This window comes from Cydia strobilella, chromosome Z (assembly GCF_947568885.1).
Source record: "Cydia strobilella chromosome Z, ilCydStro3.1, whole genome shotgun sequence".
Lineage (NCBI taxonomy): Eukaryota > Metazoa > Arthropoda > Insecta > Lepidoptera > Tortricidae > Cydia > Cydia strobilella.
In genome coordinates, this window is record NC_086068.1 from 13,225,534 (window position 1) to 13,513,891 (window position 288,358).

General features: G+C 37.2%; 13 protein-coding genes and 1 long non-coding RNA gene across 14 annotated transcripts; 6 read left to right on the forward strand and 8 right to left on the reverse strand.

The window, feature by feature from the left end:
* The first annotated feature begins 8,511 nt into the window (after positions 1 to 8,511).
* Positions 8,512 to 17,324, forward strand: LOC134754008 (uncharacterized). The gene is made up of 5 exons (XM_063690065.1): positions 8,512 to 8,592; positions 13,864 to 13,949; positions 15,096 to 15,170; positions 16,048 to 16,256; positions 16,983 to 17,324. Exons 1-5 carry the CDS (start codon positions 8,548 to 8,550, stop codon positions 17,282 to 17,284), a joined length of 717 nt encoding a protein of 238 aa, XP_063546135.1. The 5' UTR covers positions 8,512 to 8,547; the 3' UTR covers positions 17,285 to 17,324.
* A 17,256-nt stretch (positions 17,325 to 34,580) lies between these two features.
* On the forward strand, positions 34,581 to 37,857 carry LOC134753903 (uncharacterized). The gene is made up of 3 exons (XM_063689866.1): positions 34,581 to 34,805; positions 35,594 to 35,755; positions 36,079 to 37,857. The coding sequence occupies exons 1-3, from the start codon at positions 34,707 to 34,709 to the stop codon at positions 37,720 to 37,722; spliced, it is 1,905 nt and encodes a 634-aa protein (XP_063545936.1). The 5' UTR covers positions 34,581 to 34,706; the 3' UTR covers positions 37,723 to 37,857.
* A 4,282-nt stretch (positions 37,858 to 42,139) lies between these two features.
* Positions 42,140 to 53,421, forward strand: LOC134755096 (uncharacterized). The gene is made up of 4 exons (XM_063691573.1): positions 42,140 to 42,295; positions 52,368 to 52,611; positions 53,176 to 53,304; positions 53,360 to 53,421. Exons 1-4 carry the CDS (start codon positions 42,158 to 42,160, stop codon positions 53,419 to 53,421), a joined length of 573 nt encoding a protein of 190 aa, XP_063547643.1. The 5' UTR covers positions 42,140 to 42,157.
* A 58-nt stretch (positions 53,422 to 53,479) lies between these two features.
* Positions 53,480 to 54,652, reverse strand: LOC134755097 (histidine-rich glycoprotein-like). Its single transcript, XM_063691575.1, has 3 exons — positions 54,623 to 54,652; positions 53,547 to 54,477; positions 53,480 to 53,487 (listed from the first exon to the last, which is right to left on the reverse strand). The coding sequence occupies exons 1-3, from the start codon at positions 54,650 to 54,652 to the stop codon at positions 53,480 to 53,482; spliced, it is 969 nt and encodes a 322-aa protein (XP_063547645.1).
* A 1,707-nt stretch (positions 54,653 to 56,359) lies between these two features.
* On the forward strand, positions 56,360 to 59,035 carry LOC134755098 (uncharacterized). The gene is made up of 3 exons (XM_063691576.1): positions 56,360 to 56,374; positions 56,655 to 56,679; positions 57,241 to 59,035. The coding sequence occupies exons 1-3, from the start codon at positions 56,360 to 56,362 to the stop codon at positions 58,995 to 58,997; spliced, it is 1,797 nt and encodes a 598-aa protein (XP_063547646.1). The 3' UTR covers positions 58,998 to 59,035.
* A 14,996-nt stretch (positions 59,036 to 74,031) lies between these two features.
* Positions 74,032 to 85,292, reverse strand: LOC134755261 (ras-GEF domain-containing family member 1B-like). The gene is made up of 12 exons (XM_063691776.1): positions 85,121 to 85,292; positions 84,413 to 84,665; positions 84,194 to 84,310; positions 83,857 to 84,099; positions 83,523 to 83,668; positions 82,899 to 83,043; positions 82,536 to 82,796; positions 82,305 to 82,448; positions 79,092 to 79,171; positions 78,628 to 78,729; positions 77,327 to 77,499; positions 74,032 to 74,303 (listed from the first exon to the last, which is right to left on the reverse strand). The coding sequence occupies exons 2-12, from the start codon at positions 84,584 to 84,586 to the stop codon at positions 74,221 to 74,223; spliced, it is 1,668 nt and encodes a 555-aa protein (XP_063547846.1). The 5' UTR covers positions 84,587 to 84,665; positions 85,121 to 85,292; the 3' UTR covers positions 74,032 to 74,220.
* Positions 85,293 to 87,154: 1,862 nt separating this feature from the next.
* On the forward strand, positions 87,155 to 210,680 carry LOC134754460 (dynein axonemal heavy chain 6). Its single transcript, XM_063690794.1, has 67 exons — positions 87,155 to 87,261; positions 91,654 to 91,738; positions 91,832 to 91,925; positions 92,191 to 92,401; positions 93,765 to 93,906; positions 94,227 to 94,466; positions 95,815 to 96,032; positions 98,386 to 98,569; positions 103,894 to 104,465; positions 104,566 to 104,798; positions 104,896 to 105,044; positions 105,548 to 105,676; positions 108,634 to 108,740; positions 109,354 to 109,504; positions 109,849 to 110,058; positions 110,912 to 111,124; positions 111,679 to 111,825; positions 112,167 to 112,343; positions 113,074 to 113,328; positions 113,555 to 113,701; positions 115,678 to 115,931; positions 116,202 to 116,320; positions 118,995 to 119,168; positions 119,721 to 119,880; positions 120,169 to 120,314; positions 120,559 to 120,710; positions 120,847 to 121,039; positions 121,791 to 121,930; positions 122,084 to 122,269; positions 122,578 to 122,733; positions 122,813 to 123,040; positions 123,145 to 123,365; positions 126,148 to 126,359; positions 126,844 to 126,956; positions 128,150 to 128,292; positions 128,409 to 128,601; positions 131,198 to 131,421; positions 132,857 to 133,112; positions 135,817 to 136,007; positions 136,435 to 136,607; positions 136,700 to 136,883; positions 137,405 to 137,570; positions 138,056 to 138,217; positions 138,607 to 138,783; positions 139,211 to 139,407; positions 145,309 to 145,471; positions 146,479 to 146,561; positions 146,676 to 146,787; positions 148,259 to 148,384; positions 151,358 to 151,518; positions 157,922 to 158,063; positions 161,157 to 161,342; positions 162,644 to 162,816; positions 163,533 to 163,713; positions 163,944 to 164,123; positions 164,348 to 164,581; positions 165,050 to 165,196; positions 172,381 to 172,571; positions 187,560 to 187,761; positions 188,795 to 189,035; positions 189,548 to 189,748; positions 198,903 to 199,144; positions 202,762 to 203,052; positions 204,913 to 205,065; positions 206,550 to 206,747; positions 210,068 to 210,191; positions 210,444 to 210,680. Exons 1-67 carry the CDS (start codon positions 87,155 to 87,157, stop codon positions 210,671 to 210,673), a joined length of 12,252 nt encoding a protein of 4,083 aa, XP_063546864.1. The 3' UTR covers positions 210,674 to 210,680.
* On the reverse strand, positions 175,038 to 184,747 carry LOC134754398 (uncharacterized oxidoreductase YtbE-like). Its single transcript, XM_063690703.1, has 6 exons — positions 184,591 to 184,747; positions 184,362 to 184,472; positions 181,254 to 181,334; positions 178,478 to 178,585; positions 178,101 to 178,387; positions 175,038 to 177,954 (listed from the first exon to the last, which is right to left on the reverse strand). The coding sequence occupies exons 2-6, from the start codon at positions 184,423 to 184,425 to the stop codon at positions 177,601 to 177,603; spliced, it is 894 nt and encodes a 297-aa protein (XP_063546773.1). The 5' UTR covers positions 184,426 to 184,472; positions 184,591 to 184,747; the 3' UTR covers positions 175,038 to 177,600.
* A 6,467-nt stretch (positions 210,681 to 217,147) lies between the features above and the next one.
* Positions 217,148 to 219,156, reverse strand: LOC134753934 (uncharacterized). The gene has a single exon (XM_063689913.1). The coding sequence runs from the start codon at positions 219,110 to 219,112 to the stop codon at positions 218,222 to 218,224; it is 891 nt and encodes a 296-aa protein (XP_063545983.1). The 5' UTR covers positions 219,113 to 219,156; the 3' UTR covers positions 217,148 to 218,221.
* A 5,925-nt stretch (positions 219,157 to 225,081) lies between these two features.
* LOC134755101 (uncharacterized protein K02A2.6-like) lies at positions 225,082 to 226,947 on the reverse strand. Its single transcript, XM_063691579.1, has one exon. It carries the CDS (start codon positions 226,945 to 226,947, stop codon positions 225,082 to 225,084), a length of 1,866 nt encoding a protein of 621 aa, XP_063547649.1.
* A 5,783-nt stretch (positions 226,948 to 232,730) lies between these two features.
* Positions 232,731 to 235,415, reverse strand: LOC134753860 (cyclin-dependent kinases regulatory subunit-like). The gene is made up of 3 exons (XM_063689805.1): positions 235,176 to 235,415; positions 234,783 to 234,910; positions 232,731 to 232,885 (listed from the first exon to the last, which is right to left on the reverse strand). The coding sequence occupies exons 1-3, from the start codon at positions 235,244 to 235,246 to the stop codon at positions 232,803 to 232,805; spliced, it is 282 nt and encodes a 93-aa protein (XP_063545875.1). The 5' UTR covers positions 235,247 to 235,415; the 3' UTR covers positions 232,731 to 232,802.
* A 1,267-nt stretch (positions 235,416 to 236,682) lies between these two features.
* On the reverse strand, positions 236,683 to 240,139 carry LOC134753812 (uncharacterized). Its single transcript, XR_010128840.1, has 2 exons — positions 239,974 to 240,139; positions 236,683 to 237,411 (listed from the first exon to the last, which is right to left on the reverse strand). It is a non-coding gene; the product is annotated as an uncharacterized LOC134753812 (long non-coding RNA).
* Positions 240,140 to 257,811: 17,672 nt separating this feature from the next.
* On the reverse strand, positions 257,812 to 284,598 carry LOC134754297 (WW domain-containing adapter protein with coiled-coil homolog). The gene is made up of 10 exons (XM_063690527.1): positions 284,410 to 284,598; positions 284,259 to 284,292; positions 283,495 to 283,759; positions 281,445 to 281,765; positions 277,537 to 277,701; positions 277,039 to 277,196; positions 269,869 to 270,109; positions 269,561 to 269,709; positions 260,362 to 260,489; positions 257,812 to 259,856 (listed from the first exon to the last, which is right to left on the reverse strand). Exons 1-10 carry the CDS (start codon positions 284,448 to 284,450, stop codon positions 259,775 to 259,777), a joined length of 1,584 nt encoding a protein of 527 aa, XP_063546597.1. The 5' UTR covers positions 284,451 to 284,598; the 3' UTR covers positions 257,812 to 259,774.
* A 2,756-nt stretch (positions 284,599 to 287,354) lies between these two features.
* Positions 287,355 to 288,043, forward strand: LOC134755026 (prefoldin subunit 1). Its single transcript, XM_063691505.1, has one exon. The coding sequence runs from the start codon at positions 287,446 to 287,448 to the stop codon at positions 287,827 to 287,829; it is 384 nt and encodes a 127-aa protein (XP_063547575.1). The 5' UTR covers positions 287,355 to 287,445; the 3' UTR covers positions 287,830 to 288,043.
* The last annotated feature ends 315 nt before the right edge of the window (positions 288,044 to 288,358 follow it).

A 288,358-nucleotide genomic window follows, 5' to 3' on the forward strand; every position in this document is an offset into this window, starting at 1 on the left:
TGAGTTTCTCACCGTCGTCTTTCTCAGACTCCTGAGACCGTGCCCCTTGTAGCCTCAATGCGTTGCGAGACTTTCGCGAAAGATTCGATTTTTTTCGGGAAGGCCTAGTAACGCGTATAAGTCCCAAATCGTTTGACAATTACTCCGCAAACGACATAGAAAAATGTTTTTTTTTTAAAGTACCCACCTACGTGGCCATTATTAAGAGGAAAGGGCACGGCCGCTTCTCCATACAAACGCAGTCTCCATTTTCCTCTATCATTATGAAAATATTTTTTGGTACATAATTTGATGTACATTTACCATAGCTAAACGCTACGTTTGACTTTTTTAGATTTTTTGATTATTGTAAAAATTAGGAGCGAAAAACAGATTTCATGCAATTTGTTTAATGCTTCTAACTTTTATAATAAGTAATTAAAAATTCCAAAAACACAAACGTACACGGGACATAGCTGTGGTTGATACACAACTAATTGTGTCAAAATATTCTGAATAATGTTAATATGAAGAGAGGAAAATGAGGACTAACAGTTGTACGAAAAGGTGATTTCGCGCGGGTCCTTCACTTTCGTTTTTAGTGCTTAAAGGATGCGATAGGTATGAATATGGATACGATATAATTACGATAGAGAAAATTGATAATTTTAAATAATTACCTTTGCAATTAAACGCGTGTTGATATGCGTGTTGATTTTACTACTATGTAACTATGCATACTTGATTACTTAATGTTTACTCTGTTCCCCAAAAGATGGCACTGTGCAATGTGTGGCAATTCATTTATTGTTCAATTAAAAAATTTAATTTGTTGATATCCGTACCCCCTCTTCTAAGGGCCTGTTTGACAATGTCCAAGTAAAGTATTGGATAGCTAATTAACAAATAAATTAACTGCCAGATAAAATTTCCTACAAAAAAAGCACTTTATCCAGCAGATAAAGCTTATTTGGAGATTGTGAAACGCCAACGATGACTTTATTCGTCAGATAAGTGGCAAGTAGCTTATTCAGGACTTTACTTGGACATTGTGAAACAGGCCCTTAACTTAGTTAATTTGGCAAAATTCTTCCTCGGTAGCTTATTCATGTCACAACGTATTAATTTCAGCGCCATCTGTTAGTTTGGCACTCGGGTACTCGATAGTCGTAGCACATTTTTGAAGAAAAAGTTTGCACCTCCTTCCTAAGTAGCGCTATAAGATGAAAATGTCAAATACGGCGTTCTCTGAATAAAAGATCTTGGTGTTCCTAAGATGTATTTAAGAAGTGGAGCTACCCAGATTTTTGATGTCGGGGGGTGGGGATGTTTAAAATTAGGTTCTAAGTCGTTGTATCATTTTCAACTAAATCAAAAGACGTATACGTAGATTTCATGTTAATCAGTTCAGGCGGTTATTGATTCCCCCTACAATATTACACCTTCCTTTTCAGTTTTAAGGTATTTTTTTGGATAAAAACTACCCTATGTTCTTCTACGGGACTCAAACTATCTCTATACCAAATTTTATCTAAATCGGTTCAGCGGTTATTGAATCCCATACAAATTTCCACCTCCCTTTTCATACCCTTAATTCCTTAAGGGATGATGTTTGAGATTAAAACTATCCTATGCTCTTTACTGGGACTCAAACTATCTCTATACCAAATTTTAACTAAATTGGTTCAGCGGTTTAAGCGTGAAGAGGAATTTAAAAAAGTATTTTTTTTTTCATATTTTTTGTGTTTTCACTCCGGAATGGTGTCATTTTGATATCATAAATGAATTCGGCATACCCGATTTATACAAAAACGATACCTAACTTGGCCTAGCTTGAATGATAAAGTTATCAAGATAAAGTTTTTAACCCCTTTTTCTCCATGGGGGATGAATTTTTAAAAACGCTGAAAGTAATTTTCTTGCTTTTTAATATAATACCTTTTTGCAAAGTTTCAAGTTCCTAGCTTAAAATAAAATTTCATCCCAAGACAAACTTTCATCCCCTTTTCAACCCCCTGAGGGGTTAAGTTTCCAAAAACGTCGATATTACTTTTTTGTAATCGTCTATTATACCTTTCTAAGAAGTTTCAAAGCATTTGTAATGGATTTAAACTTTCAACCCCCTTTTAACCCCGTTAGGGGACGATTCTTGAAAACGCTGAAATCACTTTTCCGGTATTATAATAATATGCCCATATACAAAGTTTTAAGTAACGCACTCGAAAGAAAATTGATCTCCATATAAACTTTTAACCTCTTTTTCACCTCCTTCGGGGATGAATTTTCAAAAACGCTGAAATTAGTTTTCTTGTATTCCAATAATATATCTTTTTACGAAGTTTCAAATTGCTAGCTTAAAATAAATCTTGAACCCCATACAAACTTTCATCCCCTTTTTAACCCCCTTAGGGTTGAACTTTCTAAAAATTTTATAACCTATAGCCTGGCCGTGGATTTTTTGGACAGATTAGTTAAGTTTGCATCAAAATCCGTTCAGCCGTTTTCATTTGATGCGCGGTCAAATAAACAGACAAACAAATAAACAGACATACAGACAAAAATTCTAAAAACTGTTGGAACGTGTTCTGTTATCGATTCTAAGTATCCCCAGCCAATTTTTTTTCGAATATCTTCCATGTACAGACTTTCGACCCTCTTCCGCTTTATTATATGTATAGATAGATAATAATTCTAACAGGACATTTGTTTGCATAAATAATTAGTAGTTGAGGATTCAATTACAATAATTACATACGGCGGGGCCAAATATCAACTAAAATTATAAAATGTTTTTTTGTTTTATTACCTTGGTGGGTATAGGCAAAGATAGATATAACTCCGTAATAGATGGATACAGTCTAAGGAAAAAACGTGCCTCGAAAATCACGAAAATTTGACTCTCGATCAGATGGCGCCACTAGTTTTGGCCTACACTCGTATAGAGGGCGTTGACTGTTTCGTTTGTTATTTATAATTTTAACGCATACCAGTGAAAGAACATGGGTCAAAATCATATAAAAATAATTAATGCAAATAAAAAAATAATTTATCCATATTTAAATACATTTTAACGTATTTTTTAAATCTTCAATTTTAGTTTTAAAGTATGTCGATAGATGGCAGTGAATTTACAGTGGTTACAAAATTTACTATGACAGTACCGCTCTATCTTATTATATACTCATTGGTATAGGTGAACGAATTGAGTGGGTCAATTACGAACGTTCGGCATTGTCCCATATAGAACAAAAATCGGCTCTTTAACTTGTTAATTAAAATTAATTCTCTATTTGACTTTAACTCCATTTTAAAAAGTAATTTTTCAATTTACGTTTGTTTAAAATGCACCCATAAAAATTATAAAAGACGGGCAATCGTCTTCACTTGACTAACGTTGTGATTTTTGCCGAACAGTATGTACGTTTTCAAAATTTTAATTTAATCCTGACTATCTGTCGTACATGATCTAATTTTTAGGCTAGTCTGGGTCAATTGTGAACAGGGATCGTTACCGGTATAACTTAAAATTAAAATATCACGTAGCATTCGAAATATTTCTTTGATATTGTAGAATGGTATTTAGGTAAGGACAATGAGTTATCAGATCACCTAAATGAAATGGAAAAATATACATAAACAACCAAGATACCGAAATTGAATACCGGTTAATTTGTATGAAAAATATACCGGTATTCGATCCCTGATTGTGAATGAATGTTAACTGTCCTATAAGGTGTTCGTGGTTGCCCGACCTCGGGTAAACACGAACACTAAGAGGATTTGTTTTTGTTATAAACGTTGATTAAATAAAGAGAAATTAATACTCTTGATTGTAGTAAAGCCTAGTTCATATAGAATTGGCACATAATTAGTTGGATTTATTTAATTTTTTTCCTTCAAAGTATAGGTATTCATGGTGAAAATATTATTTTGCTGGCTTTATGCATTTTAAAGTTTTCGACCATGGAAATTGAGAAAAAGAGATTGATCGTGCACAAATACCTCACAAATTCTTATCGGTCCGGAACGAAGACAGCAAAGTCGCTTAAGATGCTTAAAACTAGTGTTTGTAGGGTCATAAAACGTTGCAATGAGACTCTATCCGCCAACAGGAAGATACAAACTAGTCGGAGGTCTGGTACAAGTAATAAGATTTTGAAAAAAAAGTCCTAAGGTCAGTCAAATAAAATCCAGGACTATTACGATTTATCACGAAAATTAAATGTAAAATAGAATGTCGTAGTACTGTAAAGATGATTCGCCTCAGAGGTGGTTATTAAGAGCTATCGAGCAAATAAACATTCAAATTGGACCGTTAAGTAGAACCAACAAGCTAAAACAAGAGCTCGATTATTGTGCGACCGAGTTTTGACAAAATTCGAAGGTTGCTTGTTGTTGGATGACGAGACGTATGTAAAACTAGATTTTAATCAACTACTCGGTTCGAAGTTTTATATGGCCGATAGTAGAGGAAATGTACCCGAAAAATATAAGTTAGTGAAACTTGACAAGTTCGCAAAAAAAAATTGATAATTATGGCAAGGAATTTGAAGTTGCGGCCTTAAGACGAAAAGTTTGATTACATCGTCAACAATGAAGGAGGACTTTTATATTAAAGAGTGCTTAAAGAAATGAGTTTTGCCATTTATTAGTAACCGATAACAGTCCCGTGAAATTTTGGCCTGCAGCGAAGTGAAGCATGGTATTCAAAACTGACATCAATTAGCCTAAAAAGCAAAAGTGATCGACTAGCTTCCTGACATCGAATTTTAAAACTCAGACTTTACGACATACTTTAAAAACCCCAAATTCAGTGTTTTCGTAAACATTTTTAATCTTTGACTTTGGCCATAGTTCCATTTGTATGAAAATCGTCACCGCCACGCGCTATAAATTATTTTTTTCCTACAATAAAATGTATGGATGCCTTCTTAGAAATAATGTTTCCAAAATGAAGAATAAATGGGCTACATTGTCCAATTTTTTATTTAGTGCAAGTCGCCACACTGTGATTGTAATAGCCAAAATTGTCACAATTTTTTTCATTATTTGTACAAAAATCACTTTTTTTTTGTACGGAAAGATATAATTATTATTTCATACATGCATTCCTCGTCCCTAAATTATACGAAAATGATATATATATACAACTTGCCCTAGTTGCTAAGAGCAGGAAGAAATATAGCATATAGATTGGACCTGGGGACCCGACCCTTTCACCCCCTTCCCCCTTTTTGGGGGGTATACACGGTACGATATCGTGGCTACCGGGTCAAATCAGTTTTGTTTGACCTAAGGAACAATCGTGCCAAGCGGCATCTCCTGAGACTAAAGTGCATACTCAAGGCGCTTACTTACCCTACTACAGTATACGTTTTTGTAACTTAGAGAAATATTTAGGATATTGGGTGAAATTTATATAAGAAAATAATCATAAATATTTATATAAGAAACCTGACAGAAATGAATAGACAACCAGATCAAAGTAAAAATGCATTTCTTTTTTTTTCAATTTATAACCCGTTTTTTTTCGTTTTGTAAATGTCATTCGAGACATTTGACTTGTCAGCAAAAGGTAAAATACATCCAGCATCATGTTAATTGCATCTTTAACCATAATATCAAGCAGGAAGGTCCATATTTGTATGCTCGCTGAGTTAAAAAGTGCATTAGAAGCGTAACCTAGACGTGTGCGCCGATTTAAAAATCGGCGGCGGCGGCGTATTTTCGGCGTGACCTTGACTTTCAGGTTTCTTACAATACTATAGACATGTTTTACATGTTAGCAACAGCTTGTTTGCAAGTTAAGTAGGTATTCGATAACACGTCCATGTGCAGATTAATTAAGTAAGTTAATTCGTGTCTTAATTGAACTGGAACTGACGTAATAACATTACGACAGTGTGTATACAGCATATTGATATAATAAAGCTGTGTCTCGATACTCTCGATGTATTCTCGAGCTATCTAATACTTGAATGCACTCAATATGATTTTCTGTCCACACTAACCCTGATCTAATACTTGAATGAAATTTAATTTTGTGAAAGTTCATATAGCTATTCTGATAAAAGAACACGCACTAAAACACCGAAATACTTTACAATAGTTTATTTATTTTTGAGTTTTCTATAATTAAAACAATACAAATCTTTTATTCACCCGCTTGAGTATATTTCTTCGAGTCGTGATCTAATGTCAATGTCATTATTGTTCAAAACCGCGGCAAAACTATTTGTCACTTGTCAAACATTTAAAAAATAAAACTAAAGGATCGTTCTAGATCCTTAACATATAATATTCGGCCAACCTGACAATCTAGAAGTTTGTCCTCAAACTCAATCTAGCAGGTACTTAACTTTCACAACCTTATTTTCCAATGAACCACACGAGCCATATTATATGTATTACATTATGTGGCATTTCGACAATTTCAACCTTCACTACACTAGTCTCTAATGCGGCAAATATTCACCTAATGTGACATTTCACTCCGTACCACATTAGTCACCAGTGCAGCCGTATAACATGAATATGGTCCATCATATCAAATAAATGAACATAAACTTTTTTATAAACTGTAATAGATGTTTATAAAAAAGTTTTTAACTTTTATTTTCCAATATTAAATGAAATGTATTATCAACAGTTTGTTTAAAAGTTATGCGTAAGGATTCCAATTCCACCAGTGCGCGGCACAAGCATTTTTTGTACTAAATATGCTTGTGCCGCACACTGGTGGCATCCCGCATCCCGCCTTTAAGATACCTAACAAACTTTATGAGCTGAATTATCGAATAATTTAGTTCACTAGTATCTTAATCGTAATAGGCCATAACTGGCGTAATAGCATAACATGTGTACTATTTGTATGTGTAGTAGTACTGATGTAGATACAGCGGGCAGGGTGCCGTCGCAGTGTCTACTTGAATGCAATTTAATCTGTGATTAATCATAACATTGCAATCGAATCTTCCCCTGTATTGCTTTACTGTAATATACGTACAAAACTAAACATCCTTCTACGTTTCTCTATTCAAATAGAGTGCACCGATACACAATTAGTGATATGGTATGAGTATAGTATATATAGGCTATGCCTCTCTATAGGGTACTTGACTGTATTTAAAATAAATTATTTTACACCATGCATGAAATAAAGCAGAAACGTAGACAGCAGTTATTTTTAGACACAATTTCAATTTTAAGACCCGTATAAAACTATAAAGAGGAGGTTATTTGATCGTGACGTCACATGCTAGTGTTTCATATAAATTCCAAAGTAGCAAAATCGTTTTGTTTTGACAGTTCGAAAAAAGAAACTGATTTAGTAGTAGTAGTAGTAGTAAATCACTTTATTGTACAAAACAAAAATTGTTAACATGAAATTCATATAAATTTAGGTACAATAGTACATTATTGTCGAGGTTCGGAAGTAGCTACTTGCTGGCTGAGGATTCGTTTTAAACGGACGACCTTGGGAGTCCGTTTAATTGAATCCGAAGCCAGCAAGTAGCCTTCCAGCCGAGTCATATATAGTGCTTTTCTCAAAAATGGCGCAATGAATGCAAATATAATAGAAATATTTTACAGAAGCAACATTCTTATGTATATATTTTCACAGAAAAAAGTAAAAAGATTTGCTTTGCCGCCGTTTTATTTTTTTAATTAAAAATGGAAGTGTATTTTTCTGCTGAAAATACGCCAACCTATTTGAGACACCTAAATAGTAGCGGTACCAACATTATAATAATAAGTACTGATCATTTGTTTGGCTGTTTAATGGACCTATGCTTTCATTTGATATGGTCACTTCAACTTTTAAAAAGTTTGGAACTCGACAAATAATGGAATTTGTATGCAACATTGCAGTCCCGAAATCGAGACTGCAATGTTTTTAACTTTTTAATTTTTTGACTGACCATAAACTACGCACTTCCTTACTACCTACCGACCTACTTTTTAACCGGCAACGTCGACTTTGTCGTCCATTTTTGAGAAAAGGTATTTAACTAGTACCTATTATCCTCTAATGAAATATTTCGTTAAATAAAGTTGCTGAGTCAGAACAACGTTTTCAGTAGGCGGGTTTTCAGATATGAACTTGAATTAATTAACGAAAATAAACGAGGGGGCATGGTTCTGATACAAATAATATGTACCTATGGTAAATAGTAAACTGACAGGAAACGGGGCATTTGTATGGAAAAAATTCTTTCGCGGATTAATGCCTACTGCACAGAATACCTAAACATATAAGTATGCCACAGCCTTCTCTCGAAACCGATTTATCAGGGAACCTGTCTTTCCCTTACTACCTAAGTTTTCCAACATCACCATTAGTACGTAATGTAAGGGTGTTACGGTGCCGAAGATAAGTGCATATTATGAGTTGATCGCACATGTAACGTGTAACACGAATAAACAAGTAGGTAAATACTTAAATAGGTATCTACAGAACAAGGGGCAGGTGATAATTATGATTTACGCTTTGTACTAACGCAAATATACTAATGACAATAGTGACACTGAATCGCGCACATATATATAAAACGATACGCGCATTTCATGTCAATGTTAATTAAGTACACCAGCGACATGGACGTCTTCCTGGTAAGTATATTGTATTGTTATACAGGGTGAAATTGTTATCTCTGACCAAAATCTGAGGTGTGAATATGTAGGTCATACTTAACAACTTTTAATATGGGGCCAACCCGTGTGTAGTATCGATTATCGACACAATATGCAATATACACACGAAACATACATACATATGAGCTATCCACAGAAAACCGCCTATAGAAGCCTAATATTGACCATTTTGTTCGCGACGGAAATCACCAAAATGTGAGGTGCGGGGCGGGTGCGGGTGCTCACGGCGTTGCGATTAGTCGTTCCTAACGACACGTGTAAGCGTAGGGATGGGACATGTTCATTACAGGCAGTAGCACTGGTAAAAGTTGTACCGTAATTTATTGTGATAAAATTTTATTGTTATCAATAAAGTACAGAAAAAAATACTTAATAATATTAAAACAATCTATATATATAAAATTGAAAAACCAAAACGGGATAAAAAACGAGGGAAGAAGCGAGATGGCGCCTTACAAATTTCTAAAAAAGTGTTTGACACCTTTCTCGAATACGACGCACGTATGACAAGAAAATACTGTTCAAATCTATTATCTAAATATGAGAATAGAACTAGAGCATAAAAACTATCGCTTTCGCTGCGTATTTAATTAACAATAAGCGAAATAAATTTTCATAACAATCTTCATTCAACATTCAACGATCGGCCATTTTCGGCAACTCTCGGCTGCTTTCGTTTCGGGTGCTGCAGATTTAGCGCTTATACCCTTTCAGGGGATATTCTCTTAATATGAAACTTGTAGGAATATGAATTCCACTTTTATCTATACATTTGTACACGTTATACCCCAATATCAACATTTTACTTGACTGCGACTTACAGAAAGTACTTAGGGTTATGGGTTTAAATTATGGCCGATTAGTCGGCCTATTATTGCTTACAGAAAACCATACCAGACATGAACCAAATAAACAGCAAATATTTATCAAATGGTGACACCCATTTTACTCAAATTAATAAAATTATACTTTATATACCTATTAAGGGTGCATACGAATATTTTTGTTCATATTATTATATTCAACTTATGTGTAGGGAGTAGATAAAATGATAGATTCATTAATTGTCTTAAAGAAAAATACATAGTTCTCTACACAAAAGGATACCAGAAACAAAATGTTTTCACTAAAAGATAGGTAGTTAACTTCAAAGTGAAACAGCAAAAACAACAATTTATGAAGTACAATAATACAAGAAAAATATATAATAAATAAATAAATGAACAATGTCACACACAAAAAAAGAGATGTCAAGCTTGGGCAAACTTAGGACAGGTATTGTCGAAATATTTTAGTAATTTTCAATAATTTTAAACATGTTAGCATTTAGTATTACATTAACTATTTCTTTAAGTACTAGGTGACATATATAAGTGTAACATAAATTTAAATACTTACGAACTCTCTGTGGTTCCCAAGATACAGGCTCGGCCTAGTTTGGGGACCACTGTCAAGTTTTCTGTGATGTAATGTTTTTTGCCTAATTAAACCTTTTTTATTTTCATTTTTTCATTTTCATATCAAAAAAGTATGTATGTCGTCGCATTCAGTACAATAACTATTATGTAGTTGTACAATATTAATAGTATTACTGTAGGTAGGTAATTTTCATTTGACGCGTCTTCAATTAAATTCCTAGAAGCCACTAAGATATCAACCTCACAAAACGCGGGTCTCTTAAGGAAAATATATTTTGCTCAAAATGCTTAAATGGCAATTAGCTTTTGGACGGTTTTTTTTAATTCGGAAATTTGTTGCCGTAATATGTATCATGTTACATATGCATATCCTTTATTAAATTGTAATTAAATTGCTTAAAATATTAAATAAAATATACGAAAATTGCGCACGGAAAGCTAAAGCGACGCAAGGAGCAAACAATTATTTTTCAAATGCATCCGAACTTAGACAAAGCTACTTCCACCCTGACCACCCGAATGTAAACTGTAAAGAGAAATAATGATGTATCGATTTGGCCGACTAGCCGACTAGTCGGCCGACTAATCGGCCATCCGTGCGCCGACTAGTCGGCTAGTCGGCTAAATCAATAGTCGGTACATCACTAGTTTAAATACTGATAATCAGTACAGCCTGTAGCTCAGGATACCTCTGGTGTTGCAGGCGTTCATAGGCTACGGTAACTGCTTACCATCAGGCGGGCCGTATGCTTGATTGCCACCGACGTGGTATAAAAAAAAAAAAATACTGGACGGATTTTTTTAAATGACGTATCGGTGGATTCCTCTTGCCCTTCACAATCTGCTTACACTTGTTTTATTAAAGAAAAATCAATACAGCCGCCTTGAGAGGACGCCGAATATTAAATCATATTTTTACTTCTAGCGCCTAAACTATTGAGTGGATTTCAATAAAATAGACATCACTGAGATCTATAATTGGTACACGAGTGCTATGCAATACAAATTTACTAAAATAAATGGAGGAAAAATGTTTAGGACTTAAAAATGTGACTGCAAAAACAGATTTTAGGTCTTAAATGGGGTTTAAACAATAGTGACAGTAATGAAATTTGACAACTACAATTTCAGGGATCCCTGTTTACGTGTCAGAAAATTGGAGCTTCGGGGACCACGGGGATCAAACGCCATATTGAAAAGTATGTCTTTTTGGTTTTTCTGTTTTTCTCGGAATATCTGGGTTTAATGTGAATACTGTGTATGGCGAAACGAAAGCTATTAAATTCCACAGTAAAAAGGTATACGACACCATGTCCCAAAAACGAAGCCTTTTTATAGAAATAGGGCTCAGAAGCTTACAAGTTTCCAGACAATTATTTTTTCGTGGTTGGGTAGATAGTTTTTGTGTTCCAAAAATTGGCAAAAAAATTATACAATAACTTTTTTCTGACTCGTCTTAAAATAAAATGTTAGTAGATGATAAAGTATAACCTTTTGACTTCTGAGCCATATTTCTAGAAGAAAGCTCCGTTTTAGGGACATGGTGTTTTATACCTTTTTTGTGTAGAACTTAATAAGCTTTTGTTACGCCATACATAGTATTCACATTAAACCCAGATATTCCGAGAAAAACAGAAAAACCAAAAAAGACATACTTTTTAAGATAGCGTTTGATCCCTGTGGTCCCCGAAGCTCCAATTTCATGACACGCAAACAGGGATCCCTGAAATTGTAGGTGTCAAATGTCATTACTGTCACTATTGTTTAAACCCCATTAGACCTAAAATCTGTTTTTGCAGTTACATTTGCCTCCACCCGTTGACCACGAAGGCTGTAAAGGGTTCGAAACGTCGGGATGTATTATAAATTCAATATACGCGATATAATCCGTTTTCATAGTTTTATTTCATGAGTAACTATCGCGGTAACCGAAGACAATATTATTTTGCCTCCATTTATTTTAGTAAATTTGTATTGCATAGCACTCGTGTACCAATTATGGATCTACTGATGTCTATTTCATTGAAATCCACTGAATAGTTTAGGCGATAGGAGTAAAAATATGATTTAATATTCGGCGTCCTCTCAAGGCGGCTGTATTTATTTTTCTTTAATAAAACAAGTGTGAAGGGCAAGAGGAATCTACCGATATGTCATTTTAAAAAATCCGTCCAGTATCCTGAGCTACAGGATGTACTGATTTTCAGTATTTAAACCCATAACCCTACTTTCTGTTTAAGTCGCAGTCGAGTAAAATGTTGATATTGGGGTAGAACGTGTATAAATTTTTAGACAAAAGTGGAATTCATATTCCTCCAAGTTTCATATTAAGAGAATATCCCTTGAAAGGGTACAAGCGCTAAATCTGGATTCAGCTATTATTTTCTATAACAAGATGTATTTTTTCCGCGAAGATATCTAGGACTGCTTTGTGTAGAATTTAATAAGCTTTAATGTTGCCTTACACCATATTTTCATAGAGAACGTATATTTAGAGTAAAACACAAATTTCTCCAGGATGGTACACATTTTCCAAGATGGCTGCGATTCCTCGAGGTCCCCAAATGTCAAATAGTGTGGACATGAAAAAGAGACCTTTAATTAACATACATACCAAATTTCATATCTTTGGAAGGATTTCGAGGTTAGACTTATTACGATTGTGCTATACAGGGTGTACTGATTATCAGTATTTAAACCCATAAATAACCCTACTTTCTGTTTAAGTCGCAGTCGAGTAAAATGTTGATATTGGGGTATAGCGTGTACAAATGTATAGACAAAAGTGGAATTCATATTCCTTCAAGTTTCCTATTAAGAGAATATCCCCTGAAAGTGTATAAGCGCTAAATCTAGATTCAGCAATTATTTTCTATAACAAGATTTATTTTTTCCGCAAAGATATTTAGGACTTTTTTGTGTAGAATTTAATAAGCTTTAATGTTGCCTTACACCATATTTTCACAGAGAATGTAGATTTAAAGTAAAACGCAAATTTCTCCAGGACGGTACACATCTTCCAAGATGGCTGCGATTCCGCGAGGTCCCCAAATGTCAAATAGTGTGGACATGAAAAATAGACCTTAATTAACATACATACCAAATTTCATAACTTTGGAAGAGATTTCGAGGTTAGACCTAATCCGATTGTGCTAGTGTGGCCATGATTATTTCCTCTATTACTTTAGTTAAGTTAAATTTGCCTTGTGTTTTCGGTTTCCTTGTATTCAATATGAAAAGTATATTGTTTAACTCGGGTGAAAGACACCAAGCATCATTTCATCCCTTTGTTAACAATCTTCTATACTAATAGCTCCAGTTTAGTTTATTGTGACATTTGTGACGGAAGGGTAACTACGGAAGCCTACACTGAGCATGGCCCGACGTGCTCTTGGCCGGTTTTTCATAAATAAAATGTATCCTAGTTAAAAATAAACTTTTGCCCTATCCAAACTTGTACAAAAATTTCCAATGAAAAAAATATAACTTTTATACACTTTCACTTAGGTTCACTCCGTCTAACTTGTATAGACAATTGAGTTGAAATTTGGCGTACTTTTTGGCGTGTTATTTCATTGATATGTACTAAGTATGCTAACAACGAAGTTGATCTGATGATGCAGTCGGAAGGCAGTCAAAGGAACTAACTACTCGATCGACAAACCCAGACATGTAGACTTTAGGCTCATTAGAAATGTCTCAACATGTACTTGATAGACATACAAAGGAGAGGAAGTACAGTCAGCTATAAAAGTGAGCATCAAAAAATATTTGATGACTCGGTCTCAGTCTCAATCTGTTTCTTTCTAAGGTACTACTTAGCGTCTTCTGTTTTCCTGAGATTCTGGGTTTAGCGGTAAACCCATTGTCAAATCTGACTAATTCGACTAATGATATGTAAGTGTTTTATCATTCCTATTAGAGTGAAAACCTATTGCAACGAAGAACTTTGGAATTAAATCAAATTATTTTTAGCAAATATGTTGATTTGTGCTTTTAAGTAGTTCACACTAACTACTATACATATATAAATCCGTAAGGGATTCGTATTGGAGGTGCAAGCACGTACTGCTTGCCCTTTGAGTTGGTCAAATACTCCTAGTCTTACTAAGATGGCATACTTAGTCGAGAAATTGGGACCGGTTCCGCCGTGACGAGGTGGCCTAGGGGTTCATGGCGTTAGCCCGGATAGCTAAAGACGCCGGTTCGAATCCGGCCTTCCCCACTGGCTGGGCTTCGTCACTTTTTCTTTAATATATGACATCTATGTATTTCAGTTTCTAATGTACCTAATGAACTTAAAGTTAAAGTTGAAGACCGGTCTGGCCTAGTGGGTAGTGACCCTGCATGTGAAGTCGATGGTCCTAGGTTCGAATCCCGGTAAGGCCATTTATTTGTGTGATGAGCACAGATATTTGCTCCTGAGTCATAGGTGTTTTCTATGTATTTAAGTATTTATATATTATATATATCGTCGTCTGAGTACCCATAACACAAGCCTCCTTGGGCTTACCGTGGGACTTAGTCAATCTGTGTAAGAATGTCCTATAATATATTTATTTATTTAAAGTAAATGTTTTGAAAATGTTTAAATAACAAGAAATTATTAGCTATAAGTATATTTTTATGAAAAAAAGCATTAGGTAAACTCTGTTTTTTTTTTCATATTAACACTATAACTGCCCCTCGCTTTCACTAGTGACATGGATCGATACGTCCGTGCATTAATTACAATACAGGTAATGCACAAATGTATAGATAGAGCCATCCATTTTTGACGTCACGATGTAGACGTGACAGAGTAGTTCGACGGTGCATGTTATGTAATGCACGGACCACGCACGGACAGTAAAAGTGTTAATTACCTACAGATAGTATGAACACTTTCAGTGCCAAGCAAAATGAACACACCTAGCGTGATCTTGGCAGTGAATGTGTTAAAAGAAGTTACTTACCCATATATATAAATTTTACAGCAATATTTATCGGAGTATTTGAGCACAAAATTGATATCCAATATCACAGCTTTCTGGTATTTTTCAGGTATGTAATTCATGCTACGGTATACCAAGTTGGAATCATTACAAATAAATCGGATGACGAAATTGCTAATATGACGTAAGCCTATGAGATACTAATATTTAGCATAAAAGGGCCCATTGATTACCAGTCCGCCTGCAGTCTCTGTCTCTGGCCTGTCAGTTGTTCGGAACTGTCAACTTTTCGTTCTGAGAGGCTGATATCGTCCGGCGGACTGGTAATCAGTGGGCCCCTTTAAACTACATGTACAATATGTACATAGGATGTTTTTTTTTCGATTTAACATATGTTCAGTCTCTTGAAGTTAATGCGTGAAATGCGCCAAAATCATAATATTCTTTTTTTGGTTTTCATGTCCGAATAGGTATCGTTAGGTAATATAGGAGTGTAAGAAAAATTATTTAGATTTTGGCACATTTTTTATATAATTGTTCAGGTGGGAATGGGACCACCTGGGCAAGTCTCCCTGACTCCCCCTTCATTATTTATATTATTTGGGGACAGACGAAAGACAAAAAATAACTTTTGCACCTCACTCGCTCGGAAACCTCATTTTATAGCGCGAAATCTGCGTGCAAAAGTCTATTTTATCCGCTAGCGTGCAAAAGTCATTTGAATTTCGAACACGATGAATATGTGTGCTTTTCTCTTGTTTATTTTGTTTGGATTTGAGTGTGTTATGTCTTAAATTTGATATGTTAAATAGAGGGCAAAATTAAATATGATTATTTTTATATTTTTAGTTTTTTTTTGGTTTTTTTTTCTTGCATCGCATTTTCCTCGCTGTAGTGAGGTGAAAAGTTGTGTGTTCCACACGGTTGCAAAATTATTTGGCGTCTCGTATCTTGAAAGCCTCGCTACGCTCAGCTTTCAATTTCAACACTCACGCCAAATAACCACTTTGCAGCCTTGCATAACAAATAACTATTACTTAGCTACTGCATGCTTGTTTCAGAGGCAATCAAGAAGCTTTGTCATTTTACCATAGCAACGGCACTGCTGTGGACTTGAGCGGCATTCCAACTCCTCTGTTGACAAATGTGACAGCTCAGAGCGCCGTGGCCGTGGCGCCCGTCCAACCTATTGCATCCTCAGACACTACACCTCCCTTCACTGTTCTTGATCAGATCACAAAGGAGAAAAGCCCGCTAGTTAAAAGATCAGGTAATTTATAAGATCAGGACCATTCATAGAAGCTGACATGAATTTACGCATTCAAGAGTGAATCCTACGTTTGCAATATGATTGAGATTATGACAGGAAACAATGCTGGATGCAATTTGAGTCAGCTTCTGTGAACTTACCGTAGCGTACCGGAGCGTGCATAAACTGTAGGGGGCAGCACAGGAGCTCCCTGTTTATTGGCGCGAAGTGTAAATGTCAAGTTTATGCTTCCAATGTAGCCCAGAATCTACAATGCACAAGAAAACGTACGTGAACTGTAGAGGGCAACACGTGCTTTTGCTTTGGCCTGAAGTGTCAATGTGTAGTTTATGTTTCCGATTCAGGCCACAAGATGGCAGACCTTCCATACCGCACGGTCCCTATACATGCATCAAATTGGTAGGTATCTACCTATTGAATATAGACGTACTTCTTCGAACACAAAATAAATTCGTTCGCAGATTCAACTGAATTGATTTCTCAACAGCAAACTTAAAGGATTTTTCAATCAAAATTGAAGTTGCAGACCTTACGCGTAGTAAGAGAGAGTGAAAATCGTCCACTGTGAGGGAAAACGTAAAACAGTAATCCTTTTAAACCACGCAACGGTATTATAGCTTAAAACAGTTTATATAAAGTTTTAAAGTTTGCGGTCATTCTGCAGTTTGGCCTTTGGCCTCGGTTGTAGGTGATATTAAAACAAAATAATATGCTTCATGATTTCAGAATACTATTTCCAACCCCCTGATCAGGAGATAATCGAGGCTGACGAACACGGAGATAAGAAACGTAGTATTTACTTAAACCTCTTCAGAAGATCGGTGGATAACTCCAGCATCAGAGGCCCGGCTATTAAAGTCGTGAAAGAGACATCCCTGATCCAGCCGGAAGTCGGCTTGAAGTCATTAGGGCTGCCGGACTTAGTTGGACTCAACACCAGCATAGCATCCGTCCCTCTTCCGATACCTAACACTTATGTTGTGCGTTACGCCAACATTAGCATTAGCACCCGTGTGAAAGCACCTTAAATATTTCGCTATTTTAAACCATTTTATCAATAATATGAAAACAGATACAATAGAAAGGAAGGATTAAATACGTAATAGGTTAGCATTACAATTTATAAACAGTGCTTTGAAATTGATTGTAGACATCCCGGCACGGACATTTTGTAGTTCCGTCCTATTTCTTTGATTACTTTTGAATTTACTTAATAACTTTAAAAACAACTGCTAATTAGTTAGGTATGGGCATGATTATATGATATGTGAAATTAAGGCCTGAATTTTTAAATTCGAAACAATAATGGGAAACAAAGTTTTTTTTTTCAATAAAGCAATTACCTATAATTTCAATGTAGGTTTATTTTTAGATTTCATTATGTACTTTTATTTCTAGATTTAAGTTGTATTATTTTCCGTTACCCGTTCCGATTTAAGTTGTATTAGTGAATCGTATACAGTGTAGCAACTATATTGTCAACAAATTTTAATTTTTGTTTTATCAAGACACCTAACTATGTAGGTATATTTATATGTTGTTGAAAATACCCCACCATACCGTAAGAAGCCTTTAATATCCACGTGCTTAGAACATTTTTTACCTTACAGTCTTATACTCCTATTTCCTAAGTATCATTATGCCTTCATCTCTGTTGAACCGATCCGCATTTGGTCTAAAACTGTTTGGGCTATATCGCTTTAGGTCTCAAACGCATTTGGACTACGATAATAATCTCAATGATTACATAGATGCGGCGACGAGCGAAGAGAGGAGGAGTGTGTTAGGTAAACTGCGTCCAAAACAGTGCGACAGAACCGACATATAGCACAATCGGATTAAGTCTAACCTCGAAATCCTTCCAAAGATATGAAATTTGGTATGTATGTTAAAGGTCTCTTTTTCATGTCCACACTATTTGACAGTTGGGGACCTCGAGGAATCGCAGCCATCTTGGAAAATGTGTACTATCCTGGAGAAATTTGCGTTTTACTCTAAATATACGTTCTCTATGAAAATATGGTCCAAGGCAACATTAAAGCTTATTAAATTCTACACAAAAAAGTCCTAGATATCCTTGCGGAAAAAATACATCTTATTATAGAAAATAATAGCTGAATCCAGATTTAGCGCTTATTTTCAGGGGATATTCTCCTAATAGGAAACTTGTAGGAATATGAATTCCACTTTTGTCTATACATTTGTTATTATACACGTTATACCCCAATATCAACATTTTACTCGACTGCGACTTAAACAGAAAGTAGGGTTATGGGTTTAAATACTGATAATCAGTACACCCTGTAGCTCAGGATACTTGACGGATTTTTTAAAATGACGTATCAGTAGATTCCTCTTGCCTTTCACAACCTGTTTACACTTGTTTTATTAAATAAAAATCAGTACAGCCGCCTTGAGAGGATGCCGAATATTAAATCATATTTTTACTTCTAGCGCCTAAACTATTGAGTGGATTTCAATGAAATATACATCAGTAGATCCATAATTGGTACACGAGTGCTATGCAATACAAACTTACTAAAATAAATCGAGGAAAAATATTTAGGACTTACAAATGTAACTGCAAAAACAGATTTTAGGCCTTAAATGGGGTTTAAACAATAGTGACAGTAACGAAATTTGACAACTACAATTTCAGGGATCCATGGGAATTGGATTTTGCTGGCACGGGAATTGGTTTTCTAAGAATGACTCCTATTTAAACTATGTTTAATTATTAATCAAACTTAAAATAATAAAGTTATAGCATTATTAAGGACCTATTTCACATTTAAGATCTATTTGCATGTTTTTAAAGCATCATACAAATAAAATTGATGATTCAAAAACTTAACTAATGAAGTTAAGGATCTTTCTGAATTAAATAAGAATAAATATTATTTTTTTAATTTGATTATTATTAATGATTAATAGCCATCATCTGACTTTAAGAAACATCGTCGTAGTTGATCTTAATTTTGTATAATAGAATATCGTATGAACAGTTGGACAGCCTTTATGTAGGTTGGTTTAAAAGTGCTGTATTACTAATATTTATGAATAACATATATTGTTTTAGTTTTTTAATGAGTCTGAGTATTAGAATTATAAGCTTTAACGATAGTATTTGTTAGCATTCGTGGATTCGCAGCGGACTAATTAAAAAGTTATATTTATATAGTATGTAATCATTAAAATTCGTATCCCCAGTTGTAATTGTTCCACGATATATGACCTAAACAACGTTGAAAGACATTTAACCATAGTAATAGTGTTTAATTAATATAATATAATTTTTAAGAAAAAAAAACCGACTTCAATGGGGGATGCCGCTGAAAGTGCACTTATTGTTGATGGTGCACTCTTAGATTTCAGACAATGAAATGAAAAAGACAGCATCTTTTGCCTAATTATGTAGAAAAGGAGGTAAAACCACCCACTTTTCTAGTAGCATTTCGTTTTTGTAAGGGTCGCAGTTCTAACCTGACCTAACCTACTTTTCTGATAGCATTTCGTTTCTGTAAGGGTCACAGCTCTAACCTAACCTAACCTACTTTTCTGATAGCAGTTCTGTTCTGTGAGAATCGCAGTTCAAAACCCACCCACCCACCTAACTCACTTTACTAGTAGCATTTCCGGGTCCGGGTCTGGGTCCGGATCCAAGTCCGGATCCGTGTCCGGCTGTCTGGGTCCAAGTTTGGGTCAGAGTTCGGTCCGGGTCCGGGTCCGAGTTGGGGTCCATGTCCAGACCCGGGTCCGCGTCCGAGTCCGGGTCCAAGTTTGGGTGTGGGTCCATAAGGAAGAGAACAAATCGCCAAACGTGAACTATGTGTCATTGAGAGGTTCCATTCTGATCATCATCAGCAGTTCCACTTCATCAAATGTCACTTTTTTAAATGTAAATGCTGGATTTGTTGATGATAATACAAAAATCACTATATGTATGCCTTTCACATTTGAGGAGTTCCCTCGGTTCCTCGTGGGTCTCATCATCAGAACTCGAGCTTGACAAAAATATGACTTAAAAACTTAAGTTGCTTAACAAACATAGAGAAGAGGACAAATCGCCAAACGTATACTATGCGTCATTAAAGAGTTCCATTCTGATCATCATCAGCAGTTCCACTTCATCAAATGTCACTTTATAGAATGGAAATGCTGGATTTGTTGATAAAAATACAAAAATCACCATATGTATGTCTTTCACATTTGAGGAGTTCCCTTGATTCCTCATGGATCCCATCATCAGAACTCGAGCTTGACAAAAATGTTTCTTGAAAACCTAACTTGCTTAACAAACATAACGAAGAGGACAAATCGCCAAACGTGAACTATGCGTCATTGAAGAGTTCCGTTCTGATCATCATCAGCAGTTCCACTTCATCAAATGTCACTTTTTTAAATGTAAGTGCTTGATTTGTTGATGAAAATACTAAAATCACTATATGTATGCCTTCAACATTTGAGGAGTTTTCTCGATTCCTCATGGATCCCATCATCAGAACTGCTTTTTGACAATAACGGGACCAATCTGTATGTATATACTTACAATCAAAAGAAGAATTTTCAAAATCGATCCAGAAATGACGGAGTTATGAAGTAACAAACATAAAAAAAAACATACAACCGAATTGAGAACCTCCTTCCTTTGAAATCTTGAAGTCGGTTAAAAAGATCTATATATATAAACGTAAAAGTCCTGACTGACTGACTCACTTAAATCAACGCCCAGCCCAAACCGTTGGACCTAGAGAGCTGAATTTTTCAGAATGGGTAGTTTTTATAACGTTAGTATCCACTAAGAAGGAGTTTTTCAAAATTTACCCCTCAAGAGGGTGAAATGGGGGTACAAAGTTTGTATGGGGAAGATTAGTTAGACTATTTTATTCGAAACTTCACAGAAGTATTCCTGACGATAAATGAATAAACACGTGTTTCAGGTTTTTTTGAAAATTCAACCCTAAACGGGGGAAATATGGTGACAAAGTCTAAAAATCAACATGGGTATTGTTTCTATGGTTTATCGGGCCGCTGATTACGGAAATAACAACGATTTTAAAATTATGTGGTTATGTAAATCTAAATATATATAAGAAGAAACTGACTGACTGACTGACTGACATATCAACACACAGCCAAAACCGCTGGTTCTATAGAGATTCCAAAATTGGCACGTAGGTTTCTTATAAGGTCTAGGGGTGCACTAAGAAAGGAATTTTAAAAATTCATCCCCCAAGGGGGTGAAATGGGGGTCCAAGATTTGTACGGGGAAACAAGATTAGTTAGACTATTTTATTCGAAACTTCACAGGAGTATTCCTAACGATAAATGAATAAACACGTGTTTCAGGTTTTTTGAGAATTCAACCCCTAAAAGGGGGAAATGTGGTGACCTGCAGACAAAGTCTGAAAATCAACATGGGTATTGTTTCTATGGTTTATCGGGTCGCTGATTACGAAAACAACAGCGAATTTAAAGTCCAACGTGGCGGACGTGAAAAACCATCTCCCCTGTTTGGGTGCATTGGGGTTGAAATGTCTAAATGTCAATATGGGTGTCGTTTTTATGGTTTTTTGGGACCATAATTACGAAAATGGTATCGTTTTTGAAATTTAATAATGTGGTCATGAAAATTCTTGAAAGTACTCGTATTTGTGCCAAATTGCAATTCAAACGGTCCAGTAGTTTCGGAGCAAATTGGTTGTAACTGACAGACTGACAGACAGCTACACGTGATCCTACAAGGGTTCTATTTTTGCTTTTGAGGTATGGAACGAGACCCACGTTATCCTAATAGATTTTTAAATTTGTATTTGGTGCCATCTCGATCGTCGTCAATCGGTACCTAGGCGAATGCGGGCGGCGCGGCGGTAGCGGGACGGACGGGGCGGGAGGAGTAAGTCATCGGGAAACTTCCTGCATCCGTAATGAGTAAAGTTAACGCTATCTCTACTGAGCTCGTTCACTTACGTACTAACAATGGCATTCTGTTAAACAAAAGCCATTATTTCTTTTGTGCCTGAGCGCGTGGCCTTTGTGCCTGAGGTTCACACACAATAGCCCCGCGATCAGGCACAAAGGCCACGCGCTCAGGCACAAAAGAAATACTGGCTTTTGTTAAACAGAATGCCATTGTCAGTACAGGTAAGTGAACGAGCTCAGTAGATAGACCGCATACTATACATTCAAGGTGCTGCAAGAAGGTGGTTGTCTGTTAGCTTTTTATAAGTTTAGGTTTCCATTCTAAGTAAAATGCAAAAAATCGTAAGTACCTACATATATATACACGTTGGCTAAAAAATAAGTGCATTCCCGTTGCCATATTCTACCTACGAACCATAAACCATAAAAAATAGTAGATTGTTAACCAAGGGATGAAAGGCACTCATTCCTGCCGAGGTATTTTGGCGCTCGAACGCAGTGAGAGCGCCAATAGTCCGAGGCTGAAATGATGCGTTTCACCCGAGTTAAACACTCTACTTTTCATTTCGAATACGAGAAAAGTAAAATGCATTTTTTTTTTAAACATGACCAAGTATAAACTTTCATAGTACTTTTTAAGTGTATTTTCAGTTAACAATTTAGCCTAAAGTGTCGTAATTTATGTAATAGAGAGTCAAATATCAAAATGGAAATTGTACAACAAATCCATTTGAACTCAAATTTCAATTGCTTATCGTAAAAAAAAATTAAAAATCGTACTTCGAACGTAAAATGCTCTAGTGCAGACACGTATCATTTTCTGCGCACCTTTTAGAACAACTATGATCCTTTTTCAGAGCATGAGAAATGAAAACCATATTTTGTAAGTCATTTTAAAACCATATTTTCATAGATCTCCTTTCCCTGCCTCCCCCGCACCCTATACATTAGACAAAACGACACAGATTCTTAAATCACGCGGGCGAAGCCGCGGGCAAAAGCTAGTTATTTTATATTCCCGTGCCCAGAAAACGAGGCACGGGAATTGGGTTTCGCAATAAAAAAATCGTCTAAACTCTAATTCTCATATTACAGAAATTCTATTTTATCCTCAATATTAAGATAGAAACGTGCTATGGCAAACTACTGTTCGTTAACGAAAAGACGTTTAAAATATATACATTATTGTGGCCATCGAAATTAGAAAAAAATTGTCGCCCTACCCGTTTTTATACTTCTGTCGTAAATTTCTAGAAACTTCAGTGACTTGTCAAAATCTTACCTACTTATATTATCTGTTAGAAGAACAAGAAAAGGGAAGCCTTCAGGCTTCCGTGTTGCTCGAGTCAAGTTTCCGGACGCTGAACGTGCAACTAGGACCGCCGGAGGTGTCCCTGCATGGCAAGCGCGGATCGAGCGACGTATCAGCTCGTTTAGACCTCTCATTGCAAAGCTGATCTGCTTTAGGGGGGGCAATAATCGCCCCCGAGTAATGCGCTTTGTGAACCAGGCGTTCGCGGGGACGGATATCAGGCCCCGCGACTACATGGCCAATGTTACAGAGCGCGTCGACTTTCTAAAGCAGAAAGTCTATGCATGGGCAAACCGTATTCGCCGCTACAGAGAGCGTGTGGATCGATTCCAGCAGAATCGTCTTTTCCAGAGTGACCAAAGGAAGGTGTACCGAAGGTGGGAGGAAACCAACCTTCGCGCGTCCGACACGCAGCCGCCGGATGCTACTGTCATGACTGACTTCTGGCGTAGCATCTGGTCGGTGCTTGTCGGACACACCGAGGGGAGTTGGATGAATGTTGTTGAGCATGAGTGCGAGTCTATCGAACCTATGGGGGCAGTCACCATCAGCCCCGATGACATAAGTTGTGCCATCCGCACGGCCCAGAACTGGAAAAGTCCTGGGCCGGATGGATTGCACAACTTCTGGCTAAAATGGTTCCGATGCTCGCACTCCTGCTTGGCAGCACAATTTCAACAAGCCCTCGAGCTTGGTTCTCTCCCACCTTCCTTAACAACTGGTGTCACCTTCCTGCTCTACAAGTCCGGTAGTACCACGGAAGCGAAGAACTACAGACCCATCACGTGCTTGCCTACACTCTACAAGCTCCTTACATCCATTTTGAGAGCAAAAATCAACGCGCATATTGTCGCAAACAATATTTTGGCCTCCGCTCAAAATGGATGTAGGGTTGGGTCCCGTGGTACTAAAGAGCTCCTCCTCATAGACATGACCATATGTCAACAAGTTCGGCGGAACAGGGGGGCCCTCTCGGCTGCCTGGATTGACTATAAGAAGGCCTATGATTCGGTGCCTCACTCATGGCTGAGAAGGGTATTGGAGCTGTATAAACTTGATGCAGCTTTAATATCTTTCCTAAGCGCATGTATGAGGCAGTGGATCACAGTTCTTCGTCAACCAGGTGGTGGGGATGACCGCCATGGCCCGCAGGACTTTATAAGGATCGAGCGAGGAATATTTCAGGGTGACAGTCTGAGTCCCCTGTGGTTCTGCCTAGCTCTGAATCCCCTCAGCACCCTGCTGAAGGATTCAGGGTTAGGTTGCCGGCTTCGGAGAGAGGGTGAAGTCAGTTCTCACCTTCTGTACATGGATGACCTCAAACTATTTGCGCCAAATAACCAAGACTTGATGGTGCTACTGAAAACCACAGAAGTTTTCAGTACCGCCATTAGAATGGAGTTTGGTGTCGATAAGTGTGCGGTTATGCATGTACAGCGGGGGAAGGTTGTACATTCAACAAATTTACAACTTTCTGAGACTATGTCTTTCAGATCTATCTCTGAATCAGAAACCTATAAATACCTTGGTATGTCACAGTCGTTGGGTATTGAGGATGAGGGTATTAGACGGACGGTGAAGGAGCGCTTTTTCAGTCGGCTCACAAAAGTCCTTAACAGTCTTTTGTCAGGAGGCAACAAAGTGCGCGCCTTCAACGCCTGGGTAATGCCCCTACTCATATACTCCTTTGGCATACTAAGGTGGACTCAGACCGAGCTGGATGCCCTGGATCGGAGGGTCCGGCTACTGCTCACCACACACCGTATGTTACACCCACGCTCGTCAGTTATGAGATTGGACATCCCACGGAAGTGTGGAGGCCGAGGCTTCCTAAACGCCAAAGATCTCCACAACCGCGAGGTGTGCAATCTCAGGAATTATTTCCTTAACAACGAGTGTGGGATACATTGTGACGTGGTGGCAGTAGACAGGAAACTCACGCCGCTCTCCTTGGCAAACGAGAACTGGCACAAACCTGTGGTACAAAGTACTGCGGACCGCAGGGCGGTATGGAAGGATAAGCAGCTACACGGGCGGTTCTACAAGGCCCTCACGGGACCCGATGTAGACCTGCTCGCGTTGGTGAACTGGTTACGATTCGGGGACCTCTTCGGAGAAACCGAGGGTTTTGCCTGTGCAATTGCGGACGAAGTTATGATGACGAACAACTATCGGAAATATATCCTGAAGGACGGTACGGTCGACATTTGTCGGGCATGCCGCCGTCCCGGAGAGTCACTCAGGCATATCATTTCCGGTTGTTCTCATCTTGCTAACGGCGAGTACTTGCACAGACATAATCTCGTAGCCAGGATTATTCACCAGCAGCTTGCTCTTCTATATGGCCTTGTGGACCGCGAAGTACCGTACTACAAGTATTTACCTGTGCCAGTTCTCGAGAATGGTCGTGCCACGCTCTATTGGGATCGATCTATCATCACTGACAGGACTATTGTAGCCAATAAGCCTGACATCGTGTTGATAGATCGAGCGCAGCGCCGGGCTGTGCTTGTCGACGTCACCATCCCCCATGATGAGAATCTCGTGAAGGCCGAGAAGGACAAGTCCAGCAAGTACCTAGACTTGGCTCACGAGATAACCGCTATGTGGAATGTTGACTCGACGATCATTGTTCCTATAGTCGTGTCAGCGAACGGTCTCATTGCGAAGAGTCTCGACCAACACCTAGAGAGACTCTCGCTGGGTGGTTGGATCAAGGGTCAGATGCAGAAGGCGGTGATCTTGGACACGGCGCGGATAGTCCGCCGGTTCCTCTCTCTGCGGCCCTGACCACCGGCAGCTTGGACCCTGCCCCGCTGCCGGCGGCACCCTAGGTTAGGTTTTTTATAATGTGTTTATATATTTTTTTGTAATGTTTTGTAAGTGTTTTTATATTTTACTTTTATACTCATATTGTAAAAAACCTAACTTAAGAAGAAAGATAAATAAAGAGATAATAATAATAATAATAAAATACATGTTACAAACAAAGACAGGACATAAGTGAGTAGATAACAACAGGCGGACTTATCGCTAAAAAGCGATCTCTTCCAGACAACCTTCAGATAGCGATTCAGTGGCTAGAAATAAGTTAATGGGCAGTGCAAAATAACAAAGGTGTAAAGTTTACAAATCAAATACCTAAGTATAAATAACAAACAATGAAAAATAAACTACATAAACTACATATATTATTTAAGCAACACACTACATAAACCTACAAAAAATACATAATGAGAATTCAAGCAAGAGAAGAATAACGACCAGGTAGCGTGAACAAAAAGAAAAATATATATGTGTAAGTGAAAGGACCAAGACTAAGAAAGAGATTTTAAATAGTGTTCTTTTAGAAGTTTTCAAACAATCTCAATCTCAATCAAAGTGAACAGAACCATTCGGCGATTGAGAAAGAGGCTTACGCAATCGTTTAATCTTTAAAGAAATGGCGGCATTTTCTCATCGGGAAGCTGTTTCTGCTCATCACTGATCAGCGTTCTGTTTCTTTTATGTTCGACAAGAAACATACAAGTTAAAATCAAAAATTAGAAAATTCAGCGCTGGCGCCTGGAGCTGTCTCCATACAAATATGACATATTGTACAGACCCGGCACGCAGAACCATGTAGCGGATGCCCTCTCCCGTGTCTGCGCCATCGTCGATACACCTGCGAAGCTGCAATCTCTCCATGAAGCTCTCTGTCACCCCGGAGTGACAAGAATGGCACATTGGGTTCGTTCCAAAAACTTGGCATATTCCATTGAAGAAATAAGGAACATGACGAACCAATGTCGCATCTGCTCAGAAGTTAAGCCTAGATTCGCTAAAGCAGATCCACAAAATAGACTCATAAAAGCTGTAGCGCCACTTGAAAGACTGAGCATGGATTTTTAAAGGGCCCGTACCACCCACATCAAGTAACAAATACATTTTAACAGTGATCGATGAGTATTCCCGATTTCCGTTTGCATTTCCATGCTCCGACATAAGCGCCAAAACTGTTATCAAACATTTAGACAGCATTTTTAGTATGTTTGGCATGCCGGCCTACGTACACTCCGATCGAGGGACATCTTTCCTGTCGGCTGAAGTGAAGGACTATTTCAATTCCAGAGGAGTATCAACAAGTCGTACGACCCCATACAATCCTCGAGGGAATGGCCAAGTCGAAAAACTGAATGGAACTCTGTGGAAATCTATTAAGCTAGCGCTGAAGTCTAGAAACCTACCAATAGAATGTTGGGAGGATGTCCTTCCACAAGCCTTGCACACGATACGTTCCCTGCTATGTACAACTACGAACTGCACGCTACATGAGAGGATGTTCCGCCATCCGCGAAAATCACCAAATGGGGAGTCAATTCCGACATGGCTAACTAGCTCGAACAAGGTTCTTATGCGACGATTTAATCGAACATCGAAGTACCAACCGTTAGTCGAAGAAGTGGAGGTAATAGAAACCAATCCCACTTATTCATACGTACGGACTGAGGATGGACGAGAGACGACTGTGTCAAATCGTCATCTAGCTCCTCTCGGGTGCTATGAACGGAATATCCCGGGGGATAACGAGCATGTAGATGACGACCCCGAAAGAGCACAGTCACCGCCACCTTCATGTTCGCCACCGAGTACGCCGAATTCATCACCGACACACTCGCACCAAGATTCGCCGTTCGCCACTCCGTCGTCGCAGTCGCCATCCGAAACTCTGCAAGAAGTGCCAGAGCCACCGAGCCCATGGCAATGAACCCACTGGTGCGGAGCAACCTCGGAGGCTGACAGAATCCGGAATTCGCCGAAGTATTTATCCGATTATATCTGGCCCGGGTGAATGTGGTGAACCTCTTTACAGCATTTATTATTTTTCTATCCTACATGCCTAATTCATATTGTCATTCGCACGTCATTTTTTGCTAATTAGAACATACAGATAAGGTTTTATCTATTATTTCAGTTTTATATGCCCAGTGATTGTAAATATCATAAATATCATCTAGTTTAAGTATTTAACATTCAATAAGTGATACTAATGTACAGTTTTTAGTATGAATTTTCATTATATTCAAAAACAGATTCCGGACAGGGCACGGGAGTAGTAATTTGAGGCATTAAATATTTTTAAGAGTACCCTAAAAAGAAATTAATCAGTGAATTCATGTTGACCCCAGTGTGAAAGTGTGATTTCTTTATGAAAAAAAAAATGATACGTATTATTTGAAGATAAAAGCTAACCTGCGATTTTCATTTCGGACAGAAAAAAATCGTGTTCAGAAATTGACCCTTAAATAATAATTAGATTAGTGTAGGTACTAGAAATTCTGTAGTAGGTATGTAGGTATATGAATGCCTTAGTAATCCGTATTCAATTAGTTTAGCAACGTCCAAATAGTCACTAGGCTTCTACGAAGTACCTAATCGATATAATCCATGAAGCCTAGATATAGGTAAGTATAGTTTGTCAAAGGACTGTTTCATTTCAAACATAGACAGAGAGAACCATACTTTCTTTATCTTACACTAGTACTAGCACCCAAAAGAAAAGGATGCGTATAATTTTTTTTGCTCTTATTTACTGACAATTTGGTTTAACCAACTCTATTAAAATTTTCTGGTGGTTTATTTTACTTATAGGTAAAATGGAGGAGAGACCGAGGCTAGAATTAAAAGGGGTAAGTAATATATTATATCAATAGCTATAGGTAAATGCTACACTCAATAGGTACAATTTTGCGAGTTTTTGAGTTTTAATAAATAGGGAATATTACGCGAATCTCTGCGCAGGGGGCGCCAGGGCGCCACTACCACAATCTGAGGGTCTATCGTGAATCGTGAAACAAGAAAATTTCTTTTTCTAAGTAACATATCTGTAACTCTTGCATATTCGAGCGATAAAGAGGCAGATAGCGAATTTTCGGATTCGCGTTTCCCGGTAGATCCTCTGTAAGCAAACCGCCTTGACCTTGATGCATCAATGTCATATTTTATTATCTCTGAAAACTTGTCAAAAACCTGTTAAAGGGACAGTATGTATAAGTTACTCTATGGTTTACTAAAAAGGCTAGTCCTGCAATCTGGTGGCAGAACATTGCAGTAATATCCCTTATTGTATGGAGATGACAGCTGTCACCGTACCCGAGTTATGTGAAAAATATTATAACTACGAGTTGGGACTTGGGACCAGAAAGTCCCGTTCAAAAGCTGTAGGAAAGCCTTGAGATATGGTTATTTTTGCTAGGAAACGAACTTTCTCACGCAAGGTGCCATTACCATTAGGTACCGGTACCATTGTTTTCATTATGTTAACGTAAACTATTTTGTAATAAAGCCTTTATATTTTAATAGTTTACATGATGTTTACATGAGACTAAAATTAACGAAATAAACGACGTAAGTATTACCAGATATTGAATTATTTAAATCTATAAAAATGTTTATTCTAGCCGAAGTCTCTTCTACTACCTAGCCCGAAACTGTCATGGTCCATGGAGGCCAATTCGAACGTACATTTGATATCAAAATGTGTCGTTAAGTTATTATTCGCGCGTGCTATGCACTTGTACTTGTCCGCTACACTTACATGTATCTACCTATTGGCGCGAGCGAGACGCACGGGCGAATGATAACAAAAAGACATAATTTAGGTGATTATCATTTTCTTTGAAGTCGATAATTTTGTGATGAATGTGTCCGTAAAAACTAGGGTTTGCTCCCGGGAATTCGCGGTATGTTCAGGACCGATATTTCCCAGGAGCAAACCCTAGTTTTTTACTGATTTTAAAATAGAGCCAAGCAAAGAACCGGGATTTAAAAATTAAAATCCCTGTACTTTCGGGATATTCGAGACTTACATTTGCGGTACAATATTTTACTGTTTTCTGCTATTTAGCATGAAATATTATTATATTTAAAGAAATATATTTTATGAATTTTATCAATCGAAGGATAATACTTTTACAGCTGACCACAATGACCACATATTAAAATCAAAACAAGAATAGTCTATGGGTTTGACAATGCCGACAATATAAAATTGAGTAATTTGAAACTTTCATGGCATAAGTGTTTTTACGATAAATAATTTTATGCAAATAATTACAGAAACACAGAAAAATAGAAACACATTGGTAATTAATAAAATACTCCTTTTAATTCGAACACTGTATAAGAAACTCATATGGTAAAACCATTTCTAGAATGAATTAATATATTACAGTGACATATGCATTTGTACATTCTTAATAGGGTATTTGACAACATTAAAAATATATAACGAATTGCTGTCATCCTGAAAGATAATAAACTAATAAAGTATATTTCACTATATTTGAATGTAAATTATGTTTAGTTTTTGGAAAATAAACGAAAGAAAATTTAATATTTTTTGAAATTTCATCAGGGACGTGAACGCTCTGTGATTGGTCAACGCTCGGATGACGTCACACGCGCGTAAACATTCTTGATTGCCTTGAGTGTTTTAACTGTTTTATTTGTATTTAGTTAATTTTAGTTATTGTTCCACAGTTTTCTGATATATTCCGATTTATCCGTATATCTAGTAGCAAAATATTCATAAGAATCTCAAAATGGAGCCGAAATATGTGAAAGCTGATAGCGCAACCTACCAGACAGACGCATTAATGGTTGCACTTTTCTTTAAAGATAATCCGGATTACTGTGCTGCGGAACTTAGAAATGTAAAAACAGCTGTGTGAGTATGCGTAGAAATTGTTTATTTTAAGAACATTTCGATTTCGATGATACGAATACGACGACGATATATATATATATATATATATATATATATATATATATATATATAGAATACGATGACGAGAATAATATCTCCATACTGCACTTTAGTTTGAAAGAAAAAGTATGCTACTAACTACCTACTAATGCTGAAAGAGCTATGTTATGAGGTTATGTAGTAATACATTAAATACCTAGATCTTGTTTCGTTAAATAACAAAATCCGCTGCTTTAATTACCATATTTGTTTACAGTTAAATATTACTTACATCGAAGTGGTCTTCACACATAAAAACATTTATATGCGCTAAAATGCTCTTTGGGTCTCTTCGCGCTAGTTTTAAACACATTTTTTTCTTTTTTTGGGATTCGTTGAAATGAAAACAAACGATTTGTCTGGATTTTTTATAGGCGTACTTAAACATTGCGGCACTATACACCATTTATATACCATTTTACAGTGAAATAATAAATTCAATGCACATAAACCATAAGATTAACTAAGGTCATTGACTGAGTTTACTTGCGCGTGACGTCACACGTGTCACGTGATTAGCCCCTTTGCAAAAACAGCGTTTAAGGCGCGTTCAAAATAAATAAACTTTAACATTGTTTTTTATATTTAATACAGGAAATTTCACGGAAATATCAATGTAGTGTAATTATTAAGTCATAAACAATAAATTAAAACCATTTTCAAAAATTAGTCAAATAGCCTATTCTGGCTGAATAATGTCTTGATAGTTAATAGACTGTTATTATATGTACGTAAGATATCCACAGCCCATTTTGAACGCATTCGAAAATGATTATTAAATTATTTATCCTTTTTCACGAAACGGCTTACACATTTAAAATAAATGATGATATATTATTACTGAGCCACAATTCAGTTTTTGCCGATGTTTTTCAACAAAGATAGTAAAAATATCACATGTAGCTTAGGATTAAACCAAATTACATATATTATTTACTAGTATAGTACGCAGAGGAAGTCCATATCACAGTTAATGTAGCCAATGGTTGTGTGGCTTAAAGACTCATATTACCTATGGTAAAAGAGAAGTGTTTGTACCTTCGTTATGGTACTTTTTATATTGTACCAGTGTTTAGAGAAAGATTCGTGGTAGTATTACGCTTTTTTATACTAAAAATTTAGATAAAAACTGATTTTTGGCAAAGGCAAACCCGAAAGTACCGAAAATACCGGGAAATCCCGGTTCCATTTTTGCCTGATACCGAAAATCTCGGTTCTTTGAAACAGTACCGGATCTGCAATCCCTAATTCTGCAATCGTTTGCTGTACAGATCTCCTATTTTGAAATATGAAATTATTCATATGTATGGGTTGAAACCTTATTTAATGCTGAATTACTTACACTTTAACTTAATTTGCTGTCTCAGTTTTGCATAATTCTATGTAATATTCGGAAAAAAGTTATAAAAAACAGGCCAAGTGCGAGTCGGACTCGCGTTCCAAGGGTTCCGTTCATTGCACAATTTTTAACAATGTATTATGTTATGTAAAATGTGAGTGTTTGAAATATCTTTAAGAAACCCGTAGGGGTCGGATCAATAACTAAATAATTAAATCCGACTCACGCTTGACTGCACATTTCTAATAGATTTTCCTGTCATCTATAAGTAACGTACTACTTTATGTATTTTTTTCAAAATTTTAGACCCAGTAGTTTCGGAGATAAAGGAGGGGGGTGGTCATTTTTTGCCTATTTTCTTGAATAACTTCTAAAATGTTTATCCCAAAATTATAAAAATAGTTATTTGTTATACAAGGGTGCAAAGTTGTATTTACTCGCGAGTATGGAATTGAAACACGAGCAAGCGAAAGGATTCTATAGTTGAAGTATTAGTTCTAAAATAGAATCCTAAGCGTAGCGAGTGGTTTCAACACACGAGAAGTAAAATACATTTGCACCCGTGAGTAACACAAAACTTTTCCCTCACTATAGCGAGGAAAGTGCAACATCCACAGGCGTTAGATCATCTTCATCACTGGAATCACTAATTTTTTTTACGGCAATACGATGTTATAACAGAAAACTCTGGAAGTTGTGTATTTTTACGTATTTATTTTTCTTTGTTATACCTATGGTTAAATCTTATACCTATGAAAAGTACCCCAAGTTTGAAGGGTATTAGCTGAAGTACAGACTTGTCGAAGAACTAAATGCTGGTGATAAAATAACGTTCTAATTAAGTAGGTTTATACAAATAGACAAATGTACCTATTTTATAAATGTGACATAGATTTTTACTCCCTTTTGTAAAGTATAAGTTTTCACGTATTCGCGGCTAACGACAATCCCAAAGTAAACAAGTACCTCGTAAGTAAAGTCGCGATCTAAACTTTAAACTACATACATAACATAAATATATGTATTACGTTTTGACAGGCGTGTGTCACTACGCGTCCCGCGGCCCTCACCAGATCTGGTGTCGCATAATAAGATGTCTAAAGCAAGTAAACACTGCATCGCAGCTGGTTGCAGGAACAATGACAAAAATGCTGACTACACATAAGTATATATATAGGTAATATGTCCAATCGGCAACGTTTAAGCCCGTTTGCTATAGCTATACCTAAACAGGGGTTTTGTTATACAGTGAGCCTTTTGTATACGTACAAAACCACAGAATAAATAATAGTACCGTAGTAGGTAGGTAGTATAAAACAAGCTTTCAAATCTTGGCTCTTTTTTTAAGCTTTGTATTACATTTTATTAGCCAAAACCGCGTTCGCCGGCAAGCACGCTTTGCTCGCTCGATTTCACGCGCTGTTTGGTTAGAGTTAACCTTACACGCGTTTTACCTAACTGAAATTAATATTGAATAATTAAGTAGTGAAAACTAGATTTCTCCAAGGTTCTTTGCGAAAGCCAGTTTTGACTAAAAATCCCAGTTAACTAAAACTAGTTTTCACCAAGGCGTTTCGGAAAACTAGTTTTAACTAGGGAAAACGCGTTTACATTGAAAACGGGTTTTTACGCTAGCACATACAAAAAATATTTTTAAAAGCACACACGAAACGAGTCGTCCTAGAGCGCATGTGCAAAGCAGCGGACATCAGATTGAAGTAACTAAGGTCCTTTAAAATATAGTTCTGTAGTCGATACGCATCCTCTAAAGTTTTATAATAAGTAAATGTTACCGTGTATTAACTAACCCAACATGTGACAGGGTAAAGTAAAAGAAGATGTAAAGGGTAAAGAGCGACTTGCAGCGCATGCGCGCTCTTTAATGATTTGTCTCGTCTCACCCCAGCGAAATAGTTTCGTGCCTCGCCGCTCGCCGACACGTGCGAGGTAACTAACTCATATGCAGTGCTCACTACATAGGAAGTATGAGTTAATTTAGACTAGATTTATGCCCAGTTATGGGACGTGTATATGTACTGTTTAGGATCAAACAGACTTAAATGAAGGAGAGTCCGTTTTTCTGAATTAATCATGAGCTCACCGAAACTCAGTGAAAGATGTCCGAGCAGTATGAGCAATGGCAAGAAACTCTTAAGCAACGACTCAAAGGAGGATTCCTTAGATAATTCAGTAAGTATTTAAATTATTTATTCTTATTTATTTCATTAATTAGTATCAGTTACCGAGTATTTCAGAGCTACTACTCTTATTGAACTAATTGATTTATAATCTCGAAAAATTCTGAAGAATGACAGCGGGGAAAACGCAATAGAAAGGAAACTGAAACACGTTGACCGAATAGTTGGTTCCTTATATTTGACGGAAAACACGATTTAGTCGAATGCTATTTTTCAATCTAATTTACCTATGATCAAGACTAAAATTGCAATTGATTCATTGATATTTGTCAGTTGAGACTCTTCGAAAAAATATTAGAGCGGCTTTTAATTAGATATATAAAAAGAGGTATAACTAATAATTTTTGGGTAAAAATTTCATTTTTGGTACAAGCTTTTATTGCTGACTGTACTTTTCTTTCCACAGGCAAATAATACTCATCTAGACAATTCCATAAACCACAAACACAATTAGGTTATGTTGTTTTACCACAGAGTTCCTATGGCTACCTCCTGTCTCCAGCATCAGATCAGCTCCATGCCATCATAATATTGCATTGTCATCCGATTTACATACGTGTGTAAAATTTCAGCTTCATCGAAATACGGGAAGGGGGTCAAATTTAATTTGCATGATTTGATCCATACAAACAATAGTTACATACATACATAGGAAGTACATTGCAAGTTAAATAAAAGCTTGTAATAATAGTGAACGGGTTTCTAAGCGCAATAAACGCGTAAAGGATCCGTAATGAATTAGCTCGTCTTTTTCCTTATAAACCTGTTTGTTTATTTCAGATTAGAGATTCAATAAAGTCAGAGAGACCGTCGGGCGGAGGCGGCGGGAGCGGAGGTGCAGCCAAGAGCGAGGAAGACTGGCGGCGCAGGACCATCATCGTCGAGAAAAAGAACGGCAGCTACGGGTTCACCCTCCAGAGCTACGGCATTCACTACAAAAAGGTAAATAACATTTGCACTTGATTTAACCATAGGTAGGTAGGTAGGTAGGTATATTTCATAGCGAATGCATGCGTAGCTATTGCGAATGTATGCGTAGGCAGACTTTAGACATCTCGAAATTTTAAACTCGCGGCTGGCTGGGCGCACTGTGCAAAATTTCAAATTGAATATACAAAAAATGTAATACGATAAATTAAATTAAAAGTTTTAAAAAACTCCCACGCTATATGCCAAAAAAATACATTTTTATATTTAATACTTCTTTAAAAACATCTTGCATTGAAAACAAAGCCCATAAGATGTGTTTCTTGATATGATTACAGGAACAAGAAATAGAAGTAATAACTTATGTAGATCACGTGGAGGCGGATGGGCCGGCGGCGGCATCAGGTATGCGCGAGGGCGACGTCATCCTGTCCATCAACGGCAGCGACGTGGAGCGCGCTGACCACGTTGCCATCGTCGATGCTATTAACGACTGCGACTCGCGCATGCGCATGGTCGTTATATTCGAGGACTGCGTCCGCAAGGTCGAGCTCCATCTCAAGTACATTAACATACAACGAGCCATACAATCTAAATTGCGAGAACTCGAGCAATTAACCGTTCGTGAGCGCCAGCTGTTCGACACTAATTGGAAGACACACAGTTTACCTTCGCAAAAGAAAAAGTCTTCCCCGACCGACGTATCTTCCGATAACGAAGAGAACAATCCGACGGACAACATCAATGGCACTTACTGCCGGCCGACGCTTTCCAGCGAAAACGTCACTGCCGCTAAGCCTCCGCAGCACAGTGTGTTTATGTACCAGTACTTGGATACCCGCTATGGAGCCTGCATCATACAACCTAATATAAGGAGTGGTAGCTTCGTTATTACGGTCGGCTCCCCTAGAAACAGAAGGGAGTGCCATCATTATGTTGTTAAACCTCCGAACGAATGCCATAGAGCGTCCGAGAATCACAATAATGAATATAAATCAGCAGGTGGGAAACATTCAAAATCACATAGAAACAGTCACAGTCACAGTTGTACCCCATGCATGCCTGCTTACAACAATCAAGACGCGAATAGCCTCGAAGCTTATGATTTAGCAAGTCCATGTTGTGATCCGCATTGTGTGCCAAATTCAAGAAAGAAAATAAGGAGGAAGAAAGAATGCTCCAAGGAACACAAACGTAAAGAAAAATACCAGCAAATAGATAAATCAACACAAAAGCCGGACGGTTTTTCCAACTCGCGTACAAAAAAAGTGTGTTCATCCGGACAGTGTTCGAGTCGTTATCGTTACTTGACAACGGAATCCACACAGACTAGTCAATGTAGCCTGCAGTCATACGCCACAAGCAACGCGACTGCACCATGTGATAATTCAGTCTCCAGTTACAGTACTTCCTTAAGTAGTGACACACTTTTTTGGGATAATGATCGGTCTGAAGCAAAATTATCACCAAAGATACAATATCAAAGTTCTCACCAACAAGTCAAGCCGAAATCGTGGGACAACCTGACTACGAAAGCTTTTGGCGGCTATGGTTTTGGATACGGTTATTTAGATACAACTGCAAAACATGCCAATCGATCCAAGAGCCACGGGCGCAGTCACAGCGGGCGTAGCACACAAAGCCATCACGAGTACCAACATCAATCACAAGAAAAACACACTCACCGGCAGTGTTCTACGTCTCATCACTACCAATCGTATGGTAGGAATCATAATCACTGTGCGCCCACTAAATCTACTGAGAGTCTTATCGTGGTGCCGAAATATCAACTTGAACACAGCGGGTCGGAGAGTCGCTTGGCCTGTGACTGCGGGGAGTCCGTAGAATACTACCGGAAGATCAGTACTACGAAGAATTCTGGCGACAGTAACACTGGATATTATTCCCATCATTTTATATACCCAACCCATTCTTACAAAAAAAAGGACTCCAATGTTAGCTCTGAAATTACCAGGCTTTAAATGTAGCTTTAGCGAGATTTTAGCAAAATTGATGTACTTCTAGTAATTGATAAAATTAAGTAACTAGATATTAGGAATAGATGTTTTGTACTTTGTTAAATACTTACAAGATAAGGATCGAAGATTTAGAATCTTTGGCGAGAAATTCATGTACCTACTTTGGACTACTCAAACTCATGCAACTGGTTAATAACTAGTAAATTTAAACTGCTTTTAACTTGTTTACTGTTTGAATATTACTTTAAATCAAATCGTTGTTTTATTTTGATATTCCACAGTTTAGGCAGGGCGGACACGCCATAGACAATCTACCGCCGCGGGGTGAGGTAATGGGGTGGGGGTAGGTACATGCGTGAATGTTTCGGAAGATGTCAATTGATTATATTTCCCGTGAAATACAAATGTCTATAATAAAGTTACTAACTAATCTAACTATTGAATCCCAGAAAATTTCAAAATACGAATAGACCTGCCGGGCTAGCACCACGGATTTAGATTTTAATAAACCGGATGGAGTACACGGGCCAAAAAGTGTGTCCACATGAGAAGTCAAAGTGGGCGGTTGCATCTCTTTCTAATTAGGGTGACCATAAGTCATATGTATGTGGGATATTAGGATAAGTTGGAATGTATAGTTTGGCCAAGATCTTTTTTCATTCATGCATAGGAAGTCAGAGAGAATGGATATAGTTTTTTTCTCCTCTGTAAAACGCTTCTCAAAACCTTACTTAATTTAGTCGTTATAAAAGCTGTTACTGATGACAGACAGACTGACAGACGGACAGCAGAGTCTTAGTGATAGGGTCCCGTTTTTACCCTTTGGGTACGGAACCCTAAAAATGGTCACTTTTTTTCATTTGTAGTCTGCCTCTTTCGCACTCATGGTATGTTCATATACGTAATGGCTTCTCTTTTGCACACTTCAGCTATTCTTTAAGCGTCATCGTAGTTAATTGCACCATTTTTTTTTTAATTTGCCGCCTTCGTGTACTGACGGAAATGTGTGCTCAACTTATATAGAATATTATGTATAAATGTGTCTGTAATATTTAAGGATTTTGGATTTAAATTTTGGCAATTATATACCTCTCATTACGTGCACAAATAAATCATTTATCTATCTATCTATCTATCAACCAAATAATTAAACATGCCGAAATAAAGATATACTTATTTAGGTAAACTTATTTTTACATTAAGTAAGTACGTAGGTAATAAGAACTCTGTAAGGCCGATTCACATCGTGCCGACATCATAGTCACCCTAATGAGTTTGACAATGTTTTCTTGTATTTTTATCGAAAACTTTAATAGTTGAGGCTTACCTGTGAAAAGATATACCACAATCAACAAAACTTTCACTTCTGCAACCTTTCACACAATATCTTTTACCCATTTTATACTTTATTTCGCAAATAAATCTTGAGCGCCGCCATTCATGTATTTTGAAAATTTCTTTATCAAGTTGGGGATACCAATTAATATTCAAAGTTACTACAATGTCTACCATATTAAAATTAATGTATTTTTTGTTGTGCACATGCTTGGTTAAATCAGTTAATAATATTGACATTATAACTATTTACAAATTACGTAAAAGATATCAGAACCGCACTCTGAATATAGCACTTAAATAATATAAGAAGGTATTTAATTTTAGTAGTTATTGATATAAATACTACCAAAATGGTATTTTTTAACATTGGCAACATGTGCGAGTGGGACACCGAGACCCACTTTTGCTATCTCATGTGGACCGTTTTCTCTAGTCTGGTACGAACACCTTTCTGGCTCGGTGATAAGGTTCAATTTAGTATGGCAAAAAAAGTGACAGCTCGCTCCTGTTTAGGGTATAACTTCATGGCTAGCACATGATTGGCGCGAGAGTATCTCGCCGCGACATAGCCTACCCGTCCTCCTTTAATTCATTCATACAGTTAGTAAAAGACGGGGTAGTCTATCTCGCGGCGAGATACTATCGCGTCAATCATGTGCTCGGCCTACAGCTACTTATTTTTGAATTAAAGTGTAGTCCCAAATTGGTCCCATTTTTGTCAAAACTTGTTATGATGATGCGATCTATGAGGAGTCGACATACCTACATATAACGAATTTTAGGGTTCCGTACCCAAAGGGTAAAAACGGGACCCTATTACTTAAGACTCTGCTGTCTGTCTGTCCGTCTGTCAACAGGCTGTATCTCATGAACCGTGATAGCTAGACAGTTGAAATTTTCACAGATGATGTATTTCTGTTGCCGCTATAACAACAAATACTAAAAACAAAATAAAATAAATATTTAAGTGGAGCTCCCATACAACAAACGTGATTTTTTACCGTTTTTTGCGTAATGGTACGGAACCCTTCGCGCGAGTCCGACTCTCGGACCGGTTTTTGTATTTTCATCAACAAATCAGTTTTTCTTTTTTTTTAAGTTAATTTTTATCTAATTTTAATTGAAATACCTAAGCCAGTTCAGTTATAAGTTTTTAAGTTTTTGGGAGTTATTTTTATCATTATCAATAATTAAAAACTTGCCTATAAATAGTAATTAATCATAAGTTGGCTAATTTCTCATGCGCTTAATATTATCTAAAACTATTCGCTATCGCCGAAATTGGGTGGGTGAACTTATATCTATAGTGGGTTCATCTTGGGTTGCGGGTCGCGAGTATGGGTCAAACGGCGGACAGTGCGCTGGCGCGCGCGTTTTGGCAGAGCGTCGTCGCGCCCCAGCACGTCGGCATGCGTCCTGCGCGCGCACCCTACCCGCCGCCGCCGCAGCCCACGCCCGCGCGGCCCGGCTGCGCCGCCCGCACCGCTCTACTGATCTTCGCCATCATCGGCACTTTGAGAGCCGCTCGAATACCACCCGACACCGACACCCAGCAAGTATGAATATTTATTTTCATCTCTCCTGTTAGGAAAGTTCACCTTTCATAGACTAAAAGCCGGGTGGGAAATTGCATTTCCCCCATAGACATAGTATATACAAGTAGTTATAGACGCGCCACCGAGCGACCGGGGGTAAGAGAAAGAATATTCATATAAAATTTGGGCAGCATAGGATTTTTTTCTCTTTCACTCTTATAAATTTCGGTATTTCGCCATCGCCTCCTACCTATTATCTATATTAAGACTGTCTGCCTAAAAAAACCTCAACTTTACCACGTGTATGTAAATTGTAGGTTTAATATGTATAACACATAAACAGACCTGTAACGATTGTTATTAATAAACTTTCATTTTCATTTTTCATTTTTCCTATGATGCCACCCGGTCGGTGATAAGGACAAAGCATGGCACTATTTTCTCTTTCCTCTTATAGGAATCGCAATATGACTATCTTTCTCTATCAAAGAGTGTCAGGCCCTTGATTTCCCCTAACCTAGGGTGGAAAGTTTTTTTTAATTTGTACTTCGAGCAACGGCTAACAGCCATATAAGTATGTTTTATTATTCATAGTTAAAAGCTGTCATATTAGCTTCCGCATTTTCAGACGAAGTATTATCGAAATTAAATGTCAATTGCATTGCATTATTAAAACAAATTATACTACTTGTATTTTAATATTTAAATGTATGAAATAAACATAAATATTTGTTAATAAATCAATATAAATGACGATCAATGTATAAAATATTATCATTACATTACATTACATTCATTTATTCACTTTTTTAAGGCGCACATTAAGGCCGTTTCAGACACATCCCAATTTAAGATCAGATTGTCTATGGTTTTAGAATTTTTTTCCGGTCAAAATGTATATGGCGCCAATTCCAGTCCCCAATTCTCTTGTGATCTTGTGATTGACTTTCCTCATAGGTGAAACGAAAAGTGGAGTGTTTAACTCGGGTAAAAGTAACCATCTCACCCTCGAACTACTCGAACAACACAAAACATATCGGGTGATATGGTTCACTTTCCACCCTTGATTTACAATCTACTGTTATCTTCTGTGATTTTAATTTAGGTTTGCTGAAATGTCGTTTAGTTTGTTATTTTATAATGGTATGTACAAAGTATGTATCAAAGTCCACCTGTTGAAGTTACTGGCGATTCTGCAATAAAAATTAGGATGTAGCAGGTATTGAAAGTAGGATGACATACATAATGACATATAACTTTGGTCACTTTTTCTTTAGTGTATGATATCTATTTCAGTTTATAAAAACTTACCTATTTTATATTACATACAATTTAATGTGACGCCAACTGTTATTCTACAAGAATAAGCTGAGCATATGATTCTCATAAACTGAAATCTATGTCATATATGAAAAAAAGGGTTACCAAGGCTCCCAGTGCCCAGGGCTGGGATATAATCAGCGTTTTCTGCATTCTCGGTGGACGCCATAAACACTAAGCCACGGCGGTACCTAATTGATCCCTTGATTTTCATGTTTTAGTTAAAAATCGTGTGTCAAGAGCGTATGAGCCAGCGGTGCTGGGTTTGGCAGCTTGCAGTTGGAGACGTTCACCTGGCGGAGAAGAAATTGCACCGGGTCACACCGCAGTACGCATGCGGAATAAGCAACTCTAAAACATCTCTTGACCATAAACAAATATTAGTAAGTAACTTATAATATTTATAACTACTTAATTCACAAAAGAGCAAATACTGCCATGCGAATAATGATTTACTTACATACCTATGGTGCTTAATAATGTATTTGGCCGGTGTTGGGCAAATTATGTCATAGTAAATATTACCTACATACATAGGGTAGACGCCCATAACCCGATAGTACTGATAGAATTACGTATAAAAAATATCAACATAATTTCCATTTTGGCTTTAGAATTTATATTATGGTACAATTCAACTTTTTTTAATAAGTAGGTTTTTTTACAACGCCCTTATCTTAGTAGGGTGGCCGAACAGGCTTTAGGTTACTTTTCGCTCATGTCGTCGCGGACATCATGGGTATATTTGGTATCAGTAAGTACATTCAGTATGATTCTAGACAAAAAACCGACCCTCTATCTCGCGAAACTGACAACTAACACAGCGAGCAAATTTTGTCGTTCGATCACGTTCGATTGATTATTACTTACTACCTAAAAGTTTGCCAAAAGGCGTTTCTACCTCGTTATTTCGAAAAATAAGGACCGATATCTCATTTTCCGCCTATTCTTCTTCCTCGCGTTGTACGCCACTTTGCCACGGCTCATGGGAGCCGTGGGTCCTTACGAAAGCGACTGCCATCTAACCTTCCAACCCAGAGGGAAAACTAGGCCTTATTGGGATTAGTCCGGTTTCCTCACGATGTTTTCCTTCACCGAAAAGCGACTAGTAAATATCAAATGATATTTCGTACATAAATAAGTTCCGAAAAACTCATACGAGCGGTACGAGCCGGGATTTGAACCCGCCACCTCCAGATTGCAAGTCGCACGCTCTTACGGCTAGGCCACCAGCGCTTCTACACGTTGTATAACTTTTTACTTGCTTTTACGATCATTCGGCTCCTTCCTGTCATTTGAATTAATGCTAGTTATAAGTTCGGTTAGAAAAATGAGAAACTTAATAAATAATGTTCTTCCGAGTTCACATTCATAAGTTAAAATAAATTCATACAATACAATTCCGTCGCGGATATAACAAAATGCTGAACGATAAAGTAAGTAACTTGGAAGTGGCTATCTTAGCCGGTGACCTGAATTTAGAGATGGACGTAGTTACCTACATAGAGGGGCGTTATCAAGAACTACAACCAGATATTTGTGGCAGTTATATTATAGTGCCTTGGCCTTTTCTCGAAAAATAGGTAGTCTAGAAATCGATTTTTGCTCGTCTCGGATAAGGGTACCTATATTTGGTATCAGTGCATTTCGTATGATGTCCTGAAAACAAATATATGAGATAACAACCGCGAAAAAAGTCGGCAGGACAAAAATTTTTTTCTTTCTTTTACAAGCCTCCTTGGGCTTACCGTGGGACTTAGTCAATCTGTGTAAGAATGCCCTATACCTAATATTTATTTATTTATTTATTACGGAGTTATATCTATCTTTGGTTATATATAATTATTAGCATACCCCGGGGTTTTGGACGCGGGAATATTTTACACAAGCCAAAAAAATATGTAAAAAACTGTAAAAACAATTTAACATTTCTAAGCACAGTTGGAGTTTACTACCTATTTTTAATTCATAGTTTGATAATTTTTTTACCATAAACAGATGTGACGTTTTCAACCAAAAGGTACCACATTGTCGCTTGTTGATAAAGTTGATTTCTAATTGAAGCTATATGGAAATAGCGCCTTACTGACTAGCGACAATAAGTACCCTTTTGGTTGAAAATGGCACAAATCATTCCCGCTCCAAAACCCCGGGGTATGATCATTAAGGAATACTGAACAGTGCGATTAATGACATGTAATTAAATGTATGTCCGCGCTCTTGTTCGTTTGTAATTTATTTTGTGCAATAAAGATTAAATAAAATATTATAAAATGAACAGTAAATTAATAATCTGATTATTATTTTTATTTCTTGAACAAAAATTGATTTTTTTTCTCTGGCCGTCGCGACACGATAAATAAGAACATAATATTCGACATTGCATGAAAGTGCTTTCAAGTTACCGCACTCATTGTTACACGAATAATATGTATTTCTGCGAGAAAGGAACTTCATTGATTTGTCACAGTGACAATATCAAATTTCCAGCGGCCGCGGCTTTCATGCTAATTCTCACTGTGATAAAGTAGGAAATGATACACAGTACAGAATTCAAACTTTTTGACTGTTGGTGCGTCTTTATCTTATTACGATTTTGTCGTCATGTAATCGGCGGCAATTAAAATAGTTTCGTTTGAATATATTTGAAAGATAAAGTTCTCTTTGCCAAGGTTGGCCTTGACCTTTTTTGTCGACCTACTAAACGTTATCGTAAATAGGCCAAACGACAATTGGCATGATGACAGCAACAAAGAATCATGGAAATAATGGTTTCAAAGAAACATATATGTTATTCTGATTCAAAAAAATGGGCCAATTTCAGTATAAACATTAGGATTATTAATAGTAGGGTTAGTAAGCGCATTGACTATGCACTTTTGTCTCAGGCGAAGCCGCTTGGCACGATTTTTTTTAATGTCAAACAAAGCTGATTTGGCCCGGTAGCCACGAGATCGTACCTTGCATACCCCCAAAAGGGGGAGGAGGGGTTAAAGGGTCGGGTCGCCTCCCAATCTATGCTATATTTCTTCCTGTTCTTAGCAACTAGCAACTATATTTTTTTCGTATAATTAAGGGACGAGGAATTCATTTTTGAAATAATTATTAGATCTTTCCATACAAAAATAAAATGTTTTGTACAAAAAATGACTTTCTTATGTAATTTTTTGTGACAATTTACTGTTACAATCACGTAGCTGACGTAGCGTCTTACGTAGCGACTTAGCGCGACGCGACTAAATCAATCCTTTGATACCCATATGTGTCCTACGTAAGCAATAAAAACAAATTTATAACAAAAAAGGGCAAAAACGCATTTATATTTTTAAAATGCCAAATTCGGTGTTTTTGTAAACATTTTTAAACTGACTTGGGGCATAGTTCCATTTGTATGGAAATCGTCACCGCCACGCGCTAATTTTTTTTGTATGTATAGTGCATACTGGTCCATACAATTCTGCTCATTACTAACCCTACTATTTTTTTTATACCACGTCGGTGGCAATCCAGCATACGGCCCGCCTGATGGTAAGCAGTTATCGTAGCCTATGGACGCCTGCAACACCGGAGATATTACACGCGCGTTGCCGACCCTTTAAAAACCTGTACACTCCTTTTTTGAAGAACCCCATACTGTAGCCCCTCGGGAAAACCTCGGCAGGGAGCTCATTCCACAGCCGAAGCGTACGCGGGAGGAAATTCCTCTTAAACCGCACAGTACGCGACCATTTAGGTGCTAGGGCTTACCGTTATAATGAAATATACTATTATAATGAAACGAGCCAAACCATCATCACTCCATGACAAGGGCCTGACACTCTTTGATAGAGAAAGATAGTCTTATTGCGATTCCTATAAGAGGAAAGAGAAAATAGTGCTATGCTTTGTCCTTATCACCGACCGGGTGGCATCATAGGTAGGAGGCGATGGCGAAATACCGAAATTTATAAGAGTGAAAGAGAAAAAAATCCTATGCTGCCCAAATTTTATATGAATATTCTTTCTCTTACCCCCGGTCGCTCGGTGACGCGTCTATAACTACTTGTATATACTACCTATATGTCTATGCTACATGACAACTTCATTGACCGTAATCCATACGTCCGCACCAGTTTGGAGGTTGAAAAAATTATTATTTCGCTATTAAACATTTATTACGTACAAAAAATATTATTACACGATATAAAGTAAATATTTATTTGTTATTATATAAATAAAATGTTACATATAGTTGGTCAAACCAAATTGTCAGTAACTTAAGAAAAAAAAAACAAAGTATGATTGAATCATACTATCTTTGTCTTACACTAGTACTAGCACCCAAAAGAAAAGGATGAGTATAGTTTTTTTGTTTTTTTTTCTGACAAGATTTGTTTGACCAACAATAATACGATATTTCACTAAAAAACTTTTTTAATTATTTGGCCGAATGGAACTATCATTGCCATGTAGGCTGTCGTCAACAGAAAAAAATAAAAATTAAAAAGTAATACCGGTGCCCGGTATTTTCACTCAAAATTTATATATAGTTGGTCAAACCAAATTGTTAGTAAATAAGAACAAAAAAATATATACTCATCCTTTTCTTTCGGATGCTAGTACTAGTGTAAAACAAGATAGTATGATTCTGTCTATGTTTGAAATGAGACAATCCTTTGACAAACTATATCTAAATAATTCATTTTAAATTGCAACCGTGTGAAAGTTTTTGTATAAAATGAGTTATCGTGATAAATTTTTGTAATGCATTTATTAGCGAAAACATGATTAGCGAAATCGCAATATACATATAGTGCTGAATTAAAAATGTCATTCAGGTTCAAGGAAAACTTCGTACTGTAAGTATGTAAAGTAATATATTCGTATGTAAAGTACTCGTGTAAACAATATCTACCACCCCACCAGCAACTAAACCGTGACGTCACAAACGTCGCGAGACGTTTTCGCGCGAGGTTTAAGTAGCCTTTAACAAATGCAATTATTTATGTTAAAACTTATGAGTAGGTGTAGCTGAAATATTGTGTTTTTAGGGTTCCGTACCTCAAAAGGAAAAAACGGAACCCTTATAGGATCACTCGTGCGTCTGTCTGTCTGTCTGTCCGTCTGTCACAGCCTATTTTCTCCGAAACTACTAGACCAATTAAGTTAAAATTTGGTACACATATGTAAGTTTGTGACCCAAAGATGGACATGTAACGTAAACATATTAATTTTAAACTCGGGGGCCACTTTTGGGGGGTAAATGAGAAAATTAAAAAATAAAGTTTGTCAAACTATATCGTGTTACATATCAAATGAAAGAGCTCTTTGTGAGAATCTCAAATATTTTTTTTTATAATTTTAAAGTAAATAGTTTAGAAGTTATTCAAGAAAATAGGCAAAAAATGACCATTCCCCCCGTTTTATCTCCGAATCTACTGGGTCAAAAATTTTGAATAAAATACACTAAATATATCTTTACCTATAGATCACCGGAAAACCTATTAGAAATGTGCAGTCAAGCGTGAGTCTGACTTAATTACTTAGGTTTTGATCCGACCCCTACATGTTTTTTAAAGACATTTTACATAAAAGATACATTGTTTAAATTGTGTAATGTACGGAACCCTTGGAACGCGAGTCCGACTCGCACTTGGTCGATTTATTCATAACCAAATCAATATAGGCCAAGCAATAAGAAGGTATAGAGGGATATGCTAGGAACACAATTTTTGGGTCACTATCAAATTTTCCTTATCGCTAAAGGACAATATAGCTGAAATGTCTGGATTGTGTTATGTCTTTGTAACTACATAGACATGAATGCTAAATGCCTCTTTGGCAAAACGTCTGGATCTTAGAACGTAACAATTTAAAATGATCTAGCAGCAAAACATCTTTATCTTCGAATGTCTTTATTTCTTAATAGACATAAATCCTAAATGGTCCATTTGTATCTTAGAACGTCTTAATTACTAAACAGACATGAACGCTAAACAGTCAAGAAGCAAAAAGTCTGGATTGTGTAATGTTTTTATTGCTAATATTCCTTACAATCTTTCCGTATTTTTACACTGTCTAAACCTTCTGTGGTCAAACATTTCAATGCCCAAATTAGCGAAATTGGTCCAGCGGTTCTCGAGTTTATGCGCGACTAACAAACGCATTTATTTATGTTTTTATTTCATTACGTTTTGCTATTAACTCGTTCTGTGTTTAATCATATGGACTATTTATATTTTCAGACGCTTGGCTACTAATTCATTCTAATTCTTAGCCATCCAGCTAAACTGTCTTTTTGCTGACTGAGTATTCTACTTTCATGTCGTCGCAGCTGAATTGACTATATGCTGACTGTGTATTTAAATTTTATGTCATCTAGCTGAAATGGTCGTTTAACGATAAGGTCAATTTGATAGTGACCCAAATTTTTGACTACGTAACTTTGTTTGGACTAGTTAGAAGATGAACATATCAAAAGTCCCCGGCCGTTACCCTGGTTCCGGGAAGGAGAAGGGAGTTTGAAGGTTATTTTTTTCGGTTTTATACATATACATATCTTAGAAATTTTGCGTCTTAGCGATATGACTACTTAAACGAAACGAAAGCTGATTAAATATGCGACAAGTTTAATTCAGTAAAATTTTTCGATATATTGAATAGTTTTCGAGATAAAATTGAAAGTTTATTGGGCTCTAAATTTTATCTTGATATCTACATCAATGAAGCTACTAGGCCATGTTTGGTATCGTTTTCGTATAAATCGGGAGTGCCATATTCATTTATGGTATCACAATGACACCATCTCAAAAATCATACTTTGAAGGTGTGAAATTTGGTGTGAGGGGAATTCAGCTTCTTCGCCGAATTTGAATTATTGAAGTTAATACTGTTTAAGTTTAGGTTTGAAGTCATGTTTGGTATCATTTTCAACTAAATTAAACACGTAGACCATCCCAAATATTATTTAAATCGGTTCAGCCGTTATTGATTCCCCATACAAACTTCCGCTCCACTTTTCACACCCTGAAAAGTTAATTTTGGTTATAAAAACTACCCTATGTACTGTCCCGGGACTCAACTTCTTAAACAAATATAATTAACCTTAGTTCAATCAATAATTAGTTACTGCATACCGGTCTGGGGAGGTGCTACTAAAACCAAATTTTTAGAGCTCGAGAGAGCCCAGAGATCGTTATTAAAAGTTATGCATTTTAAACCATTTAGATTTCCAACCGTAGACCTATATAAGCTTTCTGATGTACTAACTGTAAGAAAACTGTACATATTATTTGCAACCCTAAAAATACACAAATCTAAACTATATACACCTACCACACGAAATCCAAGGAGAAACGTTAACATAATTCCAACCACTTCAATAAATACCACATACGCTAGTAGACAATTTGTCTATAAATCCGGCAAATTATACAATGTCATACATAAGCACTTAAATATATATCACTTACCATTTGATGAATGTAAAAAAAATAGAACAGACTGGCTTAAATGTAAGTTATTATGATACAGAAAACTTAATTCAAAATGTTTAAGGAACCTAACACACACACACACACACACACACACACACACACACACACACACACACACACACACACACACACACACACACACACACACACACACACACACACACACACACACACACATTACACACACAAAAACACACACGCACACTCATATGGACTTGCAAGTCGGCTTTGAGTTTAACAAAAGTAATTAATTTTTCCCCTCACTAGCTCGGAAAGACGTCTATTATCCTTTAAAACAAGCGGGGAAAAACGTATTTTATCCACTAGTGGGGAAAGTAATTTGACCTTGGATGGAGCGTGTTTAAGTAGCTTGACAGATAACAAAACGTAAAACGCTCATGATAATGGTTCGTTCGATATTAATTATCATTAAATAAATGGTTTGAGAATCTAATAAAAAATACCAATTTTAGCTTTATTTAATAATTTTAAGTCATAAACCTTAAAATTCCATAAGAAACGTTAGATTTTTTGTAATGATGTTAAATATAATTCTGAACGCACAAGTTGAGTCGATGCAATTTCAAAACAGAAATGTCAACAAAATTTTTACTGTTCTTCTCACCGACTCACGTAAAAATCAGAATTTCTAGTGTTTTCTGTTATAATATCGTAAAAAAATTAGTGATTCCAGTGATGAAGATGATCTAACGCCTGTGGATGTTGCACTTTCCTCGCTATAGTGAGGGGAAAAGTTTTGTGTTACACACGGGTGCAAATGTATTTTACTTCTCGTGTGTTGAAACACTCGCTACGCTCAGGATTCTATTTTAGAACCACTCGCTTCGCTCGTGGTTCAACTATAGAATCCTTTCGCTTGCTCATGTTTCAATTCCACACTCGCGGGTAAAATACAACTTTGCACCCTTGTATAACAAATAACTATTGTTATACTCAAAGCTGATATGTTCATTTTTTAACATAGGTATTTTCTTACTTAAAAAGAGGCACCAATACTTACCTGTATAAGTAATTCTTAAACTAAATAAAATAAAAATTCATTTTCAAAAAAAAACTACCAAATTTCAACAAAATCCGTTCAGCGGTTGCGTGAAGAGGAGTTAAAAAAAGCATTTTTTTTTAATTTTGCAGTATAATCGAAAAACCGGAAAATGGAACCTTCAAACCCCCCCCCCCGGCACCATTACGGCGGGTTACGGGCGGGGACTAGATATGTTCACCTCCCAACTAGTCCAAACAAAGCTACGAAGTCAAAAATTGTGTTCCAAGCATTTCCCTCTATAACTTTTTTTGAGCATTCATTTCCTGGCGGCCTAATACAAGTGTACCGACAACATTAAAAGGGATTTCAGAATTTGTCATCAGGCCAATTGATTGAGGCAGCACGTTCCTCATTGAGAAGGCGTATGTTATTTACAAGGTTTCAATAGAAATCATAATTATAAATTAGGCATTATTTGAACATAATAAAAAACGCATAAATATTTCTTCCAACTTTTCAGGATTGCACGCTAACTAATTGAAATAAACTGGGAAATAGGTTGAAAATTTTTGGAGTTTACTCCTTGCGAATTGATTTTCATATCTATAGGTAATACGAGTAAGCCCGGGGTATGAAAATTTATGGGGAGTAAAATCAAACGTTACGTTATGTTTCGTGCGCATCCCCTAGCAACGGGTGCATGGAATAGTAGATTGTTATAGCCAAGGGTTGAAAGGCACCCATTTCTGTCGAGGTAGTTTGGCGCTCGAACGCAATGAGATTTGATCTTAAATTTTATAATTTACTAACCAGTACACTGTACTCATGTAATCGTTCGTGTGGAGTAAACTTCAGTCGTGCGCACGTCGTGCGTCAGAGCTGACACACACACACACACACACACACTTTTCTCATTAATCCATCAGAATTGTTGTACTTAGGTAATAGTATTTTATACAATCGTGATATAATAGAGAGCTTTTCAGTCGAGTACCGTGTTTAGGCACCGAGTGAATAGGCTGAATAATTATTAGGAATTGGTACTACAAAAACACTCAGCGTCAAATACTTTGTAGTAACCAAAGTAGTCAAATAGTTCGGTACACCATATATTTGGTATGATGTACCGAATTATTCAGCCACTTTGACTGCTACAGAGTATTTGACGCCAAGTGTACAAAAGACATCAACGCGCGACAGTTCTATGGGAGCGCGGCGACACGCGATTGGTCAAATTTTTTTTATAGTTGATTACAGCGTATCGAAATGAATATTATAGTTGAGTTGGGAGCCCATACATGAAAAGTATGCAGTTATAGTTTGGTATGTACGACATCTTAATTCAACCATTACAGTCGACGAGTAGAAAAAAACTACTAATAGGGGCTTTAGAGCCAGACCAAGACAAGTCTGCAACGATTTTGATAGCACACGCAGTGCAAGTGTTATTTTATACGTCAAACTTCTATGAAATTATGACGTATAAATAACGCACTGCGTATGCTATCAAAATTGTTGAAGACTTTTCTTGGTCTGACTCTAGTAGGTAGGTATTTAATGGTACATTGTGGATACAAGTATGCTACGTTGGTCATTACACACAAGGCGATATTGTGCGCGCGAGCTGTAAGCGAGCGTGCAATAGGAAAGCCGATGTGTGTAATGACCAATGCACACTAGTTTGATACGACTTTTTCAACACACTTGCGAGGAAAAAAAAAAATTAATAATAAATAAATCTTTATTGATCAAAACATACATGGTACATATGCAGTTGGAGCCCTGGAGACTGCGTTAGTTTACACTGTGTTGCAGCCCCAGTGTTTCCCCGTATTATATAATCAGTTAGAAAATATTAATCAAATTTTAATTGTTAAATTAGTAAGTAATAGTCTAAAATCTGTAATACTACTCATATTGCCTGCCGCCCCTCGACCGCCGCTGTATACATTTTTGATTTCCATGTGCTTTTGACAGGTCTATTCACCGGGTAACGATGTTACGGTGACAACATGTAAACAGACCATACATCTACCAATGGATTCTTTGAGCGACTGGAGCTTAGAATACCATATAGAATCAAGGCAACGCAGACAGGCTTCGTACAGGGGACGGTTCAGAGGACAGACGCAATCTCAATACTTAGCAATCGATCAAGGGTCAAAGGATGAAGGCAAAGCTGAAGCAATTTCTGCAGCAGATACGTCTAAAGCTGTTGTCAGTGAGTATCTCAATATAAAATGTTCTCGCAAGTTTTAGGACAATTATGTTTATTTCGTATTCCACAGGGAAGCGTGTATAAAGTGGAGTTCAATAAGAATTGCAAATAATGTATTTTAAACAAATGGCCGACTTTATTACAGTACTTAACATTTTTAAGGTTTTTTTTTCACTAAAATATTAATATGTAGGTAATTAATAATTAACATATATAAACGAGCAATTCTTGTAATATATATTTATTTATATATTTCGGGGATGTCGGAAACGGCTCTAATGATTTTCGGGGGCGAAAAATCGATCTAGATTAATCTATTATTGAGTTTTTATATGTTTTCCGATCAAAGCTCGGTCTCCCAGATATTTAACATATACTTTAGTAATAAAAATAAATAAAAATAAAATATTAGAGTAAGTACAAACACACTGTTGATATTGTGGTTGTTCTTAAAATTTGCGGTGCAATTCGTTAGCAGAATGAGAGCTGTATGTAAAATAAGAGTAAGAAAAATAACACATATTTCACTCCAACGGGGATTCTTTAAAAATGTTATTCATTTTCCAGGTGGCAGAAGCGGTATGGGACAAGCTCAGAGCCAGTCAATGTATGATCCTAGTTGCGATGAATGTATTAACGGTTACGTACCTGGCGCAGAAAGTTTACGACGTACAGGGGGAAACGAAACAACCGGTGGTGGGAACTGGGATCAAGGAGGTGGACCGGGTAGTTATGGGGGTGGTCCGGGTAGTTATGGAGGTGGGCCAGGTAGCCGAACAGGACCGGGAAGTTATGGAGGACCAGGTAGTTTAGGAGGCGGCCCAGGTAGTTACGGAGGGGGGCCGGGTAACCAAGGAGGGGGACCGGGCACTTATGCTGCTGGTCCCAGTAGCCATGGAGGGGGACCAGGAAGTTATGGAGGGGGGCCGGGTAGTTACGGAGGTGGGCCGGGTGTAGGAGGTGGCCCGGGTAGTATAGGAGGTGGACCGGGTATCCAAGGAGGTGGGCCGGGTAGTGTAGGTGGTGGTCCGGGTATTTATGGAGATGGTTCGGGTAGTGCAGCAGGTAGACCGGGTATCCAAGGAGGGGGACCGGGTAGTTATGGAGGGGGACCAGGTAGTTATGGAGGTGGGCCAGGTAGTGTAGGAAGTGGTCCGGGTAGTTATGGAGGTGGTCAGGGTAGTGTAGGCGGTGGTCCGGGTAGTGTAAGAGGTGGACCGGGTATCCAAGGAGGACCTGGTAGTTATGGTGGCGGGCCGGGTAGTGTAGGTGGTGGTCCAGGTAGTTATGGAGCGGGTCCGGGTAGTGTAGGCGGTGGGCCGGGTAGTGTAGGTGGTGGTCTGGGTAGTTATGGAGGCGGTCCGGGTAATGTAGCAGATAGATCGGGTATCCAAAGCCCTCCTTGGATACCAGATCTACCTCCTCCGGGACCGGGTAGTTATGAAGGTGGGCCAGGTAGTGAACGGGGTGGGCCAAGTAGTGTAGGAGGTGGTCCGGATAGTGTAGGAGGTGGACCGAGTATCCAAGGAGGGGGACCGGGTAGTTATGGAGCTGGTCCGGGTATTCTAGGCGGTGGGCCAGGTAGTGTAGGAGGTGGTCCGGGTAGTGTAGGAGGTGGACCGGGTAACCAAGGAGGACCGGGTAGTGTAGGAGGTGGCCCGGGAAGTTATGGAGGTGGACCTGGTATCCAAGGAGGGATGCCTGGTAGTTATGAAGGTGGACCAAGTAGTGTAGGGGGTGGTCTGAGTAGTGTAGGTGGTAGACCGGGTATCCAAGGAGGTGGATTGGGTGGTTATGGAGGTAGGCCAGGTAGTGTAGGAGGTGGTCCGGGTAGTGTAGTAGGTGGACCAGGCAGTTATGGAGGTGGGCCTGGTAGTGTAGGGGGTGGTCCGGAAAGTTATGGAGGTGGACCGAGTATCCAAGGAGGGAGACCAGGTAGTTATGGAGGTGGCCCGGGTATCACAGGAGGGGGACCAGGTAGTTATGGGAGTGGACTAGGTACACCCTATTTTACACCGTTCTTTGGTAAAGATTTGTCCCTCATGACAGGAATTGCACCGGGCGTTCGACAAGGGTCGACAATTTTTTGCTGTGTCGTTGGTCCGAATCCTCCCCAATACATAGGGACAGGTGGAGATGGATCCGGCATCAACAGCAACGCAAGCCCGACTATATTTAACATGGGAGGCAACAACCAACCAGGCGCACCCAGTAGTCCAGAATGGAACAATCAGCCTAGCGGACAGGGTAGTAATCAACCGGGGGGACAGGGTAGTAATCAACCTGGTGGACAGGGCACTTATCAACCTGCGGGTCAGGGTAGTTATCAACCTGGCGGACAGAATAGTAATCAATTTGGGGGACAAGGTATTAATCAACCTGCGATACAGGGTACTTATCAACCTGGGATACAGGGTACTTATCCACCTGGGGGACAGGGTACTTATCCACCTGGGGGACAGGGTACTTATCCACCGGGGGTACAAGGTACTTATCAACATGGGGGACAGGGTACTTATCAACATGGGGAACGAGGTAGCAATCAACCTGGGGGACAGGGTACTTATCAACCTGGGGGTCAGGGTAGTAATCAACCTGGGGGACAGGGTGTTTATCAACCTGGGGGACAGGGTAGTAATCAACCTGTGGGACAGGGTACTTATAAACCTGGGGGTCAGGGTAGTAATAGATCTGGGGGACAGGGTGTTTATCAACCTGGGGGACAGGGTACTTATCAACCTGGAGAACAGGGAACTTATCAACCTGGGGGACAGGGTACTTATCAACCTGGGGGGCAGGGTACTTATCAACCTGGGGGACAGGGTAGTAATCAACTTGGTGGACTTGGTAGTAATCAACCTGGGGGACAGGGTACTTATCTACCTGGGGGACAGGGTACATATCAACCTGGGGGACAGGGTACATATCAACCTGGGGGACTGGGTAGTAATCAACCTGGGGGACAAGGTGCTTATCAACCTGGGGGACAGGGTACTTATCAACCTGAAGTACACGGTGCTTATCAACCTGGGGGACAGGGTAGTTATCAACCAAGCGAACCGGGTACTCCAGGATGGAAAAATCAACCTGGCGGACAGGGCAGTAATCAATCAGGCGGACAAGGTAGTTATCAACCAAGTGGACCGGGTACTCCAGGCTGGAACAATCAACCAGGCGGACAGGGTAGTTATCAACCGAGTGGACCGGGTACTTCAGGATGGAACAATCAACCTGGTGCACCGACTAGTCCTGGATGGAACAATCAACCTGTTGGACAGGACAGTAATCATCTCGGGGGACAGGGCAGTTATCAACCAAGCGGACCGGGTACTCCAGGGTGGAACAATCAACCAGGCGGACAGGGTAGTTATCAACCGACCGGAAAGGGAACTTCAGGGTGGAACAATCAACCTGGCGGACAGGGCAGTAATCAACCCGGGGGACAAGGTAGTTATCAACCAAGCGGACCGGGTACTCCATGGTGGAATATTCAACCAGGCAGAGAGGGTAGTTATCAACCGAGTGGACCGGGTACTTCAGGATGGAACAATCAACCTGGCGGACAAGGAAATGAACTGACAGTGAGTGAGCATTTTTTCATTGCCTATAATTTTGTAGCAGATCCGAATATTGTTAATTAAAGCAATTTTCTTACATCTTTTAAAGTTAGTAACTTTAACGTTTATAGGTTGTGACAACTCAACAGTTCCTACACAAGTGATGTAGAATGTTAGCAAGGGCTGGTAACACCATGAGAACCAGCATGGTATTGTATTGTGTACTGAATTCAATAAGAAGAATAAATAAGTACCTAGTTGTATTAAAACACTATTTTATAGCTACAAGTCAATATGATCTATCTCGCCCTAGTAGCCTAGTCCTTTTAGCAACTCTAGAACCTACCACAGCACGACTATAACCCCCTTTTTAACCGACTTCAAAAAAAGGAGAAGGTTATCTCAATCGTATTTTTTGTTCCTACTTGTATTGCTCTCCTGTAACAGTTACATACAGCATTGTACAATAATGTTGTTTCTTTTTTTCAGGTTCCTGATACTAGTGGAAACCAAAGTAAGACCATTACACCCTATTTTCCGATACCTTACCTAACACATGCATAGGTACTTCATCAGAAAGGGTTGATGCTCTGAACACCATGTTTTGATCTCAGCTTTAAGCGGTTGGCACCTCAGGCTGATCTACAAAGATTAATTTGCGCAAAAATAGCTATAAACCTGAAATAGATATCATACACTAAAGAAAAAGTGACAAGTCCACCGGTGGCCGAGGCGGGAATCGAACCCGCGTCTTCAGGCTTACGCGGTTAACGTCCTGACCACTAGACCAACCGGCCACGGCAGTACCCGGCCCAAATTCTCTGATGTATTTTGCTATCTTTATGAAAAGGCTAATTTTAAAATAATTTGATTTGTTCCCTAGTTCAAAAATAGCTAGTTAATTGATTGGCTAGTTTTGTTTTCCGCGGTAGGTTTTTTGATTGAACGAAAATGCTACGTTTATAAATATCATAAAAAAATCTAACTTTCTAGATACGGAATATAGTGTCTGGCAAATTATTTCCTCAGCATTACATAACATAATATTTATTTCAGGTTAGACCCAAATAACGAGCATTTCAATACTTGACCACTTATTACTTTGTTTCAGGTCCACCACAAAACGTGATTGATCCAAATTCTATAGCAGCTGACGGAGACGATTCTCAAGCAGAATCGAGTATTACACAAAACGCAAACGGAACCATGGCTATAGCTTCTTCCAACGGAGGAAATAATAAAGGTCGGGCCAAAACACAAGTCAGCGGGACATACGCAGGAAGTGGCACATTTCAAGCTCAAGCTGAAATAAGTGACGAAAGTAAAGGAGCACAAAGTGAAGTATCAGGAGGAAAACACGGCGCAATCAGTATTGCTCAAGGACATAGCAGGAATAGCAAATCACAAGCAAATGTTAATCTTGGTTCTGAAACTGGCTCTTTAACCTCGGGTGCTCAAAGCGATGGAGTAATGCATTCATCAAATACCCAGGTCCAAGGTGGAGTTAAAGGAGGATCATCGGAGGCCCAAGCTCGTGGTCCAGGAAGTACTTCTTCCCAGGCTCAGATCGGTTTTACCCCATTTAAAGATAGCGATAAAGCAAACCATGACCTATTTAAAACCCCATTTGTAGGAGCTGGTAAAGCATCTTCTCATTCTAACGGGCGTATAGGAGAGTCACAGTCACAGCTCGAAGGCACATTTAAATATGGAATCAAATATACTGGAGCAGCTCAATCTGGAGCTAGCTTGGATAAAGATGCAGTATTCGCCAGTCGACTACCTTTCAACAAAATCGACGTTTTTGATAAAAGTGATGTAAATATAAACGTTGATGACACAGAGAGACCACCAGATGTAACACCTTTGCCTTTACCTGACATAAATGACGTACAAAACAATGTTCTCAATATAACCGAGAAACCACAGGACCAGTCTATAAGCAGAATGGCCAGTCATAGCCACATGGATCACCATACACCTGGCAATGAGAATAAAGCAGCTCCCACAAGCACACCTCCAGCAGGAAACACACGATCGTTCCAACCGCCATATGCAAATAATAACGATTTCGATTATACGAGTGATAAAGAAGATAATCCTACAGAAGACTACGATGCAGACGGAGGGTTTGGCCCTGAAGGTAGTGACCCCGTGGATGGAGAGTACAACTATGATGACTTTGGAAAAGACACCGAGACACATCAATCTCTGCATAGTCCGAGCAGAAAAAGTTTTGAAATCAAACAAAGTACCGGCGGAAGTACACAACACATTGTATTGGGGTCCTTGCTTGGTCAAGACGCTGTAATAACACAAAGAAATACTGATCCAAGACCAGACGAAAGCAGAATCTATCAGCCCGGCGAGAGTGTACCCGGAACCGGAGGTTATACCATACCCGTCGGATTTACAGGGAGCGTCAAATCAGTGGCTTCCAAGCAAAACACTTACGCCATTGGTTCGAGACGTTCTCCATCGCAAGCTCAAACAGTGTCAATAACTCCTGGAAGTGGTAAAGTGAAATACGTGTATCCTAACCCTAACGTGCCGCCTCACGGGAAATATGTAGCGCCAAAGGACTTGAGATCTTACTCTAATAACAATAAAGACGACAACAACAGATATGTGTCAGTATCAAAGACAATAACAGGAGATTTAGACGGCGAAAATAATATTAGAAAACAATACTCACACACATATTACACGAAATCATCATCTTGCGGATATTTTACTTTTACTTGCACAATGGTCAGTGGACCCAGTGGTAGAAAAAAAGTATGCAAACCAAAAATACCTACAAACCCCGATGGGACACCAATGAGATGTTGAAAATTTCAGAAATAAATCTAGCTGAATTACTGTTTAAGTTTTAATTCCGTTTAAATTTTAATGTAGAACATTTTAACAAAATATTCGATCTAGACATTTGTTATTAAATGCATGCCACAATATGGAAACATTCTATATGCAATGCAATTACAACAGGAATGTTTCAACAATTCAACATTAGTTACATGAAGACAATAAGTCATTATTAGGTAGTTGTTTTAATTGCTGATGCTGTGGAGAATAGGCACGTAAATAGATATTTTAGAAAAAAAATTGTTGAAAATTTTAAGTATTTAACTCAGCTTTTTATTTAGTTAATATTGCAACATTCGTAACAATATTCTTCTCCGTAAGTTTTATTTAATTATTTAAGGATATGTAGTATATTCTAGTATAGTAAGACCTTGTAAATTAAGTTGTATTTGGCTCACGGCCCAATTCGAACAGTGCTTATAAAATGTTACAGCAATACGATACCGATCGGTCAGTGTCAAAAGTGACATTTCTTCAACCGAAAACGTCACTTTTGACACTGACAGATCAGTATCGTATCGTTGTTACATCTTATAAGCAGTGTTTAAATTGGGCCGTCTGAGCCGTTCGCCGTTACTAAAAATTGTCCAATTCTAAAGCAATGCTAACTTTCCCGACAATAAGGCAAACCGTCTATTATCTTAACAAAGACAATAATGCGATGTCCTAAAAGAACAATAATACAACGCGAATGTCATTGCAGAAGTGGTTAAATGCTGGATCAAATTTCAGTAGAGTTAGACCAAGATAAGTCTGCAACAATTTTGATAGCACACGCAGTCCAAGTTAATGTCAAACTTCTATAAAATTATGACGTATAAATAACACGTGCACTGCGTATGCTATTAAAATCGTTGTAGACTTCGTGGTTTAACTCTAGCCGATTAGTTAATTAATTTGTAATAATTTAAGATATCGTTATTTTCGCTTATGCAAATGTGTTTAGGTACCTACTTTTTAAACTAAGTATTAAAATATATTTTTAATATATGTCTTCAATTCAATTTTGTCTTAAAATAATATTAAGTAAGTACTTACTTTTTTTATATTAGAACGTAAAATCCTGTACCTATCATCATCGCTCGTCTCATTTGTTTTTCGTTCATTTTTTATTTTGTATCATATGAAATGCGTCACTCGTTCTTTATTCGTCTTGTTCATTTTTGTCATTATCTTATTTGTTCAAAGCCTGTAACTTGTCTCTGTCCTAACATGCAAACCTGTAATAACTCGGGACACATTCTAGGGATTTGATATAGATAAGACAGATGTCGATATATATATATATATATTTGCATCCGTCAGCCGCCATTAGTCATTATATTGTCAATTGTCAAAATAGTTTTGATAAAGAACTATTTCAGACATATTTTACAAAATAAATTAGGATTGTCTCGAAATGTACCTAATGGTATTTTTATGGCTTAAGGTAAATTTCACTTTTTATGTACTTTTAGCAATAAATTAAGATGGAGTAATATTCAAGCCGAGATTATTCCTTTTACTGAATACCAATACAATAACACTGCAAATTTCACATTGTAAACTTACCTACATGATGTACATCACTACTATCACTAGAAAGTAACAAGTATTTATTTAATAAGTAATAAATAAAGATAATATAATTAGAATTAAACATTTAGTGCCAATGTGGAAATAGTAAAACCCTTTTCAGAATTTAAGAACAATATGCAAAGCGATTTTGTATAAATATATTTTCCTCTCACTAGCTCGGTAAGTTGTCTTTTATCCTTCAAAGCAAGTGGGGAAAAACGCGTTTTATCCACTAGTGGGGAAAGTAATTTGATCTTGGATGGAGCGTGTTTAAGTAGCTTGACAGATAAAAAAACGTAAAACGCTCATGGTAATGGTTCGTTCGATATTAATTATCATTAAGTAAATGACTTTTATTGACCGGGATATAGACCGTGATTACCTTTTGTATCGGGAGTTCACAAATAATACAAAAGGTAATCACGGTCTATATCCCGGTCAATATAAGTCTAGTGAAACTAACCGTGAATCATTAAAAACTTGAGAGTCTAATAAAAAATACCAAATTTAGCTTTATTTAATGATTTTAAGTCATAAACCTTAAAATTCCATAAGAAACGTTTGTTTTTTATAATGATGTTAAATATTATTCTGAACGCACAAGTTGAGTCGTTGCAATTTCAAAACGCATCGTTGACATTTCATACGTCAGAAATGTCAACATTGTCAACATTTTTTTTACTTAAAAACTTCTCGCGTAAAAATACACAACTTCCAGAGTTTTCTGTTATAATTTCGTAAAAAAATTAGTAATTCCAGTGATGAAGATGATCTAACGCCTGTGGATGTTGCACTTTCCTCGCTATAGTGAGGTGAAAAGTTTCGTGTTACACACGGGTGCAAATGTATTTTACTTCTCGTGTGTTGAAACACTCGCGGGTAAAATACAACTTTGCACCCTTGTATAACAAATAACTATTTTAATACAGTTGCTCAAAAAGTGCTACTTTTCGTGGCTGTTTAGCGTGCGGAAAGTTGGTTTTCGCGAACTAGTGCTTTTTACTATTCCAATTTTTTTAAATTTTTACTTGTTCCAATTCATGACCACTTATTGATGAGTGTTAATATTAGTTTCTTTTAAACGTCGTAATTAACATAAAAACCTACTGTTAATGAAAGAATACAAAAAAATATGCATATTTCATATTTTATTACTTACCTCTTCATTATAAGTATATAACACGTTTATTTTTAATGTTGAAAAACCGTTCTTAATAAGTTGTCTGAATGGAACGGAACGCCTGTCAAAGAAGAGGCGTATTTTCTTACTGCAAGAATGTTTTAAGTTTCCAAAGGCAACATTCGATATTGTTTTTATAAATATACGATACACAAATAATCGTAAATAACGATATTTTGGTAATAATAGTACAATGTTTTAATATTTACAATTGTTTGTCTTATAGAACATGCATTGAAAAAAAAACTTTCATTGAAGTGGGTTCAATAATAATAACAAAATCTATTCTAGTCGAATAAAAGCTAGAAAAACACCTCTTCATAATGTCAATGTCAATGATGTCACAGAATGAATGATATAAAAGTTTCGAATTCCATTTCTTGCTTGCTTTTGTTGCTTTTCTTATTTTTTCGCAACTGTATTAAAAAACGTCGTTCGATACACGTGCGGAAATGTCATTCTTCACTCGTCCCGATATCTCGGTACTCGTCAAGTAATGACATACTTTCCGCGCTAGCATCGAAATGTTCTATTATTTCGTAGAATATTTAGATGTTGACAGTAACATCATATATTTAATTGTCGATAAAATATTTTGCTACGTGACTTTAGTATAAGTGCTCCGAGTTATCCCAGGTTTGCTAATATGTCTTATTCGTTGTTCGTCACGGTATTACTTGGTTGTCGTTTGTCTCTTTCGTTTTTCATCTCATACCTACTCATTAATTGACTCTCCTATAGGAAATTTCAACATCAGACCAGCAAAATATTTGAAACGGCCAACTTTCGTTGGCGAAAAAAAACTAGCTCATCGTTGATCTTCGCCGGTTGCACAGCTGCTCAAATGTGAGTAGTATAACGAGTGAAGGTTAGCTTAGGAATATTAAAAAAAAACACCGGCAAGTGCGAGTCGGTCTCGCCCACCGAGGGTTCCGTACTTTTTACACGACTGCCCAAAAAAAGGAGTGTATTGTTAGTATTTGTTATTATAGCGGCAACAGAAAAATACATCACCTGTGAAAATTTCAACTGTCTAGCTATCACGGTTCATGAGATACGGCCTGGTGACAGACAGAAAGACGGACAGCGGAGTCTTAGTAATTAGGGTCCCGTTTTTACCCTTTGGGTACAGAACCCTAAAAACTGTCGGTATGAGCAACTGTTGTGTTTTGTCCTTATAACACCCGACCCCGACGCAACAAAGATAAATGTTTGACGCCAATGTCTGTCTGTGGCATCGTAGCTCTCCAACGGATGGACCGATTTCGATGCGGTTTTTTTATGTGAAAGCGAGTTTCCTTGCAGTGGTTCTTAGCTATGTTTAATAAAAATCGATCCACCAGTTACAAGAGTACCTATCAGCTCTTTTCTAAAAAAAATTGAGGCATTTTTAGCACAAAATAGATTTTTTGGCAATATACGTAGGGGGTTTAATTTAATACCTAAATAATTTTTAAGAAAAAAAAACCGACTTCAATGGGGGATGCCGCTGAAAGTTTACTTATTGTTGATGGTGCACTCTTAGATTCCAGACAATGAAATGAAATAGACAGCATATTTTGCGTAATTATCCTAATCCATCTTTTGACTAATTGCCTAATTATTATAATATTGCCTATTTGGAAATGAGGTAAAACCACCCACTTTTCTAGTAGCATTTTGTTTATGTAAGGGTCGCAGTTCTAACCTAACCTAACCTACTTTTCTGATAGCATTTCGTTTCTGTAAGGGTCACAGTTCTAACCTAACCTAACCCACTTTTCTAGTAGCATTTCCGGGTCCGGGTCTGGGTCCGGATCCGAGTCCGGGTCCGTGTCCGGCGGTCCGGGTCCAAGTTTGGGTCAGAGTTCGGTCCAGGTCCGGATCCGAGTTGGGGTCCATGTCCAGACCCGGGTCCGGCCCCGAGTCCGGGTCCAAGTTTGGGTCTGGGTCCATAAGGAAGAGTTCATCAGTTCATCATCAGCAGTTCCACTTCATCAAATGTCACTTTTTAAAATGGAAATGCTGGATTTGTTGATAAAAATACAAAAATCACTATATGTATGCCTTTCACATTTGAGGAGTTCCCTCGATTCCTCATGGATCCCATCATCAGAACTCGAGCTTGACAAAAATGTTTCTTGAAAACCTAACTTGCTTAACAAACATAACGTAGAGGACAAATCGCCAAACGTGAACTATGCGTCATTGAAGAGTTCCGTTCTGATCATCATCAGCAGTTCCACTTCATCAAATGTCACTTTTTTAAATGTAAGTGCTTGATTTGTTGATGAAAATACTAAAATCACTATATGTAACATTTGAGTAGTTCCCTCGATTCCTCATGGATCCCATCATCAGAACTGCGTTTTGACAAAAACGGGACCAATCTGTATGTATATACTTACAATCAAAAAAAGAATTTTCAAAATCGGTCCAGAAATGACGGAGTTATGGAGTAACAAACATTTAATAAATAAAAAAACACAACCCTCCTCCTTTTGAAATCTTGAAGTCGGTTAAAAACCGGCCGAGTGCGAGTCGGACGCCACCGAGGGTCCCGTACTTTTTAGTATTTGTTGTTATAGCGGCAACAGAAATACATCATATTCTGTGAAAATTTCAACTGTCTAGCTATCACGGTTCATGAGATACAGCCTCGTGACAGACAGACGGACAGCGGAGTTTGGGTACGGAACCCTAAAAAATTGTGTAAAGGACTGCTAGTATGATTGTATAGTTAGGAGAGTATTCTGTGGGATTGCTTTATTCTAACAAAAAAAAAGCGATTTATTTGATACAATTTATTGACATGAATTAAGTACATTCATATAATGACCAAGATACATTTTTAAAATCACATTGACGTGTAAAATCGATTACACCCAAATACCTAATAGTATTTTTTATTCAAGAAAGGTGAGTAGATTATGCAAAATATTAGTGTGCGACCCACCACAGATGACTGCGGTAGTGGGGTGGTGCGTATCCATTGGTGCGTTAAATTTTGTATTGGCTTTCTAATTGGTGGGTTTTTTCCTCGCACACCGTTCCACTAACTCGCTCAGTGTTTGTGGTGGATACTCACCCTTATCGTAGGGAGCGACTCATCAGATTTAATATTGCAGCTTGTAAAGTGTATCTATAGTGAACACAACGAGACGTGACTAGTTATACAACAAAATATATATGCGCTCTGCCTGATAAAGCCGTATTTATATGTAGATACCTATCTATGAAAAATTTATTTAGTTGTTTCATTAATGTGTACCTACAGGGCGTACCCGGTCAAATTGTTCAGTTTATATTTTGCAGGGCATTAAGTGCGCCAAGGTACAAGCTTAGAAGTACTTTTACAGTTCTGACTATGAACGAAAAGTAAAATAATGAAAATTAACGAAAATGGTCTAATAAACAGTTAACAAGACTACCTATACATACCTCAGACTATTATGGTATTTTATGTAACCGTTGTATAAGAAGGGTGAAAAAAGGCGAGTGGCGTGCGTTACAATACAATGTGAGCCGGAGCCGCAGGTGTAGGCGAACATTGTAAAGGAATACGCCACGCCAACGTTGCATACAATACTTTTCCTACGAGTTAACAATAGTAGCTTGTTAACCAAGGGATGAAAGGCACCCATTCATTGTTTGCCAATAGTCCGAGGCTGAAATGATGCCTTTCACCCGAGTTAAACACTCTACTTTTCATTTCGAATACGAGAAAAGTAAAAAGCGTGTTTTACATGACTAAGTATAAATTTTTAAGTATTTCTTGAGGGTACTTTCAATTAACAATTTAGGCAAAAGTATTGTTATTTATGGAATGAGGAGTTAAATATCAGAATGGAAATTTTATAACAAATTCATTTAAATCCAAATTTCAAATGCTTACTGTAAAAAAAAAACTTACTTAGGACGTAAAATGCTCTAGTGCAGACACGTATCATTTTCTGCACACCTTTTAGAACAACAATGACCCTCTTTCAGAGCATGAGAAATGAAAAAAATAATACTTTAAACTAGTAGAAGGAGGTATAACTTCAAGGTAGAATCATATACTCGTAGGTAAACAAACCACAAGTATACAGCTAAGATACGCGAGCATACCTTCTTACGCGCCCGACCCGGCTGGTCAGCGACACCTCGTAACTTAGCACAATCGGATTAGGACCAACACCGAAATCTCTTCCAAAGTTATGAAATTTGGTATGTATGTTAATTAGAGGTCTCTTTTTCATGTCCACACTATTTGACTTTTGGGTACCTCGAGGAATAGCAGCCATCTTGGAAAATGTGTACCATCCTGGAGAAATTTGCGTTTTACTCTAAATCTACGTTCTCTGTGAAATATGGTGTAAGGCAACATTAAAGCTTATTAAATTCTACACAAAAAAGTATTAAATATCTTTACGGAAAAAATACATTGCCATAATTGTTCGTGCATTAATGTCACAGCTAACTGTTAAGTATCAAGGACGAGTATAAGGTCAAGTTCACATTTCAAAACATTACGAGTATGGAATGGTTATATAAATATCAACATAGAAATTGGAATGCAAGAAGATACAGTACACAGTAGGTACTGTATTACAAAGGTAAATGCACATAACGATATCTATCACATTTAAGTATGGAGTTTTGGATCAAAAAAGAAGACCCTTATTATATATTGTAATAAAGTAATACACGTTTCATAATTTCAGGATTCAACAATTATAAAAACACCGATCATTCGTAGTGAGGCAATAGTGGGATAACTGTAGGTACTTAGGTAGGTAATCTGATAAATGAGTAAATTTTTTGAAAGTGCAGTTATTTGTCCAACGTTGAAACAATCGTACACAATGAAACTTTGCGATTTCTCGGAAACTAGCTTAAGCTAGTGCCGTCTGTCAAGCAAAGGCAGGCTCAGGGACCCCCAGCACCTCCCCAATACGCGAGCGCGCCTCGGAGAAGGAGCACGTTGCTACGAGCATTATTGTGAATTCGTGCGGCAAAAGTAATTTTTTTCATGTATGTTTCGCAATTTTTAAAGATATCGAGTTTGGCGTTATTTAATTTTTTGTTGTGTTCTATGTGTATTAAAGTTTATTTGGAGCTAAAGATTTTTAAATTTCGTTCACTCTTTGGTGCAGTTTTTTTAATTGTTTAAAAAAACACCCCCTAGTCTCACAATGAAACATATGTATGTAGTATACAATGAAACAGGTCTCATGTTTAATGAAACATGATGTTCACTGAACACCATTTACCAGTACACAATGAAACAAACTCATTATTTTTTTAAATAATTAAAGCATATGGGAGAAATTTGTGAAAGTAAAATACCATTAAAATTGATAATAATTTGTCTATCATATGGCAAAATATAAGATACTTAACTTTAGAAACGGCTGAGATATGATGGTTTATATGTTGAATGTTTCATTGATGGCAAGGTATTGGTCACATGCCTAACATTGAAACAGTCGTACACAATAAAACATCACGATATTTATAAAACACTATGTTGCTAGAAAGTGTATGATATCAAGCATGGAGGTGCTCAAAACCCTCCGGCGTCCACCTAGCTGGCAATCATGCCCCGTGGACATAGAAGGCGTACCTTTGTCGCAGCATGCCGTACGTGCCGACCAGATTTTCGATTCACAATAAAACTTCGGTGTGTGTACAATGAAACAACTCTTTCGCTTTATATATTTCAGCAATATTATAATCATTCCATAAGTCGGAAACCTTTTAAATAACCAATTTCAGCCTACCACTATTTTCTTAGTTCCTTTCTCATTAAGTGATTGAAAGCATATTTGTATTAATGTTACTTATTTTTACACCGTTTCAATGTTTATTGACCATGTTTCATGGTAGACTATAATTATTACATTTGTTTCACTGTAAAAATTAGTGTTTCATTGAAAACATGCATAAATAAATACACAATGAAACAAAACTCATTTTTAGAAAAAGTATTATAATACAGAAACTGTTAAAGATAGGTAAAAACCAAGGATGCCATACGATAGCCAACTAAATTGTTTATCTTCAAACGAAATATCACAATCATAACTTTAAAAACACCAGAGATAGGAAGGTTTGAACTTTTGGTGTTTCAATGTTCCACAACTTACCCTACGTTAAATATAGCTATAATCTATATTTGCCAAAACAAAAACAGTTGTAGTTGTAACCAATAACCAGCAATTCCAGCATGTTGCTTTGGGAAGAACTTAAAGTGAATGCGTACTAATACTACCTACCTACATCTTATCCCACTCTTGCAGCAGCTTATCCTTTCATACATAGGCATATATAATCTGTGACATTAGGTATATTAAAAGTGATGTCAATTAAAAAGAAAACACAAGTATTTCCATTTTTAACTACAAATACAGTTCTGATTAAAACAGTAAATTAAGTAATTTCACTGATACTCTATTGTTCTCTAAAAAAAGGTTCAAATATCAAAGTTAGGATTAAAACTGCTTATTACTTCGTTATATAATATATATACTTATTACCCAAGCTAACATACCAGTATTTATCGCTTTTTGATTTAATAATGATCGCTATATAGAAATTATTTTTTCCCCTCACTAGCTCGGAAAGCCGTCTTTTATCCTTTAAAACAAGCGGGGAAAAATGCATTTTATCCACTAGTGGGGAAAGTAATTTGACCTTGAATGGAGCTTGTTTAAGTAGCTTGACAGATAACAAAACGTAAAACGCTCATAATAATGGTTCGTTCGATATTAATTATCATTAAATAAATGGTTTGAGAATCTAATAAAAAATACCAAATTTAGCTTTATTTAATAATTTTAAGTCATAAACCTTAAAATTCCATAAGAAACGTTAGATTTTTTATAATGATGTTAATATAATTCTGAACGCACAAGTTGAGTCGATGCAATTTCAAAACGCATCGTTGACATTTCATACGTCAGAACAGAAATGTCAACTTTGTCAACGAAAATTTTACTTCAGAATTATTTTTAACATCATTATAAAAAATCTAACGTTTCTTATGGAATTTTAAGGTTTATGACTTAAAATTATTAAATAAAGCTAAATTTGGTATTTTTTATTAGACTTTCAAACCATTTATTTAATGATAATTAATATCGAACGAACCATTATTATGAGCGTTTTACGTTTTGTTATCCGTCAAGCTACTTAAACATGCTCCATTCAAGGTCAAATTACTTTCCCACTAGTGGATAAAATGCGTTTTTCCCCGCTTGTTTTAAAGGATAAAAGACGGCTTTCCGAGCTAGTGAGGGGAAAATACATTATTATCATTGGATGAGTAATCGTAAGAAAAAGTATATTGATTTATTCGATTTGAAGTATCTGAATTTTCTTTATATATTTACTTAAAACTGACGTGAAAGTTTTTCTTTCTGATGAGTGCTTGATAAATAGTTCCTGGGCAACTAATATTTTCACTCAGATAAGTACCTACATTAAGTAAGATCTCATAAGTCCACAAAATATGGGTTTATTTTTTAGAGTTCGCATCAACAGAACTTATCCATAGTAATCAAACAATTATTTAATAAGATAAAATAATACTTCTCATAACATAAAATAATAATTTCGAAATAAAAACCGCGGACGTATGTTTTTTCACCTTATGGCGGCTGGCGCTTACGTCGCATAGCACCGCAATAGTATTGGAGCGGCGTTAATAATAGCGTAAGCGCCAACCGCCATAAGGTGCCTTTACTCGTGGGACGCCACAATGGGGTTGGCAACTGTCAAAGGTTTGCAGAGATGGCGCCGTCATAGCTTGCCCCTTTTTCTATGAGACTTAGCTTTAAGGGTTCGCTGCGATGCGAGCCTCGCATCTAGGGCATAAAAACAAACAAAAATTTGACACAATTCTAGGGATTGACAGGGCAAGCTATGCTGGCGCCATCTGCTAATTATTTCGACCGGCCAACCCCATTGTTCTTTTATTATCGAATAAATATTTTCAAACACCGAGAACTTATTAAACACGTTTACTAACGCTACACTTGACACCTTTTGAAATAAGTAGGTATTGAACATGTCCGACCGGCGGCGAAAGTGACTAGCGATCGACTATTTACTACGCGCAAGAAATGGAAGTGTAGGTTTAGATCTCATGTGAATAAAACAGATAGATGTATTACTTTAGATCAAATACAACACTCGCTCACAAAGAAACACATTGATAATGGCTACTCGCATTAGTCGGATGCGGATGTGGGACAACTGCAAGATAAGGAAGGTAACGGGCAACATTGCTGGCTCTTTGATGGCACGTGGCGTGAGCCCTGAATGTGAATACCAACCCTTTATGAAGACCCAGGAATGTTTAATGTTTATAAAATATAAATTATATTACTTGTATTGAATAAAAAATATCAGTAATACATTAGAATAATTATTACAATGTAAATATCATTTTTATCATAGAATAACTTTAAATCTACAATATATGTAATATTCATAATTAAGTACGTAGGATCGACTATTTACATGATAAATTAACAGTTTAAAATTTATTTTCTAGCAGTTCATATCATTAATACGCCTAAAAAACTAAGCTATTTACGAAATTATACGCACGTAATTAACATGATTTCAACACATTTATATAAAAACTGCGTTTCTTTTAGTAGTATGTAAACACTAAAATGGCAAAGTATGTATTAAGTATTAGGCAATTTTAGCTGAATTAGGCTATGAGATGAGAGAACGCAGAATCTGGTACATTGTTAGCTACGCACCGTAACCCATCCCTGGTGGGAAAGCAGCCGTTCCTGTTCGTGTTTATATAGTGTATGTAGTGAATCACTCCTTATAGATAACTGATTGAAGGATAATATTAATTTAATTCATCACCTACATTTGAGCATACTACATTAAACAATGATTACAGATTTTTTTCAGTCAGATAGCCTAACCTAACTAACGTAGGCATTGGGCCTTAGGAGGATACTGGAACTAGAAAATAGTTACCTAAGTACGCATAAATCAATAATGTACGGAATACAAGCTTATTCGGTGGATGAACAGGTACTTTTAGTCAAAATTACTATGAATCTAGATGACATACCGACATTTAACAACCACAAAAATATAATTAAATATAATACATTTATTGTGTATTTTATTCAGCATCGAATGGCAATTTTAATTATCGCATTATAGAATCTGCAGAACATGTTTCACACACACACTAAAAATACTTACATAGATCACACGAGACGTGTTATGTATAAACACACAAGAGTAAATCATAATATATTTCAACCTTTAATGAGATCATTTCAAATTATTTAAATAAAAACAAACAATTAAATATACTTATGGAGAGATTCATCAAAATGGCGAGAATTTGTTATTAAATACTGTATAAGGAACTTTTATGTAGACAATAGGTCTTCGTAAACACCCTCTGAATTCAAACCGTAAGCACATCACACGGTTGGGTTGACCTAAGCCGAAACATTACAAGTAGGTACATGTTGATAATAAGTATAATAGCTACACATCGGCGGCTCGTGGCATTTAGCACGTAGCACTAGCACTAGTGATGACACCGATGAGACATCTCACATATTACCTTAACTGACATATTTCAACTTTTGAAAATTACATAATTGGCAAGAAACGTTTCTGACAGTAATGTTACCGAATAAATTACACTTAAATTTCATGTAACATCTCCGCTACTTTTGACGTCAAGTGGATTTTCACAGATAGAAGACATAGAATAACTTGTAATAATTTAGAACAAATATTAATTGTATATCACGAATGTCATATATTAAACTAGCGACCCGCCCCGGCTTCGCACGGGTTACACAAAACTTTTACAAATTATACACCTCAAGAATTACTCTATTGATAGGTGAAAACCGCATTAAAATGCGTGGCGTAGTTTTAAAGACAGACAGCGGAAAGCGACTTTGTTTTATACTATGTAGTGATGATTGCAAATATTTTTTCTAATTGGTTTCCTTTGTTCGACTTGTAACTTACTCGAACTTACTTGTAAAAACACGGTTACATCACTCGTCTGTCAGAAACGTCAAATGCTACCTAAATGCCACGAGCCGCCGGTCTAATAATAACCATTAAAAGCAAATGTTATTTAAAGGAGTAAACTTAAAAAAGGCATACATATACTTTTTGGATTGATGTCAACAAAATAATCTCATTTTAGTGATACTTATCAAATATACACACAAAGATATACATATTTTTACATCAATACTCTAATTATGTCATTAAAATTATTACGCTGCCTTCAAAATACTTTTGTACATAATCAGGTAAATTAAATTTGAAACACCAATTCCGTTAGTACTAGAAAAGAGGTTGACAATAGTAAGTCTTTAATAGTGTAAATCTGAACATATATCTATCAAAACTATCCTATGTCCTTTAAAATCACTAATGTGTATCTCCCGTTTATTTTTCATTGAACATAGTAGACAAAACATGAACTTAATTTTTTGAATACCTTTATACCCAGGTAGCATTCATACGTCATTATGACGTCAGCGACGTCATAAAGATGTCATAATAACGTCATCATTATGTCATTATGACGTGGCTGACGTCACTTTGCTACCTGGGTACATATTGTAATTAAAATAACTGCAGCATTTACCTACTATCAGGACTCGTATCATTCAGAGTCTATTGCCAAGTACAAGCTAATAATATGAGCATTTTTGGTTTTAGCTTGTATTTTTTTGTTCCATGATAAAGTAAAAGTTACAAATATACGTAATATTTATAATTTGATTAAATGTCAACAATATCAACAACTGAATGCAGTTTAAAATGTTTGTACAGTTTAAAATAATGTAAGTTTTTTCTCAACATTGAATGATTTAATTGTTGGTGAATAATATAACCCAATGCTAAAATGTGTCATAAACAAGAGCTCAGAAAAGGTCTGCTGTTTTGAAAGTTTGCAAACATGGACATACCCTGTAATTTCACTTCACTAAATGCAGAAATAGCTATTTATTGAACAAGTGCGGAAAGTGTATGATTTCCGACGAGTGTATAAAGGAATACGAGCCGGAAATCATCTTTACACACGTGTATAATACAATGTTTTACTATGCATTGTGCGAGTAAATAAAAAAACATATCATTGCAAATAAGTTTAATTATTAAAAGGAGTGTTTAAATTCGACACGAGTTGCAAATTACCTATTCGCACGTGTATCGTACAAAGTTTTACAGTACATATGGCCCTTTAAACTTTCGACATATGCACGAAATGTGCTAATTTACGCACAAGTGCGGAAATGTAATAGTACATTATGATACAAGTGTGCTAAGTTGGTTATTACACACGAGGCGATATTGTGCGCGCAATAAGAAAGCCGATGTGTGTAATGACCAATGCACGCGCGTTTCATACGACGTTTTTCAACACACTTGCGAGAAAAAAAACAAACTCATATTAATCAAATTTTAATAGTTAAAATAGTTAGTATTGTGTGTTTCATCTGTCATACTCGTACTGCCGGCCGGCCCTCGCTCGCCCCGACCGCGGGCGGCGCGGCGGGCGGGCCGGCCGGGCCGCGCACTGCGCAGGCGGTCGGGCGCGCCCGTGCCCGCCAGTCCGACCAATTAAAGAAGGCTCCCTTTCCATGCATATTATTAGCAATCAGTTAGCTTCTTAACTCAGTCGGATAATATAATGAAAATGCACGAGTGGAATAATACACTGAAAGAGCACGCGTGTTTTATATCTAGGATTATGAGCCAAAAATCGGTGGAATAAAAACGTCGTTTTGAGCAAGTGTGTTGAAAATAATATTATAAGTATTCATAATCAAAAACAAGCCTCCCAGTCTCAGCCCAAAAAGTTGTGAGATCTGATGTACCTACAGTTATGACCAAGTGCATAATGTAGGTAGACTGACTTAGTAAAAAATAATAGTTTCCTTGAGCCCGGTATTCATACTAATCTATTTTCAGGGTCATCCACATGTATACAGATGACATTATTAACATAATAATAGCTCACCCTTTCTGAGCTCTGATTTTAAAGGAAATTACACGTTTGTACAGTCAGCATCAAATAGATAGTGACAACCAAAGTGGCCAAATATACCTATATAGTACACACCTTTGTTACTCTAGAAACAAAGATGTGTTCCGACATATTTCGCCACGTTGGGCGTCACTATTTGATGCTGACTGTACAGTAATCATCACAACAGATCAAAATATTAGTCAAAAATAAATGAACGTAACTTCATACAAGTGTATATTAGTCAAAGGTATAACCTTTTTTGCTGCGATCACGACTGTACCAACGTGGTCGAGAATCGTTATAATTGTAAAGAAGACTATAGCCTAAAATAAATTATAATACCGCTAGTTTCAGGTGCTGGAAAAGTTCACTAGTAATAAAGTTTTGATAAGTAGCAATAATATCAGGTGGATTAGAATCACAGGATTGTCAGGTTAAGCTGCCTTCAGACGTTTTAATCGTTCTTTTTCCATGTGGTCGACAGGCGGCTCGCGCTCGAATGACACCAGTTCCAGTGCTAAAAAAGGATAACCAAATTAATGTGTGTAATTAATGTGTAAATATAATAGTTATTCATATATATAATAAATATATATGAACAGTCATAAACTACATTTCTAAATGACTTCCTAAAAGGAGGAAATTATTGTTTTTTGAAATGAAATGAAAAATGCTTTATTGCCACAAAAAAGTAGGTACAGAATATAAACTGGAAGGATTGGGCATTGACGTCGGTAATAAACGGCTAACTAACCTGCGTTTTGCCGACGACATCGTCCTTTTCTCCCACACGGCATCTCAACTACAACACATGCTACAAGATCTCAGCACAGCGAGCCTTGAGGTTGGACTCACAATGAACAGAGCGAAAACTCAGTTGATGACCAATGGAGCAAAACACAGGGTCACGGTAGATGGGCAGGATATACAGTATGTTGATGAGTACATTTACTTGGGCCAGATAGCCTCCTTCGAAAACAGGCAAACCATAGAGGTCAATAGACGTATTGACAACGCCTGGAAGAGCTTCTGGTCCATGAAGGCGCTATTGAAGGGCGACCTTCCCCTGTGTCTCAAGCGCAAACTCATCGACATGTGTATCCTGCCTATCCTAACCTACGGTCTACGGTGCTCAAACATGGTCATTAACTGAGGCGTTAAAGTCCAAACTCAAGGTTTGCCAGCGAGCGATGGAGCGCAGTTTACTAGGTGTTCGCAGAACTGATAGAATCAGAAACACGGAACTGCGCTCCAGAACTCGAGTTGTAGATGTAGGTGTCCAGACCGCTAAGCTTAAGTGGGACTGGGCTGGGCATGTCTGCCGCATGCACCCTGAAAGGTGGGCCAAAATGGTTACCGAGTGGGACCCACGGAACACCATAGATGGTGCTGGCCGGGGTGCAGGCAGGCCGAAAAGGAGATGGCGGGACGACTTGGACGTTTTTTATCCGGATTGGCGGGACACTAAAAACGACAGGGTCGAGTGGAGGAAACGAGGGGAGGCCTTTGCCCAGCAGTGGGACACTAAATTAGGCTATTAAAAAAAAAAAAAAAGTATAATAAAAAACCTTTTCGTCACACTTGCTCAGTAAGCGAGCTATTTCACGCATGTGCAGCGAGAGGTAAAGTCCATTTTACTCCCCCGGAGTTACAGCTTTTTTTAAATTATGTCACTAACTCATACGAACCAAGTAAAGGTTCTTAGACTCCCCCGGAGTTACAGCTTTTTTAAAATTATGTCACTAACTCATACAAACCAAGTACAGGTTCTTACTCCCCCGGAGTTACAGCTTTTTTTTTAAATTATGTCACTAACTCATACGAACCAAGTATAGGTTCTGAGTAAAATACTTTTTAAAAGTCAAGGAATAAAATGAGTTTTACTTTCTAAATGCTAATGAATGCAAAAAAAAACTTGTAATCAAAGTATGAAGTGGCAGTTCATGGCCTTCACTAAATTAAAAAGCTACATTGTTTCACTCCCTGGCGTGAGGAAAGTCGCACTTTCCTCACTCCAGGGAGTGACGAAAGTAGGCTTGTTCGAGCTGCTGAGGTGAAAAAAGTATTTTTAAGTAATTTACAGCGCCGTATGTCAAATAGTTCTTGAGATATGAAGCTTTAAAAAAAGGTTATTTTTTACTTTTTAACGAAATCTTTCGTTTTCCCTATATTTTTAGGGTTCTGTACCCAAAGGGTAAAAACGGGACCCTATTACTAAGACTCCGCTGTCCGTCTGTCTGTCTGTCACCAGGCTGTATCTCATGAACCCTGATAGCTAGACAGTTGAAATTTTCACAGATGATGTATTTCTGTTGCCGCTATAACAACAAATGCTAAAAACAGTAATATAAATATTTAAATGGCTCCCATACAACAAACGTGATTTTTTTGCTGTTTTTTTCCGTAATGGCACGAAACCCTTCGTGCGCGAGTCCGACTCGCACTTGTTTAAGACAAATATCGGCTCAACCGCTCATGCCATGAGATACATTGCAATAAATAAAGTTGTAGCAAATTTAATTACCTTTCATTTAAGTGCAAGAAAGGATAAGTAAGTCCTACGGTTCTCTTGTTATCATTTAAAAAAAAAGAAATTGCTATAATGGGGAAGGCAACTAATGTATTGTTTAAAGCATTGTCAAAATCCCTACAAAAGCAGCACCATCGTCGAGAGCGCAATCTACGATTAGCTTTTCCGGCCTTCCCCAGATAGCAGCAGAGCGTTGTTAGAGATCAACCATTTTTAAAATGCACTCCACTCTTAAGCACTTCATTCATTCACCTTTTAGTCGTAGCCATTGATTCCGATTCTGATTTAAGAATTTATTATGGTTTTGATATTGTTTTGATACGTCCTTGACGATAGTTCACGCCGATTGGCGCGGTGCTGGCGAACCGCACTGGAATTACTAGAAGTCGTGTCATTATATATCTCGCTCGCGCTCGTGGTCGGTCGTATCAATACAAGATCAAAAGTCAAAACTATGACAAATTGATAATTCAGAATCAGCCTTCATTGCCCACTTTAGGCATACGTTGTGCTATAGGCATGTATGTGACTCAGTCTTAAAGTTGGCCAAATTGGCAGTAAATAAGAACAAAAAAACTATACCTACTCATCCTTTTCATTTGGGTGCTAGTACTAGTGTAAGGCAAAGATAGTATGATTCTCTCTGTCGTTGTTTGAAATGAGACAGTCCTTTGACAAAGTATATATCAAATATCGTTTTTTTATAGGCGTATTATTTGCAGAATGGCATTCCGAACCAAAAAGCAATAGTTTTTTTTAAATAGCTGAATGCCATGATGCTGTGTCACAAATATATGTGAAATGGAAATTAAAGAGCCACTTCTCGGCCTAGGCCTGCAACTTTGTATGAAATTTCATTACAGACCTCTCGTCTAGCCGCGCCTGAGACGTGATACTTCCCATCCAATATGAAGTACATAACATCAATATTTCATTGCATATTTGAGAAAAAGAAGTTTACGCAATGACCCCCTCGAATCCGAATGTAACGATCAATGAACGTGACTTACCGGTCTCGGTGAGTGTGGGAGTATCGTTGAAGAAGCGCCACGCGGGCGCGTGCGGCGGCGGCGGAGCGGGCGCCGGCGGCTCGTCGCCGCACAGCCGCCGCGCCGCCAGCTGCCGGCTCACGTGCCGCGCCAGCAGCGAACACTTCTCGAAGTTCACGCGGTTACCGCCCAATCTGAATGTAATTCAATCATTCCTCCTTACATTCAAGTTGCCACCGTTTTTAGGGTTCCGTACCCAAAAGGTAAAAACGGGACCCTGTTACTAAGACTCCGCTGTCTGTCTGTCCGTCTGTCACCAGGCTGTATCTCATGAACCGTGATAGCTAGACAGCTGAAATTTACACAGATGATGTATTTCTGTTGCCGCTATAACAACAAATACTAAAATAGAATGAAATAAATATTTAAGTGGGGCTCCCATACAACAAACGTGATTTTTTTGCCGTGTTTGAGCGTAATGGTACGGAACCCTTCGCGGGCGAGTCCGACTCGCACTTCGCCGGTTTTTAATTAATTACATAGTACTATGTGCGAGGAAGATGGATAACGGGAATTTAAGAACATATATATATATATGCTCTATATTAGTTTGAATTAGAGATGGGCCGAATATTCGGTAATTGTTTGGTATTCGGCAAGTTTTCCAATGTTCGTATTCGGCCGAATTATTCGATTAAGTGCCGAATATTCAGCAAATATTTTTTATTATGTTTGTCTTCAGTCAGTCAGTATTGCAATTGTAAAATGTAAGTTCCTCCAGAACTTTTCAAGTACTCATCTATCAGGTTGCGTTTTCCCGTTGTCATTAAAACACATTATGAGACATATTGAATTTAATCCATAGGACGTTTGAATTATTTGGAGTGGTAAACATTTGTTTGACCTGTTTTTTCTAGGGAATTACCTAGGAAACGATTCATCTTTAAGAATAAATCCGACGAATTTTCGGTTCCGTAAGATCTGAACCCAATATTCGTATTCGGCAAACTTCATATTCGAACCATCTCTAGTTTGAAAGTTTAAACCTAAAACTGATAGTCCAAGAGGAATCAACAAGTTTTTCAGTAGACCCGTATTAGCCTATACTTTTTTTGTAAAGGTACCTAAAAAGTATTTTCTGTCAGTGACCATCATGCGCAGGAGAAGAAAGTCATCGAACAACAAAAAACTACGAAAAATAAAGTTCTCGTTAATAAGTATGTGAGCCACTGTTCCCGCCTTGACCCTAACTAGGCATTCTATTCATGCAAAATCCATTCGGCAACCTTTTCCCATAGCAAGCAAATGTACAGTTGACTTACTTTGATGACGAGCCTTGATTAGCAAAATGCAGGTCCCTGCAAGTGACGGACAGCAACGGTACGGCAGTCTCAGTAGGTGCGGCCGCTAGCGCTGCTCGGTATCTACCGTTCAAACAATCAACTGTGTATTTTATATTACACCAATGTCTTGTCAAAAAAATATACATTCTCGAGACAAAACTAGAACTAGCAGAAAATAATGGAATAAGAAATGTAAACAAACGGCTGAGATGGGCGGGTCACTTTGAAAAAGTGCTTGATATGAGAGCTGCAAATATTGTGACTAGAGCCAAAGAAAATATGGGTAGATTGTGTCGAGGAAGATTTTAGCAAGGTAAGAAAGATCACCAACTCGAGAAAGCCTTCCAAGGATCGTGACAACAAGATAGTGGTAGGCCAAGATCCCCAATGGGCTATAGCTGCAGCGCCATTGGAAGATAATAAATATAATGTATAATAATTACCTTGCGTGGTTTCCACTAGGTTCAACACATAACTCCAACTGACGCAGTTGCTGGCCGCAAACTCCAGACGTGCGGCTCCACTGTAAACATTTAGTTACAATTTAATGGCGTTATTCTTAAACGTTTGTCGAAACTAACAAACTGTTGATAATCGTTTGACCATCAATCATTTCATCATTAGTGTTTGTACGAGATAAAATGTTATATGGGGTAAGCGTGCACAACAAGGCTTAGATAAAGGTTTCTCCAGCACGAAGCGTAATGGACGGTGATAAAATAAATGAAGTCTACACCTTCAGAATCAGAGCACTATATATACAATCCATATACTTTACTTCGACCCCTTTCTCCTTGCCTTTCCAAATTTTTCTATGCGTTGCCTTTAGATAATAACCACGTCGCACTAATGCTTTAAGACGAAAGTGGAGGACCCGCGCGAAATCGCCTTTTCATACAAACGTACTCCTCAAAATATTTTGGCACAATTTGTTGTATATCAACCACAGCTATGCCACCACGTTTGTTTTTTTCGAAATTTTAATTATTATAAAAATTTGTATGAAATCGGTTTTTCGCTCCTAATTTTACAATATACAAAAAATCTAAAAAAGTCAAATGTAGGGGGTAGGGGCATATAGTCTAACCCGTTCGTATAAAAATACCGCAAATCGATGTACAGGTTAGCCGTTTGGCACACACATACTAGAGATCAATACAAAATTTTTGACCAGCAGTTCCTGAAAAAATTTCGCTGCGGGGGGTGGTAAAACATTTTTTTTTTGTATGGAAAAAATTTTTTTTTTCCAAAACCTATCGTGTGTGGTATCATACGAAAAGGCTTTTTCATCAACATTTCGGGCATTTTTTTTTTAAATAAAACAAAAAGAATTTTCGAAACATACCAAGTTTGGGCTCTTCCAGACACGATATGGCTGATTTTTTTTTTGTACAATTTACCACAAATGATACGTGATGTCCTCATGTCTAACTCCAAGAAAGCTATTTTGGAAATAATATCATTAACATTTTTTTTTTTTTCAATTTTACAAAGTGACACAGTTCTACTTCAATACCTATTTCACGAGACTTATGGAACTATACTGCAGAAACAATACATACGGTACATTTTAATCATAAAATGATACGTAATATCCATATATCGAACGGGAAATACCTCTTTAACCCTTTAACTGTGCCTTTCATCAGTTGGTATGGTTTGTTTAGTTTTTGACACAAAATATCAAGATTGTATCCTTCAGATACGATATACCCTATCGATTTTTCTTTGTACAATATAAAGAAATTATTTTCAAAATTGCTGTCTTGGGGTTAGATATCAAGATATTACGTATTATTTATGGTATATTGTACAAAAAAAAATCAGTAAGGTACATGTCGTATCTGAAGGATACAATCTTGGCATTTTGTGTCAAAAACAAAACAAACTATACCAACCGATGAAAAGGCGCAGTTAAAGGGTTAAAGAGGTATTTCCCGTTCGATATATGGATATTACGTATCATTTTATGATTAATATGTACCGTATCTGCAGTATAATTCCATAAGTCTCGTGAAATAGGTATTGAAGTAGAACTGTGTCACTTTGTAAAATTGAAAAATTAAAAAAAAAATGTTAATGACAATATTTTCGAAATTGCTTTCTTGGGGTTAGACATGAGGATATCACGTATCATTTGTGGTATATTGTACAAAAAAAATCAGCCATATCGTGTCTGGAGGAGCCCAAACTTGGTATGTTTCGAAAATTCTTTTTGTTTTAATTTAAAAAAAAAATGCCCGAAATGTAATGATGTGATATATTTTTAGAATCGCCTCAAAAAACCCTTTCGTATGATATCACACTCGATAGGTTTTGGAAAAAAAAATTTTTTTTTGCCATACAAAAAAAGAAATGTTTTACCACTCCCCCCCGCAGCGAAATTGTGTTAGGAACTGCGGGTCAAAAATTTTGTTTCGACCTCTAGTATGCGTGTGCCAAACGGCTAACCTGTACATCGATTTGCGTTATTCCTTTGAAATTGGGGTCGAGCGGTTTCCGCTAATAGCTATGGTTAATATACATCAAGTTTGCAAAAATAATTAGCGTTAATTCAATATCCAGAGAGGAAAATGGGGACTACATTTGTATGGAGAAGCGGCCATCGCCTTTTCTCTTAAGAGAGAGGTTACACCGTCCGCGTAAAACGAATGTAGGTACTGCAGCTCAGACATTTTTTTAATTTTAATTTCTTATGGCGTTATTCATAACGCGCTACAAGACTCAATTAGCTATTAATCGTTTGTCTTAATCTATCATTTTGACTTATGTATTTGCAAGAAATGGATTAAAAATTTCTTTTTTTCTGGTTTGAACTGCCATCAGTCGGTAACGACAATAATCAGATAAAACATAAATTAACTCATTGAGGCTTGCAAAATTTTATGAATAAGGGGGCAACTATTATTCTTTTTCAAATGCAATAGGGATGTTGACATGAATCGCGAATATGTAAAATGTTATGTTTTTACCATAGCAGGGAATATTAGAATGTATGCATGCATGACAGCTTGGGGCGTTTTTGCGCGAAATTTAAACACTAAACTAATTAAAGTCGATTTTTTATAAAAAAATAATGAATAAAAAAAAAATTATGCAATAATTACGCGTCTATCTATAAAGTGAAAACAGTTCTAAAAAATTGTCAACATCCCTATTAATGAGATACGCATAGTCTGGCAAACAAGTTTCGTCAAGGACCGAACAATTAAAGAAATCTCATTCCCCTGTTGGGTTTACAATACTAGAATAAGATAGGCAGTATGATCCTCTCCTCTCTTCCTATGTTCCACTGACAAACGACTCTTGCCAAACTATAAGTACTACTTAATGGTTGTTGCAGTCAGCATCAAATAGGCGGCTTTGGCTGTCATTATCTAATGGATGGTGATTGTGCAACCACCTCAAAAGCGGTTAGTTGTTGCCATATCCGAAAGCTGAGCTGAGTGAGCTACGAGCGGTCGGGTTGAGCTGGAGCGAGGCCAGAAGGGTCGCTGAAGATAGGAAAGCGTGGCGCGAGCTTGTGAAGGCCCTTTGCAACTCTGGGGTGCCATAGGACAACAACAACAACAACATATCCGAAAGCCGCATCAGTGTGACAAACGCCTAACCCTAATTAATAATGTTGTACAACTTGTAAAGTAGTATAATATTACCGTCTTCTTAAGACGCGTTACAGGAGACATATTCAGAGCACTAATGATGGCCATGAGGGAGTTGAAATTTCCAAGGTTAAAACATTCTCTAGCCGTCATAACCCACTGTTCTATTACACGAGCTCTGTATTTGCTTTTCACGGCCTGCAAACAAATTAAATAATGAATAACATAATAAACATTTAGATAATTCATTAATTATTTCATTAATACCTATATATAATATCATACCTTTAGAACATCTGTTGCGCATAAGTAGCTGAGTCTATTAAACCAGTCAGCATAAGCTTCCAGATTTCTTGTACTCTTCAGGTCAATGTGGTGAAGATTGATGGGTGTCTTCCCGCAAGAAGAAGTTGGTTGTTGTGGCTGTGTTGGAGCAAAAGTTTGCACAAATTCCTCTGGTCCAACAAATGACAGTCGATGTAACTCAACTATAGTCAATTGGTTTGCCAGCTCGGCTGGTGTTAAACCAAGTGTAAGAATATCTCCCTGTTAACAAAAAATATTATTTACAAATGAATAAACACTCATTTTAAAGAATTTGTTTAGTAGTAATATGCCAATAAGCGTAAATTTAAGTTTATTTTTTACCTGAGCTAACTGTTCCACAGATGTCACTTGAGGTATATCAACCAATGTTTCTTCGTACTGCTCAAGTGCTGTTAATTTATCCAGAAGTTTTTCCAGCATTGTTGATACTTCCACCCTTACTGAAGACATGTGCTCTGCTGCACATCTATACAAATAAAAAAAATACAACTAAATTAAACATTACCAAAGTTTGTGGTCTATATTATCTTCTTTTACCTAGCATTTGTCCTGGCTTATTGCCACGACTCATGAGCCTGGGGTCAGCCTGGCACTAGATTTTACGAAAGTGAGTGCCATTTGACCTTCCAACCTAGAGGGGAAACTAAGACTTATTGGACTAGGCCGGTTTCCTCACGATTTTTTCCTTCACCGAAAAGTGACTAGTAAACGTCAAATGATGTATCATACATAAGTACCAAAAAACTTATCAGTGCCAGCCAGGGTTCGAACCTGCAATCTCTGGATTTAAAGTCACACCTAATCACTATTGCATTGTGGTCTGTAAAATATCATAAAGTTAATTTTACACAAATTACAGTAAGGCACAGCTTTAGTTATTGAGAACCCTTAAGTTATGGGTTAATTTCTTAAGTTAGGAAACAATATACCGAGATTATATCTTACCTTTGTGTAATATTCCGAACAAGTGTCATTACTCTATCGTCACGGAAGTCATAGGGGAACATACTAGTCCACTGTGTCAACACTCTCACTAGTGCTCTCATGTCTGTTAACTCTTTTTCTACTAAATCTTTCACTTCCGCCCTTCCCTGTGCACATTAAAATTATTACAATACTTACATCATAAAGTAATTAATAAGCATTATGTTACACCTAGGAATTTAAATAACAGTGACATCTTATTTAGTTACATTATTATCAATTACATAAAGATTTCTTAATAGAAAATTTTATCAATAACAGCTTAAAATTATAAAAAATATATAATGATACTTACAATCTTGTCATATGTTTTAAAGTAGCGTTTACATAGCTTTCCAAGTAATTCATGAGGCTTAATAAAAAGTCGGGAACACAACAGGAATGTGAATGTATAGGATTTGTTTGTACCAGGCCTCAGCATGTCTACCAGTGAATCCAGGGGAGCACTAACAAGCTGCCCATCTTTATACTCAAGCTCTGTCTTTTCCACCGGGCAATTCACAAATGTTGTTAAAGTCTTTACACCCACAGCTGCCAACTAGGTATAAGGCAAAAGAAGATGAGAGTATTGCACATATTAAGTAGGTATGTGACAAATATATATGTACAAATTAATAGATATCGATAATTACCTGTGTAGCATCTCCTTTTTGAGTAACAAAATTTAAACCACCATTCATAACAAGATGTTTACAAGAGTTTTCTGTCATAAACTTATTGCCTCTCACCATGGAATAATAATCATCATTCTGTAACAAATTAGTAAAAAATAGTTTTAAATTTTAAACAATGCTATGTTTATAAGATTATAATAAATAAATGCAATTGCTTAAAACAAAATGTTAACTTACATCATAGTAAGAGAGTCCAGTGCCATGCAATAGAGCTGGGTCGGGTGGAAGAGGAGCATGGTCGGTGGGTGGTGGAGGGACAGGGGCCGGCTCGCTGGGTGGTGGTGGCACCTTAATGTTACACCCGCTACATGATGCTTCATTCAGCTTACTTGCGTAGTAATACATCGCCATTCAATTCCTCAAAAGCAGGCCAATACTAAGCTTCAGTAGCTTACTGGCACACTTTTAGTTAACAAACCCATTAGACTACCTAAAAGCATAATGCAACAATTACCTCGGCGCAGCACCAATTAGTTACATAAAAACAATTATAATTATGCTACCATAATAGCACTTATATAATGATTTCTATGCAAATGCGAAATTATAAAATACTACGCATTTTATCGTTTTCTTTTTCATTACATACTAAACCTTATATTACTTAATAAATATTTACATGTATTAATAAATATTTGTACCTACTCCATCTGGTAAAAGATTGATTATACAGATACATATCGTTATAATTAAGCAGTGCGAACATTTTCTCTAGTAGGTCCTTCAATGAAAATTAAATAAGGTGTACAACTAAATGAGCTAGAAACATAATTGAAAAAAAAATGATGTTGTTTAAGGATATAAGGAATTACATTGATATTGATAATACAATACAGAAGGTGAAAGTCGTCACCAACTACCGCGACCACAATCTACTGAATCTACCTTTAAAATCACGCCTCAGTATGTTTCTTCTTCAAATTCCTCGAAGCACAGATCTATTTTAAATAAATCAAAGAATAATAATTCACAAACAAATTTGTCCACTTTATTTAGATTTCTCTAAATTTAATATTTTTTTACACAAAATAGCGCCAACCAAGAGTACTCTTGTTTTTTTTTTGTATTGTTTGTTTTCAATGTTGCCATAAGCAAAAAAGCTTAACCATAGATAAAGTAAGTAACACGAACATGACATTTTGAAAATAAAGAGTAAGGCCTCATCTCACGAGCACTTTTCAACGCGCGTTAAAAAAGCGTTTGAATGACACAAATGGAAACATGTGTATTTATTCACACGATGGCGGTAGCGCTTTTTATCAAGCGTTGTTGGATTTTCAAGTTTAGGCCTTGGTCTTTAAATCGAATTTAGCGTGCGGGCAGATTGAAGCGCTTTTTTAACGCGCGTTGAAAAAACGCTCGTGAATATGAGGCCTAAAGCGGCTAACACATTACCGCACCGCACCAAGGTCATTGTGCGACGGTGTGTTACGCTTTAAGAACAGCATTAAGGCCTGTCCAGACGAGGACAATTTTTCGCCAATCTGTTTTAAATTATCCTATCAAATCAGGCCGTGCGGAGTCAAACGCAAGACAAACGCCAATTTGGCCACTTTCACTAATTTTAAATTTATTGTGATATTTGAGCGCACTAAATTAAAAAAAATGCCTCAAACGCGAATACTATCGTCACAAATTGGTTTTATCGGCAATATCGGTCATAATCGGCGGTCGAATTCGGCGAACCAAATTGGCGGTTGAGTCCGCACGACCTGATTTGATCGGACAATTTAATCAGTGAAAAGTTGTCCTCGTCTGGACAGGCCTTTATTCGAGTTGCATCTCTTTTCTTTATATGAAAAACGAATTTATGCAACCAGATCACTCAGTTTACATCGAAATGAATAGAATAGCACCCAAAAGAAAGGGATGAGTAGAGTTAAACCAAGAAAAGTCTGCAACTATTTTGATAGCATACGCAGTGCAAGTGTTATTTATACGTCATTATTTCATATAAGATTGACGTTTAAAATAACACTTGCAGTGCGTGTGCTATCAAAATCGTTGCAGATTTGTCTTGGTCTGACTCTAGTACTACTCTTTGCTACTGACTGACAAGTTATGTTTGCCAGACTATATATATATATATATATATATTTGCGCAGGATATTTGTATAAAGTATCTGGCCTTCATCTTTCTGACCTCCTCCTCTCACATCCCTCTGAAGCATATTATAAATATAATACTCACTAATATCGATTCCCTCTGAAGAATATGGGCCGTGTGTGGCCGTGTGCGTTGGAGGGTCTGCCATCTTGTGACCTGGATCGGAAACATAAACTGTACATTGACACTTCACGACATAGCAAGTGCTGCCCTCTACAAGCTCTATTTGCATTGTGGGCTATTGGCTACAGGACTACATTGTAAGCCACACACAACACACATTGTGACATTTACACTTTGCGCAAATAAACAGGGGACTCCTGTGCTGCCCCTTATCCCTGATAGTCAGCTCATAGTTCATCTACGTTCCCCTAAAGGACTCTCCACACTCATGCGCGAATTACGGCGCGAAGCCGCGGACGCGAGTGTGGAGTCTAGTTCGCTATTCAGCGAAATCGACTCCACACTCGCGTTCGCGGCTTCGAGCCGCGTAGCAGCAGAGAAGAACCGGAAGATGAACCATACCATAAACAATATTGGACACAAATCGCAAAATTCAAACATTGTTTTGAAGTTTCACTCCTCGTACCACCTCGTACATCGATTTTATGACAAGTACGCGGTTGCTATTTGCAACTCGTAAACAACTGAAATATTATATTTTGTTAGTTATTGATCTCGTCTAAAGAAAACGAGTTTTAGAAATAATGCGCTGAAAGGCTTTTTTTTGTACACGCATTATTTCGATTAAACACGTATTTAGTTGTTAGTTTTAATAGCTAGGACGCTGCCGTTTATGTTATAAATAAAATATGTTGGACGGAGATGGAAAACGTTCAATACATACAAATGTAACAACTTTACCCGCTATTGAAACTATACAAAGGAATGTTCGCCGAGCTCCCACAATGTATACAAGGTATATTTTGTCAACGTAACTGTTACTCACTGTTACTTATTTTGTCAGCGTAATTTATTTATTAGACTAAATAGACTTACTTATGGTAAGTGCTATAAAATAATGTATTTTTCTACTCGTCAACTGTAATGATTGAATTAAGATTTCGTTTACCAAACCGTAATTATTACGTACTTTTCATGTATGGGCTCCCAACTGAACTATAATATTCATTTCGAAACGGTTTAGTCAATAATGAAATTGACCAATTACAGCACAGCTCGCCGCGGTCATGAGGGCGAAACAAAACGATAGCTCAAATGAATTATTTATTTTAGGTTTTATAGCTATAGTAGAAACAATTGTTTCATAAGTCAGAAACGCTCATGTGACACCCTTACCTATATCATTCTACTAGTTTAAAGTATTATTTTTATGGACTCGTAGAAAAAGTATTGTATACCTACATAGGTAATCAAGCTTTTCAATCTCGTACCCAACAAGGCCACTCAGCAAGCTTCGTGGCCTTAACACGGTACAGTTGCCGTCAGATAATCGCAGCGGCCAAGGTGCTTACAAATATCTGAGCACGCACTCTAACGCCTTGACAATAGAGGCGTGTTCAGATATTTGTGAGCACCTTACACCTTGGCCGCTCAGATATATCTGATGGCGACTGTTCTCGACTGAAAAGCTCATCATTATATCAAGATTGTATAAGTAAGTACCTACCTACTTAAATACGTGGTCTTGCGGTAGTTTAAGGGCCCCAAGGGCCTATTGCGAAAATCAAGGTTTCTTTATCTGCCTCACTATCTCTCGAATGTTTGCACAGATAAAGACACTTCGATGTTCGTTCTTCTCAGACCTTCGTCAGAGTGGCTTTAGGTATATTTAGATAATTATGGTCAAGGTTGTTATGGCCCAGTAGGTTCGTGTTCTTCTCTCACTCTCACTGAGCGTACCTAAGCGTGAGCGAGATGGATGTGGGTGCTCGGGACCGCAGATATCATGTTTTTGAATTTTATAATTTTTTGTGTTTCACTACACCATAAAACAAAGTCCCCCGCCGCGTCTGTCTATTTGTATGTATGTTTGCGATAAACTCAAAAACTATTGACAGGATTTTCATGCAGTTTTCACCTTGTGTTTCTTGAAGAGCTTATTAGATTATCCTAATTTAGTGACTAACAAGAGGGACGCCGCTATACGTGAGAAACGATAAGATGTATCTATTATCGCGTCTCACGTATAGCAGCGTCCCTCTTGTTAGTCACTAAATTGAGCAAAGTGTAATAAGCCCTTGAGGAAGGTTTAGGTGTATAATTTGTTAAGGTTTGTGGGTCGTTAGACTCGTAAAGTTAGTTAAAAAAATCGTTAAGTGAATTGTGGAATTGGTTGTTTTGGTCCAGGTTAATGCTATAATTTTTCTATAACTGATTATGACATTTATTTGTATGCATTTCGTTAATCTGACGACCACAAGTTCGACGCCCGGTTTTCACATTGTAACCGTCAGATTAAGGAACTGCGTACAAATAATCGTCAGATGTAGTAATAGCAAAATTAAAGCATTAATTTGGACTAAAATGACCAAATCCACAATCTGCTTAATTATTTGTTGAACCCCCCGCCAACCCCCCACCAACCAACTGCTCAACATAGACGGCTAAAAGTGGTAAGGGTAGACTCCACGGGGTAGCAATATTATCACTCATATCTTAATCTGGCGCGCTCGAGTAACTACAAAAATCCCCTCTTGGGCTCCCCGACCATAATGTGTACAAATGGTAACCCTTCAGATGGCATTTGCAGTTTTAGAATTGTTTAGTTGGAATTTAATTTTTTTGTCAGTGAATTATATTTCAAATAGATAATACTTAATTACAAAATACAGTAAATACAGTACAAAGCGGCCCCCTTTTTTAAATATCTATCGTTAAATCGGTTCATAAGGCTAGTTATACACTATAATTATTTTCAAGTAAAGATGTATATTATATACGCGATAAAAAAAAAAAAGTTTTTTTTTTTTTTTTTTTTATCGCGTATATAATATATATCTTTATCTATCGTTAAATTGAAATAATCACAATTATTTACCAGTGGCGCTAGTGAGCACGTTGATGGGCTCCGCTAACTTTTCCTCTTAAGGGACGGTGGAAATGGAAACGGTAGGTATATATTTTTTTTTACTGTCCGTTAAGTGTTCGCACTGTTCGCAGCCTAGGTGTAAGGCGTGCGACTTTCAAACCGGAGATATCATGGGTTCGAACCTCGGTTCGTACGAGTATCTCGGATATATATGTACGAAATACCATTTGATAATTTACAAGTCGCTTTAAGATGAAGACAAACATCGCAGGGTTCATAGGCAAGGTCACTACCCACTAGGCCAGACAGGTCGTCAATAGTAGATTGTGTCACAAGGGAGCAAAATGACATGTTTACGGCGAGGGCGTACAATTGAATCCTAAACGAAGCGAAGGATTCTATAATAGAATCCTGAGCATAGCGAGGGATTCTAACATAGAATCCTGAGCGTAGTGTGGGATTCAAGTGTTAACGCCCAAGGTGAAAATAATTTTGCTACCATGTGACACATACTGCTTTTCACATCACCTATAAGGAAATTACATACATATATTAGGTTTCAAAACATTGTTATTTTAAGCAAAGATCGATACGGACAAAGTGCCGAAAATATGTATACACGACCTTAGTATAGGAACATACTTCTGGCACTTTGTCCGTAATGATATTTTCAGACGTGACTGTACTGACAAATTGAAAGTACCTTCAACTCATAATTATGTACCTAATATCTTCTCAAAGACAGCAGCAAACACCTAAATTGATACAATGAAAATCAAGTACATTAGTGATATCACTCCTCATATAGGTACTTACCCTCTGACCTTAGACAAAGGAAATACTTCTCAATTAGCCTCATGCATGAAGTTTATATTTGAACGAAATATGTTTTATTCGAATGTTTGTTACCGTTATATCATGTTACAAATGCATTTCCGTTTTAAAATTACCATTTAATTACTTAAAATTATAAATAAAAAGTACAAAAATTTGCCCGCGAAAAGCTAGTGAGCGAAACGCTCGAAACGCCACGTGACGTCACGCGTTCGACAGATTAGTGTCATTAGTAGCAAACGTCAGTTGGGCCGCCTAACGTGTGACGTCATCACGCTCTGTCGAATTCGCGCCAAAAATTATGAGCGTTTCAACCGCTCAAAAATTTTCAACATTTTAAATGTTTTTTAATAAAATAATGTTAAGGTTTACAAAAGTATTTTTATCATTTCCGGTGTTCCAACGATATAAATTATGAATCCAAAAATAAAAATAAATTCATGCATGGAGCTAATTATCATTGCGGCTGGCAGCGCGGTACTGTTCAGTCCAATACAACAACGCGTTCCGGGCAGTGACGATGGGGCTGCCTGGCTACTGCAGCGCCTCGGGAATGTTCGCGGCAGCGCACACGGCGTGTTTTCATTTCATACCACTAAGCGACTGCGCGCCGCGTCCTTGGTCCAGCGGGTGCGAGCCAGCCCCAATACAGTCCTAGCGATGATCGCGTACAGACTGGACTGTCCTTACATCATGCACTGCTGTGACAGGCATGTAATTAAGACTGGGATAGGATAGGGACTTAGTTTATGCAGTGTATTTCTATTGTTTTAATTTTCAATTTTAATATCAATTTTTATTTTTATTTTTTGTGAATAATGATAAGATTAATTAAGATATTAATTTTAAGTGATAATTGTATATATTTGTTGTATAGGTAATATTTTATGACATTTGTAAAAACTGGTTTGCCTTGCAGCTTGAAATAAATGTTTTTTTTTTACACGATGGCCCAATCGCTGAGCCAGCGAGATGGCCATGCGATAGTTGAGAGCACGCATTATGGAATGGGCCACGTGTACCTATAGATGCGTACGCACCATCGTTGGCCCACTACCTTTAATGTGCGGACGAAAAACTGACACTGTGGCCATCCCATCGCCATCCCGCCGCGCCATCCGACATCACTACCATCTACACGCTGGCCCATCTTAAGGTGGGTTCCCACGGCCCGTTGTTTCACAGATCTGACCGCGCCTCAGATCGTGGGAACGGGCGCATCCATTGAGCCATCCTGTGGTCGCCTGTCGTCACCCACTCCCGACGGATAGCCGCACAGGCATCCACAGGCGTGCCTGACCTGTAATAACACGGGCCGTGGGAACCTTTAGTGGGCCAGTATGATGGCTCATCGTGTAGAGGAGCCATAAACTGCAAAGCGCCCAACATAGCTTGGACGAAGGACCGTCTGCTGCGACCAAACAAAATGAGAGGTGTATTTTCTGCACTGAGTGAAACCTGTAAATATGCATTTATATTTTTCAGAAAACCTCGTGATATACCATTTCATCTGCCACATAGAAAGTTATTGGATAAAATAGAATATGTAAAGAAAGAACCACAACCCTTGGTAATTCTTGGCGAATTGGCGCTTCATTGAATTTATACACTTCATGATATAATTGGATACTAATTACCTAATTGTTTATGGTATTGATTTCAGACTGGTTTTGCTGAAGCCCAAGAAGAAAGATTTAAGAGGGAAAGGAAACAAACCACTTTACAATTGGAACCTATCAACTTGGATGACGCTATCAGTAAGTTTAATACCTATACCTACCTAACAAAAAGTGTAACGGGCTTATTTGAAATCAGATGATATTAAGCCGTTTTACGTGCATCTTGATGCTGCAAGATACGTTTCAAGCTGACGCTCAAATTCGTTTGAAAGAAAACCATTAGGAACTTGATCGGTAATATTTTTAAAACTTCTGTCGTTGTTTGTGTGGTTTGTGTATAGGTACGACAAAAATTTCTATCAACACAAAACAATAAATACGCACCCTTTTGTTGGTTTGTTAGGTAAAAGAAAGAAATCGCTTAAAATAAAGGAAGCAGACGTTCAGGTAGATCAGGAGACAGGCAAGACCAAAGACCCTCTAAAGGTAAAACCTGTAGTCAGGTCCCAAAAGGAAGTAATCGACTATGTAAGAAGTAACCCGGAATGTGGGTTCCTATACATGATATACGCAGTTCACCCTGAAAATGTGTATTTTACACCCTACTACCTAAAGTAAGTGTATTTAATTTTGTAATAACACCATTATTGCTTTAAAATAACTTTAGCATTGTGAAAGAGTTCTGTAAGTATATCTGTATTTTACCCTGTACCCTGTTTTATACAATTAATATCACGGGTAACTCTTCCACCAAAAGTGCCCCTCTCGCTCGTGAGTGTAAATAACCTAATTTTGTTATAGTACATTTTTAGGGTTCCGCAGTCAACATGGAACCCTTATAGTTTCGCCATGTCCGTTTGTCTGTCCGACCTTGACTTGACCACTGACCGCTCGCTAGTGGAAAGCTGAGATTTAGTTTGTCTAGCTACAACCGGTACCGTACCGTCCCTACACGTATATATTTTCTTTCGATTTAACCCTATGGTGTGGGGTATCGTTGGATCGAATAGGAATGTTTTTGGAAATAATAGTGTAATAAATATTGGATATATAGAATCATGAAAACAAAAGCTTTGAAACAGACTTTCAAGAAACACTGTAGCGAACATGGTCGGATAAGCCGTTTTTAAGTTTTCGATAAAAGTCAATTCTTCATAGTAAATGGACGTAAAGTGCTGCGAAGGTTCTCCCTTTTGCTTGTTATGTACATGCCATAGCACCACTAATAGCCCCCGTTCAAGGACCTATTGTGACGGACGGGTAACTACGGTACGGAACCCTACACTGAGCATGGCCTCACATGCTTATGGCCGGTTTAAATTGACCGAGCGTTAGCAAAGGTCTCCGTTTCAGCGTGGGTAAAAATGCTGTCGTAATGTCCGGATGTTCTCCTCTACAGATCATATTTCGCATTTTTGGTAATAAAGGTTTATTTTATTTTATTATTATTTCTTAACCAGCAGGTTCGGTAGTTGTAGATGTAGATGTAGTGTAGGGACGCGGACGCCCGGCCGGAAGCAGACGAGCTGTCGGTCGCATGTCGCGGTCGCGTTCATTCAGCCCAGGCCGCGTAGCCAACATGCAAATCGCTTACGCTTCGTAGCGATCGAAACGCAACTATCACTGTCGCACTAATATGGAAGAGTGATAGAGAGACACAAAGCGTTTCGTTGTCGTAGCGATAGCGATTGTCACCTTGGCTAGGCCGGCAGTTCCCTGAAGTTGGTCGTTGGAGCTGCAAGTTACTGTCCCGGCGGCATTCCCACACTATTCTCCTTAAATCTTCTTGTTTTTCGGTTCGGTAGTTAGATAGAAAGTTTTTTTTTACATTTTTCAAGCTTACCGCTAGCGCGAGGTCTAGTTACAGCTCACAGAGCCACGAGTTTATTATTGTAATTTAAAACATATATTTTTGTTTAGTTAGAAGCTAAAAGTTTTCCCAGCGTGATCAATATTAATGGTTTAGATTTGTTTCAGCGTCGTCCCTTATGAAGAGATTGACAAAAAGAACTATCTGACGATCAGTCCTTGCGGAGTAACGCATTTCACCAACGAATTGCAGTTCACAGCTCTTCCTGCGTGGGAACAGGAGTACACTATATTCGTTCAACTTACAGACGTAAGAAAATCTGATCATATTTGACACGCAACCTTAACGTATAGTGTTTAATCATAACAGCTATCATAAGTATCATAACATATAATATAACGTAACGTGAGTATCATAATATATAACGTAATCTTTTGTTACTGGATAAATATATATATATATATTTTTTAATAATGTTTGTTTGTGGATTTTTAATAACTAATGGCGATACCGTTTGTCTAACTACTATTTTTTTTTTTTTCTGTCCGTCCTGCTCCAGCCCCTAGCTACATTTATGAAGAAGCGCCATTCCGTAATTTTTCGTGTTACTTTCAATTGTTATTTCACAGATAAAGTTTTTTCGTGTTTACCGGTATTGGAAAGCCTTTTATGTCTGGAGGAAATCGATATTGTTCAGAAAATATAATAAGACACGAAACCAACTGGCCAAGGAATTATTTACTTTAACACCGGTGCTCGGTAAAGCTCTTCTCAACATTCAGGCCATGTGCTGTGATATGTACATGAAAAGTTTCGCAGATATATCTCGCGACATGGACACTGCTTTTTTCTACTTCATGGAAGTGGAGGTAAGTACAATAAAATGTATGTAGTTATCATACGTATTGGATGTAAGTGCTCAAGGGTAACCTCGCGCCCAAATTTGGTTCCCAAGATACAGGCTCGGCCTAGTTTGGGGACCACTGTCAAGTTTTCTCTGATGTAATGTTTTTTGCCTAATTAAACCTTTTTCATTTTTAATTTTTTTTAAATGGTTTATGCACAATTTGGCCACTAGAGGGCCTCGCAAAATATGCTTTGCACACATTAAATTTTGGTCTTGCGTTGCGCTGCCACTGTACAAAGAACCCTTTAAAAGTACCTATACCGCTAACAACATTTATACCTAATTATGTGTTATGCCTATGCCACTGTTAACGAAACTAACTCGCGTAACGTTGCTAGAATATACCTTGATGTAGATGTACCCTATATAGTGTGCGCATCTACGTGACATTTTTGGATATACCCAAATAATACAGGGTGTAATTTTTTAGATGATAATATATATAATATATGTACGCGATTGTACTTATTGCTATGATCACCTTGATTGTACTCATTGCTATGATCACCTTTGACTTAGCAGTAACTTCGAAAATCCCAATAAAAATTGGTCTCCATACAATTATCGAATTTAACTTTAGGGTGGATCACCTCACCTGATCTTTTTTATGCGATTTCAAGGTTGCTTTCATAACAACACTTGCTCACAGTAATAAGTACAGTCGCGTATGTGTATATCTTGTATCACCTAAAACATTTCACTCCGTATAATCATAGAATAACTTATACTAGAGCGGTACTGTCATAGTAAATTTTGTAACCCCACTAAATTCACTGCCATCTGTCGACACACTTTAAAACTAAAAATGAAGATTTATAAAAATACGATAGAATGTATTTAAATATAGATAAATGATTTTTTTTATTTGCATTAATTATTTTTATGATTTTGACCCATGTTCTTTCACTGATATGCGTTAAAATTGTTAAATAACAAACGAAACCGTCAACGCCATCTATACGACTGTAGGCCAAAACTAGTAGCGCCCTCTGAACGAGAATCAAATTTTCTTGATTTTCGAGGCACGTTTTTTCCTTAGACTGTATCCATCTATTACGGAGTTATATTTATCTTTGGTATAATAAAATGTTCAATACTTAACCAAATAGTATTTATGGAAATCGGGAACAAAATAAATACTGAACAATAGCGGAATTTAAATTACGTATTCCTTATTAAAGTTATTAATTATAAAACCCAAGGCTACACGGTAAAAGCTACGCTGATGTAAACCTGGTAAAAGTGATCGATATAATGAAGATAAAGCTCATTTATACAATTCTTACTAATCAATCGTTACCGTTTGACAGATGCAAAGACTCGAGTATATAAGAGGGAAGCTAATAGAATTCAGAACAGTTGTATTGGACGTTTTAACCCAGGCATGTCATGCTGCTCTCTACTTGCAAGGCTTCGTATATGACGATAGGAATATACCTCCGTTCCAAATTATCAGAGGCAAACCCACAGGCGGCATGTCGTACACGGAAAAAGCGAACAAAAGGAAATATTGTGAACGACTCGCTTGGTAATAAACAGTTTTTATTTTCAGTTGGGACAAGTTTCCCTTAGGTACAGGATGAGTGCCTTTACACTATTATAAATGTCGATAGTATGAGTAGTTGCGCTTAATTTATCAAGTATGAGGGTACACCATTTCGTTTTAATTTTTCTTCTTCTTCTTCTTTGCCATGTCCCGTTATTTGGGGCCGGGCCTCCTCATTTGAAGGCGCCAGGTTTTTCTGTCCTGGGTTGCCGATATGTTAGTCTGCGCCCGCTCCATGTCTTTGGTAACGGTTGTCCACCACATGGTAAGCGGCCTCCCTTTGCCGTTCGCTTTCTCTGGGATGGCCAAGGCTTTTTTGACCGCATACCCTTCGTTACGTCTCATCACATGGCTTTCAGCCATCTTTTCTGCAATGGGAGCGACCTTGAAAGAGCCTCGTACATATGCATTTCGGACTGTGTCCAGTCTCGTCACTCCCGCTGCCCACCTAAGCATTTTCATCTCATTATTGGTGTGCATCTTCTGTTCATGTTTCTTCTTGGTCGCCTAGCACTCGGAGCCATACATTAATAAAAATATATATATAAATTAAAATAAAATTTATATTGATTAATGCCGGTCGTACTTCGGTTTTGTAGACGCGCACTTCTAGCCGTATTGGCATGCGGCTGTCACAGAGTACCCCGGTTCTTCATCTCAGCCATCCTGCATTTACTCTGTGGGTGACGACTGCGTCTATGTTGGCATCTGTCGTCAGCAATGGATCCAAGGTACTTAAAATGATCAACCTTAGGCACTGGCTGTCCTTCAATGACGATGTCTAAGCCTAAGCTTGGAATTGGCTTGTCACTGAAGCTGCATTTTAGGTATTCGGTCTGGGATCGACTGATGCGCAGACCATCGTCCTCAAGCGCTTGTCTCAATTGCTGGAGGGTGACATTTAGTTTGTTCGCGCATTTGTCGATGAGCACAATGTCGTCTGCGTAGAGCATTGTCCACGGGAGAGAAGACTGAATGTCTTTAGTGAGATAATCCATAGACAGGTTAAACAGGAATGGGATAAGTGCCGATCCCTGATGCACTCCTACCGTTACTTCAAACGGTGCGCTAAGTCCGGCTAAGCTTTTAACTTGCGTGCTGATGCGATCATACATGTCCTGTTCGGGTATTAGCTGTGACCTCATAGCCTGCCACACTAATTTGCGTGGTACCCTGTCAAAGGCTTTTTTGAGGTCTATGAACACAAGGTGTAAGTCTTCCCTATTACGCCGGTGTTTTTGCATGAGGACTCTTATGGTCTGGATCGCATCAGAAGATCATAGTTTGCATAGCATGGGCAGTTTTGAGATCGTATTTTCATAGATTTTTTTGTGCGGTGAGCTGAAAGATGTCCATATGTTTAGATTTTTCAATCGAAGAGCTGTGGCAGCCGCTTCTTTCTGTATGTATATGTGTAGTGGCAGGAGTCCTAGCATTATTTCTAGAGCCGCAGTCGGAGTAGTTCTCATACAACCCGTTGCAGCCACACATGCTAGTCTTTGTGTTTCATTTAGTTTGTCTATTACCGTGGTTAGCTGGGTGCGGGGCCACCATACAACCGTGCCGTAGTTGATCATTGACATTATTACCATTTTGTACAGCCACAATATAATGTGAGGGGCAAGTCCCCATCTCTTGCTCACCATCCTCCGGCATTGCCAAAAAGCTACTGTTGCTTTGTTCAGTTTATTGTCCAGGTGTTTGTTCCAGTTCAGTTTATCGTCCAGGATTATGCTTAGGTATTTTACATCCTTTGAAAGTGTTAGTCTTGTGCCAAAAAGTACCCAGTTTTCGTTTCTTTGTGAAGAGAATTGTGTCAGTCTTTTTTGGGTTTACCGATATGTCATTCTCCTTGCACTATTTCTCTACTATTTTCAGTGCTGTCTGTGTGAGATCGTGCAGTGTGCTTATTACTAGGCCGCTGATTAGTATTACTAAGTCATCTGCGTACCCTATAGTCATAAAGTGTTTGTTGTTTAGTTTTGTTATCAAATCGTTTACAACCAGGTTCCAGAGCAATGGTGAGAGTACACCTCCCTGGGGGCATCCTCTCATGACTAATGCCTTGAGATGTGATTTTCTGTCTTAAGGGGCCCACTGACTATCAGTCCGCCGGACGATATCGGCCTGTCAATTAGAACAAAAATTTGACAGTTCCGAACAACTGACAGGCCGATATCGTCCGGTGGACTGATAGTCAGTGAGCCCCTTAGCCTTAGCATATTCATTATCCATTAGATTATGAGCAAATTGGTTCCATGTCTATGTAATGCTTGCTGAATGCTGCTGAAATTGGTATGTTTTAAGTATAACCGACCTTGTAAAAATGTTGCAGTTTTATAATGTTAGCTGACTATATGACTAACTACATGCTGTATCGTCTAACTAAGAGATCTAATCACATGATGGCAAGTATGCTGCGAATCCATGTTGAGTTTACTCCCAGTGAAGACCGGTTAATGGGTGGCGAGGTGGATGAAGTCCTCGAAGTTATACCAAGAGTAACCAATACATGTAAGGTGTGTATACAGTGGTTGGAGAGCCGGCAGTAAAGTTTCGAACCAACGTGATACCGCGATGAGATGCACAATGGTTTCCCATAAAAGTGATGCTAAGTCCGAATTTGATATTCTGTCACGGCGGAACTTGCCGAAAGTACAAAGATAGCCACTTCCGGTGCGAAAAAGGGGGGGTCATTTAACCCATCTGATACTGCAATAATAGCTATGGCATCAGTTAGAAATTTACTGGTAGATACAGAAAAGCGAAATCTGCCAGTATGATTCCTGCCGGAAGTGCTTGGCATACGCTCTCAAAGGTGACCATCGGGACCCCTAAATTAACCCATCTGATACCAGCATGAAACCAATTCCAGTCGGTAGATATGAACCTTCTCTTCAGGAATATATAAGTCTGCCAGGGCGTTTTCTGCCGAAACACCTTGACATACGAGATTATGTAAGCAACATCCGTGGAACCCGTATTATGGAATTGTACAGATTACAGACATTTTAATTATTGCAGGCTTATGATTTATTACCTAATGCTTATATTGTATATTTTTATGTCATTAATAACATATATTTCAAATTTATTAATATACACAATATAATTTTGCATTAATTTAATACCTGCTTACGGCTTTGTAGTACAAAGTTGTACTTCTTTGTTTGCCTTATAAAGGTGCTAACAAATTAGCTACCGATATCTTTACAGTTGATAGTACTCGGCTCCTGAAGTATAGGTTTTATGATGTTATTTTGAAAAAAATGGAAAACAAATTTGCTTTGTAAAAAAACTCTGTTAAGGAGATAATTAAATGAGACCTCATTGAACAGATTCTAAAACCTCTTTTAAATATAAAACTTAATTGGCCACTTCACGTTGAGAAATCAAATGACACGTTGACAATGACATTTAAGACAAACAAGCAGTTAAATACATGATGATTATTTTTTAGATAGAATTATAGTTTACTAGCTTTTGCCCGCGACTTCGTCTGCGTGGAATTAGTAATTTGGGTACCTTAATTCTTAAACAAATCTGCTTTTTAATCTATCCTTTTTCACCCACAAAATTGGTTCACAATATACATTTCCACCCCATTTTTACACCCTTAAGGGATGATTTCGGGGATAAAAGTTATTCTATATCATTTCCCACGGCTCAAATAGTCATACTTGTTATGGCCATTTTTTGCCCGGATGCTGCACTTCATGATAAAAGCAAGCCGCTTTGCACAGTGATAGAAGGGACCAAACTGAGTGATTTGACCCGCAGCAGCGCAAGTTTCACCCCTTAGGAACAGAGATGGAGCCACTTATTTAAAAAATATTTCAAAAAATTCTACAAGCTAAATCAATGAACCGATTTAAATGTTTAATATCTCAATTGAAAGCTTATTATATACGTTACTTTTAAAAAAATACTCAAAAAATATATACTGAATACTTTTGACAAAAAACGGCATCTTAAGTTTTTTTTTTACTCGATTAATAGTTTTTACTTGATTTCTTAAAAAAAATGTATGGAACATGAATAGTTTAATACATGTGCATATTACTGAATAAACAACAAGTATTATACAAAAAACTCGACACCGATACCTCTCATACTTAAAACTATCCCCATACCAAGTTTCATCTAAATCGGTTTAGCGGTTATTGATTCCCCATACAAATTTCCACGCCCCTTTTCACCCCCTTGAGGGGTGAGTTCTGGGATAAAAAGTATCCTATGTCCCTCCCCGGGACTCAAACTATCTGTATACCAAATATCAACTAAATCGGTTCAGCGGTTTAAGCGTGAAGAGGTAACACACAGACAGTGTATGGATATGGATTTATTTTGTTCGGTAAATAAAATAAAATTATGAGAAATTTTCTTAATTTCTATTAAAAGTTAATTGTTCTAGTGTAAAGTACCATCTCGTAAAATTTCTGTAGCTAATTTGTTAGCACCTTATATAAAAATAATAAAATAATTTCAAATTACAATATCCTTTATTTACCAAAATGAACAAAATTATTATTATTACATACTTATTGTAAACGGGTGTGAAAAGACAGGATTTTCAACGTCAAGGACGATTTTTACCAATAATCCAAATATGAACATTTTACATCATTTTTTGAGTCCCTTGTTAGTTTTTCAATTGTGATGACTCAGGAATAAATATATGTTTTCATCACACAAATATATGCCCTTATCAGATTTCGAACCCAAGAGCATCGGCTTTGCAGGCAGTAAGTAGGCCAGACTGGTCGTCAATAGATTAGTTATCTCAATTTGTAGTGTTATAAAACATCAGCCTGAATGTTAAACTACGTAATTTTTGCGTCAACGTCAAGAAATGTAGGGGAGAGGTGAGCATGACGGGATACTTAATGTTTCAAGCCCAATAAAACTGAAAATGCTATTCTTTTTAAGTTTTTGCTATTTTTATTTTTATATTTGGTAATCAGCCATAAATTAAATTAAAAATAAATTAAAATGGCCAAGTCTCTCCATCTTGCCCCCTAGGTATGATACGATGGGGAACCCCTACGAAACAAGATAAGAATGATTCATAGAAATATTATATTTAGGGCCTAAACAAAACTTAAATTTTTAGCTATTGGAACCATCGTCTGATAACTTCTCACGAACTGTTTTACTTTTATTTCTTAAGTCGTCTGAGGGACATATAATGTGTTTACAGCTAACATGTATCCCATCTTCCCTTTATAACAGCATCCACCGCTTTTTTATTGGCCTCTAACCACTCTCCTCTATTTGACTTTCTTTTATACTTTTTCACCGTTCTACAAGAGAAAAATAAATAAATTCAAATCCGCAATTCTTCATCAGTTTATCACTTTAAAACTACGGCCGTCAAGATGTACCCCATCTTGCCCCATGTGCCTAATGAAATTCGAAAGTTTTTTGTAAAAAAAAAACCGTACTTGAAACCAAACAAGTCCTTAGCTGTTGGCGTGATTGCTGGGCCATAGGAATAAATTAACAGTATATATGTGCTGGTGATAATAAGGAAACAAACGCAAACCAAATAAAACACAAAAACCGGCCAAGTGCGAGTCGGACTCGCGCACGTAAGGTTCCGTACCATAATACCACTACGCAAAAAACGGCAAAAAAGTCACGTTTGTGGTATGGGCACCCCACTTAAATATTTATTTTATTATGTTTTTAGAATCATTTATTCATCAATTGTGCATTACAGGTAATGAATACAGGTGTTATAAACAATTAGTTATAGTTTGTTGTTATAGAGGCAACAGAAATAATACATCATCTGTGAAAATTTCATCTGTCTAGCTATCACGGTTGATGAGATACAGCCTGGTGACAGACAGACAGACAGACAGCGGAGTCTTAGTTATAAGGTCCCGTTTTTACCCTTCGGGTACGGAACCCTAAAAATAACAAAGAATATGGCAAAACAGTTTTTTGCAAATAAATAATTAACGACACCATTTGTCTAGCCGGTCACTGTGCGAACTGATTGCCATGATGGCGACGCATCTTCATATGCACTAACGGGATTCTGATGATTGGTCAGTCGTGTGGCCATATAAAGCCGCTACCCCGTCTTACTCGTCTTGCCCCTCTCTCCCCTACATAAGATAGTGATTAGATACACCAAATAGGTGAAAAAACGCCTCAAGCGTAAAAGAAACCACCAAAAATCATTTTATGTCGCATTACAAGCCTGATTTAGCTATGAATACTAATACCCCCTTATTCGTAAAACTTTACGAGCCTGAATTAGTTAAATTATGTTTTATCCTTTTCTTACAAATACATAAGTCAAAATGACAGACAAAGACAAACGATTCATATAGCTAATTCAATGACTATCAATCATATTAATCACCATATTTAATTTATTTTAACTTAATTTATTGTAAATATATTTTGTTAATAACGTAATAATATACAAATATACTCGATAGCGTTACATTGCCGGTCTGCTCCGACTTCAAGTACCTCGGTTCGCTCGTACAGTGCGATGGCGATATTGACCGTGACGTGAAAAACCGGATTAGCACAGGATGGATGAAATGGCGACAGGTTACGGGAACCATTTGTGACGCCCGTATGCCCCTTCGGTTGAAGGGTAAAATTTATAAAACGATCATAAGACCTGTCGTCATGTATGGATCAGACTGTTGGGCCCTATAGGTGACGGATGAAAAGAGATTGCATGTAGCGGAGATGAGAATGTTAAGGTGGATGTATGGCGTGACGAGAATGGATAGGATAAGGAATGAGTATATAAGAGGAAGCCTGAAAGTTGCACCCATAACAGAAAAAGTAAGGGCAAATCGCCTAGCATGGTACGGGCATGTGATGCGGAGGGAAAGTCATGTGACGAGAAAGGTATTAAGAATGAATGTGGAGGGAAGTACGAGGAGAGGAAAACCGAGGAAAAGGTGGATGGACTGTGTGAAAGATGATATGAAACTAACGCAAGTAAATGATGAGATGACGGGTGACAGAGATGTATGGAAGAAAAAGACATGCTGCGCCGACCCCAAGTGAATGGGACAAGGGCAAGCGAATGATGATGATACAAATATAAGCATAGAGTAATAAATTAATAAGCCTGCAGTATTTGAAATGTCCGTAATATGTACAATTCCAAAATACGGGTACCACGGATGTTGCGCCACAAAATCTCGTATGTCAAGGTGTTTCGGCAGAAAACGCCCTGGCAGACTTATATATTCCTGAAGAGAAGGTTCATATCTACCGACTGGAATTGGTTTCATGCTGGTATCAGATGGGTTAATTTAGGGGTCCCGATGGTCACCTTTGAGAGCGTATGCCAAGCACTTCCGGCAGGAATCATACTGGCAGATTTCGCTTTTCTGTATCTACCAGTAAATTTCTAACTGATGCCATAGCTATTATTGCAGTATCAGATGGGTTAAATGACCCCCCCTTTTTCGCACCGGAAGTGGCTATCTTTTTTGTACTTTCGGCAAGTTCCGCCGTGGCATACTATCAAATTCGGACTTAGCATCACTTTAATGGGAAACCATTGTGCATCTCATCGCGGTATCACGTTGGTTCGAAACTTTACTGCCGGCTTTTCTACCATAGGTAAAATACATAATCTCAATTGCCCACAAATCCAGCTAAGATAATTTTCCATCAAACGGTAATAATCATTGCATGAAAACAAGGCGGTTAAGTGCTAAAGAATGTCTTAACTCTTAATAAAAGGGACCTCATTTGCCGTTATTTTTAATTGTAAAGCAGAATTATCTATGTGAATCTATTGAGGCATGTATTATTCATTTTTTTATATACCTACTTCAATTTAACTATGTTTTAGTGGGCGTTGTTTCAAGCGGACGCTTATATTTTGCCAAACGGAGAGTTTGAGCTCAATCCAAGTGAGGAAATTGTATTCAAGCATCTTGAGAAAATCACTAACTGGTGGGATGAATGTGTTCGAACTTTTCACAATTATTTGAATGAGGAAACCTTGCAAATATTTGTCCAGCCCACAATAATGGGCAAGCAAGTAGAATGGTCAGCAGGAGTTGCGCCAAATTTGTATTTCTTAATGAACCAAGACAAGGAGATGTTGGCTGATATTGCTTTTATCCCGAATTCCATTCGATCTGCTTACGCCAAAGTTGGAAAATTCCTTCAACGAATGCTACCTTTTATGAACAACTTCAAGGAGGCAATTGAAATGGATACAGATATAATAAGGAATGAACGAGATCTCGAAGCATTTAGAAAACTTGCCGACAGGCTTAATAAACAGATGGAGCTCATAGAAGATGTCGTCAGTTACCAACCCCTGGGGTTGATATTCTTATGCTTGTCTCCATTCCAAGAGCAATTTAGGCCTCAACCACGAAGACTTTTCGATGTGATCAGTGTTACAACTCCAGAGTAAGTTTATGATTAATAACAACTAAGTAGGTACTTATACAAATTTCAGCGTACACTTGTACAGGTAGGATCTGTAGTGAAATAATTGTCTTTGTTACAGCATTGGTCGTGCGGCTATTGACGAAATATTAGCTGGAACCGACAGTATTAATGATGACATCTCGAAAGAGCCCGAGACTGCAGCTGAGCTGGTTGAATTCAACTTCATGCTTGACACCTTGGAAGGCAGGTTGGCGTATCTAGAAGAGCGCCTGGAGTACCTCCGTGAGTTGTACGACCTCATGGGAGAGTTCAACATCCCGATCCCAGCTGACGATATGACTGAATATCTAGGTAAGTAGTTCACTATTATTCAAAGTGTGTATAACGTAGACAGTGTATACCTATGTATATCTGAAAGCGCAACTATTGAAAACCTTATCATTTTAAGGGTTAAGTGCGACGCTCGTAACATTGCGACAAAACGTGGACCTCAAAGTAGAAGCCCGAAGCAAATTAGCGGGCATGTTCGCCAGCCAGATCGGGAAGGATATAATGGAACTCATGCTGGATGTGAACAAACTTAGAGATGAAGTCGCGGTAAAAACGTTTTACAGTACTTATGGCCCTTTAAACTTTCGACATATGCACAAAAAGTGCACTTTACGCACTAGTGCGAGAAAGTAGCACCATATGTATCTAATGTAATAGTTATTTACCATACAAGTGCGGAAAAGAGGAAATTCGAAACGAGTGGCGATAAATTAAAACACGACCGCAGGGAGTGTTTTAAATCGACACGAGTTACGAATTACCTATTCGCACGTGTATCGTACAACGTTTTACATTACATATGGCCCTTTAAACTTTCGACATATGCACGAAAAGTGCTATTTGACGCACTAGTGCGAGAAAGTAGCACCACATGTACTGTAAAGCAAATAATAACCCACGAAGTGAATTAAGTAAGAACAGGGGTGCCAAGTTCCGTTAAACGACATTTACGCAGACAAAGTTGCAAACAGGGGTTATTCTACCATGATTATCGGATTACATACCTACCTATAAAGACAGATAAAAATAATTTAAATATTTATTTATAGCAACCGTGGTTATATGACATAAATTCTGACATGGAAAAAGTAATAGAAGTACTCGATGACCTCACCGAAAAACTAGCTGCCTGCACTGCAAGAGACAAACAAATACGAGAATGGCAGAAAATTTTCAAGGTAAGGTTTTTAACAAGAACGCTAGAGATAGTCCATTTTAGATTCTACCAAAGAGTTATTGATTATAATAGAGAAGCATCTAAGAAAAAAAGTGACCCCTACTTTGACAGCCGAAACAGATGATTCTGTACTGGGCCACATGTTTTGTGGCCACTAAATTGTCAAACGTCAACTTATGACAATATATAGGTAGCTATCAAATTCGGAGACAAAAAAACCGGCCAAGTGCGAGTCGGACTCGCGTTCCAAGGGTTCCGTGCATTACGTAATTTTTCACAATGTATTTTTTATGTAACGTAAGTAAGTAAGTAAGTAAGCAATCATTTATTGTCAGATTGTGCATGTCAGTATACAGATGTTACAATAGTATCTTATAATAGTAAGTGTCACAATCAACCGGTTTAGGGTATACAATAGACTTATTCCTAAAATACAATAGTAATATATATATATATATAATAGCCAGATAAATTACATTCCAAAGACAGAGTCAATTCAATATTAGTATAGTTTACATTACAATTCAAGTCCAATATAGGTACATTATAATTTACATGTCAAGCGATCGATTTTGTTCTGTTCTGAGAAAAAAATCATCGAGATTGTAAAAACATTCAGTTAATAGAAAGGTTTTTAACTTAGAGAAAAATTTGTTGCTAGGTAACCTCTGTCCATGACATAGGAAGTGCATTGTAAATGCGGACAGCCATGTGGTAACAATTTTTCTTATTCACTTCTAATCTACTTTTTGGGACAATCAAAGCTTTATGTGTGACTGTGCGCTTTCCAATGTTACATTTCTGATCAAATAATTCCAAATTGCATTTAACGAATTTACACATACACATACAGATGTATAAGCTCGGAACTGTCAAGATTCCATACTTTTTAAACAACGGCCTGCATGACTCTGATCACCTGACTCCCGCTATAGCCCTCACGCATTTTTTTTGTGCTATGAAAGCTTGTTTTACATTTGTGCCATTTCCCCATAATACTATTCCATAGCGCAGTGCAGAAGCAACATAGCTATGATAAACAAGTAGCGCGGCGTTGTCAGAAGTGATACGCTTCAGTTTTTTTATGGCATAAATAAATTTATTGATTTTAGTGGAAACTACGTCTATTTGTTGTTTCCAATTTAAATATTCTTCTATATCAATGCCTAGGAACTTTGTATGTGATACTTCTTCAATCTGCTCATTATCAATTTTTATAGTTAATGGTATTATTTTACTATTCCTTGTAGCAAATCCAACTAATTTAGTTTTTGAAGCATTCATGCAGAGACCATTCCGATGCAGCCAATGCCCTACATCAGTCAAAGTAGCATTTATGCTTTCTTTTAGCTCTTTGTCGTTTTTACCTCTAATAATTATCGTTGTATCATCTGCAAACAAAAGGCAGCGATGTTTAATACAAGTAGGAAGATCATTTATATAGAGCAAGAATAGGAGTGGCCCTAATATGCTGCCCTGCGGTACTCCACTGTGATTTATACGTGAAACAGAGTCGACATTTAGCTTAGAATTATCGGTCAAAGATGTATATTGAATCCTAGTTATTTGGTGACGATCTGATAAATAGCTATGCAGCCATTTGAATGCGGGCCCCCTTACGCCATATTTTTCAAATTTTTTAAGTAGAATTGAATGATCTACGAAATCGAAAGCTTTACTTAAATCTAGGAATAAGCCTATAACTATGTCGTTTGCATCTAGTGCATCCAGTACAGTGCAAACTAAATTAAATGCAGCATGTATAGTTGATTTCCCTTTACGGAATCCACTTTGTTCTGAGCAGAGGATGCGATTTTTATTTAAGAATTTAAAAATCCTCGCGTACATGACCTTCTCAAAGACTTTCGATATAACTGGCAAAAGCGCCACAGGCCTATAGTTGCTTTTATCTGTCATGATCCCTTTCTTGAATAAAGGCTTTATAATTGCAAACTTGAGCTTGTTGGGAAAATGCCCTTGTTCCAATGGCAGATTTACAACATGAGCTAACGGCACCGCTATGTCGTAGGTTAAATGTCTTTAAAAAATCCGTACCTAGGGGTCGGATCAAAAACTAAGTAATTAAGTCCGACTCAAGCTTGACTGCACATTTCTAATAGGTTTTCCTGTAAACTATAGGTAAAGAACTATTTTGTGTATTTTTTTTAAATTTTGACACAGTATTTTCGGAGATAAGGGGGGGGGGGGGGAGGGATGGTCATATTTTAGCTAATATATAAACTTCTAAACTATTTATTTTAAAATTACAGCAAATATATATTTGAGATTCTCATAATAAGCTCTTTCATTTGATATGTAACATGATATAGTTTAAAAAACTTTATTGTTAAATTTTCCGACTTAGCCCCCAAAAGTGGGCCCCCATGTTTAAAATTAATTTGTTTATGTTACATGTCCGTCTTTGGGTCACAAACTTACATATGTGTACCAAATTTCAACTTCATTGGTCCAGTAGTTTCGGAGAAAATAGACTGTGACAGACGGACAGACAGACAGACAGACGCACGAGTGATCCTATAAGGGTTCCGTTTTTTTCCTTTTGAGGTACGGAGTCTAAAAATCGTCTTAAGTACTATTCCCACCGAATGGGCGGAGTCGGAGCGCATTTCACATTTGTACGGCTCAAACCGGTCGGCTCCGGAAACTTTAAGCTGATGGAAAAATATGTACGTGTTCATGATGATTGGTGAATAATTTAAAAATAGATACCTGTATTAAAGAATAAACATTATATTTTTTGAGTATCTAAATTCTTTTGGCATGACCCTCGTACATAATGTATAGATAGGCACGTTGAAAATGCGTTCCAGCGCGGCCCGACTCCAGCCGATCGGTGGGTATCGTACATTATTACTATTATTAGACTAATACTTTTGATGCTATTCAACTACCTACCTAACTAAACAGCAATACAGAGCCGAACCTTATATTTTTTAGATTCCGCCAGCAAGAATGGAGCAACTCGATGAGGCTATAAACGATGTCAAGCTCAGACAGTTATTATGGAAAGCCTCTAAGGAATGGAACGAATGTTTCACACAATTGTGCGTTATTTTTACCATATTTTTTTACCAACAGCATAGAGTAACTTATACTAGAGCGGTACTGTCATAGTAAATTTTGTAACCCCAGTAAATTCACTGCCATCTGTCGACACACTTTAAAACTAAAAATAAATATTATTAAAAATACGATAAAATGTATTCAGATATGGATAAATGATTTTTTTTATTTGCATTAATTATTTTTATGATTTTGACCCATGTTCTTTCACTGATATGCGTTAAAATTGTTCAATAACAAACGAAACCCTCAACGCCATCTATACGACAGTTGGCCAAAGCTAGTAGCGCCCTCTGAACGAGAATCAAATTTTCTTGATTTTCGAGGCACGTTTTTTCCTTAGACTGTATCCATCTATTACGGAGTTATATCTATCTTTGCCAACAGTCTCACATTAATAGGCACCTAGGGCAGATGCCCCGGGTTTGGCCACCTTAGCACCCGTTTTGGCTAGTTGAAATTTTAATAAATAGATATAGTAAACTATAATAATCGTTATTTTTACTTTTTAAAGCGTTTTATGGTAACGAATTGAGTTTGTAATGATATATAAATGTATATTATAGGTAATGCGTATTACTCGTTTGATTATAGGTATGAACAGCCGTTTAACACGATCAACATCGACGATGTGCAAAATACAACAATCAACTATGGAAAAATTTTCAATCAGCTGGATAAAGGCTTACCTCCTAATAAAATTCTGCCGACTTGTAAAGCAAGAATAGATATAGTAAAAGAAAAGGTTAACTTGCAAAACATAATTTATTGAAAAGATAGTGTAAAGCCCGCTCCAGACTACGCGGTGCGAAGCCGCGAACGAGAGTGTGGAGTCTATTTCGCTGATTAGCGACTAGACGCTAGCTATTCACGCGCGAATGTGGAGGGGGCTTTAGGTTTTAATTTAGCCTTTGTTGCGCTTAATACACGGGATACATTTGTATACTTCCACTTCCGACTTCCGAAAAAGAGGGAGGGTAGACGACAAATGCCCTAGATGATTAAAGTTATGAAAAAAAAACTGAATATTCATTCTGTACATAACCTCAGATGCATTTGAATACTGAAACCAATTTTAACATGTTTTAGCTGCCAGTGATGACTTACCTCCGCAACCCTGCGCTTAAACCACGCCATTGGGTTAAAATTGAAGATATATTAAAAATTCGCATCACTCCAGATATTGTCATTACGTTAAGTAAACTAGAAGAATGGAAAGCATTTCAGTACCCCGATGAACTGATGGAGGTGGCTGGCCAGGCTAGCTCGGAGGCCGGGCTCGAAGCTTTACTTAAGAAGGTACTTATATATATATACATATACTCTGTTAGATAATGCTTATGCTTTTTTTATATTGAAATGTAATGCATCTAAAATGTTTCGATGCTATTGGTAATATATATGACATTGATAAATAATAAGTACTAGATCATACCTACTACTTTTGTTGTGGAAACGACATTACTTCTGAATACATATTATTGGAAATTATGATATTCATATTCATATTCCTTTATTCATAAAATTACAAATTTTACATGTCAAATTCTACTTTTCATTAAAATAATAATCATCAATAAAGTAAAATAAAATAAATCAATATAAAAATAATTAACACAATTTCAAATATCAAAAAAAAAATATATATAATAAAATTAAGATTAAATCATTATTATTATATTCTGACATGTCATAAAAGGCATTTGTAGTCAGCCATTTTTTTTATTGAGCATTTTAGCAAGAAGTCATTTTCAATATTTTTAATGTTGTCGGGTAGTGTATTATATTATAGGTAGATAGCTGGCCCCGAATAGATACCGTTTTGTTGGATTTCGCAAGTCGACAACGTGTCGAGTCCAACATATTTTCATGTTTTTGTGTAAAACGTGAACTTTTATTTTTTTTGAAAAAAGGTGTACGTTACTTGTGATATATTTAATTATGTAAAATAGGCATTATGATGTGAGTGTCATGCATGGTACTAAAGGGAGTTTCATTACTCATATTTAGGATTGAAGTGCTGGCGTAATAAGAAACATGTACCTATTAATCTATCTATGTATATCTATTAAACTATCAGTGATGGTTCATTGGTGCTACTGATGTAGCTAATTTCAAATGTGTTTTATCTTATTATGTGATTTAATTTTAGGTGGAGGACATATGGCAATGCCTGGAACTGCCTGTGCTGCTCCACAAGGATGCACGCGACGTATTCGTCCTCGGTGGCTTAGAGGAAATACAAGCTGCTGTGGACGAGAGTAACATCCACATCAGTACTATCCTGAGTTCAAGGAATTGTGGTCCTATAAAAAGTAGAGTCGAAGAATGGGCCAAGAATTTGGAATTATTCGCGAGAACATTGGTAAGTCCCGACGTATGTTTTATTCTTAAGAATGTAAAACATCAAAGAATGTAAATCAAGGAGAACAAACAGAAGAAAGCCGGATATTTTGGGAGTTGATTCGTAATCGGTTTCGAGGTAACATATAAGCTGTAAGGTCGACCACGCGCCGCTGCTAAAAAGACGTTGACGCACTTTTTACGCCGCAAAATTAATGACGTAAACGCAGCGTATGGACTGCGTCAAGTTTAGTGTGGCCACTCCTTAACTGTGAAAATAAAGACAGGTAGGTATTTTACCTTTTATATTTTTTCCTAACTAGAATTAATATTACAGCTATTGAGGGCCTAAGTTTGACGTTAAAACCTTCCGTGTTTGGTGTCGAAATTAAAACCAGTAGGTAATACCAGTATTGTATGTGTTGCATTGAATAATATTATATTATTCGCGAAAGAGGTATGTCAGGATCGTAGCAAGTGCAAATCCGTGGTATCAGCCTACCCCTCCGGGAAGTAGGCGTGATTATATGTAGGTATGTATTCACACCAACTTTTAATTGGAATTTATGTTAATAGGAAGAATGGTTTGCATGCCAGCAAACATGGATTTATTTGGAGGTTATCTTCTCCGCCCCCGATATCCAAAGACAACTGCCCAATGAAACTAGACTGTTCACTATTGTCGACAAATCCTGGAAAGATATTATGCGTAAAACTGCTAAGGTAAGCTAAATCTTTAATAGGTACCTAGGTAATCTAGAAGCGAACAACTGCAACTATAATAAGCAATAAACAACAACACAATATAGTGCTGTACAGTTAGTAACAGAAGTAAAAATTCGATAGGGATGTTCAAAATTATCTGCCTCATTATTATTGTTAACAGGATAAGAACATGTGCTTTTCAACATTTCGCTTGCTCTAACTGCTTTTACTGCGATGAAACTCTTAGATTTTCTTTTCGATATTTTTGACAATACATTAGTTAAAATTAAAAACATTTTAGACATACATTTTTATTAATATATAGTGATTCGCAATAACAATCTGTAATGTATATTTAGGTCCCATTGGCTATGCCAGCTGCCACCCAACCAAAACTCTGCGAAGAGTTTGTGCGAAACAATGAAATGCTTGACCAGATCATGAAGTGCCTGGAGGCGTATTTGGAAACCAAACGTGTTGCGTTCCCAAGATTTTTCTTCTTGTCCAACGATGAGTTGTTGGAAATTTTGGCACAGGTAGAGAACTACAACAATTTTTTTTCACAAGGAGGATTAGATATTATGATATTTATGATTGAAGGTTCCAATAATTTATACTCTCCTATTATTAATCCAATAATTGGCATAAGATCTTATGTGCCGGCAAGATCATCCGACAATGCCAAGATGTCACTCACTCAATGATAGTTGTAATACCTCGTAACTCGAGTACCTTGATAGGTTTGGTAAATTAAATCTATCGGTAGATGACGAATTTGCCTCATGCATGAAGTTTAAATTTGAACGAAATATTTTTTATTCGGATGTTTGTTACCGTTATATCATGTTACAAATGCATTTCCATTATTAAGTTATCATTTAATTGGTTAAAAAAATATATAAAAAAAATTGCTTGCGAAAAGCTAGCTAGCTAGAAACGTCACGTGACGTGACGCGTTCGACAGATTAAGTAGTTCACATAAGTGTCATTGGTAGCAAACGTCAGTTGGACCGTCCAAAGTGTGACGTCATCACGCTCTGTCACATTCGCGCCAAAAATTATGAGCGTTTCAACGGCTCAAAAATGTTCAACATTTTAAATATTTTTTAATAACATAATGTGAAGGTTTACAAAAGTATTTTTATTTTTTCAGGTGTTTAAACGATATAAATTATGATAACAAAAATTGTAAAAATAATATGTATTGTACTTAATCAGAAAACCTTCTATATAAAACCTAATATACATTACTCATACATGTTTCAGACACGTAATCCACACGCAGTGCAGCCACACTTGCGCAAATGCTTTGACGCGATGGCTAAGCTCGAGTTCCTAGTGAAACTCCCAGAGAGCGAGATGGAAATAACAGAAGACGGTACTCTTGTGGAGAGGGAGATGTCTTTCCAAACTCGAGACATGTTGCAAGCGAAACTCGCAAAGACAGCCAAACCAGAAGACCTCACCACGGACATCATTGCGATGCTGTCACCAGAAGGAGAGAGGGTTAACTTGGGCAAGGTAATCAGCATACCCCGGGGTTTGGGGTGCGAGAATTTACACTAGCCAAAATATAATTTAAAAAAATCATCGTCAATTGGACGTAATTTAGGGTAAAGAGTCCTACTCACAAAAATCTTTTGAATGAAAAAAAGTTGAGGATGGATCCTTTTCGCTAAATTATGTTTAATTTACCTAATAACTCTTAGAATCATAGAGACTCAAAACTCAAGACTTGTAAATACAGGGCCTAAAGGCGCGAGGAAACGTCGAAGACTGGCTGGGTAAAGTCGAGGAAGCCATGTTCGCCTCCGTGAAACGAGCAATGAAGTTCGCCCTGAAAGATTTCCAGTTGCGCCCTCGCACTGAGTGGGTGGAGTTACATCCCAATCAAGTAAGTAATGATCATACGTGTATTCACTAGGGGCAACGTTCTAGGGATTTGATATCGGTTAAATAAGACGTCGATATACGAGTATATAGCTACATATTTACCTACGCATGTGCTTATTGAAAATCCTCTATTACTACAGAGAGTTTCGATATTAATTTATGTTTGAGTTATTTAAACAAATACCGCGTTTAACGAAGTTTGAATTTAAACTAGGCGTGCACTTTAATTTCTTAGGATGAATAATAATATTAGTCGTTTAAGTTACTGCTACATAATGAAAGGCATTAAAATCCGAGTGTAAGGTTTATAAAACGATTGAAGTGTGTTTCATAATAAGATCACACATATTATAAACTGTCTATGATCTGTTCAAGAATGTTGTACGTCATTGCGACATTGATCACACCACACTGTTTACAATCTCCACTTCCCGGTATCTGATTCAGTTGAAATTGGAGTACTAACGTAATTCCGGTGACAATGCAATAATATGCTAACATGGAGGTGATCTGATGATGCAGCCGGTAGGTAGCCAAAGGAACCCCTCGATAAAAAAACACAACCACATCAAGCTTTGGCTCATCAGAAAGGTCTTAAGACGTACTCGATAGACATGCAAATGAGAAGAAGTAAGTACAGTCAACAATAAAAGCGTGTCACAAAAAAAATTGACGCTTACTTGTTTATCTGGTAGGGTTTCATGCAGCCGGCCACCGGACTATGTGTCATGCATTTTTTTAGTTAGTGTTGGGCTTTGTGGATGTTGATTTTATTTTCAGAAATTTTTCGGTGTACTTTAAGCACACTTTAAGTCAACTTACCTACATTTAATTTAAAGTGATACAATAATTACTGGTTATAAATTTAATTATTCGTCTTTGATCGAAAATGTAGAATTTAACACAATCATAAATACATGTCTGCAATATTGCTTTACATCTCATATTCACTGATCGGAATAGGCGGAGTATAAATACCTAAACTTGGAAGAACAGTCATAAAGTGGAGACTGCCTTGCGATAACATTTTTTATGACGATAACGTCCATAACGTACTAAATAAATATTATTGTTATAAATACGGTAAAAAACAATGCATTCTTCATTTTTATCCAATACAATCAATAGGCGTAAAATAAATTAAAAACGTATTTTTTTGTGAATATAATCTAAATGCACATAATCTAGTTACTCAATGTGAATACAAAATTATTTAAATTATGTGCGAGATTATGTGAATTTATGTGTATTTCCATTTAAGAAATATACATACACAGAATGTTACAAAAAAAAAAGTTTTTTTTATTTATTTATTTTACGCCTATTGATTGTATTGGACAAAAACAAGGAATGTATTGTTTTTTTATCGTATTTATAACAATATGATTTACTTAGTACGTTTTCGGAACTTTAGTCCCGGTACAAAATGTTATCGCAAGGCAGTCTCCACTTTATGACTTTGTTCTACCAAGTTTACGTATTTATACTCTGTCCATTCCGGTCACAGCTCATATTTCACGAACTGTTTAGGATCTAATCCTATACCTCGTTTTTTTAGAATTAGAAACAGGGTAAACAATCTTCACGTGTCTTTTTTTTTAATACAAAACATATAGAGTGTAAGCTTAGCTTAAGTATTTTTTTTATATAGCAACATTTTTGCAGTTGCTTTTTAATTTGTATGTGGCAACTCGCTCTCTTCTGCTCCCGATCCGAACTCAACGACACGTACCGCGATCACTGTAATTTATTTAAATGGAATAAAGTTCGTTTATACTTAAAAAAGCGCTTTTGTATTCTCCACTTTTTATTAAAAAACATTTTTGAAAAAAGATATATTCTTTTGTTTCAAAAGTACTTTTTTTAAAGCGTTTTTCAATAAAAATACATGTCAAGAATATTTTTTGTCGTTTTTTCTAATGCTAAAAAAACGAGGTATAAAGTTAGACTGTAAGTATTACGTATTGTATTGTACAGGTGGTACTAACAGTATCTCAGATAATGTGGGCCCAAGGTGTCCACGCCCTATTCGATCTGGATATCCCGCTGCGCATAGACACCGCGCTACTCGCATACGAGAAGAAATGCATAGCGGACTTAAACGATTTGGCGGCTATCACTCGCAAAGATATCTCATCGTTGTTTAGAAAAGTACTCTGTGCACTCATCACTGTTGATGTCCACGCTAGGGACACAATATCGCATATGGTGGAAAAACATGTACAGAAAGCGTTAGTATTATAAATTATGACAAATTGTATTTAAGTATACTTACAAATATGTACATGGAAATATTTAATTAATCTTAGTGATAACTGGAAGTACGTATCGAAACTTATGAAATCTAACAAGAATATTTTTTACACCTCGTTTCCTTCAATTTTAATCTTATATGTTAAGGCTACAAACAGGATTTTAGTATTTTCTAAGACGTATACACGTTTTATATAATCAACCATGTACTTTGTATTATTTACTTAACCAACGTAACAATATTTCAGGACCGACTTCGAATGGCTTAAAATGATTCGTTACTATTGGGAAGAGGATATAGACAACTGTGTGGCTCGCATGTCGAGCGCTATGTATATCTACGGGCACGAATATTTGGGCGCTGGGGGTAAGTAGTATTATCTATATATAAAAGTCCTGACTGACTGACTCACTTAAATCAACGCCCAGCCCAAACCGTTGGACCTAGAGAGCTAAATTTTTCACAATAGGTAGCTTTTATGACGTTAGTATCCACTAAGAAGGGGTTTTTCAAAATTCATCCCCTAAGGTGGTGAAAAAGGGGTTGAAGTTTGCATGGAGATCATATTTTTTTTGAGTGCAGGACTTGAAACTTCGTATAAAGGCATATTATTAAAATACAAGAAAAGTGAATTCAGCGTTTTTAAAAATTCATCCCCTAAATGGGTTAAAAACGGGTTGAAAGTTTGACTCAATTACAAATACTTCGAAACTTCCTAGAAAGGCATAATAGCCGATTACAAAAAAAGTAATATTAATGTTTTTGGAAATTCAACCCCTAAGGGGTTTAAAAAGGCGATGAAAGTTTGTCTTGGGGTTCAAATTTTATAATATAAATGTTTATTAATTATAATAATAATTTTTAAGAAAAAAAAACCGACTTCAATGGGGGATGCCGCTGAAAGTTCACTTATTGTTGATGGTGCACTCTTAGATTCCAGACAATGAAATGAAAAAGACAGCATCTTTTGCCTAATAATGTAGCAAAGGAGGTAAAACCACCCACTTTTCTAGTAGCATTTCGTTTCTGTAAGGGACGCAGTTCTAACCTAACCTAACCTACTTTTCTGATAGCATTTCGTTTCTGTAAGGGTCACAGCTCTAACCTAACCTACTTTTCTGATAGCAGTTCTGTTCTGTGAGAATCGCAGTTCAAAACCCAACCACCCACCTAACCCACTTTTCTAGTAGCATTTTCGGGTCCGGGTCTGGGTCCGGATCAGAGTCCGGGTCCGTGTCCGGCTGTCCGGGTCCAAGTTTGGGTCAGAATTCGGTCTGGGTCCGGGTCCGAGTTGGGGTCCATGTTCAGACACGGGTCCGGGTCCGAGTCCGGGTCCAAGTTTAGGTCTGGGTCCATAAGGAAGATAACAAATCGCTAAACGTGAACGTCGTGAACTATGTGTCATTGAAGAGTTCCGTTCTGATCATCATCAGCAGTTCCACTTCATCAAATGTCACTTTTTAAAATGGAAGTCCTGGATTTGTTTATAAAAATACAAAAATCACTATATGTATGCCTTTCACATTTGAGGAGTTCCCTCGATTCCTCATGGATCCCATCATCAGAACTTGAGCTTGACAAAAATGTTTCTTGAAAACCTAACTTGCTTAACAAACATAACGAAGAGGACAAATCGCCAAACGTGAACTATGCGTCATTGAAGAGTTCTGTTCTGATCATCATCAGCAGTTCCACTTCATCAAATGTCACTTTTTTAAATGTAAGCGCTTGATTTGTTGATGAAAATACTAAAATCACTATATGTATGCCTTTAACATTTGAGGAGTTCCCTCGATTCCTCATGGATCCCATCGTCAGAACTGCTTTTTGACAAAAACGGGACCAATCTGTATGTATATACTTACAATCAAAAAAAGAATTTTCAAAATCGGTCCAGAAATGACGGAGTTATGGAGTAACAAACATAAAAAAAATAAAAAAAAATAAAAAACATACAACCGAATTGAGAACCTCCTCCTTTGAAATCTTGAAGTCGGTTAAAAAAACAAGAAAACTCATTTCAGCGTTGTAAAAAATTCATCCCCCAAGGTGGTGAAAAAGAGGTTGAAAGTTTGTATAAAGATCAAAAATTTTTGTGAGTGTGGGACTTGAATCTTTGTATAAAGGCATATTATTAGAATACAAGAAAAGTTATTTCAGCGTTTTTTAAAATTTATTCCTTAAAAGGGTTAAAAAGAGGTTGAAAGTTTAATTGTATAGCGTCTAAAAAATATTTTAAGCTAAGAGTTTGAAACTTCGTAAAAAGGTATTTCATTAAAAGAGAAAAAAACTTATTTCAGCATTATTGAAAATTCATCCCCCAAGGTAGTAAAAATGGGGTTGAAAGTTTGTATGGAGATCAAATATTTTTTTGAGTGCGGGACTTGAATCTTTGTACAAAGGCATATTATTAGAATACAAGAAAAGTAATTTAAGCCAATAGTCATGCATGAAGCTTTTTTTCAGGAGTCCGTGCTTCCACTATGGGTTCACAATTTTAAATTTGAAGCACACTTGGACGTGTGACTTTGTCATATCATTTTGTATGGGGGCAGTGAACGTGTTAAGTAAATGGTCAATATAGGTTATTATTATATATTATATTATAGGTTAACACGAAAACAAATATATACCCCGATGACATTTTTTGATTGTAGAAAATACCTTATGCAGTGGCTAAAAAATCTAAACTATGATGAAACAGAGGCTTTACTACAAGGTCACGCTATATGTTTTTCAAAATAAACAATTATCCAACAATCTCTATCACACACACACAACACACACACACACACACACTAACATACGCGCGCTCTGAGTTATTGAATTTACGCATGTAATGTGAAATTGTAATTATATACTATGCAATAAAATTTGCAAATATGTGGTTTATTTCGGAAACAGCTATTGTAAACATCAAACGGAAGAGCGGGGTTTCCTGACACAGATGTATACATTCATCTACTAGGAAATTCCAGCCATTATATTGTAATTGTAATTTCATTTGTTACCCAAACAAACATATTTTTTTTCATTATAGGTGTATTGGTGATAACGCCTCTGACAGACCGCTGTTACTTGTGCCTCATGGGTGCTCTGCAGTTGGACTTGGGCGGCGCCCCCGCCGGCCCGGCCGGTACCGGAAAGACGGAGACCACGAAGGATTTAGCCAAGGCTCTCGCTATTCAGTGTGTCGTGTTCAATTGTTCTGAAGGCAAGTGAACAGAGTAAAGATGCTTACCTAGCTCCTGTATCCTACCACTAACGGGTTTTTTTTGACACAATAAAGGTTCAACTCATAAAAAAGCAATCTGAGGCAATAATTTTACCATGCCTAAATGAAAGGTTCTATATGAACTATAAACCTGTATTATGCGGGTGTTAAATTGTTTAAAAAGTCATCTCTTTTTAGTAACTGTTATAATGTGATTTATTGCTTTTGTTCCTACGAATATTGAATTTGTTCTTCGCGACCACGACCTGTAACCTGTGTCGAAACGTCGGTAAATAAAGGTAACAAAATAAATTCGCGATAGACCCGACTGTAAATGTGATTTAATATGTGAATGGTACACGGAAAGAACATGTCTAGTTGTTTTAAATGTTATATTGTTCTTTATAATTTCCGTTGACTATACCGAAATATTTATAGTTAAATTGTCTAACTCACTGGTATCTCCTTGTAGAACTTATAAATATTTGATATCCGTAATACGATGTCTGTCTCTCTACCTACAGATTGATAAATATGTTAATTTGATCACAGGACTTGATTACAAAATGATGGGCCGTTTCTTCTCCGGGTTAGCAACATCGGGCGCGTGGTGTTGCTTCGACGAGTTTAATCGAATTGATATCGAGGTGCTCTCAGTTATTGCTCAACAACTCATCACTATCAGGAATGCGAAGGTGGCAAAGCAAAGCCGGTAGGTCTAAAAACTTCTCGGAGTAAAACTAAAACATCTACCATCCCCAAATATAAAGCTTTACGTTCGCGGAACCCCTGCGCAAAATTGGTCCAGTAGTTTCTTTAGTGCTTGCTTCAAAGTGTGCTGAGTGAAATTACAGTGGATCGTATGCGCCATGAAGCATGAAACAATGTCGGTTACGTAGCGTATATTAAATAACCACTTTAATTTCACAGTAAACCTGAACCAAAAAGATTTGACATAGTTGCGTCCTTTATCATTAATTAAGTAATTTTATTTTTACAGGTTTATGTTCGAAGGACGGGAAATCAAACTGGTCCGGACCTGCGCGGCTTTCATCACCATGAACCCGGGCTACGCGGGCAGGACTGAGCTGCCTGACAACCTGAAGGCTCTCTTCCGGCCCATATCGATGATGGTGCCCGATTACGGTAATGTTTCTTGTTCCAGACTCACATTTGCTACGAGATGCTACGTCGTAGCCCGTAGCAAATGAATTATTTTATTTTTTATTTTTTTGCCGTAGAGGCATATTGCATGCATCAAGTGATCAGTGTTTTATATTGAGATGAGAATTTCCTAGCCCGTAATCTTTATAACACATTTTTAACATCCCTATAAAATGTAGGTACATAAAATCTGACGTATAAAGATATGTTTAATGTGTGTTCACAGCCCTTATAGCAGAGGTGATCTTGTATTCTGAGGGTTTTGAATCATCGAAAAGTTTATCGAAAAAAATGGTACAAATGTACAAGCTGTCCAGTGAACAGCTTTCTAAGCAAGACCACTATGATTTCGGGATGCGGGCAGTCAAGAGTGTCTTGGTAAACTTTAAAATATATTGATAGCTAAATGATAATTTACGCTTGAGTAGAATGGGTATACGACGAGACTTCTGGACAAAGACTGAAACTCATCTAAGGTTCCTTCGCAGAAGTATTTCATGAGTTTTTTCTGTAGGTGATGGCCGGTGCTCTGAAGCGAGCCAGCCCCGACCAGCCCGAGGAAATGACCTTACTATGTGCTCTGAACGACAGCAATCTGCCAAAGTTTCTAGCAGCCGACGCTATTTTATTTGCTGGCATTTTGTCGGATCTGTTCCCTGGAGTCGATTTGCCAATTCGAGATTACGGAGTTATGCAGGAGTGTATCAGTAAGTATTCTAAAGTTTGCAGATAGGATTGCAGAGAGGTCGAACGTAAGTCGAACTGTTGTAAGTTGTGAAAATTGAATGTTGAGATTATGGTAATATTTGAATTACTTCCTCACTAAGTCACTATAGCAGCACATTTTGCAGACAACTAAGTATCCCTCATAGTAAGTAGCCTTTTCTTCAGCTTGGCTTTTACCACGCTTTGTGATACTAAATGATTTTTAAGGTATTCCAACCATTATGGTTGGGAACGAAAGACTGGTGGTGGTCGAGCAATACGTGTATCTTGGACATGTTCTATCATTTGACAAAACACATCCAGCTGGGATGGGCGGCATTCAATAAACTAGCGGACATCCTCAAACCCGTTAACATTCCACAATGCCTGAAAACTCGCATCTTTAACCAATGTGTCCTGCCCACCATGACCTACGGTGCCGAGACATGGACGCTCACTAAGGAGGCTGTGCATAAAATCCGAGTGGCACAGAGAGCCATGGAGCGCGCCATGCTCGGCATCAAACTTCAAGACCGAGTGAGGAATGTCGAGATCCGACGCCGCACCAAGGTGCAATACCTCGGATACGTCATTAACAAACTTAAATGGAGCTTCTGGATGAGATTGGCTCAGGACCGAGACAAGTGGCGTACTCGAAGAGAGGCCTATGCTCAGCAGTGGGCGATAAAAGGCTGATATGATGATGATGATGAATTAGGTACTCTGTTTAATTCTTGCCTTTCGTGTTAACAGTAAAATGCCTACTGGCGAAGAAGTTACAAGTAGAAGCGTGTCAGATTCGAAAAGTAATCCAGTTGCACGAGACGATGATTGTAAGATGGGGTGTTATGTTAGTCGGTCCGACGGGCGGAGGAAAGACCGTGGTTTTACACGTGAGTACAGTTTTAACCACATCTCTTGAAATTCTAAAAGTAACAAATAGAAAATCTGTTGATTTTGAGACATGGACCTCCAGACATCCTCCAGATACATTTAGGTTATTATTAAAAAACTTGAAACTGAAATAAGGTGTCAATGCGTTTTAGATACTGGCCGATACATACGAAGGTTTGCATGAAGCGGGTGTGAAAGGCCCACAAAACCAGCTTGTGCACAAATACATTATGAACCCTAAGAGCTTGACTATCGGCGAGTTGTACGGTGAAGTTAATCTACAAACCCTCGAGTGGCACGATGGGATACTGCCGCTTAGCTTGAGAACTGCCGTGCAAGTATGACATCTGCTTACGTATTTTATGTTTTTAATACTAATATTTTATTTTTAAAGTAAGTATATTGTAAATTGCAGTAAGATTTGTTAGAGACAGGCTATTTTTTTTTCTTAATTATTTACGAGCGTCAGCATTACATTATAAAGTCGGACCACGCTAAGTTTTATGCCAAGTAATACCTACGCCAAGTATGGAGTTTAATATATGCGTTTTTACTGCCAAGTTTATGCAAAGTTAGTTTGGTCAGAGTTTAGTTTGTATGTTTTTACATTTGTAAGCGCTTCACTCATATACCTATACTTACTTAGTGCGTGGAAATGGATCATCAATGGTTGATCTGCGACGGGCCAGTCGACGCCGTCTGGATTGAAAATATGAACACCGTACTAGACGATAACAAAATGCTGTGCTTGTCCAACTCCGAAAGAATCAAACTAACTCCATACGTACATATGGTATTCGAGGTATGATTTTCTAAAGATTTAGTATAATTTCGGTACAAAAAAATCGGAAATAACCAAATTATTTTGCATGGCTTTCAAGGTGGCGGATCTGGCTCAAGCTTCGCCAGCCACTGTCTCGCGCTGTGGCATGGTTTACATAGACCCACACGAGATGGGATACCTGCCATACGTGCGCTCGTGGCTTGAAGAAGGCGTAGAAAATAATCTCTTTAACCAAGAGAACTCCGACTTTCTATACGAACTGTTCAAAATGCTAGATGTAGGAGTTCTCCACGTGAACACTAAATGCTCTGTTGGAATAAAACAGGTGTGACAAGGAATTATTGCTAATCATGATTTGAGTAACGTGGAATTATATTTTAATTTTAAAAATTATTGATTGAAATAAAAAGTAAACTATTTTTACGTCAGGTTGATATAAGCAAGGTGTCTGCACTTTGCTACCTCATGGGAGCTTTACTGAGTGAGCCCGGAGAGCGATTTGCAGACAAGGCGGCTATCAAAACCTACATAGCCTATTGTTTCATTTTCTGCTACATTTGGTGCATTGGAGGGAATATCTTGGAAGGAAATCGCAAAGGATTTGAAGAGGTGGTCAAACGACAGTTCGAAGAGTTCGCGGAGGCCGAATAGTACGTGTCCAAGTAACGTCCAGGGGACGACCTATTAGTGTGATTATGATTAGTGATAACGATTAACACAATCAATTCACTGTCAGGAACCGCCTAACTAGTGGGCACTCGTAACTTTTGCTTAAATGCCAGACAACCCACTAGGCGGGTTATTGCTGAAGGTAGCTATAGACACAAAATAAATAAATAGATAGCAACAGACTACGCCAAAGAGCAGGCAACGCAGTGGCGTCGCAAGCAAAGCAAAAATATAAAATAAAAAAAGTTTAAATTATTGTATTTTTTTAGGTATGCATATTTAATATGTCGTAAAGTACAAAATTCATTCGGGATTGTGAATTTGTGATTTTTAAGCATTATTTCAAAAACCAATTGGAGCCGCTTCCAATAGTTACGTTATTTATGCTTAGATTAAAATTGCTTTGATTTACAAAGCACGTAGTACACGTAAAGATCTCACCTTACTTATAAACCGAATAAAAGTAACAGAATGTTTGATTATGGAACTTGGCACAGCCCGTGAGCTGGTGACCGCCTAATGGGCGCTCTGCGCACACTAACTGTACCTACTGTGTTGATTGTTATGTGGCCTCTCAAGCCGTTTAGCAGGCGCCTAGATATTGCATGGTTTTTGGAGACATTTAATTGTTTGTCTGCCAGTGAATGTGTGAAAGTGCTCAAATATTTTTGTGCACCCTGTACAATATAAATTGACAGGGTATATTGGTTAACTTATACCCTGTCTAGTATTATAAACAACATTGACATTTCATATTGACATTTCATTTTTAAATCATTTCAATGCAGAATTTGACTATTTTATTTTATTTATAAATTTTATTTCTTTTTGTTGGTTTGTATGATTATCTTATTTTTTGTTTTATTGCTTATTATTATTTTTGGTTTACATTTGACGATCTCTTTGTGAGTTTGTGATATTTTTAAGTGAAAATAAAATGTAATTTCCAATTAGAAATAAATATATCTATCTATCTATAGACAGTTTACAGTCGCCAAATAGTATGAAGATGTCATCCCATGAAATATCATATTTTTCCTAGGCAGTGCGTTGTCGACGTTTGTATAATAGTCTAACCCGTTCGTATAAAAATACCGCAAATCGATGTACAGGTTAGCCGTTTGGCACACACATACTAGAGGCCAAAACAAAATTTTTGACCCGCAGTTCCTAAAAAAATTTCGCTGGAGTGGTAAAACATTTTTTTTTGAATGGAAAAAAAATAAATCCAAAACCTATCGTATGTGGTATCGGTATCATACGAAAGGGCTTTTTGAGGCGATTCTAAAAATATATCACATCATTACATTTCGGGCATTTTTTTTTTAATTAAAACAAAAAGAATTTTCGAAACATACCAAGTTTGGGCTCCTCCAGACACGATATGGCTGATTTTTTTGTACAATATACCACAAATGATACGTGATATCCTCATGTCTAACTCCAAGAAAGCAATTTTGAAAATAATATCATTAACAATTTTTTTTTTTTAATTTTTCAATTTTACAAAGTGACACAGTTCTACTTCAATACCTATTTCACGAGACTTATGGAACTATACTGCAGGTACGGTACATATTAATCATAAAATGATACGTAATATCCATATATTCAACGGGAAATACCTCTTTAACCCTTTAACTGCGCCTTTTCATCAGTTGGTATAATTTGTTTAGTTATTGACACAAAATATCAAGATTGTATCCTCCAGCTACGATATACCTTACTCATTTTTTTTGTACAATATACCACAAATGATACGTAATATCTTGATATCGAACCCCAAGAAAGCAATTTTGAAAATAATATCATTAACATTTTTTTTTTTTTTTTCAATTTTACAAAGTGACACAATTCTACTTCAATACCTATTTCACGAGACTTATGGAACTATACTGCAGATACGGTACATATTAATCATAAAATAATACGTAATATCCATATATCAAACGGCAAATACCTCTTTAACCCTTTAACTGCGCCTTTTCATCGGTTGGTATAGTTTGTTTTGTTTTTGACACAAAATATCAAGATTGTATCCTTCAGATACGATATATGTACCTTACTGTTTTTTTTTTGTACAATATACCATAAATAATACGTAATATCTTGATATCTAACCCCAAGACAGCAATTTTGAAAATAATTTCTTTAAGATTTTTTTTTTATATTTTTCATGTGTATAATTTTTCAATATTACAATATTGAGAAATTTAAAAAAAAATCTAAATGAAATTATTTTCAAAATTGCTTTCTTGGGCTTAGATAATAAGATATTACGTGTCATTTGTGGTATATTGTTATATTGTACAAAGAAAAATCGATAGGGTATATGCTCGAAATGTAATGATGTGATATATTTTTAGAATCGCCTCAAAAAGCCCTTTCGTATGATACCACATACGATAGGTTTTGGAAAAAAAGATTTTTTTTCCATACAAAAAAAATAATGTTTTACCCCCCCCCCCCAGTGAAATTTTTTTAGGAACTGCGGGTCAAAAATTTTGTTTCGACCTTAGTATGCGTGTGCCAAACGGCTAACCTGTACATCGATTTGCGGTATTCCTTTGAAACTGGGGTCGAGCGGCTTCCGCTATAACCCCCATACTTCGCACATAGCCAATATGCAATACTAACTACCTAATCAGGACTTGCGCGGTAACAAGTACTCCTTCTTTCCTGTAATCATTAATAAATATATGAATACGTTAAAACAAGGCAAACTATTTGGAAGATTCTGATTTGTCAAATATTCTGTTGCAGTTTTCCGCAAGGCTTTAACTTTTTTGACATGTACATGGACACAAAGCAACGTAAACTAAAAGTGTGGGCCGAAATCATACCAGTGTTTGTGTATGATAGCGACAAACCATTTTTTGAAACGTTGGTGCCTACCGTTGACACTGTGAGATATGGTTATTTGAGCGAGAAGCTTCTTGGAGCTGGTAAACCTGTCATGTTTACTGGTGGAACAGGTAAGAAATTGATGAGTTGTAATACCAGTTGTAATACGAATAATACGCTTGATACCTTGCCCCGTAGACAACATGCCAATCGCTAACGCTCCGTAGCGAACGAAACGCAACTGTCTCTCCATATTAGTGTGAACTAATATGGAGAGACACAAAGCGATTCGATGGCGAAGCGATAGTGATTGTCTCCTTAGCTAGGCCGCCTGGATACCTCCGCACGTTGCGCACGTTCACACTAAAGTACCTACATGAAATTATCTCAAAATTGAGGTGGTCTGCTATGAGTGCCATGACCTTAAACTGCCATGATACCATACTAGTAAATAGTAGGTAGGTACTAATAGGTATTCAACTTAAGAATATTGTCTTCATCAAAGTACCTCCTCGCCTCTACGTAAAGTACTAAAAATTAGTTTTGGTTTTCTGATCTGAACATTTCCCATAGGTATTATTAATAATCTAATTAATATTAATAAATAATGAACAGGCGTGGGCAAAACTGTAATTGCCGCGGAGACCCTCAATAAGATGGCAACTTCTGGGATCTTCATACCCGTAATGATGAGTTTCTCAGCACAAACCAGCAGTACGCGGACACAGGTATTTTTTTGTAAAGCTGCTTACATGTGCTTTATTTGCCGCACATATTAGTAAAAAATATCCATACTAATATTATAAATGCGAAAGTCTGTCTGTCTGTCTGTCTGTCTGTCTGTCTGTCTGTGTGTTCCCTCTTCACGCTTAAACCGCTGAACCGATTTAGATGAAATTTGGCATAGAGATAGGTTGAGTCCCTGAGAAGGACATAGGATAGTTTTTATCCCGAAAATCATCCCTTAAGAAAGTAAAAAGCGGGGTGGAATTGAGATAATTAACGAAGTGCCTGCTAATTTGTGTGCATAATATGCTCAAATTTAGATTGCTATGAGAATTTTTCCAGGCGCTATACTTACTTTAGCTGCTGTTACTAAGTCCGCGCAGACGAAGTCGTGGGCAAAAGCTAGCTTTTATATAAAACCAAGACAAGTGCGAGTCGGACTCGCCCACCGAGGGTTCCGTACTTTTTAGTATTTGTTGTTGTAGCGACAACAGAAATACATCATCTGTGAAAATTTCAAATGTCTCAGCTATCACGGTTCATGAGATACAGCCTGGTGACAGACAAACAGACAGACGGACAGCGGAGTCTTAGTAATAGGGTCCTGTTTTTACCCTTTGGGTTCGTAACCCTAAAAATGAACAAATTATTTATTTATTTAATTCATTTTTTTACCTCACAAGTATTTTTACAGCTTAATACAATAGTGTAACTATTCTAATAATCTTTTTTAGTCCTTCAATATATATATACAGGGTGAAATTGTTTTCTCTGACCATTATTATGAGTTTAAATATTGAACTATTATGCTGGTCGAACCGCGCGGGCGCACCGATCTGCTCGGTAAGGCGTCGCGTCGCTGACTAGAGCCTTCTTGTTACGCTGACCCTCAACTTAATTAATGAATTCATAAAATCAGCATTATTCATGAAGTATATGTTATAGGCGTAATACAGGCTGAATTCATTCATAGAACACGATAACAAATCAATATTTTCGGCTATTAAGTTAAGCGCCTTACCAAGCAGATCGGTGCGCCCGCGCGGCTCGACCAGCATTTAGTTCAATATTTAAACTCATAATTATGTACTTCATTATAATTTCCTACATAAGTTTAGTCTTTTTTAAATGTTATTAGTGTTACTGCAAAAAACCTATAAACCCAATTGATATCCTTTGTTTATGGTATCTATAGGAAGTGATTGAGCTGCGATTGGACAAGCGGCCTCGTAAAGCAATTGGAGCGCCACTGGGCAAGAAAGTTATAATATTCATCGACGACGTCAACATGCCTAAGTTAGACGTATATGGCGCGCAACCTACCATCGAACTATTAAGGTAAGTACCTGTGCAAAATATAGGCACAGATCGAAGGAAAAAACCTTAAAAAACAAGCTACAAATGAGGTTCGTGGCAAAAAAATATCTAGGTACCCTACTATTATAAATTGGCAGGCAATTTCTTGACTTCGGTGGTGTATACGACCGCGACAAGCTGTACTGGAAGGAGATCCTGGACGTGGTGCTGGCGTGCGCGTGCGCGCCGCCCGGCGGCGGCCGCAACCCGCTCACGGCTCGCTTCACGCGCCACTTCGCCATGTTTTACATATCGGCGCCCAACTCGGATGCTATGAAGACTATATTTAAGGTAAGCTACTGACCACTCATCTTTATCGTCTCTGTGTGTCGGCATCACATTTGAGGTTATGCACACAATAACATGTCATTTAATGATAACGATATTTTAAACTAGCGGTTTTTTTTCGTACAAGTAGCTAATTCTACAGCAAAATTGACCAACAACTTTCTTTTAGCTATTTCGCTTAAATATCGGACACCTACACCAATGAGGATATAATACGATAGAGCGGTACTGTCATAGTAAATTTTGTAACCACTGTAAATTCACTGCCATCTATCGACATACTTTAAAACTAAAAATGAAGATTTATAAAAATACGTTAAAATGTATTTAAATATGGATAAATGATATTTTTATTTGCATTAATTATTTTTATATGATTTTGACCCATGTTCTTTCACTGATATGCGTTAAAATTATAAATAACAAACGAAACAGTCAACGCCCTCTATATTTATCTGATCGAGAAACAAATTTTCGTGATTTTCGAGGCACGTTTTTTCCTTAGACTGTATCCATCTATTACGGAGTTATATCTATCTTTGCCTACACTTAAATTACATTCACTCATCCGTTCATTACAAGTAGATGTGTATGTAATCTTTTACCACAACTTTCCTGCGGACACCAGGGCCGTGTTGCATAATAAAATACAACTAATATTACAAACGGATCTCCTTTCCTAATTCCACTTATTAGAAAAGGTGTTCCGCTTGTAATATTAGTTTGAGTTTATTATACAACACGGCCCTGGTGGTCACATCTAGACCTGGACACCTGGACTTTCATAGTTTCTAAGATAAAATAAAATATGATTCTAACATTTTGTTACATAAAGTACATATCTATCTTTACAATCTGCTTTAAAAATCTCGCACGTATAAATACAGTAGCGACCAAAAGTATTTTGACAATGATAATATCTTTGTTATTGTATGAAACATAATTGGTTTCTCAAATTCATTTTTGATAAGGTAAATTAATGGCTTAAAAGCTCCTTGAAACACGTAAAAAGCTTAGTTTCATCGAATGAAAATATAAACTTAGCAACGAGAAATGGCAATTTACTGGTTCAAAAATATTTTGACACTGAATGATTTTACAATTTTATTGATAACAGGCGTTGCAGAATTTAACATGCCAAAACATAATGCATATTCGAACGATTTCAAGCAAGCTCGTGCGGCTACACTTTAGCTATTAGTTATTCTGTGACTTTAGAAAGATTAGTAGCAAGCTGAGGTTTTTCGGACTTTTGGTGTAGCACTGAACCTGATTACAGTCTGGAATAAGCAGGTCAAGGCTGGAAACTGCATCATAAATAAGCCTACAAGCGGTTCTCCTCGAAAAACGACTTCTACGACTGATCGTGTAGAGTTAGACCAAGTAAAGTCTGCAACGATTTTGAAAGCATACGCAGTGCAAGTGTTATTTGTAAGTCATAATTTCATAGAAGTTTGACGTTTAAAATAACACTTGCACTGCGTGTGTTATCAAAATCGTTGCAGACTTTTCTTGGTCTGACTAATAAAAAAAAAATTAGTAGAAGACTCATGGAATGTACTCTTCCAACGATTAAAAATGAACCAAAAAAACTATAACGTAAAGCAAAGGTAGATATAACTCCGTAATAGATGGATAGAGTCTAAGGAAAAAACGTGCCTCGAAAATCAAGAAAATTTGATTCTCGTTCAGAGGGCGCTACTAGCTTTGGCCAACTGTCGTATAGATGGCGTTGACAGTTTCGTTTGTTATTTAACAATTTTAACGCATATCAGTGAAAGAACATGGGTCAAAATCATGAAAATAATTAATGCAAATAAAAAAATCATTTATCCATATCTAAATACATTTTATCGTATTTTTAAAATTATTTATTTTTAGTTTTAAAGTGTGTCGACAGATGGCAGTGAATTTACTGGGGTTACAAAATTTACTATGACAGTACCGCTCTAGTATAAGTTACTCTATGCGTAAAGTAATATTGAAAGAGGTTCATTTGTCAAAATACTTTTGATCGCTACTGTAGAAGTGACATGCACTGCTAGTATGTAATACCAAATCAAATTCAGTTTTTCGAAAGTTTAAAAGGCGCAAAAGTGAATTTAACTCTATGCTACGCCGTAGCTCGTAGCGGTAGCTTCTGCTACGCTGTACGCTCGGGTAGAAAGAAAAAAAGTGTCTTAGGGTGGTATTCGACCTGTACAATTTCTTTGTCCAATGTCATTACGTCTCACATTTTGCTTAATGAGAGAGTGAGACACAATACACACAAATACACATACACATTGGACAAAGAAATTGAACAGGTGGGAGTACCATCCTTAGCACAATAAACGCTGGCTGGTCATGCGCTAGTGTTAGTACATCCTGTCGACAACTTCCGCTGGCTGGTAGTGCTGTAGACTCAAGAAAAGTCCGGTTTGTAAACTGTATCCACTTGCGATTTATTATGGCGTTCGATAACTGTTCATTGGATAAGATGCCTCGTTTTCATAAAACTAGGGTCTAATTACCTGCGTAATTTAGAGAACACCAAACTTTATCGTGTGTAACCGAAAAATTGCTAAGTATTAATAAACTGTAAATAACATTTTTTTAGGCTATTCTATGTGGGCACATGGAGGACTTCGTATCGGAAGTCTCCTGTTTAGGTGAACCTATAGTAAACGCGTCAGTGGAAGTATATCAGAAGATTTGTGCGGAGCTGTTACCCACGCCAGCAAAATCGCATTATGTATTCAATCTTCGTGATTTGTCCAAGACCATGCAGGGATGCTTGCAAGCAGATGCTGGCTATATGCGAATGCCACAGGGAATGCTAAGGTACCCATTTTTGCTTATCAGTTTAATTGTCAAGTACCATAAATAGTCTGGTAAAAAAATAGTAACAGAAGAATGAAACAAAGATGTTGTTTTTTTTTCTCAAGTCCGACTCACTACGCTTAATTGCAGACTTCTTATAAGTTTTCTTTTAATCTGTAGGTAAAGAACTATTTCCTTTGTTTTTTCCATCATTTAAGGGGGGATAAATTTTTGCCTATTTTTTTAAACTATACTTTTTATTTTATTTTTCCTTTTTTTATTTTTTATTATCAGACAGTTCCCTTTTTTACTTTTGAAGTACGGAAGCCTCAAAAACAATCATCCCCTTATTTGGGGTCTAAGAAACAGCATAAAAAGAAAAGTGTAAATCTCAGTGCCTATATATCTACTGTGATACTCCACTGACAAGCGACTTTTGCCAAACTATAGTCTTATCTAGACAACGGTCTATATAGAGATGCCTTAATTTATTTAATACACATTTTTTTATTTATGAAATAAATCAGAATAATATTAGTTGACCTCTAGATTAAGGGAAAAACAAAAGATAAGATAAACAGAATATAATTATTTTTTTAATATAATGGAAATATCCATCATTTGCAGAATCAAGTCTTAAGCTGAGTACTAAATAAATTAAACATATTTTTTATTTAATAATTCTTATTCTTATTCTCACAATTAAAATATTTATTAGTTATTTATTGTATTAATCCCAGGGGCCCGTTTCTCAAAAGCTTGTAACTTGTAATACAAGTGGAAGTCCCTTTCTAACAAAAGCTGTCAAAAAGCGACATCAGGGGCCCGTTTATCAAAACCTTGTAGCTTGTAATACAAGCGGAAGTCCCTTTCTAATAAAAGCTGTCAAAAAGGGACTTCCACTTGTATTACAAGCTACAAGCTTTTGATAAACGGGCCCCTGCTTGTATTACAAGTTACAAGCTTTTGAGAAACGGGCCCGATGAGGGATATATTCGCCATATTTTACGAGCGAAGTCGTTGCATGATGATTTAAATTTCCATCACTTACTTTCGAGTTATTTTATGTTCGAATTTTGAAAATGTATGCACAAAAAGTAACATTATATCAAATTACATGATACACATTTATGATCCCGCGTAAATCAATACCTTCGCAGTTATATCCTCCAGAATACAGCTTGAAAGTCAAACATTTTCGTAATTGGTGCGCGCGTAACGGCGAACCTGCGAATTTAATATAAAAATTCTGTTTATTTATTTTTTCACAACTACGTTCTATTTCACGCTGTAGTTGTTAAAAGTCAGTCTTAAAAATAAATATCAATCACCTCCAAAAGTACCTTTATTTCATAGGACAATGTTAGGATGGAAATTTCCATCACCATGCAAAGAAGGGTTAAAGATATATCATATCAATTCACACAGATTTTAAGTCACTTGCTTTTTTTTTCAGATTATTTTACCACGAATGTCTCCGAGTTTTTCATGACCGCCTTATCAATATCCAAGACAAGAGTTATTTCTTCCATTTGATGAGCAAAGTCTGCCAAAAGAACTTTCAACAGCCCATATTAGATGTACCAGAAGATGAAATCATTGAACACCCACCTATGCTCCTTTTTGGCGACTTCCTCAACTCTGCGGTGCCTAAAGAAAATAGGATGTACCAGGAGATACCAGATATGCAAAAACTTATGATAGTTCTGAATGTAAGTACGTGATTCTACAATGTGTTTGGACAGCAGAGCTATAGTGGAGCCGTTTACCACGTATAGGAAGTACGATGAATTTTATCACCCCTTACACCGATTTATTTTCTCAGCCGTTTCATGGCGCCAAACACGGGCGCACTTGGTTGATTAACCATTATCTGCCTATTTATTGGTAGCATATGTGTAAAAGAAATGTCATTCGGCAGCTTTTTAACTATGACAGAAAAGTTCCTACAACTATTCGAAACTATTAATCAAAGAGAAAAATTGTCTCAAGGTTTTTTTTACATATCATAAATTTTTCAAAAACCACACTTTTTTTATTGTTTACAAATGAAGGCATGTTTACAAAAACAACATAACTACACTAGACATGAATTTACAGGAAACGAAAAAAACTAAATGTCTTCTTATATATTAGTTATTGGACATAAACATTGTATAGGTGATTTTAGTAAGTGGCCAATAGTTCCGAAATATACGATTACACATTTCAAAGACCAGTATTTTTGGAAAAAAATTAAAAAATAAGTTCGTCACTTATGCTGTTTTTTTAAAAATTTGTAAGAAAATAAAACAAGTTTCTATAGAAATTATGTTTTGTATTCTATCAGAGAGGTACAGATTTATCTTACTTAACTAGTGGATTTACTGATTTTGGAAAATTGGGGTCATTTTTGGACACTATCTTCTGCTCTACGTGTAGATCCTGCTTAGACGAATGCTATGATATCAAAAACTCAAATCCGCAAAAAATGTTAGTTATGTTGTTTTTGTAAACATGCCTTCAAATAGTACAGAATATTTGCTAAGAATTTACATCAAAATCATAGCGCAAGCTATATTTCACAAGTTACACGAATCGAAATAGGTATAGGGTGATTTGTATTGTGTATACACGGTGTTTCTTTTAAACTCCTTGTTTTAAGGGCGCATTCCTGAGCTTAAATTAAGTTACTTTCTCAAAGACCGGTACAACAATACTTTACCTGTATTCTAATTAACTCAATTTCGGAGATAATCAAAATTTTATTTCTATCTAATAAGTAAACGTAAATAAACGGGAACGGAAACGGAAATAAACGGGACGGGAGGAAGGCATAATATTAGAATACAAGAAAAGCAATTTAAGCGTTTTTAAATATTCATCCCCTAAAAGGGTTAAAAAGGGGTTGAAAGTGAATTTATTACAAATGCTTTGAAACTTCTTAGAAGGGCATTGTATAGGATTCCAAAATAGTTATTTGTTATACAAGGGTGCAAAGTTGTATTTTACCCGCGAGTGTGGAATTGAAACACGAGCAAGCGAAAGGATTCTATAGTTGAACCACGAGCGAAGCGAGTGGTTTTAAAATAGAATCCTGAGCGAGAAGTAATTATTTAATTATTTTACACGAGAAGTAAAATACATTTGCACCCGTGTGTAACACAAAACTTTTCCCCTCACTATAGCAAGGAAAGTGCAACATACACAGGCGTTAGATCATCTTAATCAACTGGAATCACTCATTTTTTACGATATTATAAAAAAAAAACTCTGGATATTCTGTACTTTTACGTGAGCAGTTTTTAAGTAAAATTTTTGTTGACAATATTGACATTTCTGACGTATGAAATGTCAATGATGCGTTTTGAAATTGCATCAACTTAACTTGTGCGTTCAGAATTATATTTAACATAAGTAATTCTTAAAAAACAACGTTTTTTATGGAATTTTAAGGTTTATGACTTAAAATCATTAAATAAAGCTAAATCTGGTATTTTTTATTAGATTCTCAAACCATTTATTTAATGATAATTAATATCGAACGAACCGATATTATGAGCGTTTTACGTTTTGTTATCTGTCAAGCTACTTAAACACGCTCCATCCAAGGTCAAATTACTTTCCCCACTAGTGGATAAAATGCGTTTTTCCCCGCTTGTTTTAAAGGATAAAAGACGGCTTTCCGAGCTAGTGAGGGGAAAAAGTTATTTCAACGTTCTTAAAAATTCAACCCCTAAAGGGGTTAAAAAGAGGATGTAAGTTTATATGTGGTACAAATTTTCTTTTAAGCTAGGAACTTGACACCGTTGTTGAAAAGTTTGTATTAATAGTTTCGGGAGCGAATATTTTTTTTAAATAGTGGACTTGAAAATCTTCTCAGAGGGTCGAGAGGGATTATATCGGGAACAATTTTTATCAGTTGGGATCTTGAAACTTCGTAGTTTGTGAAAGACAAATTTCATGTGTTGTATAATTATTAACAAATGATTAACCGTCCCTACTGATATCTTTTGCTGCATAATGTTCTATATTATGCTCATGTAGAATATATAACCTCCAACATACAAATCCACGCGTACAAAGTCGCGGGCGACAGCTAGTAAGGTAATAAGCCCCCTATGAACGTGTACACGTGCCTAAAGGCTCGTTTACATATTGGATAGTGTTTCTAGTATTTTTCAAACTGGAAGGGTACGATGATAGATGTCATTTCCATACAATTTATAACCTAAAATAAATTGGGTAAGTAAACAATGCAATATGCAGCATTTAATTACTTTTTATGAGAAATTTAAAAAAAGTATTTTTTTTATTAACTATGCCATTCAGTTTCCTTAAATTTACATAGCCATTCCCCGAAGTTAATGGAGTTTAACTTTGATCTCTTGTTGCACAAATAACTATTGGAACCTCGTGAGAAACATTTGTTTGTAGGAATACTTAGAAGAATATAACTCGACTGCGCGGACCGAGATGCACTTGGTTTTGTTCACTGACGCCGTGGAGCATATAGTCAGAATTGCGCGTGTGCTGCGAGCGGAGAGAGGGCACTGCCTCATGGTGGGGCCGGGCGGCTCGGGCCGTCGCAGCGTCGCTACCCTTGCTGGCCACGTCAACGAGTGCAAGTAACTTATGGGATAGAATAAATAATAATAATAAATAAATATTTGGGGAAAACCTTACACAGATCGACCTAGCCCTAAACTAAACAAAGTCTGTACTATACTATGGGTACTAGGCGACGATCCGACGATATACATACGTATATAAGGTAAATACTAAATACATACTTATATACATAGAAAACACCCATGACTCAGAACAAATATCTGTTGTTCATCACACAAATAAATGCCCTTACCGGCATTCGAACCCGGGACCATCGGTTTCATAGGCAGGGTCATTACCCACAGTCCCCACTAGCTAGGCCAAACTGGTCGTCCTTTGAAAGAAAGTTTGTTTGCTGTGCTCAGCTCATCAAGCTTAGTATTATTCTAGCAATAATACCAAGGTATCTTTGATATTAAGTTTAGGAATTGCGTTCAATAACAGATGCATGGGCATGGAGCTGAAGCGTAACTACGATACTCCGGAGTTCCACGACGACCTCAGGCTCATGTACATGCGCGCGGGCGTCGCCAACGAAGACACGGTGTTTCTCTTCACCGACACGCAAATTACGAAAGAGGGCTTCTTCGAGGATATTAATAACATGCTCAACTCCGGTAAGTGGTGTGAAGGCATCGATTTTTAGTATATGTGTAAAGACAACGTGTTTTAAAATTGAACAGAACCTTGAATCTCAACTCTTAATCAGGTGAGGTGCCTAACCTATTCGAAGGCGATACATACGAGCAAGTTCAGACGGGGTGCCGGCCCGACGCGGCGAAAGCCGGACTGAACCCCGCAGACCGCGACGCCGTATACACCTTCTTCATCAACCGAGTGCGCGGCAAACTGCACCTGGTCATCTGTATGAGTCCTGTCGGCGAGGCATTCAGGTTAGAAACATTGTAAAGGGAAGGTTTTAGTCGCACACCAACGACACGACAGTTGGTTGGTTTAGATGAGTGCATGCCTCTAACTTTTGGTTTACAGCTTTTAATAATGCTTTTGCACATCCGTTTGTTGCTCTAAATTGGGCATTGATTAAAGGTGACCCTTTGCTCGTGTAAAAGGCATTGATTGAGGCTCAAAACATATGTCTGCGGTCTAATTGCCACGACTCAAATAATCCAATACGAAATGTATGAAAAGAGTCGTGGCAAATAGATGCAACCGCAGACATATTCTCAGAGAATGGCCCCAAAGACCCTTGCATTACCAATAAAGGTAACATGATTCTTTTTTAACAATACGAAAATAAAATACTAGGAAATAGGTAACCGAAAAGAACACATTTGTTCTCGTAATTCGCGTTGCTTACTCTACGCTACAGGTAGTTATTTATGTGGTATTTATATACTATTTAGTAACATTAGAAAACGAAACATCTTGTCAAATGGAAAATATATTTGGACAGACGACGTTGCCGCATGTTCCCGTCATTGGTGAACTGCTGCACGATCGACTGGTTCACCAAATGGCCGCCCGAAGCGCTGCTGTCTGTCGCGGAACTGTGCCTCGCGCCCGCGGCCAACAAAGAGACCATCGCCAAACTGTCTAAACTTTGTGTCATCATGCATCAGGTTTGTTTCACTCACCTCACATATCATTTATAGCGCAATCACACTGTGTCGTTTGCCACGTGCAAACTATTTTGGTGGCAACTTTATACTTTCCATCCGGCGACCGCGACCCGGTGAACGACCTTCTTCGAAACCTAAATAACCTTTCCGTAGTTTTAAACTTGATCTTTTCAGTGATTACATTGAACCAAACCCCAAATTTATTGGCTGACGTTATTATTAATATATAGAGCTTAATTACTACCATGTGTCATATAAGAAACAGACTTTATAGGGCCGATATGTACTTAGTATAAAGTTCCTTAAATACAATAAAGTAAAAAATAACTCAGATTGCAGTTTGGAAACAGCAGATCCTACTTTTTAATGTGGAATTTGACTTGATTGGGATTGTGAAAAGAGCATATGATGAAATTTGTCCTTGTTAAGTACCGTTACCGCCGATGTGAGTAAATGATATCGACTTATGTATTTTTGTCATTTAGGATGTAGACGTTATGACAGACAGATTATACAATGAGATGCGACGTTATTTCTACACGACGCCAAGCAGTTACCTAGCTTTGCTGCAGCTGTACCTTGGACTACTAGACAAAAAACAACAGGAAATAATAAGGGGAAGAGACAGGATATCTTGCGGTTTGCAAGTAAGATTGTTTTTCCATTTCATGCGTTTTTAACTAGTAAATATAAATAATCAATATTGTTGTGAGTGCTCAGACAAAATACATACATAGAAAACACCCAAGACTCAGGAACAAATATTTGTGCTCATCACACAAATAAATGCCCTTACCGGGATTCGAACACAGGAACATCGGCTTCACAGGCAGGGTCACTACCCACTAGGCCAGAACAGTCGTGGAAACTACATACGATACCTAATTATTTTAATGAGCCTATTACATAGTTAATTGTAAGGACGTTGGTCAATGTTCCCTACTCTGGTCTGTCTAGTTAGGCAAACATATTTTTTACCTAGTACCTAATTTGGTTTAGTCGGTATCTCACGTGAAGCTTGTTCGGTTCCGTCTAGAAACTGTACGAAACGTACGAAGTAGTAGGGGTAATGGAACAGCAGGTCCGCGATATGGAACCGGTGCTGGCCAAGAAGGCGGCGGAGGGCATCGCGCTCGTGAACAAACTGAAGGTGGAGCAGCAGGCCGCCGACGAAGTCAAACAAGCTGTCATGAAGGACGAGGCGGAGGCAAAGGTATTCAACAAACATCACTGTAGGTAGTGTAGTGTAGAGGATCCAAGGATTTAATTACAACTTACAAAGAATTGGCAAGATCAATTGTTCCAAGTATCTGCCACTAAACTGATCATAAGGAGGACGGAGAGCATTACGCACGGGTTGTGGAATCCGGCGAGCCGACGAGAGGGAAAAACGAGAGATATAAATTTATAATTTAATAGTACATTACAAGTGCGTAAAATAGGAAATTCGCAACGAGTGGCGATAAATTACCTATTCGCACATGTATCTTACGTTTTACAGAATAGTTAAGTAATGTGCTAATTATCGCACTAGTGCGGTAAAGTAGCACCCTATGTAGTGTAAAGAAATATTACTGTTTTGTAAAAAAACTGGTTATAGGTTACTTGGTTAAAAACTACAGGCAAAATTCTGATTTCAGATCAAAGCCGAAGAGGTAAAAGCCATAGCGGACGAGGCAAAGGCTGACCTAGCACTAGCCATGCCGGCAATGGAAGCGGCGCAGACCGCTCTAAAGGCCCTCAACAAGGCGGACATTAATGAATTGAAAGCTTTCCAGAAACCGCCTGCCCTTGTGCGATTTGTGATGGAGCCGATATGCATTTTGTTTAACGCCAAGTGAGTGTTAAACTTAAAATTTTATGGACCTCACTTTTCAATTAACGTATGCGGAGTGAAATCTGGACAAAATTCAATGTCGTATTAAATGAAAACAACATGGTTATTTTTTATAAATTTTCATGTATTTTAATAATGTATTTAACAACATTAAATGCAAGATAAAGTTTACTCAAATGCGAGATTTTTAACGAAGTTTTGGTACTTTAAAGCCATCGGTGTCGAAAACACACGTTATCATTTATTTAAGTTAAAATTTTATCTTCCTTTGGAAAACTTTTTTAGGAAACTTCGTGTGCTCGACATATTTTACATTCTCGTCCGTTAGACTATTGGTGCTCTCAAAATAATAGTTACCTTGCCATAAATTTCCAATTAGTCCCCCATAAGACCCATTACGCAAAAACAGCTGTTTTGTACATTTTTGTCGGTATGACGTACCCAAATTTTCAAAGTTATTTTTAGGGTTCCGTAGCCAAATGGCAAAAAACGGAACCCTTATAGATTCGTCATGTCTGTCTGTCTGTCTGTCCGTCCGTATGTCACAGCCACTTTTCTCTGAAACTATAAGAACTATACCGTTGAGACTTGGTAAGTAGATGTATTCTGTGAACCGCATTAAGATTATCACACAAAAATAAATAAAAAACAATAAATTTTGGGGGTTCCCCATACCTTAGAACTGAAACTCAAAAAAAAATTTTTCATCAAACCCATACGTGTGGGGTATCTATGGATAGGTCTTCAAAAATGATATTGAGGTTTCTAATATCATTTTTTTCTAAACTGAATAGTTTGCGCGAGAGACACTTCCAAAGTGGTAAAATGTTATGGCACCTGTAACTTCTAAAATAAGAGAATGATAAAACTTAAAAAAATATATGATGTACATTACCATGCAAACTTCCACCGAAAATTGGTTTGAACGAGATCTGGTAAGAAGTTTTTTTTAATACTTCATAAATCGTAAACCGCATACCGCGATTTACCTTTCACTCACGTTTCACATAAAAAATACATTGTTAAAATTATGTATGTACGGAACCCTCGGTGCGCGAGTCAGACTCGCACTTGGCCGGGTTTTTTTTTTCGGAGACGGTGACCTTGACTTTTCTTGAATGTTTGCCGATGCCCATATTTTCAAGATATTTTTAAACAGTTTTACTGTCACATTTGAATAATCTCATGACCTCTCTATAAGATTTTGTGACTCAGCGGGCCGTCATTTTCTACAATCGATCTCTCCCAGGAAACTGGATAATGCTGGAATATTTACCTGAACCAGACTTTCTAGTTGTAGTTTTTTTTTAAGAAAAATACATTATTATAAACAAAGATAGATATAACTCCGTAATAGACGGATACAGACTAAGGAAAAAAAGTGCCTCGAAAATCACGAAAATTTGATTCTCGATCAGATGGCGCCACTACCTTTGGCCTACTCTCGTATAGAGAGCGTTGACGGTTTCGTTTGTTATTTAACAATTTTAACGCATATTAGTGAAAGAACATGGGTCAAAATCATATAAAAATAATTAATGCAAATAAAAAAATCATTTATCCATTTTTAAATACATTTTATCATATTTTATAAATATTCATTTTTAATTTTTATAGTGTGTCGATAGATGGCAGTGAATTTACTGTGGTTACAAAATTTACTATGACAGTACCGCTCTATCTTCTATAGGTATATATATATATAAATGCACGTGTCCTGACTGACTCATCAACGAAGAGGCAAAACCACAAAAGCTAAAAAGTTGAAATTTGCACACCAGGTTGCATTTAAGAAGTGTACAAGCGATTAGAAGCGTTTTTGAAAATTCATCCCCCAAGGTGGTGAAAAAGGGGTTGAAAGTTTGTATGGAGATCAAAAATTTTATCAAGTGCAGGACTTGAAACTTTGTATATGTGCATACTATTAGAATACAGGAAAAGTAATTTCAGCGTTTTTAAAAATTCATCCCCTAAAAGGGTTAAAAAGGGTTTAAAAGTTTGAATCCATTACAAATGCTTTGAAACTTCTTAGAAAGGCATAATAGCCGCTTACAAAAAAAAAATATTTCGACGTTTTTGGAAGTTCAACCCCTAAAGAGGGTTAAAAAGGGGATGAAAGTTTGTCTTGTGGTTCAAATTTTATTATAAGCTAGGAACTTGAAACTTTGCAAAAAAGTATTATATTAAAAAACAAGAAAACTAATTTCAGCGTTTTTGAAAATTCATCCCCCAAGGTGGTGAAAACGGGGTTGAAAATTTGTATGGAGATCAAACATTTCTTTGCGTGCGGGACTTGCATCTTTGTATAAAGGCATATTATTAGAATACAAGAAAAGTAATTTCAGCGTTTTCAAAAATTCATCCCGTAAAGTGGTTAAAAAGGGGTTGAAAGTTTAAATCCATTACAAATGCTTTGAAACTTCTTAGAAAGGCATTGTATAATATTACAGAAAAAGTTATTTCAACGTTCTTAATAATTCAACCCAAATTCAAAGAGGTTTAAGAAGGGGATGTAAGTTTATATGTGATTCATGTTTTCGTTTAAGCTAGGAACATAAAACTTGGTAAAAGGGCATTATATTAAAATAGACGAAAACTGATTGATAAAGTTTGCATCGGGAGCGAACATTTTTTTTAAATAGTGGACTTGAAAATCTAAGTGTTGAGAGGGATTACATCGAGAACAATTATTTTCAGTTAGGGGCTTGAAACTTCGTAGTTTGTGAAAGAGAAATTTCATGCGTTGTATAATTATTAACAAATGATTAACCGTCCCTACTGATATTGTAGCATCTCATACCTGGGTCCTAACTCCCACGGGCTGATCCTCTGGATTCTCCAATCGGCTATAATTCCTTAACGCTTTTGCCTTGTCTTCCTGTCTGATTCTCGTCTTCCAAATTACTCCCTGAAACTTTTGATTTTATGTTTTACTTTCTGGCTACCATTTCTAAATTCTCCCTAAACTCCTTTTACCCTAATACGGCCCTGACCCGTCCGGTTACTTACCTTGCTGTTTTTCTAATCACTTCATGTTTTTATTATAATTTCGAAGCTAATTGACCTAAACTTCACTATAAATTTTTCTTGACATATTTGTTTCTTTGTTTTGACATAATCCGTCAAACTATTAATTTACTCTAAATTCTTTAACATGAAGTTTAGGTCGTATAGTTTTCAAGTAGTTTGTTCTAAATTTTATCTAAAATTTGTTACTGGTGAACAAATATTTTCAAATATTTTCAAAAATCTTTTAAAATAATTTATAATTCTAGAAAATGTTATCGCTAGCGATATAAGCGGCCCAGCGGCCATCTGCAATTCAGTTTGCTTCTGGTTCCCAACTAAGGAACGTCAGTTATAAGGGTCCGTGCGGGGCCAAGCCAGGCCCCGCACCATCAAGAAACCCTCGCTCGCGCTCCATAAAAGTACCTGTGTTCCTGGCAAAGTCTGGCGATCTCTCTGCACGCGCCCAAGGTCCGGTGGTGCTTTGCGGTTGCCCTAACGGTGCGCCTCGTCTCTGCAAGCGCGCGCTATCGGCGCGCCTCGCCTCTGCAAGCGCACGGTGTCAGTGCGCCTCGCCTCTCCTAGGCGCCCGCTATCGGCGCGCCTCGCCTCAACAGGCGCGTGCTATCAGCGCGCCTCGCCTCTTCTAAGAGCGTGCTATCGGCGCGCCTCGCCTCTCCTAAGCGCGTGCTATTAGCGCGCCTTACCGTGCGCGCGCTATCAGCGCGCCTTTCCCAGCGCGCCTCACCTTGCGCGTGCTATCTGCGCGCCTTACCGTGCGCGTGCTACCAGCGCGCCTTACTGTGCGCGTGCTACCAGCGAGCCTCACCTTGCGCGTGCTATCTGCGCGCCTTACCTTTGCGCGTGCTATCTGCGCGCCTTACCGTGCGCGTGCTACCAGCGCGCCTTACTTTGCGCGTGCTACCAGCGCGCCTCACCTTGCGCGTGCTATCTGCGCGCCTTACCGTGCGCGTGCTCCTGCCTTGCGCGTGCTACTAGCGCGACTACAATCGTATTTATTCTTTTTGTAATTATACCATTTGTTAGCGTGTCATATTGAGACAAAAGCCGATAAATAAAGTTATATCTATCCTTTCCTTTCTACCTCCTCACTCCCTGCTCCGTTACTCACTCCTACAATATACGTGGAGGAGGGCGTAACGCGACAATATCTTTTGCTGCATAATGTTCTATGCTCATGTAAAATATATAACCACCAACATACAAACCCACGCGTACGAAGTCGCGGGCAACAGCTAGTCTTATTATATTCTCTTTATTATAAACATACCTTCACCCGGGCTTCACCTCTAACCCGCTTCCACAAAATGTTCCACTATCTTCGCTTTCGGCCATAGGTAAATAGTACAGGAGAAATTACATACACAGTTTCGCGATGGTGTTCTTCTAGATTGGCCACAATTTCAAGAGAAAGAATCCAATGCCCATGAAACTTACCGGAGTCATTGACAGATATATAGACTTTAAATTGGCAGTTAGATATAATTTCAGTTTAATTTTTTGTTTACTTTTTACGTGTTCAGATTTGTCCTTTTCAGATTTCACTCCGTATACGTTAATTGACACAAACACAATTGGTACAATTCATCGAATCTGTTTCAATACCGAAAGTTAATGACGCATAAGCGTATAACACTATCAGGGACAGGAGAGATAAAATGGATTCCTAATTCTAAATCCCTACTTATATAATAAACTAGCGACCCGCCCCGGCTTCGCGCGGGTTGCACAAAACGTTAACAAATTATACACCTAAACCTTACTCAAGAATCACTATTGAAAGGTGAAAACCGCATGAAAATCCGCTCAGTAGTTTTTGAGTTTATCGCGAACGTACGTGACAGGGGACTTTTTTTATAAGGTGTATATAGATGCGATAGTCTGTATATCTGTCTGTTACCTAACTCTTCATGCTTAAGCCACTAAACCGATTTAAATGAAATTAGGTATGGAGATAGGTTGAGGCCCTTTTACTTTTACCGATGCAGAACACTTTTATAGGAAGGACAAAGGATAGTTTTTATCAATCATCATAATCATCATTCTACGCAGACGACGTCGCGGGCAGAAGCTAGTTTGCCCTAAATATCCACAACCTTACAGACGTATCTGCCTACGGTACAGCAGTCAACCGTTACTTTTTTATTAATTGCTAAGGATCGATTACGTTCATGCTGTCTACTCATCATCGAAAACCATATGGATGCTATCGACCCGGGTAGTTACATATGTTACTTTGTATTTTAAAGTAGCAAATCTTATTCTTTATTGAAACCATGGTATTCATACAGTTCTTAAAAATATAGTAACAGAGCCTGGCAAAGGCATAGCAAATTATTAACATAATAACATTACTTAATAATAATAAGGCGTAGGGATGTGACAATCCCATCGCCCGCTGGTTTTGGCAGCTTGTGGCGAGCTGTTGGGGAGTAGCGACCTTACGTACCCGAGTGTTCCTGGGGAGGGCGGGTGGGACGGGAATACGCGAGTTGGCACAGTGGCTGTTAACAGCCACTGGGTAGAAAGCGGCGCACACCTCTCGACAACCTTGAGCCGCTTACAGCGTTGTTGCCCTTGATCCATCCTAGATGTCGCTTTTTGCGGGGGCCCACCTTGTGAGGGCGAGTCACCGTCTGCCGAAAATAAAATTGTATACCTACCGTTTTATTAGGCAGGCGTCCGGTTTTTTATCCCATAGCTCAGTACTTAGTCCATCGCTTTCACCCAATAACCTAGTTCATTTTACGAATACATTCCATCAACTCTCAATAGTCCTTACACTTTGGCGGGTGCTGCCTCTGCGTGCGTCCCATGACACGAGCAAAGGGCAGCACCATTGTTCCGTGATGGGAAACAAATATTAATATGCAGGCCAGACTGGGATAGCACAAAGAAGTTATTAGCAGACGTAAACTTCATTGGAAAACTGGAGGACTACGACAAGGACCACATACCAGACGCTACGCTCAAAAAGATTAAGGCATACCTCACCCACAAGGATTTTAATCCCGATACTGTGGTTAAGGTTTCGAAAGTAAGTTTTTTCCAATTAAAACTTATCATAACTCGTGCCAGTTGAAAGTTTCCAAGAATATCCGAGCTTTTCCAAGTTTTTGGAAATTTTTCGCAATTTGCACATCTGTACTTCCAACCCAGAAGAGAAATGTCCTTTACCACCGAGAACACCATTCACAAAATATTGGTAAACGGCATATTTTTAAGTAGGTACTGCGTTGGTAGGTAGGTAGTACCTACCTACCAACGCATCATGTTATTAACCCCCCTTTGTCCCTGAAGGGGGATAATATTATATCATCCAGCTCCTAGCTTGTTGTCATTGTCATCAGTGTTATCACTGAGTTTGGTGTGGGGATATCCGTGTAGATACAGTCAATAAATTTTGTTTTTTGTAACAATTGGTATACTTGTCACAATGATATTGATATGAATACCGGTAAGAAACTCATATAATAGTCACTGTGACAAAGTACGAATGTTACATAAATCAAATTCCTTGGCTCTACCTAGTCGATGATTTTCCTAAGAACTAAAAAAAAATACATATAAATAAATAAATAAATAATATTTGCTCCATTTGGAGGAAATTTTGAATATTTTTTTAAACTGTTCATTATTAAATATTCAGACGAATAGAATATTAAGAAGAATATCTTATGTAACATATTTTATTGGTAAATCAACATTATGAAATGTTGTTTTATATTAGACGAAGCTATGAATATGGAGCACAAGATACCCATTGTTTGGGATATTTTTGCTCCTACCTATAGTTTACTTAGGGGTGCAAAGTTACCCCATTGTGCACCAAATTAATAGGCCCCGTTAAAAAGAGAGATTAATTTTATGATTAACGTAACAATGCAAAATATAAACACAATTTCGTTTAGCTGAATTAATAAATAATCATGTAGAAATATTATGTTTAAATATATTAGATGTTGTCCTTTTTTCGAATTGGAGCATAGTTACCCACTAGGAAGCAAAGTAGTACCATTTTACGGAACCCGTTTCGTTTTCTAGGTGTGTCGTTCTATGGTTTTGTGGGTGCAAGCTATTGATATGTATGCTAAAGTCTTCAGAATTGTCGAGCCAAAAATAATCAAGTAAGTATTTTGATATCACCATCTGAATTAACAGATAATATTGTTTAGTTAATAATAAATCGAGTTAGGTAGGTACTCATTAGTTAGTATTAATGACTTATTTGATTTATTCAGACATAAGGAGGCAGCCGCAACACTAAAAGGTGTAATGGCAGTTTTAAGAGCTAAGCAGAAAGAAGTGGAGGCAATCGAAGCGCAACTCGCTAAAATGTTGGACGAACTGAGGGTAAGACTAGTAGAAATCCAAGTAGATAAGTGTTGCGGGTTGTTAATAGTTATATTGGGACAGAAAGGTTCCCTTCGGTTCGGTTACTTTCAAAACCGTCAGATAACCAAATTTTTAGAAGAGTTTAGATAAAATTATTATCTTCTTATGTCATAAGTTATCTATATTATAGGTTTCTTATAGGGGAAATACGGACAAAATGACATAGTGGGCTTATTTCGAAATTGGCGAGCTGTAGCGAGTATATCGACACAGCAACACCTCACAGCTGACATGTTTACGATCGTGCGACTGCGAGACGACCCGCGTCATTGGCACAGTCACATTGAAGTAATGAGCGTGAACGTTTTTGGTGCCCACAAAAGTTTATTTAAAACATGGGTTTCTTCAGTTTTCATGAGGATTATGTGTAGGAATTTGTGATTGTTTTTACTAAAACTGGAGTCCAATGATATTAGTTAATGCGTCATGTTTACATTTGGGCAAAATGACATACATATTCACTAGACAAAATGACTTAGGCTATTTCATACTATATACTATTAAAGGAGAAAACACTATACATCATTAAATAAAGGATTTAATACAAAAAACCACTGAAAACAGGCATACCTTAGGTAAATCACACTCCGACGTTTAATGTGAATATGTCCTTAGAATTTTAGTATGCCATTATGTCCTTACTTGGTGTGTCATTTTTACCCATACTATATGGACAAAATGGTTTTTTACCATGCCTGTATATTTTTCAGAATATATATTTTAATATGATTTCTATTCAATTAAAAGGCTGTGTTAATGTTTGTCAATATATCATATCAATGAATCAATGATGAATAACTAAAACCGATTATAAATAATTCAAAACAAAACACCATGTCATTTGGTCCGTACTTCCCCTACGGGCTAAGGACTGAGATCTAATAATCTGGAATCCAAGTGAAAAACTACGCAACTCTTTTTATATTATGGGACTCCATAATATGGGTGCACGTTTACGACTGACTTCCATTTTATTTCGTTGGGGCGTAGACGAAATATTAATAAATAAGGCAGGCAGTGCCTGCCAGTAGGCACATAAAATAGTTCAAAATATTGCACCCGTAAATATGGCGGTTAAAGTGGATGGCGCTGTAAGATGTGCCCACATTATGCGGTAACTTAACGTGTCAAACCCTTCGTATAAATATAAAAAATATATCGTATGGCGCCGTAAATAGCTATGTTGTTCAACAGTCACATTTACGGTAGCAATATTTTACACTACTTTACTCGTATATACTTAGTCGTCAGGGGCCCATTTCTCGAACGATATAAGTCTAATATTATTAGTGTGTTGTCATGGCAACAATTTGACAGTACGTGGACTAATAATATTATTCTAATATCTTTCGAAAAAATGGGCCCCAGGTGGGATTTGCCGTACATGTTATATTTAGTAGGTAAATGCCGTGAACATTTGTTGTGCCAGGTGGTCGAGGAAGAGCGTATAAAGCTGCAGGCGGACGTGGACCTGGCCGCCGCCCGGCTGTCGCGCGCCGGCAAGCTGACCCAGGCGCTGGCCGACGAACAAACCCGATGGGAGGACAGCGTTAAGGTAGCTCACGCACTACTCTTCTGTCCATCTACCAGACTACTTACTTATCTACTAAAAGTAACTACTATCAAGGGATAATTTGTAGGCTTAGCACGAGTGCACCGCCACAGTGTGATTATAGCTCATATTCGTAATACGCATAATAGGTAAGTAGGTATATGCATGTTTCACGCGTTCATATAGTTTGACCTCTATTTTATATATAATTACGCTATGCAACACATAACTTGTGTATAAAGCGCGCGGTTGTTTTATGCGATAAACGCAGCGTTGAACGCATGCGATTAACGCAATGTAGGAAAAATGTCATTTTACATTAGATAATCTAATGACACCTAGGGCCACTTGCACCATTCCACTAACCCAATGTTAACCGGTTAAACCTGGAGTTACTATGGTTACCAGTACAATATGACACTGGGTTAACGGTTTAACCGCTTAACCCCGGGTTAGTTGGATGGTGCAAGTGGCCCTAAGTATCGTTTTAGAACGTTTTCACATTGTCCGATCCGATATCGGATGTATTCTAGTTCCGCGGGGGCGCGCCCGGGCGCCGTCTTTAGCGGTCACGCACACTACCGACACACCTGAATTTATCGGAAGCGCCTTTCCGATATCGGACGTTGGAAGGCGCCTATGAGAAAAACAGCTGCAGGAGAGTGCAATATGGCATCAAGTCTGCCTTTTTTGCATTATCTATCGTCTTTAGTAATATAGTTAGACCAAGAAAAGTGCAATGATTTTTATAGCATATGCGCAGTCCAAGTATTATTTATACTTCATAATTTTATAGAAGTTTGACGTTTAAAATAACACTTGCACTGCGTGTGCTATCAAAATCGTTGCAGACTTTTCTTGTTCTAACTCTAACTATTTATTAACGGCAACATTTTTAACCTGGCCAGGTTTAAAGCACGCACAAAAGTCTCATACGCAGTGATCACAGAGATCATGTATGCAGACGACTTGTGCTTTGTGACTGAGTCCCCGGAAGGCATGCAGTCATGCACTCATGTCAAGTTACGACGAGTCTTGCCGCAGATTTAGGCTCAAGATCAGTGTCAAGAAGACTGAAGTGTTATCGCTGGACGTTCTCAGTCAACAGACACTGGTCGTTAGACTCGGCGAGGACCAGCTGAAGCAGACAAGTTCCGCTACCTGGGGAGCACGTTAACATCTAAGTGCGACCTTGATGCTGAAATTAACAGCAGGATCGGGGCTGCGGCTGCAGCTTTTGACAAGTTAGATCTCAAGGTCCTCACCTCACACGATTAAAAACTGGCTACTAAGGTAGCCGTATATACATATACTCCGCTGAAACGTGAACTGTTTATCGCCGCCATATTCGCATGTTGGATCGATTCCACCTCAGATGCCTACGCAAGATACTGGATAGATATCGAAGTATATCTCATGCGACGTCAGCTTCGGTGGTGCGGTAACGTTTCGCGGATGAATAACCAACGTGTGGCTAAGCAGATCTTCTATTCAGAACTTAAGGAGGCCAAGCGGAAACAGGGCGGCCAATTTCTCAGGTACAAAGATGTGCTTAAGCGGCACATGAAAAAGTGCCGCATAGAGCCCTCGCGGTGGGAGCAGCAGGCAGCCACACGTACAGAAGATCACAGAATTTGAACTTCAGCGGCGCTTGGAGCTGGATGCCAAGCGTGACGAAATAAAAGCCACCTGCGGCAACACAATGTAATTATATGAATGGTGTGCTCACATGCCCGCAATGTTCCCGAACTTTTACAAACAAGATCGGTTACGTCAGCCACTTGTGAGCACACCAGAGACAGCAACGGTGTTAAAAGCAGTCGCCGTGGCCGTATCGGCCGTGGAGTTATGATTATTATTTACTAGCTTTTGCCCGCGACTTCGTCTGCGTGGAATTAGTAATTTGGTTCTAACAAATCTGCTTTTTAATCCATCCTTTTTTCACCCCCAAATTGGTCCACACTATACATTTCCACCCCATTTTATACACCGTTAAGGGATGATTTCGGGGAAAATAGTTATTCTTTATCATTTCCCACAGCTCAAACTATCCCCATACCAAGTTTCATTTAAATCGGTTCAGCGGTTATTGATTCCCCATACAAATTTCCACCCCCCTTTTCACCCCTTTGAGGGGTGAGTTCTGGAATAAAAAGTATCCTATGTCCTTCCCCGGGACTCAAACTATCTGTATACCAAATTTCAACTAAATCGGTTCAGCGGTTTAAGCGTGAAGAAGTACAGACAGACAGACAGACTTTCGCATTTATAATATTAGTATGGATGGATTAAATGAATAAATAAATACAGAAAGACACATATATCTCACATTTTACTTTCATCCAACATCCGATATCGGATCGGACAGTGTGAAAACGCTCTTACGCGGTAAATGCAGCGGTAAGCGCATTGTCATTTTTTATACATTCCGTTAACTCATGCGTTCAACGCATAAAACAACCGGGCGCGATATACGAAATCATAACTTGTTGAGAAAAAAACCGGCCAAGTGCGAGTCGGACTCGCGCACGAAAAAATCACGTTTGTTGTATGGGAGCCCTACTTAAATATTTATTTTATTACGTTTTTAGTATTTGTGGTTATAGCGGCAACAGAAATACATCATCTGTGAAAATTTCAACTGTCTAGCTATCACGGTTCATGAGATACAGCCTGGTGATAGACGGACAGACAGACAGACACCGAAGTCTTAGTAATAGGGTCCCGTTTTTACCCTTTGGGTACGGAACCCTAAAAATACTTTACTGTAACAGTGGAAGATTTTTAGGACATTGCGCGAATAGAATAGAAAATTGCGCTTATATTGTACAGAATAGGGAACTCTTATCTATCTACCAAATTTCATCGAAGTAAAACGAAAAAATAAATTTGTCAACAAAATAAAAATAGTCCTACAACAACACCTAACCCTATGTTATGTACGAAATTGATTAATTTTAAACACTTTTTTTGCAGTCAGCGACTGAACAACTGTACTGTACAACCGGGGACATCATCATAGCATCCGGTTGCATTGCGTATTTTGGCGCGTTTCCAACCAGTTACCGCCGAGAGCTCGAAGCTAAGTGGGTTTCACAGTGTAAGGAGCTTGGGATACCGGCTTCTGACACTTTTGAGTGAGTCTATTATTTTGTTTACTGGTTTAATTTTAGTGACTATTTGCGCAGCATAGCCATTGCCCATACGCAGCACAGTGATTCACTGAAGTGTAGTTTAGTTTTCTATTCGGCTTCAGTTTCTTAAACTTGGGAATCAGGGCCTGATTTACCCACAGGCTAATAAGGCTAATAAGGGCGCAAGGACCAAGGGGGCGCGGCAGCGACTCTTGAGTTGAGACAAGCGGGGGGCGGATATACATAGTCAGCCTAGGGCGGTCAGAACTCTAAGTTAGGCCCTGCTTGGGATACCAGTATACCACCACGAACATTCGCTGTTTGATAATAGAAGTATGACAAAATGGTACCGCGGCTGTAATAGCCCTGCAATTGCTACAAAGGGAAAGAACTCTTTTACGAAATTGTATATAGATGCATATCTTTAAAAAAAACTTTGTTACTTTGTTGGAACGAAGTTAATGGTGACATATGTTCGTGCTCGTACCCGTGCTCAATGCTCGTGCTCGTGCTCGTGCTCATGCTATGCTATAGTTGGTCAAACCAAATTGTCAGTAAACAAGAGTAAAAATAGTTTTTTGTTATACAAGGGTGCAAAGTTGTATTTTACCCGCGAGTGTGGAATTGCAACGACGAGCAAGCGAAAGGATTCTATAGTTGAACCACGAGCGAAGCGAGTGGTTCTAAAATAGAATCCTGAGCGTAGCGAGTGTTTCAACACACGAGAAGTAAAATACATTTGCACACGTGTGTAACACAAAACTTTTCTCCTCACTATAGCGAGGAAAGTGCAACATCCACAGGCTTTAGATCATCTTCATCACTGGAATCACTCATTATTTTGCGATAATACGATATTATAACAGAAAACTCTGGAAGTTGTGTATTTTTACGTGCCGGAGTCGGTGAGAAAAATTTTGTTGTCAATGTTGACATTTCTGACGATGCGTTTTGAAATTGCATCGACTCAACTTGTGCGTTCAGAATTACATTTTTTTTATACTACGTCAGTGGCAAACAAGCATACGGCCCGCCTGATGTTAAGCAGTCTCCGTAGCCTATGTACGCCTGCAACTCCAGAATTACATTCAACATAATTTAAAAAAACAAATGTTTCTTATGGAATTTATGACAATTTTAAACAAAATTAAATAAAGCTAAATTTGGTATTCTTTATTAAATTCTCAAACCATTTATTTAATGATAATTAATATCGAACGAACCATTATTATGAGCGTTTTACGTTTTGTTATCTGTCAAAAGCTACTTAAACACGCTCCATCCAAGGTCAAATTACTTTCCCCACTAGTGGATAAAATGCGTTTTTCCCCGCTTGTTTAAAGGATAAAAGACGGCTTTCCGAGCTAGTGAGGGGAAAAAACTATACTCATCCTTTTCTTTTGGGTGCTAGTACTAATGTAAGACAAAGATAGTATGATTATCTCTGTCTATGCTATGCTATGCTATGCTAAGTTACGAGGGTTGATCCATATGCACCACCCCTGACCTCTTTGCTGTCACTTGGTTATTAAAACCTTTTTGCTAGGTTTATACATTTAGAGGTTATAAAATAAAAAAAACATTTTTAAATGTCGAACTATTATTGAGCTACAGCTTACTGTAATTGCTGAGTTATTTTCATACAAAAAGACCACGAGTCTTTTTGTATGAAAATGGATTTTGTTGAGCAGAGGGCGGTAATAAAATATCTACAAAAAAATTATTTTACACCAACTCAAATCCATCAAGATATTGTGGCAACTGTAGGGGAGTGTGCAGTATCCTATTACATAGTGAAACTTTGGTGTCGAGAGTTTAAGTGCGGAAGATCAAGTTGTGAAAACCAACATGGCGGTGGACCACCTGTAACGGTCACTCCAGACGAAAACATTAATAAAGTTCACGATATGGTGTTACAAAACCGGCGAATACGTATCAGGCAAATTGTTGAAGAGACTGGCTTGTCATATCATGTAGTGCAACAGATACTTACTAAAGAATTGGGTATGAACAAGATCAGTGCAAGATGGGTGCCACGAATGTTGACTATTGATCAGAAAAGACAGAGTATTGATTTGCCAGCGTCTGTTGGATATGTACCAAGCTAATAAAGATAATTTTCTCCATAGATACGTAATCATGGACGAGTCTTGGGTCACTATGATCCCGAAACTAAAATTCAAAGTAAGCAGTGGAAACACAGTGGTACTCCGCCACCACGTAAATTTAAAGTGGCATCGTCTGCAGGAAAGGTTATGCTGTCTGTATTCTGGGATGCTCAAGGAATAATCCTGGCTGACTATTTGAAAAAGGGAGAGACTATTACAGGGGCCTATTATGCAAACTTAATTCTAAAATTGCGAAAGGCTATTAAAGAGAAACGCCGGGGCAAGTTGACAAGTGGCGTACTCTTCCACCAAGACAATGCTACCGTCCATACGTCCTGTGTCGCTAAGGCTGCCATACACCAAGCAGGCTTCGAATTGGTGGAGCACCCACCGTATTCGCCTGACTTAGCCCCCAGCGACTACAGGCTATTCCCAAAATTAAAGGAATTTTTACGTGGAAAATTTTTTTTGGACAATCAAGAGGTGATATCTGTTGTGGAGGAGTGGTTTTCAGAGGTCGGACATATTTTTTTTCAGGAGGCTATTGAAGTGCTGGAGCACCGATGGAATAAGTGTATTAGTGTTGAGAGAGACTATGTAGAAAAATAAAAAATAAATCTTGAATGTAGTTTCATTGTAAGAGGGTTAGGGGTGGTGCATACGGATCAACCCTCGTATTTTATGTTCATGTTCTTCGTGTTTGTGTCTGTGTCCGTGTCCGTCATCCTCATTCCCATTCTTTCTCAATCGTTTGGGTCGTGGCGGGTTTTCGTGACGGTCAAATCTTACACTTTTTTAGGGTTCCGTACCCAAAAGGTAAAAACGGGACCCTATTACTAAGACTTTGCTGTCCGTCTGTCTGTCAGCAGGCTGTATCTCATGAACCGTGATAGCTAGACAGTTGAAACTTTTACAGATGATGTATTTATGTTGCCGCTATAACAACAAATAGATACTAGTCATGTACCGACTATTGATTTGGCCGACTTGCCGACTAATCGGCGCTCGGAGTGCCGAGACTAGTCGGCCAAATCCATAAATCATTATTTCTCTTTAAGTTAACATTCCGATGGTCAAGCAGCAGCTCCTTGCGTCGATTTTGCTTTTCGGGCGCAATTTTTGTACATTATTGTTTAATATTTTAAACAAAGGAAATGCATATTATGTGTATATTGTAATTTTATATTATGATATTAATATCTAAATCTAAATTATGATATTCCGGCAAAAAAATCCAAAAAATTTTTTTTCGTTTAAATGCAAACTTCATGCATGAAGCCATTTGCCATTTAGGCATTTTGAGCAAAATAAACTTTCCTTAAGAGAACCGCGTTTTGTGAGGTTGACATCTTAGTAGGTTTTGGCAATTTAATTAAAGAGGCCTCGAATAAAATAAATAAAAATAAAAATTTGCTATGTACTGTAATAAAAAGTTTGTAATTGTAACCAACCGCAAAACATAGTACGGACTGGACTGTGACGACTTACATACTTTTTTGATATTTCGACAATACCTAGGTTTGCCCTAGCTATTATGTATGAATTGACATAATCTCTTTTTTTGTCTTTGTTCATTTATTCAATTTATTTATTTTATATTATTTTTTCTTTTAATATTTTACGTCATAAATTATTGTGTTTGGGCCTACACACAAATAGACGTTACGACGACGTGCCGTGGCACGTTGCGGCGTCGTGTAACGTTGCGACGTCGTGACGTGCAAATCTACGTCGTGGAACGTAAAAAATCACGACACGGCGTCGTGCCGTGGCACGTTGCCGCAACGTGCGACGTCACGACGTCATGTCGCAGGCCGTCGATACATTGCCGTCGAATTTTGAAAAATATGCCGCAGTTGATCAAGAGCCATGGACCGCACCAGACTTGTCTTCATCCTGCTGCTATTAAGAAGTCGCCTAAAGAAGAGGCAGAAACACAGAAAATACTGGGTCCATCCATTTCTTTCTATCATGAATGATGGAAATCACTTTAAGAGAAAGCACAGTGCAGCGCAGGATTATAACGTTAGTTTTAACGTCACGACATCGTGACGTCGCACGTTGCGGCAACGTGCCACGGCACGACGCCGTGACGTGATTTTTTACGTTACACGCCGTAGATTTGCATGTCACGACGTCGCAATGTTACACGACGCCGCAACATGCCACGGCACGTCGTCGTAACGTCTAATTGTGTGTAGGCCCTCTGCTGTTGTTCTTTTTTTGTTGACGACCTTTTAGTGAAAGCATTTTATTTTATTATTTTGTGTAAAGTAAGCACTATGTATTTATCTTTAAGAAATAAATGAATCTGTCTATCTACCTACTCCGTACACATATATGTTATATAATAATATGGAAAAAATTATTCGTATACAACCATAAGGCCCACTTGCACCATTCCACTATCCCGGGCACATCCCGGGGTTAAACGGTTATACCTGAAGATACCATGGTTACCAGTACAATTTGACACTGGGTTAACTGTTTAACCGCTTAACTCCGGGTTAGTGGGATGGTGCAAGTAGGCCTAATAGATATAACGTATAATAATATTGATTTGAGTAAAATGAGTATTAAACATTTGAAAATATTTGCGATTTATTTCGTTTATGTCCTGTTTTTTCTGTAACTAATAATAGGCCGAATAATCGGCCATTTTGGCCGACTAGTCGCAGACTACAAATGTGGCCGGATAGTCTGCTTTCGCGACTAGTCGGTACATCCCTAAGAAATACTAAAAACAGAATAAAATAAATATTTAAGTGGGACTCCCATACAACAAACGTGACTTTTTTGCCGTTTTTTGCGTAATGGTACGGAACCCTTCGTGCGCGAGTCCGACTCGCACTTGGCCGGTTTTTTCGGCTAGCCCCCACCCGCCAACCATCCGGGAACTTCGTTCCAAAAATGTGGGCATAAAAGTTGCTTCAACATATAGGTTGCTAAATGTTAGAGAAAAATCTCCAAGGCCCAATTTGTGTGTCTGGCGAGGTGATTTACCTATTTAATTTGGTTAGTGAACTAGCATTTGAAAATGGCTTTTTATATATATTGGTAGACCACGTGTTACTAACCGTGTTTTTTTTACAAAACGCGAGTTCACAGTTCGGCATGAACTACTTACTACGGCTATCACCAGTTTGGCACTGACATATTCGCTAACCTGTGCGTAAATTACTTTTCCCCTCACTAGCTCGGCAAGCCGTCTTTTATCCTTTAAAACAAGCGGGTAAAAACGCATTTTATCCACTAGTGGAGAAAGTAATTTGACCTTTGGCTTTTGACAGGTAACAAAACTTAAAACGCTCATAATAATAATGGTTCGTTCGATATTAATTATCATTAAATAAATGGTTTGAGAATTTAATAAAAACTACCAAATTTAGCTTCATTTAATGATGTTAAGTCATAAACCTTAAAATTGCATAAGAAACATTTGTATTTCTTTATAATGATGCTGAATATAATTCTGAACGCACAAGTTGAGTCGATGCAATTTCAAAACGCATCGTCAGAAATCTCAACATTGTCAACAAAATTTTTACTTTAATTGATAATGATTATAATTAACCTGATGATGATTTTAACGTGTACAAATAAAGACTTTTTTTTTCGAGCTGTCTTTTGCATGTTGCACTTTCCTCGCTATAGTGAGGTGAAAAGTTTTGTGTTGCACACTGGTGCAAATTTATTTTACTTCTCGTGTGTTGAAACACTCGCTACGCTCAGGACTTTATTTTAGAAACACTCGCTTCGCTCGTGGTTCAACTATAGAATCCTTTCGCTTGCTCGTGTTTCAATTCCACACTCGCGGGTAAAATACAACTTTGCACCCTTGTATAACAAATAACTATTATATATATCTCGCTCGCGCTAATATGACAGTACGAGCGAGATTTATACGAAGTAAGTTACGCACACGCTAGCGAATATCAGCCTGATTCTAATTTTAATTAACGTCAAAAATGAGATCTCTATACGATATGGATTCGATCTGTCAATGTCAAAAGTGACGTTTCTTCAAACAAAAACGACACTTACAGATCCGATCCATATCGTATCGAGATCTAATTTTTGACATTAATTAAAATTAGAATCTCTTGTTGTTTGTAAGGCTACTAGTCCCTAAATATATTGATAGGTCATCAAACTCATAGGTAATTAATTAAAAACACACACCATGATATCGTGGGCCGCGTTACGTTTTGTGGAATGACCCCGCACCGTAATAATTAATGGCTCGCATTGCATGTAAATGATTATTAGGGCTTAATAAACGTGTATGATGGTTCCAGTTTGATCACTGTAATGGCGAACTCGTACACGATCCGCACGTGGAACTCGCAGGGACTGCCGCGCGACGCCATTTCCACCGAGAACGGCATCCTCATGACGCGCGCGGGTCGCTGGCCCCTCACCATCGACCCACAGGAACAGGTCGATATGTCGTCATCGTTCATTTACTGCTAACTTATACCGCCACTTTATTCGGTTTTCTAAATATACATATACCTAGTTAGCTCGAGAGATAATCGTACTTATCGAAAATCACGATTCGGCCTGGAATTACATACCTACCAGTACCTCGTCTATGCTATTGGTATTCTATCAGTAATATCCTAAAGCGCCGTCTACGATTCGTTTTTACCGGCCAGCTTCTCTAATTCAAGGAGAACCCCTAAAGCCCTGCCCATCCTGGAAAACATGGAAACGTTAAAAGTTGTCTGTGAGATGTGGGATTCCTATGAAGTAAATTTTTTTAATGCGCAGTATTAATATAAACCTTTAGCAGTGGGGGGACACTCCTCCTTTCAGGCAAATTCGGCTCCGTTCGGCTCAGCATTGCTCCGAGCAATTATTAGGGTTGGCACAACTTGACGTCCCTTTGCGTGCACGACCACAGATAAGATAATGACTTGAATTTTGGCAACCCTAAATAGCCGAAAGGGATAGTGTCATACATTAGAAAGGGACAGCATGATTCGACCCTGAATCGCTGTCAAACTTCGGGTTTGTAGGAAGTGTCCTTTCTGTACGGTAGTACTATTACTTATTCTGTGCCTTTAGGTAGGTACTCGACCGCGTGTAACGACACCATTGAATTTCCAAGTTAAAAGTAATAAATCTACACGTAGGACCTAAGCCAAGCGTGGCTCACTCCGCGATTTCGTCGCGTCGCTTCAAGTACATGCGGCCCACACCTATTTTGGTGTCTAGCCATAGTAGTTGCCCCGCACCGCTACGGAACGGACGCCTGCTCGCGCTTGCGCCACCTAGCGGTTATATCTGTCGTAATAGACGCGTTTTGTTAGAGAGTGAACCTTCTGTACCAAGTCATCATCATCATCCTCATCATCATGTCAGCCGATAGACGTCCACTGCTGGACATAGGCCTCCCCCAAGGCTCGCCACTCCGACCGATCCTGTGCCGCTCGCATCCACCGAATTCCCGCGACCTTCACCAGGTCGTCGCTCCACCTCATTGGAGGCCTACCGGCAGTTCGTCTTCCGGTACGCGGACGCCACTCCAGAACCTTCCGGCCCCACCGGCCATCAGTTCTGCGAGCAATGTGCCCCGCCCACTGCCACTTAAGGTTTGCTTATTCTGCGAGATATGTCGGTGACCCTAGTTCTACTGCGGATATAATCATTTCTGATTCTATCACGCAGAGAAACCCCGAGCATAGCTCTCTCCATTGCCCTTTGCGTGACCTTGAGCCTTCTTATGAGGCCCATCGTTAGCGCCCACGTCTCAGATCCGTATGTCATCACTGGCAACACACACTGGTTAAAGACTTTTGACTGAAGACACTGCGGCAATTTGGACGAAAAGATACTGTGGAGCTTCCCGAACGCTGCCCAACCGAGTCGGATTCGATGAGTGACCTCTTTCATGAAGTTGGACCTACCTAACTGGACTGTTTGTCCCAGGTATACATAATCGTCAACAACTTCGAGCGCAGAGCCTCCGATTAATACGGGAGTTGGCACAACATGGACGTTAGACATGAACTTCGTCTTGTCCATGTTCATTTTCAGACCAACTCGTTCAGATACTCTGCTGAGATCAGCGAGCATCGCACTGAGGTCCTCCATGGTCTCAGCCATGACTATGACTACGATATCATCGGCAAACCGAAGGTGAGTGATGTACTCGCCATTTACATTGATGCCTCGTCCTTTCCAGTCCAGAACCTTGAAGGCATCCTCCAATGCAGCGGTGAACAACTTTGGGGAGATTACATCTCCTTGTCTGACTCCCCGCTGCAATAGAATAGGCTTCGAGCTCTGGCCCTGTAGTCGGACGGACATGGTGGCGTTTTCGTAAAAATGACATACGGATCTGAGACGTGGGCGCTAACGATGGGCCTCATAAGAAGGCTCAAGGTCACGCAAAGGGCAATGGAGAGAGCTATGCTCGGGGTTTCTCTGCGTGATAGAATCTGATTCTATCACGCAGAGAAACCCCGAGCATAGCTCTCTCCATTGCCCTTTGCGTGACCTTGAGCCTTCTTATGAGGCCCATCGTTAGCGCCCACGTCTCAGATCCGTATGTCATCACTGGCAACACACACTGGTTAAAGACTTTTGACTGAAGACACTGCGGCAATTTGGACGAAAAGATACTGTGGAGCTTCCCGAACGCTGCCCAACCGAGTCGGATTCGATGAGTGACCTCTTTCATGAAGTTGGACCTACCTAACTGGACTGTTTGTCCCAGGTATACATAATCGTCAACAACTTCGAGCGCAGAGCCTCCGATTAATACGGGAGTTGGCACAACATGGACGTTAGACATGAACTTCGTCTTGTCCATGTTCATTTTCAGACCAACTCGTTCAGATACTCTGCTGAGATCAGCGAGCATCGCACTGAGGTCCTCCATGGTCTCAGCCATGACTATGACTACGATATCATCGGCAAACCGAAGGTGAGTGATGTACTCGCCATTTACATTGATGCCTCGTCCTTTCCAGTCCAGAACCTTGAAGGCATCCTCCAATGCAGCGGTGAACAACTTTGGGGAGATTACATCTCCTTGTCTGACTCCCCGCTGCAATAGAATAGGCTTCGAGCTCTGGCCCTGTAGTCGGACGGACATGGTGGCGTTTTCGTAAAAACACTTCAGCACTTCGATATACCGGTAGTCAATTTGGCACCTTTGGAGAGACTGCAGCACAGCCCAAGTCTCGATCGAATCGAAGGCTTTCTCGTAGTCCACAAATACATGGCAAAGGGGGAGGTTATACTCCTCAGTCTTCTGTATAACCTGCCGCAACGCATGTATGTGGTCTACGTACTGTACCAAGTACTATTATTTATTCTGTGCCTAAGCTTCGTTTTCTCCGAAACTAATTTTCGTTTACATGATCAAATCGGTTGCTCTTAAGTTATTTTATCATTGGATTGGCCTATGTTTGATCCGTATTAAACGCGACATCCTGTATAATTTATTTTATCGAATAATATTATACAGGATGTCGCGCTTTAAGTCCATCCATGGGATCCACATAACATAATTATCAACAGGCAAATAGGTGGATTAAGAACATGGAACGTGATAATGGTCTACAAATAATGAAACTGAACGACCCAGCGTACCTCCGAATTATGGAGAACTGCATCCGCCTGGGTTGGCCTATGCTGATTGAGGACCTGGGCGAGACGCTCGAAGCCACGCTCACGCCCGTCTTGCTCAAACAGACCTTTTTACAGGCAAGTAACTGCTTCAAACAACGCTTTCTACTGTTATTTATTACTTAAGTATTGTACTTTCTATAGCCTACCTGTAACTTTACTAATGCCAGGCCTACAACCCTTTGACCGCCGTTGTCCTGTATACAAGACAACGATAAAACGATAAACTGGGGGCGCCGTCTTGTATACAGTATACAAGGCACAAATTCAACCGCTTAATAATATGAAAAAGTAACAATTGTAATTTATTTAATACTCTTGTTTTTTCATACATTTGCATTTAAATAAGCTACATAAATCGATTCTTTTATAATAAAATTTGCTCCAAAATGTAAGTTTCGTTGTGTTCCTCGTCGCCGTTGTCTTGTATAGAAGACGGTTGCTATAGAGATGGGAAAAACGTTAACTCGAGATGTGAATTTTATGCAGCTTAATTTCGAGCTTTGTGCCTCAATTTTTGTGTTTTTTGGCCCATGATTATTCTAATTAGTTCGCGGTTTGTTTAGTCATTATTTTTACAGGTCCTTAAATACTGTTAGACTGTTACGTTACGAGTTAACTTTTAAATAAACGAAAGATAGTTTATTTGATAAAAATTCTTACGATGTCCTTGCATTGTGATAATGATGTACAGTTGTGTGCAATATAGGTAATAGCAGTCAATAAGTAAATGAAAATTAGGGGTAAACTATAACTTTGGATCAATTATATTGTATCTTTAAAAAAAACCGTAACCGTAACCATCTTAAATAATACTGTAAGTAAAAAGAAATCATGAAAACCGGCTTTTTCACTAACTCATGGAAATTCTTATAAAAATGTAAAACCCTACGAAAAACATACTTTACTATATTGTAACTGTACTATATTGCAATTTAGTATTTTGCCTATTATTTCCAACCAAAGCTTAACATTTAAACCCATGTCATACAGAAAAAAGGCCATGATAAACCAAGTAGTCGGACAAAAATCTACAACAAAGTCCAAATGATGGAATGATGCACTCCGAGACGAAGATAGTCTTATAAAAGTTTTTTTTAGTCGCTCGAAGGTCCATGTTGAGGTTTCGTCCTCAGTTATTTTTAATTTGGATTTTTATAACTAGATATTGTTAGTATCCATAGGTTTTCATATATGTTGCACACATGCCGGAAGACATCTCAGTTATTTTTAATTTGGATTTATAATTAGATATTGTCAGTATCCATAGGTTTTCATATATGTTGCACACATGCCGGAAGACTTCTCAGTTATTTTTAATTTGGATTTATAATTAGATATTGTCAGTATCCATACGTTTTCATATATGTTGCACACAGGCCGGAAGACTTCTCATACATTTGGGTGACAGTGACATAGAATACGACACCAATTTCCGTTTGTACATGACGACCAAACTCGCCAACCCACACTATATGCCCGAAATATGTATTCAAGTGACGCTAGTCAACTTTACAGTTACTCTGTCTGGATTGGAGGATCAGCTCTTGGCGTTAGTGACTTTTATTATATTTGTTACTCCCCTTTAATACAGCTCCAAGGTATAATTTTAACCTTGCACTGAAGCGGCTTCGAACTTTAAGTCGGATCTTGATATTCTTGATTTATTTTAATTACCTCATCTATCTCAATGCTGCTCGCTCACACCAAAATGTAAGTGAACGTAAGATGTAATGCGAGTAATCAAATTCAGATTTAAAAACTTCGGATTCCGCTCCGGTACGCCGTAGCAACATTAGAGCTTTACCCGCTTTGGCGAAATTACTTCGTAGATGTGAAAGTTCTTGATATGTATTATTGTGTAATTTTGTTGTAATTTACTGTTATGATATGATATACATATATGCTATTTAAAAAAGTTTCATGTGCATGTATTCTGTTATCTTCCTCCGATGATGCTTTTAATTCGTTTGGCTAACTCAATAAGCATATAAGTAACCACTTTAACAGTCAATTATAGACTTTATTAAAAATATCTGGGAGACCGAGCTTTGTTCGGAAAACATATAAAAACTCAAAAGTGCGCGTTTTCCCAGAGATAAGACCTAGGTAAATAGATTTTTCGCCCCCAAAAACGACAAATTTCATCGAAATCGTTAGAGCCGTTTCCGAGATCCCCTAAATATTGTATAAACAATATATACCTAATAATGCGTTATTTTTATGATGAACTTCATATGTAATGTGTAAAAGGGTTTTGTAAACTAGTGATGTGGTGAGACTAGAGCGGCCAGACTTAGAGTTGTTGCGCACAGAGCTAATAGTCCGCATCAATACCGACAAGGGAACCCTGCTCGAGATAGAAGACAAGATACTGAAGCTGCTCTACGCCTCCTCAGGGAACATTCTCGACGACGAGGAACTTATCGAAACACTCAACGAGAGTAAGGTGGGTGTGCTACGTTAATTATGTTAAAATTTAACTTGTTTAACAACATTTATAGGGTTATAATCCGAGGAATCGGAGCCTAGCTTTGCTCGTACGCTCGGCGTGCGGAGCGGGTGGGAGGGAGCGCTTGCTGAGTTCCAAATCTCTCGTAAATTCGTATGAGTCGCAGTTGGAGTTAATTTATTTAGTAAGCTAGGTATAAAACCTTCACATATACATGATCATAACAGGAAACGTCGGAAATCATAAACGCCAGGCTGGAAGAAACCGAAGCCACTGAGATCAGCATTTCTGCCGCGAGAGAGAAATATAGACCCGTGGCGACTCGGGGTGCTGTTTTGTATTTTGCCGTGGCACAGCTGGCCGACATCGACCCCATGTATCAATTCTCCTTGAAGTATTTCAATCAGGTAAAATTATTTAAGTATCTACTGCATATTTAGCTAAACAATAAACATATCTAATTATACCAAATGTGTCGCTTAACTTCAAACTCGGGTAAATCCGTTGACCGTTCGACCCTCTCAACGAATATCTACCTTATTACCCTTTCTTAATACCAAAATCGCATAATCTGACAGATTGATCCGAGTTCGAAGTTATAATACAATAAACGCATTTTATATAAACGCAGGTTTTCAATCAAGTAATAGAAAGAAGCGAAAAAAGTGACGTGCTTGAGACGCGGCTACAAATCCTTTACCGCGAAATTACCTTAAACGTCTACCAAAACATATCTCGAGGACTGTTCGAGAGGCACAAACTCGTGTTCAGCTTCCTACTCAACACGGCCATATACCTTAATGCTGGCTTGATTCGTCATGATCAATGGAACTTCATTCTGAGAGGTGCAGCTGGTACTTCAGTGGTAAGCCTGAGTTTAGTTAATATCTGATTTGATCAGTAGGTCAATACAATCAGCAGTACCCGTACCAGTCACTGACAGTGTAAAAATTTACATATACGCTAACGGCTACGCACCGTCTACGTAATTTACTTTCTATACATCTCGCTCGCACTAATATGCGAGTACGAGCGAGATGCATAGAAAGTACCTAACTTACATTCTCGATAGCGTTTATGTCAGTGCCAAACTGGTGGTAGCCACACAGGTCTTTATCAGATATCTAACGAATACTTAGATTACATCAGGGGCCCTAGCAGTGTTTAAAAATGTGGAGATAGTAAACTAATTTGGACCTTCATATAGTACTGGGCCATAATTGCTCAGCTGCAAGACACGCGTACTTAAAACTTAGATTCTAATTTTATAACTTCCCTAAAAGTTTTATCAGAAAATACTCGATAGATATATTTAGTCAATGTTCTCTTTTAGGTTCCACCAAAAAAGCCATTAATCGAATCAATGACCGAACAAATATGGTTACAAGCTAATCACTTGAATGAGATGGACCCTAGTTTTCAAGGAATCGTAGAAGACTGTCTTAAGAAGATCCATATCAAAATAGGATCTTTTGAAGTGGTAATTTATTAAGCATCAATTGCACCATCACACAAACTCGGGGTTAACCGGTTAAAGCGTTAACCCAGTGTCCAATTGTATTGGTAACCATGGTAACTCCAGGTTTAACCGGTTAAGCCCGGGTTAGTGGGATGGTGCAAGTGGCCCTAAGTAACTTAATTATAAGTATTGTGCTACGGTTAGAATACCTAAAACAGAAGCCTATTATTGTCTTCGGTTACCGCGATAGTTACTCATGAAATAAAACTATGAAAACGGAATTTATCGCATATATTAAATTAATAATATATCCCGACGTTTCGAACCCTTTACAGCGTTCGTGGTCAACGGGTGACTGAGAAAAAGCTACAAAGTGCAAAAATACCTACATACAAAAATAATGAACCATCATAAACTATAAACTTTAAGGCTGGTTGTAGGTACATGCAAAATCGGTTCATAAGGCTAGTTATACAATACAACTATTTTCAAGTAAATATAAAAATATATACACGATAAAGATACGCCGGCTCCAACCCTACACCTCTGACCCGAGATTTAATTCCCTCCTAAATTGTAGGAGGGTATCAAACTCTGCAGGACACATCTTTTCAAAACATATTACTCAGAATGTCCAACATCATCCAACACAAATGTCTCACAGTCTATGTCTCGCTTGCTCCTTTATCAGATGGACTACCGAATCCCAAGCTGGTGGTAGAGAAAAGCCATCTTACCTATTAAATGTTTAGATATTTCTTAATCTCTATAGCCTCGCGCAGCATTCTCGGTATGTATCGCTTCTCCTTGGCAAGAACCGGAGGCTTATCAAACTTTATTCAGTGATTGGCTTTATCCATGAGTTCCATGACATGCTCACAGACTGCAGACCTCAGACCTCAGTCACCCGTTGACCACGAACGCTAACGCTGTAAAGGGTTCGAAACGTCGGGTTGTACCTATTATACCTATAAATTCAACATACGCGATATAATCCGTTTCCATAGTTTTATTTCAGAAGCCTATTGTTGACATATGACTCGGTCATAAAAAAGACCGATCGAACTAATAGGATTCTATCTAATCTCAGAGGGCGGAATTGCTCATGGCAAAAATCAAACGTTAATAGTTGGAACGTTGAATTTTATCGACTTTTTCAGCTATCGATAAGTTCAGTCACCTTAAAAAATTCCGGAAATGTGGATTATTAATTTTTTCCATGGAATGTTGCAACAAACGAGAAATATTATCAATTCTAGATAAAAACTATTATCGTTCTTTACCTCTTTAAACTCAGGTGACTGTGTTTTGCTCGTTATGTGAGTTTCAACGCATTATTTTTTAGTTGCTTTAAGTGAACCTTACATTTAGAGCAGTATATTGTCGAGTTGTTTTCGTTGTAAGTAAGACAAGGATACTTCTTTATCAATTTGTTAATTGTTTTTCTTTTTGGATTAACCATTTTTTACAAACGTGAATTAGTTGCAAAGAGACTAATGGTAGAAATGACAGTTAACTGCCATGCAATTTACTTTTAATCTAATCAAAGAGGTCAAATGGTCAACTAGCTAATCAAAGAGGTTAATGTTAAGACGATAGTCGCTGATGTGTCCTTGAGCGTCTCAGCGTCTCTGTACCCGCACCCCGCTCACTGCGATCGTACGTGAATACCACAACGAGGTTCAAAGAATAAGCTACAGCCCAGAGGCGCGCGGTTGGCACTATACTCGCATTTGTGTATCTTTTGCAGATATTTTGTCGTTTGAGTATGAGTAGATCATGCGTTTAGTGGAGGTCGTAAATTATAATAAAAATATATTCCCTTATGCATTATACTTAGCAAGCCTAAATTTGATAATTTGTGTTTTATCTGTTTCTTACAAATAAATACGTAAGTCAATTCGACTGAATAAATTTATAGCTAGAGCTTGGTATGTAAAATTAAGGCGTACAGTGTGTTTATTTTATAGTAATTTTTTATCAGTAATAAATAAATATAAATAATGCCATTAATAGTTAACTTATAAAATTAAGTACCTACTACCTAGTCTACCTACATATAAAATTTTGGGAACTAGTGTTAAACTAGTATTATTTTTCGTAAGTTCGAAGTTTTATCAAACATTACGTGGGAATATCATTCGTGGGAAATTTATATTACAAGCGCGCCACAACCAAATCAGCGCTCTGCAGTTTTTTAGTTTTTGGCCACAATAACTCCGATATAGTGGTTAACGGCTATGTATGATGAACCCCCGTGGACGTCAGCTGCCGCTCCGTTGGTGGTTTGAGGAATGGCAGCCAGCGAAAAAAACAAAAAAAAAATATGATACTTTGTCAGATGATAGTTTAGATGCTAATGTGAATAAAAAAATCGTCAGCCGGTTGTATCTCGGTGGAAGGTCAGCTGGTCACATGAACATGTAAAAAAAATCTTTTCAGTCATCGCATCCCATTTCATTATACTTTGTCAGATGGTAGTTTAGAATTTAGATGATATTGTTAATAAAACAAATCGTCGGCCGGTTCTATCGCGGTGGAAAGACCGTCAGCTCTTAAAACATTATTGTTAGTTTAAAAATAATTTTAATTGATTTAGCCGTTAAGTAGAAATAACCAAAGTTAGCCGCAAAATGGCCCGTTGTATTATTTTTATTACGGTGAAACTATAAATTTCAAGAAAAATATTAAATGTTACAATTGTTGAACAATAAATAAAGATTCATAGCTATTTTTTTTTCATAATTTTTTTGTTTACCCATTTAAAAGAAATACGCTCTAGACCGTAACAGTAAGTAAGTATATAGTTTCTGAATTAAAGAGGTATTATTTACCCTTATAATAATTTACCACCTCCACGAAATGCAAGGTCTATTCGTATCTGAACAAGAAAACATTTGTAAAATACGAACTAACTATTACATTATAGCATAGGTACTCGTATTATCGTTGCGTTGGTAATAGTGATGGGCAGCGGTAACATTCCCGCTACCAGTAAGTTTCCATTTGGGAATGTTACTAGTAAGTTACCAATGTTACCAGTAACATTCCCAAAAGCCGGTAACATACGAAACTGATGATAGTGATGACTTATATGAGATAAAATAAGGTTCAAAACTTATTTTTTTAGTACAACTTACTCAAAAATATGTCCTATAGTTCTTAATTCGCTGGCATAAGAGCTATGGGATCAATTTTATAAATTTGGTATACAGATAGTGAGCACCGGGGAAGGACATAGAATACTTTTGTATCCCAGAACTCACCCCTTAAGGGGATGGAAAGGGGAGTTGACACTTGTATGGGGAATCAATAACCGCTGAACCGATTTGGTAGCAGTGGTTGATTTAGTTTGGTATGGAGATAATTTGGGTCCTGGGGAAGGACATAGGATAGATATTCGCGGGCTTGGTTTCCGCAACTCGACGTCTTACTATTGCGCTTATTTTGCGTGAGGGACATAGGATAGGTTTTACCCTAGAAATCAACCCTAAAGGGGGTGAAAAGGGGAGTGGAAATTTGTATGGAACCCAATAAAACCGATTTAGATGAAATTTGATATGTAGATAGTCTTAATTGTTTGGGAGGGTGTAGAGTAGTTTTTATTCCCGAAGTCATCCTGTTCTCTTCTCCACTCTTCTAACACTCACTCAAAGTGCCGCTGGTAATGTGTGATGGAGGCAGCTCAAGACCTGGAACACCTGGAGTGCTCCTGGGTGCAACGGGTCAGGAGTAACAATCGCTCAACGTGCTGCTGGTAGTATATGATGGATAAAGCTCAAGACAATGTGGAGTGCTACTGGGAGCAAAGGGTCAGGGGTAACAATCGCTCAACGTGACGCTGGTAGTGTATTATGGGAAAAGCTCAAGACCTGGAACACCGTGAGTGCTGCTGGGTACAAAAGGTCAGGGGTAACACTCGCTCAACGTGTCGTTGGTAGTGTATGATGGAGATAGCTCAAGACCTGGAACACCTGGAGTGCTGGTGGATGTACCTGATGAGGGTAAAACTCCTTTAATCTGAAGTTGGTAGAGTATGCTGTAGGCAGGTTAAGTTCTCCAAGACCTGGAACACCTGGAGGTCTGCCAGATGAAGCAGGCGTCTGACCAGAGCTACCACACGCTTAACGTGCAGTAGATACTGTTTGCTGTAATCAGGTTGAATTTTCCAAGACGTAGAACACCTGGAGGTGACTTCCCATGGGCACTCGGTGCCTGCAAGACTTTGGTGACCAAGTTTCTGCTGGAGACGCTGCTGATCTCCCACCAGGGGGCTACCACAAGCTGAATGTTCAGCGGGTAAAATTTAGGTAGTAAAAAGGGGTGGAAGTTTGTATGGGGAAACAATAAATCTAGCTGATTGTTTAAAAATAAGCTACCCAAATTACTAATTCCACGCAGACGAAGTCGCGGGCAAAAGCTAGTATTTTATATATAAACTACTACTACTACTCTAATTTCAAATTTGATTAATTAATATAAAATCTAAATTCCAACAACTCAAAAATGATGTTTGTCACTTGGAACGTTATACAAAACTAGCTTTTGCCCGCGGCTTCGCCCGCGTGATTTAAGAATCTATGTCGTTTTGTCTAATGTACAGGGTGCGGGAGAGGCAGGGGAAGGAGAAAATATGGTTTTATAACTACTTACAAAAGATGGTTTATATGGTATATGGTTCGTAGGTAGAATACATATATATGTACTTACGATGTTTTGCATTTTACTTAGAATGGAAACCTAAACTTATAAGAAGCAAACAGACAACCACCTTCTTGTAGCACCTTGAATGTACTCACTACGGATGCAGGAAGTTTCCCGATGACGTACTCCTTCCGCCCCGTCCGTCCCGCCGCGCCGCCCGCACTCGCCTAGGTACCGATTGACGACGATCGAGATGGCACCAAATCAAATATAAAATTTAATAAGTTTAACGCGGGTCTCCATACCTCAAAACCAAAATTAGAACCCTTATAGGATCACGTGTGGCTGTCTGTCGGTCCGTCTGTTACAACCGATTTGCTCCGAAACTACTGGACCGTTTGAATTGCAATTTGGCACAAATACGAGTACTTTCAAGAATTTTCATGAGCACATTATTCAATTTCAAAATCGATGCGATTTTCGTAATTAACGTCCCAAAAAACCATAAAAACGACACCCATATTGATATTTAGACATTTCAACCCCATTGCACCCCAACAGGGGAGATGATTTTTCACGTCCGTCACGTTGGATTTTAAAATCGTTCTTGTTTTCCTAATTAGCAACCCGATAAACCAATACCCATGTTGATTTTCAGACTTTGTCACCACATTTCCCCCTATTAGGGGGGAATTTGCAAAAAAACCTGTAACACGTGTTTATTCATTTATCGTTAGGAATACTCCTGTAAAGTTTCGAATATAATAGTCTAACTAATCTTGTTTCCCCATACAAACTTTGAACCCCCATTTAACCCCCTTGGGGGGTGAATTTTGAAAAATAATTTCTTAGGACACCCCTAGACCTTATAAGAAACCTACGTGCCAAATTTGGAATCTCTAGAACCAGCGGTTTGGGTTGTGTGTTGATATGTCAGTCAGGCAGTCAGTCAGTCAGTCAGTCAGTTTCTTCTTTTATATATTTAGATGTTGATTGGTTTATTCTAATAATTAAACTGATTTATACACATATTTTCTTTTACTTTATTTCCAGTCTTCACTTTTAATCATTATTTCCAGATAGTAATGTTCCCAGTAACTTTGGAAAAATACCTGGTAATATTGGGAATGTTACCGGTAACATTGGGAATTTACTCTCTCAGAGATTCCTTAACTGTTTTATGACTGTAAATAATAGCATTATTATTTTATTAAGTATTTAACACGAAAAAAGCATATACAATTCTAATATTTTTTTCAAAGTTACTCAATGTTACCGATCTGGGTAATGTTACTGGTAGCATTACCGGGAATATTCCCACTTTTGAGTAAGTTACTGGTAACGACCCATCACTAGTTGGTAAGTAGTACGTTTGATTTTTTCCTTTCGCCTTAATTTATAGTTTCGCCAAAAAAAATACGACAGGCCGTTTTGGCCTTTTTACTAAACGGTTTAATCAATTGTAAGGGTCATGATTTATAAATAGTTTATATTTGGATTATGCCTACTTTCATTTATGATTAGCTTATAAAAGAATATCAATTGACTCTTACTTGTCACTGTTCGTTTTCATCAACAACCACCACCAATCAATTGGAGATTACCCAATCTCCCAACACAATTAAAAAAAATTAAACTTAAAAATGAATAAATAAATATCTATATACAACGTAAATTGATAGCTTATATTTATTAATTAATTATTATTTTGTTAGGAATCGAACTTTATTCAAAACGTAAAAATGGCAATATGTCCGCACATGTTAGAAAACTTTTATTTTTATATTTCAAATGAAGCTTTCTCAAACATAAGTGGAAATATTGTCATTATTTTCGTTATAATAAGCTGCGAAACACCGTGTTAGGCGCGCTAAAGCGCGTCAGAATCAAATCAACTTTCTGCAGTTATTTAGTCTTTGGCCACAATAACTCCAATTTTATTGCACTTGGGCTCAGCACAAGCATACAGAGTACAAGGAAGGCACGGAGCGACGAGCGACACAGCCTCCTCGTCTCAAAGCTAGCACACGACTGCCAGCCACGCTTTTTTCGAGCTACATACGCACGAAATGTAGAATAATATTCGATTTCTTTAAAAAAATATTATTTTTTAACATTATGAAACGTTGCATTTGTAGTGCCTGTTATAACATTTATTTTAGGTTAAAAATAACTTAATACGAATAAACCATTTAGGAGATATAAGCAAAGTTAATCGCAAAACGACCTGTCGTAATGTTCCTTTTATGGAGAAACTATAAGTCATAGGGAAGAAGTCAAACGTTAGGAATGTTGTACATAAAATGGAGATTAATATATATTTTTTTCATATTTTTTTGTTGAACCGTTAAGCAGATATATACTCTAGAAAGTAAGAGTTTACGGCCAACAATAGCGACTAGCGCCTTTAAGTCAGAAATGTAAAAGGTGATAGGACTTATCGATAGCTGAAAAAGTCGATATAATTCAACGTTCCAACTCTATTAAAGTTTGATTTTTGCCATGAGCAATTCCGCCCTCTGCAGTAATCATAAACATAATCCTAATTATTAATTAAACAGGACATACACGTAGATAGAAGCAATAAGCGGCCTCCAATCAAAAACTGGAATGAGATATTGGAGCCCTTTGAAAAGCTGATGATAATTAAATGTCTCAAAGAAGAAAAACTAGTGTTCGCGATTGCTCAATACGTCAGCATTAGCCTTGGAAAAGTGTTCATAGAGAGTCCCACCGTACAACTATCTACTCTGTAAGTAAACAAAAACTGCTTATTTTTGTGACAGGTACCCTTGGAGATGGCTGCGTGACCGTATCTCCCATTATTTTGTGTTACACGAAGGTACGTTGATCAATTGATCAATAAAATACTTAATGAAAACATAAAGTACGTATTAGACCCCATTAGTCCCATTACTTATACTTAAACCATACCCTGATACCATCAACGGCAAATAGCATTTTGTGCAACAGGTACATAATAGGGGTTCATAAAATTCAAGGGCCGATGTTACAAAACGAAAAGAAGTTCAGTAAACTCAGACCCGAGAATTTTAACACCTAATTATGTACTGTTGCACACAATATTTCTTCTAAGACAGCAGCAATAAACACCTAAATTATACATAAAATCAAAGTAAAAATTGTTTGTAGATATTTGCCTAGAAGTCAGAATTTAAATAAAGTAATTGTGTGGTTTTATGGAACAACGATGCAAGTGAACCTTTTTTCAGATTGTAGGCCTACAAGTAGTTTAGTATGAAAAACTTAAATTCGCTGTATTTTTTTAACTATTGTATCTGAACCTAATAAACTAATTACAGACCTAGATATACCTTATCCTATTGTAAGTACAAAATTTCAGAGCAATCTAGCTAGTCGTTTTAAAATGAGAGCGTAACCACGTTTGTATGGGAAGGTGAAATTCGGCCAAGCTTGCCGGGGGACTGGACTAAGTCGAAACCTGAGTTCTTATCAAGACATGAGTCTTCTGTAAAGACTTGAGTCCTTTAATAGTTATTTGTTTTACAAGGTTGCAAAGTTGTTGTTTAACCGCTCGTGCTAATATTAATACCTAGTTAAATCTTGAGCGTTGTGAGGGTTTCAAGGCACGAGGGTTAAACAAATTTTGCCACCGAGTGACACACAAAATTTTTCACCACACCAACGCGAGGAAAATACCAACTGTAAAATATCAAACAAAATGAAACCAAATGAAAGTTATTAAAAAGTTGGAAAATTAAATAGCTTTAAAAAAAGTACTGTTCACTAAACCCTCTAATTTATTACTACGGTGAGCTAATTAGAAAATTTACGGGTATCAAAGTTGTTGACACCCGAAAACCTATAGCTCTCTGGTATTACTCGTTATGACAAGGGTCAATCCACGGTGACTCGCGTTACTTCATAGTCACTATACGTAAGGATCTTGTCGTATATTTCACATCTACTGCTGTCTATATTGAAATCTTGGTAATAATATGTCAGAGAACATCAGTGTGAATAATAATTCAAAGTTCTTCACCTCCAACAAATTATTACTCGAAAAAAGTGGAAAATAACTCGGTGACTCGCGTTACCTGAAATGGACACGGGGTTTTTCATCTTATAAGTTTCTTTATGGGTAGTAATTAAATGATCAGCCATTTTTTAAATCGATCTGCAAAAAATAGCCATTAGGTAAATCATTTGGGCAGCATACAAATATGTTGCCGGCAATAAATAAAAATCTAGCTGCAACTCTTGTTCAGCAAATTATTCACAAACGGTCAACATTATAAGTAATACTACTACTAACATAAGTTATTCTTACTAATATAAGTTTTATTTTGTAATTTAAGGCTTACATAATGTATTAGGTTTCAAGTAAATAAAGATTTATATATTTATTTATTTTATTTATTTATAACCAATATCCATCTGCTTAATAAATAGTTGAGCTCCAAAATTATTATTTGGTCAGCAAGATTTTAAAGTTGGTTGGCAGTTTAATTAAGACGTATGCATATTAAACAAATGGTAATCTGATATAATAAGATGGGTTGCGTTTGATTTGAAAAATCGGCAGGATTGCAGGCGGAGCGGAATCGTGTGCGTGCATATCATTCGATGATTATTTGCAGCCACATTGCGGTGTTCTAACGTATTTGTTGGTGATATTTATCCGTTTTGGTACTTTGAGAGTATTATAGGTGTAAAATCAAAGATATTAGCTACTAGAAAAGTGGGTTAGGTTAGGTTAGGTTAGAACTGCGACCTTCACAGAAAACAACTGGTACTAGAAAAGTGGGTTAGGTTAGGTTAGAACTGCGACCTTTACAGAAACCAACTGCTACTAGAAAAGTAGGTTAGGTTAGAACTAATTTTTGCGGATCAGTTAAATTGTAATCCAAAATGAAATAATCCGCTTACCCACTGACTGCTTAACAAAATTTGATTAATGGTGGATCGCTTACTGCCGATCAAATGATTAATTTGCCAACCAAATCAATTTAGAGCAGAGAGCAGCTCATTGTGACATTAATTGCGAACTGATTTTGAAATACTTGCTAACCTTAAGTTGCTGATCAAATACACATTTTGGCTGACCAAATATATATTTTTGTTCTTCAAAATAGGAATATTTTGCAGATTGATTAAATAACACCCTTTATTTATTTCCCTTTGAGTTTTGAATGAATTAATTACTAACAAAATAACAAAAAAAAAAACAATTACATAAATAGTCAAACTTCTTTAATATTTAACCAAATTAAATGAAAGATATACATTTATTGAATTAAACTATAAAATATTAGAAATAGAAAAGAATTAAACTATAAACTCGCGGTACGTCGATTCCAACTTGCGTTACTTGCGACTTGCCAGAATATTATTGATAATTTATATTATTCCTAGGAAACAAATAAATCATTTTTAAAAATTATGCATGGAATTAGGTATACTATATAGTATAAAGGCTATTTTTTTAATTGAGCAAGTGTGATATTGCCATCTTCACAGTCCGTTTCGGTGGCATATATAATATGTTTTTTTTTTTTTGATGTGTTTTTGAACTTTTTTTCTAGTTTTCTCTCTTTCTTCCTGTATCAATTGAACTTTTTTTCGAGGATACTCATCTAGCAACTTCTTCTTTTTACGCCCGTTTTTTTGGCAGGTACGCCTATGCTTTTTTGGCAGGTACGCCTATGTTTTTTGGCAGGTACGCCTATGTTTTTCCTTATATTCCTCGTACTTCCCTTCATCTTTCAGCTTCTGTCTTCGTCTTTTTGTCCTTTCGGCCGCTGATAGAGACATTGCGGCTATTAAATACATACAGTTGCAGTAACTCGAGTCAGCGTAACTCGCTTTGCAAGGATCTCAAGTCATGTATTACGTAAAAATAATACTTTTGCTGAGAAATAAAGTCGAGAATGGCAACATAAATAGTTAAATATAATTTTACTTGTCCAAAATAGCAGTAGAAAGTAAAAAAAAAATATTTTTTTTGCCTAACTTGCGTTACTCAACGACACGCAATTTTCAATCACATGTTACGTACCTGATTTTCTTTCGCCTTATTTTATAATTGCAATTAAACTAACGCGTCAAGATTTAAAGTTGACTTGCCTCTACTTTGAGTATAATTTAGTCAAATTTTTAATATTCGTAACCACTTATTTTATGTTTTTGATTGCTTCCACAGGCAGCACAGACAATGACGAAAATATGGACAACGATTGACTTGTTATTGACTTAAATGTCATAATATTACTTCTACCCTTATATGTTTATAGCATGTATTTAACAGATCCCCAGATTTAGTAAAATTTAACACCAAAAAATTCGTTTTACCACCAAAAATAATGAATGATCACCAAAATAAGAACTCCTATTTAATGAGAAATGATTCCCAAATTTGTACCATATTTTTATCCTTTTAAAACAAATAACACGAAAATAATCATTTTTAACCCAAAAATTGTAAACGATCACCAAACTTAGAACTCCATTTTAATGTGAAATTATAACCAATTTTTTTAATCTTGTTATCCTATTAAAGCAAATGACTCCAAACTAATCATTGTAAACCCAAAAATAGTAAATGATTACCAAAATTAGACTTCCATTTTAATGTGAAATTATAACCAATTTTTTTAATTTTGCTATCCTATTAAAGCAAATTACTTGAAGTCGGTTAAAAATGTGCAAATATTTATCATCTTGTTATTCCATTAAATTAATTAATCCACTTCGTCACTTTTTTCTAGTAGCATTTCGTTTCTGTAAGGGTCGCAGTTCTAACCTAACCTAACCCACTTTTCTTGTAGCACTTCGTTTCTGTAAGGGTCACAGTTCTAACCTAATCCATTTATCTGGTAGCAGTTCGATTCTGTGAGGATCCCAGTTCTAACCTAACCTAACCCACTTATCTGATAGCAGTTCGGTTCTGTGAGGATCGCAGTTCTAACCTTACCTAACCCACTTTTATAGTAGCATTTCGTTTCTGTAAGGGTCGCAGTTCTAACCTAACCTAACCCACTTATCTGGTAGCATTTCGTTTCTGTGACGATCGCAGTTCTAGCCTAACCTTACCCACTTCTCTAGTAGCATTTCTTTTCTGTAAGCGTGGCGCGTGACTGAATTGAGGATTGGGTCAAGCGAGCGCGGCGCGTGCGATGCGGTATACGGGGGATTGAGCGGGAGGGGCTAGTAATTTTGGCATCATTTTACTTTATTTGGTAATATATACCTATATACATGTTTTGGTAATCATAGTGGTTTATTTAAGTGAAAATATCGCATTAATTTGCTCTTCAAGATTTGGTGATCATTAATTATATTTGGCGAGCATTCATGATTTTTGGTGTTTAAATACAATTTGAGGTGCAGTCGTGATTTAAACAGGTGGTAGTTTTGTAATTTTAGACCTTATTTTTTTGGTGTTTAGTATTTTTTTTGGTGAAAGCGATTTCTTTATTTAGGGTACCAGAGTATTTTTTGGTGGTCATTATATTTGGTGCCTATGTTTATTTCACATTCAAAACATTCGAATATCAATACTTTATTTTTTCGTTGTCGTGGCCGAGTTATGTGGAACCCACAACATAATCTAAGAAGCCATAAATCGGAAAAGCGGTAAGATGAGGACGGAGAGCGTAAAAGAATACCTCCTTTTAAGTAAACAGCGCATACAACTACAACTATTATTATGACTGTAACATCATAGTCAAGTTGTCTGTAAATCGTAATATGTAGATAAGCGGCTGGCATTAAGATCTAGCGATTTGTTGATTGTTAAGTTAAGCAACAGTTGATGGATCCCAAGCATATTTTGTGTTATTGGCCCCAAGTTTATCTAAGGCTTTAATATATTCATCGGGTATTTTAAAATTAAGAGATATATTCTCTTTGATGCGTTCCGCGTGAGTTGATTTTGGAATGACGCTTATTCCTTGCTGCGTAGCCCAGGCTAACAGGAGTTGCCCGCTACTGACGCCTAGTTTTTGGGCAGCATTGATAACCACAGGATCATGGAGTAGTGTAGCTGTACCTGAGGAGGTGCCTCCAAGCGAGCAATAAGCTTGTAGCGCGATGCCAGTTCCATGGCAATATTGTAGCAGATCTTTTTGTGGAAAGTATGGGTGACACTCGACCTGTGAAGTAAAAGAGCAAGATATATAAATTTCATTTTTTTGCTCGTAATATGTATGATGAATGAAACTTATCCCTTCTCAGAAAAAGACCAACATTATTATTTATTTTTTAACTAAATACACATCTCGGTTAGATTTTTTTTTACCTGATTTACGGCAGGGACCACTCCAAAATTACAGACTTGTAATTCCTGGAGATGTCTAATAGTATAATTTGAGACACCTATGGATCTAACTAGTCCTTCGTTGTAGCATTCGACCAGAGCTTCCCAGGCTTGAGAGCGTAATTTTATATTCTGAGTATCAGCTGAACTCAAATTCGCCATGCCCGGAAAGTGAATCAAATACAAGTCAATTGTTTCAAATCCTAAACTGGCTAGTGACTTACGGCAAGCTTCCTTTATAATGTCTTTAGTGTGAGCATCTCTTGGTGCTGCAATGAGAGAAATAGTCATTAGTTCATTTAAATGGTTGGAGTTTGAATACAAACCAACATTCAATATCTATGGGATGTTGTTCTTACATAGCTTGGTAGTTATAAAAATATCTTGGCGTGTCAAAGCAAATTTTGGTAGCAGCAACCGGAGAGCATCCCCTAGGTGTTTCTCATTGCCATATACTGTAGCAGTGTCTGAAAAGAATAAACATTAAATTTAATATGTCACTAAAAATACGAACAACATTGAAACAAACACCACCCTACCTGTACAGTCACCTGCAATAATATGTTACTCTTCGAAGGCGCGAAAATATGTGACACGCTCTACAAATAAGATCGTGTCAGATATTTGTGCGGCCTTCGTAGTGTAACGTATTATTGCAGGTGACTGTACTATATCAAACATCAAACATTTATTCTGCAAATAAGCCACAAGGGCACTTTTACATGTCAATTTTTACAAGCAATAAAATTAACCAAAAATTACAAAAAACAATTACAAATATGGAATCAATAAAATATTATGTATCCAGTCTAAATGTCGAATTACACAAAAAAAACTAATAAAAAATATACAAACAACAGACAAGTACTAAAATTGTTTAGAGATGTAAAAGTCTAGGTGTCAGAGATAAAATACGTATAATAAAAAAACGATCATCAAATTATCCTTAGAGGTGTAAAGGGTCTCTAAGACTTGAATTGTTATATAAGTAATTAAAAGACTAGAAATTAAATCAGACAAACAGACAAGAACCAAATGAAGTGTCTCACGTTAATGCCACTCAAAAGTAAAGTTACATAGGTACTTATAAGGTTACATGACATGAAGCCCGTGTAAACTTAGTCTCCACAAACAGCACCCGTTCACGAGTATGACGCGTATCTCAGCCATCGTCTCCCACAACCTTCATTCGGGAAAGTGGCGACCCGATCAACGACGCCACCATAGGCAAAGACTTTTAAGCGAGCATGAAATATTCAAGCTCTGCTGCCGGGCTGTATTAATATACAGGGCGATCAATCCAATTGGGTCAGTATGGAGAAGTCAGAAACTATGAGAGAAAGCGAAATCTGTTCTTAGGAACCATGGCGTCGATTTTAGATTTAATAATAATGACATTCAAACTTTTTTTTTAACTCTCATACATAACCGGGAATCGAACCTGGTCAATATTCTTTATGTAATAGCGTGTAGTAGTTGTTTGTATAATTGATCCTGAAAGTAAAAGGTTATGTATGAAAGATTAAAAAATATTTAATGCCATTATTATCAAATCTAAAATCGAAGCCATGGTTCCTAAGAACAGATCTTTCATAGTTTCTGACTTCTCCCTACTGACCCATTTGGATTGATTATCCTGTATATATAATATTATGGCTTATAGTATACATAGAACTACTATAGGGGGCATTTCACGTCAAGCGGGCAGCAAAAAAATTGTCAGGTTCTGGATTTTGTTCATAGTTGGATTAATTGGACCTATATGTGAACTAAAAAATTTGACATCATTACTTTTTTAATATATTGCTTCGTTAAAAATTTATACGCATTTGAAAAAACTACAAAATTTGAGGAACGGATTTTTTAAAAATTATTATTGCAATTCTTTCAATGGATTTAATTATAACTAAATAGTGATTATTTGAGAATATTAGTTGATTTCTTTGAAAATTTATAAAAAAAGTTTTTTTTATCTTTTTATCATATAACAAACCGGAAGTTAGTATTAAATATCTTTTTTTTTCCAACTTCGCATTTTTTTATATTTTTTATTTTTACACAATAATGTAGCTTATGGTGTACTAATGTCCTATAAAAAAATTTATAACGGCATCTCGATTGGTTTTGAAGGTTCATGAAGTAATTCGAAAGTACTGCGCGACGCTCCGTACTGAGCGGTAGTTCTATGTGGCAGTCTTTAATGGCCAATTACGGGTTTTTTTACTTTTGCGTAACGGAATTAAAGCAATAAACAATATTTCATCGGTTAAGATGTATAAAAGCAAATCATGTATTATTCAATCGTGCCTTGTAGCGCTATCACTGATCAACCATATCTTAGAACTGAAAACAAAACGTTTATGTTTTAAGAAAACGCTAGAGGTAACGTAATAACTATAGCTAGGTTTAGGCGGGGTATGTCACATGCTTAAGAAGTCACTTTCGAGTTAGGTCACGTTCTGAGGACGTCACTTTCTGTACGTCACATTCCGAGTTTGTCGCGCAGTACTTTCGAATTACTTCATGAACCTTCAAAACCAATCGAGATGCCATTATAAAATTTTTTATAGGACATTAGTACACCATAAGCTACATTATTGTGTAAAAATAAAAAATATAAAAAAATGCGAAGTTGAAAAAAAAAGAGATATTTAATACTAACTTCCGGTTTGTTATATGAAAAAAAGATAAAAAAAACTTTTTTTATAAATGTTCAAAGAAATCAACTAATATTCTCAAATAATCACTATTTAGTTATAATTAAAACCATTGAAAGAATTGCAATAATAATTTTTAAATAATCTGTTCCTCAAATTTTGTAGTTTTTTCAAATGCGTATAAATTTTTAACGAAGCAATATATTAAAAAAGTAATGATGCCAATTTTTTTTGTTCACATATAGGTCCAATTAATCCAACTATGAACAAAATCCAGAACCTGACAATTTTTTTGCTGCCCGCTTGACGTGAAATGCCCCATAAGCCATAATTAATTACCATACTAAATAGTATATAAGTACATATAACTTAAAAAAGTATTAATGAGTAAAGTTTAATATAGACATAACACACATGATGTGATTTATTGTTGAATTTTAGAAAAGAAATCTCTATATTTATTTGTATGGCCCCTTACCAAAAAGTCTGTAACCAGCAGCAAGAGCACTCTCAACAACACTCCGTATGACGTCCGCAGACCGTATTCGAAAAGTACCAACTGAAACAATAAAAAAAATATAATATCAGAAGACTTTAAAGGAAGAGAATACATCCCTCATTGCTAATAAAAACAAACAATATAAATGTAAAAATATATGTCGTTCTCAAGTAAAAGGTACCACATTGTCGCTTACCAAAAGGACGCTCTGACAGGTTTTTTGTATAGAACGCAAGCAAATTTCACCCTTATGGTAAGCGACAATGTGGTACCTTTTACTTGAGAATGACACATATAAGTATATGACTGTGTAAGTTTAGCAATATAGCTTTATATTCATCTACTGTCTTAGTTACAATTTCATTTACTTTAAAAGACCCTGCACCTACTTCTGTCTGGTTTAGCCCATTGGTTGCATGGTAGAGAATGCTTTAAGGCATTAAGTCCGCCATTTGTACTATCATGTACTGTGCAATAAAGATTAAATAAAAACGAACAATATAATTATATTTTGAAAATTTCATGCAATGAAGAAATTGAGTTACTGTAAGTGTTAAGGTGCCGTAGGTTCAGATGGTGGAGTTTTTGAAAAATGGTACCGCTTGTTGGACATGTCCAAAGCTTATGATAGAGTTTCCCATCCAATACTGCTATCCAAACTTTATGAAACAGGAATTCGTGGCAATGCCTACAGTTGGCTAAAATCATATCTCCATAATAGACAGCAGTACGTACAAATAAAACTCCACTTTAAAGATTCCAAAAAACTAGTTAATCTACAGTCAAGTTGGCAAACCATCAACAGCTCTATTCCCCAAGGCAGCGTCATAGGATGTCTATTATTTCTGATATATATAAATGACCTCCCTAAAATAACAAATAATAAATGTAATATTTTTGCTGACGACATCTCCCTCTTCTTCAGACACGACAACAACTCCGACGACAACTCACATATTAAAGAAGCTTTCACCAATATCTCTGGTTACAGGAACATAACCTATTAATAAATACAGCCAAAACAAAAATAATACAATTTAGACCCTATCAAAAAAAACCTACCGATTTGTCACCACTTCTGCAAGATTTAAAGTATTTAAACATAGAAGAATTAGAATGCACCCTATTAGGAATAACTTTTGACTCTCACCTTGACTGGAAGGAATATATATCCGAAAAAAATCCAAACTTTCTTCCCGCCTTTATGCATTATACGTTTTAAAGTCAAACACCCATACTGAGTACGCCTTGTCTACATATCAATCTTACGCTCAAGCCTGGTTACGCCATGGCATTATCCTATGGGGCCATAGTACTGATACACACGATCTCCTTATAGCCGAAAAAAAATGTGTACGTATATTAACAAGCATACAACAAACAGACAGCTGCAAACCATATTTCACAAGCCCTCAAATCTTAACACTACCCTCCCTCTACATACTAGAAATATCTATTTTTGTCAGAAAAAATACCGAACTATTTGAATACTGTAAAAGCACACGCCGAAAAAATAAACTCATACCCCCGGAACCAATCTTAGAAATGTACAAAAAAGGCCCGTTTTTCAGAGCAATACAGATTTACAATAAATTGCCGAACACAATAAGAAATATAGAGAAATTAAACTCCTTCATACCAAAACTACAATCACTTCTTATAAAGAAAGCTTACTATTCTATACAAGAATTTATGGAAGATTACTTAATTTGATATATAAATTATAAGTAGGTATACATAACATAACTAACTTTGATCTCCCTCATAGGTTAAGTATAATTTTATAAAATGTAGAATTACCCAAGTCGCAAAAGTTTAACTGTGGCTAAAAAATGTATGTACTTACCTACCTAAAGCAATGTGAAAAAATGGCTATATTATATACAGTACCGGTCAATTACGACCGACATACGACCTTTGAGTGTTTTTAAAGTATGAGCTTGTATAGAGTAAACAATATAGGTTAGTTTGTAGATTGCATATTTTACTAGTCATTTTATACAAATACATATATGATGAATATTGCAATGAAATACTGTAAATTACAATAGGATACTCAGCATATTACTAAAAAACCCTAGTAAAAAAAAAAGAAGTTAACAATACATTTAAAAAAACCTCTATGAAAAAAACCATTACATGAGATCAATTTTTCTCATCGCCCGTACTAAGGAATACTACTAGACTACCTAAAACAGTGAGGTGGAAGTCACTCACAAATATAAAAAAAAGTTATACCGTAAAAACATGGTGATTTGGCCGGTACCAAGGATAGATATAACTCCGTAATAGATGGACACATTCTAAGGAAAAAACGTGCCTCGAAGATCACGAAAATTTGATTCACGATCAGAGGGCGCCACTAGTTTTGGCCTACTCTCGTATAGAGGGCGTTGACGGTTTCGAGTTATTTATAATTTTAACGCATATCAGTGAAAGAACATGGGTCAAAATCATATAAAAATAATTAATGCAAATAAAAAAATCATTTATCCATATTTAAATACATTTTAACATATATTTATAAATCTTCATTTTTAGTTTTAAAGTATGTCGATAGATGGCAGTGAATTTACAGCGGTTACAAAATTTACTATGACAGTACCACTCTATCTTATTATATCCTCATTGCCGGTACTGTAGTAATTGTATAGTAATACAAACTAGTCCTACCTAGCTATAAGAATACTTGCTTATACCCTTTTTAGGGTGCAATGTGATTCTGTTTTTATTGTAACAACTGCACCATGGTTCGCAATAAACACTTTCTGATTTCTGATAACTATGTTATATGGGTCAAATCTTGCAAGTTAAAGTTTACCCACTTCCCGGTTTCCGATGAAGCTGAAAATCTGCATACATATGTAAGGGGGGTGACAATGCAATATTATAGTACCATCAAGCTGATCTGATGATGGAGACAAAAGGTGGCCATAGGAACTCTGTGATAAAACAACGTAACCTAAATGTGTTTAGGGTTTTTAGAATTGCCTCAATGAGCATTAGTTGCCGGTGGAAAGAAAAATATAGTCGCGATAAAAGCTTGTACCAAAAGTGAAATTTTGCAAAACACTTATTTGTACTTACATCCAACAAGTGGCATTTCGACACCATTATTTAATATCACTTTTTTCTGGCTGACTAGCTCCATCTGGTGAATATATTCGGCTCCTTCTACGATTTCGAGGTTCTGGCGGCCTGTATAACATTAATAAATTTAATTTATTCTTAGTTTATTCCAATTTCAAGAGAACAGTAAAAACTTAATTTTCGTCTCGACATTTTTATATCAACGATGACTATAATTGCAACTTACCTAGTAATTATGAAATCGGGCAGTATAATACTCGTAGTAGGTATACAGGAATCAACAATACATGTACACGTAGAAAGCTGCGCGCGTCATACAAGATACAAAAATATTTACTTTTTGTTTTGAGTGCATTCACTGACTTGCTTGACTGACTTCTGACTTCACTTTTCACTTCACTGCAGAGCCACAGAACAGACAGTTCAGTTCAGTTCAGTTTTTGGTTCTTATGGCACATAGACCTAGCATTACATAGACCAGCTATACGCGTGCGCCCGTAAGGGATAGACATAGATGACGTCATAAACGTGGGGATACCATATTGGTAAAAATTACCCCAATATTTGATATCACGTTGGGGCGATTACCCTGGAGGCAAAGTTAGCTTGTTTGACGGTATTAAAAAATTGTTAAATAAAATGTCAATGGGCCGTTCTTTTTAGGCGTATAAACAATGAAATACCTCCTATAATTCGCGCAGGTGGTACAAAACTAAACATGTTTAGTAAATAAAACGTAAAATAAAATGTATTATGGGTTTTAATTTAAAGAAATCACAAATCGCAATCACACCAATTAATGTACACCACATTTAATCTTCACAACATTTGTTTATTTATTTTTTGGAATTAGAAGTACGAAAAAACTTCGAGGTCAAAATTACCCATAAAATTATGATATTTTCATCTGGTATCCCTAACATGATTGTTATGCAGCTAAATTAAGAAGAAGTTTAAAAATGGCTGACCTCAGACTCTTACCTACCTACGTAATTTGGGCGGATAATTTTACAAATAATGTTTTGTTAATTTGCGTAAATAATTGTGATATTTTTATTGAAATCGTTTGATTCTACATTGCTTTGAGTGTAACGTAATTTTACGATGTTATTCTCACATATTGCGTTAAGAGGAAGGTGTAAAATACCGTACTTACGTGTGAAAGGTTATGATCTCATATTTTTGCTCAGAGCGGCTATTACAGCCGATTACAGAACAATTCACCAGTATTTTATCAAAGTTCAAGCATTCAAAACGCTAACCATCACTATATTTCATAAGAGAAAGCACAATTTCATACAAAACAACGATAATTAAACAAGCAACCTCGGTTGTGGCAGCGGTGGAAAAGTGAAACTATGACAAGGACAAACAATAACAGCGCTTTCTCTGCTACTCCTACTGAAAGATACATAAGACTATCCCGTTCGGTCATTTTCCCCCACTCCTCATGACCGATCCAGTTATACTAGATTCATGTTATGGCATCTGTCCATTGGGACAATTTTGCCAGCATCAAGGTTGTAGGAGCAGAATTTCAGTATCAGAACTTGATCCAGTCCGTGTAGATGCTTGATCGGTTGAAGAACAGACAGAAGAAGCATCAAGCAAGTGACGTAATGACGTAAGCGTGACAAAGTGACAATGACAGCTTGGTGGCACCACGGACATAGACATAGTATATACACAAGTAGTTATAGACGCGCCACCGAGCTACCGGGGGGTAAGAGAAAAATATTTATATAAAATGTATAATGTATAGTATACTACGCAATTTATCCGGTTTGCATGTCCAATGTTTTTTCTCTTTCACTCTTATAAATTTCGGTATTTCGTCATAGCCTCCTTGCTATAATTGATGCCCACATGATACCATAAACCGACCATGAATAAATGCCCGGTTGGTGATAAAGACAAAGCATGGCACTATTTTCTCTTTCCTCTTATAGGAATCGCAATAAGACTATTTTTCTCTATCAAAGAGCGTCAGGCATAAGGCCCCATACGCACGAGAGCTTAAAAAGCGTTGCGTGTGTGACGCACCCATAAAGCGAGAAAGAGATATCGCTTTCTCGCTGTTACTTATGGGTGCGTCAAACACGCAACGCTTTTTAAGCTCTCGTGCGAATGGGGCCTAAGTGCCTGCCTCGAGGCCAAGGACCTGACACTCTTTGATAGAGAAAGATAGTCTTATTGCGATTCCAATAAGAGGAAAGAGAAAATAGTGCTATGCTTTGTCCTTATCACCGAACGGATGGCATCATAGGTAGGAGGCGATGGCGAAATACCGAAATTTATAAGTGAAAGAGAAAAAATCCTATGCTGCCCAAATTTTATATTTTATTTTATTTTATTTTGATAGGTACAATAACATAATGCAGGCAAACAACATTGTAAAATATTACTTACATAAGCAACTTACACATTACTTACATTACGATTACAATTGATCTTATTATTAAGCTAAATACTAATTTTGACTATAAAATCTTCTGTTATTAAAGTTCATAGTAAAAACACAATAAATTGTTAGCACGATAAGATAATAAGTATTTACTTACAAATTTTGAGACAGCAAAACATTTTTGAACTTAGGTAAAGAAAAACTCAAAATATCAAAATCAATATCTAAGTTATTATATAAACGACACATTCTAAAAACGGACGCATTATTGGATACATTGTTATTAGGAACCGTATGAATATTCTTTTTCTTACCCCCGGTCGCTCGGTGGCGCGTCTATAACTACTTGTATATACTATGTCTATGCTCGAGGCTGAGTGCCGCACGTCGCCAAAATTTAAAATATTACTTTGCCGCCCGAAGGGATATAGAAACAGAGCTGACAGTATTGCAGGTATAAACTGGGCTTATATAAACTGTATTTTTATTTTTTGTAATGGTTAATATAAATTAATATGAGATAGGAAGCTTTTTATTGTTAAAAGTTGTACGAGCAAAAAGAGAGCTAAGTTGTTTTGCTGTGAGTACCTACCTACTACTCATTTTCCCGAGTATTGATTATGAAATATTCTAGTAAAAAAAATGTACTGTGAGGTAAGTTAAACCACCTCAACAAATATAAAATAGGTACGCATTCCTAATAAGAAGTTTGATCCTGCACTTTAAAAACTGTAAGCTCTGTGAAACAAAGTAACGTTTTTTTTCTTGAGAAATCTCACTTCACATTTCAGATATGCAGACACAACTTGTTCGATACCCCTCGTATTCGTACTGAGCACAGGGTCAGATCCATTTGGGGCGTTCCAGAGATTCGCCACTGAAATGGGCGTACGAGATCGAGTGCATTCAATTTCTTTGGGCCAGGGTCAGGGGCCAGTGGCTGAAAAGATGATTAATGGTGCGAAACCTAAAGGCGACTGGGTTTTTCTGCAGGTCAGTAGTTTATTAACTATACAGTACCGGTCAAAAGTTTAAGTTCACCCTTAGTTTTCGCTAAAAATGAGTACTTTTGTGCGAGATTTTTTTGCAGTTCGGATGTCCAAATTTGTTGCCAACTGATCCGTTATTGTTTCCAGAGATATGTTTGATTAGTTAGACACAATTTACGTACATTTCTGAACAACTCGTTCCCTAAAATCTTATAGGCATGACGGGTTAGAATTAGAATCACAACGAATTGTGTCGGTGGGGACACCCGACGTGTCCGACGTGTGTGCGTATTATGATTCCATATTATCTGCCTAAAGTTGTTTCAGTTTCTAAAGTTTCTAAGGTAACCGAGAAAGCTGAACATTGTACAAGATTTTAGGGAATGAGTTGTTTAGAAATGTACGTAAATTGTGTCTGACTAATACAAACACATCTCTGGAAACAATAACGGATCAGTTGGAAACAAATTTCGACATCCGAACTGCAAAAAATTATAGCACAAAAGTACTTAGGTACTCATTTGTACCGAAAACAAAGGGTGAACTTAGGCTGATTTTAGTGTCACGCGGACCGTCCGTGCGGATCGCTCCGCACCGCCTAATTGTATGAGAAAGCTGTCCGCGCGGCGCGTGACACTAAAATCAGCCTTAAACTTTTAACTATACTTATTTATACTGATTAACAGTTCGCTCCCAATCCACCGCCTCCCCTTCACCGACAGTACGCTCCTGTTCGAAAGATTACGATAGACGTACGTATATTCGATAGACTAGTTGCAGATTCTAGTAAGCCCTGCTACTAAGGCATCAAAAATCACAGTTATTCTGTTACGATTCTTGAATAACTTGTTATTATACTTATGTTTGGGCGTGTTTCTAAATCCGTAGCATACCATGAGTTGCGTTGCGAGTCACAAGTAGTCACAACACACAACGCAAGTCATGCTAGGGGGTCTTATTTCAATCTAGCTGCTAAGACGAGGAGCGTTAAGGAGGGGAAATGAATGGAATGTTATGCAACCATCAGTCTCTTGCAGAATTGTCACTTGGCTGCTTCATGGATGTTAAGCTTGGAGCTGATCGTGGCTAGACTAACCACCGACCCCGGTTTGCTTCACAACGATTTCCGCCTCTTCTTGAGTTCGATGCCGACTCCGAAGTTCCCGGTGTCGGTCCTGCAGAACTCTGTAAAGGTCACCAATGAACCGCCGAAGGGACTAAAGGCGAATGTGAAGAGAGCACTTATTGAAATGGAGGAGGACTTTTTTGAGAATAACGGTTGGTTGTTAAGCAAAGGATCACATTTATTGGAATAGATAGATAGTGAGGATCCCAAAGTAAGATCTACCTTCACTGATCTGCTTACCGGATGAAACTTATATTTGATCAAATAGGTACATAAAATATGTTCCTGACTTGTTAACCGAACGAACTACGTTCCAACGGAAAGTGTACAACATAGGTATATTATACTACACAAGATGGATCAGTTAGGTTGCTTATTTTTTCTGGTCCCTATTAATATTGCGCTCATCTGTTTACCATAATTTGAAAAATATATCAAAATTATGGAACCACATGTAGGTAAATACATATAGGTGCATATTTTAAAAAAATAATTAAATTATACTCAATATTTCATAGCCTATGGTTCTGTAAACATTGAATGAAATACAGTCCCCGCTTTGCGTGGCTGGATCCGCTGTCGCCATTATTTTACTCCTTGCCACAATCGACTGGCCAAAGTGATGTCACGACTAGGCTAAAAGGGTCCCTATATGTGTTTCTAGTGCTCGGCCAAGACTGGCGCACGATGTTATTCGGCATCTGCATGTTCCACGCGATCATACAAGAGCGCAAGAAGTTCGGCCCGCTGGGCTGGAACATCACCTACGAGTTCAACAACAGCGACCGCGAGTGCGCCATGCTCAACCTGCAGATGTTCTGCGAGAGCGGCTTCATACCCTGGGCCGCGCTCGAGTACATCACCAGTGTGTATCATTCATACCATTGTCCGTCCCGGTCCCGGTCGCGTACGCGTACGCGTACGCCCTCCGCACAAATAACTTTACCTCAAACCCTTTTTCAATGGGTTTTCATACTCTCCTAATTCCATGACTCTAGTCGAAAATTACCCTTGCCTTATACATAATATTTATGTTATAAAATGCGTTTCCGGTTAATGACCTAACGCCTCTCGTGTCCTACGTGGGCTACGTGGCATGTGTAGACATAGACATAATTTATTGGTAATAAGGTATTACAGGGCACAATTTTTTGTTACTTATTTCTACACATCTTACATCATCTTAATTATATCACAAATAAACATATTTTTTATGAAACAATTCAATATTACACGTTACTATTCTTTATAATCTATTATACATATTACACTATTAACTATTCTTTATAATCTATAAATTCTTTAAAACTATAAAAGCTTTGCTTGATTAGCCAGTTCAGTGTGATATATGGCCAGATATATGGCTGTTAGGTCGTACTTTCTCCCGCTTGTCTTATAAAGGTGGGATCTGATCTGAGACACTTGTTACCCGACTGCCAAAGGAGGAGGGAAATGTTTTTCGAGTGTATCTATGTATGTGTCTGTTTTTTTGTAGCCTCCTGTAGCCTAAACGGCTTGATGGATTTTGATGTATGAGGTATCGTTAGATTCGTCTTGATTAGTGCACTGCCTTATAGGAATATAGTTCAGATCCGGAAACCGCTACCAAATTTTAGTATGTTGTTGGGCATGGTACTGGGTCTCGAAAACTGCCGGGAGACAGCGGCGCCGGCCATCTACATCAGCGGAATGACGTCATCAAAATGACTCCCGCCTCGTTGCGAATATTGCATTTTGCACCCAAACTATGCATTGCACATACACGTGTGTGGTATAAAACGAATGCCAATAAAATATTACATATTTCACTATTACACTATGTACAAAAATATACAATAGTTTAAGAGAAATTTAAAAATAAATAAAAATGATGAAAAAAAAATTCGATTATTTGGGGTTTTCAACCAAACCAATGTTAAAGCAATGTAGTACAAAATTAAAGCTGATGTCTCAAGCCTAAATTCCACGCCACTGATATCAAAATAATCAAAATCAGAACAAAAATGAGAAAATTATGCATCAAAATGTAGGTATTTGCTAGAACAAATGCATTAAAGTAAAAAAAATTGAAATTGGTCATTTTCAGGATAATTCGCATAAGCTTGTAGTATTTTATTAGCAATATGAAAAGGATCATAAAACTGCTGGGAGACAATCTCTATAGTGCCTGAGTAACAAATAATGGCGTCATACATGTGACCGCTGCCGAAATTTGCAAAATCTAAATTATAACTATACCATGAGTCATATATACACGTGTGCTATATCAAACGAAAGGTTATTAAATATATTATGATTCGTTAATACATTATTTATAAAAACAATGTATATTTTAGGAGCTACAAACAAAGAAAAAACACTTTTTTTGAGAAAAGTTCGTATATATATATTTTATAACTCAACTAAAAACGTTATAACAATGTTGCGTCTAATATGAAAAAACCAGTTATTCAGCTATACGTCACAGCTTAAATTTTTAATTTCTGATAAAAACTGTGGAAGTTGTACCAAAAAAACTAAAGCGCGCCAACAATTCTACCTTAATGCGCTCATATTATGCAAATAATAGCCCTAATTATCGGGTATTAAATGAAAGAACATTACATAAAACACATGAAAGCGATATTTTGGAGTGGAATTATAATTTATAAAATGAATTTATTTGATAAATAAGGAAAACAACGGTTTCGTTTCGTACCTAATCTCCTCCTTTGAAAGTCGGTTAAAATTTAAGTTTTGTGCACCTGGGCTACAAAGGCGAATGAATTGACGCCTCATTTATCAAAATCAGTTCAGTAGTTCCATGTAAACAATACATTACACGTAGACAGCAAATTCTGCCTATTTCTATTGTCTGGGAGAGGACTCTGACTTCTGTAACAGGTTTTTTTACCTAGCTCAGTAGTCAGGGACTTCAACATCTATTTTGTACTTGCTTCTGTCAATATATATATATAAATATATTTTTTTTTTTCAAATTCATTTTATAAATTATGATTCCACTCCAAAATGTCGTTTTCATGTATTTTTGGTAATGTTCTTTCATCTAATACCCCATAATTAGAACTATTCTTTGCATAATATGAGCGCATTAAGGTAGAATTGTTGGCGCGCTTTAGTTTTTTTGTTACAACTTCCACAGTTTTTATCAGAAATTAAAAATTTAAGCTATGACGTATAGCTGAATAACTGGTTTTTTCATATTAGACGCAACATTCTTATAACGTTTTTAGTTGAGTTATAAAATATATATATACGAACTTTTCTCAAAAAAAGTGGTTTTTCTTTGTTTGTAGCTCCTAAAATATACATTGTTTTTATAAATAATGTATTAACGAATCAAAATATATTTAATAACCTTTCGTTTGATATAATACACGTGTATGTATGACTCATGATATAGTTATAATTTAGATTTTGCAAATTTCGGCAGCGGTCACATGTATGACGCCATTATTTGTTACTCTGGCACTATGGAGATTGTCTCCCAGCAGTTTTATGATCCTTTTTATATTGCTAATAACATACTAGAAGCTTATGCGAAAAATGACCAATTCCGATTTTTTTAACTTTAATGCATTTGTTCTAGCAAATACCTACATTTTGATGCATAATTTTCTCAATTTTGGTCTGATTTTGATTATTTTGATATCAGTGTATGACTTGAGACATCAGCTTTAATTTTGTACTACATTGCTTTAACGTCCGACTTTGTGTTTGGTTGAAAAACACAAATAATCGAATTTTTTTCTTCATTATTTTTATTTATTTTTAAATTTCTCTTAAACAATTGTGTATTTTTGTACATAGTGTATTAGTGAAATATATAATATTTTATTGGCTTTCGTTTAATACCCCACACGTGTATGTGCAATGCATAGTTTGGGTGCAAAATGCAATATTCGCAACGAGGCGGGAGTCATTTTGATGACGTCATTCCGCTGATGTAGATGGCCGGCGCCGCTGTCTCCCGGCAGTTTTGGAGACCCAGTACCATGCCCAACAATATACTAAATATTGGTAGCGGTTTCCGGATCTGAACTATCTCTTCGACCGTTTCCCATAAGGCATAGTACTAGATCACGGGAGTGTCATAGGATACATTTTATCCCGAAAGTCCTACGGGATACAGAGATAATACTTTCTTTACATTCACTTTGTAATAATTTGATATATGAGGTATCATTAGATTCATCTTGATCACGGGAGTATCATAGGATAAATTTTACCCCGAAATTCCTACAGGAACATGTTAATTCTTCGTAAACGCAAGCCACCCACGCGTCAGCAAACAATGAGCAAATAACTTGTTCTTCAACTCCCGCGCACCTCTCGCGTAGCGGTCTGGTAGCGGGATAAGAAGGGCGTGGCCTGCCTTGTGGCGCGCGGTGCGGTACGGAGGGGGATATTCTCGAGTCTACAACCCGAACGCGGGCACACGCACACGCATGACATGAGGGCACACGTTGACGGTCGACTTTTCTAAGTGATTTTTTTCAACTAAAAAGTTATAAATAAAAAAATAATTATTATAAAAAAACAAAAAAACCCGACTGCACACTAAAAAGAGGAAAACAAGCCCCACAAGAAATATTGTTTAATCAAATGCTAAAACCAAGCTATGGAATACCGTTTAAACAATATAAAAAATGCACTATGAAATGTGTATGTAATCGATAGTTAAATAAATAAAAACTTATTCTAAATACTAACTAAATAATTATAATTTATAAATGTTGATGGTAAGTATTGCAGGCGGGGACCAACTTGACCGCCACCAACGAAAATACCTACCTAAGTAACATTCTGCTAAATAGTGAACTTAACAACCAACAACCAAAATGACTATAAGTAACCCTGTGTTGGTCCCCGCCTGCGATACTTACCATCTACATTTATAAATTATAATTATTGAGTTAGTATTTAGAATAAGTTTTTATTTCAACAATCAATCAATCAATATCATTTATTTGCAAGAATACTTAATTTTAGTTACAGGATGTTATTGTAGTATATTGAACAGTATTCTATCGTGATTAAACGATGCGCAAATTTTATAGTCCCTACATAACAATTAATTATCAGTCTAGCACATATGTTAGACTGAAAATAATTCTATTATTGAATTTAATTTTAATGCATGCAATAACAATTACAATTACGATTAATATATTTCACTTGGACTAGTATCATATAATACATCACATTGGTTGATTATAACTACGTTACATAAAATTTATATTGAATTTGATTATTATAAGTATGTAATATTAATTATTCGCATTATTGTGTTCAATATACTCCTTGACACTATAAAAACAATGTTCTAATAGAAAGCTTGTCATTTTCTTCCTTAATTCAGTTGTGTTTAGACTTCTTAAATTGATAGGCATACTGTTGTATAGTAGGATACACATATTATACGCTTTATTTTTGTATATAGCCGTGTTGCATCTTGGCTGATATATTAGATTTTGATATTGAGATCTCTGAGTCCCTGAGAAGAACTCAGATCTCATTTTAAATATGTCTGGGCGATTTTTTACAAATAGAACCGCTTTTAAAATATACATGCAAGGTAATGGTAGTATGTTTAATTCCTTAAAGAGTGGTCGGCAACTGTCGGGTACCCAAGCTCCCATTATTGCGCGGATGCATTTCTTTTGTAACAGGAGGGCTCTTTCGGCATCTACGGAGTTACCCCAAAGTAGCAATCCATAATTTAGCACCGAGGACACATAACCATGATAGGCTGTAATCGACGCCGCAGTATTAATAGTGTGTCTCAGTTTCCTTAACGCAAATACGAATCGATCTAATCTGCTGCAGACAAAGTCGACCTGCTCCTTCCAATTTAGATGCTGGTCAATATATAATCCCAAAAACTTTATACTTTCACAACTCGATATGGAAGAGTTATTATAATTAACATTTAATTGCAATGGATTACTATTATATGAATGAAATTGAATAAAAAATGTCTTTGTCATATTTATGTTTAAATTATTATGAAATGTCCAATTATGTATGTCAGCCAAGGCATCATTAATATTATTTTCGTATGTTAGAATATTCTCTCCCTTTATTAATATTGTAGTGTCATCCGCGAATAATATGCACTTATGTGGAATAGTAAGAGGAAGGTCGTTTATATATACCAAGAATAAAAGGGGGCCCAAGTTGCTCCCTTGAGGTACACCCGTCTTAATTTCTCGGAAATTTGACCGATATCTGACCTTAACAAAATTATTCTTATTTTTTTCAATTTTTACAATTTCGGTACATTGTTTCCTATTAGACAAATAACTTTTTACCCATTGAAGTGCTACTCCTCTAATTCCATAACATTCAAGTTTCGCGAGAAGCTTGCCATGTTCAACATAATCAAAAGCTTTGCTTAGGTCCAAAAATAAAGAGACTATAGGTAATTTACTATTTAAACACTGACACATGCTTCACAAACTCGAAACATGCCAATTCAGTAGAATGACCTTTTCTGAAACCGTACTGCTCCGGTTGTAGCAAATTGTTCCTCTCTAAAAACCCTGTTAATCTCTCACTCATGGCTTTTTCAAATATTTTAGCGATTACTGGAACGATAGTTATCGGCCTATAATTGTTGGGATCACTACGGTCGCCTTTCTTAAATAAGGGCTTGACGACAGATAATTTCAATTGTTCCGGAAAGATAGCTTGACAAAAGGATAAATTAATGATATGAGCTATAGGTTGACATACCCAATTAGCAATTAATTTAAGAATTGTTGATGTAATGTCGTCATAACCACAGGCCATACTATTATTCAGACATTATAATTTTAAAGACTTCATTTGCGTCTACGGGTTTTAAAAATATTGTGGAAGGATGATTACTTTTGTTATCTGTAACATTTGGCAGATTGCTATTTATACTAGGTTTTGATGAGGTAATGTCAATAAAATAATTATTAAATTGATTACAAATGTCTTGAGGATCCTTAAATATCTTATTATTAAAATTCACACAATCAATTTCATTATTATTATTAGCATTTGACGAGTTGGCAGATATGACATCCCATGTAGCTTTACATTTATTTTTGTGTTTTGATATGTAGTTTATATTATTAATTTTTTGCGATTTGTTAATACATTTTCTTAATATCTTGTCATATTTTTTTAGATGAATACTTTTGCCCAATTTATTTGCTTTTACTAATTTGTAACTAAGATATAATTTACGCTTAGTTTGACATGATTTACGTATGCCTCTGGTCAACCACTTAGCTTTTTTGTTACGGTTGTTCACCTTTACCTTGATGACTGGAAAGCAAAGGTTATAGTATAAGCACAGAACTTCATGAAACGATGTGAAAGCTACTGAAAGGTCGTCTAAGGATAGTACATCAGAGAAAGATAAGGCAGATATACACTGAATAAATTTAGCAATATTATCTTTGCTTAAATCTCTTTTATAGTCAAACCAAGACAGACATTTCTTTTTCCCTTTTACTTTAAAAGTTATTGTTTGTGCCATATCATGATCAGATAAACACAGTTTATGTGTATCCGCTTCAACTCCCCTCACGTTACTTGCTATTTGATCTATACATGTACTTATCCTAGTAGGCGAATCAATATGCATTGTTCAATTATAATTTCTAAGTGTGCTTTTTAGCTCCTTTGTGAAGGGGCCATTTTTTAGTATGTCAATGTTCCAGTCTCCACAAAGGACTATCTTCTTATTCTTATACTCAGAAGTCAATCGAGAGAGAAGAATATTAAGTTTATGAATAAAAATGCCAACGTGAGATTTAGTTTGTTCCGGAATTCTGTATATAGCGAAGACAACAACATTCAAACCGAGAACTTCTATCCCGCAACACTCAAAGTAATAGTTTGAAGCTAAATTTGATCCAAGCTCAATTTGTTTAATCTGGAGATCTTTGTGAACAAAAATGGCCGTTCCGCCTCTACTGACTTTTCTACTAAAGAATGCTCCTGGTATAAAATTCTCAATTTTTACATTTCTTTCTGAACCTTGCTTTATAAAAGTTTCACTTAAACATATAATATCTATTTCGTGGTTCTTTGCGTAAAAGTCTTGTAATACAATATTTAACATGTCAATTTTATTCATTAGTCCTGCGATGTTTTGGTGCATAATCCTTAATTTATAGTCACAAATCGAGTTACGATTCTTTACCTTTCCGTCTTTATTCACGAAAAAACTCAGATGATTCTTGTTGGTTACAGTTGCAAGGACAGTTCTCCAAGGAGTGATTAATGCCAATATCAGTCTTAATAATTGCCATCAATGTACTAATGTCTCGAAAAACCGTATTTAAACCGTATTTGTTGATGCGTCCCGATTTTATGTGAAACATTTCATGATTGTATGACAAGTTTCGGTTACTATCAAGTAGATAAATATAATTATATTTGGAATTATCATCGTATAATAATTGGTTAAACAATTCAATTCGCCAATTATACATATTATTGTAAAAACCTATATTAAAAGTAGGGTAACATATTATAATATTTGTATGCGATAATGTAGTTTATTTAACTATCGATTACATACACATTTCATAGTGCATTTTTTTATATTGTTTAAACGGTATTCCATAGCTTGGTTTTAGCATTTGATTAAACAATATTTCTTGTGGGGCTTATTTTCCTCTTTTTAGTGTGCAGTCGGGTTTTTTGTATTTTTATAATAATTAATTTTTTTAAAGAGTTTTTCATCACACCTGCTCGGAAAAGATCTTATTACATGCAGGTGTACTAAAGGACAAAGGCCTATATTGTTCCCGTCCCGCGGGAGTTAAGGATTGTGAAAAATTATAGCTTTATTTTTTAATTATGTCACTAATTCATACGAACCAAGTAGGTATAATTGAGTTTTACTTATAAAATACCAACGTTTATAATTTAATATTTTTGTTTATGCTTAGAAATGCGTAATTTGATTAATTGAATAGCCCTTAGTAGCCGCAAACTTCAATGAGGGCTACCGTTTTTGTACTCACCAGTTGGCGGCACTGTAGATGTAGGTCCAGAAAAACAGATCTTAAAATTCTTCTATGCTTATTTTTATAAAATTAATACGTTCTAATATGCACAAAAAATTTTCAACCTGTTTAATTTTGCATATATTTTAATTGGCACTTTTTTTAAACCATTAACATTTATTGAGGTATATCTATTGTTTACCATGATTAATCAAAGATGGACAAAGATTGACCACAATTATGAATAAGGAGTGAAAATTCCCGATAAAAAAGCTTGAGTCTTGAAATCCCTAAAACTTCTATGCATTTGACATTTTGAAAGACCTCCATCTACACTAGCGCCCCTAGCGGCGAAATTAAACGCGGTAGCCCTCATTCTTAGTGAACTGAAACATTCTTCCAAAACAAAAAGGTACTGGTTAAAAGGGTTCTTTGACAAAACGGTTAAATGCAGAAGTGGTTGTTGATTGACAGATGGAGGCTGATGAAAGAGTGATAAGTACAAAAGGTGGTTTAAGTTTAGGTGCCTCTAATTGGCCGCGGCCGCGATATAAAATATGTGAAAAGCCTCCGAATACTAGCCGAGCCCGACGGCTGCGTTTAGCTACTGCTTTAGGAATAGAGGTATTGATTTTATACAAACTAAAAGTTTTCAATCGTGACTGAATGCCGGATAGGTCTGTGCCTTCGATGCCTAACCTGTTAAAAAATTTCAAAATGGCGGACAATGTTTGAAATGTTTCCGTATTTAAGAATTATTACGCTTATTTTTTTTCCAAAGTGTAATGAAAAACATTGTAACTCCGGGGGTAAGAAACTCGGGGGCTGCGGCTGTCGTGAATTATCACCCTCGTGTCCAATATTTAACTTACCCACCACGTTGCACAAATGTACTATTTATTCCCACTTTTTAAATTAGGTACTTTATTCAATATCGTTAGAATTGCATAGGTAGATTATGTTACATTATGTAGTCAAATATACACCGAACGAACTGCGAAACTATTTCAAAATATTTTCAAGGTTTGATCACATACGGCGGCCGGGTGACGGACATGTGGGACCAGCGCTGTCTGACCACGGTCCTGAAGAAGTTCTTCTCGCCCGTGACGCTGGAGGAGGGCTACACCTACTCCAAGTCAGGCATCTACTACTGCCCTAGGCAAGACAAGCTGGAGGTGTACCGCGAATACGTCGATACACTGCCGGTCATCGAGAGCCCCGAAGTGTTCGGGATGCATGAAAACGCCAATATCGCGTTTGAGGTTTGTTTCTTACCTTCTTCTAAAAACATAGGTATACCTCACTTTACACTACGATTATGTGGCAACTAGATTATGAAGCAGTATAAGTGGCTACAATATTATGCACTAAAGCATAGTTCATATAGAAATGGTAGGCAATCGAAGTCTAAGCTTTTTCAAGTAAATGAAAACACGTAACTTTTAAGCGATAAAAATAGAATAATATTTATTTATTTAACAGCATTTATAAAAATTATATTATTATTATATTTTATATTTTTTTATTCATTAAATATATGTATACAACAAACTTTTCACTATTTCTAATTATACATTTTAATTTAAGCCAGCATTTAAAGACATAGTGTGCAGTAACAGCCCAAAAAGACCGGGGCCTGTGCTAGGGCTAGTTACAATATATGTGACACAATTTTTAGAGAGCGATCGGATTTTGGATAAACAATTTTCTTATCATCTCATCATATAGGTACATTTATTAGTATTTCGTGCGAAATCACGGACTTTTTTCTTGATTGATCGACATTATTTGAATTTGAAGCATACCAAAACCTTTTTCGAGTAGTGGCAGCTAGCCACTTTTTTTTATAAACTGATCGGCGATTGGCCCTTAGTCACACCTGATGGAAAGTGAAGACCGGGCCTAAGATGGAGCTCACAGCACAGCAGTAACAGCCTATTCACTCTTGCTTTAAAGATACCGAGGTCATATTGATCAGGGAATACAGATGGCGGGAGCGCATTCCATTCCTTAGCCGAAAGTACCAAGGAGGAGGCAAAACGTTTCGTGCGAACAAATGGAACGTGGACCACGAACGGGGGGTGCATTCACTCCCCGCGCCTGGATGTCCGATGATGGAAAGGGGAAGGTGGGATCAGGTCGTGCCGTTCCTGTGCGCACTTCCCGGAATGTATCCGATAGAACACCGATAGGCAAGCGACTCGACGGCGATGCTCAAGGCTCTGTATCCTTGACTTGACAGATGGGTCATCCATCGCCAAAGAGTCTATGAGCCCGGCGCTCTATTGAGTCTAAGGCCGCCAGCTGATATTTGGCGGAACCGTCCCATAGGTCGGAGCAGTATTCCATGTAGGAGCGGACCTGTGCTTGATATAGGGAGAGAAGCCGATTCGGCGTGAATTTTAATAATTAGGCCAAAGTTTTAGCTGGTGCTTTTTAATAAATGGCAAAAGGCGTTTTTGTAGGCACTCCTTCATGTAAACCTCGAATGCCATCGTTGATGAAGTAATAAAACTGTTGGTCTTGGCAAATTATTCAAGATTTACAAACTTATATATTTTTCTTCAACATTCCCCTTTTTTTGGCCATGTAAAACTTGGTACCCGGTAGTTGATTAAAATCTAGCTTGACATATGTTGCATCATTTAATAAGAGGCAGACAGCCTTTGAATTTTGTCGGTCGTATCACGTCGTATAATAAGAGACGAGCCAAGCACGTGTTTTTGCCGTTTTGTTCGGTTTGGTGCTTTTATGGCTCGGGGCCGAATACGTCTTAGAGTACTGCGCCTCTTTTGTACTTGCGAGATAGATCATAATAGGGATGATGACCCATGTTGAATTTTATAACAACATATATTAAAATAGATAGCAAATGAGAAATTTATCACAATAATGTGGATATTAAAATAATATATGGAAATAATACAAAAAAACAGGACCTGAAAGTTTCAAAATTTTTTTTTTTTTAACTTCCAACTTCCAAAAAGTTAAAAAGTTACCATTCGATTCCTTACATTTTCTTCAAAAAAAGATTGTATAGCAACTATATACATTAACGCAATATTTTAGCGACCAAAACGCAATTTTCTTGTTATGTCCATACTTCAAGATGGGCTCTCAGTGACTTTAACGTCACGTTCACTCGCGAAACACTTCTAACAAAACGATATTGTTAGGAGTGTTTCGCGAGTGAGGTACGACTGTCGTACTTTGACGATCATTTCTGACTTTTGATGGGTCCCATATAGACATTTGATCCTAAAAACACACCTGATCGATTAGTACCACTAATAAAATTTTGTCATCTAGCCTATCCGACATACCTGGATTCTGTTTTATTACCCTAAGCACTTTTTTCTCCAAGTTCTTGTGCTTATTAGTGCCAGATCTCCGGTTGAGTTGGGGCTTTCTATCGAAAGACAAGGAATCCTTGTTTTTTTTAAGACCCGACACACCGTGGTTTTTGGTAAATTTAACGACTTAGCGATCTTTGACCCGGGCCAAGAGGGATTTTCTAAGTATTTGTCCACTATCAATTTTCGTCTTTCAACTTCCACCGTCTACAATTTTATTTCAAAATGCATAAGACTTATCCGAGGCAAACTTTTAGCAATAAGACTTCAAAATATGGACGATAAATCGCGATCGTCTTTTTTTTATTTGTGACGTCTAAATATTTTTTATTTGTGACGACTAAATATTTTTTATTTGTGACGGCTAAATATTTTTTATTTTGTGACAACCGCGTGCCAGTTCTATATGAACTAGGTATGCTTTACTTTACGCTTAGGTACTCCTTGGTTTGGCATGCATCTGCGCTTTCAACAAAATGATTAGGTATATACATCACTGAGTTATTATTACTATTGAGACGACATACCAAACAATGAAATTTCCGCAATCAAAACCTGTACCACGCGACCAAAACGTCGTAAGCGCCGTATAATTCATGGCGGTTAATACGCGTTTAGGTCGCGAGGTTCACGCTCCGCTTCTATTTCTATTCTAATTTTAAATACCTATATAATTATTGGTTTTTAGGGTTCCGTACCCAAAGGGTAAAAACAGGACCCTATTACTAAGATTCCGCTGTCCGTCTGTCCGTCCGTCTGTCTGTCTGTCACCAGGCTGTATCTCATGAACCGTGATAGCTAGACAGTTGAAATTTTTACAGATGATGTATTTCTGTTGCCGTTATAACAAAAAATACTAAAAACAGAATAATATAAATATTTAAATGGGGCTCCCATACAACAAACGTGATTTTTTTGCTGTTTTTTCCGTAATGGTACGGAACCCTTCGTGCGCGAGTCCGACTCGCACTTGGCCGGTTTTTTAACTGTTATTCTACTTTTAACTTTTTACACTTCTCTCATTTTTCATTTTTTGCCTGAAATAAAATCAATTTATTTTTATTTATTCTATGATTTAATCCCAAAACGGCAGCAACTCATGGCGCAAAATACTGGTTCTCGGTGCCGGTTCTATACGTTAGTAATAATTAATAGTTCAATAATATACATACGAAGTAAAACTGGCCCTTATTGGAATAATGTTTATTGTTGTTAAATTTGAAATTAGTTGAGTATTTGATTAAAATACATTGGTATTGGCAAAAGGTAATCACGGTTCATATCCCGGTCGATATAAGTTTAGTCTAGCTAGTAATGGTCAAGTTCGGTAACCTAAAGCTCTCCTTCCTACTACGGCACTACGCCGGAGCCGAATGTAGGTACTGTTTTATGCGTCACTTTCGCCGAAAATTAAAATCAACGGCAATACCAGACAGATTTCTGTTGAATGGTACCAATATTGTGATGTTTGTGATAGGTATAAAACTCACACATGTGACAATGGCAACAACGTTTATCACTTACAGAACAAAGAGACGACTACACTAATAAACACGATAGTGGAAGTCCAGCCGCGCATGGGCGGCGGCGGCGGCGGCGACACGCCCGACCAGATCGTGTGGCGCATCTGCGACAGCACGCGCGCCACGGTCGCGCGCAGCATCGACAAGAGCGCCATCAACCCCGCGCTCATGGAGCTGGACGACATGGGCCAGCTGCACTCGCTCACCACCGTGCTCATTCACGAGACCGACCGTTTCAACACCCTGCTCGGCCTCATACACTCCTCGCTCACCGAGCTGCAGAAAGCTATAAAGGTAGTGCACTACTCTAAGTACTACATTTTATTCATGTTTTCATTGCCGGATTCGACTATACAGAAACCATCCTTTTTGAAATTTGTACGTGTACGTCGTATGCTGTGAAGTTGCAAACCGAGACGATGTCGAGTATACCGTGCAGGTGCACATAATATTTTTCTAAGACAGCTGCAGACACCTAAAATGACAAACAATCGAAGTAAGTACCTGTACAGTCGCCATCAGATTGATCAGATATATCAGAGCGCCCGAGGTGCTCAAAATATCTGAACACGCACTTTAACGCCTTGACAATAGAGGCGTGTTCGGATATTTGTGAGCACCTCGGGCGCTCCGATATATCTGATGGCGACTGTACAATCAATTTGGTTTGCAGGTATTTGCTTAGAGGTTAGCTTTTTATAAATTTTACTGAAATATTGTATTTGTTATTGTAACTGCACTTAACGAAGCCTGCGTTGCTGATCACTGATCACGAACTAGGTATTAATAGACTTGTTTTTAGGGTACCGTACCCAAAGGGTAAAAACGGGACCCTATTACTAAGACTCCGATGTCTGTCTGTCTGTCCGTCTGTCACCAGGCTGTATCTCATGAACCGTGATAGCTAGACAGTTAAAATTTTCACAGATGTTGTATTTCTGTTGCCACTATAACAACGAATACTAAAAACAAAACAGAATAAAATAAATATTTTAGTGGGGCTCCCATGCAACAATAGTTATTTGTTATACAAGGGTGCAAAGTTGTATTTTACCCGCGAGTGTGGAATTGAAACACGAGCAAGCGAAAGGATTCTATAGTTGAACCACGAGCGAAGCGAGTGGTTCTAAAATGGAATACTGAGCTTAGCGAGTGTTTTAACACACGAGAAGTAAAATACATTTGCACCCGTGTGTAACGCAAAACTTTTCCCCTCACTATAGCGAGGAAAGTGCAACATCCATAGGCGTCAGATCATCTTCATCAATGGAATCACTCATTTTTTTACGATATTATAACAAAAACTGGAAATTCTGTACTTTTACGTGAGAAGTTTTAAAGTAAAATTTTTGTTGACAATGTTGACATTTCTGACGTATGAAATGTCAATGATGCGTTTTGATATTGCATCGACTCAACTTGTGCGTACAGAATTATATTTAACATCATTATTAAAAAACAAACGTTTCTTATGGAACTTTAAGGTTTATGACATAAAATCATTAAATAAAGCTAAATTTGGTATTTTTTATTAGACTCTCAAACCATTTGTTTAATGATAATTAATATCAAACGAATGATTATTATGAGCGTTTTAAGTTTTGTTATCTGTCAAGCTACTTAAGCACGATCCATCCAAGGTGAAATTACTTTCCCCACTAGAGGATAAAATGCGTTTTTCCCCGCTTGTTTTAAAGGATAAAAGACAACTTTCCGAGCTAGTGAGGGGAAAACATTATTTTTTGCCGTTTTTTGTGTAATGGGACCGAACCCTTCGTGCGCGAGTCCGACTCGCACTTGGCCGGTTTTTTATTTATTTATCGTTAATCTAATTGTATTTGGAAATTATTAAAAAACAATTGTTATATTATTATTTTTAAAATAAAATAGCTTAATGTGATATATTGTATTAATATTAATTACATAATTGCTGGCTGCATGCCAACCATTTGTTTTATGATCCTATAGACAAGCGCCGGCTCGACCCACTACTGGCACTAACAGTCATTTAATTGACAAATTTAAGCGCTGGAGTAGAAAAAAACCTTTTTATTATACTAATAATAGTGTTGTCCTATAGGAATTGTACAAAATAAAATAATAGGAACCTAACTGTACGTAAACTGTACGTAAACACTGTATTAAATATTACAGGGCATCGTAGTAATGTCTGAAGACTTCGAAGAAGTGTTTACGTCTTTCATGAACAACAAGGTGCCTGCGATGTGGCACAAGAAGGGGTACAACTCGCTCAAATCGCTCGGCAGTTGGATACATGACCTCGTACTTAGGGTCGACTTCATCGAGGCGAGTACTATACCCGTATACCATGTCCAGCTTCCAGTATTTCGTTTATTCAGCTTCGTAGATTTCAAACAGTCCCCTTTCGGCTTATCCTTTGTCTATTGTTAAATGAAACCGCACGTGCTACTTACTAGCATAAAAAAATGGTATGGCCGTTTTAACCGGTTATTCAATTACCACTCTATGGAGATTGCAATAAGGTTTAAAATGTATGTATGTATAGATATATTAATTGAATATATCTACATCTTTATTTATATTGTACCAATGCATGTTTATTTATATTTTTAGTTAGTAATTTATATTTTATGTATGTATAACTCATTTCTGTTTGACTGGTTGTTTATTATTTACATTGTATAAAAAAACGTTATTTTAGTTTATTAAAAATTTGACTGTAATACCTATATATTGTAAAAAAGCCGATATTGTTTAAAAAGGGCATATATGTATTAATTTTGTTAAATATAGTTTTAGTTTTTAGTCTGTAACATTAGAGAGGAATATTTTAATAGTTGATTATTTGTAAAACGGATTATTACCTAATGTTATTATTTAACTGATTAGTAAAAAAATGTTATTATTGTTTGTTTTAAATATGTAAATACATACTTGTCATGAATCCATCAAAATGTTTTAATCGCAATCCGTCCCTGTCCCTTACCTGGTTCGTGCAAGTGTAAGTGTAAGTGCGCTCTCCGATAACGCGCCTTTGTAACGCATATCGATGACACATTTTAGACTGGTTCTGTAGCGTTCGACTCGCCGTCACTCAGTAACCGCAAAGACCACACAGCTAAGGAATATGTTTTCCCATTAGTTCATTTTAAACCTTATTGCAATCTCCATAGAGTGGTAATTGAATAACCGGTTAAAACGGCCATACCATTTTTTTATGCTAGTAAGTAGCACGTGCGGTTTCATTTAACAATAGACAAAGGATAAGCCGAAAGGGGACTGTTTGAAATCTACGAACTATCACCAATAGTGTTGATACTTACTATTCACTTAGCACCTTTGCATACAAAATGATACAAACTTCTATGCAGGGGAGAGAAAAGGTACCCCACCTTTTCTCTTCAGGACTGTATCTAGTTTTCATTACGTCCATGGTCCTAGTCCTTGTGCTTGATGGTACAGTAAACTTGGCGAAATTCATAATGTCATGGCGTAATATTTCATTCAAAATATAATAAAATGCGGTTCCCATTAGCTGTAAGCAAGCATTGTATTGACATGTAAAATATTTACTCATATTTTATCAATAAAAGATTGATTGATTGATTCATCATCTTCGTAGCGTTGTGCCGGCATTTTGCCACGACTCACTGAGGTTCGCTCATCGCTCATAAATATAATTTCTAGAATTGGCACAGGCACTAGACCCAGAGGAGAAAAAAGGCCTTATTGGGATTAGTCCAATTTCCCCACGATGTGCACTTGGCGGGGCGAAATGATTTAGGTAACATTAAAGTTGCGTGTGTCAGAAATGGCTGGTGGACGGGAGTCAGCGCAGCAGCTGGGTGTCGGGGCTGTTCTTCCCGCAGGGGCTGCTCACCGGCTCGCTGCAGTCGTACGCGCGCCGCTACCGTGTGCCCATCGACGCGCTCATGTTCGACTTCGCGCCCTATCGCACCTTCCTCTCGCAGGAGGACGTTTACAAGGAGAACAAGAAGAAAAACAAGGTACTTACACGCACTTTTACGACCTCATATACACACCGACTAGCGACCCGCACCGCACGGCTTCACACGGGTTACACAAACCCTTAACATTTTATATACCTAAACTTTCCTCAAGAACCACTATTGATACGAGAAAACCGCATGAAAAGTAGTTTTTTTCTACTCGTCGAGTATAATCTGTGTATTACAACTTCATATGCAACACTACAACCTTACCCTTTTCAACGTTGTATAGTCTATGGCACTTCCGACTCAAGCATAAGAATTTTATCGATATGGTTTAGTCAAATATAAAAATTTTGAAAATAGAACTTCATACATTTAGATAAAATATTTTTTGTTTAAGGAGACTCGATTCAATGCAAATGCGTCGCATCTGCTTTGTGATTGGTTGGCCAACAAAAACATTTTATTTGATGTTGTAGTAGAAATAATAGCTTCATAAGTCAGAAACGCGCATGTGACACCCTTCATATAGCAACAACCATACCCTACGAAAACAGCTTAGCGTTGCTTGTTAGTCTCCATAGGCTACGGTGGCCAAAATCGAGAAAAAACTGTCTTAAAATTGAATTTAGCAAGGAGCAAGTACCAGGGCCTCATGAGTTACGAGGAGGTGTCGTTGACCAACCCGCCGGGGGCGCCGGGCCCGCGGCGGCCGGGACGCGTACGAGTATGAAGGTATCGCGGGCTGCGGCAACTCGCGTATCTTAGCTGTATACTTTTGGTTTGTTTACCTATATGATTCTGCTAGTTGAAAGCATTATTTTTTTGTGTCGTAGAAATAGTTATTTGTTATACAAGGGTGCAGTTGTATTTTACCTGCGAGTGTGGAATTAAAACACGAGTAAGCGAAAGGATTCTATAGTTGAACCACGAGCGAAGCGAGTGGTTCTAAAATAGAATCCTGAGCGTAGCGAGTGTTTTAACACACGAGAAGTAAAATACACTTGCACCCGTGTGTAACACAAAACTTTTCCCCTCACTATAGCGAGGAAAGTGCAACATCCACAGGCGTTAGATCATCTTCATCACTGGAATCACTAATTTTTTTACGATAATACGATATTATAACAGAAAACTCTGGAAGTTGTGTATTTTTACGTGTCGGAGTCTGAGAGAAAAATTTTCAAACATCAACATCAAACATCAAACATTTATTCAGCAAATTGGCCACAGGGGCACTTTTACATGTCAATTTATACAAACAATAAAATTAAACCAAAATAACTTTGTTGACAATGTTGACATTTCTGACGATGCGTTTTGAAATTGCATCGACTCAACTTGTGCGTTCAGAATTACATTCAACATCATATAAAAAAACAAATGTTTCTTATGGAATTTAAGGTTTATGACTTAAAATCATTAAATAAAGCTAATTTCGTATTTTTTATTAAATGCTCAAACCATTTATTTAATGATAATTAATATCGAGCGAACCATTATTATGAGCGTTTTACGTTTTGTTATTGTCAAAAGCTACTTAAACACGCTCCTTCCAAGGTCAAATTACTTTTCCCACTAGTGGATAAAATGCGTTTTTCCCCGCTTGTTTTAAAGGATAAAAGACGGCATTCCGAGCTAGTGAGGGGAAAAAGTATTGTATACAATAGTGATATAATCAAGCTTTTCAATCTCGTACCTTAACGTAAGCAACTCAGCAAGCTTCGTTGCTTAAACACGGTACTCGACTGAAAAGCTCTCTATTATATCACGATTGTATAAAATACTATTTTAGATTCGCGAACATACATACATACAGACAGGTGTAGTGATGCACCGTCACCATCAACGTCTTATACCATCAGTGAAATGCTGATTATTACGTGTTTGATCTAAATGATCTATATATGCACAACAAATTCGATATTTTAAGATATTAAGTATTTTGGCTAACTCTCCGCGAGCAATACGCGATAGGTATGGCAATACCACAGTATTACAATTATTCTTCCCTACAGTAGCGCAACGCCTTTGATATGTCGCGCGATGCCGCCGCCAGTGTAGGTACTTACGCTGTCACATGCAAATATGCTATGGTTGTCACAAAATGGGAAATAAAACAATTGTGATTATTACTATTCTGACTTATATGAATAAATTAAGGTCAGATATGCGTAATTATTATGAATATAATATAATCGTAGAAACCAAAGAGAATAAGTAATAAATTGCCTTGTTTTTACTGTTTTTGATACCCATTAAAAATATAATTAAGCGTTTTTATTTACATTCACGTTCACTCACTCATTTCATTCATTCACTTTTTTGCAATCAGTACTTCTTGTAGCTGTGTGTGTAATCATTCACCTCAACTCTCATGGAAATACCTATTCCTACATTTATACATAGGTAGGTAGGTAGTATACGTATATAAGATTGATTACGACTTGGCAGTTTATAAATTTCATGAAGCCGCCGGTAGAAGTAGATGTACATACCTACCTACTTACCTAATAGGTAGGTAAATAATGCTGATTGTACCTCCTACTACATAATTTGATAAAACTTCATGAGGTTTTTCTCGTCACGATCGAGTGCAAGTAGCCCTTAACTTAGTTAATACAAATAATTACATAATACTTAGTAAGTAGGTAATTACTAGATGGTGTTTTGGTATTTAGTAACTTATAAGTACACAAATGAAAAAAACCTACCTCTCGTCGCGGGAAAATCTATGAAACTTTAATTTAAATCATTCTGGGATTTCGATGTCGATTTATATCCGTACACAGAACAGTTTGCGCGCACCATTATATAATATGTATAATTATTACTATGATGATGATGAATTATTACTAATAATTATGTAGTGATGATAATTGAAGTAAAAACACGCACGCAAACTTGCGCAAACTAAGCGTGTTTGTGGTACGCGGCCCGCGCCGCCCGCCACCCCGCTCCCCTCCGTTACTCTGCGTAAGTACATTCATCGCGCTCGCGCTACTGTAGGGAATATTGTAATACTATGGCAATACTCCTCTCACGGTTAAATAAGGATCGTGATTTACATTTACGAATAGGATTGCAGACTGTAATTAGAATGATAGGTACACGGTACACATCAATGTAAGATTTTTGTCTATTATGAAAACTCCTAATAAAGGGGTTGGCCGGTCGCACTATTTTTTCAGATGGCGCCAGCATAGGTTTTATTTACCTAATCCCACGAAGAGGGTGTCAAAATACACGTTGTTTTAAGCCAAATCCCATAAACAACAAAACAAAACTAAAAACAGGTAAACCTATTCTGGCGCCTTCTATAAAAACCTTTGACAGTTGCCATTGCAACCCCATTGAAAATTGTCCTTTTCCAGGATCCCGACGAGGACGTGTACGGCGTTCTAGAGGTCCCGACGGACGGCGTCAACATACACGGGTTGTTCATCGACGCAGCGCGCTGGGACGTCGAGCACAACTGCTTGGTCGATGCGCTGCCAGGTGCTACGTTCTGCTAACATGGAAACGTGATACGACACGATTCCCGGCGAGCGGCGTGGTTAAAAGTCCGAAGCAGATTGTCGGAGAGCGATCTCTCGATACGAATGAATTTAATAAGACACACATTACTACATAACATAGATAACAAAACAAAATGGAGCTGATTTATTGTTGTGTGCCCTCAATAGTAAATACCCATAAATAAGGTGTGAAATAATACTAATACTATATTTATATTTTTTATAACCTCAGGTCAAATGAATCCTCCTCTACCCGCGGTTTGGTTTTATCCGGTTCTGCAGCTGCCCAAACCGGATCCACGCTACGAGGCGCCCCTCTACAAGACGTCGGAGCGCGCGGGCACTCTCTCCACCACCGGCCATAGCACCAACTTTGTGCTGCCGGTGCTGCTGGGAGCTAACGCTCCTTCAGACTATTGGATCATTCGCGGCACTGCTCTGCTTACCCAGATAACTGATTAAAGAACGACATGAATGCTCAGCGATGAATCAATTGGTACTTATTTACTATCTTTGAACTACGCGTGTATTTATCAAAAGGGTAGAGCCAATAAGTAAACACCATCCGTATATATGTATAGGATCGACTCGGTCACTAATAACGAATTAGCGTTACCGTACCGGATACCGTTGATTGCGATTGATGATACCCAACAGCGTCAATTGTCATCATTCAGTGACCTATAGGGGTAAATAGTCTAACAACTAAAACTTACAGACACAGCAAATATTGTCAATAAAATACATGTACAGTCCGTTAACTCTCAGAATGACATTCGTTTTTCTAGTAAAATCGGACGTAATCGCGTAATAGAAAATGACACTAGTGTCTTACTGATTTAGTTGCAATCCAACACCCAAAGAGTGCAGTCGTCTTTTCATCCTTAAACTATATAGAATAGTAATACCACCATAACTAGTAGATCGTTCACTCGAAAAAGCCCTTTAATAAAGATTTAAAAAAAAACTAGTAGATAAATATTTAATTTCATATTTTTTCGGCGATTAATTTAATGGGCTCATTTCAAAAAGGGTATTTCTGTAAATGGTCAGTCACGAGAAATCATATATAAAGTATATAAATATTTTTGAAAAGAAGCGGAAACTTTTAAGAAAAGCGATAATTGTAAATATTTTAATAAAATTCAAGACCGATAGAAGTAACAGGAAGAACATTAAGAAAAATCCATGCCCATTGAAATGCCAAAGAAAAAGAGACCGAAAAAGGATTTTGTGTTAAATCTGGATAGTTTTGATAACGATGTAATCTGGAGGATAGTATATGATTTCCATAATAGATTCAAAGATCTCCCGAATTTGAAAAATTGTATAATTTTACCATATGAATTTAAATATGTGACTGGTATTAACAACTCTATATAATTTCCGCCAGAAGTAGTAAATGACGGTGTGACGTTCTGTTTTCAAATTATCTTCGGACGAATTTCAAATTCTGATTCTATTTTATATGACAAAAAGTCAAATCGCAATAGTCATCAACCGAATATTAAGCATAATGTCATTAAATTAGGGCTTATTTTACATTGAGACAATAGGTATCATTAGATTTTGCGGTAAGTTTAAAACTTTTTGTGAGTAAATAGCAGAACAGCAGTATCACTTCGCGTGTTACCGCCGATACCCGATGTATCTTTCTAAAATTTTTTTTTTTTTTAATTTATTTATCTCAATGTACATCACAACAATTTGCTTACAATTATATTCCTCGCCAAACTGCGATTGCAGTTTGTTGGCGAGATAGCGCTCATTTTTACATTTTAAGCATTTATGCACTTAAAAAACTAAACTTAAACTAAACTTAAACTTAGATACTATCCGAAAAGCGAGCATGCATGGCGATAGTTTATGATGACTATTAAAAAAAAGATATATTATTTTATCTTTTTGTTTAATTGTCACTACACCTTTTAGACTATTTTAACAACTAATTAAGGTATATTCAAATATAGTTTACAGTTTTAATATTAGGGTATCTTTTCCAATAACGTTTTTTTTAACTCATTTTTAAATTTAGCCATACTACATTTATTTTCTTCCCTTAGGTAGTCAATTTCGTTATACAATTTTGGTATCAAAAACAAATTAGTCCTTTTGCCATAATAGTTTTTAGCAGTGTTTTGTACAACTTTTTTAAGCCTTATGCTCTTTGTTCTATATCTACTTTGTTTCAGCACCTTAAATTTACCATCAAAACAATATTCTACTGCTATCCTATATTGCACCTTTTGATGCATAGGAAGTATTTTACATATCTTATACAATTTGTCGTAATTTCCTTTGAGCTTATTTTTAATTTTTTTATGAACTAGGTATTTCATAGATCTTAACTGTAGTTTTCTAATTTCATCCAAATAAGTATGAAAAGTTCGACCATAAACACTAAGACCGTAACCAATGATTGAGTCCACTAACGCGTAATAAACAACGAGCATTGTTTTTTTATTAACTAATCTATTTAAGTGATACAACTTACTTAGGACTGAACGGAGTTTTGAACAAACTGCAGTAACGTGTGTTTTCCAGTTAAAATTGTTATCCACATGCATACCTAAATATTTATATGTACTAACATATTCTAAAGGTTCACAGCTACAACTATAGGTATTATTTGTTCGGTTGTGGAGGCATTCGTACCCGTGACCTACAATCCCATACTCATTGTAATTTACAGTTTTTGCCTTTCGATTGTATGGGGAATACACATGCATACACTTCGTCTTTGATAAATTGATAATTATACCGTTATCGTGGGCCCACTTCACTACATTGTCAAGGTCACTTTGAATGTTATTATGGGCTACCGATATATCTGTATCTGAAGCAAGTAAGCACATGTCGTCCGCGTACATAAATACTTTACATTTGTTCACGACGTTTACAACACTGTTGACCAGCATTAAATAGCCGACAGGGCCGTACACTGAGCCGGTCGGCACCCCGAGCGTGACGTCACACTCCGCGCCCGTGGCGCCGGCGATGCTCGTGCGTATTGTCCTGCCCGCTAAGTAGCTGCGGAACCAGTCGTTGACGGGGCCAGCGATGCCACACTCACTCATGGCCTGTAGTAGCACTTCATGGTCTAAGGTATCGAAAGCCTTTTTATAATCTATAAAAAGTGCGAGGACTTGCTTACCTTCGTTCAAGCAGCTGTTAATTTCCTCTGAGAAGTGTGCCAGAGCCGTCCCCGTGCTTCGACCTCGCCTGAACCCGTGCTGCGCGTCCGTAAGTACATTGTGTTTCTCCAGAAAACCTGATATTTGCTCGACGACCACCTTCTCAACTATTTTATTAATTACCGACAAAATTGCTATAGGCCTATAATTCGTGTACTCCAAGTGATTTCCATTTTTGTAAATAGGTCTTATAATGGATTTTTTTAGGTTTTCTGGGTAAACACCTTTTGAAACACACATGTTAACAAAGTTGGCCAAAATGGGGCATAATTGTTTTTTAATATATTTAACATCTTGTATTCTAATTTGGTCTATTCCTGGCGCCTTATTCGAACTTAAATTATTTATAATTTTTTCAATGTCATTTGCACATACTTTTTTAAACCTCAGAGACAAGTCTAATTTTTTAACATAAGAGTTACGATCTAAAAATTTTACATTGCATTCGTGCTTTATATTTAATATTTCTTGAGTAAATGTTTCAGAAAATCTACTGCATATATTATAAACATTATCAGATTTTCCCAAATAACGCATCACCACCTCGTCTACATTTAGTTTTAATCTACCTAACCAGCTGTTAATTGTACTCCACATTTTTTTATAATCATTCTGACAATTTTTTAGTTCCTGTCTACGATAATTATTTTTGGCAATATTTATTAGTTTGTTTACCTTGTTTCTATACTTAGTATAATCTAGTCTTTTATTCATATTATTTGGTGACGCCTTCCAAACTCGAAATAAATCGTCCCGTTTAGTTATCATAGCAAATAGCATAGCATTGCCGTGTGGTTGCCGGCTTAAGAATAGCCCACTCCGTGCTTATCCATGGATGTCGTAAAAGGCGACTAAAGGAGTAAAAGGACAGTCACCTAAGTCAACTAGGGATTCCCAAGGAGGGTTAACGTCAGGCAGGCGGCCGGTTGTAAAAACTCAATGCCAAATCCTTTTAGCAGCATGAGTATCGGACTAAATGAGATGAGCGACAGGGCTAGGGCGTACCCCGCAGGCGACGCGCAGGGGCAGCACCCGGCTCCGGTGGGAAATGGACAAGGGTTGTCGCACCAGCCCGGGCGGGGGCGACGTAAGAAGCGAGCCCGGGAACCTAAGTATGTGAGATTGAGGTATGCCAGCTGGAATATAGGGACGATGACTGGGAAGGGGAGAGAACTAGCAGATGTAATGAAAGGAAGAAGGATAAATGTAGCTTTTTTGCAGGAAACAAAGTGGAAGGGTGCGAGGGCTAGAGAGATTGGGGAAGGATATAAATTTTATTACTGTGGGAGTGACGGCAGGCGAAATGGTGTCGGTATAGTACTCGATCGTCATCTAAAACAGAATGTCACAAATGTTGACAGGAAGAGTGATAGAATCATAGCGATGAAAGTGATGCTGGAAAACGTCACACTCAATTTAATAAGTGTGTATGCACCCCAGAGTGGATGTGACGATGTAGCGAAAGAGAAGTTTTGGGAGGATTTTGACGCAGTGACCATGACTATACCGGCAAATGAGGAGATATATGTGGGTGGGGATTTTAATGGACATGTTGGAAGAATGAATGTTGGGTATGAAAGAGTGCATGGGGGTTTCGGTTTCGGAACACGTAACACACAGGGTGAAGCATTGCTGCAAGCAGCTACTGCCTTGGACATGGCAATTGCCAATACCTGGTTCCAAAAAAGGGATGAACACCTGATAACCTACAAAAGTGGCAATCACGCCACGCAGATTGATTATTTCCTTGTGAAGCGAAATAAGATCAACTGTATCAAAGACAGTAAAATAATACCAGGAGAACACCTTACTTCACAGCATAGGCTGCTTGTAATCGATGTAAACATTAAAATCCAGTTTTGTATCAGAACCGAACGGCCCCCTGCAAAGATAAGATGGCATATGCTAGAGAAGAATGAATGTGCTATAAAGTTTAAAGAACGTGTGATAGATAAAATGATAGAAATGAATGGAATGGAAGGATTGAATGCAAACGAATGTTGGAACGAGATGGCAAATTATATACGAAGAGTAGCAAAAGATGTCTTGGGAGAGTCGAAAGGGAAAGGTGTGATAGATAAGGAAACGTGGTGGTGGAATGAGGAGGTACAGGGAGTATTAAAGAAAAAGAAGCAGGCATTTAAAGAATGGCAAAGTGTTGAAACAGGGCAGGAAGTTGAGAAGGAAATGAAGAGGACAGAGTATATAGAATGTAAGAAGAAAGCAAAGCGTGCAGTTGCTATAGCCAGAACCGCAGCACAGGACAATTTGTACGAGTCTTTAAATAGCCCTAAAGGCGAAAAGCAGCTGTACCGCCTAGCGAAAGCGAGAGAAAGAAGTTCTCGGGATATGGCTCATATAAAATGTGTGAAAGATGATGCAGGTAAGGTGATTACGAAAGATGAAGCGATAAAAGAACGTTGGAAAGTCTACTTCGAAAGGTTGATGAATGAAGAAAATGAATGGGGCAGGGTGCTAGAGCACAGGCTGATAAATATGGGTGCAGTGAAAGAAATATGTATGGATGAAGTAAGAACGGCTGTGAGAAGTATGAAAAATGGAAAATCGGTAGGACCAGATGATATACCAGGAGAGGTATGGAAGTTATTGCGTGAGGATGGATGTATGTGGCTGACTTTATTCTTCAATAAGTTGTTGCATGAAGAAACAATCCCCGACGAATGGTGTGACAGTTTGCTGGTGCCCATTTTTAAAAACAAAGGGGATGTACAGGAATGCAACAACTATAGAGGAATAAAGCTCATGTCACATAGCATGAAAATATGGGAAAAAGTGATAGAGAGACGCCTGAGAGATGAGAGTGATATAACACAAAACCAGTTCGGCTTCGGCCAGGGATCGGCTTTAAGCCCTTACCTCTTCCTGCTAGTTATGGACGCACTGTCATCGGACATACAGGAGGAGGCACCTTGGTGTATGCTGTTTGCTGATGACATTGTGCTTGTAGGTGAAAACGAACTAGAGGTGCAGAGCAGACTTGAGAAATGGCGGCAAAAATTGGAGAATGTTGGCCTAAAGATCAGCAGATCTAAAACAGAACACATGTTCTGCGATTTTGGCGGTCTCTCCAGTTTTGCTGCCATAGAACTCGATAGCGTTACATTGCCGGTCTGCTCCGACTTCAAGTACCTCGGTTCGCTCGTACAGTGCGATGGCGATATTGACCGCGACGTGAAAAACCGGATTAGCACAGGATGGATGAAATGGCGACAGGTTACGGGAACCATTTGTGACGCCCGTATGCCCCTTCGGTTGAAGGGTAAAATTTATAAAACGATCATAAGACCTGTCGTCATGTATGGATCAGAGTGTTGGGCCCTAAAGGTGAAGGATGAAAAGAGATTGCATGTAGCGGAGATGAGAATGTTAAGGTGGATGTGTGGCGTGACGAGAATGGATAGGATAAGGAATGAGTATATAAGAGGAAGCCTGAAAGTTGCACCCATAACAGAAAAAGTAAGGGCAAATCGCCTAGCATGGTACGGGCATGTGATGCGGAGGGATGAAAGTCATGTGACGAGAAAGGTATTAAGAATGAATGTGGAGGGAAGTACGAGGAGAGGAAAACCGAGGAAAAGGTGGATGGACTGTGTGAAAGATGATATGAAACTAACGCAAGTGAATGATGAGATGACGGGTGACAGAGATGTATGGAAGAAAAAGACATGCTGCGCCGACCCCAAGTGAATGGGACAAGGGCAAGCGAATGATGATGAGTTATCATAGCAAATAACCTTTTATTTATCCATGGTTGAGTAATCCTATTTGTTTTAACATTTTTTTCAACCTTACATTCACTATAAATCGATTTAAACACATTACATAGTTTGTTATATAACAACAGAGGGCAATCTATGAGTAGTAATTGTGACCAATCGAAGTTATCTAATTTATTGTTGACGAGTTTATCCTCTAAAACAAATCGCGTACCTTTTTGCAATGTACCTTCACAATGCTCACGGTCAAGATCCAAACTTATTCCGATCATATGGTGATCCGATATACCGCACTCTATCACACTCGCAGTCGCAGGCGCATCGTACACGTGTTGCCGTCTCGCTCGCACCCACACATGGTCTATGCACGATGTCTCCAGGCACCCGTTCACAATAGCCGCCCGCGTTATCTCCGCGCTAGGTATGCCGCACTGCAGGCCATATCCACACAAGGTGTTTTTGTAGCTAATAATAGTTGAATTCATATTTTCTCTAGATAAGTCTATGTTCATGTCTCCTATAATTATCAAATTTTCACAGCTTGGTACGCGTTGAATACATAGTTCCAATTGTTGTATAAATAAATTTTTGTTTTTATGGGGTGGTCTGTAAATAGACAAAAGGTAAATTTTCCTGGTCTCTAGTCGTATGACTCCATATAGTGACTCCATACAGGGATAATTTACTTCTTCTAAAGTAAAATTAATTTGATTTTTAGCATATATTATTATACCCCCTCCTCTTCCACTTGGTCTTGTCTTTGAGTAGGTGCAGTATCCTTTTATCATGTAACATGAAATTTCATCTTCCCTTATGTTAACTTCTGATAGAATAATGATATCGATTTGATATTTACACTGATTTATTAAAACTAATAACTCATTAAAGTGCTTACGCAGCGACCTTATGTTTAGGTGCAAAATTTTAATTTGATTTTTTTTGGTTTTGTAAGATGTATTCCATTCTTGTATATTCTTGTGGCGTGAAAAATCCACTTCAGAGTCAATATCTGGAAAAGTGTTGAATTTTGTTAATAAAGGAAATCAAGTAGTGTGTTCACACAGCTAATTGCTTAGTGACTAGGCTGGAATGTTTACGATATCTTTTTCACATCTGATTCTATAGATTTTTGCGTCGTTTTCTTTCCTGGCTAATATATTTGAGTTCTGTATCCATACATATCTGCAAATATCTCGAAGCTGCGTTTTAGCCGACCAAAACAACTGACGCTTAAAATTTGGGAGGTCCTCATTAATATAAATAGGCTTTTGGCTTCCGTTCGCATATATGTGGCTGTTACTGACCGGGGTCTTTCTAGCTTGGAGCCACTTGTCGCGTGTGGTCCTGCACTTCAGCTTGACGACAATCGGCTGCGGCTTGGCTTCGCCCGCCTTTTCTCGGCCGACCCTCTTTGCGTATTTTATGTCGTCAGGGTTTAAATTCAATTTTTTGGCTACTTCTTTTACTATTTCTGTTGTATTTTCCCCCACTTTTTTTTCTAACCCTATTATTTCCACGTTTTTCTCCTTTTTTTGCTGTTCTAAGTCCATGATCCTTTCTTCTAGGGCCTTATTACACTTTTCAAGGTAGGTATTTTTTTGTTCAAGCGCTTTCATTTTCTTGTCTGTTGCTTCCTTATGTTCTATCAGTGTCTGGTACTGCGCAGAGTAGAAGTCTACTGTACCTTTTAATTCGTCCATCTTTTTTTCTACACTATATATCGCATCCAGCTTGCTGTTTACTTCCTTGATCACAGCTTCCAGTGAAGTTTCTCCCGGTTTAAATTCTATTTTTCCCTTGTTTCCGTCATTCCTGGACCCAGCGGGGCTGCCAGAGTCTTTCCGAAGACACTCCTCGCACATCTCCTTCTTCGTGCATTTTTTGTGAAGGGTAGCATCACAGGTTTTGCACTTAACTGTGTCGTCCTTTGCCGTAGACACGAATAATTTGCACTTTCTGCACTGCACCATTGTTATTAAATACTGTTTCGCACTTAAGATAGCATAAACAACAAACACACGTCCACTCGCTGAGCGCGTGCGCTACTGAAACGTCGCAGGCCCTCATGTCTTTTGCTATGGTATCTGCCCATCTCATCTTCGGTCTTCCTCTTCCTCTGGACCCAGCAATGTTCAGATCCATAGCAACATTCCCGATGTAATCAGGAGGTCTTCTTTTCACGTGTCCAAACCATCTCAGTCGGGTCTCTTGTAGCTTATCGGCGATATCACGTACTCCGAGGCTACCGCGAACGTGCTCGTTGCGTATCTTATCAAGCCTCGTTACTCGTTACTTTTTAGAGCATATATCTTCTAAATGAGTCAACAAAAAATAATGAAAAAAATATATGTGCATCTTCACTCTATGCACAACAATTGTAACATTACTTTTTTCCTGAAATTTGTAGTTTCACCGAAAAAAAAATAACGCGACAGGCCGTTTTGCGGCTAACTTTGCTTACTAAACGGCTTAATCGATTAAAATTATTTTTAAACTAACAAAAATGTTTTAACAGGTTCTACAAATGCAACATAGCTTTTGTTAATCAAAAAATATTTTCTTAAGAAATCGAACGTTTTTCCACATTTCATGCGTATGCAGCCTGAAAATGGCGTGGCCGGCAGTCGTGTGCCAGCTTTGAGACGAGGAGGCTGTGTCGCTCGTCGCTCCGTGCCTTCCTTGCACTATGTTCGCTTATGCACAAGCAAAGTGCTATAATATCAGAGTTATTGTGGCCAAAGAATAAATAACTCCAGAGCGCTGATTTGGTTGCGACGCGCATTAGCGAGCGCAACACGGTATTTTGCGGTCTATTACAATGAATGTAATGATAATATCCGTATATATTATACTATAATATACGTATGTTTGAGAAAACTTCATTTGAAATAAATAAATAAATGTTTTCTAACCGACATATTATAATGTCATTCAAGTTTTACGTTTTGAATTATGTTCCATTCCATCTCGAAACAATAAATAATTGATCTTCTATAATAAAGCGGAAGAGGGTCGAAACTCTGTACATGGAAGATATTCGAAAAAAAATTGGCTGGGGATACTTAGAATCGATAACAGAACTCGTTCCAATAGTTTTTGGAATTTTTGTCTTTTTATCTGTTCTTTTTAATTGACCGCGCATCACATAAAAAGGGCTGAACGGATTTTGATGCAAATTTTACTAATCTATCGAAAAAATCCACGGCCAGGTTATAGGCTATAAAAAATTGAGAAATTTCACCCCTAAGGGTTAAAAAGGAAAGTTTGTATGGGGTTCAAGATTTATTTTAAGCTAGAAATTTGAAACTTTGCAAAAAGATATATTATTGAATACTAATTTCAGTGTTTATGAAAATTCATCCCCTAACGGGGTTAAAAGGGGGTTGAAAGTTTGAATCCAGTACAAATGCTTTGAATGTTCTTAGAAACGCATAGATAGACTATTACAAAAAAGTAATTTCGACGTTTTCGGAAATTAAACCCCTAAGGGGGTTGAAAAGGGGATAAAAGTTTGTCTTGAGGGTGCAAATTTTAATTTAAGCTAAGGACTTGAAACTTTGCAAAAAGGTATTATATTAAAAAGCAAGAAAACGAAGAGATTTTAAATTCATCCCCAAGGTGGTGAAAAAGGGGTTAAAAGTTCGTATGGAGATCGAATTTTTTTGTGAGTGCGGGAATTGAATCTTTGTATATTATTAGAATACAAGCAAACTGAATTCCAGTTTTTAAAAATTCATCCCTTAAAAGGGTAAAAAGGGGTTTGTAGGGTTCAAATCTTATTTAAAGCTAGGAATTATAAATACGAGTATAGCGCCATCGGCTTATTATATTCTTTGAACCTCGTTGCCGTGCCGCGAGTCAAAATTCACGTACGATCGCAGTGAGCGGAGTGCGGGTTGAAGCGGGTACATTTGCCCAGACGCTCAAGCCAAATTAGCGAGAATCGTCTTAACGGACTGTACATATACCCATTGTTTTAAAGGAAACGTCCATCACTCCACCATCAGTTGGGTTACTTTATGTGACAAATAATTTTATCTGACTTACAGCAGGTGGTTGCTTATTTAACGCTACCTATATCCTTATGACTTAATGGACCGATGCAACCGGCTGAAGCCTGACATAATCAATTTTAACAAATTCAGCCTCACAAATTATCCAGTTATTAATAGTATAACTGGAAAGGCGTCCATAATAATATAATAATGATTCCGACATTCGTTGACGAAATGTATCTAACATTTGACACCATTTTTATATGAACTATTCTGATTTCACTCCTGATGGTTCGTTGTTTTTGTAATTGTTAATTATTGTAGTTCATGTTTTTTTTTATATGTGTATAAATAATAAATGTTAAAATAATCACTTTAAATTAAGTTCTTTAATTGTAGAGTGTGCGATAAAAAGAAGTCGTGATTGGTATGGGGCCCAATACATTCCACGACTCTTCTCTTTCCGAACAGACTATATTTTTCTCTACCTAGTGAAGTAGATACTAAAATTACAATTTGAGTTGCCAATTATACTACCTGCCCAATACATTCCACGACTCTTCTCTTTCCAAACAGACTATATTTTTCTCTACCTAGTGAAGTAGATACTAAAATTACAATTTGATTTGCCAATTTTACTACCTACCCAATTATCATTTATCCGTGAGTATCAGGATGGCGGGTGTACATCAACAAATGGAGCTGCGGTATACGTCAGGAGTTAGTGCAAGCAATGTGCCAAATTTGCGCCAAAATTGGAGCAATGTGCTCTTTAAACTCCAGAGATATTTAAGATATAAATGACGTCCGCCCACCTGACGTCAGGTTGGCGGGTGCATTTCCAGTTCTGCCTACGGTTAGTGCTCGCAATGTGCGTCCACAGGTATGAAGCACAATCAAATTCAGAGAGCGGTTAAAGAGTAATATGGAATTCAATAAGTATATATACACGGTGCCCATGAGGAAAGGGAAAAAATTTAACCTCGCATTCCTGGGGCCATAAGGAGTAATAAATGTTATACAATCTAAGTCGAATTACGCTATTTAATTTCTTTTAATTTTTCATACATAATAAATACATAACGTTTGCTTCTCCAGTATAAAAGTGCCTTAGGGCGAGCTGGCAACGTTTATTATTGCTATCTCTTTTTATTTTCACGAGGCAATGTCATGACGACTTTTTATTTCGACTTTTTTGGGCATAGATTATTCAAAGCCTGGTCTAGATCCTTCTTTGTTTAAACCGCAACAATTACCCCACATAATATTAAATAAAAAGGTTGGTTAATACAAAAATACGAATAAGAATTATGACGTCTCTTCGTCTTTCTCGCTTCCTGTTTTGTAATATGAGTTAAGCATGAGGCGATTATCCACTAGATGAATCGTCTAAAGTTAATACAAATTAAAAATCTTCACTTGCACATCACGTAACGGAATAAGTTTCAAAGGTTTCTATAGTGTTTGTTAAATTGGTAATTATACAACACCTATTGTAAACACCGGCTCGGCAATGCCCTCGCATACACAGTAAGTTCACTTCCACAACAGTAATCCCATAGCCTTCGGCCATCGTACCATAGACAGTGACACTTACTTCTTTACGGCTTTGCCGCCAACACAAGGACACACGAGACGGCGTATGTATGCTATTTAAGCCACTCGCATAATCGCATACACTACATCCCTCCCTTGAAGTTAAATCAGATAAATAACAACAAGTATTTTTGTGACTAAATCAATGTATTTTACAATACTAGAATCAGTCTCCAAGTTAACCATTAACAGTGCATATTATATCACTTTTACAAGGCTTTAAACAAGTATTATATTTTTTATAAAGTATGAATGTAATTAACAACAACAAACTAAGAAATAAAAATAAACGAATCATGGCACAGTAAATCACAGCTCATTATTAGTATCACCTTGTTCCCCATCAGTTCCTTCTTCCTGATCTTTCCTCTGAACAGCTTCCCACTGTCCTTCTACTCTTTTCAGGTGAACTACATTTCTCCTCAGTACTTGCCCTGTTACATCATTCTTCACTGAAATATCCCCTCTATTAGAACTCTGTACAGTGTGAGGTGTTGGATTGTAGTTTGAGCTGGGCTTATTGCCTTTATCCATATTCTTGACATATACTTTATCTCCTTCAGCTAGACTAGACTCAGTAGCACCTCTTCTTTTATCTGCATATTCTTTCCCTTTTTCTTTCTGTATCTTATCACGCTCTCGCACATCCAGGTCAACATTAGTGCTTTCAAGACTATCAATAGATGGAATTTTGTCTCTATTCTGCCGTCTAAAGAACAGCTCTGATGGCGACTTGCCTGTGGATGAATGAGGCGTACTGTTATACATTAATAGGTACTCCATCAAACTTTCTTTAATGTCCTTTTTCTCCAAATGACTAATCTTGAGGCGTTTCATTATGTCACGATTCTGTCTTTCGACCTCTCCGTTCATTTGGGGCCAATATGGTACTGTGTTGTGAACAATGATATTGCATTCTTCGCAAAACGATCGAAACTCTTCACTCACAAACTGCCGGCCGTTGTCTACAGTTATTGAGACAGGGTAACCTAGTCTGCTAAAAGTTTCTTTGAGCAGCTTTATAATTTGACAACTGGTTACTATCTTGCTGATCTTAACTTCTTTATAGCGGCTATAATAGTCTACTACAACTAGCAGGTAGTCATTATTAGGTAAAGGTCCTAAAAGATCCATCGCGACATCAACCCACGGAGCTAAAGGAAGTTCGCGTCTCTTCAGGGGTGTTGGAGGATTTGGCAGTCCTACTAGGGTGCAACTCTTGCAGGATTTGACCAAATTTTCTGCATCCTTGTCGATTCTTGGCCACCACACCTTTGATCTGAGCCTACCCTTCATTGCGACAATCCCAGGGTGGCCTTCATGTGCAGCGTCTAGTACTCCTTTCCTCAATTTCTGAGGTATCACAATTCGGTTTCCTCGAAGTAAAATATCACCATAAAAACATAGTTCATTTTCAAATATTTTATAACCTTTGACAGTCTCATTCCATTCTTTTTCATAGACTCCCTTTTTGACGCCTATTACTTCTTCATCATTCACAGAAGCTTCAATAATAGCAGACATCGAAGTCGCATGGGGTCTTGCTTCCTCCACAATTTGATGTATGTGTTCGTCTCCTCCTTTAGATTGTGCATCCATCAATTTGCATAGGAGAGATAACGGATCAGCAATATTCACCTTTCCTGGCCTGTAGGTTACGTTATAATCATATGATTGGAGTCTCAGCACCCAACGCTCAATGCGCGCACAAGGCTTCGATTTTGGTCCAAACAATATTTCCAATGGTTTGTGATCCGTAATGAGATCAAACTTCTTGCCGAAAAGGAAAATATTAAAATGTTCAACAGACCAAACTAGCGCAAGAGCCTCTTTCTCGGTTTGACTGTATTTTCTTTCGCAGTCTGTCAGTGTCCGGTTTCCATAGGCGATTATTCGCGGGCCATTTGAATCAATTTGTATTAAAATAGCTCCAAGGCCAACAGGGCTCGCGTCAGCAATAACTTGGGTTTTGTCATTAATATCATAATATCCCAGCGACTGTATTTTGCTTAGTGCCTCTTTCAGCTCTGTAAATGCCCTGTCTTGTTCGCTTGTCCAATATGGTTTGATGTCAGTCTTTCTCCCCAGTTTTTTCCTTAACAATTCTTTTAAAGGTTCTGTTCTGGTGGCTAAATTAGGTAACCACTTGTTTACATAATTCACAAGTCCTAAAAAGCTCTGTAGTTCTTCTATTGTTGCCGGAAGCCTGAAGTTAGAAATGCTCTCCATATACTTTGGCAATGGTTTCACTCCATTTGCTGATAGTTCGTGTCCTAGGAAATGGACCTCTCTTACCTTGTATATGCACTTCTGTTCATTGAGTAGTATGTCATTCTCCTTAAGCACTTTCAACATGCTTTTATTGCCAGTCGCATGTCATGCTGTTCTTCATTGTCTCCGAAAACTAATATGTCATCAATGAAGTTTAACACTCCGTCACATTTAACTAAGAGTTTTTCCAAAACTTTTTGAAATATCTCCGGAGCACAAGAAATTCCAAACATGAGTCTTTTATACTGGTAGAGCCCTTTAGCTGTTATAAAGGTGGTTATGTGTCTACAATCTGGGTGTAATTCCAACTGGTGGAAAGCGTCCTTGATATCAAGCTTGCTAAAATATTTAGCTTTCCCAATTTCTGGTAATAGTTTATCCATACATGGTAAAGGATGATTTTCCCTTAAAATAGCAGTATTGGCACGTCGCATATCCACACATAGCCGTAAATCTCCATTTTCTTTCATAATGGGCACCATTGGAGACACCCATCGTGAAGGTCCATTAACTTCTTCAATGATGTCTCGAGCAAGTAAGTCTTGGATCTTGTTCTCAACTTTTTTTTCTATAGGCAATGGTATTCTCCGATATGGCTGTGATACTGGTAGTACATTTTTGTCAATAGGGATTTCTACCAGTACATCTTTGAGCTTGGCAAACGGTTGTGACATGACATCTTCATCAATCTTATTTACATCTACACAAATTTTCAAAACGCCCAGACGTGTTGCAGTTTCCCTGCCCAACAAGTCTTGCGTGCCTCCCGCAATAACATAAACTGTTGCGTATTCTTCGCGGCCATTTGCCTCAATTGTAGTGTCAAATGCTCCTTTAACATTGAGTGGAGTGTGACTGCCATATGCCATAAGAGATCTGGTTGGGTTGGGTGTTTGGTTGGTTGCTATGGCTCCTAAACTTTTCAAGCTTTCCCAAGTTTCTCCTGTAATAAGGTTGGGTTTGCAACCAGAATCAACTAGCAATTTAGTCTTGATTCCACCCAAGGTGCATTCAATAATGGCATCGTTGTCAATATTAAAAACATAATCTACTTCAACTCTTGCTTTTTTGTTTCCCTTTATGTTTTTACTCGAGTGATTATCCAATTTCCTTTTTGTACCACTTGTTCTGCAGTGTTGACGGAAATGCCCCATCTTGCCACATCCATAACAAGTTTTACCTAACGCGGGACACTCTTTGTAATCTGTTTGATGATGCTTCCCGCAACGTCCACAATTTGTATTATTCTTTCTCTGTGTTTCTTCCTTCTTAGTTCCGTAAGCACCATCCTTCTTAGTTCCGTAAGCACCATCCTTCTTATTTCTATTGTAAATGGCATTAACTTCTTGGTTTTCTTTCTTATTATCTAGGCTTCCTGTTTTTTTTTCCTCATATATTTCTAATTGGTCATTGACAACTTCTAAGGTATTCGCCTCTGTCACTATCTTTTCTAGAGTAATGCTGTCACCTATTGTAAGGATTTTCTTGCGTAGTTCAGCTGAATTACATTTTTCCGTGATCTGGTCAATCAAGTGGTCATCTTTTTTGTCAAAACTGCATTTTTCAGCTTGTTTCCTAAGTCGGACTAAAAAACTTTCAAATTTTTCTTTATCCTCCTGCTTGATCAGTCTGAACATGTGACGCTCAAAGACTCGATTAGTCTTGGGAACAAAGTATTCGTCAAGTTTTTTTATTGCTGTGTCGAAAACATCTACACCCGCTGCAGCTTCAACCTCTGCACCAGGTAAGTTGTAGAAAATATCTTGCAGGCTTGTTCCCCCGAAGTGCAGTAATGTAGCTCGCTTCTTCACATCTGTTTTGACATCAGCCGCGTCAATATATATATACAATGACCGCTTCCATCTCTCCCATTTGCAGCCGATGGAACTTCGGTCACCATCCAAGTCTAACCCCTCCAGGGTCAGTGATGGTTGTTGAGTCATAGTAATGTAATCCCTCTACGGCAACCTGAAATATCAAATTAGTAACATGGTAACCAATAGGTGAATCACCTGACTGTTTTGAATTTAATCAAGGTTGTCAACCCCTTCCAATTTAATGGATGTGTTCATTTGAACCACCAGACATTTTCCAATTTAATGGAGGTTATGCCGACCCATCCCAATTTAATGGAGGCATTCATTTGAACTACCCGACAATTCCCAATTTAATGGAGGTTATGTCAACCCTTTCCAATTTAATGGAGGTGTTCATTTGAACCACCAGACATTTTCCAATTTAATGGAGGTTATGCCGACCCATCCCAATTTAATGGAGGCATTCATTTGAACTACCCGACAATTCCCAATTTAATGGAGGCTATGTCAACCCTTTCCAATTTAATGGAGGTGTTCATTTGAACCACCAGACATTTTCCAATTTAATGGAGGTTATGCCGACCCATTCCAATTTAATGGTGGTATTCATTTGAACTACCCGACAATTTCCAATTTAATGGAGGTTTTGTCAACCCGGTTTAACTTGATAAAATATTTATGAAAGTTTGTACTAAATTTAATAACCTAGAATAAATATACATATATATTAGTTGAGATGAACTTTGTTGCAAAATAAGAACTTAATTTTGATTATTATTGCACCATCAGCTACACTGTACACAACATTAGCATTAATGACAGTAGCAGTTCAAATGTTCATTCTCATGATAGATTGTAATAACCTATAAAATAAATATAGATTCATAACAAACTGGTAGCCATTTTGTATATGATCAACATGAGCGAATATGTATACTTTTTTTTTTTACTTTATAGTAGAAGGAAAGTAAAAACACATACTAAATGCAATGCTAACATTAAAATCTAATATCATTGCAAGAATCCCTGTTGAGAATGCAAAATGAACATTATCTTTTACTATTTTACGCTGTCTAGGTTCCTTACTTTGTTTATGTACAAACCGGGTAAATAACCTAAAATTTGCATTGAAAAGCCTACTTACATAATGATGCCAGGCATTTAATGGTAGAAACGATCAAATATATTGTGCAATTAGTGTTTTGTATACGAAGCTTGGCAATATAACGATGTTATTATGATTTTGGAATGCAATTATAACCTAAGTTTCCTACCAAAACCGGTCATTCTTTTCATCAAGATTTTAGCAATAAAGCTTACCTTTTTCTCGTCGCCACTTATAGTGTTTGTTAAATTGGTAATTATACAACACCTATTGTAAACACCGGCTCGGCAATGCCCTCGCATACACAGTAAGTTCACTTCCACAACAGTAATCCCATAGCCTTCGGCCATCGTACCATAGACAGTGACACTTACTTCTTTACGGCTTTGCCGCCAACACAAGGACACACGAGACGGCGTATGTATGCTATTTAAGCCACTCGCATAATCGCATACACTACAGTTTCGAAAAATGGAAAGCGCGATTTTCATACTGACATTTGTTTTGCTCCTTGCGTTGCTTTAGCTTTTCGCGCGCAATTTTTGTACACTTAATTTAAAAATGAAATGCACAATACATGTAACATGATATTCTTCTTCTTCTCCTGAGCCTATTTCCCATGTCTCTTGGGGTCGGCCCTCCTAGTCCGTAAACGCCACTCTGGGCGTTTTTGTGTCATCTCTGGTTTTAAATCCGTCGTCTTCATGTCTTTGGAAATGATCCCCATCCAGGTGATCGGTCGGCGTCCTGGGCCATTCTTAGGTTGTTCTATTTCCATGACGGCTCTTGTCATATGCTCTTTGTTTCGCCTCATGACGTGACGCCGCCGTACCTTACCACCGTAAGCGATTTTCTTGAAGCTTGTCAGGAATACACGCAACTTTAAATGTTCCCCTTATGTATTAGTTTCTGACTCTTATCTTTCAAAGTTACACCACCAGACCACCTCAGCATCTTCATTTCTGTGACGTGGAGTTTTTGTTCATCTGACATGTACAGTCGAGTTCATAAATATGTATACATTTTTTCACCTTATTGCAATGGAGTAAGGTGAAGAAATGTATACATATTTATGAACTCGACTGTACATGATATTATGGCAACAAATATCCAAATAAAAAATATTACGTTCAAATACAAACTTCATGTATGAAGCCTTCTAATCTGAGCATTTTGAGCAAAATAGACTTTCCATAAGTGTCCCGCGTTTTGTGAGGTTAATCATCTTGTAGTAACTTGATTACAGATGCTTGAAAAAAGTTGAAATAAAAAAAACAAGGTGCTGTACATAATAAAACGTTTGCAATTGTAACCAGCTACATAATATTGTACTGACTGCAACGACATACATACTTTTTAGATACTTCGACAATACCTAGGTTTGGCCTAGCTATGTATACATAAACTGTTTTTTTAGTGTGACATTGTTCATTTATTCATTAATATTTTTCTTTTAAAATTTACTTCATAAATTGCTGTTTTTGCTGTTTTCGATTTTAAGTTAACAATCTTTTAATGAAAGCAACTTGTTTTGTCCTTTTGTGTAAAGTACTATGTCTTTTTCTGTGAAACAAATGAATCTATCTATCTACTCCCTACAGACAAATTTAATATATCAATATGAACAAAAATGTTCGTATGCATCCTCAATAGGTATAAAGTATAATTTTATTAATTTGAGTAAACTGGGTCTTAAACATTTGATCAATATTTGCTGGATTATTTGGTTTATGTGCTATTTTTCTGTACCTAATAAGTGGCCGACTAATCAGCCATTTTGGCCGACTAATCGCCGACTACAAAGGTGGCCGGATAGTCGGCTTTCCCGACTAGTCGGCGACTAGTCGGTACATCCCTAGTATGTATGTTAATGAAAGGTCTCTTTTTCATGTCCACACTAGTTCTACTCCAATATCAACATTTTACTCGACTGCTGCTTAAACAGAAAGTAGGGTTATGGGTTTAAATACTGAAAATCAGTACATTCTGTAGCTCAGGATACAGGACGGATTTTTTTAAATGACATATCGGTAGATTCCTCTTGACCTTCACAACCTGTTTACACATGTTTTATTAAAGAAAAATCAATACAGCCGCCTTGAGAGGACGCCGAATAGTAAATCATATTTTGACTTTTAGCGCCTTAACTATTGAGTGGATTTCAATAAAATAGACATCAGTAGATCCATAATTAGTACACGAGTGCTATGCAATACAAATTTACTAAAATAAATGGAGGAAAAATGTTTAGGACTTAAAAATGTGACTGCAAAAACAGATTTTAGGCCTTAAATGGGGTTTAAACAATAGTGACAGTAATGAAATTTGACACCTACAATTTCAGGGATCCCTGTTTGCGTGTCATAAAATTGGAGCTTCGGGGACCACAGGGATCAAATGCCATCTTAAAAAGTATGTCTTTTTTGGTTTTTCCGTTTTTCTCGGAATATCTGGGTTTAATGTGAATACTGTGTATAGCGAAACAAAAGCTTATTAGCTTCTACACAAAAAAGGTATAAAACATCATGTCCCTAAAACGGAGCTTTCTTCTCGAAATATGGCTCAGAAGTCAAAAGGTTATACTTAATCATCTCCTACTAAAATTTTATTTTAAGACGGGTCAGAAAGAAATACTTGTATAAATTTTTTTACCAATTTTTGGAACACAATAGTTATTTGTTATACAAGGGTGCAAAGTTGTGTTTTACCCGCGAGTGTGGAATTAAAACACAAGCAAGCGAAAGGATTCTATATTTGAATTTGGTTCTAAAATAGAATCCTGAGCGTAGCGAGTGTTTCAACACACGAGAAGTAAAATACATTTGCACCCGTGTGCAACACAAAAAATTTCCCCTCACTATAGCGAGGAAAGTGCAACATCCACATCTTCATCACTGGAATCACTTATTTTTTACGATATTATAACAGAAAACACTGGAAATTCTGATTTTTACGTGAGTCGGTGAGAAGTGTTTATATAAGTAAAAATTTAGTTGACAATGTTGACATTTCTGTTCTGACGTATGAAATGTCAACGATGTGTTTTGAAATTGCATCGACTCAACTTGTGCGTTCAGAATTATATTTAACATCATTATAAAAAAACTAACGTTTCTTATGGAATTTTAAGGTTTATGACTTAAAATGATTAAATAAAGCTAAATTTGGTATTTTTTATTAGATTCTCAAACCATTTATTTAATGATAATTAATATCGAACGAACCATTATTATGAGCGTTTAACGTTTTGTTATCTGTCAAGCTACTTAAACACGCTCCATCCAAGGTCAAATTACTTTCCCCACTGGTGGATAAAATGCGTTTTTCCCCGCTTGTTTAAGGATAAAAGACGGCTTTCCGAGCTAATGAGGGGAAAAACATTATCTACCCAACCACGAAAAAAAAATGTGTGGAAACTTGTAAGCTTCCCTTGTAACTTGTAAGCCCTATTTCTAGAAAAAGGCTTCGTTTTTGGGACATGGTGTTGTATAACTTTTTAGTGTGGAATTTTATAAGCTTTCGTTTCGCCATACACAGTATTCACATTAAACCCAGATATTCCGAGAAAAAAAGAAAAACCAAAAAACACATACTTTTCATGATGGCGTTTGAGCCCCGTGGTCCCCGAAGCTCCAATTTTATGACACGCAAACAGGGATCCCTGAAATTGTAGGTGTCAAATTTCATTACTGTCAGTATTGTTTAAACCCCATTTAAGACTTAAAATCTGTTTTTGTAGTCACATTTTTATGTTTTACACATTTTTCCTCCATTTATCTTAGTAAATTTGTATTGCATAGCACTCGTGTACCAATTATGGATCTACTGATGTCTATGTTATTGAAATCCACTCAATAGTTTAGGCGCTAGAAGTAAAAATATGATTTACTATTCGGCGTCCTCTCAAGGCGGCTTTCTTAATAAAACAAGTGTTAATTAATTTCTTTAATAAAACAAGTGTAAACAGGTTGTGAAGGGCAAGAGGAATCTACCGATGTCATTTAAAAAAATCCGTCTAGTAGCCCGAGCTACAGGGTGTACTGATTTTCAGTATTTAAACCCATAACCCTACTCTCTGTTTAAGTCGCAGTCGAGTAAAATGTTGATATTGGAGTAGATCGTGTACAAATGAATAGACAAAAGTGGATATCATATTCCTCCAAGTTTCATATTAAGAGAATATCCCCTGAAAGGGTATAAGCGCTAAATCTGGATTCAGCTATTATTTTCTATAACAAGATGTATTTTTTCCGCAAAGTTATGTAGGACTTTTTTGTGTAGAATTTAATAAGCTTTAATGTTGCCTTACACCATATTTTCATAGAGAACGTATATGTAGAGTAAAACGCAAATTTCTCCAGGATGGTACACAAATGAACAATTCCAATTCATTCCCATTCAAATTCCAAAAAAAACAATTCCTCGAGGTCCCCAAATGTCAAATAGTGTGGACATGAAAAAGAGACCTTTAATTAACATACATACCAAATTTCATATCTTTGGAAGGATTTCGAGGTGAGACTTAATCCGATTGTGCTACTAATTAACAATTTGAACACATGAAGTTAACGGCATCCATGACTATATTAAAATGAACTATAGAAAGCTACAAGTTTAATTAAAATCCTAATTTAGGTAGTTACCAACTTTTAAAATTTCAAAAAGAAATCTACTTACTGTCTTTTTTGAAATAAGAAATGATTAGTCAATTTATGCCTGTTATTAGACATTACCTGCTATGGGCAATTGATAACTATGAACTAAAACTTATTCACAAGCACACCATAATGCTATCTCGCCAACAAACTGCAATCGCAGTTTGGCGAGGAATATAATTATAAGAAAATTGTTGTGATGTACATTGAGATAAATAAATTTAAAATAAAAAATAAAAAAAAGTCTCTCTCTTCTTCTCTGGAGGGGTGGTCTTTTTTCGGCGGAACAGCAAAATATGAGGCTCTGAAAAAAACAGTAAATACAGTCATTAAACATAAGTATTAATAACATTTATATCACAGTTGTGTTTAACAGCAACACAATAAAGAGATAAATAAAACTTCCAATTCCTGTTTTAGCACCAGACATTTTTTCTTGCCATTTGGTTTTTGTTTGTAAGTATAGCAAAGCTACAGTAATGTATAATCCGTAATGTAATATTATATCTACAGTAATGTAATATTATAAATGTCAGTCTGTCTGTCTGTGTGTTATCTCTTCACACTTAAACCGCTGAACCGATTCAGTTGAAATTTAGCATAGAGATAGTTTGAGTTCCGGGGAAGGACATAGGATAGGTTTTTATCTCGAAAATCATCCCTTAAGAGGGTTAAAAGCAGGGTGGAATCATGGTGGAATTACCTGATAATTTGTGCGCATATTATGCTCAAATTGAATTATTACTATTAGACTATCTCCAAGCACTAAACTTACACTAGCTGCTGTTACTGATTCCACACAGAGGAAGTCGCGGGCAAAAGCTAGTCAGTAAATATAATAAAACATTAACAATAACAATGTTATCCTTGATATAAAACCAACCATTACTTCAAAATACATACTTACCTACCTATATAAAGAATGTTCTAGAACTCTGTTTAGTAGAGGTAGGAACCTTTACTTAAGTTTTCAAAATTCTAGAAATCAGTTCTACGGGAACATCGATTTTGTTTTATTTTTTTCAAAAAGTGCAAAGGTTTACTGCAAATACAATTCAATTTTAATATCCATCGGTCATATTCAGTTTGTTAAAATTAGAACCCTATGACTATTATTATTATTATTACGTTCGTCCTTTACATAATCTCGGGACCATGGGGTCCCGGACATTTGGAAGGCGTGCGTGGGGCCGAAGCCAACACGCAGAGCCCCTTGTAAAAAGACAATTTACTCTAAAAGGTGATGTGACACCAACCGACGATTATCCCTGTATGCACTATAGTAGTGCACCCAAGGACAAGCCCCGGTTAGTGCAGGACTATTGCAATGATTAGAAACAAAATAAACTAGGCTATTGTGTTGAGATGTTAGTGTACTGGTTACCGGGTCTATGGAAATACTATGGCACCTGCCCCAATCTATGTTTAAAAACACGAAAAAAATGGACAGGTGGTGACTCGCCAACTCACAATATGGGTCCCCAAAAAAGGGGACAACATCGCGTGAGTGGCTCAGGGTGTGGAGATGTGTGCACCGCTTTCTACCCAGTGGCTGTAAACACTCACAGCCACTGTGCCAACTCGCGTCTTATGCATATTTCACTTCCACCCTGCGAACATATAGCTCTGACACCCCACTCTGGACGGCCGGTAAAGGCAAGCCAGAGGTGGGAGTCCTGCGGCCCCTGCTCAGTGTTCACTCCAGCCGGCCAATGAAGGCAAGCCGGAGGGAGGGGCCTGACCGACTCTCGGGGGTATGGGACCCAAGGGATGTCACTTCCCATTCAGCTCGCCACAAGCTGCCCTGGGGGCTTATTATTACTATTATTTATGTATGAAAATATTTAATGCCCTTCCTGAAAATATCAAACCCCTGCCTCTAAATCCATTCAAAGCCCAACTATATACTTGGCTCAAAAAACAGGTGTTCTACTCTTTAAATGAGTTCCTCCAAATATAAGTAGTAATATTAAGTAGAAATTATAGTTATATTAGAAATTGTAGTAAACAATGTAATAGATTAAGACCACCTACATATAGCTTTAAGATAACATTTGCATGCTTAACCAGCAAAATATGTCACTGTACGGGAAAATCTTTCCAATATCACCTTGTTGTACCATATTTATGCAAATAAAAGAATTTTGTTTTTGTTTTATTTGTTTGTTAAAATTACAACCCTATGACTAAGCTATTCTTACCGGGTTGGTGTGTCATATAGTGAACCCATCCTTGACTTTGCTGCACTCCAATGCCTCGCCATTCTTGTTCTGACATTAATTGATCCTTGGGAACTAGTTTCACCATTTCTTTTGGTAACACCACATGCCTAAAAACAGAAAGAGAATGTATGGTTTATTAAAGGTATGACGGGTAAATATTTAAAAAAAGGTTATTTAATTATTGGGACCCTAACGAAATAAAAAACCACAGGATAAGATTAAGGCCTCACAGTTATGAGTAACTCTACAATACCCTTGAGCTGATGATGAAGAACATTTCATTGTAAGGTTAAGCTAACTGAACAAGTGAATCAATCAATGCTGCTATTCGAGGATGTAAACTATTAATAGGTATTTATACTGTTTAGTTACCTGTACTCGTGTTCCTCGTCGTAATACTTATCCGAATAGTAAATCTTCTTTGGCATTGTGAAAGTTATCATAAAATCAAATTTCCAACAATATTACCACTTATCCAGTAAGCACTTTGTATTATAAAGAAAAATAAAGACACTTTCCAATTGATACTGCAGTTTCACTTTCGGGAACCTTGCAAACAAAGAAATCAGGGAAACAACTCGAACAATCACACCGCTGAATACAAAATTCGACTAATTCGACACAGAAGCGTTTAATGAATTTGAAATTCGAAATCTGTAATGTTGCCAATTTATTAAGTGCGTGTGTGTCGTCTTTTTTTGTCAAGGCAACCCTGTTTTTTTTTTAATATTATAGACTTTTTGGCGGGAAGTCGAAAAAAGCGGGCGATTTAATTTTTTCCAAATTTTCTGAAATTGATTTCTCTGTATATATTAGTTTAATTTAGGTGTAAATAATAAATTTGTGTACATAGAACATTGTGTAAATAAAAATGGGTGAACACACCGGCGGCGGCGAGCCCCCCGGTGATAAAGAACCGAAAGAACGTAAGAAACGAAAGTTGGCGGCTTCGGACCTTACCGCGAACTATAAAATGTTTGTTAAACCTAATTACAAGCGACAATTCCCAGACAATCACAGTGCAGCTAGAGTGCGTCGTGTACGTGGAATCGCAGGAAAACGATAAGTTAGGCAATAGGAATCCCATCACTCTGACTAAACTATTCACGGACAATGTTAAAGGAATAGTCGGCGTGCATCGAGTGAACGCATATAAAGTAGGCGTCACTTTTAAAAAACCTGCACCGGCCAATAACTTTCTCAAAATGGTCAATTTTTTGGGCAAACATAAGTTGAAAGCTTTTGTACCAGCGCACCTTACAGAGACAACAGGCGTGTTACGTTACGTACCTAAGGAGATGAGTAATGAAGAGATCTATAAAAACATTACCTGTGACACGGAGGTGATCTCGGTTAAGAGATTTATGAGAAAAGTGGACGGCAAATTGGTACCCATAGGTACGATTGCCGTTACTTTTGCGGCTACGACGTTACCCCAATATGCATACATGCAAATGTATAGATACCCGATACACATGTATATACCACCACTGCTGCAATGCTACAAATGTTTAAAATTCAATCACTCAGCAAGAATTTGTAGAGGCGAACAAATGTGTTCAGCTTGTTCCGGACAGCATTCATATAAAGAATGTGATGTAGACCAACTCACTTGCATTAATTGCAAAGGCAATCACTTGGCGATCTCCAGAGATTGCCCTGTGAAACATACTGCACCATCAGCCCCTGTACCTACTACTAATCCAAAAGTATTTCCAACCATAACCAAACCAAATAATACTGTAGGCGTAAGCCAAACTTCCCTGAATTTGAGCAACTACTGAATAACGAGACCATCATTAATGCTTTGATCAAATCTTTGGTTATGCTGGGAAATGACGGTAGTGATACTCCGATTAATAATAAAAGAATTAAAGAAATACTCAAACAAAATTTATTAAATTAAATCATGGACACTTTTTTACATTTAGCACAGTTTAACATTCAAAGTTTATTACATAAGAAAGCCCTATTAAATACATTTCTTGCAGAGCAACAGATAGACATTTGTTTACTAAATGAAACATGGCTTAAAAGTACAAACACAATTCCTAACTTTGCCCCATACAACTTTGTACATAAAATTTCAAAAAATGCCAAAAACGGAGTAGGTATACTTATTAAACAAAACTTACAATATAGTATCATAAACACAACTTTTTATGAATCCATTCAGAATATCTGTGTAGCTATAGAAACATCAATTGGTAAATTATACATTCTTTGTGTTTATTGCCCACCCAATGGTAGCAGTTTTGATGTTCGTAAAATGAAAAAGGTGTTGCTTGAAATGAAACCCCCAAGCCATGTCTAATCATGGGCGATTTTAATGCTCATCACATATTATTTGGCTGTCAATCAAATAACAGTAGAGGCAATAGTTTATATAATATTATTGATGAATTTGATTTGTGTATTTTAAATGATGGTAGTCCAACAACAGTGCAATATCCAAATAGGAATCCATCTGCAATTGATATAACTCTTGTAAGTCCCACGTTAGCTCCACTTTGTGAATGGCGAGTTCATGATGACCCAATGGGCAGTTACCACTATCCAACAACTCTGGTTGATCTAAATGTGAAGCCATCCATATATGAAGCCCGACCTGTGGAAGAAAAATATATTTATAATAGAGCAGACTGGTCCAAGTATTATAATTTATCAGAAACTTGTTTTTCTCATTTAGACATTGATAATACAGAACCTATTAATTTATATAATAATTTTGTAAATATTTTATATGATATTCGTTCAGAAACAGTTCCAAAAGTAGAGTCCAAACAATCCATGAAGGTCATGAGGAAACCCGTTCCCTGGTGCCAAACATGCCTTGAGGCTGTTGAAAAGTCTAAAGAAGCTTTAACTCAGTATAGAACATCACCCAGCATTGCAAACTTTATAAACTACAAAAAGGTTGATGCTCAGAAAAAACGAACATTAAAAGAGAACGTGTAAAGTCTTGGCATGAATTATGCAGTAGTTTTAATAGGATGACACCGGTTTCTAGGATATGGGGATACATGAAAAAGTTTAAAAGAATTGGCTCTTCTCACAATAGATATTTAAATGATGAATGGGTGCCAAGTTTTTTAGATAAATTATCAGACTCATCTCCATTAAACAAAAATCATTTAAATAACATCATTAATCAGTCACACGAAACTCCAAAGAACACTTTTCTTAGACCGTTTACACTTAATGAACTGTTTATATCACTTAAAAGTAGAAAAGACAAAACACCAGGGTTAGACAATATACCATATATGTTAATAAAAAGTTGCATCCTAATGCTATAGAAGTACTTTTTCCCCTCACTAGCTCGGAAAGTTGTCGTTTATCCTTCAATACAAGCGGGGAAAAACGCGTTTTATCCACTAGTGGGGAAAGTAATTTGACCTTGGATGGAGCGTGTTTAAGTAGCTTGACAGATAACAAAACGTAAAACGCTCATGATAATGGTTCGTTCGATATTAATTATCATTAAATAAATGGTTTGAGAATCTAATAAAAAAATACCAAATTTAGCTTTATTTAATGATTTTAAGTCATAAACCTTAAAATTCCATAAGAAACGTTAGTTTTTTTATAATGATGTTAAATATAATTCTGAACGCACAAGTTGAATCGACGCAATTTCAAAACGCATCGTTGACATTTCATACATCAAAAATGTCAACATTGTCACCAATTTTTTTACTTAAAACCTTTTCTCATCGACTCGCGTAAAAATACACAACTTCCAGAGTTTTCTGTTATAATATCGTAAAGAAATAAGTGATTTCAGTGATGAAGATCATCTAACGCCTGTGGATATTGCACTTTCCTCGCTATAGTGAGGTGAAAAGTTTTGTGCTACACACGGGCGCAAATGTATTTTACTTCTCGTGTGTTGAAACACTCGCTACGCTCAGAATTCTATTTTAGAACCACTCGCTTCGCTCGTGGTTCACCTATAGAATCCTTTCGCTTGCTCGTGTTTCAATTCTACACTCGCGGGTAAAATACAACTTTGCACCCTTGTATAACAAATAACTATTGCATATTTATAATAAATTATGGGATAATTTAGTCATTCCTGAGTCATGGAAAACACAATGTGTCATTTCCATCTTAAAGCCAAATAAACCAGTAAATAGTCCTTCATCATATAGACCAATTTCTTTGTCATCGTGCTTAGGCAAACTTTTTGAAAATATGTTAAAGCTACGTTTAGATTACTATGCGGAAACTTAAGGAAAGCTACCAGATGTTCAGTTTGGATTCAGAAAAGGCAAAAGCTGCTCTGAAAGTTTTGTTTCATTTATTAGTGATCTCAAAAAGGCTAAACTTTGTCATACAAATGTTATATGTGTTTTTCTGGATGTAAAAGGTGCCTTTGATAATGTTAATATTGAAAGCTTAATTTACGTATTACATCAATTAGATCTCCCTGCAAAAATTTTGAATTGGATTTTTGGTTTTTTATACAATAGGACTGTATATGTAAAATTGAACAATAAGCTGTATGGCCCCACAATAGCTAACAAAGGAACAATGCAAGGTGCAACCTTATCACCCTTATTATACAACCTATACACATCTCAAATCCTTAGTTTTGTAAATACATCCCAAGTTAAAATATTGCAATTTGCTGATGACTTGATTTTGTACAGTGAAAACCAAAATCTAAATATGGCTGTTGATAATATGAACACTGCTTTAACCCAATTAGGAAGGTACTACAGCAACATTTTGAAATTAGAAGTTAGTCCTGATAAAAGTAAAGTCTTAGTAATCAGTAGAGACCCATTTGCACAGTCCATTGTAAATATTAGTTATAATAATAATGTAATTCCTATTGCCAGTCATCACAAATTTCTAGGTGTTGTTATAGATGATAAATTGAAATTTGATAAACATATAGATTACATAAGTCAAAATGCTATGAAAAGCATAAATATTATGAGAAGTTTAGCAGGAACATTCTGGGGTTCTGACCCAAAAACGCTAAACATGCTTTACAAGAGTATAGTCAGGAGCCATTTTTACTATAGTTCCCTAGCATACATGAATGCAAGTAGCAAATTTTTAAGAAAGCTGGATGTCTTACAAAACATTGGTTTGAGAGTTATAAGTGGAGCCATGCGCACCACTCCCATTAACTCAATGAAAATTGAAAATTGTATACCTCCCTTGTCCTTGCGTCGTTCACAGCTGGCTGAGAGATTTTGTTTAAAGGAGTTGTCTTGCGAGAACCATGTTGTCTTGGATAAAGTTCTATACCCAGTAGACATTGCTCAGTCAGCTATCATCTCGGCTAATACTCTCATTACAGGTTGTTTGCCTGAAATATCCACAATAATGATGAACACCAAAAATGTGACAAAAAATATGAACATCAATAACCAGTGGCCAATTTCTAAGTACTCATATAATACTATATAAGTTATTTTGATGTTAAATCTCATTTAGAGTCTGTAAAAAACAAATTTGACTTTTTTGAATTTTTAAATGAAAAACATGACTTCTATACCATGTATACTGATGGCTCTAAAAGTGAACATGTTAAAGCTGCATATTATCACAAATTAATAAATAGTTACTACGTAACAGATACATCATTCCCATACTAAAGCGAAAATACCTACGCTATAATAGCCTACAAAATCTTAATAAAAATACCTGCTGCTCAGGACGAGAAGAAATGTACCATAAGTACGCGCACAAAGAGTCGACACTGCCTTGCTCACCGTGCGAGTCACGTGCCAACGCGTCATCGTAAGAATGCGCTAGGGTTGTACTGTTAATTATGTTATTATTGTAATAAAACGAATGTTGCGAATCAACCATATTTTTTATTAGTCAATCAAATATAAAAACAACCTGACTCAAAAAACTCCTTAATTTACGATTTACCTACTTATGTTCAAAGAAATAAATGGTGACAAAATACATAAAGATAGATTTAAAACACTACTCACTTTTCTTCGTCTCTCGGAAATGAAAAAAACGACAAATTTTCCTTTGTTTTTTAACTTTTAACACGAACGTGGAGTCTAGTTCGCTGATTCGCGCACGAGTGTGGAGGGCCCTATACATGTTTAATTCTGGTCATTTTTTAATATTTAATTGAGGAATTCTATGTAAGCAATGTATGGGAAAATGAAACAAATTAATAAAGTCTTGCAGTTTTTCTGGAATTGGTGTCACTTTGAAGCTACCTCTTACATACTCATTTCTGACTTTGTTCCAGTTTAGTTACCCCTCCAGCCCACCTGAGCATTTTCATCTCAGTCGAGTGAAGTTTAGCCTCATGTTCTTTCTTAGATGTCCAGCACTCTGCTCCGTATAGCATGACGGGTCTGACGCACGTCTTATAGACTTTCCCTTTAGTTTTGATCGGCATTCTACGGTCGCAGAGTACTCTTGATAACGATCGCCATTTTAACCAGCCAGCATTCACTCTATGCGTTATGTCAGCATCGCAACAAGCATTCTCATGCAGTACAGAACCAAGGTATTTAAATTTGTTAACCAAGGGTACCGGGGTGTTTTCTATGAAAAGTGTTGATTCGCATGGGCTTCCGAACAGGAACTTCATATATTCCGAGCTATCAAACAAAAAAAAAACACATTAAAATCGGTTCATCTGTTTCGACGCTACGAGGTCACAGGTAGACACACAAATACCAAAGACATAATCCAGGGAAATTAGCTAAAATTACGGCATTACTAATGGAAGACTTTTTTCAATTGGAAATATTGAGATGTGTACGTTATAGACCAAGTTATTTTTCATCAACCCTCCCCACCCCTCCCCCCTCGGTGTCACCCCCCACACCGCAAAGGGCCCGAAACGCGGTTTTTCTCAATTTTTAAGGAAACCGTTCAAGATACAGACAAAGTGTGTAGGAACGAAATGATCCATAATAAATTTGTTATCAATCTCTTATACACACTATAGTGCTATCACTTATAGGTTTTGTGCAATCATTCACCAAAGATGCAATTTACGCTTGATGTATTTTAAGAGTACTTATAGCTTGAATACCGTCCCACTTATACAAAAACACATAAAGCCTTTTATGTCCCAAATTTAATGAGGATTAATTCTGTCCTTGACACTTTTTTGATACTTCAGTAGGATATCTAATTTTTTTGAAGTACATCACTTTTATGAGTGCACGTTGTGCCCTTTCAAGATATAGGTAGATGAAGCGACTTTTGGCTGCACCTCCCCAGACGGATATGCAGTATAATAAGACAGATTGCACCTGGGAGATATAGATTTCGTTTAAGATGTTGCGAGACTTTGTAAGATTTGTTTAACCTGGTGCAATGTGCCTTAGCGACTTAAAGATCCAGAGCAGTTTTCTGACTCTACCGATTACTTGGTCAAGGTGAGAGTACCAATTGAAATGCTCATCCAGTTGTACATCCAGTAGTTTCTGAGACTTTTTCAATAGTAGGAAAGTTACAGGTAGAAAAGTTAGATTGGTGACAAGTGAATTTTTAGATCTATTTCAGAAGTCGGTTGTGAGATGCTGAAACAATAGTTATTTGTGCAACAAGAGAGGAAAGTTGGTTTTTCTTGCGAGTGTTTATTTTGAGTCCCGAGAAAGCGAAAGATTCTATAATTGAATCACGAGCGAAGCGAGTGATTCTAAGGTAGAATCTTGAGCGTAGCGAGGGACTCAAAAGCACGAGATGTAAAATAACTTTTCTCTCGTGTTGCACACATAATTTTTCACCTCAGTAGTGAGAACAAATTAAAGGTTAAAATGTATTTCAAATTACACAGAATAAACAGAAAAAAAAAGTATTATAATATGTACGATACGATACGGGACGGGACGGGACCGGACCGTACCGTACCGTACCGTACCGTACCGTACCGTACCGTACCGTACCGTACCGTACCGCACCGCACCGTACCGTACCGTACCGTACCGTACCTCACCGTACCGTACCATACCATAAAAAAAAAATGTAATAAAAGTATGAAGTTCATGGCCTTCACTAAATTAAAAAGCTACATTGTAGCTACACTCCCTGGAGTGACGAAAGTAGGCTTGTTCGAGCTGCTGAGGTGAAAACATATTTTGTCTTATTATTGGTATTTAATGTTAGTTTGATATGTGTGCCATTCCGAGTTCGGCTATTTTGTCACAATCAAGTCTATGGGCTAGTATATGGAAGTGCGCACACGTAGCGACGTGACTCCCGGGAGACTTTTTGTCCGCAGGTTCGGTGACAAGCCCGAGACGAAACTGTCTCCTTCCCTTCCCTATTATTCCACGGGTGACAATTAAGTCGCTGGTCGACCAGAGGGCCTAGTGCGAAGCACGTTCGACATGTTGCCTCTCTGTGGCACTTGTAAATTTGTATGTAAGTGTGACAGGCAGGCACCACGTCGAACGTGGTTCGCGGTAGGCCCTCAGAAAGTCTCCCGCTTCTCACGTCGCTACATGCGCGCACTTTCATAGGTACTTACCTATAGGCTTGATGTGAGATGCTGGCACCATATACTTCGTTATGTGTTATTCGTTATGCGGCTTCGCTGTATTTGCCTAAATATATGTTTATGTGAAGCGAACAACAAATAGGGGTACCACACTTCGCCGTATTTGGCGAATAATTGCGCTGCGTCTTTATCGTGTCCTTTGAAGTGTGTCAAAAAACCGACAAGAGAACGGATACGCGTATTTGCTATTTGCGGTTATACGTTATGCGTGCGAATAAGGCAAATACAGACGAATAAGTCCTCCACACTTCGTCGTATGCGGACGAATAACGCGCATAACGAATAACACATAAAGGCCAGACTATGTGCGTGAATCGGTGCCCTATTGATATGCCGAAAAAAATACGCCGATTTTTGTTTCGCCGACAACGATTCGCCGACGGGTTCTTTGGCCGAGTAACGATTGGCAGAATCTCATTACGCATAATAGTCGTTTGCAAGAGTAGTCAATAAGCAGAGCAATTGATACGCATATTTACTATTCGTAGAATAATCATTTGGAAACTGTCATAATTACCCGAGAAACCATTAGTAGAAACATAATAGGTCGAATGTTCATTCTTTTGTATGGAATTTGTTCTGAAATAAACATTTTTTTTATTTATATTTATGGCTAGACTAGGACATGACTAACCTACACAATAACTTTTAGTTTGAGTCTGATCAGTCTGATAAAGATGGTTTTAATACATTACGCATATACCTACTTAAAAAAGGATTATATTTTATTTCATCCTTGTTGAAGTCGGTTTTTTTTGTAAGAAGTTTTTATTTCGAAAGTAACGATGTATAAAATGTGAAACGTTATTCGACTAAACATTGCTTAAACGAAAAGATTACTGTGCCAAATGAAAATCGTCCAACAATAGTTCTGCTAATTTACACAGAAGCGAACTGAACTGTATGTGAACCAAGAGTCTGCGTAACGTTAGTCGACCAAAAGTTACATCTACAAATAAATCACTCTGCGAACCGATGTTCGGCGAATCGTTGTCTGCGAAACGATAATCTGCGAAAAATTATTCGGAGAATCATTAGGTAGCCGCGTGGCGTGAATCACGGCGCGACTTCGCCGGAGAGAGCATGTCGCGACTCGCGACGTTTACGTATGAGTGGCAACTGTCAAAGGTTTGCAGAGATGGCGCCATCATAGCTTGCCCCTTTTTCTATAATATTTGGCTTAAAGGGCTGCATCCAGGGCATTAAAAAAACAAAAATTTGACACAATTCTAGGGATTGACAGGGCAAGCTATGCTGGCGCCCTCTGTTAATTATTTCGACCGGCCAACCCCATTTTCCGCATCGGTCCGCGCCCTTGGTGCAGTGCGGCGTATGTGCGATCGTGTGTAAAAGCCGTAACAGACTACCGCACCGCACCGCGATCTTGGTGCGCCACACCCATAAGTGAGAGCGAGAAAGAGAATATCTCGAAAAGCCGTATTGGTGCGGTCAAAATATATCTTTCTCGCTCTAACTTATAGCTGCGTCCTTAACGTATGTACAGTGACAACCTTGCACACTATCGATACGTGCGCCGCACCGCACCAAGGCTGCGGTGAGGTGTGGTAGTCTCTAACGGCTTTTACTTTACAGACGGGTATTCAATATGATATAGAATTCACCCATGTAGAAAAATTTGAGTGTGCATTTAATGTAACTTAAACTTTATATTGACTCCACTATATTAAGTCTTCTTTCAATTGAGTACAGAAAAAAGTTATGTTATCGCTTTAGATTTTTTATTAAAAATAGTTATCTACCAAAAATCAGTAATTATTTCATTGGGTCAACTTGGTGTATTTTTAATTATTATTTTTATTATAACAGCTCATAACTAAAGTATAGTTTTTCAAAGGACTCTCTCATTTCAAACATAGACAGAAAGAATCATATCTTTGTCTTACACTAGTACTAGCACCCAATAGAAAAGGAGTATAGTTTTTTTTTGTTCTTATTTACTGACAATTTGATTTGACCAACTGATGAAATGAGACAGTCCTTTGACAAACAATATTATACAAGTTGGTCAAGCAAATCCTGTCAGTAGAAAAAGGCGCGAAATTCAAAGCGTGCCTACATTTTTTAAATTTGCCGCCTTTTTCTACTGACAACATTGGCTTAACTAGATATCAAATATCGTTTATTGTTTTTTTTATATAGGCGTATTGGCAGAATGTCATTCCGAACCATAAAGCAACAGTTTGTTTTTTAATGGCTGAATGCCATGATGCTGTGTCTCAAATATATGTGAAATGGAAATTAAAAAAGAGCCACTTCCCGGCCTAGGCCTGCAACTTTTGTATGAAATTTCATTACAGACCTCTCGTCGAGCCGCGCCTGAGACGTGATACTTCCCAGCCTAATATGAAGCACATCTTCTTCTTCTACCTAAGCCTTTTCCCATTATCTGGGGTCGGCTCTCCTTGTCCTCTTTCTCCACACAGGACGATTTTGTGCAGTTCCGGCGTCAATGTTTGTGTTTTTCAGGTCATTTTGGACCGTTGTCAGCCAAGTAGCAGGGCGTCTGTCTTCCACGGCCCCGTTTCGTCGTTGGTAGATCCAATGCCACTTGTATGACTCGTACCATGTGGTCTGAAGACCGCCTGAGTACGTGACCGTACCAGCGTAGTCGCTTTTCCTTCAGCTTTTCTTCAATAGGAGCGATTTTAAAACTGCCTCTCACGTATTCGTTACGGATCCTATCCCGGGTGACTCCAGCTGACCAGCGAAGTAATATGAAGAACATAACATCAATATTTTCATTGCATGTTTGAGAAAATTGTATTTATTCACACGATGGCGGTAGCGCTTTTTATCAAGCGTTGTTGGATTTTTAACTTTAGGCCTTGGTGTTTAAATCGAATTTAGCGTGCGGGCAGATTGAAGCGCTTTTTTAACGCGCGTTGAAAAAGCGCTTGTGACTATGAGCAAAGAGGATATAATACTGAACATCGCGGCAGCACAGCTGTCTAGGTGGTTCACATGGAACGGGCTAGCCATGAATCTAAAAAAGACGCACTTCTTACACTTCAGCCTGTCGGGTCGCAGTATGAGACCACTGAGTGTCCAGATTGATGGAAAAATGCTCGAGCAAACCACCTCCACCACCTTCTTAGGATTCCAAATCGATCAGGGCTTAAAGTGGGATCTGCACGTTGACAGGTTGTGTAGCAAATTAGGAAGTGCATGCTTCGCTTTGGGTCGTGTTGCGAAGACAGTGACTCCAGAGGTAGCCCGAACCTGCTATTTCGCTACTGTACACTCACTGACACAGTATGGTGCAGAGCTATGGGGCCTCTGTGCGCAATGGGAGAGAGTATTTTGCCTGCAGAAACGTGCCGCCAGGATGATTGCGCGGGTGCCTGCCGATACCCCCACCAAAGAGCTTTTCAAAAATTTCAAAAAACTTGGCATTCTTACACTGCCTGCAATAGTAATCATGCAGGTAACTAGTATATACGTGAGGGGAAACTTAGACTCCTTTAAAACGAGAGAGATGGGTTCTAATTACAACACCCGTAACGCCAAGAAACTTGTAGGAATTAGTAGGAAAATAAAAAAAATCTAATAAATTAACTCACCTAAGGCCTCATAGCAAAGATAGATATAACTCCGTAATAGATGGATACAGTCTAAGGATAAAAACGTGCCTCGAAAATCACGAAAATTTGATTCTCGATCAGATGGCGCCACTAGCTTTGGCCTACTCTCGTATAGAGGGCGTTGACGGTTTCGTTTGTTATTTAACAATTTTAACGCATATCAGTGAAAGAACATGGGTCAAAATCATATAAAAATAATTAATGCAAATAAAAAAAAATCATTTATCCATATTTAAATACATGTTATCGTACTTTTAAAATCTTCATTTTTAGTTATAAAGTGTGTCGATAGATGGCAGTGAATTTACTGAAAATTTCTATGACAGTACCGCTCTATCCTATTACATCGTCTTTGCGCACACCGAAAGAAGCTTATGCAACTAGTATGACAAAGATGAATTGAATGCGAAATTTAATGAATAATAATAGATTTCTTCGTAGGTATAGAAATAAATATGGAAATATTTTTTTCCCCAAGTAGGTATGAGTTTAACCTATCTATACTTACCATTAAATAAACCTTCAAAAGCTTGTATGTATTAGGTACTCGACTTACCTACTCGGTTACCTAGGTAAAGTTGTACTAGGTAAAAATAAGTTGTCTTGTCTGTAGAGCAGAAATTCATAATTTTCAATTCTCATCTTCAGTTTGACACTTTTACCATACCTAAATAGCATATAATTTTGTTTCAGAAAAAAACGAAGAAAGTGTCAATGTCTCATCTCAAAGGTGCCAGCATTCCAACGTTTGAGGGCGATGATACGGATCACTATCAAATTTACCTTATCGCTATAGGACAATATAGCTGAAATGTCTGGATTGTGTTATGTCTTTGTAACTACACATAGACATGAATGCTAAATGCCTCTTTGGCAAAAAGTCTGGATCTTAGAACGTAACAATTTAAAATGATCTAGCAGCAAAACATCTTTATCTTCGAATGTCTTTATTTCTTAATAGACACAAATGCTACATGGTCCGGTAGCAACACGTTTGTATCTTAGAACGTCTTAATTACTAAACAGACATAAACGCTAAACAGTCAAGAAGCAAAGTGGATTGATTAAACGGAATAAACCCTAAGCGACCCATTAGCAAAACGTCTGGATTTTAAAATGTTAAGTATTATAATATGACACTTGAGAATGGGGTTGGCCGGTCGAAATAATTGGCAGATGGCGCCAGCATAGCTTGTCCTGTCAATCCCTAGAATTGTGTCAAATTTATGTTTTTTTAATGCCCTGGATGCCAGCCTCTTAAGACAAATCTCATAGAAAAAGGGGCAAGCTATGATGGCGCCATCTCTGCAAACCTTTGACAGGTGTCAACCCCATTAAAACCTTGTCGCACAATCTATTATTTACATCCTGGCCACTTCAACGTAATAAAGTGTGATGGGATAAACCAATGTTTTTAGCGGGTATGCGTTAGTAACAAATAAAAATGTCGGAATATCCATATTAATATTATAACTTACTTACAGAGTAGCACACGCCGACTGGCCAAGGCTCGGAGGTCACTCGGTGTCATGGGTGTAGAGATTTATAACACCCTTCCGAAAGAAGTAATTAACTCAGCTAGTGAGGCAATATTTGTAAGCAAACTTAAGAAAAATGCTAATTTGTTTAGCTTGTTACACAATAAACGAATTTATATTAAGAACCGCTGATGTAATTTAAAAAATAAATTAAAACAATGTAAAATAACTGAATAATGTACCTAATTCTATGAAGCTATAAGTAATCAGTAATCCTAATTTAATATTTAAAATATTGTATTTTTTATTCTGATAATTAACTATTTTATGTATTGTGATAATGATGTGTATGCTGTTTATTACTGATTATTTTATCAATAAATATCTCATTCTCATGCATATTCGAGCGATAGAGGCAGATAGCGAAATTTCGGATTCGCGTTTCCCGGTAGGTTCTCTGTAAACAAACCGCCTTGGTGCATCAATGTCATATTTTATTATCTATGAAAACTTGTCAAAAAACTGTTAAAGGCACAGTATGTATAAGTTACTATATGGTTTACTAAACGGTTTAGTGCTGCACTCTGGTGGCAGAACATTGCAGTAATACCCCCTATTGGGTTAGCTGTATTTTAAAAAAATGTCAATATATTTTTATTTTCTATGTGTTTCGACAAAGGTATTTTTCTCAAACTGAATATAACCAAAGATAGATATAACTCCGTAATAGATGGATACAGTCTAAGGAAAAAACGTGCCTCAAAAATCAAGAAAATTTGATTCTCGTTCAGAGGGCGCTACTAGCTTTGGCCTACTGTCGTATAGATGGCGTTGACGGTTTCGTTTGTTATTTAACAATTTTAACGCATATCAGTGAAAGAACATGGGTCAAAATCATAAAAATAATAAATGCAAATAAAAAAAATCATTTATCCATATTTAAATACATTTTATCGTATTTTTATAAAACTTCATTTTTAGTTTTAAAGTGTGTCGACAGATGGCAGTGAATTTACTGGGGTTACAAAATTTACTATAACAGTACCGCTCTAGTATAAGTTACTCTATGATATAACATATTGTTACTATATTCTGTGTGACGGTTATTGTGGTGGGCAAACATATACGATAGTTATTATAAAGGAACAATTCATACTAATAGTTAATTTTGAAACGGATTTATTTAAACTGGTTAAAACTTCTTATTTCAAACAAAGTCAGAAAACAAAAGTTACGATGTTATGTAGAACATGAAAAGGAAATAATTAATAGGCAAGCCTAATGTGGAGGCGATACACATCGCAGTCTGTATAAATTACAATTAAACTTAAATTTACGGCGGGCTGTGGACAGGACCTCCGCTGGCACGTGTAGCAACTGCCCTCCGATGGGGGAACCATCGAGACCGTAGGGGGGAACCGATCTGACGTGCTATGACACGGTGACATACTTGGTGCTATACCCCGCGAACGGACAGTCCAAGTCGATTGTAATCAACATGTGTAGGTACAATCAACTAAAAATATAATAATCCTTTATTTCAAAAATATTGCGAGGTGTTAACAATTTTGCATTCTTTTGTATTTTGATTTAATTGTCATGTATACGCATCACCCTTGACGTACAGTCAGCATCAAATATGTTAATAGTGACCGCTGATGTGGCCAAATACGTAGTAACATAGAAACAAGGATGTGTTCCGATATTTTTGGCCACTTGGCCGTCACTATGTATTGGATGATGACTGTACAAATGCTTATAGGTTTGACTGCTCGGTTGCGAGCTTTGCACATTATGTATTACGATCTGGTCTCCTATTCGCGCAATAAGCCACCACACGGAGCTAAACAAAGAAAAGAAACGTGACTGAAACGTTAAAAGCGTTTCCACTAAGTACCTGACGAGGCCTGCGACGCGGCCCATTGTCTGAACGGGAGACCAACACCTTGTCACCGCTAAACAGGGTCCTTCATTTGGAGTTCTTTGTAGTCTACGGGATTTCACAAAAACTATCACTATTTCACTAACTTTAATTGCGTTAGCAAACACGTGAATAAGTGAACTAGTTATCAACATTATATGTATACTTGAATAAACCTCTAACTAAACATACTTTCAACTTCTGCTAGCATGTGAAATCCCGTTTTATTTAAAATTGCGAAAGATTTGGACTCTGCTAATAAAACACAACACGAGAGCCTAACCTTCATACAGTTCCAAATGTTCCAATAGCATGAGCAGCATTTGTTACACAATCAGTTCCACAAACTAAAACAGCAAACTAAACAATGACCTTATTGAATTCTGTAAAATTGACAAATTTGTAAAGAATAGGGTAATTGTCAAATTTTTATTAATGGTATCAGTCGATCAGGTTTGTTTTGAGGATCAAATGTTTGTATGGGACCCATTGCCTTAAAGCAATACACAAAGTCACAAATTATGGGCAGTCTAGCACCCGCAACTTTACTGACGAAACGCTCCCATTAAAAGCCGTTTCGATGTATGGAAAACAAGGAAATTCTGATTTTGTCGGTGCAATGTTGCGTTTATCTATATTGTTGCTATAGAATATTATTTTTAATAAAATGTAAGGAATAGAATGGTACCATTACTTTTTTCCCTTTTGGATGTTTAAAAATAGTTATTTGTTATACAAAGGTGCAAAGTTGTATTTTACCCGCGAGTGTTTTAACACACGAGAAGTAAAATACATTTCCACCCGTGTGTAACACAAAACTTTTCCCCTCTCTATAGCGAGGAAAGTGCAACATCCACAGGCATTAGATCATCTTCATCAACTGGAATCACTCATTTTTTTACGATATTATAACAAAAAACTGGAAATTCTGTACTTTTACGTGAGAAGTTTTAAAGTAAAATTTTTGTTGACAATGTTGACATTTCTGACGTATGAAATGTCAATGATGCGTTTTGAAATTGCATCGACTTAACTTGTGCGTTCAGAATTATATTTAACATAATTATTAAAAAACAAACGTTTATTATGGAATTTTAAGGTTTATGACTTAAAATCATTAAATATTGCTAAATCTGGTATTTTTTATTAGATTCTCAAATCATTTATTTAATGATAATTAATATCGAACGAACCATTATAATGAGCGTTTTACGTTTTGTTATCTGTCAAGCTACTTAAACACGCTCCATCCAAGGTCAAATTACTTTCCCTACTAGTGGATAAAATGCGTTTTTCCCCGCTTGTTTTAAAGGATAAAAGACGGCTTTCCGAGCTAGTGAGGGGAAAAAACATAAATTTTGAAACTGGTCTCGTATTTCATTATTATTCCATTTTTTTTTAGTTTTCAATTTGTGATAAATTGCTCATTTTCTGTGAGTATCAGGATGGCGGGTGTACATCAACAAATGAAGCTGCGGTATACGTCAGGAGTTAGTGCTAGTAATTTCAAATAAGCAGGCGTCTATATATATATACTTATTCAATTCCTACTCTTTAACCGCTCTCTGAATTTGATTGTGCTTCATACATGTGAAAGCACATTGCGAGCACTAACCGTAGGCAGTACTTTCACCCTTGAGTAGGCAGCCATTAGCTAGAACAGGAAATGCACCCGCCAACCTGACGTCAGGTTGGCGGACGTAATTTATATCTTAAATATCTGGAGTTTAAAGAGCACATTGCTCCAATTTTGGCGCACATTTGGCACATTGCTAGCAATAACTCCTGACGTATACTGCAGCTCCATTTGTTGATGTACACCCGCCATCCTGATACTCATCATTTTCTATCTGATTTAGTTACAAAATTTAACACGTGTCAACAACCCATAAATACCATAAATACTTCCATCATATACTTATACAAACACTTTTGAGTTTCCAAGGCATTGCAGGTTATTAAACAGAGGAATCTGAAATAAAATGTATGTATTTATCAACAATTTTAGGTAAAGTTTGACACCGAAATTTATGTCAACTAGAACAAGCATCTAATGTCATTAAACATTACTGGTATAATTTAATTACTGTAGTGTTGTTTAAAGACTCGTAAAACAATCCAATCGGAATTATTTGAATAACATTAGCACTAGACTATATGAAGGTTGGACTTGGGCGTTAAGTCTTTATTACAAACAGCGTGGTCTAATTAAAATAACGTATGCGGAGTGAAATGTGGACAAAGTTTTGAACATGCAAAAAGTAAGCAAAAAATTAAACTAAAATTATAATTATCTAACTGCCAATTTAAAGTCTATACTTATTTCTGCTAATTCTATATACCTGTCAATTAATCCGGTAAGTTTCATGGGCATTGGATTCTTTCTCTTGAAATTGTGGTCAATCTAGCAGAACACCGTCTCGAAACTGTATGTAATTTCTCCAGTACTATTTTCCTATGGCCGAAAGCGAAGATAGTGGAACATTTTGTGGAAGCGAGTTAGAGCTGACTACCGCTAGAAAGTCTGGTTCCGGGAAACATTCCAGCATTAGCTAGTTTTCTGGGAGAGATCCATTAAAGAAAATGAAGGCCCGCTGAGTCACAAAATGTTACAGAGAGGTCATCAGAACATTCAAATGTGGCATTAAAACTGTTTAAAAATATCTTGAAGATATCGGCATCGTCAAACGATCAAGAAAAGTTAAGCTCACCGTCTCCGAAAATATTTTTTTTACTGAAAATGTAGTTTTAAAAAAGACAGCTGTTTTTGCATTATAGGATTTATGGGACACTAATCATGTCACTTAAAATGGAAATTCATGGCAAGGTTACTATTATTTTGAGAACACCAATGGTCCAACAGACGAGTATGTGAAATATGTCGAGCATACGAAGTTTCCTAAAAAAGTTTAACAAAGGAAGATAAAATTGTAACTAAAAAAAATGCCATCATTTGTATATTATGTATTGTTTTTTCGACACCGTTGGCTTTAAAGTACCATAACTGCCGTTAACAACCTCTTTGTTAAATACATTATTAGTGAACATGAATTTATAAAAAATAAACATCTAGTTTTTATTTAATAAGTCATTGAATTTTGTCCAGATCTCACTCCGCATACGTTAGATAACTCTACACAGACTTAAACAACTTAAACAACATATGTATTACTATTTTATTTAATGCGTGAAAGTGAATGAATATCACAGTACTTATTTCTGCTAATTTCATTTAAATACATAGGTTGGTGGCAAAATTTAGCAGTTGAATTAAATTATAATATTTAGCCCTAATTATTAGAAAAATAAAAACCTAGACCAGAATTTACCACTAACTAACCTTTTGCTAATTACTCCTTTATTCAAATGTTTTCCTAGACGTTGATACAAATTGAATTGTCCCTCGTCTGTTTGCACTCTGGTAAGCACAAAGCATGCAAATTATTGTGATTATCAAATAAGCTTATATGATTTTCTTATAAATCAACTAATACCTACATGAATTTCTGGTTACAATCAATTATTATTACAAAATACCTGCTTTTTACATAGTTTACACATTTGATTGGTCAAAATGAACATTGATGTAATTACGTTGATAGCATCCGTCATGCGATCGATGTCTATCTAATCTAATATTTGCTAGAAGTTATGAAAATGCGCCGACGATACAGACTCGAAGTTATACGTGGTAGCGTACACAGCTTGCGGGGTGAAGACCCTGGCCCTGGCCCTGGGGCTCCCTACGCCTACTTACACATACAAGTACACTTCACCATCTCGGACCTCCTGATTCTAACATTTCTTTAAACAATTAATACTTGCCAAGCTTTTTCAAGCATCATTTTTATTCGACCTAGATATACAAAGAGGACGCTGGTTCCCTATTTTCAAGACTATTATTTTTTATTGATCCTTCTCAATAATACGTTCTCCAAATTAAATTCGATTGTCTAAATGTTTTAATTGCATTAATCCGGAGTACGGAAACTCCGTATAGGTAAAGCCTGACCAGAAATATATGATCATGCGCCATGTTGCGGAATTTAATTGGAACTAATTTCTTATACTGGCAATAATTTTAATGATAGATTGTCACAGATGTCAGTGTCATTGTGGCGGTTTACTTGAAAATTGCTGTGTTGAATATTAAATAATAAATGACAAAAATGTCAAAAACTATACATAGTCAGGAGCGGAACATTGTTAATAATGTAAATAATAAACTGCTGGAAAAGAGCAGTTCGGGAAATTAAACTTGTTCGCTACGAAACATTTCCAAATTAACATCAGAGCTGACAGGTAAACAAATCAAAATGTCATTATAGTCTGGTTATTACGACTTAGTTATTGTAGTGTTATGTAATAATATATTACTGCTGTAACAAAAATGAGTTTGAAATATATTTACTACGCTTTGGAGACGATTAATCTTGTTAATTGACAATGTAGCAGAACCTATGTAAGGTTACGGAACATATACCTACCTAGTAACATGACCATCATCGTCATCATCATCATCATCATAGTGGCCTTTTGGTGATCCAATCAGTCCAATTTTGGATGTAGGCAATCAACACACAAATCAAATGGAGTAACATGATAGACGAAGTTTAAAAAAAAAAGCTATAGAGCTAAGCTGAGTTGATGGTGTGGCTATTGGCTAATAATAGTAGTCACACCATCTGGTATGTTACGACTAATTTCTAGGTAAATCGGAGGCATCGATTACGCGGATTACAAGAGAAGGTTGTACCTCCTGAGGTTTTATGCTGCCAAAGAAAAGCATACCAAAAATAAAAAAGAAGACGCAATTAGACGATTTTGACCTATGTGTGATACGTAAGAAAAGAAAATACATGAATCTTATACGGCAAAAAGTAAAAGTATGTAAGTCAAACGAGTTGCCAATCCACATTGTTCAGACTATACTGAACTGTTGCCATATAAATGAGAATAATAGCGCCCTCTTGACAATGATCATATATTCCTGGTCAGGCTTTACAATATATCCAAGAGCGTACGTAGTATATCCAGAACCTAAGATTTAATAAAAATAACGGGGAGATTTTATGGGAATAAGCAATGCAAGTTGGATGCAGGGTAGTACTACTGCGTACTACTTAATACTCAGTCGTGACAATAACCCAGGTCCTTTACAAAACTACTGCGTACTACTTAATACTCAGTCGTGACAATAACCCAGGTCCTTTACAAAACTACTGCGTACTACTTAATAGTCGTGACAATAATCCAGGTCCTTTACAAGCTCCTCAACAGTTTCTTTACCAACATTTAATATTCTTGAACCACCCCAGATTAGAGTGGTAAAAACGCCATAGAAAAGTATCTCATGGATACTGAATCTCTAGTCTATTTACCTTGTTTCTAGTCTATTGTATTTATTTATTGTTTTGTATTTGTTATAATTGGTAAAAATATAATCTATTAAAAACTTTTATTGCCTCACCGCGTTCCTGAAGGCTTATACCTGGAGGATTATTCTGAAAGCTTATAGATTCCAACGTTCTTTAATCATTTAGCTAAGTGGTTTATTCCAAGTGTTAATTTGATTTCTTATGAGTCATTAGAGGTTTACTATTGTAAAAATTAGAAAATAAGTGTTGTTTTGAAAAGATATGTCCCGCCGAGTTTGTTGCCGGTCCCATATAGGGTTAAATCTTCTCGGGTCAAGAGGTGTACGGTTGGAACCGGAATAGCTTTGTTTGACGTTCATATAATCGCATTGTAATATGCCTACCTATTTGAATAAAGATTTGAACGTTACAAGTGATTTTGTTATTTCAAATTAAATTGTCTTTCATTGCAAGCGTGACTAGTTATTTTTATTATTTAGTACGAAAGTATAGTAGGCACTAGGTTGATGAGTTCGTAGTATTATTTCATACACTGGTAGAAATGGTAGCATACTATTTAGCTGTGTAGGCATACATCGATGTACTGCGCCCACTACCGTCACCGCCATAGGCCACACGCGACAATCCCTGACCCGAAAATCGGGGGGAAATCGGGGATGGGGCGTGTGGTGGCCTATGGCGGTGGCGGTAGTGGGCGCAGTACATCGATGTATGCCTACACAGCATTTTGTTCAGGTGCTGGAATCCTGCCATATTGCCGGTTCGTAGGTTTCCATGTGACTTGGCCATCAGCATCCTCGGCAGGTTGGTGCTAACTGTCCGCGGGAGACGTTTTGAGCATCTTCTTGGAACATCTTCTCCTGATCTGGTGCGATGAGTGATTTGTGTGCATCTGTAGGATTAGTGAAGGTCACAAATGCATATAGTGTAGTAGGGCCTCGGCTTCCCATCCGCAGATTACAGCTTTTGATGCACCCGTATTGAGCAAACACTCCAAACAGCTCTCTCCGTGATATAAGATTCACTGGGCGCCTGGAAGTTTAGGACGAAGACACGTGCCTCCTGGGACACCTCTTCAAGCACATTCTCGAACTCCCACATAGTGAAATGTATACGTTCAACAGCTAAATCGTACAGTTACTTTTAGATTTAATAAGTAAAAACAGAAAATTTGAAGAATTCACACGAAATAAAATTGTAATTTGAAATAACAAAATCACTTGTAACGTTCAAATCTTTATTCAAGTAGGTAGGCATGTTACAATGCGATTATGAACGCCAAACAAAGCTATTCCGGTTCCAACCGCCAAACCAATACCACCAACCACCGAACCGAACCGAAAAACCATTAAGCTGGCTTAAACCATTAATGTTAATAGCAGTCAGTATTGCTTGACGACTAAGTAACTGTTGTTGCATTTCTCGTAGGTCGTAGCGTACTAAGCTGGCTTAAACGATTAATGTTAATAGCAGTCAGTATTGCTTGTAGACTAGTAGCTGTTGTTGCTGTTGTCGCAGGACGTAGCGTACTGGCTTAAACAGTCTAGTAGTAAATGAAAAACGATGGTGCTACAATTATCTGCTTCAAAGTACTTTTTATTTTATCAATATTTACAGTAATTCATAGAATTTCAACTACGGCATAAGGAAATTTATAATAAGTAGAAATACAACTGATGTGTAGAAATTATCGGTTTTCATTCAACGGGTCGTGCAATTTATTTAACTTTGGTTTCAATGAATTTAGCGGCATAGCCTTTAACTGAACACGTATTGCGTACAACATTGGCGATGGTACACAGAAACCGCAGAGGGCCCTCACATACAGAGCTCACAGTTCCCTCAATAAACACCGGGGCTACATCTCACACATGTTTCTAAACTAAACAGTGTCTGCGATCAATTGATACATTCCACATAACCGTTCTCTGGTCACTGCTACACCGAACGCGCTGTTCTCGCGACAGTTCCAATCCGCGCGGCGCCTGGCCCCAGCACTGAGCTCACATTTTATGAATTATACTCTTATTTTTACATATATTTTGGTAAGTAAATAGGCTTGACGCTGTCAAAGGAACTTTCGCGGGGACAGTTGGAACTATAGAAAAATAATAAATTTCCTATGAAACAATTATTTCAATAATTTATTATTTTACAATAAACACTTTATAAAATCACTGTATCCTTACATATGACCGAAATTATCGTTTAATAATAAAATATTATAAAAATGACCCAACTGAAAATGTTATCATGCAAAGAATTATCTATGTGTATTAAAAATCTAAATATAAAAATGCCAACTCATAGAAACATACATTAAGAGCCGAGAGGAAACTGGACTAAATGAGACTGAATACTAACATAGTTTGATTCTCCTTATACAACAATGATGTTTACGAACATGTACATTACTAAACATTATTAAACAAATACCCTAAACGGCAAATGAAGCAAGATTGACTTGTTTCAATACCGTGTCTAGTAATAGTAATAACATATGTACAAGTAAAGAATTTAATTTTCGTACAATTTCGTATCTTGTTACAGTGACAGTCAATATGAAAGTTGCTAGGAACCTTATACAATTGTCACTGTGACAAGGTACGAAATGGTACTGAAATAAAATTCCTTGATCGTACAGAAAAATGACCATTGCAGAAAAATGACACATATACACGGTGGCTAAGGAATAAGAGCATTCCCGTTGCCAGGGAGGTTTTGGGATTATACTAAGCAACTTTTATTATGGGACCAACCCCTAAATCGTGAAAAATTTTTTGGGTATTTCATACATTTTGGCTAGTCCATTTTCTATGGGAGGATAAAAATTTTATTCGTGATTTCGTCGTTTGCCACATAGTAAAAGTTGCTCAGTAAAATCCCAAAACCTCCCTGACAACGGGAATACACTTATTTTTTAGCCACCCTGTATATTACTATAAAAGTGAGAACCAAATTAAGTTAGGATATACATAGAAAGAAGCCGCCGGGCGATTCTCAATGCAATTAAAAATATAATGAATAAAAATAAGTGTGAAGTGAAGAGTCAGTCTAATTAGTGAAAGGAGCGCGGCGCAGGAGCTCCCTCACTCACTTCAACGTGCTATATATAGACTTACCTACCATTCATATCATTCATTAATAATAATCATGTACAGTCGAAGGCAAAAATATAGATCCAGATAAATGGCCAAAATTATGAGAACACGACTTTATTGTCTAAGGTGTAAGAGCGTACACGTATTTTTGAAACTTTGGGAATGTATACAGGCTGTCCTTAGCCATTGGACAAAGCCGAAATGTACATATGCATTAGGGTATTAAGAATCAGTATACCAAGTATCATAACAACCGGTGTAGCGGTTACGAAGAAATTAACAAATTACGGTTTTTTACTTTGGAGCAGCCTGTATGTGTTAATAGCTCCTGAGGTAATAAATAGTATGAAACCTTCTTCGACCTTATTGATTATATTTTTTATTTATGACATTTAAATAAGATTCTGACTTTTGACAAATGTCATCATTGCCTCACATTTTCGAACAAGTTGTCAAAAACGCTGCCAATGATTAATACATTATGTTTCTTTTTGTTGTCGATCATTGGAATTAATTTTTGTTTGAAAGTTTATTTTTTTATCTTTTTCTCTAATTAAAAAAAATATTCACGTTAGAGCATTCCTAAGAAGTAACCCTACGTTGGATTTCAGGGTTTGTCCAATGGCTAAGGTCAGCCTGTATATATTTATGCCCTTGACTGTACATGTCATAGAATTGTAAATAATAGTTTAAACCCAATTTGACCAATCGTGTCGATTTTTCACGAAAACAATTGCTTAGAATTTAACACCAAATCACACAACACATTTAACAGTAATCATTCGATCTAATTTACATAGAAAGAGAACGGAATGAACAATGTTTAGCATTGATAGGTAAATGAAAAGGTCCTCACGTCACGTGAGCGCGTCGGGCGCTAGCCGGGGGCGGGGCGCGGGCGCGGGCGCGGGCGCGGTGACGGGCGCGGTGACGGGCGCGGTGTGGAGCGCAGTGTGGAGCGCGGCGCCCCGCCCCGCGCACGCCCCTAGTCCTCCGACGACGACATGAACGAGTTCTGCGACTTCAGTTCCTCCAGCCGCGAGATCTGTTGCCGCAGGTACATGATCCTGCCACACACACACACACACACCACGTTATACATAAGTAACTGACTGTCTGGTTAACTGTAAGCTTCACCACATACAACATGCGAGCCGGAGAGAGCTAAAAATGTAGTTACTCGAACATCGTGGATACCTATTAAAATCGTAAAAAAAATCTGACAATTATATTTGTACGCATTTCCTTAATCTGACGATCATTCAAACCTCGATTTTCACATTGTAACCGTCAAATTAAGAAAACGCGTACAAATGACTCTCAGATTAAGTAATATAACAATTATAGCATTAACTTGGACCAAAATGATCAAATCCACAATCTACTTAACAATTGTTTTAACCCCCCAACCAACGGATCAAAATAGACAGCTAAAAGCGGTTAAGGTAGACTCCACGGTTAGCAAGATATCACTCGTATCTTAATCTGACACGCTCGGCTCGAGTAACTACAAAAGTTCCCTCTTGGCTCCCCTACCATAAGCCAGGATACATATCAAACTTCCCTACTCACTTCTGCTCTTGTAAGGTGGCTTGTATCTCGGTGTGGCGTACGAGCGAGCGCGAGCACTTCAGCTCTGCGGACACGCGCGTGCACTGTAGACACCCCAGTTGATACGCTTCTTCAGTGTATTTATTTGCCTGTAAACAAGCAGTATCATTTTAATTATCCTTAAATGTATTAGTGTTCCAATGACCGTGTTGTCCGTATTGTGGTTAAAGATTTTTATTGATCTCAAAAGAAATTTACATTTCACTTAATGAGATACATGCACTAATTAATTATATTCAATGTTAATTTGGTTTACGCCCGTGAGCAATAGTTTGTTTCTATTTACAATTACAATTTTTATTTTTATAACACTAGACATATAAGTACAATATCAAAATATCAAAAGCTTAAGTCACAGTATAGTGGGTAGAAGTAAGTTAAAATACATACTTAAGGTAAATTCATACGCGCACCGCGGCACCGCTGTACAACTGCACTAAGTAGTTGGTCAGCGGTAACACGCCAGGGCCGCATTTAGGTTTGGATTATAGGGATGTTATTTACAATATAAGTTTTTAGGTTGGTTTTGAAAATGTTCATGGTGTATTAAATGTGTATAAAACAATATAATCTTATGTAAGAAAATAATTTTTTTAGTCCACTGCTCGAAAATGTGGCAACAGATGGTCTAATACTTGACTAGAAAGTAGGGCTTAGTCGTACACCTAACTAAACCAACAGTCCAACAATGTATTTATTGTACCAGTTGTACTACACTTTTACTTTCCACTCACTCATTGGTTGACATTCAACCAATCTCCGCGCACCAAGTTCATTAGGTCAATGGGGTTGGCCAGTCGAAGTGTTTAGCACAACGAAGTAGAATAACTATAGAAGACTGACTTGAGGTCAAAAATCCACGGCTACTGTGCTGAAAACGAATCGACTGTGCTGCGCGGAATTTGACAGGTTTAGTACGACAGCGGCCTTCTGTGGCATAACTTGTCAGCCCATATAAAATTATTAATTCAGAAAGCCACATAAAATGCCTTCATGTGCGGTAAAATGGTGCCGCAACAATTCAATAAAACACAAGAAAAAGGTTGGGCTTAATTGGTTCGTGTAAGTTTAATTCCTAAACACGATAACTAATTATTTAATTTAGCAGACTGTTGAAGACTAATACGCTAAACCAAATGTCGTTATGCAACATATCTATGACAAAGTTAGCTATTGATTTTATTTTAAAGCAATACGCAACTACGATTATTTGTTTTTATGTAAAATATTAAGAACGGTGCAAATTTCATTTTATTTATTCTAGTTTCCCAAAGGCCCCGGAATTTGGACAGATGATGTAACTTTAGAGAGGCAGGAACCAGATTTATTCCCTAGGCCAACTAAAGTGACGATTTTGTATGTCATTTTATCGCTACTCGTACCTAAGTACCTACCTAGAAAAGTGTTTTAAATAAAATTGAGAAACGTTGACCACTGGCATTTTATAAAAGTCTGTATGTACTGACACTGTTCCAAAATACATACTATGCATTAATATTATATTTCAACTTTTGAATGTACCGATCCTTAACAATAAATACGCTTCAAAATAATAACTATAGGAATTGGTTCCCTCTTGGTTAATATCATCCTTGTAAGGTTTGACAACGCCAAAATATTGTAACGCCGCGCAAGAGGTTTGGCGCATAGAATTTTATTATAGCCAAACAAAACTTATATTGACCAATCACAATCACAAATCACAATTTTTTAAAAGCGTGAAATTATTTATTGGATTAAAAGCTGGATATAGGGGCATTTCACGCCAAGCGGGCAGCGAAAAAAGTTTCAGGACATAGAATTTGCTGATATTTGGAATAATTATACTACTCGATGTCCTGAATTTGGGTATATTTTTATTTTATTTTTATTCGGCACCATTTCCGGCTTAGCAGCATTTAAAAAATGGACGAAATCAGAGAAGAGCATTTTTCAAAAGCTGATGCAGCTATTATATCATAAACTGAAAAATAAGTTGAATATTGTTTTTTATACAATTTTAATTGCTCTTTCTCGCAATTCTAAAAATTTTGATTTTCTTTAATTTTTTCATACAAAAAACCGGAAATGAAAATTCGAAGTCGAATTTATATAAAGTTCGGTATTTTTGAATTTTTTTATTTTTACTTCAAACTGTAGTTCATAAAAAATACCTGGAAAGTTTGAGAATGGGAGCTGCATTAGCTTTGGAGATACCTGAGCTTAGTGCGCACGTGCCGGTCTGAGCGCCATACTGGCGATTCCTTAATAACCCAGTCAAATAAAGGATTTGACCTAGGAATGACAAATAATAAGCTGGAAACTTATATAACTACACCTTCGTTATGACGGTCTATAAGTTACGTTAAAAGTCACAGAAAACTTCGTGTTCGTGTCGGAAGTTATTCATGGTCAAAGATCACAAGAATTGCTTTATCACGAATATCAAGGTTTCCATGGCTCCAATGATGTTTGCATATAAATGAAGATTGTAGAGCATAAAATTTATGACAAGTCATGTTCCAGACATTTTTTTCAGATTCTCAACCGTTTTGCAGGATAGACGGCGCCGGCGCAGAACGCGTAACGGTCAGCCATACGTTCCGTAATGCAAGTTCACCGTGAATTCCGGTTAATAATAACTTCTATACAAAAATTCCAAATTCTTGGTAAATATCATCCTTGTAAGGTTTGACAACGCCAAAATATTGTAACGCCGCGCAAGAGGTTTGGCGCATAGAATTTTATTATAGCCAAACAAAACTTATATTGACCAATCACAATCACAAATCACAATTTTTTAAAAGCGTGAAATTATTTATTGGATTAAAAGCTGGATATAGGGGCATTTCACGCCAAGCGGGCAGCGAAAAAAGTTTCAGGACATAGAATTTGCTGATATTTGGAATAATTATACTACTCGATGTCCTGAATTTGGGTATATTTTTATTTTATTTTTATTCGGCACCATTTCCGGCTTAGCAGCATTTAAAAAATGGACGAAATCAGAGAAGAGCATTTTTCAAAAGCTGATGCAGCTATTATATCATAAACTGAAAAATAAGTTGAATATTGTTTTTTATACAATTTTAATTGCTCTTTCTCGCAATTCTAAAAATTTTGATTTTCTTTAATTTTTTCATACAAAAAACCGGAAATGAAAATTCGAAGTCGAATTTATATAAAGTTCGGTATTTTTGAATTTTTTTATTTTTACTTCAAACTGTAGTTCATAAAAAATACCTGGAAAGTTTGAGAATGGGAGCTGCATTAGCTTTGGAGATACCTGAGCTTAGTGCGCACGTGCCGGTCTGAGCGCCATACTGGCGATTCCTTAATAACCCAGTCAAATAAAGGATTTGACCTAGGAATGACAAATAATAAGCTGGAAACTTATATAACTACACCTTCGTTATGACGGTCTATAAGTTACGTTAAAAGTCACAGAAAACTTCGTGTTCGTGTCGGAAGTTATTCATGGTCAAAGATCACAAGAATTGCTTTATCACGAATATCAAGGTTTCCATGGCTCCAATGATGTTTGCATATAAATGAAGATTGTAGAGCATAAAATTTATGACAAGTCATGTTCCAGACATTTTTTTCAGATTCTCAACCGTTTTGCAGGATAGACGGCGCCGGCGCAGAACGCGTAACGGTCAGCCATACGTTCCGTAATGCAAGTTCACCGTGAATTCCGGTTAATAATAACTTCTATACAAAAATTCCAAATTCTTGGTAAATATCATCCTTGTAAGGTTTGACAACGCCAAAATATTGTAACGCCGCGCAAGAGGTTTGGCGCATAGAATTTTATTATAGCCAAACAAAACTTATATTGACCAATCACAATCACAAATCACAATTTTTTAAAAGCGTGAAATTATTTATTGGATTAAAAGCTGGATATAGGGGCATTTCACGCCAAGCGGGCAGCGAAAAAAGTTTCAGGACATAGAATTTGCTGATATTTGGAATAATTATACTACTCGATGTCCTGAATTTGGGTATATTTTTATTTTATTTTTATTCGGCACCATTTCCGGCTTAGCAGCATTTAAAAAATGGACGAAATCAGAGAAGAGCATTTTTCAAAAGCTGATGCAGCTATTATATCATAAACTGAAAAATAAGTTGAATATTGGTTTTTATACAATTTTGATTGCTCTTTCTAGCAGTTCTAAAAATTTTGATTTTCTTTAATTTTTTCATACAAAAAACCGGAAATGAAATTTGAAGTCGAATTTATATAGTTCGGTATTTTTGTTTTTTTTTACTTCAAACTGTAGCTTGTAGTTCATAAAAAATACCTGGAAAGTTTGAGAATGGGATCTGCATTAGCTTTGGAGATACTTGAGCTAAAGCGCGCACGTGCCGGTCTGAGCGCCATAATGGCGATTCCTTAATAACCCAGTCAAATAAAGGATTTAACCTAGGAATGACAAATAATAAGCTAGAAACTTATATAACCACACCTTCGTTACGACGGTCTATAAGTTACGTTTAAAGTCACAGAATACTTCGTGTTCGCGTCGGAAGTTATTCATGGTCAAAGGTCACAAAAATTGCTTTATCACGAATATAAATGTTTCCATGGCTCCAATGATGTTTGCATATAAATGAAGATTGTAGAGCATAAAATTTATGACAAGTCATGTTCCAGACATTTTTTTCAGATTCTCAACCGTTTTGCAGGATAGACGGCGCCGGCGCAGAACGCTTAACGGTCAGCCATACGTTCCGTAATGCAAGTTCACCGTGAATTCCGGTTAATAATAACTTCTATAAAGTTATCAAATTCATAAGATGCTATTTACGGATCATACGCTGATATTATAACAAAAGGTGTCCCTCCTGTGGACAATACTTAACAGCTTGCATGCAATCATTTTATGACATAGGCTAATGTAAACGGACCCCCTACCCCTACGATACCCCTTTATTCAGGGTTAATTAGAAAATTACTTAGGTTTTGATGCCTCTAACGTTGGGTATGTCCACAGAAAAGAGGTAAAGTTAAGGAACAAATAACACAAGTAAACATTTTTACCACATGTATCTATGTGTGCTGTCTTCAACATTTGCAAACCGAGACTATTTGTAGTTGATTTTACATTAAGTTAAAAATTGACATATTTATGAAAACCAATGACATTATAATATTATTCATGACATCGATGTATAATAATATTATTATGACATTAGATGGCCATACCATAGAGACTGTTATGCAACAAAACCTCATTAGGTTTGTTAGATTCATCTAAATGAGCAGATAATTGTGAAATAAAAGTACATTCGGCGTCTTCGGCGATAAAAGATTCATCAAAATGAAATAGAAAACTTTATTTCAGGCAACTATATTCTGTTTTTTTATTCCGTAGACTAAAATGACGTTTCATGTGGTACTAAGAAATGTCATGTCTAACACATGAAACGTCATTTTAGTCTACGGAAATGAAATAACAGACCTTAGGGGCCCATATAATTATAAATACCTTAAAACTAGCATACATATTATAAACAATATATTTAAAAAAACAAGTGCGAGTCGGACTCGCGTTCCAAGGGTTCCGTACATTACACAATTTAAACAATGTATTTTTTATGTGAATGTCTTTAAAAAACCCGTAGGAGTAGGTTCAAAAACTAAGTAATTAACTCTGACTCACGGTTGACTGCACATTTCTAATAGGTTTTCTGGTGATCTATAGGTAAAGATCTATTTTGTGTATTTTTTTCAAAATTTTTGACCCAGTAGTTTCGGAGATAACGGGGGGGGGGAATGGTCATTTTTTGCCTATTTTCTTGAATAACTTCTAAACTGGTTATCTTAAAATTATAAAAAAATATATTTGAGATTCTCACAATGAGCTCTTTCATTTAATATATAACACGATATAGTTTGACAAACTAAATTTTTTAATTTTCTCATTTAGTGGCCCTCCTGTTTAAAATTAATTTATTTACGTTACATGTCCATCTTTGGGTCACAAACTTACATATGTGTACCAAATTTCACCTTAATTGGTCCAGTAGTTTCGGAGAAAATAGGCTGTGACAGACGGACAGACTGACAAACGGACAGACAGACAGACAGACGCACGAGTGATCCTATAAGGGTTCCGTTTTTTCCTTTTGAGGTACGGAACCCTAAAAACAAAAACTACAAAATACATTATGGCTGCGATGCATTACGCAACCCCGCTGTGTCAGAGAGTCGGCCGCGGAACCGCCGGAATTTGACACCCTTCGGCCAAAACTCCTCCTTAAACGCACAGAAGCTGTTAACTACTGTTCACCCACAGGAGGGACAAATTTTGTTATAATATCAGCATATGATCCGTAAATAGCATCTTATGAATTTGGAATTTTTGTATAGAAGTTATTATTAACCGGCATTCACGGTGAACTTGCATTACGGAACGTATGGCTGACCGTTACGCGTTCTGCGCCGGCGCCGTCTATCCTGCAAAACGGTTGAGAATAAAAAAAAATGTCTGGAACATGACTTGTCATAAATTTTATGCTCTACAATCTTCATTTATATGCAAACATCATTGGAGCCATGGAAACCTTGATATTCGTGATAAAGCAATTCTTGTGATCTTTGACCATGAATAACTTCCGACACGAACACGAAGTTTTCTGTGACTTTTAACGTAACTTATAGACCGTCATAACGAAGGTGTAGTTATATAAGTTTCCAGCTTATTATTTGTCATTCCTAGGTCAAATCCTTTATTTGACTGGGTTATTAAGGAATCGCCAGTATGGCGCTCAGACCGGCACGTGCGCACTAAGCTCAGGTATCTCCAAAGCTAATGCAGCTCCCATTCTCAAACTTTCCAGGTATTTTTTATGAACTACAGTTTGAAGTAAAAATAAAAAAATTCAAAAATATCGAACTTTATATAAATTCGACTTCGAATTTTCATTTCCGGTTTTTTGTATGAAAAAATTAAAGAAAATCAAAATTTTTAGAATTGCGAGAAAGAGCAATTAAAATTGTATAAAAAACAATATTCAACTTATTTTTCAGTTTATGATATAATTAGCTGCATCAGCTTTTGAAAAATGCTCTTCTCTGATTTCGTCCATTTTTTAAATGCTTCTAAACCGGAAATGGTGCCGAATAAAAATAAAATAAAAATATACCCAAATTCAGGACATCGAGTAGTATAATTATTCCAAATATCAGCAAATTCTATGACCTGACACTTTTTTCGCTGCCCGCTTGGCGTGAAATGCCCATATATTAACCTTTTTTGAGCTAAACATTAATAGAGAAGGGATAGCTGTCAGTGTCAGCATAGAGTAACTTATACTAGAGCGGTACTGTCATAGTAAATTTTGTAACCCCAGTAAATTCACTGCCATCTGTCGACACACTTTAAAACTAAAAATGAAGATTTATAAAAATACGATAAAATGTATTTAAATATAGATAAATTATTTTTTTATTTGCATTAATTATTTTTATGATTTTGACCCATGTTCTTTCACTGATATGCGTTAAAATTGTTAAATAACAAACGAAACCGTCAACGCCATCTATACGACAGTTGGCCAAAACTAGTAGCGCCCTCTGAACGAGAATCAAATTTTCTTGATTTTCGAGGCATGTTTTTTCCTTAGACTGTATCCATCTATTACGGAGTTATATCTATCTTTGGTGTCAGTGTGGTTGGGGTCATTTTTGGAAGGCATTTTTCTATGGAGAGTGATGTCTATTTATACTCCGTCACCGGTTTAGCAGATGGCGCCAGCATAGCTTTCCCTGTCAATCCCTAGAATTGTGTAATTTCTTTGTTTTTTTAATGCCCTGAATGCCAGCCCTTTAAACCAAATCTCATAGTAGTGCACTTGCCTTATGGGAATATAGTTCAGATCCGGAAACCGCTACCAAATTTTAGTATGTTGTTGGGCATGGTACTGGGTCTCGAAAACTGCCGGGAGACAGCGGCGCCGGCCATCTACATCAGCGGAATGACGTCATCAAAATGACTCCCGCCTCGTTGCGAATATTGCATTTTGCACCCAAACTATGCATTGCAGAAAATTTGGCGTGAGAAAATGAAGAAAATTTGGTAGCGGTTTCCGGATCTGAACTATCTCTTCGACTGTTTCCCACAAGGCATAGTACTATAGAAAAAGGGGCAAGCTATGATGGCGCCATCTCTGCAAACCTTTGACAGTTGCCAACCCCATTATGGTAGTGCTTTAAATACTTTTAAAAATGACAAAGGTTCTAGGAACTCATCGTGTAAGATTTTTTTTGTTTGTTATATAAAAATACATATAAACGGGATGTTACGATGATTGTTTAATTTTTGTAATGTAATTTATTATAACAATGCAATTATGATATGTGCCATTCTCAACCAAAAGGGTACTTATAGTCGGTTGGCAATAAGGCGCTATTTCCATATAGCTTCAATTTGAAATCAACCTTATCGACTAGCAACAATGTGGTACCTTTTGGTTGAAAACGTCACATATTAGTTGTATAAACGAATATTTCTAGTAAAAATAGTGTTTATACTTATGCCTACAGAAATGAAAGCGATTGCAAGGAAGGCTGTTTTGAATTTTGAGTTAAAAAAGGTAAAAATATAAAAATTTACGCCTCCCGACGATTATAAAATATTATATAATTAAAAAATTGTTTAAAAAAAAGGATAAATTACAGTATCATTCTGTTTTAAATGCGCTAGCAAGTAGGTGCCACTGTCGCCTGCGGTATTTCCGGATCAATACGATCTTCAGACATTTAAGAAAAGAGCGGGCTCCCATATTAAACGCCGGCAACGCACTTACAACCACTCTGGTGTTGCAGGTGTCCATGGGCGACGGTAATCGCTTACCATCAGGCGATTCGTCAGCTCGTCTGCCTCCTATATCGTTAAAAAAACGTAACTCTTTCATCTAGGTATTGGTTATTTTCTAGCCTCTTCAGCAATGTACTATCGTTGTCCTTAGTATATCATAACAAAATAAGGGCAATTGTTTTCATCCTAGCGCGAATTGTGCCATTTAATGTCCTTTGACATCGTGTAAGATGAGGAAGTCTTACTCAATTCGCGGCATGTGATGTGAGATCTTAACTTCCTATGTTGCGTAGGAAAGTGGTATATACAATACGAGTAAACGGTAGAGTAAATAAAAATGGACAGCTCACCTGTTTCTCGAGAATGTCGGCGGGCCAGCCGGAGACGTGCGCCGTGAGGTCGGCGCGCACGTAGTTGACGAGCGACGGCGTAAGCGCGGGCGCCTGCGGGTGGTGCAGCGCGCCGCCCACCACTGACGAGTAGCTGCCCAGGCACTCCACTAACACACAAACCACACATTAATACAACTTCCAATTTGCAACAAAACATGCTAAATCGTTGTGGAGTTTGACAATACTACTTGTATTTAATTTTTTTGTAACTAAAAAAATAAGAACTGTGACAAAACAAACATATATTACATATCGAGAAGCCTTACTTTTCCGGGGCAGCGCCGTGTCGAGATGCAGCGGCGGCGCGTGCGGGTCGATGTTCTCCGAGTGCGTGGGCGTGGGCGGGCCGGCGTCGCGGTGCGGCGAGGCGCCGCCGCTGCCCTCGGGCGTGGCGCCGCCGTTGTTGGCCAGTGTCGGCGCGGGCGCCACCGCCGTGGCCGCCGGCGGCATTGACACCGTCGGCGCCGCCACGATTCGAGGCAGGGCCGCCGCCAGCAACGAGCCGCTCTGCAAATAAAATCACAATGTCATTCATCAATTTATCGTATTCACAAACACACCGGGCGAGGGTGCAGAAGGATATGACAACATTATATCGCGTGTTAATAGGCGTGAAACAAAATTTACCCACCAGGACCTGAGTTTAACCTTTTGGACGCCAATGACGGATATATCGGCACCGCAGGTCCAACGCCAAAGACGGATTAATCGATCAAAGATCACAGAGCAACATAGACCTACGTGCTTCTGCATAAAGTTCAATTTCAGTTTTGATATTTCAGTGACGTGGCTTCCGAGTGACAGCTTTCGTGTTTGACACGGCGTCGACAACATAAACAGCTGCAAGGCAATACCGGTCTAAAAAACCGCGTACCAGCACAGGCTGCTCATCGGTTGCTCATCATTGGACAAGCAAGTGTCAATTGCCTCAATGTTTACACTTGTAAATTTGTAACTTGTACTTATAAAATAGGAATTAAATAAACATTATTATCCGACATTATGGGGAAGGCGGCTGAAAGCTAATTGTAGATGGCGCCACTAAAGTTTGAGACAACTCGACCAACTCGTTGTATGAAATTTATAACTGAAAAGAAATATTTGTATTTAATAAACCAATGTTTAATAAAACTTCATAATTAAACTCTCTATATAAGTATTAAACTTTGTATCTGAGGCGAAGAAACTGTCGGATAAAGTTTCAAAGCCATTCAAATAAAGAAGTTTTGTTTTGACAGGAGCACATGTAGGTACATGAAGTACGTAATAATCGTCTGTTTAACGCGATAAAATGGATCCTCATGAAAAATATGGACGTCTGACTGTAACACAGTTAAAAGCACTTTTACGGGAACGCGAGGCATCCGTAAAAGGGAAAAAACCGGCCAAGTGCGAGTAGGACTCGCACACCGAGGGTTCCTTACTTTTTAGTATTTGTTGTTATAGCGGCAACAGAAATAGATCATCTGTGAAAATTTCAACTGTAGCTATCACGGTTCATGAGTTACGGCCTGGTGACAGACAGACAGACGGACAGCGGAGTCTTAGAAATAGGGTCCCGTTTTTACCCTTTGGGTATGGAACCCTAAAAAAAAAGACCTCGTAGAAAGGTTAAGTATAATATTTGGCTATGTACTGTTTTCACTCGAAAATATTATGCTTAAAATATCAAGGAAAATGTACTCAATATCAACATTTAAAATTATTAATTTACTTTTTATTTCAGGTTATATTACGATCCAAATAAAAAGTGTTATGTTTATTTTCTGTCAAGCGACGCCACAGCCCAAACTAATCTTTTTTTTTTATTTAAAGAAAAAATGTGGGGCCAAACTAATGTCATGTCATAAACTCTAGTGGCGCCACCTAGTAGCAAGGTTTGGAAGCCGCCTTCCCCATTACAGTAAGTTGTCTATCAGTCAATGTTATTAAAGATATTACTGTGCGTACTGTTTTGTACATTCAAATCGTTACCGGAATTATTTTTTTAGAGAAATTTACCTAAACTAAAACATTCCCCCATCGCCTACCTATTTTCCGCGGTATGATTTAACTCTCCTATATCCCAGCTCCTTTCATACCGTGTAGACAATCATGTTGTCACACGCAATTCCTTTAAGGCAATTTATCATACCACATAATCCACTAACACTCAAAACATTTCTCCTTAACCTCTTAACTCTCAGGGGTCTAAATTTGACAGCCAAAAAACTACTTAATTTTAAATTCAAAATCAAGGCTTGATTGTTTTTGTTCACCCGATGTCGTGTCTTTGAGAAGCTGAAGGCAACGAAGTAGAACAACTATAGAAGACTGACTTGAGCTCAATAATGACCCCACGACTACTGTGCTGAAAACGAATTGGTTGGAGAGCCGGCAGTAAAGTTTCGAACCAACGTGATACCGCGATGAGATGCACAATGGTTTCCCATAAAACTGATGCTAAGTCCGAATTTGATAGTCTGCCACGGCGGAACTAGCCGAAAGTACAAAAAAAATAGCCACTTCCGGTGCGAAAAAGGAGAGGTCATTTAACCCATCTGATACTGCAATAAAAGCTATGGCATCAGTTAGAAATTTACTGGTAGATACAGAAAAGCGAAATCTGCCAGTATGATTCCTGCCGGAAGTGCTTGGCATACGCTCTCAAAGGTGACCATCAGGACCCCTAAATTAACCCATCTGATACCAGCATGAAACCAATTCCAGTCGGTAGATATGAACCTTCTCTTCAGGAATATATAAGTCTGCCAGGGCGCTTTCAGCCGAAACACCTTGCCATACGAGATTATGTGGCGCAACATCCGTGGTACCCGTATAACCCGTATTTTGGAATTGTACATATTACGGACATTTCAAATACTGCAGGCTTATTAATTTATTACTCTATGCTTATATTTGTATATTATTACGTTATTAATAACACATATTTATAATAAATTAAGTTAAAATAAATTAAATAATGTGATTAATATGATTAATAGTCATTCAATTAGCTATATGAATCGTTTGTCTTTGTCTGTCATTTTGACTTATGTATTTGTAAGAAAAGGATAAAACATAATTTAACTAATTCAGGCTCGTAAAGTTTTACGACTAAGGGGGTATTAGTATTCATAGCTAAATCAGGCTTGTAATGCGACATAAAATGATTTTTGGTGGTTTCTTTTACGCTTGAGGCGTTTTTTCACCTATTTGGTGTATCTAATCACTATCTTATGTAGGGGAGAGAGGGGCAAGACGAGTAAGACGGGGTAGCGGCTTTATATGGCGACACGACTGACCAACCATCAGAATCCCGTTAACGCATGACGATGCGTCGCCATCATAGCAATCAGTTCGCACAGTGACCGGCTAGACAAATGGTGTCGTTAATTATTTATTTGCAAAAAAACTGTTTTTGCCATATTCCTTGTTATTTTTAAGGTTCCGTACCCAAAGGGTAAAAACGGGACCCTATAACTAAGACTCCGCTTTCTGTCTGTCTGTCTGTCTGTCCGTCTGTCACCAGGCTGTATCTCATCAACCGTGATAGCTAGACAGATGAAATTTTCACAGATGATGTATTTCTGTTGCCGTTATAACAAACTAAAACTAATTGTTTATAACACCTGTATTCATTACCTGTAATGCACAATTGATGAATAAATGATTCTAAAACATAATAAAATAAATATTTAAGTGGGGTTCCCATACAACAAACTTGACTTTTTTTAAATTTTTTGCGTAATGGTATTATGGTACGGAATCTTACGTGCGCGAGTCCGACTCGCACTTGGCCGGTTTTTGTGTTTTATTTGGTTTGCGTTTGTTTCCTTATTATCACCAGCACATATATACTGTTAATTTATTCCTATGGCCCAGCAATCACGCCAACAGCTAAGGACTTGTTTGGTTTCAAGTACGGTTTATTTTACAAAAAACTTTCGAATTTCATTAGGCACATGGGGCAAGATGGGGTACATCTTGACGGCCGTAGTTTTAAAGTGATAAACTGATGAAGAATTGCGGATTTGAATTTATTTATTCTTCAACATCAACATCAACATCAAACATTTATTCAGCAAATAGGCCTCAGGGGCACTTTTACATGTCAATTTTTACAAACAATAAAATTAACCCAACAAACAATAAAATTAACAAGGGAAGATGGGGTACATGTTAGCTGTAAACACATTTTCTGTCTCTCAGACGACTTAAGAAATAAAAGTAAAACAGTTCGTGAGAAGTTATCAGACGATGGACCCAAAAGCCAAAAATTTTAGTTTTGTTTAGGCCCTAAATATAATATTTATATGAATCATTCTTATCTTGTCCCGTAGGGGATGTCTTACCATACTTGGGGGGCAAGATGGAGAGAAGGCACTTTAGGCCATTTTAATTTATTTTTAATTTAATTATCTAACTAGAGAGTTCCTAGTAAGTGTTGATTATGAAAGACTGATTACCAAAGATAAAAATAAAAATAACAAAACTTAAAAAAATAGCATTTTCAGTTTTATTGGACTTGAAACATTAAGTATCCCGTCATGCCCACCTCTCCCCTACATTTCTTGACGTTGACGCAAAACTGACGTAGTTTAACATTCAGGGTGTTGTTTTATAACACTACAAATTGAGATAACTAAGGTCTGTTTTTTTATTCCGTAGACTAAAATGACGTTTCATATGTAAGACATGACATTTCTTAGTACCACATGAAATGTCATTTTAGTCTTCGGATTACGGAATAAAAAACAGAATATAATCTATTGGAGTCTTAGTAATAGGGTCCCGTTTTTCCTAAAAATGATTTAAAATGTTCATATTTGGATTATTTGTAAAAATCGTCCTTGACGTTGAAAATCCTGTCTTTTTACACCCGTTTACAATAAGTATGTAATAATAATAATTTTGTTCATTTTGGTAAATAAAGGATATTGTAATTTGAAATTATTGTATTATTTATATATAAGGTGCTAACAAATTAGCTACAGAAATTTTACGAGATGGTTGGTACTTTACACTAGAAAATTAACTTTTAATAGAAATTAAGAAAGTTTCTCATAATTTTTATTTTATTTACCGAACAAAATAAATAAACTATAATTCTATCTAAAAAATAATCATCATGTATTTAACTGCTTGTTTGTCTTAAATGTCATTGTCAACGTGTCATTTGATTTATCAGCGTGAAGTGGCCAGTTAAGTTTTATATTTAAAAGAGGTTTTAGAATCTGTTCAATGAGGTCTCATTTAATTATCTCATTAACAGAGTTTTTTTTACAAAGCAAATTTGTTTTCCAATTTTCTCAAAATAACATCATAAAACCTATAATGTTTCATACTTACATATACTTCAGGAGCCGAGTACTATCAACTGTAAAGATATCGGTAGCTAATTTGTTAGCACCTTTATAAGGCAAACAAAGAAGTACAAAGCCGTAAGCAGGTATTAAATTAATGCCCAAATTATATTGTGTATATTAATAAATTTGAAATATATGTTATTAATGGCATAAAAATATACAAATATAAGCATTAGGTAATAAATCATAAGCCTGCAATAATTAAAATGTCTGTAATCTGTACAATTCCAAAATACGGGTTCCACGGATGTTGCTCACATAATCTCGTATGTCAAGGTGTTTCGGCTGAAAGCGCCCTGGCAGACTTATATATTCCTGAAGAGAAGGTTCATATCTACCGACTGGAATTGGTTTCGTGCTGGTATCAGATGGGTTAATTTAGGGGTCCCGATGGTCACCTTTGAGAGCGTATGCCAAGCACTTCCGGCAGGAATCATACTGGCAGATTTCGCTTTTCTGTATCTACCAGTAAATTTCTAACTGATGCCATAGCTTTTATTGCAGTATCAGATGGGTTAAATGACCCCCCCTTTTTCGCACCGGAAGTGGCTATTTTTTTTGTACTTTCGGCTAGTTCCGCCGTGGCAGACTATCAAATTCGGACTTAGCATCAGTTTTATGGGAAACCATTGTGCATCTCATCGCGGTATCACGTTGGTTCGAAACTTTACTGCCGGCTCTTCTACCAAATAGACTGTGTTGCGCGGAATTTGACAGGTTCAGTACGATAGCGGCCTTCTGTGGTATAACATGTCAGCCCATATAAAATTATTAATTCAGAAAGCCGCATAAAATGCCTTCTTGTGCGGTAAAATGGTGCCGCAACAATTCAATAAAACACAAGAAAAAGGATGGGATTAATTGGTTTGTGTAAGTTTAATTCCTAAACACGGTAAATACTTAATTATTTAAATTAGCAGAATGTTGAAGATTAATACGCTAAACCAAATGTCGTAACTCTATACTAGTTTCATAATGACTTATGCCTTTTTGATACGGAGTGGCAGAATGAGGATAGCGTTATGCAACATACCTATCTATGACAAAGTTGGCTATTGATTTTATTTTGAAAGCAATAAGCAACTCCGATTATTTGTTTTTATGTAAAATACTAAGAACGGTGCAAATTTCTAATCAGTAAACTTCCTGTTTTATTTATTCTAGTTTCCCAAAGAACCCGGAACAGAAAATTCTTTGGACAAATGCTGTTACCTTAGAGAGGCAGGAACCAGATTTGTTCCCTAGCCCAACCACGCGAATTTGTAGTCGTACATTTCAAAGAGAGTGATTACTATGAGACGAGCGAAACTCCTTTTCTAATTCCACTTATTAGAAAAGGAGTTCCACTTGTAATATTAGTTGTAGTTTATTATGCAATGGGGCCGATTACATAACAACTTGCAACAAATAATATTAGCTAAAAGCTATTATTAGTTACAAGTTGTGCAATCGGCCCCAGGTGCCACGGATTAAAGTGACGATTTTGTATATAATTTTATCGCTACGCGTACCTACCTATAAAAGTGTTTTAAGTAAAATTGAGAAACGTTGACCACTGGCATTTTATAAAAGTCTGTATGTACTGACACTGTTCCAAAATACATACTACGCATTAATATTATATTTCACCTTTTAAGTGTACCGATATATTCATAATATAAAGTTTAGACATGCGTAATCTTAACAATAAATACGCGTCAAAATAATAATTAATGGAATTGGTTCCCTCTTGGTTAGTATCATCCTTGTAAGGTTTGACAACGCTAAAATATTGTAATGCCGCGCAAGAGGTTTGGCGCATAGAATTTAATTATAGCCAATCAAAACTTATATTGACCAATCACAACTTTTTTTAAAGCGGGAAATTGTTTATTGGATATAATTAAAAGCTGGATATATTAACCTTTTTTGAGCTAAACATATTAATGGAGAAGGGACAGCTGTCAGTGCCAGTGTGGCTGGGGTCATTTTTGGAAGGCATTTTTCTATGGAGAGCGGTGTCTATTTATATTCCGTCGCCGGCTGAAGGGGTTAAAGAGACTATTTAGATTTATAGCAAATAAGTAGATTAGGTGTGACGTGACGCACCGGTTGGTTAGAATTGTCGAGCACGACGACGGGCGGCACCGCGTTGCTGTCCGCGTTGTTCCGCACCACCGAGTTCACGTCCCGTCCGCCGTATGAGTTCTCGGAGAGCGGCGTACTCCGGTCCGGAGATATGTCCATATCTTGTAAAGACTGCCCATCTAAAATATCAAACAAAAAATGATTGTATCCATAGCATTCAAACTCAGTCATTTCTCTCAAAATAATGCAAATAAACTAGCCAGAAAGCTAGATGACATTGGGCAACAAAAATATTCACAAACGGCGTTGCATAGGAGTACGAACAATATTAGAAGAGAATTTAAGGTACAACTACAAGTAACCAATTGAAGAATGATTGAAATGTATGGCATAACTAATTCATGGATTACTTATGCAATACACTTTGTTATAAATACAATGTCGACATCTGTCTGTCACAAATCCTGCACATAGAATATTTTTAAGTATTCTAACTGTCCAGTCACTCTAGCATTGTACCTTTTCCTTCGTGAGGCGCCATCGAAAGTTTTGGTCGAGGTCGGTCGTGTGGGTCGTCCTCCCTGCCGCCGTTATTCCAGTACCTTTCAGACCCGCTATTGTTTCTTTTACTTGGTTTCTCGAGTTCTCTTCTGCCTGATCGGGAACTGGATCGTTTTTCTCTATCTATGTATAATACATGAAAAAAAAGATGAATAGACAGTCGAATTTGAAACTAGTATATATAAATAACTAGAAAACACAGCACAAAGCATACACACACACACAGCAGAAAGTACTCCAAATATAGTTGATAGCATGTATCCCTATAATGAGTAATAAAGTACATTTTAATAAAATAAAAAAAAAGATCTGTAAGTGTAGTGCAGTATCTGTGTGTAAGGGAGGATAGAAATAAGGATGTGTCTCGATATATTTGGCACTTGGCCAGCACTATCTACTTGATGCTGACAGTACATATATACTTTTTTTAAATACATACATTTAGGTACTCCAAGGGTCTCGCACAAGCCTTGGACATCCCATATAGATGTAGATCGATAAAAAAACCGGCCAAGTACGAGTCGGACTCGCGCACCGAGGGTTCCGTATTCCGTAAATTACATCATTTTAACAATGTATTTTTTATGTGAAACGTGAGTGAAAGGTAAATTGCGGTATACGATTTAAAACGTATTAAAAAAAACTACTTACCAGATCTCGTTCAAACCAATTTTCGGTGGAAGTTTGCATGGTAATGTACATCATATATTTTTTTCAGTTTTATCATTCTCTTATTTTAGAAGTTACAGGGGTGGGGGGGGACACACATTTTACCACTTTGGAAGTGTCTCTCGCGCAAACTATTCAGTTTAGAAAAAGATGATATTAGAAACCTCAATATCATTTTTGAAGACCTATCCATAGATACCCCACACGTATGGGTTTGATGAAAAAAATTTTTATTGAGTTTCAGTTCAAAGTTATTTTGGGGAACCCCCAAAAATTTTTTTGGTGTGAAAATCTTAATGCGGTTTACATAATACATCTAGCTACCAAGTTTCAACAGTATAGTTCTTATAGTTTCAGAGAGAAAAGTGGCTGTGACAGACAGACATGACGAATCTATAAGGGTTCCGTTTTTTGCCATTTGGCTACGGAACCCTAAAAAAGGGTTATTGGTTAAATCAATAGAAATTATATATTTCATTTTACTTTTTTATGCAACTATAGAGTATAATTAAGGTCTGTTTTTGTATTCCGTCGACTAAAATGACGTTTCATGTGTAAGACATGACATTTCTTAGTACCACATGCAATTTCATTTTAGTCTACGGAATAAAAAAACAGAATTTAGAAGGTTTTTACATAAACATAAAATTTTGTGAGTTCAGTCTAGGTGTTTTACTGGCCTGTGCCTGTAGTGTGCATAACGTGAAAATTTCGTTTTATTTTATATGGGGTAGCCAACTGCCTCGCCAAATATGTAACGCTCTTTACGCGAAAGGATTAAAAGACTTTGATTAATTAATGATAATTAGTCCAGTAGTTGGGATTATTCAGCGATTGATAATAAACATAGATGACGAACTAGCTCTGCAAAATGACCCCACATATTTTGTGCTACGCTGGGTGGGGCGCAAATATTGTGCCACGGCGCTATTTAGTTCGCAAATAGCGGCCCGTTGTCACAGTCGTAGTAAGAAGTATTTAGATTATTTCTTTAAGGAAAAGATATGCCTTACTGTGTGGTTAAATGATGTGCTAGCCGTTCCATCAAACACTGAAAATATTATGGGATTACCTTTCACGTATAATTTTGCCATGATAATATTATTTAGATTTCTTTTGCTCATGACAGATTTAATATGCGGATGATGTTATGCATTTTTTTAAACAGCCATTGATATTAAGATCAATTGTAGCAAAAATAGTACGGGGAGTTCTTCTTCATGGTCAAATTCAAACCATTATTGACCTGCTTTAGCGGACGGGAAGTTCTACTGTATTGTTTTTCACTTTTCAATAATATGGGTACTAAGAAAAATGTAAACAGCCAATTATTATAGCCGCAGGCCGCGTGTCTACTCGACCCGGTCACTCGGTCAGCTATCATTTCAAACTATAGGATAAAGTGAGATAGCAGAGATAGTAAGATAAACGACCTTACATGTCTCGTTCTTACAAGACAGTCGTGTATGATCGTGCAAATACTGCTTAATAAAGTCTAAGACTATAACTTTTTTAAGTATCTCATGCGTGCACATATATCTTGTATTGGACAATTATTTGAATAAACGAATATTATCCGATTCGCACTTGGCCGGTTTTTTTATTATTAAATTTATACCTGTCTGATTCTCGAATGTCTACACTCGGGACAGCATCAATAGAAGCGGCTGAGACTACGCGTCAAAACTATCTACCATTCTGTGATAGGATAGCTTTACAAAAAGTATGTCACTATATATATGTAAGACAAGAGTGTGATGGATACTTTAGCCGCGAATTGTAGAGAAATAACTCCATTTGTATGATAGGTAGTAGTAATTTTGCAGTGAATTCTGTTCATTATTCAAAGATAACATTAGTAGACATAACCCATTTAACAAACTAACACACATCAAAGCCAAGACTGGCAGTCCTTCCTGCAGGTAACATGATTACTGACAGCTGAGGGACTGCTGCCGACATCGTCTAGGAATGCAATGGAGTGCATACATCCCATATCAAAACAAACATAGTGACCTAAAGTTCTTACTAGGCAAGACACAAGTTTGTGTCTTCTCTTTATGGACAATAATACTCCAGAAAGTTAGCCAATAAATACCCATTTGTAATGCTAATTAAATTGTACAGATTTCTACTCCTTATTAGCTTATTGATTTGTAATTTACGAGTACTTTGAGTGTGTGTGTGAGTGTAATGGTTATTAAGTTTGTGTAACCTTCAAGAATCTATAAATAATTAAAACTCAATGCTTTTAACTGACCTCTTCATGGAGGAAAAGTTTCTCTTTTCTAAGATTAGAAAGAACTCCATAGTTGCTTACAATTTAAAACCTCATGCTTTGAGGTTTTAAATTGTAAGCACTTTTTGAGGTAAAAAATTGAAGTAAATAGTCAGTATGTCAGTAATAATCATGTTACTTGAGGATATTTCCATATTATACTGCATAACATAACCAATACAATAAATAACCTCATGCTTACTTCTGCAATAGAAAATAGAGAATCAATAAATACATATGATAATACTTCATTCATTGAGATATATAAATATAATTCCTCCCTAAAATTCCATATTTTAAGAGGTACTTTACAAAATCATACAAGGTATTCAGAAATTAATTACTTCCCCAGGATTATTTTATAAATTGTTGCTGGACAATAGGTGCCTATTATTATTACTCACAACGACGGGACTTAATTGCGTAAAATAAGTTTTAAATTTACCTCCCATCGTTGTGAATAATAATGAGTAAAAATCGTGAGTTTAAATTAGTGTGAGGTGCCTATTATGTTATACCATGAACAAGGAAGCTGACAAAACTCAGCATCAAATTATTGATTGTAAAAGCAGTGTAAACATGAACATAATGTAAGCAGAAGTACAGCAACTTATACAGTCACGTCTAAACATATTGATACGGACAAAGTGACAAAAATATGTATACACTACCTTAATGTATTATAGGCAATAAGGTTGTGTTTCCATATTTTTGGCACTTTGTCCGTAATCCGGATCAATATTTTCAGACGTGACTGTACCGCAGCTGTCAAATTCGATGCACAAACTATTAGACATATGTCACCTACAATTAATAACTTCTTGCAATGTGTGAAATCTGTGGTGTGCAATAATTCAGATGTTTGTTTGTATGAACAGATTGATGTTTGTGGGAAATACAGTAATGAATAAAAACTTACTGCTTCTGGATGAATATGTAGAATCTTTGGATGATGTCCTTCTTGTGTCCCACTCCCGGGGCTTCTCCCACTGTGACACTTCACTGATACAGTTATAATAATACTTCTTGCCTGAAGAACTAATATGCTCTGACCATTCACTGCCAGAAGGCACACTCCCTGAGGGAGCACTTCTTTTAACATATTTACTACTTCTATTAACACTTATGTTTATGCCACTAGTCCTATTCTTTTTCTCTGATTCACTTCGTTCATGATTGCTTCTCTCTCGTTCGCTTTCTTTGATTCTTTCACGTTTCTCCTTTGGGGATCTGACACTATCTGGAATAGTTGTAAAAATTATTAATTATTGTCTACAATACATACTTTCCTGTTCCATTTTTTAATGACAACATTAAGCATTTATTTTAAGTATTATTTTAGAAAGGTGCAATGCTTTTGTGTTATAACATGTATCATCAATGTGTATCAAATTTGCAAGAAATAATAATAAGAAAAAGAGTGTACCATTCATTCGCTTTAGCTTTTGCCTAAATATGTCTTAACTGGTATTATATTTGCAATTTTTCATATAAATGAAAACTACTGTCATAGTCTACTGTCAAGTATATACTTGTCAATTCAATTATGCTTGGCAGCATACATGTATTTTATTTATAATTATCTATCTATCAAGTTGCATAAAATAAATATTATTAAATAGTTATCAACTCAATTTGTTTCAGAGATTTAGTTTTATGAAATATACTACAATTATGGATATCCGATATCATTTTATTCGCAGTTGCCAAGAGACAAATATAATTTGTAAAAATTAATATTTGAATGATACAATTTTACAACTCATAATGAATTATATATTTCAAACTTCTAAAGCAAGATATACCTAGAAGTTTAAAACTAGTGCTTAACAAAATGAAACAATGACATACATAGCTCTTGTAGATGAGTAGTTAAACATAACAGAAAAATACACACATATTTAAAGAAGGTAACTTCCATGACATATGTACAAAGACACATTGGCAATATGTACAGGGACACATTAGCAATATGTACATACAAGGACACATTAGCAATATGTACGAGGACACATTAGCAATATGTACAAGGACACATCAGCAATATATACATAGACACATTGGCAATATATACAAAGACACATTAGCAATATGTACAAAGACACATTGACAATATGTATTGGACGAATGAGCAGTTTTCTATAATGTTAGGGAACTGTATGCCAGTTTGGTTTTTATATTTGAGGACTAAGTAAATTAAGAAATTTATGTGTTGAATTGCATTTGGTATACATTCATTTAAGTTCTTGATGAGTTATGTATATATTTTTTATACATCTATAAGCCTTTAAAAATTCGAGATCCGGTGGCTCCCTGGGTAGCCATATTTACTATGCTTACTAGAATATGGGTCCGGGTCTCGAAAGGGTCTTAAACACTTATCAAAAATAGCTTTACTGATGTCCCATTTTTTTGCACTTGTTTTCAGGAAAAGTTTTGTCTAAGGATAATTAAATTGAGTTATATTCAATTATGGGGAGATTTTAGACAAGGTTGATGTGTAATTGCATCATCATGACAGATACACCCTACTGACAAGTGACAATGTTTCTTTTGCTTACAAATAGCTAATAACACTTTTATTATTTACATAAACATTACATGACATAGCTAAATAAGTATTTGTTTTATATATTTTTACAAAACTTGATTTTATATAGCATTTGATGAAAACAAACTTAAATTCACCATGCTAGCATCACCAGCCTTTAAATATTAGCCAGCTCAATATGGTAGGTTGGAAAGATAAGAGAGCATGGCCTATGCTAGGCCAGGTGACCATGTAAATGTTTGTACAATATAACATAGCTACACGCCAATAACGCGAACTAAAGATTGCCTACTCCAGAGCACACAGTCGCTGTGGCCGAAATCGGTCAGGAGAGCATCATCAATATAACATCTTTTTTTTTCTATACCTATTATTCTAATTTTTAACATGTACATCATGAGAGTAAACAAGGTCTTACCTGTGTACTTATTTCTAGACGATTTATAGTCTCTGTCTCTCTCCTTTTCAGAACCTTTCTGTATATAGGTATTTCTAGATGTTGCATATCCTCTTTCATCAACCACATGAGTGTAGTGGTGGTGTCCGTGCCCCGCATGGCCTGTGTGGGCCCCGTGTCCATGTCCATGTACTGAGACATTGCCATTTGGGGATCGGAGTGGTGTATATCGGTTGTCAGAAGGTACATACTCGTTTGCCCTTCTATCACTTTTGGTATTGTATTTCTGTGCGCGAAAAATTAAAATTTCATTAATCATTTAACACAAGGTTTATAGACATTTTAAGTATACGTCTGCTGTAAGCTGCTAAGTAACCCACGAAGAAAAACTCTAATGCAATTTATTTTTACCAAAAAGCAGCATTCAACTTGAACCTCCTCTACTTTTTGCTATAAAATAATATATTATGGCTCTTAAACTGAAATTACAGGGCATTCAAAATCACGAACGAAATCGATTTGTGTAAAATTGTAGGAAACCAATTCATGCTCATATATTACAACCACTATTCTATTCTTCTAACCAAGTAACATGTGGGCTGCCTTAATAGGTACAGCGTAAGGCGACACAATTTAAAAGCTGTTTGGATAGGAAAAATATCTGGAAAACAGAATTCGGAACACATATTATATACAGAAGTACATAACTCGAGGCAGAGTTAGCATTACGTGCTACTACAGAAACAGTTATTGTTACAGTTGATATTCGCATATTCTATGGTTACCTGATACGGATGGGCCTGGTGCTTCTCAAAGTACCTGAAAACAAAAAGACAATTTTAATCTCTTCGTCGTAATTACAGGAAAACTATCAATCGGCGACCGCCATCTACAGACTGCAAAATCGAATCCGAATCATCAAAAACTAAATCATACCCATCGCTTATTCGCTGCGGTTTCCTTGCATGCATTACCATCAATGCAAATATACGATTTATTACGGCCTCAGTAATAAAATACTAAAAGAGGCCACTGTCATTAAAACAAGAATTATCCGTGATATATCTTGGTCGACGCCATGTCACATTCAATTCATTTCATTCAACTCAAGCAAGACACTCGAAAGAGTCAATAGAGACGCGAAAGAGAAAGGAAGGTGTCCTGTGTTGTGTGTTGTCGAGGTTTGTCTATGGTATTTAGGGCTTGTCAGAGAGGTATGGAGCGCAGCATAGGTGTGAAACTAAGGGATCGCATCCGGAACACCACGCTGCGCTCTAAAACTCAAATGTAGATGTAGCTCGGAAAGCGGCCAAGTTAAAGTGGGACTGGGCTGGTCATGTCTGCCGCATGCCGAATGACATGTGGGCCAAAATAACCACCACAGAGTGGGTGCCCAATGCGTCAAACCGGGGATCCGGCAGACGTCGGCGATGGTGGGATAACTTGGACTCCTTTTTGAGTGACTGGCCAGATGTAGCTCAAAACCGGGAGGAGTGGAAGAAGAGGGGGAGGCCTTTGCCCAGCAGTGGGACACAATAGGCTCGTAATAAATAATTTAGGGCCCTCCACACACGTGCGCGAATCGCGGCTTCGCGCCGCTTAGTCTGGAGCGGGCTTTTGGTCATTCGGTTCGTCTTGGTTCTAGTTCTGTCTTGGAGGATAACCAAAAGCCCACTCCACACTCGTGCACGAATCGCGGCGCGACTAGGAGGATATTAAGCGCGCTCCAGACTACGGGCGCGAAGCCGCGAACGCGAGTGTGGAGTCGATTTCGCTGATTAGCGAACTAGACTTCACACTTGCGTTCGCGGCTTCGCGCCGCGATTCGTGCACGAGTGTGGAGAGCCCTTAACAAAACGGAGTAGCCATTAACAGGCGTTGCTCTCTGTCGAAAATACTCGGCCAATGGTCATACACAATGTATGGACTGACGTTTAGTTAGACAGTGCAAGTGTTATTTTAAACGTAAAACTATGAAATTATGACGTATAAATAACACTTGCACTGCGTGTGCTATCAAAATCGTTGCAGACTTTTCTTGGTCTATCTGACATGGCAATTTTTTACGCAACGTATACATTTGACGTTCCCCTCCCCAGCAAAAATCGGCAGAATTTTTTGTACAGACGTGGCATCTCCGTTTGGGTATATCCTCCCAGCACGCGAGTGTGGAGTAGACGTCGCACATGTGCGAAATCGACTCCACACTCGCGTTCGCGGCTTCGCGCCGCAATTCGCGCACGAGTGAGGTGGCTTTCAAACTAAAGGCTAGTCCAGACGGTAACAATTTCTCGCCAATCTGATTAAATTGTCTGATCAAATTAGGTGGGCGCAGAACCAAACGCCTATGTGGCCACTTTTACCAATTTTAGATTTATGGTGATTACAGGGTTTTGCCAAGTTTTATGACAATATGACATTGATGCATCAAGGCGGTTTGTTTACAGAGGACCTACCGGGAAACGCTAATACCCCCCCCCCCCCCCCAGCACCAGGGTTAAGGCCGGGGACTTTTGATATGTTCATCTCTCATCTCCTAACTAGTCCAACAAAGCTACGAAGTTAAAAATTGTGTTCCTGGCATTTCCCTCTATACCTTTTTTGAGCAATTATTTCCTGGCCTAATTACGATTCCGAAAATGTCCGACACCGGACAAACTTCGGAATGAACATGACTGTGGAAAGGTTCGTAGCGCGCTCCAGACTACGCGGCGCAAAGCCCCGAACGCGAGTGTGGAGTCGCTTTCGGATTAGCGAACTAGACTCGACACTCACGTTCGCGGCTTCGCGCCGCAATTCGCGCACGAGTGTGGAGGGTGGTGGAGGGCCCTCGTAATAAATCTGTGACTATTAAAAAAGTCAAACTACCAAACCCAGCCTGGCGCAACTAGGAACAAAAATACAAAATGTATGGAAAATGGTATAATACTAATGGCGGATATTGCCGTCACATTCTCTCAGTGTATCCATCTACTTCATCTGTGGGGCTACCGCGAAAACCGAAATACGCAAATTGCGGGGATCTTGCTCTTTTACTCCAATGAAGGCGTAATTAGAGTGACAGAGAAAAATGCCCGCAATTTGCGACCTTGATTTTCGCAGTTATAGCCCTGCTCTGTATCAGCCATATTGTGTTGTCGGGAGCTTCAACAATTTCTGTTAAGTTTTCGAGCTTTTCGTCGTATTTTTGGTTTTAATTTGTGTTATCATTATATAAAAATCGTTTACTGAAACGGATTGTGCATATTCACAAAAATTTGACCCAGGAAACAATATAGAACTTATGCTATTTGTGGAATTCTTGCCTACCAATGTGAAAATAAAGAAAGGAAGTTTATAGCGAGTTTTCCCTTGGATCCTGACCGGTAAGCAAGAAATAGGACACGAACAGACAAGAAAGGGCGACAAATATAACCTGCGAGAATGGCACAGAAATTATATTATGTTTTCTGTTTTACTATCACGCAATGAATGCAGAAGACAAAATGACTAACTTTCTCTGGAGAAGATAACACTGCCAATTTATTAAAAAACGTCTGAGCAAGGTGGCAAAGCAAAATAGGCTTTGTAATGTTTGTAATTTTTCTAAATAAAATACTAAGAATGCAAGGTTATTTGTTTTATTTTTTATCGATAAAAATGATAACTTACTATGTATCGCCCCAGAGCAAAGAATATAATACTCACTACCCAGAGGTACCACGGAAAATTTATCGATAAATGCTGGGAATGCGTGCGTACAGCGCTATTCGTTTCGCTATGTTGGCACTTACGTTGCTTGACTCAATATTGACGAGACCTAAATTGATTCCATTGGCCAGTAAGGAAGTCCCGTCTCTTAAAACGTAGTGGTTATATACTCTTTGACCAAACCGACCGAGCTTGTCAGGTCGGGGTGGGTTGAGTCACAGTCACTCAATATCACAATAACCTAGAAGAAACGCAAAAAATTAAATAAACGATAAGATCACCATGGCTAAACCTGTAGATTTAGAGCTAAAAAAAGCATTTGTTGAATTACAAGTCAAAATGGTTGAAACAAGCAAGAAAATACAGGTGATAGACTCTCAAATTAGTGTATTGAACCGCATCTTGCAGCACGTAGACATAACTCAACGTGAAATTAGTACCATGCCTCCTGATACGAAGACTTATGAGTCCGTGGGCCGAATGTTCTTACTTACTGACTTTGAAGAAGTTAAAGCAAATTTGAAAAATCGAGAGGCGCAAGTGAAAACGCGTACTAAAGAATTGGATAACAATAAACAGTACCTGGAAAAAAACTTGAAAGAAAGTGAAGACAATATCAGGGAAATGGTACAACAGAGGAAGGAACAGACTGAAATAAAATCTTAACAAATTTTGTTTTTGTAATGTGGCTTCACTTCTGTTATTAAGCCCACAAAAAGCATCTCATTAATTAATTTCACAAGTTTAAAGATTTTTAACTCCATGTATTGGATTGTAACTTCAACAGTGTTGCATTGTATTAGAGATGAGGCAAATTCATGAATTTATTGTAACAAATTATGCTTGCTTTGTACCAAGTTTATTAAAGATATAATAACTTTTTCTTTTTTCCTTTTACCCATAATTCAGTCATGGAATGTACTGATTCCCTTATATTCCACGACTCTTCTCTATCCGCAGTCTCTAGTTCTTAACCAATGACCTTTTATTATAATAGACGCGTCACGTTCATAGTTGATAAAACTAAAATGCAGGCAATATTTAGTAGATGATTGTGACAATCTTGACACATTGGCGTGAGCCGTAAGACTTACTCAATATAGGTTCCGGAACTTATATTTGATGGCTCACGATCAAGTGCCGGGTGCCATATCTACCTCCCTTTACTTACATTTCATCCATGTTCTTAACCCTT

Bases quoted from the DNA above. Each gene is read 5' to 3' on its own strand.
- LOC134755101 (XM_063691579.1), bottom strand. From the start codon at position 226,947: ATGACTCAACAACCATCACTGACCCTGGAGGGGTTAGACTTGGATGGT.
- LOC134755097 (XM_063691575.1), bottom strand. From the start codon at position 54,652: ATGAGGGACAAATCTTTACCAAAGAACGGT. The intron at 54,478-54,622 runs GTAAAATAGGGT...CTACACTACCAG, and splicing joins AATCTTTACCAAAGAACGGT to GCCCACCTCCATAACTGCCT.
- LOC134755261 (XM_063691776.1), bottom strand. From the start codon at position 84,586: ATGGCGATGTATTACTACGCAAGTAAGCTGAATGAAGCATCATGTAGC. The intron at 84,100-84,193 runs GTAATTATCGAT...CCTTATACCTAG, and splicing joins AAAAAGGAGATGCTACACAG to TTGGCAGCTGTGGGTGTAAA. The intron at 78,730-79,091 runs GTAATTATTATA...TTTGAACGGTAG, and splicing joins CCTAGTGGAAACCACGCAAG to ATACCGAGCAGCGCTAGCGG.
- LOC134754460 (XM_063690794.1), top strand. From the start codon at position 87,155: ATGTTGGACGGAGATGGAAAACGTTCAATACATACAAATGTAACAACT. The intron at 123,041-123,144 runs GTGTGACAAGGA...TTTTTACGTCAG, and splicing joins GCTCTGTTGGAATAAAACAG to GTTGATATAAGCAAGGTGTC. The intron at 123,366-126,147 runs GTACGTGTCCAA...ATTCTGTTGCAG, and splicing joins GAGTTCGCGGAGGCCGAATA to TTTTCCGCAAGGCTTTAACT.
- LOC134755098 (XM_063691576.1), top strand. The intron at 56,680-57,240 runs GTAAGACCATTA...CCAAATAACGAG, and splicing joins TGATACTAGTGGAAACCAAA to CATTTCAATACTTGACCACT.
- LOC134754297 (XM_063690527.1), bottom strand. From the start codon at position 284,450: ATGGTAATGCATGCAAGGAAACCGCAGCGAATAAGCGATGG. The intron at 284,293-284,409 runs GTATGATTTAGT...TTTTGTTTTCAG, and splicing joins CCGCAGCGAATAAGCGATGG to GTACTTTGAGAAGCACCAGG. The intron at 277,197-277,536 runs GTACAATGCTAG...TTGATATTTTAG, and splicing joins GGCGCCTCACGAAGGAAAAG to ATGGGCAGTCTTTACAAGAT.
- LOC134753860 (XM_063689805.1), bottom strand. From the start codon at position 235,246: ATGATAACTTTCACAATGCCAAAGAAGATTTACTATTCGGATAAGTAT. The intron at 234,911-235,175 runs GTAACTAAACAG...TTCTGTTTTTAG, and splicing joins GACGAGGAACACGAGTACAG to GCATGTGGTGTTACCAAAAG. The intron at 232,886-234,782 runs GTAAGAATAGCT...TGTTTTTTTCAG, and splicing joins CTATATGACACACCAACCCG to AGCCTCATATTTTGCTGTTC.
- LOC134755096 (XM_063691573.1), top strand. From the start codon at position 42,158: ATGAGCCAGCGGTGCTGGGTTTGGCAGCTTGCAGTTGGAGACGTTCAC. The intron at 42,296-52,367 runs GTAAGTAACTTA...TGCTTTTGACAG, and splicing joins TTGACCATAAACAAATATTA to GTCTATTCACCGGGTAACGA. The intron at 53,305-53,359 runs GTGGGAACTGGG...TGGTCCGGGTAG, and splicing joins GGGAAACGAAACAACCGGTG to TTATGGAGGTGGGCCAGGTA.
- LOC134755026 (XM_063691505.1), top strand. From the start codon at position 287,446: ATGGCTAAACCTGTAGATTTAGAGCTAAAAAAAGCATTTGTTGAATTA.
- LOC134753934 (XM_063689913.1), bottom strand. From the start codon at position 219,112: ATGGTGCAGTGCAGAAAGTGCAAATTATTCGTGTCTACGGCAAAGGAC.
- LOC134753903 (XM_063689866.1), top strand. From the start codon at position 34,707: ATGAGCTCACCGAAACTCAGTGAAAGATGTCCGAGCAGTATGAGCAAT. The intron at 34,806-35,593 runs GTAAGTATTTAA...TGTTTATTTCAG, and splicing joins AGGATTCCTTAGATAATTCA to ATTAGAGATTCAATAAAGTC. The intron at 35,756-36,078 runs GTAAATAACATT...ATATGATTACAG, and splicing joins ACGGCATTCACTACAAAAAG to GAACAAGAAATAGAAGTAAT.
- LOC134754398 (XM_063690703.1), bottom strand. From the start codon at position 184,425: ATGGAGCTAGTCAGCCAGAAAAAAGTGATATTAAATAATGGTGTCGAA. The intron at 178,586-181,253 runs GTAAGGGGCCAT...TATTCTTTTCAG, and splicing joins TGCTGGTTACAGACTTTTTG to ACACTGCTACAGTATATGGC. The intron at 178,388-178,477 runs GTAAGAACAACA...CTCTCATTGCAG, and splicing joins TTTTATAACTACCAAGCTAT to CACCAAGAGATGCTCACACT.
- LOC134754008 (XM_063690065.1), top strand. From the start codon at position 8,548: ATGTCAATGTTAATTAAGTACACCAGCGACATGGACGTCTTCCTG. The intron at 8,593-13,863 runs GTAAGTATATTG...TTTCTTTCTAAG, and splicing joins GCGACATGGACGTCTTCCTG to GTACTACTTAGCGTCTTCTG. The intron at 16,257-16,982 runs GTAATTTATAAG...TCATGATTTCAG, and splicing joins CCCGCTAGTTAAAAGATCAG to AATACTATTTCCAACCCCCT.